The 288,358-nt window shown below is 40.2% G+C and overlaps 3 protein-coding genes and 1 non-coding gene across 4 annotated transcripts; 2 read left to right on the plus strand and 2 right to left on the minus strand.

Annotated features, from left to right (window-relative positions):
* Positions 1–19,091: 19,091 nt before the first annotated feature.
* Trnar-gcg (transfer RNA arginine (anticodon GCG)) lies at positions 19,092–19,165 on the minus strand. Its single transcript has one exon. It is a non-coding gene; the product is annotated as a tRNA-Arg (tRNA).
* Positions 19,166–35,044: 15,879 nt separating this feature from the next.
* Positions 35,045–85,088, plus strand: LOC126420044 (zinc finger protein 26-like). The gene is made up of 4 exons (XM_050087228.1): positions 35,045–35,219; positions 52,038–52,146; positions 52,280–53,238; positions 84,843–85,088. Exons 1-4 carry the CDS (start codon positions 35,214–35,216, stop codon positions 85,086–85,088), a joined length of 1,320 nt encoding a protein of 439 aa, XP_049943185.1. The 5' UTR covers positions 35,045–35,213.
* Positions 85,089–89,547: 4,459 nt separating this feature from the next.
* Positions 89,548–131,029, plus strand: LOC126457992 (gastrula zinc finger protein XlCGF67.1-like). Its single transcript, XM_050094763.1, has 3 exons — positions 89,548–89,766; positions 104,555–104,829; positions 130,687–131,029. Exons 1-3 carry the CDS (start codon positions 89,608–89,610, stop codon positions 130,898–130,900), a joined length of 648 nt encoding a protein of 215 aa, XP_049950720.1. The 5' UTR covers positions 89,548–89,607; the 3' UTR covers positions 130,901–131,029.
* Positions 131,030–136,193: 5,164 nt separating this feature from the next.
* LOC126458001 (DNA repair protein RAD51 homolog 1) lies at positions 136,194–215,563 on the minus strand. Its single transcript, XM_050094776.1, has 7 exons — positions 215,223–215,563; positions 182,100–182,237; positions 179,040–179,249; positions 178,606–178,814; positions 164,254–164,383; positions 159,940–160,061; positions 136,194–136,427 (listed from the first exon to the last, which is right to left on the minus strand). The coding sequence occupies exons 1-7, from the start codon at positions 215,310–215,312 to the stop codon at positions 136,304–136,306; spliced, it is 1,023 nt and encodes a 340-aa protein (XP_049950733.1). The 5' UTR covers positions 215,313–215,563; the 3' UTR covers positions 136,194–136,303.
* Positions 215,564–288,358: the final 72,795 nt, after the last annotated feature.

Below are 288,358 nucleotides of genomic sequence, written 5' to 3' on the forward strand. Positions count from 1 at the left end.
AAATATCCCATGCTAGTTCCTGTGTCATCTGTAAAGCAATCTACAGCTCTCTCTCTCTCTCTCTCTCTCTCTCTCTCTCTCCCCCTCTGTGTGTACATTTAGTTCCAATCATTTTTAAAGTGTACTTCGTGTCAGCCTGTTACGGCAGTAGTTTTGTGACAGCGTCAATTTGTGTGTTTGCGAAATAGCTACTGCCTCTGTCTTATATCTCATACATTACGAAAATGTAATTGGAGATTACTTATTTATTAACTTCAGAAGTATTGCTGGATCGATCCCCAGTGAGGTATTTGTTTTGGAAGGAAGGCGCCTCTCGCGTGCGCTGGTATCCGACTGGTCGGTTCATGCGTACAGATCACGTGGGATGGCAGAGGACGCTGACAGAATGTGCACCTTTAGCGCAGATCTTCACGGAGCTGTGGAGCAGCCCGGAGCTGTGGAGCAGCCGACAGCGGTGGGGCGAGCCTGCTGACGTTTCCAAGTGCCTCCGGCGCGCCCCGACTCCGGGCAGCCGTGCGCGTGGTGAGACGCAAGTGAGTTTTTCAGATATGTGTGAGCCATGTACGACAGTGTAGTTACATGTTTCTTTATGCGATCGAAATGAAAAAGCGCCGCATATGTTTAAATAATCCACACACTTCAATCAATTCCCTGACAAATTCCTTAAAGAGAAAATATTTCATACACCACCTTGTATCCCATAAATTGTGTTAATAAACAATATTCAAAAAATGTCTAAATTTTTTAAATAAAATTCCATACACTGCAATCAATTTCCACGAATCAATATTTCCAGTAGTCAGGGGCAAGGAAAACTGAAGGATATCGATTTAATTAATCAGTGGTAAGGGGGAAGCTATTCTAATAATCTGAAGCAGCTCGTGAATACCGAAAGTGTCACAGTTGAGCCATTTGCCGCCAATTTTTTCAATCAGTTTAATTAATTAATGAAATAATTTGATATCAGAAGTGGTGCTAGGTTCCTGAGGGGGGGAAGTGTGAGGTGAGGGGAGGGGGAGATTGAGGGTGGGGGGGGGGAGGGGGTAGAGGTGACAAGGAAAACCACTTAATCGATCAGTAGGTTGAGGACAGATTATCCCCAGTGGGTGATGATCTTCTTAGCAAAACAATAGGTTAAGGACCTGTCACTCAAAAGAGAACAATAGGTTTACCCCTGAACGTAAACTTGGCATTGATGTAGGCAACCTGCACTGACAAACTGTCCTGTTGATCTGTTTGTCCTACTACTGACTTGTTTAGATGTGACATTTCTGTTCACTTACATTAAGGTTTACTGGAACACTTCGCGTTTACATTAGTAGTAAATTACCCGATAAGTGTTATGTTTAACATTGCCTGGCCATTCAATCTGTGAAGTGGGTGTTATGAGTTTACTGCATGGGCAATACTGAATACAGGGCTGCACTCAAGCACCACACTTGATAAATAGCTGAGTTATCCAAGTATTGCTGCTGTTTATGGTCACATTGTGCTCCATAACTATCAGCATATGACACATTAAAATAGTGCGTGACATATTTAACAGTACTGATAGGTAGGTATACCATCACTACGATTGCGAAAAGTTACCAAAGATCCCGATTTTTCATGTTGGTGTAGAGAATATATTCAAAATTCTGTCTCGAGATTTGAAGAATACCTAGATTTGATGTTTAGGCACTCAATGAATGCCATAGGTAATATTGCAGCATCAAAGTGGAAAATCTGTTGTGTATCTAGCTTCATCTCATAGTATTTAGAAAGAATAATATTTAGAAAGAAAACAAAATAATGCCATAATCATTGTAAAGTGTTTAGAAAAAAGTTAAATATGTTCCTTCTAAGTATGGTCTTCTAAAACAAACTATTATTTCATTTACTGTTTCAGTTGCTTTCTCACGCTTTGGTGCATATTGATGCCACTGAACATTGGTTTCCACTGAGAGGCAGTATTACTACCATACTCACATTTTAGAAGTTTATTTCTAATCCTTTATTGAATACCAACACTGTAGAGCTCGTATCAATCCTCAAGGAGAGTAAGACTAGACATTCAAAATTCTATCATTTCTGTGAGCCGCAGAAGGGGATATGCTATGCTTTCTGCTATAATTTGGCATTATAACAAAAACTACATCTTCTTCTTTGATAGTAAAGCTTTTTTACGGTGTTTTATTCCAGGAAACATCAACTCCATTTCCCCAATGTTTGTAGCCTCATCTGCCTACAGAGAAAAATCTTCATTTTCACTGACTTTATTACAATCGATTCACAGCTTATATACTCAAACAAATCGATCTGTATTCTGGAAATGTGATCTTCAAGAATGTTATCTTCTGTATCAAACTGGAAATGAGGGATAGCTTCAAAATTCATGGCGCAAAATATTATTATTTTTGGAAGAGATATGAAGTTTTTAGAGCTTGTCACAAATAGTACAAAAATTTGAGTTAATTTTCACTAATATTTGTAATTTTCAGCTCTACAGGTTCAGCGAATGCTTGGACATTAACAGCAGCTTTTTAATGACAATATGATTTTTGAATGAGGCCTGCAAATTTTCGACATTAATCATACTTCATTTTTTCATGGGTATTAAACATGCCAAGAAAATTAATTCCAAGAATAAACATATCGAAAAATAACAAATTTGCAAATACTAGTGGAGAAATGTAGTTCTTGATGACAGAAGTTCGATAGCTAAATTAGTTCATAGATAATGCAACAAATGACAAAATACAAAAGCCTTGAAATTTATATTTTGTTATTGTTACAGTCGACTGATAGTTCTGCTTCTCTCAGAAATTTGATTAATTGAGTATTGTGTTTTAGTGAATTTTAATGAACTATGTTGGTATCAGTATCTATAAGTATTAAGTTTGATTATAGTTTCATTAAAAATGTGGTTGCAGTAATAACTATGGGAGGGGAGGGCTCAAGTTTCCACCCTCTCTCCACATTAAGGACGACACTGTTGTAAACTGGAAAAAGTCTATAAAGTTCGGGTTGGTAATGCATATCACAAATGGCAAGAAACTTTATGTATATTCAGATGAAAATTTATAAATTAGCTGATTTAAGGTCCAATATAATCTATGCCTCTCATCTGGACAATCTATTTATTTAGGAAATTTGGTGACACTGTGTTTGTGTGTGGTACGCTTACAAAATATAGAGTGAGAATTTCACCTGAAGATGTAATCAGGTCTCCAAATTGAATCCTTATTTTTCGATTAAGAGACATGCCTTTATAAATAAAATTATATGATGGGTTGAAAGTTCTGAGAGAAGTAAGTATGTAAGTTCTTTTCATAATTAGGTTGAAATCATGCTGAAGAGGAACTAGTTTTGTTGATATATTTGTTTCATCTATAGATATTCTGTGTTGAGGTGGATACTGTTAAACTATGATGATGTTGCAGTTAATTTTTAGGTAAATGTGAGTTAAAGTACTGATCCTGAAGTACTTTGGATTATTATGAGATGATATTGTGATCAAATGTTAGGCTTCTTCATGGATTACTGTAATGTCATAGGGCTCTCTGCATATTATAAATAAGGATGTTGATGCTGTATTTAGTAAGATTATGAGTTATTGTCAACAGTGTAGAGTGGAATGTGATACTGAAGTAAAGGTATAATACACATTAAATATAAGGGACTGTATTCAGTGGAATGTGATACTGCAGTAAAGGTTAGAGAATAATACACATTAAATATAAGGGACTGTATTCATTGAGTCTTGTTTCATTTATCACAGAGAAGTAAAAATAGTTTATGAGAGCAACTGATATTACAGTCAGTGAAATAATGAAATGTCTTGTGGTATCCATGTAAGCATTACTTTTGTGATGAGAAACAGTTGCAATACAACGTTTAAATTGACATCTAAATAAAATGGTAAGTATATAGGATAATAATGGTGATTAAACGATGCTGCTACCTATAATTGGGAATCAGATGAAAACAGTGTGGAAACAAATGCTGATAGCAGAAATGTTAACTATAATGGAAAATTAAGTAAAGGGATGAGAGACATTGGCTGCTGTGAAATAAAGTAAATGATGTCATTATACATCTGTTAATTAACGTTTTTATGGCTTGTTATGGCTCAAAACTGAAGAAGATTCTTGTTTTTAAAACATAAATAGCAGTTGTGAGGTCATGTACTTGAGTTTTTTGTAACTTGCTTTTATATTATGAATAATTTACACCTACCTGCCTTTCCTAGAACTAGTCTTACATACACATTTTGTTGAAATCATTTTATTACAAATCACATTGCTGTGATAATTTGAGATTTGTCAGATTTAATATCATGATGATGACTGATGATATTCCATATGTTTGATGCTAATGGCTACTTCTATATTACTTTACCTGCATGTTTAGATGTAATAACTTTTACACATATTACAGATATCAGTGACAATGTATTTCACATTTTCAATCTGTATGATTGTTTGTATCATAATTTGGCAGTAAACTAAGGTTAATCAATCTTGAAAATATGCTACATTTATATATGAATGTACAACTGTTATTAACTTTTACATTTAGATGTGTACCACAGTTCATTTTACTATGTGTGGATATAGTTTTCAAGCTTACAATATTCAGAGACTGTATTTATCAGAAAAGCTATGATTGATAATCATGTAATAAATGAAATATCTTACAAGGACTATGATTTCTCTTCAGAATTTTAAGTGAAAGATCATGTAAATTTATTTTAGAAACATGAAAATATCTGTGTAACAGTATCTTGAAACCTTCATTTTACTGACTGATTAATGTATTTATATGTTTAGATCTATCCATCCTAGTACAAGAGATGTTAGATCCCAGATTCAGTACTAATGTATGGTCTAATAAACTCTTAGATTGTTCAGTACACACTGAATGAGGAAATGTCTCAGAACAGAAAGGGGATCAAAAAGCAGATTGTGTTCTGATTGACAGTTATGGAATGAAAAGAGTCTGTCAGGAATGGAAATGGAATCAGGAAAGTACAACAAAATGAAGGTCTATAATTTTAAAAAATATAATTTGTTCATTATTCAATTACAGATAAATTTTGCTGAGAACACAGCCACTGATACGTTTCTAGGTATGCTTTAACAACTGAAGACTCATGATTGTTCGATTTGGCCAGTATCTACTATTTCACATAATTTATCCACTTCTTCTACTCAGTATTTTCAAATAAACAGGAACTGACTCATAATAAGTTATGTGCAGAATTGTGAGTGATAAGTATAATGTAGCTGCCAATTTAGTGTAATCTTGGAGAATACAATACACACAACTAACATAGCACACAGTACACATGCGTATACCACTTTCATGAATTATCTTTGTGTTTAAGTTTTGCAACAATATTTTTCAATGTTGATTAAAGCTTTGCAATTTTCTTTCATTTACACTCATTATTCTATAAATGTTGATCAATAATAAGCATATGAAAAGCAATGTATTGTTAATGAGATATGACTCATGTTGTTCCAAAAGGAGATATCAGTTCCACAACAAACTGATTTAATGTAAGTATGAAAACATTAATTAATTTTGAATTTATGATTGATAATCACGTAATAAATGAAATAACTTAAAAGGACTATGATTTCTCTTCAGAAATTTTATCCTAAAATTATGCTTGAAGTTGCAATGTACTCGTCGCATTGTTGCGATCTCATCTGCATGGTTTTTGTGTATTGTGTTTGTCGCATCTTAACATAATTTCATTGAAAATATAATTTTAATCCTTCATTTCAGCAAGCTAAGCTGCCTTTGTATTGTTTCCATCCTTAAGCTGAGTATGCACACCTTGGCTTCAGGCAAAACCCCTCATCCACCACTTAGTCATCAGCTTACCTGCATTCCTCAATCAGTTTCTGAGCTGTGAAAACAGTCACTACTGCCTCTTGCTCCATGAGCTTCTGATAATGAGATGAGATGAATGGTTCTGGCGATTTTGCAGTATAGTCCAAAGTTTCTGTTAAGTTACATCATAACTAACTTTTATTATGTGAAAATATAGGTTGTAATAAATATAGAACTCTCTACATAAAGCATTAACCAGATGTAGATTAAGAGATTCCACTCGATCTTAGACTGATGACAGGAGCAAATAATTAAACAGAATTATGTCACTACTTACCAGTGGACATGTCTGGCACACAGACCTCAAGATCACAAAAAAGTGGATCAATCGCTATGTTAAACAAAATCTATACTGCCAATGTTTCTTATGTAAGTTATTTAAAAAATCATGCTTTTATGTAAGTTTGCTTTCAAACTTGATATTTTTCTTTAGGGGTATGAGACATTATTATTTTTTCCTGGAAAACTATAGTCTCATTCAGAAAGAACAATTTTTAACGTTTTACTTATTTGTTTAGAGTTTCTGCACACAGGACTCAGAAATGCAGAATTAAAAAAAAATACCTTTTACAAGCTTTCTAAAACACTCTAATTTTTATGTATTTCAATGAAACTTAGAGTAAAATATGGAAAATTTTATTTCCAAAAGAAAAAAAACCATTGATCTGGAAGATTATAAATAGCAGTTATCCAAAGAGTATATATCCATATGCAATTTCGTTTTCATAGGCTAAATCAAGAGAAAAATGACAAATATTTTGTATCTAAAAATCATAATGTCTACACCACAGCAGAACAAATTTTAAATGTTACTTCTAAGTACTGCTATCATAGCAGTGGGAGGATTAATTTAGTCAAGATTAAAATTTGCAGAAGTAAATATTGTGCTCAGTTGTTATTTACACTGCGCAAGGCCATAATGTGAATATCGTTCTTATTGAAACAGAAACTATGCCACCGCTAAAAAACGCTGTCACACATTTGGAGTAAGTGACTTGGGTAGAATACCATGCTCCCGATGAGTTACAAGACAGTTATAAACATACCACAAAATTCAAAAACAGTGTACTTTCTTTGTATCAGTTTAATAAAAGTGGAAGTCATGATCAAACATCATCTTGAATGAAATTGGCATCTTTCACTCAAATGTGATGTTTGCTGTTTCTTATAAGCTATGGTGGAGTATTACATGTTGTCAGGTATGATGAACAGCGACTTCTTGACATTATCTTGTAATTTCCTCTAGCAGTTGGTGTACGTCCCAAAGGAGTTAAGTTCTGTTGATCTTCAGAAGGTATGCCATTGAGAGTTCCATTATATTCTGTACAATTGTAATGCCTTCTCAGTTTAATAGTATCTTTTTTACTCAATGAATTCTTTTTACCAATGTTGGCATTTTTATCCTGTTGCAAGAAAATTTTAACATTAGTGAAATGAAGTTAAGTAAATTTCATAGATGACTTTCCAATTCCCTTTAAACTAAGGTTTACATCGTTTCCTAGGGAATCTGTCCAAATCATAGATGTATGAAGAAGCTGGCAGCCCTGTAAAACACAAGACACTCTTACCATATCCATTACCAAACGGTATGTCTGATAACAGTGGATGTTTTCTTGATTCCTAGCTGTTTCATTTCACAACCTGCATTATGTTGTATGAATTGGACATTAAAATAATCACTGCTATTGTAATGAAAAGGAGAACAGCAACATATTTCTAGTTACATCAATTTTTACCACAATTAGAGCATAAACCATTGTTGCAATGTTTCTAGAAACATAGTAGTGTGAACAATTGTTTTTACAACAAAAAGTTTTCCTTAAGTTTTATAGAGGACATTTACATTGCAGCAATCATAAACATGTTCCATGTTCACATAACGATTTTCGTGTGTCAAATCAGTTGTTGTGATGTTACACCTTTCCTCAAACCTTAAAGATGCCTGCACCACTAAAGACAGAAGTATTTGATCATTTGGCGATAATGATTTCCATAATGCTCTGCATGTAGCTGATCAATTTGTTCTTATAGTTTTAATGTTGATGGAGCTGTAGGTTGTGTGCAAACGATTGTTGAGATTTACAACAACAGCTATATGTATGACAGTTGTAAAGAACAGATTATGATGAGAGAGATACCAAAGGAATGAGGGGTAGCAGAATTTTTTGTGACTAGGAGAAGAAGTTCAGCGTGCAAGATGGCAGAGGAAGATCCCATGCTGATTAATGGCACTGAGTGCAAAGAAACGGAGTAGGACAATGCGAGTATATCTAGCTGGGAGAAAAGAGAAACTTATTTTGAAGTATATGTTGGAGGAAGTTTAGAAGCAATAGTGAACTGGTTGGCAGTGTGACTTAACGAAGGACGCGTGTTCAAAAGTGTGTCAGTACTTCTTTGTTTTAATGTGCAGGGTTTTTTGATTTATACGTTTTCGTTCTAGTTAGATTAAGACACATGAATGAGTTGAAGAAGACGTTTGATGGGCGATGAGTATAGAGTCCACAGATTCATTGATAACGTGTTTCTCTCATCTACATCTACATCTGTAAGGATACTCTGCAAATCATACTTAAGTGCCGGACAGGGGGTTCCATCGAACCACCTTCACAATAATACTCCGTTATTCCAACCTCGAACATCGCACAGAAAAAACAATCACCTATATCATATCTCGCGATCTCTAGTTTCCGTTATTTTATTATCATGGTCGTTTCTCCCTCTGCATACCGGCGTCAACAAAATGTTTTTGCATTCAGAGGAAAAAGTTCATGATTGAAATTTTGTGAGAAGATTCCGTCGCAACGGAAAACATCTTTGTTTTAATGATGTCCTTCCCAAGTCCTGGATCATGTCCGTGATACTCTGTCCCCTATTTCGTGATACTAAAAAAGGTGCTGCTCTTCTTTGAACTTTCTCGGTGTACTCCGTCAACCCTATCTGGCAAGGATACCAGACCGCATAACAGTACTCCAAAAAAGGACGGACAAGCGTAGTGTAGGCAGTCTCTTTAGTAGGTCTTTTACATTTTTTAACTGTTCTGTAAATCAAATGCAGTCCTTGGTTTGTCTTTCTCACAACATTTTTATGTGGTCTTTCCAGTTTAAGTTGTTTGTAATTGTAACTCCCACGTATTTAGTTGAATTTATGGCTTTTAGTTTTATCGTGTAACCGAAGTTTAACGGATTCCTTTAAGCACTCATGTGGATGACCTCACACTCTTCATTATTAACGGCCAATTTTCGCACCATATAGATATATTTTCCAATCCGTTTTACAATTGGTTTTGATGTTGTGACGACAGCATCATCTGCAAAACAACTTAAGACGCCTGCACAGATTGCCTCCTAAATCGTTTATATAGATAATGAACAACAGACGGCCTATACCACTATCTTGGGGAACGCCAGAAATCTCTTCTGTTTTACTCGACGACTTTCCATCAGTTACCATGAACTTTGACCTCTCCGACAGAAAATCACGAGTCCAGTCACATAACTGAGACGGTATTCCATACATACGGAATTTCACTACACAGTTAGCAAGTGTTATGCAGTTGATGAAGTTGAGGATGATGTGCTCTTTTTAGTTATTGTGTTTCAAGTGGCGTTGGTGGTTTGGGGTTTCTGCTTCTTATGTAGTTATCACAGAATTTCCAAAAGAAAAAAGCTGATTGTGAATAGCAGTTATCCAAAGAGGATATATCCATATGCAATTTCGTTTTCAAAGGCTAAAACAAGCGAAAAATGACAAATATTTCGTATCTAAAAATCATCATGTCTACACCACAGCAGAACAAATTTTAATTGTTACTTCTAAGTACTGTTATCATAGCAATGGGAGGATTAATTTACTCAAGATTAAAATTTGCAGAAGCAAATATTGTACTCAGTTGTGAATATGTCACAAGGAGAGTCCGCCTGGTACTTAGATAACAGGAAAGGTGGGAAATGTAGGTCGGGGTTATGTATATGACGTTCAGTGTATATGTGGCTGGACGAATGAAGCAGAGGTAGTAATATACACTGCTGAGACAAAACACACTGTCCATCACGAAACTGGAAGCCATATAGGGGCGTTGTGGTCAAATTACATGGTAAGGAAAGTATAGAAACACGGATAGACGAAGGGGGTCACGTTCTAGCGACGATACGAACTGTAAATGTGAAAATTCACTGACATAAGCGACATGTACAAAATGCAGAGTCTCATGGCTCAACACCTCAAACGACCATCTGGGTACAGGTGAGGGTGATAGACTTCGTGTGTTACTATCGTGAACATCATGAATCTGAGTGAAGAATGTTCAAACCACGAGTGAACAAAAGGGTTTTGGACGTTCACGTCTCATCACAGAACGTGGAGGCTGGAAGCTTTGTTGCGCTTTGAAGTGGGACAACAGGCGATCTGTGAACGATATGACAACAGAGCACATTAATTATGTAGACACAAGTATTTCAAACCACACCATTCAAGGAAAGTTCATGAACACGAGTCTTCACAGCAGGCAATCCCTATACGTTCCCTTGTTGAGCCAACGGCATCGTCAATTACGACTACAGTGGGCATGGAGTCACTGAGATTTAATCGTGGATCAGTGAAAATGTGTGGCCGAATGAATAACATGTCTTGTTACATCAGGCTGTGTCCAAATAGGCTATCATCCAGGTGAACGATTTCTAGAAAGAGGCACTCCGCAATGCTATGGGACAGTATTTTTCTATGGAGCTTCCATAGGATCTCTGGTAGTAATCGAAAACTTCATGACAGCTGTGGAATACGTGAACAGTATTGCGGACCATTTCATACTTTATGTCTTCCTCAACTGTGATTCCGTCTTCCAGCAGGATAACTGTTCGAATCACAGGGCCAGAATACGGCTACAAAGCTTTGAGGAACATTTATCCACTTACATTGGTATCTTGGATACCATATTCGCCTGATCTGAACCCAATGGAAGACGTCAGGGGCGCTATCAGGTGCTGGTTCGTTGCTCGCGCATCACCTGCCCGTTATTTATAGGAATTCCTTGACCTGTACGTAGAAATTTGGTAATCCATACTTCCCGAGAGCTACCAAGGACTTGACGAATCCATATCAAGCGTTCCAAAGGCGGACTAGAACAATACTAAGCAGGCGGATGTAATGCTTTGGCTCTTCAAACAATTGGGAAGTACATACAGCCGGTAACTTCATTGTGGGGCAAATAACTACACGTGATATTTTTTATTGACATGGTATAACTGCCGTCGTTTGAGCAGAAGCAGTATGTGAGAGAATGGTATATAATCCTAAATTCCGCTCTGGAAGGTTGTCTGAAGATTAGGTTTCATGTATACTTCAAGAGGGACAAAAATAGTACATCCTTTTGGATGCTAATTCACTCAAGATTTGTTGTTGCAACAGTGCGTACGGTGTACTCGAAATTTACAGATCAATAGCAGAAACGCTTCTGATGTACCAGGTATCGACCCATGCAGAAACTCCTATGTTAGTATGTGGTATAGCCTCCATGGCCAACAATGCTGGCGCTGACACTGGCATCAAGTCGATCGTACAGAAAGCGAATATTTTCCTGGGACACCTGTTCCCGTTACCTCCTACATATGCTCGGTTAGAGACAAGTCTGGAGATTGTGCTGGCCAGGAAAGTTGCTGCACGTTGAGTTTCATGGGCGGTGTGTGGGCGAGCATTATCCTCTCGGAACAATACATCACTTTCCTGTTGCAAGAACAGCGAAGGAAAGGCTCTAACAGAATTCTGCACATAATGAGCGCTGGTCAGCTTCCCTTCCAGAAACACCATAGGTGAACGAGAGTTGCAGCTTTTCGCACCACAGGCTTAAGGCGAGGGATGCGGGAAGTTTATCTTGAACGAATGTACTCTAGGAAAGAGTGCTCAGCAGCTCTACATCGTACGTGCAAACGACTATCATTTGCGTGCCGAAGAATTTTCTTTCATCACTGGAGACCACAGCGCGCCATTCTATCTTCTAAGTGTTCCTCTGATGACACCAGCTGGCGGTGGGCACATCGATGCTGTGGCTTGAGGGGGGAATATGGGCCAGAGGTGTGCATGCCCAAATCCCAATGCTAATAATCGGTTCGCAACAGTTCATGTTCACACGTCTAGGTTCACAAGCCCTCTGACTTGTGCTATATTAGCCGTACAACCTACCACTGGTGCTCCTACAATATGACGATCCTGCCGGACGTCTGTGGTGTCTGGACTTCCAGAACCTCTTCTACAGATGTGAGAATGTTTACATGATCACTGAAAACAGCATCGTTGCACAACCGACGCAGCACGTTCAGTTTGTGTAACAAATCTCCGAAAGGACCATCCCATCACTCTGAAGCCCAAAGTTTGAACACTTTCAAACTCGCTCATTGGCTGTGGGAAGCTCAAGTGTGTCTCCGCAGCATGGCTGCCTGCTTGAACCACAATGAGCCTTCGGGTTGTGAGCAGTGCCTATCACTAGGCGCTGAGTAAATACTGGTGGCGCTCTGCTAGCTATGCCACTATGCTATCTGTTGGCGAACGACGTTGAAACCATTATCAGTACATCTACTATCCCTCAAGTGGCATACTTTGTTATCGAATCAAAATCGACGTCTTCTTTCCAGGTGTGCTAATTTTCTTTTTCCGCCAGTGTATATAGCAAGTCGGTGGAGAGTGGTTTAGCTCCTCTAAACTCCACGATGTAATTCTGTTATAATGGCACGCTAAACAGGTACAATAACCCCATCCTTCCCCCATCCCCATTCCCCCCTCCCCCACCCTTCTCTTGGCCCCAGGACCTCATTTATTTTGCAATCCAAAGACGGCTGAGACTTAAATGAGTTGATTTGGGAAACTAACATCTATCCTTTGCCAGCCCTTCGGTGGATTCAATGCTGTACTTACTTGGTAACCTTCATCTCTGTTGACGAGATTTTCATGATGTTTGGAGTGCCCGTGTGATCCCCACTGGTTTCAGGGATTGCAAACATCTGCATGGAACACTTTGAGGAGGTGGCTCTTCAAATCGCTGTCCAGAAATCCATGTACTTCTTCCGCTGTATCGACGAAACTTTTGGGATATGGGAACATGGCAAACAAGCACTGGACGAGTTTCTCGACCACCTTAAGAGCATTCATCATAACATTGCTTTCACTATGGAAATAGAGGGCAATGATTTTCTCCCTTTCCTACACACATTGGTAAGGAAGAAGGCAGATGGTACGGTAGGACATTCAGTATACAGGGAGAGGGCCCATACAGACCTACACCTGCATGCTTCGAGCTGCCACCATCCAGCGCAATGGCAGACAGTGTTGAACCACCCTGGACGCACGTCATCTACGATCAAGAAAGCCTCCCGGACGAAATACATCACACGGAGGAACTAATCCACAAAAATAGGTACAGTGAGGCGCAGAATAGTAGGGCATTCAAGAAGACAGATGATGCTGACAACCAGGAAGAAGAAGAGGAAGACAAGAGACTCGCTTTCCTTCTGTACTGGGACCGCTCTCAGCTGCGAGAGTATTCGAAAAATCCAACATAGAAACCCGTCTTTCAACCATCGGCGAAGACGAAAGAATGCCTAGGCTCTGCGCAAGATCCGCTAAAAAATGAACGTGCCGGGAATATACAGCGTCGACTGTGAATGTGACCAACAATACATTGGACAAACGCAGCACTGTATTTCGAAACGCAGCGAGAAGCAGATCAGGCATATGCGCCTGGGACAGACGGCTAAATCAGCAGACAACAATGTGCTTTGCCGAGCAACAAACTGTTGGGCATAAGGGGACTCACTGAAATATGGGTTAACGACAATCTTGTCAACAGAGACGAAGGATAACGACTAAGCAAGGCATAAAATTCGGCATGAGCGACAATACTACAAGAGCTCCTCAAGAACCGTCCAACTTGCAAGAAGCGGCCAGAATGCCCACACAGAGTTCGAACGGAGCCTCACCTCCCTCCCCGCCCTCCGGGCGGGCAGTACATGGTGTCCCATAGACAAGTGGAGGATGGCACTCCATTAGTATAAATAGCGCTGCATCCACATATCTCAACACTTCGCCAGAAGCTGACGAGTATGACACTCGTCGAAACGTCACTGTGTTTTAACACTGCCGCCTTGCTGGGAAACCGAGAGCTTTCCACCAACCGAGAGTGTTTACATTCGAATAAATTGGATATATCTCCTACTACGTTTTGGAGCTGCCTTACACAGAAATATTCATAAAATGTGGCACTCGGACACGTATGTTAAAATAAGACCATAGAAGTAATTTTATGTTTTTTTCTTCCTAGCAGAACTATAAACTTCATTGTTTTGTGAGAGCAAATTAATAGAGTACTTACAAACGGCTCAGTCGTACTTCTGTTGTTCTTCGAGAATGCCTTCCTGCCGTAATGCATAATGCTATCATAATCATATTTTACTGCATAATTTGTTACCTCTTCGGGTGTCTGCTTCCAAAAAATTTTTTCTTTACCTGAAAAGAGTTGATGTGCACTTCATAACAAATTCAGATATAGTTGATGTCATTTCTTACTCTACCACTTCCTATACCACGTGGCTGCCATCACTAAGTATTGTTAGCTGATTAAACTTATAGAGGGTAGAAAATAGAATAAATAGAGTAAGCTGAAAGGAGATTGTCTATGTAAAAACTGGACACAGACAGTCGCATGTCGTCCATTCTCGTATGGGGAAGACTCGCTGTTTTCAATAATCACCGGACTTTACTAGTCTAATTACATGAAAGAAATGAAGGTATCAGCCCAGAGTTAGCAGTTTTAAGAAGGAAACCGTTCAGATTACCCATGAAATTGTCGCTATCCTTTTAGCATAAATTGCGTGGCCTCACATCAGAAATAGCTTCAAACTTGGGAAAGAGTGTTGTTGTTTTATCCGAGAATTTCCGTCTTACATCGGCTCCTTCTAAATCTGATCCCGATGCTAATGAAATTTGTACCTAGTAAGAGAAGGGGCATTCGACAGACCACATAAGACACGATAAACTCTAGGAAAGAGAGTGCTATTTAAATTTCTTTGGATAATAGCAACACATTAGTTCTTTGAAAAGCTTCGCAACCAATGTTTTGGTAGCTTAGAACGCAATAATTATTACAGTATCATCAAAATCGACAATAACTTTTTCTTGGAACTCTTCCATTTGGTCCGTGTTTGCATAGAAAAATAACAATATTAAAAACTGAGTCCGCCTTGATGCAAAACACCTTTTTAATTGTTTACTTATTTATTTTCTCACAGCCAGCCGCTGTGGCCGAGCGGTTCTAGGCGCTTCAGTCTGGAACCGCGCGACCGCTGCGGTCGCAGGTTCGAATCCTGCCTCGGGCATGGATTGTGTGTGATGTCCTTATGTTAGTTAGGTTTAAGTAGTTCTCAGTTCTAGGGGACTGATGACCTCAGATGTTGAGTCCCATAGTGCTCAGAGACATTTGACCCATTTGAACCACATTTTCTCACACTAGTTTCGGCAACAAATATCACCATCATCAGCGTGTCTTTTAAATCTAAAACACGCAGAAAACAGCACAGTTATACAAACACAGTAACACATTATTACACTTTTACTGTTTCGTTTTTTGAAATATAGTTTTCTATGGATACTTTTATACTGCCCTATTTATTGTATGTTATGGCATGTTTTTAAGAACTATTCTCGCTGTTTGTGACATATATTCTCTGCTTTTTTCTGTTGCCGTTTTTGTCAGCGTTCATCATGTCATCTGCAACTGTGTGAGCGGCTGTTATTACACAAATACGAAAAGATGAACTCAGTATGTCAGCAATATACACTTGGGGTTGCGGTAGTGTTGTGGAATCCAGTTTTGATGTGGACTGGGCTGTTAATTAGTTATTCGTGTACTCACGTTCGTTGGACGGCATGTAGCTGATGCTGTACACAGAAAAACAAAACTTCCGCACTTTGTTTATGATCAAGAACATTACGGCATCTTGCTGTTCACGTGTGTCGGGAGAGATTTATCGCATGTTGCGAGAAGGCTATGAAAACTGTAGCGGGAATTACGACGACTTCTGTTCCTTATTTGTATCTCTGTGTGATGGGGAAGTGGTTCTTTTGCGTTTGTGTGCTTTCTGTTCTGTGTCCTTGTTACAAAGTGTTCTGTTTTCGTTTATTACAGTTTTCCCTTCCGCTATAGCCTTTTGTATGTAGTACTGGATATCAGCATAATATTACATTAACCCCATGATAAGAATAAAGGACAATCGGAGGTTGCAGCACACGAGGGGACTGTTATGGGGCACAGTTCGAGAATTCACTTTATGCTACCGGTAATGTTAAGTAGGTTGCACAAATAATTAGTCTACAAAACATAGCCAAAATGTTTATAACATTCCACACAATGTAATGTTCTGAAAGTTGAGTTCTTCAACAGACCATGGCAATGGTGCGTCGATACAAAATTTACACATCTTCTGAATATTTCATAGATGATACCAGTACGTGAAAACGAACTTCAAATTATTTAAGAATAATTCTAATTAAAAATTGATGCCCTGGCCTGAATGGAGTTACACGATTAATATAAGCGTTTCAAGTGTATGTGTATTGTGGAATAGTGGTAGATATACGGTGTGTGCTCTACTGCAACATGTCAAGATCTTGAGTTTTCACTTACAGCTTATGAACAGTCACTGTTAACTTGGTTAATGGAAATGAGGAATACCATTGTGTCCCTCGATCCTTAGGTATAACATATTCAAAGCCAGAGACAGAGCTCAGTTGTGTGAATTACTGTTGGCAGTAGCTGTAGATCCAACATCAATTTGATCTGAACGTGTGCCTGAGAGTGGCACATAGATTGTATAGGACAACTTAGGTTACACAGAATTCCCATTTCACATCACACGATTATGATAATGGAAACCTTATGTAGTTACAGTGGCATAGTTCTTTGATTTTTTTAAATACAGTTCTTATTGTAAAATAATGCTCAATGCAGTATGGATTCTACGTTTTGCATGAAAAATTCCAAATGCGTCGATGCAATCGGCAGCACTCTCTTGTTGTGGAGCACAGAATGAGACTGTAATGTATACTGATATGCTATTCAACAGCCATTCCCGTTTTCAAGAAATGACAGTAAATCTCATGTTTCCTGAATTCTGTAGAAAAGATACTGCTGTGGTCGCGGTATTTCAACGTCCAACTTAGAAATCCAGTGGAAACGTCTGATGGAAGCCTTAGAAAAACGACTGTGTATACTCTGGAAATCTTGATGCAACGGCGACTTGTGACAGGAGTCGGTAGACTCGCCCCGGCACCAGTAGTTCTCAGCCTGTTGAGCTGGAGTGCGATCTGCGGTGCTGGAGTGCATCAATCATACATGATTCTATGCAGCAGCTAGAGCTTTCACACGTCATCGCCATTATCCGTCTGGCTCCACTCTCGAGGCATAGCGCTCATATTCCTTCCACCAGATTGATGTGGAGGCCTCTGCTGTGTCGCTGGGCGATGTTACAGTCACCTGCTATCGTTGGTGCTGCACTCTGTTGTGAAAGCAGTTTAGTTTTTCATCCTGGTATTTCATGTACAAGTAAAGGATTGACCAACATTCTCGTAGAAAATATCACACTTTCCCGCCATATGTATTTATCACGTTTTGACGAGTATAATTCGACTTGTGAATAAGTATAGGGGTATTTAATTCACAAATGTTGCTATTACATGAGTAGTATATATAAATTCATGTGTTTGACGGCTCTGTTGTCACTCGACGGACACTTGTGTGTATGAATGTATCAACACAACCATCCTACCACTCGCACCGAATTTCCAGTACTTACAAGCACTCTGCGAAAAGGACTAAAGACGCCAATAACAGCTGACGACGTTAAACAAACACTCAATAAAAAGCAAAACATTACACCTATTCTCCATACAATAATCTACCATCACCCAAGGAATGGCCCAGAGTCTGTCGCAAAACCTTCTCCATCTTTTGCAATAGCGTCCTCTGCAAAGGTTATTATCCAGAGCAGTGGAAAACGTCTGAAGTCCTCCGCTTCCTGAGACCTGATGAACCACACCATAGACCTCATCATATCGACCTATGAGCCTCATGTAAGTTTTCAGTAAAATCTTTGAAACCATACTTACCTAAAGAAACTATCAGCACCTTGCAACCCCCCTACCCATTCCCAATCTCAATGTGGCTTTCGTCCCAACTATTCCATCAATCCAAATATCCGTCTTCCAGGTATTGTATGCTAGACTGCTCTTCAAGCTACAAATTTGTGCTCTCCCAGTTAACCGTGTCTGCCTTATAGCATCCTCCCTTCACCCCTGTTCCACATATGTCACAATCAACCACACCTGCTCCTGCATTTTTCACCCTGCTGCTGGTGTGCCTCAAGTCTCAGTCCTTCCACTGCTCCTTTACATCATGTACGTTGCAGACATTTTCAAACTGCTCCCCCCTCCCCCATGTAGTTCCTGTAATGCACTGATGACACCCACCCACCCAGCCCTTCAACTCTCTCATGCCTCCCTCCAACACCACCTGAATCTCCTGGTCGAGTGGTGTAAGACTTGGAAACTTCAAGTAATTCCATAGAAAAGTTAAGCCACGATCTTTGTTCCCACCACTCGATGTTCCTGTCGTCCAGATTTCCATCTCTTCATTTACAACCAACCCAACCTAGGACTAATAAAGTAAAGTATTTAGATCCAACTCATAAAAGAAAACGAACATGGAATGCACGTTTCCTTGCTATCCAACACAAAGCCCAGGGCTGAGTAAAAATACTCAAACTGCTGACAGGCCGCACTTGGGGTCCTACCACTATCTTCACCTATAAATCCTCATCCACCCCATCCTAACCTACGCAATCGTCGCCTGGAGCTCTGCCTCGCCAAAACCCTATAAGTCCCTCGAAATCCTGGAAAGACATGCATTCCACGCCACCTTCGACATTCGCCTACTTTCTCCAACTCGCATCTTGTACCAAACCATCTACTTTCCATACCTTCTTCTCCTCCTAAAGCACTTCGGATCTGATACATTACTCACAAAACCCAGTCCTAGCGCCCAATTTCCCATCCACTAATAACGAATCCAGGTATCTTTGGCTGAAGAGTAGTTTTTATACACTGAAATAATAAATTTACTGTCGGTAAACAGCTACATCCCATGAAACTTCCTGGCAGATTAAAACTGTGTGCCCGACCGAGACTCGAACTCGGGACCTTTGCCTTCGCAGGCAAGTGCTCTACCAACTGAGCTACCGAAGCACGACTCACGGCCGGTACTCACAGCTTTACTTCTGCCAGTACCTCGTCTCCTACCTTCCAAACTTTAGAGAAGCTCTCCTGCGAACCTGCAGAACTAGCACTCCTGAAAGAAAGGATATTGCGGAGACATGGCTTAGCCACAGCCTGGGGGATGTTTCTAGCTACATCCCATTCCACATTTGAACGCAAGGTCATAAGTCAACCGATTCCTCCACAGGAAAACACATCTGATATATTCTATACGACACTGGTGACGGCATGTGCGCCACATGACAGCAATATGTTGTCGACCCACCTAACTTGTACACTTGGCGAATGGGTAAAAAGATTCTTCTACCTTGCCCGATTTAGGTTTTCTTGTGAATGTAATAATCACTCCCAAAAAAGTGATGAAAACATAAGAGTTTGTCACATAAAATGAAAATAAAAAATTAAACTTTTCACTTTTTTTTTTTTTGAACCAAAATATTTATTTCAGAAAAAAGTAAGAAACAACAAATAAATCATCTCTATGGTTGTGAATTACACGTTTTCATATTAATTTTGTTCATCTGTTTATGATATTTGTTACTCTTATTTATTTTGTAAGACATGCTGTCCATTTGCTAATTTTCCTTTCATTCTTTTCGTTTTTAAGCACTTCGATAAGTTTTTCCTATATTCGTTATTGAGCGTAGTCCATTTTCATTGCTCTTTGGTTATGTCCAGGTTTGTTGTGGCAAATAATGACACGACTGGCATTTCTCTGATGTCACAGAGTTATCCACTTGCAATGTGCATACAAACAAAACAAAAATGAGCATAGTTATTTAGATACTGATTACATTAAGTTATATACATTTAAATTACATCTTGCATTTAAGGCATGAAAGGATGGTAGAAACAAAGGAGGTCCGGTTTTAGTTCGGCGTTTAAGCATGCATCACATATTATTTACATGGAAAGACAGATCTGACAGTTGAAGGACGAAGGTGAAAGTAGAGATGAGTGCAAAGGTTTATTAGTACATCTTATGACTTTGTGGCACTTAGGAAGGGAAAAGAACACTTTAATATGTACCTGTTATTCCGGTGGTGATTGGGAGGTTGTAGCACTGAAACACTACACCCTAGGGTGTTCACACAGATAAAACACTTTCTTTTTCTTTTTGCTGCATTTCTTAAAACACTTTGGCGCACTTCTACTTTCACTTTCTTTTTGGATTTGTACTATTTCACTTTTATCACTGCACTGCACTGTGGAGGTTGCTGCGGTGTTGTGGGGAGAGCTGGTGTTCACGTGCCGCCGGGGAAGACGTCGTCGATGGCTGCCTGCAGGAGGGGTATCCGGAGGAAGTTCTGCAAGTTCTCGTCGTACCGCCTGTGCTGCTGCGCTTCCTTATGTTCCTCCCAGAGGTCCATCAGGAAGTCGACGTGGTCCGTCTGCCGCTTCGTCACGATGGCGTGGCCTGTCATGCCGAGGATCCACAGGGTTGGCAGCCTTTTCGGCCTGGGAAATGGTTTGATGTCGGACGCAGTGATGACTGTAGGTGTTATAGCTCGCTGGTCCGTTCTATTTATTTTTGCCACCATTCTCTGGCACGTTTCCCATATGCTGACCCCGTTTTTACATGTGAAGCGGTGCTCTAATGTGTCGACACAGTTGCAGGCTTCACATTTATCTGAATCTCTCAGTTTGATCCGGGCTAATTTTTCGTTTGTTGCTACCGTCCTGTTTACTATTCGGTACCAGCTCGCCTTCACGTGCTTTGGTAGCGTGGTTTCCGTGATGTTTTTCCATATTTGTGGCCAGTTGTGATTTGGGAACTTGTTTTCTATTTTGTTTCTGGCAGGCCTTCCCCTCAGCGCCCTGTATATTTTCCTCGCTGTCCTGTGACTGGGATTTGCCACGGTTGTCAATGCATAGCTCTTGTCTATGTAGTATTGTCTTACGTTGCAAATCTTATACGGGATGTGGCTCGTGTTTATTGGCGGTTCTTCAGATGCAGGTTTCATTCTTCTTATCAGCGCTGCTGTGATGCTTTCTGGGTTCTTCTCCTTGATTTCCAGCGTCCTTTTTAGTAGAAGCACCGCACATTTCGTTCTTACTTCCACAAGACCGAGTCCTCCTTCCTCTATCGGTAACGAGCATGTTTCCTGCGCCACTTTGAAGATTTCTCTTCGCCACAGGAGGTAGTATACGGCTCCCGTGATTGCCCTAGCTATTTCTTTGGGTAAGGTCAGGATCTGTGCCAGGTAATAGGCTTTCGATAGGATCGTTGTGTTTGAGGTCTATTCTTTGATGGAGGGTTAGTTGCCTGTTTGAATGCACTCTCATGAGGCCTCGTATTACACGTAGTGCGTTCCTCCAGTTGTATGTTGCCATTTTTTGTGGGCAAGGCTGCATGAAGATGCCGAGTACTTTGTGGTTCTCGACTACTTCATACCACTGATTCGCTGCATTTATCTGCTTATTCCCAATTGGCAGTAGCACTGTTTTCTTTTTGTTTATTTTTGCACCTGGCGCTTCTTCAAAAGTTTGCAGTATTTCTTCCACCGTTTTTATTTCTTCACGTTGTTGGATGAAGATTCCCATGTCATCTGCGTAGGCTACGCAAGCCACTGTTTTGTCTTCCACCGTGTAGCCTGCTATGCTATTGGCGATCTTCTTCAATAGCGGGTCGAGTGCTACTGCAAAAAGGGCCATTGACAGGGGGCAGCCTTGCCTCACTGACCTGTTAAGCCCTAGGTATTTTGTTGTCCAGCCGTTTATGGCTATTCTGGATTTGCCATTCTTTAGTAGTTTTTCGACGATGCTGTTGAATTTTGGTCCGAATCCTAGTCTTCTTAACGTCTTCATTAAGTAGCTGTGATCGATCCTATCGAAAGCCTTGTTGAAGTCTACGGATATTATTGCTGCTGTATTCCTGTTGGTAGCTGCATGTGCTATCACGTCTCTATAGGTGGAGGTAGCGTTAAATATACTTCTACCTGGCACTGTCCGCCTCGGTAGCTGAGTGGTCAGCGTGACAGACTGTCAATCCGAAGGGCCCGGGTTCGATTCCCTGCTGGGTCGGAAATTTTCTCCGCTCAGGGACTGGGTGTTGTGTTGTCCTAATCATCATCATTTCATCCCCATCGACGCGCAGGTCGCCGAAGTGGCGTCAAATCGAAAGACCTGCACCAGGCGAACGGTCTACCCGACGGGAGGCCCTAGCCACACGACATTTCCATTTACCTGGCACTGCACACGTCTGCCACGGACTTATTGTTTTGGTCATTGCAGTCTTCAAGTTGGTTGCGAGGCATTTGGCTATTAATTTATAATCGGCATTCAGGAGCGTGACGGGACGGTAGTCTTCTATTCGTCGGGCCTTTTTCTGTTTCGGTATGAGTATGATGGTCCCATCCGTGAGCTTGGCTGGTATCTCTGCTCCGCCTAAGATCTCATTTACCATCTCCGTCACTTTCCCTCCGATTATGTCCCAGTACTCGATGAAAAACTCGGTCGGGATGCCGTCGGTGCCCGGTGGATGGAAGATTTGAACCAAGGACCATTCGTTCCGCAGCTGCTCACCTTACCACGAGACCACGGCGCTCCTGCGTTTCCGGTGTCCTTGATGTTGCCTATCTTCCCACGAACTACTCAGTTTGTATTTTTGGTTATTTTTTCACAGTTCCACACAACTTCTTCCTGTTTTCTCAATTGCTCTGTGTTCAGTTTATCAAGGCCTATCCACTGTGCCAACTTAAAACTAAATCTGAGGGGGGTGCGATGGGGAGGTTCCCTTGTAAGCACTTCAGTCCGGAACCGCGTGACTGCTACGATCGCAGGTTCGAATCCTGCCTCGAGCATGGATGTGTGTGATGTCCTTAGGTTAGTTAGGTTTAAGTAGTTCTAAGTTCTAGGGAACTGATGACCTCAGATGTCGAGTCCCTTAGTGCTCAGAGCCATTTACACCTTTTGAGAAAGTTGGTGATTTCCTTTAATGATGTCCAGCCCAGATCCTGTATTATTTCTGTGACACTCTCTCCCATATTTCGCGATAATATAGAACGTGCTGCCTTTCTTTGAACTTTTTCGATGTACTCTGTCAGTCCTATCTGGTAAGGATCCCACACTGCGCAGCAGTATTCTAAAAGAGGACGGACAAGCGTAGTGTAGGCACTCTCCGTAGTAGGTCTGTTACATTTTCTAAGTGTCCTTCCAATAAAACGCAGTCTTTGGTTAGCCTTCCTCACAACATTTTCTATGTGTTCCTTCCAATTTAAGTTGTTCTTAATTGTAATACCTAGGCATTTAGTCGAATTCAGATTAGACTGATTTATCGGGTAACCGAAGTTTAACGAGTTCCTTTTAGCACTCATGTGGATGACCTCACACTTTTCGTTATTTAGAGTCAACTGCCACTTTTCGCACCATTCAAGTATCTTTTCTAAATCGTTTTGCAGTTTGTTTTGATCTTCTGATGCCTTTATTAGTCGATAAACGACAGTGTCATCTGCAAACAACCGAATACGGCTGCTCAGATTGTCTCCCAAATCGTTTATATAGATAAGGAACGGCAAAGGGACTATAACACTACCTTGGAGAACGCCAGAAATCACTTCTGTTTTACTCGATGACTTTCCGTCAATTACTACGAACTGTGACCTCTGACAGGAAATCACAAATCCAGTCACATAACTGAGACGATTTTCCATAAGCACGAAATTTCACTACGAGCCGCTTGTGTGGTACAGTGACAAAAACCTTCCTTAAAGCCAGAAACACGGAATCGATCTGAAACCCCTTGTCAATAGCACTCAACACTTCATGTGAATAAAGAGCTAGTTGTGTTTAAGGGGAACGATGTTTTCTAAATCCATGTTGACTGTGTGTCAATAGACTATTTTCTTCGAGGTAATTCATAATATTCGAACACAATATATGTTCCAAAATCCTGCTGCATATCGACGTTAACGATATGGGCCCGTAATTTAGTGGATTACACTAAATTTCTTGAATATTGGTGTGACTTGTGCAACTTTCCAGTCTTTGGGTACAGATACATTGATGGTGTGTCGATGCTTTCAACAGTGGTCCGCTGAAAATTGCCACACCTGTACCCAGATTCTGGACGCCTGCGTAGTACACATCCATGTAAATATCGACGCATTATGTGGGTAGCAGTGGCCTACTGAACATCATATGGGACGAAATCTGGGCACATGTTGCGTTTACTATGTCATCAGGGAACATTGGGAACCTTGTGCTTGCAGCAGGACTAGGATCACATGTGCTTCTGGTCAAGCTACTATTAACACCATGACACTGCCAAGCATGGTTACTCTGGTGTCAGAAAAGAGTTGACTGGAGAGTGGAATGGTGCTCTGTTGCCTCCAGTCATAAGAGCAGTTTCTGTCTGTACACGACTGATCGACGTAACTGTCTATAGTGGATACTTGGTGGGCTGACTATTCCAGAATCATCTAGACCGAAATATGAGCACATGTTACATTCTCTGTGTCATCAGGGATCATTGGCCAAGCTGCTAGTATAACCACAACATCGCCAAGGCTGGCTACTTTAGTGTCACGAAAGAGTTGACTGGAGAGTGGAATGGTGCTCTGTTGTCAAGTCATGAGAGTAGTTTCTGTCTGCACACGACTGATGTAGATAACCATGTAGGGTGGATACTTAGTGAGCTGACTACTCCAAAGGGGTATTTGCCCACCACACACAGGTCCCTTCCCAGTGTTCATGGTGTAAAAAATATTCAAATGTGTGGGAATTTCTAAGGGACCAAACTGCTCAGGTCATCGGTCCCTGGACTTAAACATTACTTAGAGTAACTTAAACTAACTTATGCTAAGAACAACACACACACCCATGCCCGAGGGAGGACTCGAACCTCCGACGGGAAGGGTCATGCTGGTGCTTCAAACCGCGCAGCCACTCCGTGAGGCGTTCATGGTGTGCCCATTCTCAAACGTCGCGCACCTTGTTATTTACCGTAATTAGTCACACAATATGGTGCCAAAAGGCACGAACAGCTTCTGTACAGAAAGTCAAACTGTGGACTACAGGTACTCTGCTTAGCTTCCACCTGACTGAAACAATCAAATGGCAATGGGCATGTCAGTCCAAAACCAGTAACCACTGCAGCAAAAATTGTATATTAATTCAATTGAGACAGTCGAAATAAAAATTATCCAATTTCCCTTCTAATTTTAATGTAACAACATATTCATCGACGTGCAATACCTCGACATTTTATTACATCTAACTATATCAACAACGACGTGTTTTTGATGGATCCAGCGCCGGTTTAAAGCCGGGTTCACACACGCAATGAAAGTACTGCCACAAGTCAAGTCATTCTGGAGTGGCGCTGTGAGCTACCGTTCACACAGGACGCCACAAATTCTTCGTAATTGCGCAGTTTGCAAAATGGCGTCACCTATCTCAGCTGATTAAACGGCTGTACATGCAACTAAATAAGATGTTTTGGAAACATAAGCAATGTAAAATATTACTTACCAAAGTGTTTATCGTCTCTCTTGTCTCGACTACATGTTTTAAGAACCGGTCTGCAGCTTCAAACCAAGAAAGGCTGGGTTTATAAATACCGTCTGTAGACGCACCACTTTTAAGTGATTTCAGTACTTTTTTATGTTCATTCATGTAAGCATTTCGAATGCTTCGAATTTTTAATTTTGTTGTAGCTACATCAATTCCAGGCTCATATTCACGCATACTCTTTACTATTTCAATTAATGCAGAATCTCTCAAATTTCTGTCTTTGTATGAGTCGCTTTTGTGCTTCCAAAGGCATTCTCGTTCCTGGTACACCTCCAAGAATCTCATAATTGTCGCTGTTGACCACTTTTTCGACATATTAATAGCAAACGCACAAACAAAAGCACTATCTGCGAACGAACAGGCACTAGAAATGTTTGAAGTCAGCCGCGAGGTAGCAATCGAATGACGTTATTCGATTGTGGAGACGGCAAAATGGCGCAACAGAGTAGAACCAAGTTCAATTTTTTGTGGCGTGGCAAAAGCTGCGGTTCTTAAATGGCACCACCGAAAACTAGGAGTTCACACGTGCAACTACAAAGCAACTGCAGTTCATCATTAGCAGTGGCGATACTTTTGTTGCCTGTGTGAACCCGGCTTAAACGGTCGCTTGGGGCGCCAAGCTGTGAGGGGCGCTCTAGGTTGTCCCTGGTAAAAAATTTGTGCACAGAGAATATCACAGTCAGTGTAGTAAACAATCCATTTCCACGCTCACTAGGTTTAGGTTTATTTTTTAGAGGTCTTAACAAGGAACGGCAGCTAATGTAGGTGTGGGGGAAGGAAAGGGGGTGGGACGCTAAGTTATAAGTCGCTTGTGTGGGAATATGTTCTCTGATCGGTCCTGGATACACGTTTAAAGCTTCGATGCCTCTGAAAAAGGGAACTGAAAATGTGATAAATAAACTGGAGCACGAAACGTCATCAGAGTACTTAGCCGTCATGAGGTATATCACCTTTTAGAACCCTGGTGCAGGTCACCTTGAACGTATTTGAGATCTAAGACGTTTCTTAATGGCGTAACGACTGTTGATAAATTCATAAATGGTATCATTTTTTCCTTACAAACCTTTAAAAAAACTAATCCTGTTACATTTGTTATGTTTCCCATTTCTTCTAATCTGCGAGATAATCTTACTTAAGAGAAAGCTCAAAAATATTTTTTTTCTGGTTTGTACCTTGACTGGAGGAGTTTACAACGTATTACAAATATACATGACAGCGATGCCCACAAACTTTCGTTTGATACACACGTATCTCATTATTCGCTGCTATGTGCAGCAGCCGTTAGTACACCATGTATAAAAACGGGCAGTAATTCCTGCACGGCTGTCTCTCTTTCCCCTCAAGATGTGCTCGATATTCTTGTTGATTAATGGACGCCAGTACACAATGAATTTTATTTTTTCTAACCACCGTGCTTTTTCAATATTTACGGTGCTGCATATTCTCCCGCTTGTTGCTTGGGTTTCAAACTGGATACACAGAGCTGTCTTGTCGAAGGCCATACAATATAAGAGAAACTTTTAACTCGTATGGTTCATTATTCCCACAGATGAAAAATATCAGGTGAAATATGTTAAGTAATTTCTTGTAAACAGTGTGTTCTGCGGTGGGTCTAAAGACATTGCGTGTGTAAAAACGTGCAACAATCTGTGTCAGCAACTTTTACTGCTTCTGACGAAAAGGCAGAAGCCTTACAACCAAGACGTCTTGCAGTCCTCAATAAACACCAGTCATTTTCAAGAAAATGCTAAGTCTTTCTCTTTTAGAAAACAGGAAGACTCTTTCGTCTTTAATTTGTAGGATGTTTTGGTTTTGTTTGTATCCGGAAAGTAACATATCTCGTACGAGATATGATATGTAATTTCCATGGGTCTAAATAGCCTTTGAGTTAGTAATACTTTGTTTTAATTGGCATTTTTGCTGTCTCAGTTGTGGACAACAATGATCTTTTTCTCAGCGCATTCATTTCATCCTTCTTAAATCTCACGCTGTGTAGAAAAACGTTAAGTAATAGTTGGCCGCAGTTACCGCAGCATTTGGAAATAATCTGTCGAAATCGTGGAAAAATAGGTAGCTATGGACGACATGTGTGAGATAATACATTCAAACTCACAGATGACGAGCGAATATGACGCAGGTAGGCCTATGAAGTATTTTCTTCATTTTGCTTTGACTGTTGTTATTCCTTTATATGAAAGTGTCATCCATATGATAAAAAAGTGCAGAGTCTAAATCGCGGTACTAGCATGATGCGAAATATACGCACTCATTTCTGGGATACATGCTTCTCATGAGAGAATGTGAATTTTCGACTTACGTGTTGCTTAGATTTCTCGTTTACGTCTTTTGAATATAAATGCAGCAATAGGCCTATCATATTCTTAGATGTTGTAGGCTACTGTCGGACGGCCACCGACAAAAGGTTAAAGGGTGACATTGCGACCTGAAATATTGCAGTTAAACAGCAGGTTAAATGAATGTAATTCAGAATTGTTGTTTTTAACAGTTTCAGGTTGTTACACATTTAAATATTAAAAAAATCATTCTACTGCTGGCAATATGGCTAATGTCTAAAAGGTATTATAATAAATTTAAAAAACTAATGGGATGCCTAGAGCAAGGGAATTGCTTAACGATAAGATATAGGGATTAAATTAAAAAAATCAGCTCGCTTACTGTTAAACTCACAATTAAATGCTGTGAAATACTGGTCACACAAGAAGTTCGTATGACGAACAAATGTACGATACGTTTCCCAAGGCACTGTCCGTCAATAGGAATTGTCTTAGCTAAGTACATATTCGACTCCGTTATTTTACAGGAGAAGCAGTATTGTAAACTAATTGTGCCTCATTTTTGAATGGTGAATAGCGCTGAATTTGTTCTGAGTGTAACAGTGTAATTTAAGCACTTTCAGTTTCACGTCCTCGAGAAATGTGAACAATTATCGGTTCATCTTTGTTATAATTTACCCAAGTGAAATATTGTTGGGGACAACTATGTTTTCATTCCTGACACCTTGCAGCAGTTGGTCGTTCTCAACTTTGAATTCTCTTGTAATAATCACGGAATAAATAGTTCTGATAATCTTGTGTTTTCTGACACTGCGGTGTGTGTGAATTTTATTCATAACTAAGCAAGCTTTACAGTCTCTTAGGGGACTGATTGGAGTCAGTATCCAATATATATAAACGTATCGTACTTCCACATATCTACACCATAGGCCATTCCGTGTTGCTACAGGAAGATAATGTTGGAGAACGCGGAGCGAATGCGAATGCGTAAAATAATTAGAAAAAATTCCTCTACCTCACGACTCTGTTGTTTAAGTTTCTTTTACAAAGATTCAAGGACTGAGAAAATGTTTATAGTAAATAGTGTAGTTTTACTAAATATATCATTTTAATGAGCGTACAAGGGTTAGAATTTTATTAGTGACAATTATGTATTTATAACTTGTTAAAAATACATAGATGTTTCAGAGTTTTATTGTCTTTGAACGTAGTCACCACAATTGTGTATAACCTGTTGTCCAGAAACATGCAGCACGTAGGATACTCTTTGCAGCGCTAGTTGTGTCGATGGTTTTAGAGGAGCGGTCTACTGGCCATCGTATCTCCTTGTCAATTCCGAAGGGAATGCCATGAAGTGCTTCCTTCAGTAAAGAATCAAGTTGAAGTCACAATGGCTTAAGTCCGGGAGTGTGTTGAGTGGTTCCCAGCCCCATCGATCGAGAAAATCAGACTCAACTTATGCCATATAAGCCAGAAAGAAGGTTGATTAGGTTTAAACGTCCAGTCGACATCGAGGTTATTAGAGATGGAGCACAAGCTCGGACTGTATCAAGGATGAGGAAGGAAATCGGCCGTGCCCTTTCAGAGGAACCAACCCGGCATTGACCAGGATCAATTTAGGGACATCACTGAAAACCTAAATCTGGATGACTGGACGCAGATTTGAACCATCGTCGTCCTGTATGTGAGTCCTGTGATCTAAAAACTGCGCGCCACCTCGCTCAGTATGCTCCCGAGCTTTGTCTCACAAAATGATGGGCGGGTCTTGTAGAAAGTGTCGCCATTTATTTCTATAAGCTGGTCGCAGGCTGTGCTGCAAAAATGAACACCTTAGAGAAAGAACTGGCGACACTTTCTGTAGGTTCCACCCTCATTTTGCAGAACAATGCGCAAGCGCACACGGTGCAAAAATGTTGATTGATTTGGTCGATCGATGGGACTGGAAAGTACTGCACCACCCACGACACACTACGAATTTAAACCTCTGTGACTTCCACTCGTCTCTCAGATTGAAGGAAGTACTTCATGGCATTCGCTTCAGAACTATTATAGACGTTTGTCGGACAATATGCCGCGCCATAAATGTTGCTGTTAAGAGTATCCTACCTTTGGCTGGCAGAAATACATTTATTGATTTGGAGGTTCAGATCCCTAGTTCCTCCCACAGTAGTATTCTTGGTAATGTGCACCCTTGTGACGTTTCCAACATCGCATTACTACTACAAAGGAGAAGTCGCGATGTCTTCCTGGTTACAAGTACCAGGCCAATGATAACACACACACACTCCCAAATGGCCTACATTTCTAGTATCCTACGTTCCTTGGTACACGATGTTGTCGATGGTAGACATGTGTTCTATCCACTTCGCCATCTTAACAGTGAGTGGTGCAGGACAAAGAGTGCACTTCCTCTAAACGCGTGTGTCGCATTTCAGTGAGTTTCTAACTTCAACTTTTGGATGAGATTAACCTGTTTAATGCAATAAGTTCATCTTTGCGACTAGAGTAACATGTATAATGCAATAAGTTCAGTATTGCGATGGCCATAAAGATGAAGTGGATGAGAGAGAAACTGTTAACTCTGCTGAATTTCGTAGGCAAAAAAGGAACGTTCTGAACGAAGTCCAACTCAGTTAATTCAGACTCAAGTAACATTACAGTGGATACAGCAAATTGCAGCAGTAAATGGGATGTCGGGAGATGTGTGAACAAGGTTCATATAGATGATTTCTGTGAAGAATAGCTATTCAAATACTCTTGCGTGCCACCCGGAACTTTCCAATAGAAATCTTCGCTACCAAAACTGATCCTATGTTGCTCACAGGAATTGGCTCTTTGCGGCATACACGACTCTTGGTTCAAATGGCTCTGAGCACTATGGGACTTAAGATCTGAGGTCATCAGTCCCTTAGAACTACTTAAACCTAACTAACCTAAGGACATCACACAGATCCATGCCCGAGGCAGGATTAGAACCTGCGACCATAGCGGTCGCGCGGTTCCAGACTGAAGCGCCTACAACCGCTCAGCCACACAGGCTGTCTACACGACTCTGGAAATTCAGTGTCACAGGATGGCAAGTTAAATGATTGAAATTGTCTTCTCTCCTATGGTTCCACGTTGAAGCTGGCGACTTAGTTTTGCAAAAGTATCTTCAAAATGGTGCTAAGAATATATAATACATTAGCGCTGGTATTCAAAACCAGATAATAAAAATATGTTGTGATATTGTAAGAGTGTGTATTGCCCATGGAATGAACAATTCTAAGTGTTTCGCCATTCTTGCTGACGAAACGACAGGTATTGCAAGTACTGAGCGAAGAACTGAGTGTTCTCGATATGTAAGAGGGCGTGCTGGAAAGTAATGCCACCGAATTTATAATGTGCAAACTCTTAAGGTTTTTTTAAATAAAACAAACGTTATTAACATTATACATCTTTCTTCTTCATGTCTGCATATTAATTTCTCAATAGTCATCCTGATAACGAATACATTTCTCCCAATGAGAGACCAGTTTGTTGATACCGTCACTGTGGAATATTTGACTTTGTTGACAAAGCCACAATTCACCTCTTCTTCCACCATTTTATCACAAAGTGAAGTCCTCAAAGCTGTTGTTTAAGTTCTGGAAGCAGTTGAGTTGTATGGAAGGTGATCGCTGGCTGTGCACGCGAGGCATCGGACTGTTGCAGATGTCGCAGAACTGTCATGCTAAAGGAGGTGCTTGTATTCGAAACTCGATTACAGCACTGTGTTTCTTACAGACATAGTTATACTACACACCGCCATGTCAACCCTGACATTCAAAGCCCTCTAGCGGCAGATGACTGTAAATCTGTAGACATGAAGAATGAAGACATAGAACGTTAATGATGTTTGTTTTATTTAAAAAGATTTACCCTTCTGCATACCAAGCTGGGTACTGCAGGACCCCAACTAACTATTTTGTATTTTTAGCTGTTTCAAATAATTTATATTTATCAAACCATTTAGCATTGTCAAACTGTCCCCACTAAACACTACCATTGTTCAATTTTTTAAGTAAATTTATATTTGTAATAAATAGTAATTTAAATGTTTATTTGTGTCCTTGGTACCCCACTTGGGATTCTTTTTTACAAGAAAACACATATGTATAGATACACATTGTAGGAAGTTACGTTGGTGCAAGTGTGAATTGAATTTTTTTAAATTTTAATGCAATGTTGTATGTAATAATGTTAAATCAAATACTTTTCTCTGTTAGTCACTTACTTCAGTTCTGTTGCTATAGCCCGTTGTGTTTTAGAGCGAACATGTCGAAAAAGCTAAGGTTACAGAAGAAATATGATATATGCAATGAACAAGATCTAGGAGAGGTATTGCAAATAACAGAATCGGAACTAGGAAATAGTGATGTGGAGTCTGTGTTTTCAGAAACAGAAGACCATGTGGAAGAAATGGTCATGGCTGAAGGTGCTATTAAGAGAAGTGACAGTGAAGAAGTTATTGATAATATTCAAATGCACATTAAGTTGTGGACAGATTTGTAAAATACACAAAACAAAAAGCAGACACAATTTATGATTTTTGGAATGTGACTCATCGTTCTAACAAATGTAAGTGGATCCCAGCAAGTAAATCAGTTATGTTTGGTTTTCTAGAGCACCTTGTAACTATGGGATCACTAAAAGCTACAAGAGAACCACTTTCAATGTTATTATCCACAAACGAAAATAAGTTTCCTGAACTTCTTTCTTACATCAGATTTGATGACATGACTACTACATAGGAATGGAGACAAATGGACAAATTTTGTGCATTTAGGGAAATATTTACAAATTTTCTACAGCAATGTTGTGTACGCTATTACCCAAGTAGGCATTTGATAATGGATGAGCAATTGGCAGCTTTGCGTGAGAAATGGCCATTTATGGTTTACGTGAAGTTCAAACGGACGAGATACAGCATAAATAGCTGTGTCCTCTGCCTTGTTGAATCTTCATATGCTTTCAACTTCAAGGTTCACGCAGTGCAAGAAGGATCCATGGAAGAGAATCAAAGTGCTGGAGTTATAACGGGCCTTAACATCTCCTTTAGGAACTGGATGTGGTATTGCATTGGTGTTACGAGTGTTTCTCCTGAAACAAGGACTAAGTTCGACTGGTACTCTTAAGCAACAAGCCCGGAATCCCATCTGAACTTCAATCAATGCAAGCGAAACCACAGTTTTCCTTTATGTTTTGATTCAATGAAATTCTAACCATAGTATCATACACATCTAAAAAGAACAAGGCAGAGTTATGAAGATAATGATGGCAATTGTGGCACAGGGAAAGAGGACTTCAAACTCAATATTTTTCTACACTGCAATAAAACCAAAGGTTCTGTTGATATGTGAGATAAATGAGTGTTCATGCAATAAGGCTGACAAGCCTTGGCCATTTGTGCTATTCTTGAACATTATTGATACAGTAGTCATACTTACGTTATTTGGAAGGCAAAACATCCTGTCTGAAAGCCTCTCGCACATGACAGAAGGAGAAAATTTTCGTTAGATTTAGGACAAGAACTTATAAAGCCCCACATGAAGCAAAGAATACAGAAACTGAATTGAATGTCCGCGAACACGAGAACAACAACGGAAGAATTATTGTTTGGTGAAGATGCAAGCCCAGTGACACCGCAATCAAGCTCAACGCAACTCTGCAAGTGACTGCCATGTTGGACGTTGCGAACTGTGACCTGGGAAAAAGACCGTAAGTGTAAAACTATGACAAGTGCTATTCTTTTGTCTGTAGTGAACATATATTTATGGAAATGTAGAAACGTGTGCATTAACCAACACAGGCTAAATTTTGAAAAAAAAAAACCAACCTATATAGGCCTAAACATTTTTGCCTGGTACCCTCCTTGGTACACCGTGTTATTTTTTTAGTTTGGCGTGCAGAATGTTAAGAGTTTTCACATAAAAAATTCGAAGGCATTACTATTCCGCACGCCCTCGTAGATGCAGAATTACATATTATTTGTTAAGACTTCCTGGTGTTCATAACTGCTGTAGACTTAGTAGAGTATGGTCTGGCGAACTTAATATTATCCAGCTTGAAACAAATCGGTCCCAGTTGCGAACTATTGATTAAGCAGGGGTACGACGGAGGAGCGGCAAAGAGCTGTCATTTTCACGACGTCAAAGCTTCATTGTGAAAGAATAGCCAGTGGCTGTTTATAACATACATTGCGGTGCCCACGCTTTAAACGTTGTCTTCGCTGCTTCTAGTTCTGTGCATACTATCAGGAATTGCATATGGACAGCACAGTCCATTGAAACTTCTTTAGGATTTCCTCTATACATAATGACGTTATGGAACAGTCTTTCAAAGATTTGTTATTGGTGACCACACACTCAACACTTTTGGAGATGTGGGCTACTTGGCGGATTTATGAACATGAGGCAATTCTGCGCTTTAAAGAAATAATTTTAATCATACTGCATTCACTACAACAGTTAACATCGTGTGCTAATAAAGAAACTGTTCAGAAAGCAAGCCAACTGATATGTGTAGTCACTTATAGCAATCATTTCTCTTGTCCTATTGGAAAAATCTCCTTCTTCATCATTTCTATTTTTTGAACGCTTCAGAGTGTTAACTGTGATGTTGTTGCAGCATTGGAGTATGTTAGCAGTGTATCTAATGTCTTAAAGAAATAGTATCAAAGAATTCAATTTAGTGACGCCTGCGCAGAAGAAGTCGAAATAACATCATAGAGTTCTATATCCACAATGAAATATCGAAAAAGCAGCACCAGTTTTGCTAGCAACCCAGAGGAATGTTACAGAAGAAACGCAGCCTTACCTTTCTTGCATCGTGTAAGAATGCAGCTCAACGAAAGGTTTCAGAGCTATGAAAATTTAATTAAGTCCGCAGCAAGATGTACTGGAGCCTGCGAAATTTTATCAGTAGATGTTGTCAGACCCTTTGCCTGCAGTTGGTGTTTCGGGTAGATTTCCGTTTTGCAGTGCGTAGCTAGTCAGTCCAAACAAGTACCGCTCATCACTTGTTTTAAGGGATGCCCAGGGTCGACGGAAAGCGTCGGTTTTTTTTCTGTTACAAACAAAATTATTTTTAAAGAGTAATTTTACATGTAGTGCGATATTTGTTTTATCGATACGTATTAACAGAAACAGTAAATCAAGGAGATTAACCAGTACTCCAGCAGCGACCTCACTCATGGAGGTAAAAATAATTCTACCTCCATGACCTCGCTGCACTCGCCCGCACTCTATGTAAATCGAATGCAGCAGCACTGTTCAGTCGATGTTAGAGTACTACTTATTCCTCGCGTTTTACTGGTCATGTTAATACATATAGATAAAACACATATTGCACTGGACTAATTTGACCCCCCTATCGAATGGGCACGTAAACCACTTTGAAAATCATTTTGTTTGTAATGGGAAACAAACTGACGCTTTCCGTCGACACTGGGCGACATGAAAGATATGATCATCAATGTTTGTTTAGGCTTATTTAAGCTACATATTGCAAAAACAAAATTGCAGATACCTGCCGAACCATCAGAGAAAATGCGCCTGACCGCTTTTACGAGGGACGTCCGGTAGATACATTAAATAGACCTTTGCTCCAAGACCTAGTTACCCCCTTTCCAATGGCCTCGTCAGAAAGAACATTTTCGACTTTTAAACGTTTAAAAACCTAGTTAACGAACAGCATAAATCAAAATAAACCGAGTGGCCTTGCTTTCTTAATTTCACATCACTGCATTCCAATTGATTCTGAGGAAGTAGCGAATCACCTTACCAAACTGTAACGACTGATAAATACTTGCTGAAGGTAAGTGATAGCGCCTATTCTGCATTTGGTTGTTTGCATAATATCGATAAATACGTGGCTGAAATTAAATAGTGAAAATTGTGCCCTTATTCAACGGAGACAGCGTACCCATAAACCCAAATCTCGTCACGAACAGTCACAGCGTTCCTCATGCACAAATCGTCAGTCAGAATTGCTTGTACCGATCCAATGCTTACTCCTGAGTCGTTCACAAATTATCATACTCTTGATATGATGGTCTTCCATGACGAAAGTGTGCACTTGTTCAACGATACTGTCATTTCAGCTTGTTGAAGGTCTGCCTCAATGCAGTTTGCTGGTCACTGACGTACGCCATCTGAAGCAGCTGTACCACTGCTTTATCAATTAAAAATGGTGTCATCCCGAAAACCTGTTGAATCTTGCAAAGCAAATGGGACCCCATTGGGTCTCGCCAAGCTTTTGGTCTAATTTGATGTAATGTCACTTTTCAATTTGTTCCACCATTTTACAACTGAGGTCTGACAAGCGCTCACTACATATTTTCACTCATACACTGTCTGGAGGTGAGAAAAAATCTCAGATGCACACGAATATCACTTCTGAAGAAAGTCTCCCACTCTTCACTGGTTTACACGGAAAGAAGAAAGTTTTTGAACACACCTTGTGTGACTATTTGCTTAATAACAGAGTGGACTGGCTACAGCAGTGATTCTGTGTGGCATGGATTTGAGAAGTGCTTCACAGGTTTCCAGAAGTATTTGGCACCAAATATCTACACACAGATCATTCGAGTTACATAAACTACAGGTTGGTGTTTGTGGATGAGGAGATGGTGTGGGATTGTATCCAAAAGTGTTGCATTATGTAGAGATCAGTCGAATTTCATGATCAATATATCAACCTGAATTCACTCCATCACGTTCCTCAAACCACTGTATCATGATTCTCACTTTGTGACATGGACAGTTATCCTGCTGCGAGGTGTCACCACCATTGGTGAAAACATGAATCATGAAGGAATTCAGGTGGGCTGCCATAATGTTCACATAGTCAACAGCTGTCAAGGTGGCTTTGATTATTATCACAGGTCCTACAGAAGCCTACGTGAATGTCCCCTATAGCATGATACTGACCCCTCCTGCCTGCGTTCATCGCACAGTGTATATTTGAAGCAGCTGTTCACCTGTATGACAGTATGTCTGAAGACAACCATCCACCCAGTGTGAAATATCATCCGTCCCACTTGGCAACAGATTTCCATTTATCCATGCTCTCATGTTGATGATATAGTACCCACTGCAATTGTTGGGCCAACATGGGAACACTTAGTTTTTGTCTGCTACAGAGCCCCATGTTGAACAGAGTGCAATGAATGGTGTGCTCTGATCCACTTGTGCCTGCACCAGTATTGTACTGCCAGCAAATCTATCACAGATTGCTGGCTGTCGTACTTTACAGAGCACGGTAGCCTTCGACTTCCATGTTCTGTGATGAGACATCAATATCCAATGCCTCATCACCTACTCTTGGTTTCGCCATCCCTCAACAACTTTCCGAAGATGCACATGACTGTACTGTCTGTACAATCAACTCTTTGCTCCCATATACATCCCTTGCCACATCACGTGCCCACAACATAACCAGGCAGCATTCGATCTTGCGGTTGGCAGTGTTCAGAATGTTCTTGCTCATCAGAGTATTAGTATAAGTTCTAGCTTAGGTTGAATCTATAGGCAGTCACATAGTTTGATCTTTGATTATATCACTAAATAATGGGTTACTTTTCACTTCATTTATTAGACAATTGCCTCTACTCATCAAAGACAATAACAGCTGATGAAACATAAACTTAAATCAGTTTTTAAAGCATGGGTGGAGGAAACTGGTCTCTTTCTTCTCCAATCCCTATAAGTTTTTTAACTCTCAATGTGGCTGGTGCATAATGAGGTGGGCCAATTTAAAAGTCATGTATTTCATTCTGTAAGGGTAATTCTTGCTTTAGTTTTTATTATTTACCCAATTTCATAAAGTTCCGAGAAAATAAACCACACCTGTATCGAATCCTATGTTTTACACCACAGCATCAAAATTTATTAGTAGCCGTTGGCAGAAATGCTAATGCTGTGTCTGCTTCATTGTGAAAGTTTCTTTTGCATGGTTATTTTGTCAAGTGGAATTTCTCCCTCTCCTTTGCATGAAATCACAAGTTCTGTTTTCCACAAAGGAAAACAGTCTTAACTATGTCAAAATTAGTATTTGTGAGTGAATGAATACACAAATAAATCTTTGATTTATGTTCAGTTAGTACATAACCTTGAAACTGCACACTATAATTTAAATTGTGATGGGTCCAGGTAAAGCCCATTTTGTACATTCCAGAGATTCATGGAGACATTGTTCGATTTATCCCTTACCTGTGTGATTTGTATCAATGCTCGAGAGGTCATAATTTGTATATCCACAGTTACATGTCAATAATTGGCTTTTTGTAATGTTGTATATGATGACCATCATCCAGTGCATGCTTGGAGCTCATTGGGGTTGGGTAGAAATGTTGGGATTGCTTGTACAATACTTTCTGTCCAGAACATTAGGATATTGCAAAGTGTTATTGCATTTCATATCTCCTCTCTTCTCACTTTAAGGAAAAAGGAGAGGCATTTCGCGGTCAAATTATAACCTGTGGTACAATACAGGTCCCAGGGAACAAGAAGAAGAATATGGAGGGGACAGAATGTGATAGGGACCCTTAATGAAGATCAGAACTACTTTATGTGCAGTAGAAAGTTCTTACATGTGTGTTTTAAAGATTTGAAGTTTTTGCTGCTCATGGGATTCCTTTATGACAAAGCAACAAAGAATGCCAGTCTTAACATACAAGAACTTAGTAAAATTCACCAGTCTCACCTTAAAAATTATCTTTAAATTCCTGACTCTCACATCTGCAGTCCTGAAAGAGATCTTTGGAGAAGAAAAATTCAACAATTATGTGCTTAGAGGGTGTTCCCATATTCTCTTTTTAAAATAAGTTAAGATTACATCTGTCCAGACCTTTGGAGAAGATAAATTCAACAATTATGTAATTAGAGGGTGTTCCCATATTCTCTTTTTAAAATAAGTTAAGATTGTATCTGTCCAGTGCGGAATTTTCATTAGAAATGAAGGAAAATCCTGTAATAAATTTAATGTCACATGTAAATTTGTAACAAAGAAGGTTGAACAAATATGTGGAGATGTTGCTAGCCCAAGAACAAGAAAAAGAGAAAAACAGCTCTAAAATGATGATTTTTTTTTTCTAACAGTAAGTGACATGAAATCTGCACTTACCTCTGGATATCTTACATGATAATTTTACTATCAGTTATGTGAATGAACTCAAGCAAGTTGATTCTAACTGACGAACCCTACTTCTTCCACAAATAAGTTATAATGAAACTGGCTGCAGTAAAGGGAAAACACAAAAAAATTAATTCAGTAAATACAATTTTGGTAATACAACTGCCAGTAGCGCAGAAGTGTCACTTCAATTGTATTTCTGAGTTTTTTATTTCATCTGGTCACGAATTTTTATTTCATCCATTGTATATCACAACACTTCCCTGTTGTGCCCTCTACTCAAGCTAGGGAACAGGAGAAAGTAACATAAGCCCAAATCTAACCAGTAGAATGAGTCAAAAATGTTATTTTATTTTTGGACAAAAACTTAGTGCAGATTGGAGCGCTATCATGGTGGAGGAACAAATCTTTTGATCTTTATAGTTCAGTACTTCATGAAATCATTTTAGGACTTAAAAGTTAGTAATGTTAGCAAACTTTAGTACCATCAGGGAAAAAATCACTATGGTTTTTCTCCTCTAAGTATTTTACTGTGTGTACAGTACTTTCAGTAATGATTATATGTGACAAGTTAAAACTGTATGTGATGAATAAATCAATCAATCAATCAATCACTCAAACCCCAATCCCTTCCTTTCATGGGCACACACAGGTAACATCTGTTCACCTAGTTCACATACTCATGCAATAAAAGCATCTAGTTAGGGGAAACCAACACTACCACCTGTCTACCCACAGGAAAGAATTTGTAGCTACTTTTGGATCTAATCATTCTAAAATTTCCCTCATTACCGAAGAAATGAAAACATCCCCTTTGTCTGGATTTTATCCATCACATGTGACATTTCACACAGTTTTCATTTCATTATTTAAAGTGCAAATTTTCTGTGGATTATGCACATATTTAGCCTTTTTATTCACTTAGTTTAATAACACTGATTTTGTTATTTAATTTATAATAGTCTTCTGCTCTACATACAGTTACTTTTACATAATAGTACAGTATTGTGATTTATGATCGTGCAAACTCCATGGAAAGCTTGAAAGCTTCTGCAATTTACTTATCTTGTTACAGTCCCTGTGTTCCACCTGCCATTAATCTACAAGGGACTGATTGCCTAACTCATTTCCCGCATAATGTTGTAGTCTTTGATGCTACACAGTCTTATTTATGGAATGGCTTGGTGTTTGAGTGGGCGAATGTCAGATTATAAATTGCAAGGCTGAGGGCTCAAAACTTGGTCACTCTTATGACTTTTGGCAGTTAGTGCAACTTTTGCCTATCACAATGTGTTCTGTATGTGGAAAAAGGGCCAAGATACATCCTGGATTGGGTTCTATGTTAAACTGCAGGTCTCTCTAGAAATGGTTGGATAAGTCAGCTCAAATATCAAAGAAAACCTTGGGCATACCAGCTCCAAAAGGACCATGCTTAGCCAAGCTAGCCGGGCACAGATATGCGTAAATCAACTTTCAGATTGAGGAAAGCTTTACTTTGTTTTATGTTAGATATAATGTTGATCAGTTATAAGCAGTTCCTTATTTAGGTAATGTTACACCCATGTACCCAATAAAGCAAATCAGTGTTTGTGGTTTACGGTCCAACCACAGTATACATCACCTGTGAATTTTATTGTATATCAAAGCAAATAAACATGCGTTTTTGAGAATTTTTCAGAAACTGCCATTGTTCTTTGCAAAATCTACGAGCAATTTGTAGCAAATTGGTGTTTGTTATTTGGTTACTGTAGCAGATTTTCTAACTAACATTTTGTGTTCCATCTAGTTTTCCCTTAAAGAGTTTTAGTCATATATGTTATCTGCATTTATCATAAATTAACTCTGTTTCTGAGTTTGCTAACAAATATAATTAACATCAAAATGTTTTAGGAAACTATTATTTTTTGCCACAGGTTTTGGTATTGCTTTAATAGAAATCTTGTTTTTCTTTTTCTGCTTCAGTTCTTATAGGGAATTAGCAATTTTGTAGCTCAGAAGATTAAAAGATAATCAGTGGGCTTAATATAAAGTTATTTGTTCATTGCCTTGTAATACATTGCAACAATCAAAATGCAGCCCCACTGTGAATGCTGTTTTCAAACACGGAATGTGTTGGTTGACATTTGTAAGCAGCTGGAAATCACCCTGATTACAGTCAAACGATCGGCAGCTGCTGCGAATCAGTGAGTTGGAAGAGCTCCTGAGAGTCATGTACCTGTGATACCTATACCAGAGGTACCTCAAGTACTATCCTCTCCTGTGGATCCTATCTTCTCTGCAGAAAGCACAGGATCTGTCATTATCCGTCCACTTGATTGTGAGAGACATGTCAATGGTAAATCTAGGTGTCCTGTACACGGTGGTTGGGGACCAAGTAGTACATAGGGTGTTGTATCAATCCCCCTAATCAACAAGTTTGGAGTGCTGTTTTTCACTGAAACTGAAACTGAGCCAATAGGACTCACTTCACCTGTTTTGGGGAAACATGTTTCGTCTGGAGTCAGGAGGAGCATTCACAAAAATGTAGGGCTCTATTGATTGTCAGCAGTTCATACGTATGGTGAATGATGGTACCCCTTAGGGAAATGGCAGCAAGGGACAGGAAAGGACACCAGGTGCACTCAGTGTGTATGCCTGGGGGCCTCTTTTGGCATGCTGAAGAGGCTGTTCCAGAAGCCTTTGAGGGAACAGGGTGCAACCAATAGCAGACTGTGACGCAAGTTGGAACAAGTGATGACTGTCTTCTGGACTCTGAGATCATTCGGGGACCATTACAACAACTGGCAGAGAAGATTGAGAAAACTAACCTTGCGCATGGAGTTTCAACGATGCTGACAATTTGCAGCATTGTCCTCAGAACTGATCATGGCCCTTTGGTTCTAAGTGGCAAGAATGAACCAGAGACTTCGAAGGTTCTGTGACAAGCTAGGCTGCGACTTCATGGACTTGTGCCATAGGGCTGAGAACTGTAGGGTTCCCCTAAATGGGTCAGGTGTGGACTACATATCAGAGGCTGCTACACAGATAGCTGACTATTTATGAGTGCACACAAGTGTTTTTTTTTTTTTTTTTTTTTTTTTTAGATGACTTTCCATCCAATCCAGATAACAATAGCTGTAAGCTGTAGGAAACTGAGAAGTATCAGTGTATCAAAATAAATGCCTCCCACAGGTAAGAGTATTAAAATCCTGAGAGTAAACTGCCGAAGCATTTGCAAGAAAGTGCCAGAGTTTGCAGCACTCATGAAAAGTAGTGAAGTCTACATAATAATAGGTACAGAAAGCTGGTTAAAGGCTGAAATTGATAGCAGTGAGATTTTGGGAAGATTTAAGAGTATATCGAAATGATAGGCAAATTGGAAATGGAAGTGGTGTATTTGTCGCAGTAGACAAGAAACTCAAATCCACCAAGTTAAAAATTCAAGCTGCATGTGACATTGTTTAGGCAAGACTCAGCATCAAGGGAAGGCATAAAATGATTATTGGGTCCTTCTATCGCCCACCAGACTCATCTCCTGATGTAACCAAAAACTTTAGATAAAATCCCAGTTCACTTGTATGTAAGTTCCCCTATCATACTGTAATCATCAGTGAGACTTTAATATCCAGCAATTAACCGGGAAAATTACAGTTTTGTTAGTGGTCAGAATAATGAGACTTCATGTGAAACTTTACTAAATGCCTTCTCTGAAAACTACCTGGAGCAGATAGTTAGGAGCCCCACTCATGATGGAAATATATTGGATCTAATGGCGACAAATAGACCTGACCTCATTGAGGTGGTCCACATCAAAACTGGTGTCAGTGACCATGAAGTCATTGTGGGAACAATGATGACCAAAGTGCAAAGGATAACTAAAACAAGGAGAAAGATATGTATGTTCAGCTAGCTAGATAAAAATCAGTAGTGTCATACCTCAATGAGGAGCTAGAAATGTTCAGCACAGGGCAGGAGCCGTAGAGGAACTCTGGCTCAAGTTTAAAAGAATAGTTGACCATCACTGGATAGATATGTACTCAGTAGAACAGTTCATAATAGGAGGGAACCTCCATGGTATACAGTCATTGTAAAGAAACTTCTAGAGAAACACAGATTACTACATAATGGGTGTAAAACAAAGTGTAGCGGTATAGATAGAAAGATGTTGAATGAAATGCATTTGGCTGTCAAGAGAGCAATGCATGTTGCCTTCAATGACTGCCATAGCAGAATATTGTCAAGCAATCTTTCACAGACCCCAAAGAAATTCTATGTAAAGACTGTTAGTGGCACCAGAGTTAGTGTACAGTCCCTAGCGAGGGAGAGAAGAACTGAAATTGAAGGTAGTGTAGCAAAAGCTGAAAAGCTTCACTGCATTTTCAAATGTTCCTTTACAAAGGAACCCAGCAGAACTGCCCCAATTCAATCCTCGTGTCAATGAAAAGATGAATGAAATAAGTGTTAGTGTCAGTGGCATCAAAAAACAGTTGAAATCGTTAAAATTGAACAAAGCTCCAGGCCCTGATGGAAACCTCATCAGATTCTGTGCCAAATTTGTGACTGAGTTAGCCCTTCTTCTAACTATAATCTAGTGTATATTCCTTGAAAAAAAAAAAAAAAAAAAAAAAAAGAGACACAGGTTACACACGTCTACAAGAAGGGCAGTAGAGATGATCCACAAAACTACCGTCCAATATCCTTGACATCGATTTGACGTAGAATCTTATAACATATTCTGAGCTCAAACATAATAAGATATCTTGAACAGAATGGCCTTTTCAATGCCAACCAACATGGATTTCGAAAACATCAAACATGTGAAACCCTTCTCGCACTTTTCTCACATGACATACTCAAAGCTTTGGAGCAAAGCAGTCGGGTGGGTGCTGTATTTCTTGAGTTCTGAAAAGCATTTGACTCAGTACTGCACCTATGCTTATTGTCAAAAGTACAATTATATGGAGAATGAAGGGAAACTTGTGACTGGATTGAGGACTATTTGGTAGGGAGAACACAGCATGTTATCTTGCATAGAGAATCATAGTCAGATGTAGAAGTAACTTCTGGAGTGCTCCAGAGAAGTGTGTTATTACCCTTGCTGTTCATATTGTATATTAATGACCTTGCAGACAATATTAATAGTAAAAGCAGGCTTTTTGCATATGACACAGTTATCTATTATGAAGTACTACCTGAAAAAAGGCTGATAAATATTCAGTAAATATGAATATAAAAAAATCTATTCACCATGCAGTGGCTGGAGAACACACACACAAAAGGGTTTAACTTTTACAAGTTTTTGGAGCCAGTAGCAGAAAAGTTGAAGGGTAAGGAAGATCTTGGCCAATCTCCTTAACATCCCACAGCCTTCACCACTGCGTCCCACACCAGTAATAACTCATAATCACAAGACCCAGTCACAACAGCACAGTGTTCTCAACCTCTTGTCCAAAGCGCTCTCCCTCCCTGAATTATCTGTATTATCCAAGGGCCTCACTTTCAGCCCTAAACCTGCATTTAACATTGCTGCTTTGGTGAAGGACCTAATGTCAACTGGAAATATCACTTCGCAACCCAATCCCAAAATCATTCCAACAGCGAACCTGACTTTGGCCCCTGCCTTGAACAGTTCCAACCACGATCCCAACTTCACGCACCACCACTACCTCAGAATCATCCCTTCACAAGCTTTCCAAGAATTCTTCACCCCCAGCATTGCTTCACAACCTTTCCTCAGGTCCCTACAACATGACCCTAACATGTCCTCTGCAGATTCCAGGCGCTACGTTCCCTAAAAGCTGATGACTCCATCATTATCCTACCAACAGACAAAGGATCTACCACTGTGATACTTGACCAACAGGAGTATGTTAGTGAAGCTCTACACCAGCTGCCTGACACCTCTACATACAGCATCTGCCATCAAGATCCAGCCCCTGTGATTCAAACTGACCTGCAGTCCCTCCTAAAAACCTCGGTCACCTCACAAGGACTTAAACTTTAGTCCATAGAACTTCTTACACCAACCAAAGCATGCACCCCCCACCCCTCCTTTTACCTTCTTCCTAAGATCCATAAACCCAATCATCCTGGCCATCCTACAGTTACTGGATTCAAAGCACCCACCAAACATATATCTGTCTTAGTTGATCAACACTGCAACCCATAATACAAAGACTTCCCTCTTATATCAAAGATACCAACCATTTCCTACATCATCTGAAATCCGTGCCTGTCCCACTCCCACCACACACCTTGCTTGTCACCATTAATGCCACCTCTCTCTATACCAACATCCCACACATACATGGTCTGTCTGCTGGGGAAGAGTTCCTCAGGCAGGTGCCCATCTGATTCCAAACCTATGGCATCATTCCTACTCACCTTAATCATACTTACCAACAACTACTTCACCTTTGAGGAGCAGGTCAGGGGTACGGCCATGGGAACCAGGATGGCTCTTTCCTATGCCAACCTTCTCATCGGTCACTTCAGCACCTGGTTTGGCTTAGATACATTAAAGACATCTTTGGTGCATGGACTCAGTGAGGTTGACCTGTTAAAATTCCTGGAATCTCTAAATACCTTCTCCCGATTAAATTTCACATGGTCTTATTCCAAAGCTCATGCCACTTTCCTTGAGTTGATCTCATCCTCACTGACGGCCAGCTACACACTTCCATCCACATCAGACCTACTAACAAACAACAGTACTTACATTTTGACAATTGCCATCCTTTCCACGTCAAATGTTCCCTCCCGTACAGCCTTGGCATTCAAGGCAAATGTCTTTGTTTGGATGCATACTCTTTACAGCAATACACCACCACCCTCACTTCAGCCTTCACTGGACATAAGATCCCAACAGCCTAGTTCAAAATCAGATTTCCATGGCCATCACATCCAATCCTGGTACTGTTGGTCCCTCCAAAAAACAACTTCAGAGCACACAGGTACTTCAACAAGGCCATGACTTCCTAAAATCATGCTCTGAAATGAAATCAGTTCTGTTTGAGATTTTGCCCACCACACCTAGAATAGCTTTTTCTCACTCTCCCAATCTCCACAATATTCTTGTCAGACCCTATGCTCCTTCTGCTCCCATCTCCCTGCCCTATGGCTCCTACTCCTGTGACTGTCCCCACTGCAAGACTTGACCTATGCACCCTCCTACCATTACCTATTCCAGTCCTGTAGCTGGCAAAACATATACTATCAAAGGGAGAGCCACCTGTGAAATGACACGTCGTATATCAGCTGTTATGTGAACATTGTTTGGCCTTTTACATCAACATGACTACCACTGAATTATCAATTAGGATGAATGGGCATAGGCAGAGCGTGTATTGTGGCAATATGCAATATCCTGTTGCAGAGCATGCTCTACAGCAGGACAGTTGTAACCTTGGTGCCTGTTTCACCAAAGGCACCATCTGGATTCCTCCCTCAGACACCAGTTTCTCAGAACTCAGCAGTTGGGAACTAGCACTACAACGTGTCCATGGTTCTCGCCACCCACCTGGCCTTAATTTACATTAATTGCTTCCGCCTCAGCATTTCTTCTCAATAACTACTACTTTCTTCATTCCATTTTAGTTTTCTTCATCTTTTGTTTCTGACTTATCTATTTTTTGCTGTCCCCCCTCCCACCTCTGTTACATACAATGCACTTAGCTTTTCACTCCTATTAACTTGTGCACAATGTTTCAGTAGTAATCTGTGTCTTGCATTTACCTTGTCTTCCTCCTTTAACCCTTTGTTGCCTGACGGTACTTAAAAGTACCAGTAAGTTTTGACTCTCATTATTTTCTCGTGGTGCAGTTTCGTGATCTGAGAGCCTGTCGGTGCGTAACAGTAACTCTGCTCTACTGTTTCATAGTTGTTATTGTGCAATACATAGACCTCTCTGGCGGTCAGAGCTTGAAATTGTTTTTCGCGCGCTGCTGTGAAAACAGAAGATTGTATGTGCTTGTTTCCATGGTGTTGCCTGAATTTGTGCGCAATTTATTGAAACTTCCGTTGAGTTTTCCATTGTACGTACTTACCTTCTTTGTTTTTTTATAACAGTTTGAAGCATTACGTTACAAGTGAATGAGATAAAGTGGAAAATATAAGGCGGACTTATTAGTACCGTCAGGTTGTGCGAACACTTTATTGTAGCAACAATGCGTTACCTCTCACTAGTTGTTCTGTCCACCTTTTCTCACGCAGAAATCCGTAAATACATTTGCCTGTGGAACAATTAGAAAAAACAGGAAAGGCTTGCCAGGGAATTTACCTAAAGAAAAATGTCTAAATCAAATCACAGAGTGTCATCTTTAGAACTAAAAGTATTTCAATGGAAGGAAAATAAAGTAGTGTATTTTGCATCAAACTTCCATAGCACCGAAAAGAGCGTAGTGACAAGAAAACAGAAAGATGGAACTAGTGTGACTATACCATGTCCAGTTATTGTATGTGATTACAATAAAAAGATGGGTGGTGTGGATCATGCAGACAGATTACGTTCAACTTATGGTCTTGACAAGCGATCAAAGAAATGGTGGCACCGTCTCTTCTGGGGAGCAATAGAAATTGCTTTTGTCAATGCTAACGTCATTTTCAGTGATCTACATGGGGCACTGCCACTGCTGAAATTCAGGCGTGCTGTGGCACTAGGGCTAATGAATGAACAGCAAGTGCCAAATCTCAAAAAGAGAAACTCTGGTAAAGACGAAATAACTCTCCCAAAGAGAAGGAAGGATAACTTTTCTGTTCCGAAGGATGTACGTCTTGGCAACTGAGGAAACCATTTTGTAGTGTTCAGTTGTAAAAGAGGACGATGAGAAATGTGTGCAAAAAATAAAATTCAGTCGAGACCACATTCACAATGTAGTACATGTAAAGTATATTTGTGCTGCAATGAGAAAAAGAACTGTTTCCTACAATTTCATGAGGTGTCACTAAATATGTGATATGTATATACTGTCAAAAATGTACAGCCAAGCTACTATGTATTGTGAAGTTGCTCTAGAATAAATTTATGCGAAATTTAAAAAAAAATTCAGAAATATCATATTTCTGTTAATTTTCTAATGTAAAAATATTTAATATTTATGTGGAATAAAGTATAAGTTATAAAAATTGGAGCATTTTTCTGCGCATGTTGTGATTCTGCCCATGGAGTCTGACAGTACTTCTGAGTACCAGGAGAGAAAAAAGTTGCAAAAAATAAATTAAAATTTTACAAAAAATCCTACCGTCATTTGAGGCCACAATAGCATAAATTCTGCAAAGAAAATGTTAAAAAGTAAAAATTTTCTTATGTCAGGAAACAAAGGGTTAAGCTCTCAGGTTTTCAAATCTTATCCCCAACAGTCCCCAACAATCAGTCTTTCATTCTCATCCTGTCTGGTAAGTTTCTCCTGACCCAGAGTTATGGGTGACTTATCTGAAATGTTCTCCATTCCCTAAAGCTCCCCAATCCTTTCCCTTACCCCTCTTCCTTCCCCTTCAATTCTTCTGCCAGAAAAAGGATCTGCTGGCTCCGAAAGTTTGTAAAAGTTAAACCCTTTTGTGTGTGTATGTGTGTGTGCTCCCCTGCCACTGTTTAGAGAGTAAATTTTTTTATCTATCCATTTACATTATATTATCCATAATTGATTATTTACATTGTTATGCATAAATATTCAGTTAGATCTTGATAAGATTTCAATGTGGTGCAGAGACTGGCAACTTGTAAATGTAAAATTTTGCACTTCACACAATGAAAAAATGCAATATCCTTTGGATATAATATCAGTAAGTCACTGTTGGAATAGGCCAACTCATACAAATAGCTGGGTATAACCCTTTGTGGGAATATGAAATGGAATGATCTCATGGGTTCAGTCATGGGCAAAGCAGGTGATAGACTTCAGTCTATTGGTAGAATACTGGAGAAATGCAATCAGTTTACAAAGGAGATTGCTTACAAATCACTTGTGCAACTGGTTCTAGAATATTGCTCAAGTGTGTGGAACCCATGCCAGACAGGTTGTTTAATCTATGGGAGAGTGTCGCAGAGATACTGAAGGAACTGACCTGGAAGACTCTCAAAGATAGGTGTAAACTATCCTGAGAAAGTATATTAAAGAAGTTTCAAGAACTGGCTTTAAATGATTATTCTAGGAATATACTACAACCATATATTGCTCACATAAGGATCATGAGGATAAGATTAGAATAATTACTGCACACATGGAGGCATTCAAACAATCATTCTCCCACACTCCATACGCGAATGGAACAGGAAGAAACCCTAATAACTGGTACAATGGGACCTACCCTTCATTATGCACCTCATGGTGGTTTGCAGAGTATAGATGTAGATGTAGAATAACTTTTTCCACCCCTGCAACAACAAGCTTAGGCAATTGTGAAAAACATTTAGCAGCAAAATTGTAAAGAAGTTATTTAAAATGGGTTGTATTATTTAAGGAAGAAATCTCCAAAGAAGAAAAATATTGAGTTCAGAGTAGAAAGATAGGTTGCAGCATGTCCAAAATTTAGGATGGTAGACACCGAACACATACTACTATTAACTACACACACATACACAAAAAGGACAATTTGGTAGAAATAAAAAACTGACCAGTGTATCAACAAAGAATGCTGATAACAAGGCTAGAAGAAAGCCACTGAACTGCTGACAAACTCATTTATCACTTTCTTGAAGTCCAGTTTTTCAGACAGATCATTTTCTATTGCATTGAAACCGTCCAAAATACTACCCCACGATGTAGCCATGAATGCTGTATCTTTAGAGGTAAGCTTTTGAGGTATGCCTGTTGCTTCTGATTTAATCAAAGCTCTCTCAATTTTCTCTTTAGAACTGCACTTAAGAGCTTTATCGACAGCTTCCCAATTAGCATTCATGCTTTTTCAGACATCATCTTAAGCTGACCGTCTGATGCATCCGTGCCTAGCCAAACAAAAATGACTCAGAGGCAGTGTTTCCCGTTGCATGATGTGCATATCTCTTTCTGTCTACCTACGATTTCTTTCTCAATTATAAGAACTCCCGCAACCATCGTTGTTCCACTCCCAGCCCCCTCAAAAATTTGCTGCCGTTAAGAATTTGCCACCCTGAGCCCCAGCTCATTTGTAAACATTGGTGTAGCTATAAGGATAAGCTGGCTTCAGAGTTATAGAGGGACTGTTAATAAATTTTCAAAATTTCATTATGCCTTGTTTGAATAGTATCTGTTGGGATGATATTACTTACATTTCACATACCTAACATCTGTGATAACAGTCAGGCTAATAAATATAGCTTGTTACTTTAGTGTAGGTTCCAGGTCTGGTAACAAAATGTCAATAATAGTCACAGTAGGGTCATTTAAGCTTATCAAGATTGTTCTCCATTGTTTCTACATACTGCAATCTTGCTGTTATCGTTCTAGAATTTTATTAGGAGTTTCTAACCATACTTAGTCATTTGCAGTATTGTCTGTTCACAGCTTGTGGTCTGTGATAAATATGAAACGTTACACACAGTTTTCAAAGCATTTTTCAGTGCTGTGTTCACTAAAAGCAAGTATCTGTTACCTAGTGGATACATACATTTCCTAGCTTGTTTTCGTTGTTTTAAAATCATATTAATAAGACCCATGTTGGTAGAATTCTAGGTGTATGCTTTTTCTTTATGCATTTTTCAAGTGACAGATCACATCAGCATGTATGTCATTCAATTTCACTGTTTTGTGGAGGGTAAGCAGTGGGTCTTCAGTTTAATTTAAAATACTTGTCACAGCCTGACAATAATTTTTGTATTTTAATGACCATCCTTTAAATTTCTAACCTACATTCTACATTTTGATTTGTCATCAGAGAATTTTCAATTCATTTAGTTCACAACTACACATTTCCTTTATTGTAAGATAGGCCTACAGCGAATGTTGAAAACTCCAAAAATTGGGTAGATACTGCCATGACTGTGTGTAATGTCTTTTTAGATAAGCTGTCCCATCTACTTATTTCTCCAGCTGTTATTTAGTATTGGTCCCAACACACTTGACCAATGATTGACTCTATGTGATAATTTTATTTCATAACCTTCTGAATTGTTACACCAAGGTATTTGTATGAGTTGGCTAATTCCAAATGTACCTGATTGATTGATATAATTGTTCATTCATAAAACAATACAAACTGTACGGATGTCATCAATTGTTGATACAATATTTCTTTTTAAATAAATAATACATCAATTCTTACAGTTTTTATGGTTCTAATAATTAGTCTTACAATATATGTAATTATGTCATACATTGTTTCTTAATGTATGGTGTATTTATGATATTTAGTGGATGTCTACAGTTATTTTAAATTTTTTTTTACAGTTAACACCTTTTACTTAATAAATATGTTTTTAGCCTTTGATTAAAGATGTGAAGTTCATTTACACCATTAATTTCCTGTGGCAGCCTGTTGTACAATTTTAGGCTATTACGTAGTATACTATTCTTTATTTTTGACTTGTTTTTTCTGTTTAGATATAGGTATTGACTGGATCTAGTTTCATGGTTATGTACTGAACTGTTTGCAGCACACAGATGAATATTTTTTCTTAAGTAGATTATACCCTGGAAGATGTATTCACATGAAAGAGTCAGAATGTCTATCTTACTGAATACGTCAGTACTATGGACCCTATTGCAGCCTCATTGATATTGTAGTTATTTTTTTCATTTATTTTGCTGTCGTCATATTAAGATCCTGCTATGGTCCTTTTACAGAGAATTTAAATGTTATCCTTCATTTAGATACAAAGAACAGTCTTTGTCTGATGTTTCAGAATATATTTGTCCTGTTTGCTGCACTGGGAAAATGGAGATGGTTGTAAACATAAATCAGGATATTAACAGTGACTTTCTTGTGCAGATAAACTCACATGTGACTGAAAGTGTAGAAGTTACTGTGTTGAAACAAACGAATGAGGAAGAAAATGTTCCAAGTCCACTCAATTTGCATAACACTGTCAGCTGTAGAGGTAAAATCAAGATAATATTTTAGTGTGCTAAGAGTGAAAATGAACATTGAATTTGTCAAAACTGGTGTATGCTATAAAACTAAAATGCTAGTCATTTTAATAAAATGCAATTTATGTAATTTTTATCTTTCAGAAAACAAAACACCTGAAGAAACACAAAATGGAATAGATTTGTTGTACTGTGGGACACACAACAATAATTATGCTTCAAAAAGAAGTGACAGTTACAGACTGTCACGTAAATACCCAAATGATACATTTAGTAATGGTCGCACTAATTTTGGCAGTTTCGTTCGGCCTACCAAAGTACAAAATAGAAGGAAGGTTTCACAACATCTTACCTGTAATATCTGTGGAAAATATTTTGCTACCAGACCGGGATTGTACTTACATCGCCGAAAGCATAAAGAAGGATATCAGTTTGAATGTGATACGTGTTCTAGAAAATTTATGGATAAACAAACATTAAAAGAACATCTCCTAACTCACATGATAGTTAAACCTTACCTCTGTCAAACTTGTGGCAAGCATTTCAGTAGACATTCTAGACTCAAAAAACATTTAATGAAACACAGTCTTGAAACAGTAAGACCTAAACATTACTTTACATGCAGTTTTTGTGAAGAAGTGTTTATAAGTGAAGAAATAGCATTGAAACATGCTAAAATTGGACATGGGAACGTTACAGAATTACATTTCAGTCATGGTTTGATTGATAGAGTTTTTCTTTGCGAGTACTGTGAACGTTGTTTTGTTAGTCATCAAGCATTAAACTGCCACCGAGAAAGTCATGCACCACTGTATGTGTTTTCCTGTATAGTGTGCAGGTCAACATTTCCAACATTTTCAAGACTTCAGACTCACAAAATAGCCCATTCTTCAGAAAATGCCACAGATGGCTTTGAGGTGCCTAGTTATTACGCTTGTACTGCTTGTGATAAGTCATATCTGCATTGGACAAACCTGACAGTGCACTGGAAACTACAGCATGATAAAATAAAATATATGTATCATTGTAAGGTAAATATAAAATTGTGTCTAATACACAACAGAGTATATTATACATTTTTAATGTCGAATCCCATCAGACCTGTAAGATGTTTCTCCATTTTGCCAGTTGTTTATCTGATGCTCAAGGTGTTTAGTAAATTGCATTTGTTGTGCATCATTAGTACTTGAATAATGCTAAGTGGTTTATTACTTAATACTAATGAACTATAAACTTCTACTCACTACAGTAAATGTCGGCGCTGATAATCTCGTCACTGAGTGCCCCTAAACCACAACCACTATTATGGCAAAAAGTTTTCATTAAGGTTCTTATTGCTACTAAAAGTACTTTTAGATCTCATGTAATAATGTTGATATAAACCAAAAATCTTCACACATTTCTCTTATTTCAACGTAAAGATACCCAAAATTTCAGATGAATAGTACACCTAAATAATTATAGATTAATAGGGAAACATTCCACGTGGGAAAAATATATCTAAAAACAAAGATGTGACTTACCAAACGAAAGCGCTGGCACGTCGATAGACATACAAACAAACACAAACATGCACACAAAATTCAAGCTTTCGCAACAAACTGTTGCCTCATCTTTGTTTTTAGATAAATAATTATAGAACATGATTAGTGTTTGGAATGAAGGCTTAACTTAAAGAATTGCAAACTGTGGTATGGAGCAGCAACAATTGCGAGCTTGATAGTGTTTGGCTTACTTGTTGATGGAGACATGAGTGATAAGCAAGACTTGGAATTATATGCTAGCTGTAAGATTGGTCCTTTTTTAAGAGAGTACTTGCAGGACATGCCTCATACTGTTGTACTACGATGAAGCAAATGTCTTGAGATGTTAGAATTGGAAATCTAGGATGGAGAGACAAGACTGGCAACAAATTCTACAGAGGAAATTCTAAGCACTGTAAAAGATATAACAATCATGTAAATTGTGGTACAGTCAAAAGTGAGGAAAGGGTGATAGCAACAGTGATGGGGAAGCGGCATACAACAGAAGAGGAGGTCAGAGGATAAATGGTAGTAAACTGTGTTAAAAATAAAGTTGTATTATTGAGTGGGTGATTATTGCAATGAGCACAGTTGAGAACAAGAGGACTTTTTTATAACTGTGGCATGTAAATAAACAATGAGTCACACACTGAAAAACTGATTTAGAAGTAATCGATAAAATGCGTATGGCATTCATACAAAATCAGTACAAAAGTTGTGGAATGACTACACGAACACAAAAAACTATACAGATTTCTCATCCTGTATGTGTTTTTTCCCTGCATTAGTAGGTTTAAGAACAGAACAATACAAAATTTGAAGAAAATGAAATTTTCTTTATGAAACAGCTTTAACATAAATAATGATCCAAGTGCCATCATGCCCATTTCCAAACATTTCACAGGATTCTTGTAAAATCACTTATTCTCCTCTTTCACAAACGGAACAATTTTAGCTAATCCTTTCTCTTTCCCTCAGACAACTGATATTCATCATTTAGTGTTTCCACTGCACCTGCTGAAGAGCAGGAGGCTTCATGTTCCTCTTTGGGATGTAATGTTCCTTGAACCCTTCAACTGCATTAAGAGTTGACTGAATTTGCACTACCCTTAGTCATTCAGCAGTCAGTCTGATCCGCTGTAGATCTGAAATAGGTACACTGGTGAAATTCATGTATTTTTCAGCAGCTGACTTAAAAGTTGTAAAAATCTGTTTCTTGCATAACAGTTACTATGAATGATGTTGTGTATGATGAGGTGAACTACATCTTTTGGAACTTCACACACAGTTAGCCTCTTTTGTTTCTCAATGTGAACAAAATCATGATCATAAGGCATAAAAGAATGCCCTTCATCAAAAACTTGTATTCTATATTTCTGTAAAGCAGTGGTTCCCAAACTTTCTTAGACTGTTAGCCATGAGTACAATGAGACATCAGCTAGTACCTCTGCCCCCCCCCCCTCCCACACACACACACATAGAGCACCTAACTAAACTGTGGAATGAAAGACTTTTCTTGGAATACTTTTATTTTTAAAATGATGAAAGATGAATGAACTCTTCTCAGATAAGAAAGCAAACTGTCCACAGTTAGGGTAGACACTTGTTATAAAACATACTTCCCCAGCATTACTCCTCTCCAGTGCAGTACTGTCTTGACCTGCACACTGCAACCCCATTTAAAATCAAATAGGTTCAGCTGTGTGCACTATACTTACTGTTTGTAAATAACTTGATTGCTGCACTCCTTACTTCTGAACTGGCAGAAATTGGACAATTTCAGGCTGTTAATGCTATGTGTCTAACCAGTCTAATAATAATAATAATAATAATAATAATAATAACACTATGTACTGCACAGTAGTAGCCCTTATGTAGATACTGCTGTGTCTGCTGTCAATCAAGTCATTTATCTGTCTTGAAGAGAGTAATGAAGCAATTTCTGGACTGCTGAAATTACTATCTACAACTTGGAGAAGACATTTTCTTGTGATATTTATCACTTGTCACGGATATGTCTCACTTTTATCATCAGCAGTGTACGGGATAAAGCACAACAAGTGTGTGTAGTGGGTGGACTATGTGAGGAACCTGTAACCTCTACTGCATTAATGCTACTCATTGAGAATAAGTAATTATTGATAACTAACATAATAAATATTAGAGTCTTACAAAATTTTAATAATGGTAATGACCTTTTGAAAATAATTTATTTTTGCGACTGAAACAGAGTTGAATCGTTTAGTTTTTACCTCTCAGAAAATTTCATTTTACCCCTCAGGATGTAATTATCCCCAGGTTGGGAACCGCTGCCATAAAGTAACCCTTTACTGTTAGGTAAACCCACAGAAATGTCATCATCCTTTTTTTTTATTGTGCCCACAGAAGATGTCACTCCACACTACTACCTTCATTTTACAAGTAAGTTTCAGAGTAAAGGCTCTGTGCACACAAGAAGCAATTTCATTCCCACCTTGTCACATATGGTCTCATGCGAGAAACATGACCGGTTTGATTATCACCAACATGAATGCAACAATTGTAATTTGAGAGCTACTGTTAGCAGTACATTTCACTGTGCCTTAATGAAGGAAGAGAAATTACTTTTTGTTAATTCATTGCACCTGTACATTCTTCCAAGTTAGGCTCTTCACTCTTGATTGTGTCAGCTTTCATGGACTCTGTAGCTTTGTTTGCTTTTCAGCTATGGATTTATAGCTGCAGTTTATTGTCTTTATTATTGGGATCACACCTCAATTTTACTCTAGCAGGTCACATGTAGGACACGTATCACTTGAAAAATGATGAAATTTGTCTTTAAAGACTTTAGTGTAGAAGCAATATGTGATTATATTGTTTCCAGGTTGCTTGCGAAATTCCTTGAATAAACAAAAACTAAAACAATCAGAGCTTAATTAAGTAGTATTTGTCAGCTGATTTTTCCCTGGAATAACAGCTTTCTTGCCTTGATATTGCATTAATATGATCAACAACCAGCTTTTCATCATCTTGTGTACATTTCTGATGTTTTGTGTTATATCCTCACTTTTATTAATAGGCAGTCTCACCACTTGCGATCACACCACTCTGCCTCAACCATGTTAGTTCCTAAACTCCTCTTTTAGTCAAACTGAGAACCTCCCAAAAGCTTCCTTCACAAACTCTTATTATATCTCTCTCACCATAAGGCAATGTGTAGCACGTAGTACTTCTTTCTTCTCTGGTATTACCAGTTGTTCAGCACCTTCCTCAGTAGACAGCTGAGTGGTTTCATTATTATCATTATTCACTTTTGATATTTGCCTCTTCACTTAGAAAACATGTATTTGAGACTCTGCATTTAAGTACTTTGCTTCACTGTATCTTCTAGTCAGGAGAAACCATCAAACAACTTAAGTTTCTGCTCATATGCAAGCTGCCTGTATTTAAATGGACATTTACATGAAACCTGAAAGAGGTTCCATGTAAGTAGTTAACTATAACCTCATAATCAGAACAATTATTTTTGTCAGTACAAAATTCATTTCAATAATAAATTAAACAGATTAAAATGCTTGAACATTATCTATGTTGATCCAAGTCTTATAATAAATTTTAAAACAATAGTCGAGGCCTACCAGGTTCTTGGGAGCATCTTTAGCTGGAGCCACAGTGTTGTCTTTTTGAGTATATTCCTTTCCTCCACTGCATAGTTTCTTCATTTCACATTTGGCACTACCTTCACTTCTCTGCCTCTATTTTGGTGCAAATTTCCTTTCCGTTTCGCAGTACTGTGTATTATGTATACATAATAATTACTTTGGCGATGTGTGGTTGTTGCAAACAAACCACAGAGCTAGTTCAATCGTCAGCAGTTCACACAAGTGTGTGCCAAGACACTAACAGAGAACAAAGTGTTGGCACATGACTTCTTATTTGAACATCGAAGTTGGTGGAAGACATGAGTATCATCACGTGACAACTGTTTACACTGTGTCCCACTGTTCTGGTGCTTGTATCTAAATGCATGTTATTGGCCTTGGCTTTACAATGGAATTTTACCAACAATTCAAAGTTTCATTTTTTTAGCACTTATTTACCTACTTGCCTCCATTATACAGTGTGATTCAAAAAGAATACCACAACTTTAAAAATGTGTATTTAATGAAAGAAACATAATATAACCTTCTGTTATACATCATTACAAAGAGTATTTAAAAAGGTTTTTTTTCACTCAAAAACAAGTTCAGAGATGTTCAATATGGCCCCCTCCAGACACTCGAGCAATATCAACCCGATACTCCAACTAATTCCACACTCTCTGTAGCATATCAGGCGTAACAGTTTGGATAGCTGCTGTTATTTCTCGTTTCAAATCATCAATGGTGGCTGGGAGAGGTGGCCGAAACACCATATCCTTAACATACCCCCATAAGAAAAAATCGCAGGGGGTAAGATCAGGGCTTCTTGGAGGCCAGTGATGAAGTGCTATGTCACGGGCTGCCTGGCGGCCGATCCATCGCCTCGGGTAGTCTCTCCATACAGTCGACTCTCCATACAGTTGATTGTGGAATTTGCAGCTCTCTGCTAGCTCTGCGAGTCGATTTTCCTGGGCTGCGAACAAATGCTTGCTGGATGCGTGCTACATTTTCATCACTCGTTCTCGGCCGTCCAGAACTTTTCCCTTTGCACAAACACCCATTCTCTGTAAACTGCTTATACTAACGTTTAATACACCACCTATCAGGAGGTTTAACACCATACTTCGTTCGAAATGCACGCTGAACAACTGTCGTCGATTCACTTCTGCCTTACTCAATAACACAAAAAGCTTTCTGTTGAGCGGTCGCCATCTTAGCATCAACTGATGCTGACGCCTAGTCAACAGCGCCTCAAGCGAACAAATGTACAACTAAATGAAACTTTATAGCTCCCTTAATTCGTCGACAGATAGTGCTTAGCTCTGCCTTTTGTCGTTGCAGAGTTTTAAATTCCTAAAGTAGTGGTATTCTTTTTGAATCACCCTGTAGTATTAACAATAATTCCTGCAATAAAAAGCCATTGGCATCAAGGTTATGGTTTCATCATTAAAGTGCTGAGAAAGAAAGAGTCAGAGGGTTAAAAATCTTGTGTAAATTAAGTTCAACGGGTTCCATATGGTGGCAGCTAGTCAAAGAACGTTTATAGGATTCTAAGTAGAGGTTTCCAGTAGTCCCAAAGGAACAAGAGAAGATTTTTGTGATGACAGAAAATCATATGAAGTATTCTTGCTCTCTGCCTTCCTGCAATGGTTATGAGCTCCATCTTCTTTAAAAATTTATCTCGTATACTTCAATGAGATTCCCAGAACATTTGAGGACTTATTAACACCAGAATTGATAGAGACATTAAATATACACCTCACAGCATTAATGAGATGGCAGTACCATTAAGAGGAAGAAAAATTATGTTTGAATTATGCCAGATAAATAACAAAATACTGCAAAACACTAAGGCAAATTCTTTACAGACGAATGGAAAAACTGGTAGAAGCCGACCTCGGGGAAGATCAGTTTAGATTCCGTGGAAATTTTGGAACACGTGAGGCAATACTGACCCTACGACTTATCTTAGAAAATAGATTAAGAAAAGGCAAACCTATGTTTCTTGCATTTGTAGACTTAGAGAAAGCTTTTGACTATGTTGACTGGAATACTCTCTTTAAAATTCTGAAGGTAGCAGGGGTAAAACACAGGGAGCAAAAGGCTATTTACAATTTGTACAGAAACCAGATGGCAGTTATAAGAGTTGAGGGACATGAAAGGGAAGCAGTGGTTGGGAAGGGAGTGAGACAGGGTTGTAACCTCTCCCCAATGTTATTCAATCTGTATATTGACCAAGCAGTAAAGGAAACAAAAGAAAAATTCAGAGTAGGTACTAAAATCCATGGAGAAGAAATAAAAACTTTGAGGATCACCGATGACATTGTAATTCTGTCAAAGACAGCAAAGGAGTTGGAAGAGTAGTTGAATGGAATGGACAGCATCTTGAAATGAGGATGGAAGATGAACATCAACAAAAGCAAAACGAGGATAATGGAATGTAGTCAAATTAAGTCGGGTGATGCTGAGGGAATTAGATTAGGAAATGAGACACTTAAAGTAGTAAAGGAGTTTTGCTATTTGGGGAGCAAAATAACTGATGATGGTCGAAGCAGAGAGGATATAAAATGTAGACTGGCAATGGCAAGGAAAGCATTTCTGAAGAAGAGAAATTTGTTAACATCGAGTATAGATTTAAGTGTCAGGAAGTCGTTTCTGAAAGTATTTGTATGGAGTGTAGCTATTTATGGAAGTGAAACATGGACAATAAATAGTTTGGACAAGAAGCAAATAGAAGCGTTTGAAATGTGGTGCTACAGAAGAATGCTGAAGATTAGATGGGTGGATCACATAACTAATGAGGAGGTATTGAATAGAATTGGGGAGAAGAGGAGTTTGTGGCACAACTTGACTAGAAGAAGGGATCAGTTGGTAGGACATGTTCTGAGGCATCAAGGGATCACCAGTTTAGTATTGGAGTGCAGTGTGGAGGGTAAAAATCATAGAGGGAGACCAAGAGATGAATACACTAAGCAGATTCAGAAGGATGTAGGCTGCAGTACGTACTGGGAGATGAAGCATCTTGCTCAGGATAGAGTAGCATGGAGAGCTGCATCAAACCAGTCTCAGGACTGAAGACCACAACAACAACAACAACAACAACAACAACAAATAACACATCCTAGATCCTTAGTCAGGAACCAGAATGTCTGGGTCTCCAAGTACTCACTAGGGAACAGAAAAGAAAGTATGGTGATTTAAAAGCAAAATAGATCAAAAAAGAAACAGTAAATGAGCCAAAATTGTAATTTAGATCCAGCCATGAGTCTTGAGAAGAGTTTGAAAAAAAGTTAAAGAAAGTAACAAGAAAATGACACTCTTAAGTCACATTTCTGTGAACCCCCATTATGGAAATAAGTCCATAAAGGTATAAAACAAAGAATATATAAGAAACAGATGTGAAAATAGCAGAGCAAAGAGTACATAACAAGAAACATAAGAGCAAGAAAAATATCATAAAAAGCAGATGGGGGAGGGTGCAGTTATGTTATTTGGGCCAAGGGTACATAACAGTTTGGTGATTTGCATGGAAACTGTAAAAATTTACAAATGGAAGAGATGGTTTGTTGAAACAAGCTTAATGAATAAGCTAAGTTTTCCTTGCATAAAAGCTGAGAAAATTAACAAAATTTATCTATGCATATGGCACTTTGAGTGTTGTCACAGGAAATAGAAGCCACCTCCCAATCCAAATTATGGACAGCAAAATCATTAGCAGATTGGGTGGACTCTTCCCAAATGTGGGGCATAGATAGTCAACAGCCACAGGCATCACACATTGATGAGTCCTCCCACTGCTTAAGGAATCAATGAATCACGGAGATTGCCTAATGTAGAGGCAAGTTAGAAGAGATTTATTTCACCTCAGTAGCTGCCAAGAACCACAGGAGGAATAAATAAACTCCAATTTATTGTCCTTCATTTTCAGCTACTTGACATATGACATAAGGTCACGTGCCTCTGGAGTGAAGTAACTGTATGCAGGAGAGTTTATATTTCACAGCAGTATCTCAGGTACTGCATCTGCCACTTAGTGCACCAAATTCCCACATGCCCTAATACCCCTCAAAATGTCATCAATTTGGTCAGACAGAGTCAGGAATGGTGGGCATCGGCTTAGGGAGCAGTGTCATATAGTGAGGCCTTTCGCTGCTGGTCTATCCCAAGGCACCACTCAATCTGTTCTTCCTTCCTTATTCAAGCTTAAACAATGGCATACCTTCCAAAGATTATGCTTGAACATAACAGATACAAAATACCTGTAGAAGGTTGCAAATTTTCATTGTTACACAATGGTTTTAGTTTCACCCTAGTGTTACCAAATTTTTATTAGTTTAGATTATCATTCATATATCAAGGGTAACGAATATAATAGCATTATTACTATTGAGTAGAAAAAAAAGTTTGTATATATTTCTTCAGTCACCATGGAGGATTGAGGGCTAAATAACTATGTAGTTATTATGTATTTACAACTACAGTCATCAGGGCATTTCAACCATTCAGGAAATGTTCCACTGATAAATGTCTGGTTACACACATAACATAATGTGTTACTAAATTCAGAAGACACTTTTTAACTAACTTTGTTGATGCTTTATTGTAACCAATATATTTTTTTTATTTTAAAGATTCTATGGTGGAAGTTACTTCAACTGGTGTAGTGGGGGTCACATTCATATTACAGATGTTATTTGTAATGACTGGTCTGATATATTCCATGGCAGCATCTACTGAACCTTACAACCCATCTTTGATGAAAAGTATTGCAATACTGCATGCATTGTTACCAATGTATCATTTATTCTTAATGATATCTGCTCATCTTCATCTCTGGTTTGAACACTTCACTTTATCTCATATTGTCATTATTTTCTTATCTGATGTGACTATCTTTTTCTCATAATGTAGTTGGTTTAACAACTGTATTACTATCTTCAGTATTTTGTATTATGTGTTGTGAGAGCTGTTTATGACTAATAGGTACAGTTTCCTTGTGGTCTTATGAGGTACCTTTATTTTTTGAGCAATTCATTGAATCTTTGTAGACTTTGGTCTGGCCTAGGTTAATTTTGCAGATAAGCAATTTTCAAATAAAACAATGGAAAGTCTATGTTGGTTGTAAACATTTATGAAAAGGATAGATTGCTTCCCCCATAGAGATGACATGCTGATTTGCAGACCGGCACAACAAAAAGATTGTTACACACACAGATTTTGGCCAGAGTATTATTCAGAAAAGAAAGAAAAACACTGCCCCACGAAAGCAGCCAGAGATAGTGGTCATGTGTGTGCCTGAGGTGTGCCTGCTTGTGTGAATTTGTGTATGTTTTCCTTTCCTCTCTGAAGAAGGCTTTGGCCAAAAGTTAAGTGTGTAACAATCTTTGTGTTGAGCCTGCCTGAAACTCAATGTGTCATACTTACGGTGGTAGCGATCCACACTTTCATAATTGTTGAGTTTTCAAATAAGGTAAGGATTTTCATTCACATCATGAGCACTGATAGAGATGGTCGATCCACTCCTGAGCAATTGGTGAGTTGGAAAAAAAAGGAGGATTAGATTGACTGATCCAAAGTGTCTCTCTGGTGACATTAGTGAGCAGAAAGAAGATTCCGCAGCAGGCTGCTGTAACAGCACCCTATGTCACATGCTGAAGAAATGTTTTCCATTCTGCAAAACAATGTGCTACAGATCATGTGCACAAATGGATTTGCATATCTTACTAATGAACGCAACATTTCTCTGTCATAAGAAAAATAAAAAATGCAGGAAGATAAGTTCTTCAGAACACTGTATTAAAGCAGAAAACACTTTGCCATCTTATATTGGGCGTAAATGATAACTGTTAACAATGTATCAGAGTGGTGTAGAGGAAGTGGGGAAGAAACAATGTGATATAGGACACTGGCGGTCCATCATTGGGAGAAACTGGCCAACAGAACTACTCAAACTACAGCACAGGTCCATTATACAAGTTTTTCAGTATTCTCTTGTTTTCTTCACACAAACTATTAGTCCTCGAGAAAAAAATGAACAGGGCCTGTTTTGTAGAAAATTTACTGAAGTTTTATTTTATACTGGGATATGTTTTCACTAGATGTGGCACTTTATGAGATATCATGGGAAACATACAAAAGTTACCATATTGTTCATGGCACTCTCAACTACCATTGTACAAAAATGTCTGACTATACAACTTAGTTCCCATATTCAATCTTTTAGGGTTTTTATTGACTGTGCTATTATGTCACCAGCTTAGCTACGCACTTTCAGATTGTTAAATTGACTTTTGTGATTTATGTCAAAGTTTTGTGAATTTTAATGAAATAAAATGATTTCCAGAATGAGATTTTTAAAATGATTTCGTTTGTCTGACCCTCCTACTGTGAAACTACTGCACTTGTAAGAGTTTAGATCAAGTTGTTAACAGTATTAGTTTCTCAATAGGTTTTCTAAAGTCTTTTTTCTTTTGTTACCCTCACAAGAAAGTTTCAAATTTAATGTTAACAAAATAGGCAATTAGGCCACTGCCGTAATAGCCCAGTCAACGAAGATAAAAAATGTCAGATATGGGGAATCAAACAATGGAAAATTCAGGATATATGTGTGTGTGTGTGTGTGTGTGTGTGTGTGTGTGTGTGTGTGTGTGTGTGTGTGTGTGTGTGTGTGAGAGAGAGAGAGAGAGAGAGAGAGAGAGAGAGAGAGAGAGAGAGAGATACATTTGCATGAATATGTGAGTCTGTGTTTTCTGTCTAATTTATAAGAAGGCTGTTTGGTCGAAAGCTTATTTGTTTAGCAGTCTTTTTGTTGTGCCTCTCTGCGACTCAACATTTCCAACAAATGGTGAGTAGTGATCTATCCTTTTTGTCTTTTCCCCATATTGTCAAATATGGGAAATAACTCATGTAGCTGCACATTTTTGTACAGTGGAAGGAGGGAGTGCTAAGAACAACATACCAGAAATCCTGGAGGTGAGAGCATATTTGAAGGTCACTTCTGTATGTTTTTCTTTTTTGAAAAACATAGTTTTTAGCGAAAACATATCCCAGAACCAAATTAAACTACATTAAATTTCCTATAGCAAATGTCTTATTCATTTTTTATCTAGAATTAATAGTTTGTGCAGGGAGAGCAAGAGGATATCGAAAATCTTGCATGACATGTCTCTGTAGCTTAGGTAATTTTATAGGACAATTTGAGCTAGTTTTCCAACTTTATGGACCACAAGTGTCTTATATCAAATTTTTTCTTCTTGACTTCCTCTACATTATTGTGGTATGCTGTAAACAATTATCATTTACACCCTGTATTTCTTCTTGATCTGAATATAAAATTTCAAATTTCACATGCCCAATTAACATTTACATACTTTTGAGTGAGTTGTTACTTCTTATCTTTTGACGTAGCATAACATTTAGCTGGGTTGTGAGTAACTAAATCCACTTTCCCGTCTTCCCTTTCTTTCCCCTCTCTCCTCCCTGATGAAGGAACATTTATTCCGAAAGCTAGGAGCGTAAATTTTCGGTTCTGTTTTTTGTGTATCTATCGGCTGTACTGAGCTGAGGTAAGTACTGGCCAGCCCCTCTATCCCTTTGTTAGTATTTGTTTCACATCTTTATATGAGATTTTCCATTAATCATTTAGGTCTACGTTAAACAACCTGACTCCCATTTACTCTTCAGTCTTCTCCTCTTTCCCTTTCCTCTTTAGCCATTCACGCATCTTTTCATCCTACATAGTTGTGTTTATCTTTATACTATATACCTCTTTACTTCTGTATGCATCCTCTTTGGTTTGAAGCTGGCACAGTACTTACAGTAGAATATCTTTGGCTTCCCTCTGACAACCATGCCTCCATCCTTGCTACCCTCCCTGTTTTCCTTTCCCTGTTGCTTCATAACCTAGGTTGTGAGTAACTAAATCCACTTTCCCATCTTCCCTTTCTTTCCCCTCTCTCCTCCCTGATGAAGGAACATTTATTCCGAAAGCTAGGAACGTAAATTTTCGGTTCTGTTTTTTGTATATCTATCGGCTGTACTGAGCTGAGGTAAGTACTGGCCAGCCCCTCTATCCCTTTGTTAGTATAGATTACAAAGTGAGTCACTCTGCTCTCTTGGCTCATTCATTGATTCAGCTTTTGGTTCCTTTCTTGACTCAGCACCTCTCCACCCTAGTTTGGCTCTACTGGGTACTTTTCTTGATCATAATAACAATATGTATTTACATAATTATTTTTACATACATGATAGTACATGTATGCATTGTTTTTATTTTTGTTATTTAACCTGATCCGATTAATGCCTTCATGACCCCTCTTACATTGGACAAGAAATTTTATATGTAATTTCACAAGTTATTACAACACAGTTACTTACAAAATTATAATATTTTTAATATGAGATGTCTTCTTCTTTCTGCATGTATTAAGCATTTGCCTGTTACACTCTCTTGGTTGAAATATTTGATCTTTATACCTCTTTCTCAGATGATCTGCCTACTAGATAATAATTCATCATTAATTTGGATATTCTGTTGTCCTCCATTCTTGTGACATAGTCTCTCCAATTGTTCTTGTATTCCTTTATCTGCTCATTTAAGTTTTTCACCCTATTTGTCTGATGTCAGCATTCATTCTACTCTCAGATAGTGTGTACCCAGCTACTCTTACTAGGAATCGCATCTTCAATTCTTGTATTCTTCATTCATTTCTTTTTGTTACAGTATATGACTCACTTCCAAATGTCATAGTTGGTACCAACAAATGAAATAGTAGTTCCTAAGATGTTGAATAACTTCACTCTTTCTGTTTTCTCATCATTTATTTTTATTTTGCTGGGAATGGTCTCCTGGTCCCTGAAAACCACGACTTCTGGTTTCTTTGAAGATACAAACAGATTATATAACTTAGCTGCTGTGAATAAAATATTATCAGCTGTTTGGAGTGGGTTCTCAGCTCCAATGAAGTCATGACCCAGGACATGCAGCAATTGTCAAACTAGACAAATATTTAAAAATATTTATTGGAAGTGTACTTGCCCATTAACAGCGATCCTTTAAACTAGTAGAAAACCAGAAAACTGATGTTCTTTTTGCAATATTAATTTGTTCTGAAAATATTATGATCCCAGACACGACAGTGCCCTCCAAGTCTATCTTTTCAAAAGCAAGACAGATATGCACTGAAAAAAAACTGACTCACTTTGAGTCAAATAGATCAGATTTTACTTATAAATTATAATATTGCTTAATTTTTCCTTTTTGGGTGTATATGTTGTCATATTGATTGTAAATGATGCATGTAGATAAATTAATTAGAATTCTGGTATAGTTCTTATGTCGTATTTTGTCTCCAATAAAACTATAAAATGTGGAAAGAATTAGTCTTATTTTTAAAATTTTCCCACATGATTAAAAAGTGAAGATAACTGCTCACCATATGGTGGAGTCAGTGATTGGTAGAAAGATTCATAAACAGGAACTGAAACTTTGTAACTTAGTCTCAAACTCTTCCATCATCACTGTGCATAAACACACCCATAAACACACAGCTGCATTGCCCTGATATTGCAGTAGGATAGGAGTGAGGGGATGTGTTGGGTGAAGCAAGGGAGTTAAGCAAAACAGGTGTGTGTGAGAAGGAAGGGGAAAAGGGAGCTTGTGGTTAGCTTTACTCCTTCCATTGTTTGTATTCCATCTGGGACTTTACAGTATCATACCAGGTGATTTTTTCTACTGTTTAAAAACTCTAGGGATTGACTGACGAGAGGATATGGACCAAAAAAGATCTAATCAACTTATGTACAGAAATGCTTGGTTTCCATGTTAGAGACAATTTATTGAATCATATATTGTTACAGAGACTGCAGTCTAATGCAGCCACAGTTACAGTATGTGTTGAAAATGGTTTCCAGGTGCCTCAGAGCATGTGTGTACATGCCGTAGCACATTCTGTCTCACACGTTCACATCGGCCAGGCTGCATCCAAACTGTGTCAAAGGCAGCTTGAATAAGATGCTCCAGTGTCTCCACATCTATAATGAGCTCTGCATACACGATACTTTTGAGGTGGCACCTTAACTAGAAATTGTATGGGTTGAGATCCAGAGAATGATCAGGCCATGCAACTGAACCCCCTCCTCTGATCCATTGACCAGGGAAAACATGATTGAGATGTTGTCTGAACATTAACCGCAAAGTGCACTAGAGCACCATCATGTAGTAGCCATATAACCTTTGGAATCATCAACAGCACTTCTTCCAGCAGGGAAGGCAAACTAACCTGCAAAAAATGCCAATAGTTTCAGCCCGTTAGGAAATGCAGAAGGAAGAATGGTCCTAAAATAGTCACCAATTATCCTGGCCCACACATTCTGACTGCACAAATGCTGATGATTCGCTGTCAGCATACCATGGGGTTCTGCATACTACCCCACAGATGACTGTAAGATGCCTCTCCGCATAAAGGTGGCCTCATTTGTTAATAGGATGGATGACACAAAACCCAGAATCATGGTTACCTGGTGAAGAAACCAGTGACAAAACTGCTCCCAATGTGCAAAGTCTGTCGCTAGTAAGCACTGCACAGCTGTAAGTGATAAGGTTAGTAACAACTGTCATGGAGAATGTTCCACACGGTCATCTGGCTTACCTTGTACTTGTGGACCAACTGCCTGGTACTGACACAGCGGTCACCTTCCACAGTGTTAATCACATTTTCCTCCAAGTCTGGTGTCTGAACATTTTGGGTTCATGCTCATGATGATTTCCTGCTTCCTGAAATGATCCTGTCTCAAACAAATGGTGAAACACTGTTGCAAACATTGAATGCTATGGTTGTCATTGGCAGGAATAGGTCTCCTGATACTACCTTGCTATCTGCCACCCATTGCCATTTGCCTTTCTGTAAGTAAACATCATGTCAGCAAGCTCTCAGTTCGAATCCAGAGCTACTGTATCACATCCTCTACAAGGTAAGCCGGCAAGAGAAGTGAATTGGACACCAATTACTATGGCAGGGGAGGGCACTAGGACATGATGTAAGAGGAACAGTACCATCTTCTAGAAGGAAACCAAGCAGTGGCTGCATGGTACAGCATGTATTAGACAGCAGTCTCTGTAATAAACTATGATTGAATGAATGAATGGTCCCTACCATGGAAACCATACATTTCTAGACATAAGTTCATTAGACCTTTTTTGTTCTGTATCCTCTCATCGATCAATCCCTAGAGTTTAAAACCCACATCCTTTCGTCTTTCCCTCTCCTTCCCTCTTTCCTGATGAGGCAACAGTTTGTTGCGAAAGCTTGAATTTTGTGTGTATGTTTGTGTTTGTTTGTGTGTCTATCGACGTGCCAGCACTTTCCTTTGGTAAGTCACATCATAGATATATAAATACAAAATAAACTTGACATGAGAAATTATTGTGGATTTTGAGTGGCTTGGCACTTCATCTGCTTCTCTTCTTAACGTACAACTGCAATGGGCATTGATGTTCTCTAGTGGAGGATGGCGGGCCAGGATGAGTCAAAAGGCACTCAGTGACAGCAGAGTCCCCTTTTTTACCTTCCAGCAGTTTGTATTAGAAGCTTAAGCCCACATCTGTGAGTGTTGTTATGAAGACCCAGTAGCTGCTATGCACGGCATGACAGCGGACAAAACTTGCAATATGAGCATTCCTGATTGGGCGGCTAAGTTGTATCAGGAGCTGACACAGCCAATGGTGCAACTGGCCAAATACTGGACATACTGGCCACCTGCCCCAGCTGTGGCGAGTGACAGGAGCATAGACATACAAGTTATGAGTCTCAGTACGGTGTCCGGCTGGTGGTGTCTGGTGCTGGAGGGTGCTCCATGGTGAGGAGGACCTCAGATAGATTGTCAGCCAATCTATCCTGTGGCTGGACCGCCTGCTAGGCAGTCCTGTCAGGAGATCAATGGAGCAGTAGTGGCCTCACAACAGAGGCTGACTTGACTGTCTGCCGATTTGAACCAGTGACCAGATAGCTAGTATTTATGTGTGCCAAAGTGGGTTTGATGCAGTGTAGCTGCTGCAAATGTCGTGCATGCTGTGTGCCTAAGTTTCCTTACATTCAGTAAAATTTTGATCACCAACCAACAGCTGGCGGCAGTGTCTAGATGAATGCTGTGGTGCAATGCTGTTCCAGCATATTGCAGCAAGCAGCTGCTGCCATAATGAGCTCTGTTGCAGTAGGCTAATGCTGTAACACAACAGCAACCAAAACAATCAGAAATCAACAATCATAAATGCAATTATGTCACCAGCTGATAGGCACACAGTAAATTACCTGATTCTATCAAGGCAAATTTATAACTCACGGGCAGGCCTGCACGTGGGAAGTACACTAGCGCTAATTAATTTCAATACACCCTGGCATTTCAGATTTACAACACAAATAACACATTATATCTCCCAAAGTATAATTATATTAACTTACATGTATATAATACAATCACAATCATTAAATTTTACTTTCATCAGAGTATCCTTCTTTGGATTTAATGACTGCCTCACAAACTCGTGGCATGCGGTCAATCAGTTTTTTTAGGTATTGTGAATCTATATGGTTCCACACATCCTTAACAATATTCCAGAGATGTTTCTTGCTGTGACACATTCTTTAAAGCCAGCATCAGTCAGTCTCCTTTTTTGCTGTTGCAACAGATATTGTCGTCGTGTTCATTTCTACCAATTCGGCACGAATTTGGAGTGCTGTTTTGAAACTGTTCCTATTACTGGTAATTCTGATATATTTTCATCACTTTTAGTTGTTTTACGAAGTCATCCTGGTCTTGGTATGTCCTTATTGCTACCTGTTGCCTTCTGGCGGTGAAGGGTGTATTGCACTCCCTCTATAGACACACTACACTGTTTCACAATTTGGCAAATAGATAAACCTGCTTGTCTAAGTTCTACAATTGCGGCATGTTTTTCTATGGATATCTCCACTCATGGAGCCATATTAGCGATGTGCACACTTCGGCGTCATGAAGGAACTGGCGTGCAGGAACCACATGGCTTGCCATTTGCTGCGGACATCACGTCGCTGCAGGGAACAACACAGGTGCACCAAATGCAGCGTCCATAGGTAAACAAACATATCATATAGGTATATAACGTTTATGTACACAACATTTTTGTTGGATACTATTGTATCTCAATGACCACAAACAAAAATTATGACATGTGTACAACTGTTGTACTATTCCTTTTCTTCCTCAACCATACCCATGGTGTTAGAACTTACGTAGGCCTGCAGAGAACTAGATGTGTGTACTGGGTGTACTGAAATTAAAGAGTGGTAGTGTACATTTAATATATAATTACATTTTTTGTGGGCAGTGGAACTGAAGCTGATAAAAACAGCTTTTTTCAAAGAAAACTATTACAGTGACATCTGGAGTTAATAAATGAAATTCAGGGCTGTTGTGGAGCTCCTTTTTATTATTCCAGTGTAGCAATACATTTATCCTTGTATTTGGGTAACATTAAAAATAAGAGCAAATGGTTAATATGTGAATTAAAGGAAAACCTACCAGTCACCTATAGCTGACTGATGTGTGGTACATAGAAACATGAAACTGAAATGGTTTTTTTACTAGCTCTCAAGTTCTTGTTCTTTCTCTAGTAGATGTATACACATTCATGCACAGAACCACACACCCATAGTCACTGCGAGATCAGATTGTTAGATAGTTACATGTTCCATAGACCATTTGAATGATTCTTTCATTGAAATGGTGTAGAATGAGTTAATGTACAAGATATGTATATATGGTTAGTGTTAACATTAATGAACACATTATTTTTAGTCTTGCTCTACACTTAAAGCAAGTTTTTTTAATTACCTGTTACCAGTTTTTAAATAGAAATTTGTCCTTGGAATAGAAGTATTTGTCCAGGAGAAATGATTTTAGGTTAGATTTAAAGTTTGCTTTGCTATCTGTGAGACATTTTACGTTCTTGGGAAAATGATAAAAAATTGTTGCTGCATATTGAATTCCTTTCTGAGCCACTGACAGCTTTACTCATGCATAACGAAGGTAATTTTTTCTACTAGTGTTATAGGTAGGGACATCACTACCCCACTCAAATTGTAATGGATTATTTATAATGAATTTCACTAGCAAATATATGTACTGTGATGGTGTAATTGAAATGCCAAACTCCTGACTTTATCAGCACTTTCAACATTGTTTAAAAATTCAGTCTGTAAGACAGACCATCTATGAAAACTGTTCGTAGGTTTTCACAGATTCTCTGCCTTACAAACTGAATTTTTACACAACACTGAAAGTGCTTATAAATCCCAACATAGGAGACTTCATACAAAAAGCAGAGAAATTTAACTAAGTGACTGGGTAGTGTGTCCTATTACACCAGCAAAAAATCAACAAGAAATGTTGACACTAAGAAGGAACAAATCATTGAGTCCTCATGGTAATCTCATGTTAGTTATTCAAGCTCTTCAAGAGCAGATTAGTTCATACATCTGACAACTAATCAATGCATGTCTCTGACAGGCAAAATATCAACATTATGGAAAAAGGCATACATAATTATTTTAAGGAAGGGAGAGGACAACAGTCCTCTAGCTGCAATAGACCAATTTATCTGCTAGACACTTTTGGACATATGCTAGAAAAATTGTTACCTAGTAGACTGTTGTATCGACTCCTCATCAGTTCACTTTAGAAAAGTGAAGTAAATATAGGATGCTCTAAATGAGGCAATATTTATCAAGATACCGTTATCAAGAAGTGCTCCATGCAAATACATAGCAATCATAATGATAGTCAATGCTGGGGCATTTGACAACATTTGCTGGCTGGCACTTTATTACCCTGAAAGCGTATGTTTGCCTGCTCGCCCTACAGCTCTAAACAACTATCACACGTGCTGTTGCCAGGGCAGGAGGCAAACTAGCATATCCAGAAAAGTCTCCAAATGCTGTCACAACACTCCATAAAAGTCTCCAAATGCTGTCACAACACTCCATTTGTGATTCTGAGTTCTGGCATTTGATGCTAAATACACTCCTAGAAAATCAGTCAGTCATAGGTCAGGTGGAATATGACAATGATTTAATGATACTTGTGAATGGTAGTTCAAGAAGAAATCTGAGAACAGGTGGTAAGAGGTGCACAACTGGTAACCTGGAGTAAAGTAGTGCCTCAAAAAACTATATACATTGAGCTAAAAGTCCACCTATTAAGACATCTAGTACATGACTTAATAACATGTTCATAAAAGAAAAACTGTATCTATACCCAAATATTTAGTGTCTTTGTAAATGAGCAATTCAGTTTCATATAGGAGAAGTGGGTATGTGAGGCAGAAAAGTAATGTAAAATATAATAAGCCTAGCCAGGTGCAATTATAAGCTGCCAGTACAAACATGATATCACAAGGCTATTTTTACTGTTTTTGTGTAAGTGCCTGGGCTAAGAGGCTGCTATAGGACACAACAGCACAAACAGTGAACAGAGTGCTAATGGGGAGGGAGAGGGATATTTCTAATTGACACACAGACGAAAGCAGCCATGTACTGGTACAAAGGGAAAGACTACCTTCAAGTTCAGAATCTCGTATCAGCTAAGAAAACTGAACTTAATCAATATAAAAGTTTAAACAGAAGAACTGCAGTAGTTTAAAAGAAAAACACCTTTCACATGCTGCACATTAAGTTTTACAGTATTTAACTTATGCAGGCAGATGTGTTTCATTTTAATTACAAGGCATCTTCAGTGGGTGTCAGAACAGCATTTATTTCGTTACTTGCTTTGTAACTAAGATTAAATGTGTCTGGATGCACAAGCTAAATAAAAATGTGCAGCATGCAAAAGGTGTTTTTCTTTTAAACTACTGCAGTTTATATAGAGCTGCTGAGAAAATAGCGACAAAAAGAAACTTGTTAAACAGAATAATTTCTAATTGGTGATTATAAAAACCACAGTGGACAATGAGGGAGGAAAATATGGTAGATGAATTAGCTCATAAGATCTGACAGGGTAATACAAACCACAAAGCAAAACCTAGTAAGAAACTGGGTCCTCAGCCTCTGGCAGGAATGACAGACTGATTTTGTAGATGGCAGATGAATCTGCAGCTTCTCTGCAAATGACCAAGACTGGATTACAATTTGTGAACCCCTCAAGAGGACTGATCCAGTAGGCCATAGTCCATTTGCCATGTTTTAGGCTTACAAGGAAAGAAACAAATGAATGTGTCTGCTAATAAGAGGGCACTTCATGCACAAATGTGGCTATGGCTGTGAGGCAAGAGCTTTCCCATGCTTAAAACATCACATTTTAGATTCTGCACCATGAGTCCAGACCAGCAACAAATTTGCTTGTGCAGTGACCAAAAAGGCATGGAAGGTACATCAACATTTGAACCAACAAGTTCTCCTCATACTGTAATAGTAGCACCACAGTAGCACTTCTTTGAGCCCAAGTAGTTTGAGATTGGGATGATTCAGTTCATTATTCAGCAATAATCGACACTGGATGACATAGTGTGCCCATAGAGCTAGGAAATTGTCACCTACAACCAGAGAACACAAGAGAAAAGTGTGCAGACAAAGACTATTATTTAACATTAAACAGATGAAAAATTCAGGTTCTTTCCCTTTGTCCTCTGCCTTACCCACAGAGCAGGCAGAGAGCTGGCAGACTGGGAGTGACACCAAGTGATGTGAGGAATTTCAAATGCAAAAACTATTAAAGAGATGGACAGTTCTCTGCAAAAATATACAGCATAATATAGTAAAATAATAATGTGGAGGTAAATATACGTGACTTAGTAGTAGCAATAATGATGGCGATGGTGGTAATATTAGCACTAATAGTAATATTTTGCTATATTTGTGACTGTAAAGTTATTATTTAACTTACATAAATGTAGAAATATAGTAGTAGGCAGAAAAATAGCCTATTGTAGATTACTAGGTAAGAGGTTATTACGTAATGCAAATAATTATATTTTGTACAAGGCTGTTTGCAAACAGCTGAAACTGGTAATGATTCTAATAGATTTCTGTTACTATCTAAGAAAAATGAGAAGAAATGTAACATAACAAAATGTTATGGTACTTATACTTAGGACACAAAGGTCATGGGATAGCACTAGTATCGTGTACACAATGTATAAAAGGGCAGGTCATTGGTAGAGCTGTCATTTATACTCATGTGATTCACATGAAAAAGTTTCTGATGGGATTATGGCTGCACAGTGGGCATTAACAGACTTTGAATACAGAATGGTAGTTGGAGCTAGACCTGTGGGACACTCCCATTTCAGAAATCGTTAGGGAATTCATATTCCAGGATGCACAGTGTCAAGAGTGTGCTGAGAATAGCAAATTTTGGCCATTATCTGTCACCATGGACAATGCAGTGGCTGATGGCTTTCACTTAACAATCAAGACCGGAAGTGTTTGCATAATTGTCAGTACTAACAGACAAGCAACATTGAGTGACATAACTGCAGAAATCAATGTAGTGTGCACAGTGAGCTTATTCATTTGGACAATGTGGTGAAATTTGGCATTAATGGGTTGTGGTTGCAGATGACCGATGCAAGAGCCTTTGTTAAGAACATGACATCACATGTGGTGCCTCTCCTGGGTTTGTGACTGGAAAACTGCGGCCTGGTAAGGTGAGTCCTGATTTCAGTTGGTAAGAGTGTGGCACACACCCCACAAAGCCATGCACCCAAGTTGTCAATAAGGCACTGATTATGGCTCGATAATGGTGTGGGCTGTGTTTTAAGTGGGATGGACTGGGTACCCTGGTCCACCTAAACCGGCCATTGACTGGAAATGGTTATGTTCGGCAACTTGGAGACCATTTGCAGCCATTCTTGGACTTCATGTCCACAAACGACATTCGAATTTTTATGGATGATAATGCATCATGTCACTGGACAACAATTGTTTGTGATTGGTTTGAAGAACATTGTAGACAATTTGAATGAATGATTCGGCCACCCAGATCACCCGACATGAATCCCATTGAACATTTACGAGACGTAACAAGAGGTCAGTTCATACAAAAAATCCTGCACCAGCAACACTTTTGCAATTACGGATGGCTATAAAGTCAGCATGACTCAATGTTTCTGTAGTGGACTTCCAATGACTTGTAGAGTTTATGCCACATTGAGTTGCTGCACTATGCCGGACAAAAGAAGGTCCAACACGATATTGGGAGGTATCCCATGACTTTTATCACCTTACTGTATAGTGTTGTTACCCTTTTCAACATACAATGACTTATAACTGGTTTAAAAAATCCACACAGTAGAAATGTCAAAAATGCTTTCAGCCACAGCCTTAATCAAGCAAAAGAGAAGCACACACCATTTATACACACAAGCAAGCACACCTCAGCACACATGACCACCAGCTCCAGCATCTTGGCCCAAGGGCAGTTGTGTGCATGAGGTGTGCTTCCTTGTGTGTATGAATGGTGTGTGTTTCTGTTTTGCTGATAAAGGCTGTGGCCAAAAGATTTATGTAAGTGTCTTTTAATTGTGCCCCTCTGCAACTTAATGTGTCTTCTTTACAGTAAGTAGCAATCTGTCTCTTCCTACATTGTTGATATTCTTACATGGAGTTTGCACTGTTTGATTTTATCAAACACAGAAGAAAATAGATAATAATCAAAATTTGTGGATATCATAAATCTATTTTACATTTGATGGTGTCATTGCTTCCAAACGCTAACTTGGAGCATTGTTCATTATGACTGCTGTGGCTTCTCATATAGAATGTAATGACAGTTTCTTCAGTGACTCTATCAGACAGGTTACCTCTCAAGTTCACGTTACGTAGTTGCGGCCAACTCATGCTGCAACACCAGGGCAACATAATGTTGTATCTGTGTTTTTATGAAGCAGTTTGCGCTGAGGAAGACATTGCTCACATGCTTAGCAGTGATTTCAGTCTAGTGGCTGTTGACTGCTCAGTGCCTAAAGTCAGTGGTGTGCATTCATGGCAAACAACTGAAGAACTTCTTTGGTAATAATACCTGCTATGATACATTATGTATTTATAACCACACATTTATTCAAGACTATCTACATAAAACCCTTAATTTCTTTGAAATACATAGAACCAATGCGATGATCACATTACATTATTAATAGAGCACCTGTGAGCTGAGTCAAAGCAATATCTGTGCAGCTTAGCTAAGCAGTGAGAGAGTTGTGCAAGCAGCTCTGTTGGCTGTGTGCCATGGGCACATTTTTTTGGTCACAACCAAACATAACTTTGGGTAGCGAGAGACTTGCATGTACACCTCTGTTCACCCACAGGCCTTGTGCGTGTTTTTAGCCATAAGCAATGGTAGCTTGAGACAGGCATATAACATGTAATGGAGTGTATTAGTAATAGTAAAGTACTATAATGCTCTGTTTGCAAGTTTGCCAAAAGTATGTAGAGGTGCCTGGTGGTATTTAGTGATATAATGCAGAACTATGTCTACATGTATTACAAAAGAGCTTTCATCTACGCCATTTTGTGTGCATTCTTTCTCAGAAACGGAGGAGATAATTGAAAATGGATGGTCAACACCAAAACTAACAAACTTGGTTCAAAAGACCAATAGATTCACTAACGGAAAATCAATAAATTCACTAGGCTTTTAGGGTAAATTAATACCAAATGTGATGTGTCAGCCAGTAGCAGTGACCTAAAGTGGTGTTTCAATGGTATTGGCTGTTGTTCGGAAATGACAGAAATGATAATAGCACTGTTATACCACATTTTGTCTTAAATCACCATCCAAATAACTGGAGTCAAAAATATTTTTTAACTTGCTTGATGGACTTGCTGCTTATTTTTTTCAAGATCTTCTAAACCAATTAAATTTTTGGACACAGTTTTGCAATGTTGTCTTCCAAACACCTGTCCAGTGAGATTAAATTAGACTGGATTAGGTGTACTTTTCATTCCAACTTGATTCACAGTGAGGAGACAGATTCTCTGGGATATGAACCATGTCAGACAATAAGAATACAGAAAAATACAAATGAGACAGAATTACTCATCAAGATTAGTGAATGCTACGTGCAAGAACAGAAATAAACTTTGTAATGTGTTAAGTGCCATGCTACAGCAACCTCAAGAAATTGACTCAGATATTTTAGGACCAATTAAGGTATTTTTGGTACTTTGAGAAGACTTCGAGTTTGTTTCATTCTTGAACACATGTGACAAAATATTTACCTTTCCATGATGTGCTGTTCAACATCCTGCAGAACCAACCAAGTGATATCCTGTACTGTGAACAAAAAATCCAAGAAACTTACCACTCCTCAGTTGCACTATGTGATGACTGTGAACAAGTTTTCCAAGAAACTGTCTCTCAAGTAGGAATACGTTCAAAGAAGAAAAATATTGACTATAAATGCACCTATTGCAAAGTGTTTGATAACATTGATACCCATTTGAATTTAAGATTTCAAGAGTATTCTAAATTGAAATTTTCAAATTTATTGTTTCATGTAAACTACGGGCAATACTCTAACCATTTGTCCTACTGCAGCTTCAAAAATCCTATAGTTTCATATGGAATGTTCGCCAAAGCCATTCGAGTGATAAATGATCTGACAGTAGTTCACATTAGTGAAGAGTTTAGAAACAAAACCATGAGAGAACCTGCAAAACTACTCAGCAGTAATTCAATTTCAAACAAAAGTTTTGAACAGTATAATATGTTAATATCGTTACTATATACAATTCATGGAGTACACTTTCAGTATAAAGGCTGTTTTCTTCTATGATGAGAGAAATAAAAGTTACTTTCTTAATTCTATTGGAGAACAGAGACTGTCTCATCTTTTAATTGAAGTTTGCCTACTAGTAGAACTCGAAAGAAAGATCATCTGTTTGAGGAGGTGGCTACCAAATTTCCTTTCCAGGAGAAAAGAATGGAATTTCAATTCCATTGATCTCGCAGAGGTACTCGGTCTACCAAAGTGTCAAGATAGAGATTAAAGCCAGATACTAGTTATTTTCTACAAAAGTTCGGTTTCGTAATATTGTGGATATTATTGAGATGACCCTGTTCCTTGATTTACTATTGTTTACTTAAAATTGTAATATTAACATGATTAATTAATAAATTAATGAATATTTAATAAGAGTATATTAATGCTATAATAATATAATTATAATATTCCGTGCTTCAGCTTTCAGAATGGAAACTCTGCCGTGAGTGTTTACTTTTACACCATTCATGGCTCTCCAGTATTATTTATTTTATAAGTTTGTTTTTATTTTATTCAGTGTTTATTTCATTCTGGTGTTTCACAGTTTCATGTGGTATCATTCTGTTTTGCTTTGTTTCAGTAAGTTATGCGTACTTTACAATGTGTTCAGTGAGAGTTTGTCACTGGGACAAATATTCAACCAATTAAAGTTAAATTAAAATAACATCTAAGCCAGATGTCATTTAGTTAATGCAGGCTTGTCTTTTTCACACTTTTAACAAACTCATTCCCTCTAAATCAAATCTTTGAGTTGAGCTCCAAAGTGGAATGTCATAAGAGATCATAACCATAGTATACTTCTGAACTATAGTTGCACCAAATAGACCAGATCATTCATTCACCTTTAAGGATGTTTATAATAACTGGTGTCATAATGTGATGTTTATATACATCAATAGCTACAACACTACAGTATTTGTACATGGTTCTTTGTACAATTAAGTAATAGTTATGGTACAAGAAGGGATTAACTTAAGTTATAACTTTAATAATGCACTTTGTTATACAAGGTAACTTTTATTTACAAATCTAATATAGTGTGATGCAATGAATCACTCACAATGAATTAGATTAACAACATTCCTATGCCAGAATCAAAATTTCAAGTTATCTATTATACATTCTTCAAATTCTTTCAATGTATAAAATGCATTACCTTTTATCCATTTCATTATTAGCCTTTTGAATTAATTCAAAAGCACTTGAGACATTTGAATTTATTCAGAGACACTGAGTGTGCTTTTTTGGGTAATTTGTTAAAATATAAGAAATTAAAATATGAGGGATTACTGTGATATAATTTATTATATTATTTAAAACTAATGTGGGTTTTTGGTAGTCGGGAACAGAACTTGCCAATTGCATGTCTGTTTGTTGTGTTATGGTGATTAAAGTTATCCAGATTTCCTTTAGCATATACTAGGCAACTACAGGGGGCGGACAAAAATATGGAAACACAAAAACCACAACATGTTACCACACCTAATATGGTGTAAGAAAACTGTTGGCATTCTAAACAGCTTCCAGTCATCTTGGACTGGATAAATACTGGTCCAGTATGTTTTTTAAGGGACTCTTATATCACTCTCCCTGCAAAATAGTGACAAATTCAGGCAACAATGATGAAGGTGGATAGCAATCATGCACCCTTCTCTCCAAAGCAGACCACAAAGGCTCAATGATACTGAGATCTTGTGACAGTGGTAGCCATGGGAGGTGCAACAATTCATCCTCAGGGTCAAAAAAGGAATCCTGGACGATGCAAGCTGGGTGAACAGGAGCCCTGTCAATTTTGAACCACAACATCACCATTGGGCTACAAACATTGTATGATGGAGTGGATCTGGTCAGCCAAAATGGCCACACAATTCTTGGCAGTAATGTGATCTCAGACTATCCATGAGGCCCATGGAATACCATGATATGGCTGCCCAAATTATCATAGAACCCTGCAAGTTTCACTCTTGGGGCATAAACTTGGCCATAAGTTGGAAACAGCATGAAACATGACTCAACTGACCAAATACTTCCATTGCTCCATAGTCCAGGTTTTATGGCTATGGCACTCCATTTTTCTGTTATGGGCATTTGCATCACTGAATTGTGGTTCTGTAATTCCAGCTCACCCTGCAATTCACAACTTATGGAGATCCCTTTTTGTTGTTTTGGTGCTGATTGGGTTATGAGTGTGACATCAGTTTTGCAGTGGCCTTTTCAGCTGTCACCCTCTTATTTTTCGTCACAATCTTCTTCAATGACCGTCTGTCACAATCACTCAACCCACACTTTTCTATGTGTTGTTACTTAGTTGATGAAGTTTTTCCCACTTTCCCCATATGTGGTATAAATCTTCAATATTATGCCTCTTGAAACACCGAACGCTTCAGCTACATACAATACGAGCACATACAATACAAGCACCAACAATTTGCCTACATTTGAAATCACTTAACTCCCACATGATGTACTCAAAACTACACAGAACGCTGTTCTGACTATGACTGACACTTGCAATGTGTGGAGGACATTGCAAATGTGCCATTTGTGGTCAAATAGGTCGCACTAACTTTCACGCTTCATTAGTATCTACATTTATATTCAAGCATGCATTTATCATGGTGTTCCTATATTTTTGTCGAACCCCTGTAAAAACATACATGCTAGGGACTGTCATGATATTCATTTCCTTGAAGCAGTGTGCATAAATGATTCCTATGGTGTCAGTCTTGCAATGCATATGATAGCCTTTTTTGTCATTTAAATACAGTCTTTGATCCAGGTGAGTTTCCTCACAGCAGACTTCTAAATGTCAGATGGAAACTCAAGAAAGCAAAGTATGCAAATTGAAAGAGTGTTCCACTAACAGGGTCTCTCAGCTTATGCAGCAGATAAATCACATGTGAGAGTCTGGTGCATAGTTTACCTGTGTTTACATTCCAGCTAAGACTGTAGTCAGTATGGTAGCCAAGAAGTTACACTGGTTTAGTTTCCTGTTTAGGGGCATTTAAATTAAATGCAATGTTTTTTTTATTTTGCTGTCACTCTAATGCCTGAAATGAGGAATAAAACTCTGTAAGTTTCCATAATGATTAATAGAGAATACACATACTGCTTAATAGTTTCTTTCTGTGGAGTTCCTATTGAGGCATGAAATAGTTCTCCATTTGTTCTGTTTCTGCTCCTTCAATTGCCATTAGATCTGTGTGAGTCTTATGATTCCTGAATGGACAGAAAAGTTTACAGGCACTCCTGCTGATACTTAACACTACCATATTTCCATATTTTTACACAGCCATGACATGAGCCCCATGCAATTTCACACACCTGATACATCAATTGCTGAACAGATAAGGGAGCATTCCCAACTGTCAGTTCAATTTCTGAACTGACAAGGGAACATTTCCAAGTTTCAATAAACAATATTGCTTGGCTGGTGCATAGAGGGGGCGAATATCACAATAAGTATCTTTTTTTTCTTTTTTACCAATTTTATTTTTAAGGGGTAAAACTCACCACAAATGGTAATTTAGCATATTAGGTTTGGAGGCAATATCTTCAAAATGATGATATATAAAAAATGTTTCTCATATAAAAGTTGATATGTAATTAACACTCTTGAAAACTGTATAACTGAATTATGTAATAATTTGAAATTTTGTAAAGCATGCACCACTAAACATTCATTATTAATCGAGTTATTTATTTTATTTATATTTGTTTCTTATTTCAAATGGTTATTTTACATTTTACTTTTTTTTGGTTTACTGTTTCATATACATGTATTTCGTAATTGAAAACAAAACTAACTCATTATTATGATCCAAATCATTACAATAATGATAACTTGTAAATAAATTCTTAAAACTTAATATTTTCTTATACCATGCACGGCTGGATGGGTGAGGACAGTGAATAACGAAGGTCGAGGCCAGTAGGGTTACGGGAACATAGGATGTATTGCAGAGAATGTTCCTATCTGCACAATTCAGAAAAGCTGGTGTTGGTGGGAAGGATCCATATGACACAGGCTGTGAAGTAGTCATTAAAATGAAGGATGTCATGTTTGGCAGAGTGTTCAGCAAACAGGGTAGTCCACTTGTTTCCTGGCCACAGTTCATCGGTGGCCATTCATCTGGACAGACAGCTTGTTGGTTGTCATGCCTACATAGAATACAGCTCAGTGGTTGCAGCTTAGCTTGTAGACCACATGACTGGTTTCACAGGTAGCCCTGCCTTTGATGGAATAGATGATGTTAGTGACTGGACTGGAGTAAGTGGTGGTGGGAGGACACAGGTCCTGCATCTAGATCTATTACAGTGCTATGAATCATGAGGTAAGGGATTGTCAGCAGGGATTGTGTAAGGATGGACGTGTATATTGTGTAGGTTTGGTGGATGGCGGAATACCACTGTGGGAGGGATTGGAAGGATAATGGGCACGACATTTCTCATTTCAGGGCATAATGAGAGGTAATCAAAACCCTTCTGGAGAATGTAATTCAGTTGCACCAGTCCTGGGTGGTACTGACTTAAGAGGGGAATGCTCCTCTGTGGAACTTTGGGAGGTGGTGGGAGACTGGAAAGATAAGGCATGGGAGATTTGTTTTTGTGAAACGTTGGGAGGATAATTACAGTCAGTGAAGGCTTCAGTGAGACCTTTGGTCTATTTCAAGAGGGACTGCTCGTCACTGCAGATGTGATGACTGCAGGTGGCTATGCTGTACAGAAGGCACTTCTTGGTATGGAATGGGTGGCAGCTGTCGAAGTGGAGGTATTGCATGTGATTAGTAGGTTTGATATGGATAGAGGTACTGATGTAGCCATCTTTTAGGTGAAGGTCAGCATCTAGGAAGATGGCATGTTGGATTGAGTAGGACCAGGTGAAGCAAATGGGGGAGAACCTCAACAAAGAAGAAAACATCTTTCAAATATCTTTTGACATGGTCAGACATTTGTTTACTGTATTTCAATGCTGTTACAAGGACATTTGGGGCTTCAAAAAGAGAATCTTGAATTCTCTGTCCAAACTCAACATTAGTTTCTTTTAAAACTATGAAAGGGTGTCAGTGTGAGAAAACCATTTTGATCATCATATCTGAGGACAAGACAGGTACAGACATGCTACATCTATGGATTTCGATGTTGGAAGAACCTCATGAGAAGATTTTCCGATACAGTTCTGTTGAATGATTTTGATGTGTCTCCACTTTAGAGACAGTATAATTAAGGTACAGTCACTAGTACATAATCAATTATTTTTACAAAGGCTTACCATGGTGATGAAATATGCCTCATACATATTAGATATTTAGAGGACCACCAGCGACAATTTGAAATCCTACTGAATTTGTTTTATATTGTGCTCTCCATTATGTATATAATGTGAAGAAATTTCAATCATTTTATGTGCATAGTATAAGAAAACATTATTTTTAAACATTTGTTTATGAACTATCAATATTGTAATAATTTTGTATCATAATAATGAATTATTATTTTCAAGTAAAAAAATACGCATATGCCAAACTGTTAACTAAAAAAGTTTAAAATGTAAAATAACAATTTTAAGCAGAAACCAAATGTAACTAAAATAAATAACTAGGCTAATAATGAATGTTTAGATATTTTAATCAGGTATGTTGAAAATACTCTGACAGCGCATTATGTACAGCTTATTTTCCAGAAATGGTATTTCAGAAACCAGCTTTATTGCATATGGATGTATGTATCTTGGAACCTTTTTTAATTTAGGATGTAGCAAATGTTTCCATTTTTCAAAATCAATTATTGGTGATGGGATAGCTTGCAAAAATTCAAATTATTACATAATTCAATTATACAGTTTTCAAGAACGTTAATTACATATCAACTTTTATATGAGAAAGATTTTTTATGTATCACACTTCAAGTATATTTGCTCCAAACCAAATACAGTAAATTACCTTTTGGTGTGTGTTTTACCTCTTTTTTTAAAAAAAAAGGTGTTGCATTATTTTCCCTTCTACACACCCATCAAGTTTCATCAAGATCATTTATTGACAATTAGGAATGTTCCCTTGTGAGTGACATGGAACACAAAATTCATATTTGCAATTAATACAGGGAAATGGTTCGGAACAACAAGAGGTTGCTCTTACTGAAGAGTGGGTAGATTTTTAAAGTTTTGGCTAAGTGACAACCAACAGCCATTAAGTAACTGAAAAAAATGCATTTTTAACCATCAGCTGATTATTTTACAATCTATACGTCTACCGGTTTCAGTCCTGGACCATCTTCACAGGACCTAAGGTGAAAACAGATCAGGCAAAAAGAAAAAGAAAGGGTTGATTTTATGTCACCTACACCTTTGTAGGTAATGGATGATATAGTGGTTTAAGAGTAAGCAGCTAATTTTATAGCCTTTGTTGTAATTTGGCATAGGTACAACATGACAAGTAGACTGAACACAACTTTATTCCACAGAAGCAATAACAACTTGAACACAGTATTAAGTAACATCACACACACACACACACACACACACACACACACACACACACACACACACACACACACACACGCGCACACACCAATGCCACACTTGTGGCTTTTTGGAAGTATGTACATGCGTCACTGCATTCCTCTTCTCTTAAGGTGATCAAAGGTCACAGATTCTTGAGACATCCATGCTGTCCTTGCCCGCTGGGCCCTGACTAAGCAGTGTTCTGCTTCTGCAGTGGGAGGATTCAGTCTGAAGTGCTTCAGGTGTGGACGCATTCTGTACCCAGCCTCCCATGTCAAGCCATACAGCAACACCAGTGACACCAGGTCTGTTTCCATGTCAACCTCAGGCATCAGCTCTACTAAGCATGCTCATGATGCTGATGATACTTGTATCAGAAGTTGCTCAGGAATTGGTGACAGAATTCCTGACAATTTTGTCAGAAGCAGTAGAGGGACTGCTGGTTTGGCTACCAAGGATGGATGCCCTCGCTCACTTGGGAGTGGAGAACCGGCAGCAGCAGGTGATGTGACAACTGATGTGGACAGCCTCAGAGGCAATTATGTGACACCAGGAGGTGCCCGGTCATCCACGCGAAGGCAAAGCTGGTCATGGTGCCTCAAGCAGAGGCTATCCTACATGTGGATGTTGCAGAGATGCCTCCTCCAGCATCTGACAATGACAGCTGGAATCTATATAGGGCCTTGTCCGAAACCACATGCCCAAACAGCCACATCTAGCTGGAAGAGGTGTGGCAGCTATACGGTCCATCCAGGTGGAGGACACAGGAGGTGTAGCAGAGTCCTCAGCTGGTGCCCATGGAGTAGCTCCACCAGGCTCTCCTCGCCAAATGGCATAAAACGATACGAGGAGAGAAACCGATTTATGGCAATGTCAGACGAAGAGTTGGCAACGTACTTTTTCATCCGAGTTTTAAATGTTAGCGCTAGGTGTTCCACTTCAGCACTAGATTGTGGATGGAACAGCAAGGTGAGGATGTGACAGATACCATGGAAATCACAGAATGCCTCAGAGTCTTGTGATGAAAATTGTGGACCATTATTGGACACTAATATCATGGGTAAGCCTTTGAGCCAAAAAGTTGTGGACAAGGCCACAACAGTGACAGTTGTGGATTTGCAAACATAATGAATGACATAAGGAAAATAAGAATATGCAATAACAGCCAACAAGCATTGAGAAAGGGGCCAGCGAAATCCATATGTGTATGGTCCCATGCATGCCATGGCTTCGGCCAAAGAGACAAAGACGCCCAGGGAGTCGCTTGGCGCTTTGCACACTGTGAACAGGAGGCAGCCGTATAGGTAACATCACCCTCCAAGCTTGGCCAAAATATGTGTTGATGGGCCAACACTTTTGTGCATTATACACCCCAATTATCTGCATGTAATAAACAGAGAACCTCCGAAGGATGCACTAAGGAGATCACTACCTGAGGGACCACATGACCTGCATCTAAACACAGAATACCATCCACAACAGAGAATCGATGTTGAAAGATATAATATTCATGGAGGGGGTCGAACACATGAGAAGATGGTGAATCCGGCCAACCATGTTGTACAAATGTTATGACCTTCCATAAAACAGAATCCAAAGTTACATCCTTCATGATCTGTGTGCTAGTTATAGGAAAACCATTAACTGTCTCCTGTTCAGAGACTTCTATGTCGAAACAACGCAATTCCTCCTGATCAAATCCTGACGATCCGGACCAGCCAGCAGGCAGGACAAAGCATCACCATTTACATGTTGATTTGTAGGGCGAAAAGGAATCTTGTAGCTGTAATGTGAAATGAAAAGAGTCCAGTGCTGAATGCAATGTGCCACTTTATCAGGTAATGATGCAGAAGGACCGAGTAAGGAAACCAATGGTTTGTGATCGGTGACCAGACGGAATTTGGCACCATAGAGAAAAACATGGAATTTCTTCACAGCATATACAATAGACAAAGCTTCCTTTTCTATCTGAAAATACCTAGTTTGAGCAGGAGTCAGCATTTTTCAGACATAAGCAATACGCCACTAGGAGCCATCAGGATATCTATGAGCCTGTACCACCACCAATCTGTACTTTGAAGCATCCAGCGCAAGAATCAAGTGGAGGCCTGGTTGGTACATCACGAAGTAGGACACAGACTGCAACATGGTCCTAAGGGTGGAAAACGCGGTTTCACAAGCCAGTGACCAGCAAAACTGTGTCCCTTTGTAAAGCAACACAGGTAACAGCTCCACAATTGTCACTGCCCCAGGCCAAAATTTATGGTAGTAGGTGACTTTTCCTACAAAAAACTTAAGTTCTTTGACTGACGAAGGGCATGGAAGTGACATAATAACAGATATATGTTTATGCAGGGGTTTGAGAACCTCACAAGAAACTTCAAACCCATTGCAAATGACACACAGTTGAAAAAATTGACATTTTTCTAAATTACAATTCAGCCACTTGGAGGACAGAAAAAGAGAGTACGGAGATTTTGTAAATGTTCCTCAGCAGAGCCACTAGAAACTACAATGTCATACAAATAGTTTGCACAACCTGACACAGATGCAAAAGTTGTTCCAAAAAAGTTGAAAAATAGCGAGAGCACTGACAACTCCAAAAGGCAACCACAAATATTGGTACAGTCCAAAAGAGGGATTGGCAACTAACATATGTTTTGATTCTATATCTAAAGAGAGTTGTAAATAGGCATCTGACATAACTTTACAAATTCATTTGGGTGCAGTATCTGGTATGTATCCACTATAGATTGTGCATTCACAGAAACTTTAAAACCACTGCAGAGGCATAACTAGCCTGACAGAAATTACTATAACTATGGGGGTATACCATTCACTTGATGTAATAAGCCGAACAATTCTGGATTCTGTGAGGCAATCTAATTTTTCTTTGACTTGTTTCCTGAGTGCCACTGGAACCAGATGGGCATAGAAAAAATGAGGCTGTGGTGAAGGTTCCATGGTAATGTGTGCTTGAAAATTGTTGTCGCATCCCAATCCAGAGAGAACAAAGAAGAAACTCAGAACACAATGCTTATAACTGGGTATGTAGCACTTGTGCAGGCACTAAATTCACTTCATCTGAAATGGTAAAAGCAAACAACTTAAAAGCATCTGATCCAAAAGGATTCTCCATATGTGTATTATCTACAACAAGAAATGTAAGTGACCAGAGTACAGACTTTTACGTTATTTGGGCAGAGAACTGTCCAAGAATAGGAATACTCTGTTTGTTGTAATTTACTAACTTTCGTGCCACAGAGAGAGGTGGAGGAGAGCCCAAGTCCCTATAAGTTTGTGTGTTTAACAATGTTACCACAGCTCTTGTATCCACTCGCATGTGCAGAACTTATGAAAAACTATAACTTAGTTTGGTACAACAGAAATAGGCAATACAACTTTTACATCCGTATCTGCAGCAGGATCATTGAGCTGAATTTTTCCTTTACAAACAGAAGCAATGTGACCTCTTTTGTTGCAGTTATGACAGGTAACCAGCACTGGGAACTAATGGTTAATGGAACAATAAGGGCAGGACAGAAGCTTGGAACATGTACATTGCTGTTTACTATATTGTTTACTTCATTGGTGAGGCCGCTGCTGGGAGGGAGGCTGGCCACCCGACACTGTGAGCTTGTGTGGACCGTTTCGACCACGTCTTCCCCTATGTGAACTATCTGAAACTTGGTGTGGAGGAGAGGGATGGATTGCTGATACCTCACACAATGACTCAATTTGTTTACCTGCAGCTTGCGAGTCCTTGAACGACTGTGTAACAACTAAAACCTGAGAGGGATGGATTTTCACACTGGAGGCATGCTCTCACACCTCACAATCTGGAGCTAAATGAATGATAGCATCTCTCACCATCTGATTACCATATTTCTCTATATACACATCAGACACAAAATGACAATAATGACGATTTAACCCCATAGAGTTCAGCCACACATGCTCAAAACGACTGATATGACTCCTTCCTACAGCGGTAAAATTCCACCTGGGATGCAGTAGCATGGGTGTGCTTACAGCAGTATTTAGAACGAAGTTCACAAATTTGATCGAACATTAAAGAAGACGAATCCTGCAAAGGGGCGAGTTGACATAGGACATGGCGATATTCATGAAACGAACAAAGCCCAACATAAAATTGGCTTCAGTAATCCCAAAAGTTTCAAAGTGTTGTCGTAGATGTTTCTCGTATGTGTCCCATTCCTCAACAGACTCATCATATGTAGAAAAGGGACGTGGATAAACAACGGGAGTCGCAGAGGGCAAAACAGCAGGTGACAGACTGAGGAGCATGCTGACCATACAAAACAGAACAATGACTGAAGTACCTGAGTTTGATTGTCCAGCACCTGTGATTGGTGGTGCAACGTTGTGGATAAAGATTCTTGCTGTCAAGCTACTCAACGTAAAATATCTTCCGTAACACCATCAGCCATCATGAGAATAAAGGGAGGACCAACCAAAGTTTTTTCACAGAGAACAGGACTACACTCACTATCTATTGTTTTGTTACTAGGTAAGCATTAACAACTTGAACACAGTATTTAAGTAAAATTAACCAATAACGTACACAAAGAGCTCTCTCTCTCTCTCTGACACACACACAGACACACACACACACACACACACACACACACACACACACACACACACACACACAGCACTGCAACAGGTGCAGCCATTTGAAAGTACACACATGCGTCACTGGACATCTACATGAGAGAATTACATTTATTCAACTTTTATATTTAAGAAGTATTGTATTGTCACAATTACACAACTACAGTATTATAAGAATGAATGTTTGTCTCACTATTTTCACTGACACTTCTTTTTACAGGAAGTTATGAATTTCGAATTATTTTCCATTCCACTATGTCTCACCTTTTTGAAAAAGTTTTGCTGACAGAGAACTTCGTATTTTACTTCTAATTTTTCCTGGTTTTCAGTTTTGTTCTCTGACATTTCCTACCTCTTGGACATTGTCAAATCACTGCAAACATGACCATGCTGACATGGGACTGAAAGCTTATAAACGAACATTCAAATGCAAAATATGTTTTCAACTATTTAAAAATGCATCAGATATTAGGACACACATGGATCACAGTCATAACAGTTATGAGGAGACAAAATATCTCTGTGAGACTTGTGGCAAAGTATTTAAACAGAAGGTAAGGGTCATACAAAAGTTTTACATTTTTAAAAATTTGATTACATTTATAAGCTACCAAGTTTCCCAAAGTCAGCACAAAATAAATTTATCTCAAACAGATGAATGTTAAAACATAATAGCACTGTATTATTAGAATTGTATCACAATGTTTCTTTTTTAACTAAAGTTTTTGTCTTTGAAAGCTAGGGCTGAAACTAAAAAAGTATAAGAAATAAAAGAGGAATGTGTCTTAGTCAGACAGCCAGAAGGTTCTGCAAATACAAATCTTTTAACTAGTTTTGATGTAATCTGTCCTCTCCCTCCTCCCACCCCCACATTTTTAGCAAAGAAGTTTTCATACAGTCTTCTTTAAGAGATCAATGTTATGAAATGAAAAGAAAAGAAAAAGATAATTTCAGATGATAACTATTTAACAGAAGATTTTCTTACGAGATCTTTTTACTTATCGTCCTTAGGAAAGAGTTCTTAATTTGTTCAAAGAGAAAGATTAAACTGTTTTATTAAATTTATGCAGATGTTTAGAATCTGTCTGAAAATTTTCTTATATTACAAGTTTACTAGACTAGTTCCGGACATTCACCCATCATCAATGGTATTTTATACATAATACCTCTTAGCGTACGCTAATGACAGTATTTCATAATTGTCATGTAATAATACGATTATAGGGCTTATATTAGTGATATATGTAAAATTTGCTGATTGTGCATATATTACATACATAAGTCATATTATAATATGATTATGACAAAATACTGTCATTGGCATACGCTATAAAGCATTACAATAAACCGAGCGAGGTGGCGCAGTGATTAGCATGCTGGATTTGCATTCAGGAGGATGACGGTTCAAACTCATGGCCAGTCATCCAGATTTAAGTTTTCTGAGATTTCCCTGAATCACTCCAGGCAAATGCTAGGATGGTTTCTTTGAAAGGGCATGGCCGATTTCCTTCCCCATACCTGTCACAGTCCAAGCTTGTGCTCCGTCTCTACTGACCTCAATGTTGACAGGATGATAAACTCAATATTCCTTCCTTTTCCTTCCGTTATGTATAAGAAACTGCTGATGATGGTGAATGCCCAAAACTAGGCCGATAAATTAAACTACCACCAACAACCAGCTTATGCAAAAAAAAAAAAAAAAAATTAATCTTTCTATATAAAAGGAATTGTCCTGGCTGATTCACTGACTGCCACTAAGCATAGAAACTCGAAATTTGGAGAGGGGTTGATCTTATACTGCAGGCATCATTTAAGATTGGATTTTCAAAATTCTGCCTCTGAGGAGTTGGAATACGGGATGAAAGATTTTTTGAAAATATGTCACTACTAAGGCAGTTTTGAAGAAAGAACTACGAAAATTGGTATTTGGTTTCTCACTCAGAAATAAAAAATTATAAATGTAACAGTATTTTTGAAAATTCAGTCTCTAAGATCTGCACCAATGGTCTAGGTAGCATTTTTGATCCGTAATCAAAATGTCCTCGGTCCTGGCTTTGAAACCTGCCACCACCTAAATTTTTACTAATAAACAGCATTGGGGCCCGAAGACTTCCAGTGTAAGAAGCCACCCTCATTTTGCCAACAGCCTCATCAAAAAGGATGAAGGGGTGGGCAGAGGTTCAGGACACTCTCTTGTCCTTGGGGTGAGAAACTGCCCCTTAAGACAGAAAATTCAGCAATGATCAATGGCATGGGGATGCAGAAGGGAATGGAAACCACTGCATTAAAGACACTCAATATGTATCCACAGGATCCATGTGGCCTGTAATTGAAAAAGTGTCATGACCTTTCAACTGGCAAAAATTTCCAGAATAGTCCTCCATTTGGATCTCCAGGAGGGGACTGCCAAGGGGGAGGTGACCATGAGAGAAAGACTGAATAACCAACAAAAGAATAACATTCTACACATTGGGTGTTGGAATGTCAGAAGCTTGAACATAATAGGGAAGCTAGAATATCCGAAAAGAGAAATGCAAAGGCTCAGTCTAGATATAGTAAGGAACAGTGAAGTGAAATGGAAAGAAGACAAGGATTTCTGATCAGATGAGTATACAGTAATATCAACAGCAGCAGAAAATGGTATAGCAGGAGTAGGATTCATTATGAATAGGAAGGTAGGGCAGAGAGTTTGGCGCTGTGAACAGTTCAGTGATGGGTTGTTCTTATCTGAATTGACAACAAACCAACAGTGACAATGTTAGTTCAGGTATACACGCCAACATCACAAGCTGAAGATGAAGAGAGAGGGAAAGTATATGCAGATATTGAAAGGGTAATACAGTATGTAAAGGTAGATGAAAATCTAATAGTCATGGGGGACTGGAATGCAGTTGTAAGGGAAGGAGTATAAGAAACAGGTACTGGAGATTATGGGCTTTGGACAAGGAATGAGAGAGGAGAGAGACTAATTGAGTTCTGTAATAAATTTCTGCTACTAATAGCAAATACTCTGTTCAAGAATTACAAAAGGAGAGGTGTACTTGGAAAAGGCCAGATGATACAGGAAAATTTCAGTTAGATTACATCATGGTCAGACAGAGATTCCGAAATCAGATACTGGATTCTAAAGTGTACCCAGAAGCAGATATAGAATCACATCACAATTTATTAGTGATGAAGAGTAGGCTGAAGTTCAAGAGATTAGTCAGGAAGAATCAATACCCAAAGAGGTAGGAAGCAGAAGTACTAAGGAATGACGAGATACACTTGAAGTTTTCTAAGGCAATAGAGACAGCAATAAGGGCTAGCTGAAGAGGAACAGACATCTCTCAAAATGGGAATCACAGAAGTTAAAACGAAAAACTTAGATACAAAGAATGTAACTGTGAAGAAACATGGGTAACAAAGAATATAACTGCAAAGAAACATGTGTAACAGAAGAAATACTTTAGCTTGTTGAAGAAAGAAGGAAATAACAAAAACATTCAGGAAAATTCAGAAACCTAGAAATACAAGTCTCTGATGAATGAAATAAATAGGAAGTGCAGGGAAGTGAAGACAAAATGGCGGCATGAAAAATGTGAAGAAATCGAAAAAGATATGGTTGTCAGAAGGACTGACTTTAGGAAAGTCAAAACGACCTTCAGTGAAATTAAAAGCGCGTACGGTAACATTAGGAGTGCAATGGGAATTCCACTGTTAAATGCAGAGGAGAGAGCAGATAGATGGAAAGAGTACATTGAAGGCCTCTCCGAGGGAGAAGATTTGTCTTATGTGATAGAAGAAGAAACAGGAGTCAATTTAGAAAAGAGAGGGGATTCAGTATTAGAATCATAATTTAAGAGTTTTGGAGGACTTAAAATCAAATAAGGCAGAAAGGGATAGATAACATTCCATCAGAATTTCTAAAATCATTGGGAGAAGAGGCAACAAAAGGACTGTTCATGTTGGTGAGTAGAATGTATGAGTCTGGTGACATGCCATCTAACTTTCAGAAGTATACCATCCACACAATTCTGAAGACTGCAAGAGTTGACAAATACAAGAATTATCACACAATCAGTTTAACAGTTCATGCATCCAAGTTGCTGGCAAGAATAATATACTGAAGAATGGAAAGAAAATTGAGGATGTGTTAAATCACGACCAGTTTGGCTTTAGGAAAGGTAAAGGCACCAGAGAGGCAATTCTGACATTGCGACTGATAATGGAAGAAAGACCAAAGAAAAATCAAGACAGATTCACAGGATTTGTCAACCTGGAAAAAGCGTTTGGCAGTGTAAAATGGTGCAAGATGTTCAAAATACTGAGAAAAATAGGGGTAAACTATATGGACAGCCACATAATATACAATGTGTACAAGAGTCAAGAGCGAATTATAAGAGTAGATGACCAAGATCGAAGTACTCAGATTAAAAAGGATGTAAGACAGGGATGTAATCTTTCACCCCTACTGTTCAATCTGTACATCAAAGACGTACTAATGGAAATAAAAGAAAGGTGGTCAGGAGCGGAATTAAAGTTCAAGGTGAAAGGACATCAAAGGTACAATTCGCTGATGATGACACTGCTATCCTGAGTGAAAGTCAAGAAGAATTGCATGATCTGCTGAATAGAATGAACACTCTAATGAGCACAGAGTATGGATTGAGAGTAAATTGAAGAAAGACAAAAGTAATGAGAAGAAGCAGAAATGAGACTGTGAGAAACTTAACATCAGGATTGATGGTCATGAAGTAAATGGAGTTAAGGAATTCTACTACATTCGCAGCAAAATAACCAATGATGGATGGAGCAAGGAAGACATCAAAAGCACACTAGCACTTGCAAAAAGGGCATTCCTGGCCAAGAGAGGTCTACTAGTATCAAACATATGTCTTAATTTGGGGACAAAATTTCTGAGAACGTACGTTTTGAGCACAGCATTATATATTAGTGAAACATGGTCTGTGGGAAAACTGGAACAGAAGAGAACCGATCCATTTGAGACGTGGTGCTACGGACGAATGTTGAAAATTAGGTGGACTGATAACGTAAGACATGAGGAGGTTCTGTGCAGAATCGGAAAGGTAAGGAATATGTGGAAAACACTGACAAGGAGAAGGGACAGGATGATAGGAAATCTGTTAAGACATCAGAGAATGGCTTCCATGGTATTAGAGGGAGCGTTAGAGAGCAAAAACTGTAGAGGAAGACAGAGATTGGAATATATCCAGCAAATAATTGATGACATAGGTTGCAAGTGCTACTCTGAGATGAGGAAACTGACAGGAATTCTTGGCAGGCCACATCAAACCAATCAGAATACTGATGACACAAAAAAAGAAAGAAAAAAGGGGCATGAAATAGGGGATGAAAAGTTTTATGAAAATATTTCATTATGAAAGCAAGCTCACTTTTTGCTCAAAAGTACAGTTGGAAAAGACCATGCTTGTATGGCATTAACTAGCATTAAAAGTTTAGAAAGTCTTTCAGTTTGTGAACTAAATCAAAGAAAGCTATTTAATAGTCACCATAACAAATTGTTTTGTCAGAACTGAATAGGGGAAAAACATGCTCTTTAATACTTCTCAAATGGCCTAATCTATGTTTACAGAATTAGTTTTGTTGTAATAACTGTGAAAACTAATCATTACTGATGACAAAATAGATTCCATGCTTAAATGCTGTTCCATGTACAAGAATATCTGTTTGAGAACAGAGAGTTCAGTACTGGGTCAAAGACTGGTGGTGATAACTAAAGAACCATATATCCAATTTGTCCTTTTTTTTAACTCACTATATGAAATTAAATTAAAATCAATGGAACACTTCAATACCCGAAGAAATTGTGCAAAGACTGGCAGCCATGTAAATGGTCACTAACATTTTTATAGTGTGTAGATTTACACGTGAGCAATGGGTGTAACAACATACAAATTCAATTAAAGAAAAACAAAAAAAGTCTGTGCAGACCATACGGTCTATGCATGCAAAGCAGTGTGCACTAAGCTGGTATGATATATTTACACTTTTAAGACACCTGTCATAGTAGCTACCAATTGTGGTTTGAAGTCAGAAGGCACAAGCTCCAGCCCATAAGCCATGTGATTAAATATGTAAATAAATATCATATCTGAAACTTATTTAACAGTATTCCCAAGCCAATACTCTCTTTTGACAGTTGGCCAGTTCCATCCAACTCCTCCAGGAAACGTCTGCACTTCTGATATTGTAAAAAGAAGGAAGTTATTTCTGTATGAGCACAGATCTCGTTGGCATGTTGGAATTTTTAATATGCTGAATCTGGTCCTCACAACTCCTGTAGAAATAATATTTATGTAATAATGTAAAAGGTGGTGCACTGGAATTACTACTTCCTATCTTTATAAAAAAAAAAAATCAAATTTAATTTAAAAAACTGTAAACGGTCAGCATGGAGCCATATTTACATATGAGTGTGTAATATGAATGGAAAATGATCACTCCACATCATTATGATTACATATGCCCCATGGAAAATAAAAGTAACTGCAAAGGAAATTCCTAGTTTCAAGCTCATACTCTTCCATTTACTGAAAAAGCCAAAAGCAAGTAGTCTGCAGTGTGTTTGGTTACCATAATGCAGTTCCTACCAAGTTTCATAAACTACTTTACTTACATACGATTACAACAGTACAAATTAGTTCAATTTGTAAATCTTTTGTTACTTACCTGTAGTGCAATATAGCTAGGTGGAAAAACACCAAGGTCATAAATCATGATCATATGATGGTTCTCAATAATATAAAATTTATCTTATATTTGCAAGATTTACAAATGAAATAATTTTATATAAACACATTTGACCAAGAGTGACAAGACACGAAGTTAAAATACAGCAAGAAGAAAAGGAAAATGGTATTCATAAAAAGTTTTTGTAAAATCAGTATATGCTTCAGTCTGCTGTTAGTATGTCAAATTTTAATTTACAAACCAAGCATTCATTCATTTAATTGACTATTAAACACAGAACCATTAGAAAAAATTACAGCAGTATGGATACGATGCAAAACGGATGAGGTGTCTGAGCAGACTGATATTACATCAAAATACATGTAGTGATAAACTATCCAGTGTTGCAGAAATTAAGCAAAATCTATGGCAACACTACATTATGTACTGTTTGTCCTGTTAAAACCATATTTTCAAAGACAACTAAACTATAAGCACTAAGCCTTATGACTCACATTGGCCTCCTGTCATAAAATTTTACAGTTTGTTCAAGTGGAGAGTTACAGCTGTGACCTCTGCTAGTCATCTGCATTTGGTCACAATAACCCACTGCACAAAACAGCATATGTAGGTAACACAAAGCCTGAGTGCAAACAATAAGGAACCAATGAATTGCTGCAGCCACAGCAACCTCAGCAGCTGCCAAAGTTTCCCTCAAATATGACAATCTATCTTATACCATCACTTCGCTACGTGCATTCCAAGAGTTAGCCATTTCAGTATTTTGTGTCTTTTATGGGTACAGTGCATTAGAATCCATCCCTAAGGCATCTAGATAATATTTCATGTAAATGAATCAATGACCAAATTGTTAAACATGTGGACCAAGCTATCTGTTTCACTTGCCTAATGAGGTGGGAGATGTTATGATACATAAATTTGAGCTGAAATTTTTATGTATGACCTTCAGTTAGTGGTTATTAGTAGGAAGAAGGCACAACAAAATTCAATGAGAGAGAGAGAGAGAGAGAGAGAGAGAGAGAGAGAGAGAGAGAGAGAGAGGGGGGGGTAAAACAAGGAAAATTAGGCAACCGAATGTGAAACACCATATCAGTCACCCCTCATCAGTCTACACTCACATAGGCTGTCACCAACTGAACAACAGATAATTCATAAGGATCTGGAGAAGAGACGTGTTCTAGTTAACAGTCTGGACACACAGTTAACATTTCAAAGTCAAAAAATTACACAGACTCATTACAGAAATGTATGTGCCAGTGACAATTATAACCATCAAAACTAGATATGGGGAGCCCAGAGTCACCATTTGCTATGAACATCCACATCTCATCATTCATTCAGAGCATGTTTCTCAGTTAAGAGCAGGACATATTGTAGCCATACCTCTCGTAGTTCCTATAATTCACCAGACTGGAACTGATTTCTTAGGCTGTTTCCCAAGTTCACAAATAGCAATAAATGGGTTATATAGTATGCACTGCCTACTTCACTTCTTATATAGTAACCAGGGCTGTACAGACTGCCAAAGTTATAGAAACTGTTTGTTTCTTGCAGAAGGCAATTTTGAAGCATCGGGCACCAAGTGTAAAGATCTCTGATTGTGGAAAAAATTTCATTCTAGACTGCTGTCAGAAGTAATTTCATACTGCAACATCATCCACAGGACAACTGCCGCCTACCACCTGCAAGTGAATGGTCATACGGAATTTTTTAAAAGCCATTGGCAGATACACTCTCAATCTGTGCTGACATCAAATAGAGAGACTGAGATATGATACTGCTGTTGTAACATTTGCATGTAACACAGCAAAGAAAGATATTACACATTTCATGCTGTTTTTTTTAAATCCATAATTGAGAGGCTGAAATGTCAGTTGATGTTTTTTCTCTCTTTCAACCTTATGAACTCAGGTTGATTACATCAAACAGCACATAAGCAGAACTGAAGAAGCAAGACAGCTGACACGAGCTTGGATGCACAGGATAAGGAGCTTGAACGTCATAAAGTGAAACACTACCCAAATGACCTAGTTTGGATTCTTATATCTGTGCAGGTCTTGCTACCAGGAAAAAGATTGAAGTGCTACTTTGACTCATACTGAATCCTATGTCACGTGTCAGACATCACCTATGAAACTGTGGATGGTAATCCTATGCTGAGCAGATAAAGGTGCAGAGATGTCATCAATATGAAGCCCTGTAATAATTCTGATTGTTGGTTGCTTGGTTTGGGGGAGGGGCACAAACAGCAATGTCATTGTTCCATAATTCTGAGGTGCAGATTGACGATAGTGCCTTTTGATAAAAGGAACACAAAAACCTGTCCAATGATTGCAATGGCTAGATGGAATTAATTCCATTTGAATGTCGCAGTTACCATTATGATGTGAGAAACACAGCCAGAATGTAAGGATCCACCATAGCTATCATACAAAAAACCACTAACTGAGATACAGGAAGCTGTAGTACACTTGCAAACAACAAGTTACTGTTTTGGGAGGAAGTGGAGGAATAACAAGTGCTGTGTATAATCTGCCCCAGCGTAATGGTTGTAAGCACTGGCTAGCTTGTCTGGGTCAATGGTTTGATTCTCATTTCCTGCAATTATTTATAAATTTACATTTTTGATTTTGCAGTGACAATGATAATTGCCCACCACAGAGATGCTGTATGATGAAGCAGCATCGCCAGGTGCCAACAAGGAAGGAGTAAGACATGACTCCTTTGGTTTTGAAGCATCACTGTGATGTCAGGCTCTTCAGATACTGCCAGACAGGACAGGAGGGAAAACTTCTGTCAGAGTCTAGTCAGGGATTCTGAGAGTATCAACAGTTTCGCCACAAGTGCAGCCACACAACCGTTCCACATCAGCCTACAGAGGCCAGTGACAGCATACGTTGATCAGTCAAGCTTTGTTCCTACTTACATGGACTGAGTACTGAGTGCCATCAACGGACATGTATTTGTCACAACTACAGTAAACAGTCTGTGTTTGCAGATTTGTACTGTATGCAGGTCAGTGATTTCAGCTAGTCTTCTGTATTTGAACCACCATTAATTCCACATGTGCTCTCACATCCACAGCAGAGCACACCCACTATTACGGACACACAACACCGTGATTCCAATACAACATTAATTAATTTCTCTCCAAGGAACGTACATCATGGAATATAAAGCATTAATTCAAGGATAATCAATATTTCCAGAGTGTCTATAATTACAAATATCAACCCGCAACACCCTCCCCACCCTGGTCAACTTCTAGAGGAATGACCAGTTGAATGGGACGTGAGATTATGGATCCTTCTGAAGTTCGTAAGGTTACAGTTCGTATTTTCCCATCTCTTTCTTCATGAAGATCTTCTATCCACAGCTTCCTCCACATGTGTCGTGGACGAACATCCTCTTGTAGAAGAACGACATCACCCAGCTGGAGTCTTCCTGAACCTGGCCTTGGTTGATGAGTTCCATGGAAGTTTTTGAGCAGGATCAGATATTCTTTCTTCCACCTGTTCCAGAAGTGTTCTGCCATCTTCTGCAGCCATTGAAATTCCCTGGACAAGTCCTTTCTAACTTGTGATTCTGGACCAGTAGGTAGTGTTGTGAGAACCTTTGTAGGGATTGAAGAAATCTGTCAGTTGACATATCTGAGCATAGTTCCAGGTGTATGGCTCGTGTTGTTGCGCATGTGAATAGAGCAATATACTCTTTCTTCGTAATATGTCCTTGTCTGACATATAATGGACCAGCAAAGTCAATACTTGTTACTGTAAATGGTTTCAGTGGTGAGACTCGTTCAGCTGGTAATGGATCCTCAGTGTGTTGAACAATTTGAGCTTTCACCATCTTACAAGGTAGACAACGGTGGAGAACATGTTTAATTGCCTGTCAAGCTCTAAGTATCCAGAATTCTGTTCTCAGTTCAGATAACACTTTGTTTACTCCCAGGGGATGCAAATGAATGTGAGTCTGCTGGATCAGTAAACGTGTGAAATGATGATGTCCTTCAAGAAGAATCGGGTGGCATTGATCTCTGGGTAATTCTGCAAACTGCAGCCGTCCACCGAGACGAATAAGACCATTATCCAAGAATGGGTTGTAGTGAGCTATCTGAGAATTACGTGGTAGAGGCATGTTGTTGTATAGTGCATGCAGTTCGAGTGCAAAATGTTGCTGTTGAACAACTTGAACCCAGTAAGTGCATGCTTTGCCCAAATCTGATGCTGTTAGTTCTCCAAATGTTCTGTTTTCTTTCAATAAGAGCCGTTTAAAGTGAAGTACCCATCATGTAACTCTTAACAGCTTGAAGTAGCTACTGTATCGTGTAGCTGTTAAAATAGGAATCGTTGTTTGTACCATGAAGACTTGGTCTGTTAATTTCTTCTTTTCTGGCAAGGAGTGCTCTTCCGTCTGTAAAATTCGAGGCCACTGTGTTCTGTTCTTTGTTAACCAAGCAGGTCCATGGAACCATACAGAAGCGTGGTGAAGTTTATCTGCTGTGGTACCTCTGGAGGTTAGATCAGCTGGATTTTCGTCACCAGGGCAGTGCATCCACTGTGACGGATTCATTGGTCGTTGTATTTCCGTAACACGGTTTGACACAAAGGTTTTCCATCGTTTAGGGTCATGTTGTATCCATCCTAAGGCTACAGTTGAGTCAGTCCACAATGTTGCACGATTTGCATTATAGCTCGTGGCCTTACAGAAATAATGAAATAGTTGTGATCCAAGAAGTGTTGCTAGAAGTTCCAGCTGTGGAAGAGTTATTTTTTTGATGGTAGCTAGTCGGTTTTTACTGCAAACTAAATGGACTGATACCATATTTGTTGTGATGCACCGTACATAAAGGACTGCTCCATACGCCTTTTCTGATGCGTCGCAAAAGACATGGATTTCTGGATCAGTGTTTTCAGATACACCAACCCATCGGGGCATTTTTATGTGTGAACATGATGGCAATGTTAATACCCACATTCGCCAGCATTTGCCAAGATCAAGGGGTATAAGCTCATCCCATTCAATTCCTCTTGACCAAATTTCTTGAAAAATTATTTTTGCAGTGAAGGACACAGGCGACAACAAACCCAGTGGGTCATAGAATCTAGCAGTGTTTCATAGTACTTCTCGCTTAGTGGCAGGACGATTTATAACATTGTCGGTAACATTGTTGTGAACAACACTGAGCGTATCAGTCTGTATGTTCCAGTGGACTCCCAGTACCTCTGTATCTGTAGCGTTTATGACACCTTCTGATTGCCATATTCCAATCAGTTGGCTTGAATTTGTGGCCCACTTTGCCATTGGTAGGCTGATCTGTCCCATGAGTGATGTAAGCTCATAATATAAGTTAATTATGGCATTTTCATCTTTAGCACCTGCTACAAAATCATCCGTGTACATATTATCTTCAGCAAGTAAAGCAGCTTGCGGAAAATTCGTTTTGTGCATTACAGCAAGTTCTTTCAGTGTGGCTGCAAGAAGAAACGGACTGCAGGTAAGTCCGAAAAGTAGCAGGGTGAAGCGGTATGTAACCCTTTCGTCAGTTATAATATAGTTTCCTTGTTGATCTACGATTACTTTGTACCAAAAAAACCTCGCAAGATCTCTATCTTTCCTGTGAAGAACTAACTGTAGAAATGCTTGTTTAATATCGGCAATTAAGGCTACTTGATGTAGATGATATCTCAGTAATATTGAAAGAATGTCAGGAAGTAAATTAGGACCTATTTCTAAAGAGTCATTCAATGAACGTGCATTCTGGTCGTGCGATGAACCATCAAATACAATCCTCCATTTGATGACGCCTAACTTTTCTTTCTTTACTGCATGATGTGGCAGATAAAATGTGTCACGCAATTTATGTCCAGAAGGGGTGACTTCCACATGTTTCTTCTTGATGTGTTTTATCATTTGCGCCTTGTAAATTTGTTTCAGTTTCTTGTCCTTCGTAAATTTTTTCTCTAGTGACGCAAATGAAGCAAATCTCTTCTCTGCTTGCTGAAGATTATTAGATAATATAACGTTGGGTTTCCTGGTGAAAGACACCACTCTTCTTTTGTCTTCGATGCAGTAGGAGTTTGCGAAATCTTGCAATAACACCAATTCCTTCTGATTCAGAGTTGTTGTTTCATCTTCTGTGATTCCCATTGTTTCTAAATTCCAGAAACGTCATAAAATATCGTCTGTTGTTGTCGCTGTCTCTAAACTGATGTAGTTTGCCGTCACAAGGTTAGCTGTGGTGCTTGATTTGCTTCCACTAAGAATCCAACCTAGAATGTAAGCCGTTAATTGTTGAAATCACACAGGAAATCGCAATTTCTTCCCGGGTTTCGGCACCAAAATATTACGGACACACAACACCGTGATTCCAATACAACATTAATTTATTTCTCTCCAACGAACGTACATCATGGAATATAAAACATTACTTCAAGTATAATCAATATTTCCAGAGTGTCTATAATTACAAATATCAACCCGCAACACCCACAGCCATGAGGAGCAAAAGTTAAGTGTATGGTTAACTGGTTGTTGAAGATTAAAGATTCATGTATGCTTCTTAAGGAAGAGCTACTTCACTACATTATATTAGCAAAGAAGTAAAAATAATTCTTAGTATCATAATAAATTACCATTCAAAGACCTTCCCTTTATTAGTTGAATGGTTTTCAATCAACATATGAATTATTTTCACCAAATACAAGTGCAGTATATGATTTGTTACATGATCCACAGAAAAACACTGGATTTTAAAGGAAGAAGCTGGCTTTAGTAGAGAATATAGCACATTGGACTAGTTGCAAGCTGCAAACAAAATTACGAAACGAGGCTGTGTGTATGTATTGCCACTTTCTCTGGTAGTCACAGATTTTCTGAAAGTTCTGGGCTCAGTTTCAAATAATCTCTACTAACAGCCTTTGCAGAACAAGAAATGGAATTAAACAATGGAAAAAAATTGTGTGTGAATATAAAATTTATTTCAACATTTTCAAGGTTCACAAACTCAGCCAGTTTGCACAGTCACTAGACGACACTGCATTGCGAAGAAGGCATCTATTCACCCCTTTACACAAAGTTTGTAATTTACTTTAAATGGGAACGAAACTGATGGTGTTAATGTCATAAATGTGTTCTGTGGGGCACTTTAAATAAAAAGCAGACAATGTCAGTTTGAAACATTAGTTCTAGGATCTCCACTGTAAGAATCTTTATCAGTATTTCATCATGAAAAATACAGCTATAATAGAACAACAATTTTTGCATGATAACTGTTACAGGCCCTTCAGTGTACACTTAAGGAGTAATGATGACAAAGGTGGTTACTTGAATATTATTCAATGAATGTTTTTAGAATGTTTATAAAAGGCTCTGTGAAAGGAAACTGGTTGATCAATAGTTTATAAGTGGGGCACTGTAGCTGGTTGAAGTGTAGATTCCAAGAGGAGTGAAGCAGATATTTGATTAAGCCTGCACCACTTCTGTGGCATGGTGGCACTGTGGTAAAGTGCCAGACAGCTCCAAAAGTCATAGGTTCAATCACAGTCACTTCTAGGAGTTTTATCTGTCACTTATCATTTCTTTCATCTCAGCAATGTTTGTTAATGTGAAAAATGCTGAGTAACCTCATAATTCAGAGTCCACATTAATCTGTGTGTCACTCTTCAAGTGGCTGGGTCAGCCATGTCAAAGGTCAGAGTAAGACAATAGAACAGCAAAGAAGGCATCAATTCACCGCTTTACACAAAGTTTGTAATTTACTTTAAATGGGAACGAAACTGATGGTGTTAATGTCATAAATGTGTTCTGTGGTGTTCAAACCATCCTTTGGTTCATGACAGCATTACTTATTTGGTTAACTAGTTGATGCACAGGAGACAAACATAGCAGCTGCACATGTAAGATGTCAAAGTGTCTTAGTTATAAAAACTTAATGTAACTTCCTGCATTGGACCAGAAAATGTTAATAGCAAGGATATCAGTGTAAAAGTCTCAATAGTGGGAAGAATTTATTTATACATAAATAATACTGGCCCAAGAATCTAAAAGTTGACAAAATAACTGTTGTCTGCAGGCAGAGCCTGGTTATTCTAAAAGCTTAAAACTGTGAGAGAACATTGTATTAGTTTGGTTAGGTTCTCTGATTACTACATTTAGATTTACAGATGTATGTCAAAACCTGAAACTATTTGTTGGCTGTATACTTCACTTCAAATTACTAATGTTATTGGAGAGTAACAGTGACATACAATAGGTGACAGAGAATGATATAGAGCTTATTTAATCTTGGAGAAAGCCTATACACATATCAATTTGTAGTGATTCACTTAATCACAGTTTCAGTGAGATTTTACAAATGACGGGGAATTGACAGTTTAATTGCACTCTCTCCTCCTCCCCCTTAAGTCAATCCAAATACACTGAAAACAATAACCAGTACTTGTATTATACATAAAAAAATTGTGTTGGGAACTTGTGGGGATATTACCAGAATGAATTATTGCAATATGGTATTGAATGTTTGGAAAACAAGAATCTGAAGTGTTTAACATTGGATGTTCAACATAATTACTTGTATCATTTGCTGTAGTGGTAATTATTGTTCTTAAAGATGGTATTCTTATACAGGCATCATTAGAACCTCACATTCGCTCACATCAAGGACTCAGTCAACACAAATGCAAGCTTTGTGGAAAAACTTTTGTTCACCAATCTAGTCTGTCATCACATCTTCGGCTGCACAGAGGAGACAAGCGTCATACATGTAAATTCTGTGACAAGACATTTTTCCAGCTAGGGGATCGAATTAATCATGAACGAAAACACACTGGAGAACGCCCATTTAAATGTGATGTATGTGGAAGAGCATTCCGTACAAGAGGAATGTGGTTTGAACACAGCAGGTGAGATAAACAGAAGATCAAGGTCTTGTTGTTGTTGTTGTTGTTGTTGTTGTTTGTGAGCATGTATTTTGAATGCACAATGTGGGCTGCTTCCATACTATTAGCAGCATGCCTTTCATTTAGATTTCAACATTGAAATTAAATACACTCAATATTTTATATTCACCTAACTTTAAAAACATGAGGGAAGGTATATGACCTTTCTAAATATCTCAGTTCAGCTAAATTTTCACTTCATATTATTGCAGCTCTTCGCGAGAACAAAACATTAGCGTACTTTGCTTATTTTTATTCAGTAATGTCATATGGAATTATACTCTGGGGTAACTCATTGTTAAGAAAGAAAGTTTCCATTGTACAAAAGTGAGTCGTTAGCCATTTGAACAATATACAACTATTCAACGAGCTTTGTATTTTAACAAGTCATCCATTAACATTCAAATCGAATAATGATATCCTTAATTTCAATATTAGAAAAAAAATTACCTTCAGAACCATTCATTAAAATCTTTGATTATTTACTCAGTGATATTAAATACTTGGCAGATACCAAATTATGTATAAAATCTTTTGGGTGACTGCTCCTTGATAGATTTTTTATTTAGAAACCTGTAGCTAATTCAGAACAAAAATATTACATACTTCTGTTACCTAAGCTAAATATTCTTTTCTATAATGTGAGCCACACTGAAATAATGATTAAGTAAATGACCAGTTAATTGACTCATTCCATGTCATTACTTGAAAACAACATCATAAATGACAGTAAACTCAAAATAATATTACAAAATGTCCAATATATTACCAAAAAAAAAAATAGAACAAATTGACAAATTCCTAAGTCTTAGTAGTTCTCATATTTATCTTTTGAATGAACTAGGGTGCAAAAATGAAGAAATGTGTAACATTAATTTAAGTAATTATAAAACAGTCAGTGTCTATTGTATGAATTAACAAAAAGGTTGGGGTGTTGGTATTTATGTCAAAAATAATGTCCAGTGTGAAAAAACTGATTGGGTAGATAAACTTGCATGTGAGATGGTTTTTGAATAGCAGCAATAAGAATACATCTTAGGAATATCAGTTTAATAATAGCTATCCTGTACAGATCCACTAACAGTGACATGGAAGAATTTTCATGTCATTTAGAGGAACTTGTTGACAAACTATCACCTCATAAAAAACAGATTATAATAGTAGGGGAAGTGAACATAAACTCCTTAACTAACAGCATAAATTATCTTAGATATATTGATATTTTACAGTCCTATAATTACACCACGTGAATTCAATGCCAACAAGAATTACATGTGACCATGTTATTACAAACTTAAGAAAGGAAGATCTTATAATTAGAACTGTTGAGAATCACATTTCAGCTCATAGGGCATTAGTCCTAGAGCTTCATACGGACAAAGAAATAGTATCTGATGGGGACCTATTAACCTATAAAAGAAAGCTTGACTATCATACATTAAAAGATTAAAGGAAACTCTGGCACACATAAAGTGGCATCAGGTAGGTCTATATGAAATAGAAGATATTAATGAAAAGTGGGACAAATTTTATACAACATTAACCTATTGTCTTAATCAACTGTGCCCAGTGGTCAAAATACTAAAGAAAACTGACAGTTCCAGGAATCTTAAACTTCCCCCTAATGATAAAATTAAAGGAAGATATAAGGAATTCATATGTTCTTTTTAGATACATCAAACTGCAGTAGTTTCAATTTAAATACAAAGCCTGTAGAAAAACCTACAAGGAAGCACTTAAGACATTAAAAGCACATATGTATGCTGAACAGATGAGGCAGTCTAGTAATGTTACCAAAACAACATGGAGTATAGTAAATAAGGAAAGAGGAGGGAGTGACAATGCAGTGTGCAATAACAAGTGACAATTAACAACTGCTGAGTGACCCAAAGGAAGTATGTGAGAGATTCATAGACCAGTTTAGTAGGGTGAGTAGGGAGGATGTGACTGACCCACGACAGGTGCTAAATCCCAGTAATGTTAGTAATTCATTCTTCCTGAGGCATGTCACAGAATTGGAAATCCTGAAAACCATTTCCAACTTAAAAGCAAATACATCCACTGGCTGGATGACATCTCAGAGAAACTTCTGAAAGCATGCAGTAATGAATTAATGATGCTACTACAACATTTAATAAACAGCTCTTTCAGTCAGGGGTCATTTCCTGACCTGTTAAAAGTCACCGAAATAAGACTGGAACATAAAAAGGGAATAACTACAGACATAATAAATTTTTGGCCTATTTAATTGACATCAGTATCTAGTAAGCTGTTTGAAAGGCTACTTCTTGATCAACTTGAATCATTTTTCTGTGAGTAAAATCTATTCAAAAGCTGTCAGCATGGTTTCAAGAAGGGCCGGTCTACAATAACTGTAGCTACATTTTTGCAAGCGGTACTGAATAAAGTTGATGATGGAAACAAAGTTATTGGCACCTTTTTAGACCTATCCAAGGCTTTTGACTCTGTAAACCATTCTGTTCTTCTACAACTTTGCTTCCGCCATTTTTTCCCCAACATTTGAGGCTTTAATGAAACAAATTGGTTACACATGTATCATTCAAAGTATTTTCCATCGCTGGCCACTACTTTCTCCCATCTTTCGAGCAGTGTATGAATCCCACGTCAAAAAATTTGTTCATCTTTTGAAGCGATCCACAAATCGATCCAATTTGTGACTTCTCCAAGAGATCGGAAGTGTTGATCAGCCAGGCCATGTGCCATTGATCTGAACAGGTGATAGTCAGAGAGCGCAATGTCTGGAGAATACGGTGGGTGGGGTAGGACTTCCCATTTTAACATTTCCAAGTACATTTTGATCTCTCTCACAATGTGGGGTCGAGCACTGTCCTGCTGCAAAGCTATTTTATTGTGCGTCTCACTCTATTGCGGCTATTTGTCTTTTAATGCTCTGCTCAAACGCATTAATTTCGTTCAATAATGAGCACGTGATTGTTTCACTTGGTGTTAACACCTCATAATACATGATGCTGAGCGGTCCCACCAAATGCAGTACATGATCTTGGAGCCACGAATATTTGGTTTGGCAGTCGACTTGGAAGCATGGCCAGGATATCCCCACGATTTTTTGCATTTAGGGTTACCGTAATGAACCCATTTTTCATCCCCGGTCACAATGCAATGCAGAAATCCCTTCCGTTTCTGCCTCTGAAGCAACTGTTCACAAACACAAAAACTCCATTCAACGTCTCTTGGTTTCAGCTCACACGGAACCCACGTTCCTTCTTTCTGTATCATGCCCATAGCCTTGAGACGTTTTGAAATGGCTTGCTGAGTCACTCCCACTAATCATGCCAATTCTTCTTGAGTTTGACACAAGTCTTCACTCACTAATGTCTCCAATTCTGCATCTTCGAAAAAATTCTCTCTTCCACCACTATGCCGGTTTACGACATTAAAAATCACCATTCTTGAAGCATTGAAACCACTCACGACACGTTCTTTCACTAATAGTGTCCTTACCATACGTAGTTGAGAGAATTTGATGAGACTCAGCCTCTGTTTTCTTCATAGTGAAACAAAACAGTAACACCTCCCGCAAATGATGAGAATTAGGCTTATAAACTGACATTTTCAATCAAGAACAACTTTATGATGCAGATGACACAAATAAACTAATGTTTGAATGAGGTTATGTTGACCAAGGTCCAAACTAACTGGCTGAAATCTGCGATCTGTTTCTTTTGACCGCTATTTACCGTTGTCGTCACCTATCGGCAAACGGCGGAAGCAAAGTTGTACATCTTGTACATAAATTAGAAACTTATGGAGTCAGAGGAGTAGCATTAGATTCATTAAGATACTACCTTGCGGACAGGAGAAAATGAGTAAAGCTGTATTATACAAGGGGCATTCAAAAAGAAACGAGCCGGAGGCATAACTACAGAAACCAGTAACCCTATGTTAGAAGTATTGGCCCTGGCTGTTGAGACACTTGTCCCACTGTGACACAAGGTGGTGAATGGCTGTCTCACAAAATTCCCAGGGCTGTGATATTAACTAGTTCCACAAATACAGCTGGACATCATCGTCCAAGGTGAATCGTTTGCCCCTTAGAGTCTTTTCAAACGGAACAAAAATGGCATAACAGGGAGAGAGGTCCGGACTGTATGGAGGGTGGCCAAGAACCTCCCATTTGAATTTCTGCAGGAGTTCTGTGACTGTATTGGTCATATGAGGCTTTGCATTGTCGTGAAGCAGAATGACCCTACAGGTGAGACTGCCTGGTCGTTCTGATTTGATCGCTTGGCAAAGGGTGGTCAAGGTTTGCGAGTAACATTGGGCATTCATTGTTGTCCTGTGCTGCAGGAAGTGAATCAGAAGTGGGCCATCTTGGTCAAAGAAGAACGTCAGCATAACCTTTCTTGCACTTGTGTGGATGACGATGTCCAACTGTACATGCGGAACTGGTTCACATTGCAGCCCCGGGAATTTTATGAGACAGCCATTCACCGCCTTGTGTCACAGTGGGACAAGTGTCTCAACAGCCAGGGTCAATACTTCTAACATACAGGGACTGGTTTCTGTAATTATGCCTCTGGCTCATTTCTGTTTGAATGCCCTTTATACAATTGGGAGACATACACAAATAGTAAAATCATCTTTTAAATTCTAAACTGTGGAGTCACTCAGGGAAGCATTATTGGGCCTTTTTTGTTTATTGTGTACACCAATGATATAATAATTCCACAAAATTCAAACCTAGTAAATTATGCTGATGATACCTCCTTCATAAGTTGGGGCTATACAAAACAGTTAGCAGTGCAAAATAATGCAGAGAACATTAGCCTCATCACAGAATATCTCACCAAAAACAAATTGGCACTAAATAAGGACAAGACAATTCTGATGGAGTTTCTGCTGAAGTATAAATCAAGACAAGTGGATACAGAACCAGAGCTGTCAGTTGAAACAATTGATAAACATAAATTCCTGGGTATTATAGTAGACAAACATCTTACATGGAAGGAGCACATCAGTTACATGTGCAAAAAAAATCTACTGTAACACTTATCTGCTAAAATGTCTTTCTAGCATAATAGCACAACCTGTTTAAGACAAATCTATTTTGGAATTATACACTCCCACCTGCAATATGGCATCGAGATTTGGGGTGGGGCACCATCGGTATATAGGGATAGGGCTTTTAGAGCCCAGAAAAGAGCAATTAGGATAATAGTTGATATTAGTAGGTGTCAGTCCTGAAGAGAATATTTCATTAAGTATAACATACTAACAGTGTATTCATTGTATGTTCTCAGAACTATACTGCTTGTAAAAGAAAATAAGGAGCATAGTGTAATCAATAGTGAAATCCATAATTATAATACAAGAAAGAGAGACCATTATCACATAGAATTTAGTAATAAAAAAGCAACAGATCATAGTCCATTTTCTGCTGGAAGATATTTTTATAACAGATTGGAAAATAATATAAAATTGTTAAAAAGAAACATATTTAAGACAAAATTAAAGCAACTGTTAATTGATAAATGTTTGTACTCCATCAAGGATTTTTACTGTTATTTTGTATAATTTATCTTTACTTCTAAACTTTTTTTAATGTTCTTGTGTTGGGTAAACTGACTATGCCCATGACTGTTAAGTTATTATGGACAAATAAACCATTTATTTATTTATTATGATATACATGGTGTCCATGTGGAATGGTCATTATTCCAGGATATAACAGGGAAGATCATTCGAACCAAAAATGTCGAGTAATTATGGGCTCTAAAGTGTATACTTTATGAGCTATGAGCACTTGTTCAGTAGCAGAGATGTGTTTCACGGAAGCGAAGATGAACAAGTGTTCATAGCTCTTAAGGAATGAACTTTAAGCCAGCTTTACTTGACATTTTTTCTTGTTTTGGTCCATACGACCACCTCTCAAAATATTGAAAACAAAGAGCTTGCAGTACAAGACGGACACGTACATGTACATGTCCATGTTCGTATGGGTGCATGACAGCAAGATCTTTAGTGCTCAAGTGAAAACAGATTGAGATGAGTGTCAGTAAAATACACAAAACAGGAAGATAAAACAGCACATAAAACATAGTGCTGTTGGAAAACTATGTGCATATCCACACAGAACCATGGAATGAAGTATTGCGTCAGTAGTAAAACATTAACGACACAGGAAGAAAGTGGAATAAGGAGCTAAAACAATATAGCAGATGGATGTGGTTCGCTGACCACAAGAATAAAAAAAGGAGAAGCCTGCCACTCTGAAACACACTAAAACCTCCAGCCTAAAAGCTTAGGTGAGAGTCCAGATACATCACAAAACTTTAAAACCTTAGTCACACTCGTCTCATCATCAGCTAAAATAGAGGGCAGATCTCTACCAATATTTGCTTCTGCCCTTGCATCACAATATAAAATGCACTTCGTTAAAATATGGCGGATAGAGATGTGCACGCCAAAAGCATCACAATATGGGAGATCCTCTCGCCGTGGTAAAAAGCTATGTGTGAGAGGGCAGTGCCCAATTCTAAGACACGTGAGGATCACTTCATCCCATCACGTCATGACTGGGTTGTTGACTTCACCAACCTCAGCTTATTGGCCATCACCGCCAGCCATTCCTCATCCCACAACTGCATGCACTTTCTGTGTAGTGCAGAAACTACAGCCTGCAAGGAAATAGTACACTGTGCCACATCCTGTCCTCTGCAGGCCTCCTTGGCAGCCCGATCGGACTGTTCATTTCCCCAGATCCCATGACCTGGCACCCAGCAGAATGACACCTGCTAACCCTGCTGCTGGAGCCAGTACAGTTGGTCATATATCAGCCAGACCAACTCCTCAGCTGGGTACAAGTTCTGTAACAATTGTAGGGCACCAAGGGAATCGGACCAAATGAGAAACCGTTTGCCCCAAATACGGCGCATCTGCTCCAGTGCCTTTAGGATTACTTGGAGATCCACTGAAAAATTGGTATATTCGTCAGGAAGGTGAATCCTGGTGATGTGATTGGGGAACATGACAGAGCAGCCAAAGGAATTCCCTTACTCGGAGCCATCAGTGTACACTATTGTGAAACCGAGATGCATATCTAAAATGTTAAAACACAGAGTCTAAATGATTAATGGAAAATCTCATATTAAGATGTGAAACAAAGGAAAATCTCATATTAAGATGTGAAACAAATACTAACAAAGAGATAGAGCGGCTGGCCAGTACTTACCTCAGCTCAGTACAGCCGATAGATTCACAAAACAGAACAGAAAATTTACATTCCTAGCTTTCAGAACTTTGTTCCTTCATCAGGGAGGAGAGAGGCGAAAAAAGAGAAGAAGGGAAAATGGATTCAGTTACTCACAACCCAGGTTATGAAGCAACAGGGAAAGGTAAACAGGGAGGGTAGCAAGGATGGAGGCATGGTTGTCAGAGGGAAGCCAAAGATATTCTACTGTTAAGTACTGTGCCAGCTTCAAACCAAAGAGGATGCATACAGAAGTAAAGAGGTATGTAGTATAAAGATAAACACAACTATGTAGGATGAAAAGATGCGTGAATGGCTAAAGAGGAGAGGGAAAAAGGAGAAGACTGAAGAGTAAATGGGAGTGAGGTTGGTTAAAGTAGGTTCAGTCCAGGGGGATGGCAGGATGAAAGGATGTGTTGGAGCGCAAGTTCCCATCTCCGCAGTTCCGAGACCGCACAGAAGCATCCCCCTTGTCACCCAATATTATCCTGGCCTCGAATACATCAACAAATTACTCCGCAAGGTATATGACTTTCTCAAGTCAATCCCTGAAATGAGATCATCCCTTGACAATATTCTCCCCACACCATCCAGAGTTGCCTTTCGTCACCCCCCTAACCTCCGTAACATCCTTGTCAAACCCTACAATGTTCCCAAACCACCTTCTCTACCCAGCGGTCCCTATCCCTGTAACCGACCCCGCTGCAAAACCTGTCCCATGCATCCCCCCCACAACCACCTACTCCAGTCCCGCTACAGGTAAAACATACACAATTCAAGGCAGGGCCACATGTGAAACAACACATGTCATTTATCAGTTGACATGCCTGCACTGCACAGCCTTTTACATGGGTATGACGACAACTAAACTGGCTGAGCGCATGAACAGGCAAAGACGAACTGTCCACCTAGGAGACGTCCAATACCCGGTAGCAGAGCATGCCATCCAGCATAATTCTAGCGACCTAGGAACCTGCTACAATGTACGTGCCACTTGGCTTCTCCCACCCAACACCAGTCCCTCTGAACTGTGGAGATGGGAACTTACGCTCCAACACATCCTTTCATCCTGCCATCCCCCTGGACTGAACCTACGTTAACCAACCTCACTCCCATTTACTCTTCAGTCTTCTCCTTTTTCCTCTCTTCTTTAGCCATTCACACATCTTTTCATCCTACATAGTTGAGTTTATCTTTATACTATATACCTCTTTACTTCTGTATGCATCCTCTTTGGTTTGAAGCTGGCACAGTACTTAACAGTAGAATATCTTTGGCTTCCCTCTGACAACCATGCCTTCATCCTTGCTACCCTCCCTGTTTACCTTTCCCTGTTGCTTCATAACCTGGGTTGTGAGCAACTGAATCCACTTTTCCTTGTTCCCTTTTTTCTCCTCTTTCCTCCCTGATGAAGGAACAAAGTTCCGAAAGCTAGGAATGTAAATTTTCTGTTCTGTTTTGTGAATCTATCGGCTGTACTGAGCTAAGTACTGGCCAGCCCCTAAAATAAGTCTGGGCCTCTGGAGAAGCCAAGGTGAAAATCTGTTCACACCTGATGTAAAACATGAAGACTGGCTACAGCCATCTCTAGAAGGCAATCCTGTGCTTGAATCCCATAGGGCCTCCCTGCCTGTTGCAGGATACGAAAAAGCCTTTCCAGTGGTAGGTGGGTGTGTATGGCGTGGATAGTGTTTTATGCACCTGGCACACCATAAGTAGCCATCGCCTGATGTGAAGTGCCGGTTCCCCAGCCTCTGCACAGAGGCTTGGTATGGGGCTTATTCTGAATGCCCCAGTGGCCAACCAGATCCCTTCATGGTGCACCACATCCAACATCTTTAAACAAGAGGGCCTCGCAGATCCATGCACCGTGCACCCATAATCGAGCCGAGATCGCACAAGTCCTGTCTGCTTCCCACCTACTGTGGCAAAGACATTTTAAAATACTTAAAGCCTTAAGTGACCCTTTTCTCAGGTTCTTAAGATGTGGTAACCACATAAGCTTAGAGTCAAAGAAGAGCCCCAGAACACTCACTGTGTGTTTAAAAGTAAGGACAATGTCCCTCATTCTCAACTCAGGAAAGTTTAAAACGGAATGAGAACAGTTAAAAAGAACACACACAGACCCATCAACGGAAAACTTAAAACCACTCTTTTGCACCCACTCATCCAAAATGTCGAAGAGTTAGCTGCAACTGATGTTTTGTCTTTGCAAGGATTGAAGAAGAGCAAAACACAGAGAAGTCATCCACAAACAAAGAACAATGAACAGGACTTTTCACTATGGAGAAAATGCTATTAATATCTATGGCAAAGACAGCCACACTTAAAACACTACCTTGAGGGACACCATTCTCTTGCTCAAAATGAACAGACATGATGTCACTAACTCAGTACCTAAAATATCATGGTGAGAGGAAGGACTGAATAAAAATGGGAAGCAACCATGAAAACCCCATCCGTGAAGCTGTTCCAGGATAAGATGCCTCCAAGTAATATCATAGGCCTTCTCGATGTCAAAAGATATGTCTAGAAGGGGATGCCAGAGTAGGAAAGCCTGCTGTGTAGTCGCCTCCACGAGGGCAAGGTCATCAAAGGTGGAGCGATACCTTCTGAACCAACACTGAAAGCGACTAAGGAGTTGCCTGGATTCTAAGATCCAGACAAGGTGGTGGTTGACCATCTGTTCCAAGGTCTACTCCATGCAGCTAGGGAGGGCAACACTACAGTAAATACTTGGGCACGTGCAATCTTTCCCAGGGTTTAAAAGAGGAATTAAAACTGTCTCACGCCACGAGTCAGGAAAGTGACCTGACACCCAAATAGCATTAAAAAGTGTGAGGATATCTTTGTTTTGCCTTATGAGGTGCTGCAGCATACTATAATGGATCCTGTTATGACCAGGGGATGTGTCACAAGCCGCAGACAATGCCGAATCCAGCTCCCACTGGAAAATGGGCAGTCGTAATCTTCATCAGAGGTGGACCAGAAGTCCAAACTACACCTCTCAGCAACCCCTCTATAGCGCTGGAAACCTGGATCCTGAGTGGCTGTTGCAGTAACTGTGGCAAAATAGGCCGCCATAGTCTGGGCAATGCCTCACGGATTGGTTTGGACAGTTCCGTTCCCCCTTACTGCAGCCTTGGGGCACACACCTCCTCTCCCAAAAATCCTCCTTATGGTTTCCCACAGAATGGAACTTTTGGTGGAACAATTAATGGTGTTCAGAAACTGTTGCCATGACCTTTTCTTTCTCTCTCTCTCAACTAATTCGGCAACACTTTGCCCCTCCAAAGCCCATTGTGCACATTAAAATCACCACAGAGGATGAAGGGGCAGGGAAGCTGTGTAATATGGTTGGTTAGGGCCTCTTCAACAAGTACAACTTGTGGGGGCAAATAAAGTGAATATATTGTCAACAGATGATGCAAGTGCACTGATACAGCAACTGCTTGTAAAGTCATTGAGTGAGAGAGGCGAGGAGTGGTAGTCGGTACTGACAAAAATACTTACGTCTCCTGTAGCTCTCTCTCCACTCAGATCGTCCTTTTTTTTGGAGGACATAGCCTCGTAGCTCAGGGACATACAATTAATGAAAATGAGTCTCCTGGAGCCACAGACACAGTGGTCTACCATGAGATAAGAGATGTAGTTCCTTCACGCACGTCCTGACCCACTGCAATTCCACTGTAGGATGGGACCCATTTCATCGATGTGGTTTTAATTTACCCCTGTCTTTTCACCGCAAAGATGAACCACTTGTAGAGCAAGGAGGAGTGGAGGGGCTGCCTGGATCCAAGGCATCTAACTCCATGATGTCCTCCTCATCAGACGGACATGAAAGAATGATGCCTGATGGCACTCGGGACAGCTTTTAACCCAAACGTCATGAACCTTTTCCTGCACCCTGTCCCGTCGAGGATGAGAGGGAAAAGGGGCACTGAGAGGCACTCTGCTTGTTGTGTGCCTTCTTGACACTTGCTAAGGAACTGTTGCTGATCTCTAATGTGGTGGCTGCTTGGATTGCTTTATCCTTACTTGTTTTGCCCTGGCATGTACACATGCAAGTACAGGTGCTGGTGGTGGATGGTTGTACACTGGACGATGTCTGCATCAAGATGTCGACCTTAGGAACATGTTTCTGTGTCTTGGAAGCATAAGAAGTGGTAAAGATGGGAGTTTCTGTCACCTTATATTCCTTTTCGGCTTCAGCATAAGGGATCTGCTTGGTGACTTTTAGTTCTTGAATTTTTCGTTCCTCTGCAAAAACAAGGTAGTCTTGGCTCTAGACTGGGTGGCTCCCAGAGCAGTTAACACAGACTGCTGGAGATAGACAGTCAATCCCAGCTTTGTGGGCTGCCTTTCCACATTGCCCACAGGTTGTTTCACCCCCACAATTCAGCTGTGTGTGACCAAAATGCTGGCATTTGTAGCACAGCATAGAGTTACGTAAATAAGGCCTCACCCTAAGTCGGAGGAAACCTGTCATGATGTGGTCTGCCAACATAGGAGAATTAAAGAGCACAATGAAGGTGGGTGTCTTCTCAATTTCTTCATTATTTCTACGCATCCTTTGCTCTGTGTCCACTATCCCCTGTGATGCCCATTCCTGTTTAAGTACGGTTATGTAGATATCTATAATGTCATGGCATGTGACCACACCCTTGCTAGAATTAAGGGAGTTATGCAGTTCAACAGTTATATCATATTCATCCAATTTTTTGGTCTTCGTTAAGTAGTTCCACCTGCTTTGCCCTGTTAAGTCTCGACCAGTAGGGAACAATTCCACAGTCACTTAATAGACTTCAGGCTTCCAGCATGTCCTTCCAAGCCTTTATGGATATAGAAGGTGGACACATTTTTAATGTCCCTTCCTTCCTCCTAATGACCAAAAACACATTTTGATTTATGACTCCTTGAGTCCTATTACTATAATTCATCTGATGCAGGTTACCACGAGGGCTAGCCTCTCTCATTCGTTTGGAGAATTTGGTGTGAATACTCTCAGATGGTATACCCTTCACACTAGGAGGAGATGATGATTTCAAGGGTTCCATCTCGGTCCCACGAGCAGCTATGGAAACAAGGGTCCACTTAGACAGAGCCCCGAGTTGCCAGAGTAAGCCTTATACAACTGAGGTGCAGCAGGTTCCCAGAGATTGCCTGATAATGACTGTTCCACTTCAACAGCCATGCATCTCATCAGCGTGCAGCACACCTTGAGAGTGAGGTTTTTTTATAGAGGTTTTTACCATCCTCGCAATCCGGGTGGTCAAGCCAAGGTCCCCATTCTCTGTGACACACAACGTTCCACTGCTGCGCCATACTGTGGTCATTTTAGCATGCCCAGAGCTAACGGTAACAGGGGAATGGCAGCACTTACCAGTTCCCAGCTCAGGAACCCCGGGGTCACCAAGGCCATACTCGGCAAACGAATGCCGAGCCCTGAGGGCTGCAGTACAAGAGACTCATTTCATAGCATTGAAGACAATTAAGTGTTCATAGCTCTTAAGGTATGTATTTTAGAGCCCATGTTTACTCAACTTTTTCACTTCGAATGATCATTCCTGTCATATATGTGAATATTGGCCATTACTCCTGGGACACACAGTATTGTGCAAGTGACACAGGAAATCAACTAACTGTACTATCAGGGAACTAACTACATTGGAAACTATGATAACCAAACAGTACCAAATTAAGGAAGTAAATAATGTTAGAAATTAAGATATCTTTGACTACAAACAAAGTTTCATGCACAAAAGCTTCAGTTGGACTTAAATGGGTTGGTTCAAAAGAGGAAGGAATTACTTGTTGTCTTACTGAAAAAGTTATCACGGCACTCACTTGAAATTATTTCAGTAAACTTCAGAAAACATACATTGGAAATACTGAATGGGAATTTTAGTTCAGTTTCTCATTGCTGTATGTCCATTGCTTTAACCCAAGTGTGCTTTAAACCAAGTGGTGGAGGTGTAAAATATGGTCTGCAGGCCAGAACATGATTGAAGATGTCCATAAATGGACTGTGATACTTTTGGACTATTGTATCACAAACTGTGGAGTGTATCCATCTCTCTAATTTGCTCATTTAATTTGGGTTAAAATGTTCCCCTCTTAGACAGCAATGGTATCAAGCTAGTGCGTAATGTACTTTCAAAAAACTTTGTATTCATTACATAAAGACACACTTTTTCTTTAACACTGCTTGTTTGTAGTGCACGTAATTTACAAAACTAAATGAGAAACAAGTAATTTGTATGACATCTAAGACAATGACAGCTGGTTTCAAAATATGGTAACAACACTGCTTCAAAAGTTCAATTTCACAGATGACTCTTGTATGGAAGGCTGTCATTTTCTCACAGAGAAGTGTGGTAGTAGTATTCCAGTACAATGAGAATGGCAGCAAAAAGAGGGAAGCTCATAGGCACTGTCAAAATTCAATGGTGAGTGGACAGCACTTTCTTTCAAGAGTTGGTGATAAAGCTGTATTCTTAATTTTCAATAAAGGATTCAGTTTTCAGAAAGCACAATCTTAAGTGGTCTGACAGCTAACCAGTTCCAGTCATTCCACCAGGAAGGAAGTAAACGGCTCATGTTGTCTGTAGTTCAACCATGCCTAAACGGTCAATACTGCGGTTCAATCGCGTCTGCATTGTTACTTTGTGTCAGGAAGGGCTTTCTACAAGGGAAGTGTTCAGGTATCTTGGAGTGAACCAAAGTGATGTTGTTTGGACATGGAGGAGATACAGAGAGACAGGAACTGTTGATGACATGCCTCGTTCAGGCCGCCCAAGGGCTACTACTGCAGTGGATGACTGCTACCTATGGATTATGGCTCAGAGGAACCCTGACAGCAATGCCACCATGTTGAATAATGCTTTTCGTGTGACCACAGGGCATCGTGTTACGACTCAAAATGTGCGCAATAGGCTGAATGATGCACAACTTCACTCCCGTCATCCATGGCGAGATCTACCTCTGCAACCGTGACACCTTGTAGTGCAGTACAGATGGGCCCAACAACATGTCGAATGGACTGCCCAGAATTGGCATCACGTTCTCTTCACCAATGAGTGTCGCATATGCCTTCAACCAGACAACCTGGTCACGCTGAACGTGTTAGACACACTGTCCAACGAGCACAACAAGATGGAGGTTCCCTGCTGTTTTGGGTGGCATTACCGGTATGTGGGGCCGACATACGCTGCTGGTGGTCATGGAAGGAGCAGTAACGGCTGTACGATATGTGAATGCCATCCTCTGCCTGATGGTAAAACCATATCAGCAGCATATTGGCAAGGCATTCATCTTCATGGATGACAATTCGCATCCTCATCGTGCTCATCTTGTAAATGACTTCCTTCAGGGTAATGACATTGGTCAACTAGAGTGGCCAGCATGTTCTCCAGACATGAACCCTATTGAACATGCCTGGGATAGATTGAAAAGGGCTGTTTATGGTTGATGTGACCCACCAACCAGTCTGAGGGATCTACGCTGAATCGCCATTGAGGAGTGGGACAGTGTGGACCAACAGTGCCTCGATGAACTTGTGGATTGTATGCCACCACGAATACAGGTACACATCACTGTAAGAGGACATGCTACTGGGTATTAGAGGCACCGGTGTGTACAGCAATCCGGATCACCACCTCTGAAGGTCTCACTGTATGCAATGTGTGGTTTTCATGAGCAATAAAAAGGGTGGAAATGATGTTTATGTTGATCTCTATTCCAATTTTCTGTACTGGTTCCAGAATTCTCAGAACTGAGGTGATGCAAAACTTTTTTTGGTGTGTGTCTATAATGATTTTGTTTCATTAAGAGTGACTTGTTTAGTTATGTCTGCAAGGAAGTCCTGAATCCAGTCACAAAACCGATACAATAATTGGTAAGAATGTACTTTTTATTTTCACTAAACAACAGTAAAGAGCTAATTCAAACGCTTTCATGAAGTCAAGAATATGTTATCAACCTGAGCACCAATGTATATTGTGGATCTCATGAACAGAGCAAGCTGATTTTCACAAGATCTCTGTTTGCGGAATCCATGTTGATTTTTATATAGGTAGTATTTGTTCTATAACTATTAAGTTATAATACTTTAGCATAAAACATGTTCCTACAACTGAGTGACATCAGTGATATAGGCCTATAACTATGTGTATCTGTCCTACAACCCTTCTTGAAAACAGGAATGTCCTGCACTTTTTTCCTGCACTAGGTAATCTGTGTTGCTCTAGCAACTACGATAAAGTACAGTTAGAGGAGCAAGTTCTGACATGTAATCTCTGTAAAATCTTATAGGTGTCCCATCAGGTCCAGATGCCTTTCTGATATTAAGCAATTGCAGCTACTTTTCTATTTTACAATCAGTTATGTCAACATCTGCCATTTAGTATTCATGCAGTGATTGGTTGGAAGAATGGACTGTATTACAATATTCCATGATGAAACAGTTTCAGAAGACCAAGTTCAGTATTTGAACCTTCTGAGATCTTCAGTTTCGATGCCAGTATGGTTACTGAGCTACTAAATAGTTGATTTTGATCTGTTTACTGATTTTACGTAAGATCAAAACCTCTTAGGTTTTCAGTCAGATTTGCTTGCAAAATTTTACTTTCAGAGTCACTGACTGCTTCTCTCAATGCTCTGCTTATGCTCATTCATCTTTTGTTTCTTAGTGAGGTTTTGACTTCTCTTAAATCTGTGATGGTTCTCTCTTTGCTTCTACTGCAACCTTCTTACACAGCTATTAAGCCACAGTGAGTCTTTCCCATCTACTAAAACCTTGCTCAGAACATACTTTTCTAAGGCATACTGAATGATGCTTTTGAATTTTATCCGTTTAGGCTTCACATCTTCATTCTCAGAACTGAATATTTGTTCTCAGAACTGAATATTTGATGTTAACACTCACATACACTGCAAATTTGCATCCTGTTACTTTTGCTGAGCATAGCTATTTCCCACTTTTCTTAATGTGTCTTTTAAAACCCATAGTCACTGATGCTATCTCATTCCTATGGTTGCTATTGCCTTCCGCTGTGTTACTAATTCAAAAAGTTCAGGTCTAACTATCAGTAGGAGGCCTAAGGCATTATCCTCAAATCTGCTCAAATTGATTTTGGGACAAGATATTCAGAACAATCTGCCACGAATCTCTGTCTCTGGCACCAGTTTTGATACAGTAAAAAATACAGCATCAGCTTATCTAGGAGAACAATGATGTGGCAAGTAGAGGAGACAGCAAATAACTTTTCTGAATAATTGCTCTGTAAATGTGAGCAATTTCATTGGTTTTCTCCTGCACCAGATGAAAGTATGAACATAAGCGGCTCTATGCACCTGCTTCTGTTTATCATTGTGTTAATGGCTACTTCATTATAATCTAGAAACAGCTCTCAGCAGTCAATTAAAGACACTCTCAGGAGAAGATTTGCTTATGAAAGTTTTGGGATGCGTCAAGAAGTGTGGTCTTCTGTAGCAGATGCTGAGTAGTGTTACTACTACCAGATCTCCAAATTTAACATGCAGGAATTGAATTGAATTGAATTTTATTTGATCCTGTAAGATTACATTGTGTACAGTAAATGTACGTGTAATATAGGACATGTCAAAGTATTAACATTCTTTATCACTTATTTTTCTACACCTTTAGCTTACATTTTTACATCAATGATAATGAGTAACAATATATACAAATTTAATGGCATAAGTATTCTGCAACACTGTAAAACTCTTTTTCAATGAGATAGTCTTTAAGTTTCTTTGGAAAGTCATTGTGAAGTACACTATCTTGCAGGTTTTTGGGCAGACTTCTTAGTAGTCCGATACCAGAGTACTGGGGCCCTTTTTCTAGAATTGCCAGTCAGTGGGGTATTCTCCGTACTTCATTCTTCCTTCTTGTATTGTGAGTGTGTACACTAGCATTTGTAATCCAGTCCTCACTACCTTTTGTGATGTATATTATTGTTTTGTATATATACAATGATGAAAAAGTTAAGATACCTAAATTCTTGAAACAGTTTCTGCATGTTTCAGAGGTCTTTCTTCTTAAAATGGTCCTAATTGCTTTTTTTTTTGTAATGTGAACACTCGTTTTGTCTCTTGTTTGTTTGAGTTTCCCCACACAGTCACTCCATACTGTAAGTATGGTTCGAAAAGTCCATGATACACTGTACACAGAAGGTTCTTGTCTGAATACTGTGATAGCTGCATCATTAAGAATATGACTGGGCTCAGTTTCTTACAGACATTATTAATATGTTTTTTCCATTTCAGTTCATTATCCACAACAATACCTAAAAATCTAGCGGATTCTACTTCTTCCAGCCTTGTTCCATCAACCTCTAAATCCATGTCTACAGCCTTTTCCTTGTTTTTAAACACTGCATACATAGTCTTTTTTAGATTTATAACCAGTTCATTTTCCAACAGCCATTGAGCTGTACATTTGCAGATATGTATTCTCTTCTCTCAAGCTGTTCCATATTTTGGTCACTATTTAGTATTGTCATGTCATCAGCATACAATATTTTATTTTCTTCCTCCTCAACACCTATATCATTAACAAACACATTAAATAACAATGGCCCCATTACCGAACCCTGCGGCACTCCATATTTGATGGATTTGGTTTCTGATTGGTACGAGTTTCCTAATGATATATACTGCTTGCGGTTGCACAAGTATGATTTTATCCATTCACCTGGTTGCCCCCGAATGCCATAGTTGCTTAATTTTTGTATCAGCATTTCATGGTCAATGGTGTCAAATGCCTTTGAATGATCCAGAAACATTGCAGAGACAACCTTTTTCTCATCTAAGGACTGTAAAATGTATTCTGTTAGACTGGCAATTGCTGATTCTGTAGATTTACACTTTCTGAAACCATGTTGTGAGGGTATGAGAATGTTATGTTTGTCCAAATAGTTAACTAATATACCAAACAAAAGCGCTGGCAGGTCGATAGACACACAAACAAACATACACACAAAATTCTAGCTTTCGCAACCAATGGTTGCCTCGTCAGGAAAGAGGGAAGGAGAAGGAAAGACAAAAGGATATGGGTTTTAAGGGAGAGGGTAAGGAGTCATTCCAATCCCGGGAGCGGAAAGACTTACCACATTCCCACGTGGAATGTTTCCCTCTATTATATAGTTAACTAATATGGTATACATAAGCATTTCTAGGATTTTTGAGAAACCTGATATCAGTGAAACTGGTCTGTAGTTGTTGGGATCATCCTTATAACCTTTCTTGTACACTGGCACTACCTTCGTTATCTTCAGTTTTTCTGGAGAAATTGCATCGCTGAAAGAACAGTTTGCTATGTTCAGCAGTGGTGTTATCATCTCCTCACATACCAGCTTTATTACATGATTTGATATTTCATCATCACCAGCTGAATGTTCGGTTCCTGCATAGAATTCAGGAAACTGTTAATTAAACATAACAGCACCATGAGGCAAATTCATTCGTTGTTTACACTATGCGCAAGTGTGAACGGTATTGTGGATATTGAGACAAAAATTGTAAAATTTATTAGAGCAAGAGGTCTCAGCCACTGACAGTTATTTTTGGTTTTGGGCAACACTGAAGTTGATCATAAAAGTGTACAATATCACACAATTGTTTGGTGCTGAGGTTGAGAAACATTTTTGAGCAAGTGTGGGAACTGTGACAAGAAATATAGGGTTGTATAAGAACAATTTTTCAAAATACATAAATAAGTTCATCACACCTTCCCATTTCAGGTATGGAAAATTACGTCTGGCATATGACATCCTCCACTGCACTGGCATGAAATATCTCTGTCCATGAAATTTTCTATGATTACCTGACAAGACTCCACTTGCATTAAGCCAACAATACATTGAGTTTCCTTCTTTAGCGTGTGCACGATTTGTGGGTTATTGACACATACCAACAATTTAAGATAGCCCTAAAAAAATAGCTCTCACCAGGGCTTAAGTTACACGACCTTGGTGGTCACTGTTGGTCGCCATTATGCGAGATGAGTCAATCTGGAAACCACTCTTGGAGAAACTAAATTGTTTTGCAGGAAGTGTGAAAGGTGGCATCATCAAGCTCAAACCACAGCTTCTGAACATCAGTTCCACTGAAACTGAGACCACAAAAAACATCTCTTATCACCACATGGTATTGGTTTCCAAAACTGTTGCACGTTGTCCTGCCCCACCTAAAAAAAAAAAAAAAAAAAAAAAGGCCCGATGATGCCACCCACCCAAAAGCCACAAAAAACTGTCACTTGCTGTGGATGCAGTTCCGTCTCTTGAACCGTGCAGGCCCCAGATACAGCACTTCTTTTCATTCACAAATCCATTTAAGCGAAGATGCATCTTGTCACAAAAGATTATGTTCCTTGTAACACCACTGTCTTCTCAGAAATGAAACCAGTCAACAATATGTTGCCTTTTCTCGTGACTTGTTTCTTTCAGCTGCTGCATTAACTGAATTCTGCAATAGAGATCATGCTGGAGAACTTGCCTTACTGTAGAACATCCTATGCCCAGTTCTCGTAAGTAGGACACTACCTGCTTTCAGTATGGGATGTACTTAAGTCAATGGAAAATCCTGTGTGTGTGCAGTGTACGTGAAACACATTATAAGGATGTAACCAGCACATAAACTGTGCTTTTGTGCTACTGCATTATGTGTAGTGAAAGGAATTGGGGTCGTATGGATGAATTACCAGTGGGTAGTCTTGTTGCAGGTAATTCGTATCTGTTGAGAGTTGAACACTGCACAGAAGTATATAGTGATCACATTTATACTACTGTGTGATTAGCTAATCAAAAACATGTCACTGACTGTGGCCCATAAACACCAGCATAGATATTCTACACTAGCTCTGCCAGCCATGGTACCATTGGATGATGAAGCATTCCTGCCTGCTCATCAACAGAGCTAGCCGGCAAGGTGACTGTAGAGTCAGCCGAAAGAGAGCATACGTCAACTCAAGGCTGTGTGTCTGCAAGGCCACTACACGCATAGCTTCCTGCTTTCAGCATGACCCAGTTGGCACAGGCATGGCATTACCCTGTCTGTTGTGACACAGCACAATGTGCCATGGCTCTGCAACCATCATTCAGTGTAGATGCTGGTTTTTGTAAGTTGGGTGTTCAGCCATGCAACAAGAAAGCACCTCCATCTGTGGTTTGATCTGTCTCAGTGTACTGAGGACTTTTTTTTGTCAAACATGTCTATGATGACATTATGCAATTTGTTCATGAGGGAACCAGGGAAACAAAAGAAGGTTTCAGTGGGATTCCTTCCAGATCTGAGACATAAGATTTCAAAATGGGCTATGTTTCAAATAAACCTGACAGGGTAGACCAGGGAATTAAAATGCATGGCTAAGAGATCCGATTCAGAAATCAAACTCCAGCTGTACAAGAGTACACCTCAGCATAAGTACGCAAAAATGCCAAGCTAATTCATAAAAAGATGACTCAGTAGACAAATAATGTTTTTGTTAAATCAACGGATAACAAAGACGTTAAAGTAATCGATGCACAACAGAAGGACAGGTTTGTTCCCATTATGGAAACAAACCAACAAAAGGTTGTCTGACAAGTGGAGTAGAAAACCAAACTGCATTCCACGTTTTAAAAGAGGAAAACAATGCTCACATGAAGAAGAAGGAAAAAAAGCTCTGCCACTTACCAGTTCCTCCTAAAAACAGAAATAACTTTGGACTGATTATGAAAGTGTTTAGTAACCTGTATGTAGATGTGGTGCAACTAATTTTCAGAATCCATGTAAACACAGTAGATTGCAAACCATGCACAGTTGCAAGAGACCCAAGTCATTTTCCATCAGAGCAGTGGTGCTGAGCAGTCAGATGGTTCAAGCAACTTGGTGTCCTGCATCCTTAGGAAACTCTAAATAATGTCCAGCACATGATGCTCCTGCTCTAAACACTGACAGTTGAATACCATTACAAGGAAATTACTGACTACATTGACGGGTTGCTGAAATGACCAGCTCTGCAAAACGATAGCTCCAGAACTGAACAAGGCGGCTTTCGAATGAGCGATTTTTCAGGCTCAGATTCTGTTTAAGATAAATGAAACAGAGAGTAAGTTATCATAATTAGAGATCTATGATGGCTGCTACAATTCTGAGTGAGATTTTGATACATACAACAGGCAAAACCTCCCAATCCAGGATCCACAAACCTCATCATCAGTGCCACGACATGACAAAGTTAACTTCGTACATGGTGGTGGTACCTTTAATGATTTACAGCCTGCCTGAACAAATTGTACCACTGACATACAGATCAGTGACATGGTAACATCTAATTTATCTAAAACATCAGAAAGAACACTGGTTACACAGAGCACTATTTCTGACAATGTGCATCAACTTGTCGACAGATGACACACTCCCATCTCCTAATTTGTGGGCTCTGCAACTTGCAATATGGACATCAGAATGAAAGTACCAGGTGCCTCCATCACATGTAGCAACAGAACCGCCAAACAAAAGAAGAGCGTATCAGGGCCCATGACAGATGAACCCTCTGCGTGCAATGAGAGAAATACGGCACTGTCATTGTCGCAAAGAACAACTCAAACCAGGTGCATGGAGATACAGAACACATCATCAGGTTACGTAGGCTGCAGGATTCTTTAATTCTTAAGCAGCCACGAGATATGTAGTAAGTCTTGGAAACACAATTATTTTTTCAACACCGCTGGCAGCTGATCATATTTTGATTACCTACTTATAATACTTAATTATTTTGATTACTCTCCCTGCAGGTGTTAAAGCCCTCTGCAATTTTCTCAGACAAGTCTTTACATGTGGGAACATAGTTTTCACTCTTGAACGGGTGTACAAAGATTTTGTAAATGTCCACGGACAAGTCTGTTTTGACCTTACCCTGTCTTCATCTAAGTGTTATGTCCATACAAGATACATATAACAGCATCAGATTCCTGTAGATCAATATTATGCACTGTGCATCAGTAATAAGTGACTTGTGAAAGATCATAGAGGAACTGGGTGTCACTGTACTAATCCAAGAACTGTACGTGAGGAATGGGAAACTTCTGCACTTATAGACACACATGAGCACAATAGTTGGCCAGCAGAATGGCAAGGCAGCAACCAACATTCCATTTGTAGATACTTTGTCAACAAAGTGCACAGTTACCATGCTGTAACAATAGGGATGTGTACTCCTCAATGCATTTAGATCATTGCCTGCATATACATACAGTACTTCCATATGACTGATCCATTCCTTGACAAATTAAGATATGCATCAGTGTACAGTTTTCATGGATATCAAATAATAAGAACAAGTGAGAATGCAAATTCGGTGCTTTGTCACAGCAGAATGACAGATGGAAGGGATGTAATAACGCAAGACTTGAACCAAGAAGTGGACCTGACTGTAAAAAATGAATATGGAAGAACACTGTCAATAGTATTGATGCATACATTGATACGGAAATCACCCACACAAATCAGGCAGTGGGTACTAATTTTATATCTTTGAACATTAAGTAACACATTACCACTAGCAACCATAGTGTCATAATCTTCGATATGCAAGTAGTAACTGAAAACTGGAAACTGTGGAGACAATCAGGAACTGGAAGGCTGGGATTTGAAGAGAGCAAACTGGATTGCACTTACTGCTGAAATAGCTTCTTTCAACTTGGTCCATTTATCCAAAGACCCATGGATGCATGCTCTTACTCAGCTCCTTCAGCATGTGCAGGCAAATCATATCTTGAAGATGAGATATACATCTATCCCTGAGTCATGTCCATCCCTGAGACAACTTTGAATTGAGAACTACAGAGATGGCACAGGGCCACCCTAAAACGTACGGACTTAGGGGTTCTCATAAGCATAATGGAATCATACAGTACTACAATGGCAGATAATCTTCATGTCACTCTGAGAACATGTCCTGGTGACATCACAGCAAAATAGATAAAGTACAAGGAATTACATGATCCAGAATAACAAACATGTTAGATCTTCAAGACTGGGCACTTTATGAATGGCAGCGAGATTGGAACAGTATAAATACACAATGCCGAGTATACAAGACTCCTTTCGAACATCAGAGAGAGACTACAAAATGAATCATGTAGTCCCCAGAAGAGTTATGGTTCATTCCATGACAAGATGTGATCCTTACCCCCAATACATACAGAGAATAGGAAAACACAATAAACATTGTGTGACATCCCCACCCAAAGTGGAAGCTAGGAGACGTGAGGCCCCCCTCCCTTGAGCAAAATGACATTAATAATTAGGAATGCTGATGCATTCAAGTTACTGAACAGAATCACAAACAATATCTCTAGGAATGAACTAAACAAGTTTAAAGTAGGTAGCAGAGACACACACACACATAAAAAACATTAACAAAAAGAGGGAGTGAGGGAGGGAATACATGAATGCTCAGGAGGTATGGAAGGGTGGCAACAGTGCTGATGGACTGGAAATCATAAACTGCAAAAACACTGTGTGAACAATAAAATGCGTCGGATCAGTTACTAAGCACATATGTAACTGTAATTTAGTTTAATATAAATACATAACTTATGAGTAATAATATGCTATTGCCATTTAAAAATAATTGTGATGACTTGACGTTTTTGCCAAGTTGCTCAACAACTGGATAACAAATTTAATTGCAATTTTCAATGTTTCACATTAGATATATAGATATAATACATGTAGGAAATGAATAGGTGACTGAAGTGTACACTATTTTCCCACTCAGTGTAGGCAAACATAGAAGATGTTCTAAGGTAGCCACAAACCGAAGTTCAGCTACAGAAATTTACTTAAGAAGGAACACAATTATTTCTTTTTTTGTTTCATTACTTACATTCACTTTACTTTTTAAGGTATAATGTATAAAGCAGTATCTTAATATTGCATTATTAGAGTTAAGAAAAAATTGTATACTGTTATGAAGAGAACTTTGAATGTACTCAATGTTTTTTACAATCTGCTTTAGATACACAGCAAGGTAGTTTTTACAACACCAATAAATAAATAAAAGCACAGTTCTTGGGAATGGAGAAGAACCAACTACAATTGACTAACCCCCACACTGTTACTAAATAACACAGCATTTTCCATAGATCAGTAAGAAAGAGAGTATCAGGAACATATTTTAATGTTCATTGTTTAAACTGTTTTACTGAACTTTACAATAAGTCTGTGAACTGTTGATTCTCTCGGTGCTTCACTGTGCCCTACAATCGTGCAAAGATGCCATACAGTTGCTACATAACTTTTTATGTTCAACAGTTGAAATGTTTATTGAAACTGAAATGATACACAGTAATGTGGTCAAGCGACAAACAAAAACATACTATGCGATTTAAAATTGGTGCGCTTTTTGAAATACCCTTTAGTTCTCTTTTTTGGCAATATAGGAAAAGATAAAAACTTCTCTTGAATTCTCTGATCTCTAATGGAATCATGTTTTGGCTTTCTGTTAACATGGACCATTTGAATAAACAGAATGTAACTACGAAATTGAAAAATATACTTATTTTACAAATTATATTGTAACATGGACATGTTAGAAAGGAGTCTTCATTTATCTTCCAAACAAGTGAAAGGGGAAAAATTTCATTATTTTTCACTCTAAAATCAATTACAGTTAGTCTACAAGACAGTATAGTACAGCAGAAAGTTGAGTTCTGAGACAGAAATTTTTGCAACATTTCAGAAAATTGTAAAGCAAATACAAAATATTCACAAAACCAGTAACCGTAAATTTGGAATGTGTCAGACAGTCTCTAGATTGAGCAGATCAGTTCATTGTGCAACATTGAGTTGAAGGATTTATTTAAATCCAAAAATGCCACTGACTTCTTCAATTAAAAACACATACTGGACCTTTAAAGAATTTCACAGAGGATCGGAGAAGATGTTTGCATCTACTGACATGTGCAGCCTTTTTCCATAATGAATTAAAGCAAACAAGACCTGCATTCATGTATGATAGACAACCACGAGAAATGCAATGAGATTTTGACCTGATGTCTTCAGGTAAGGAACCTTCCTCCCTCTTTCCCCCCCCCCCCTCCCCCTCCTCCTCCTCCTCCTCCTCCACTGAGTGATCTTGTTGTCTCCCTGAAAGCCAAAATCTTGAGCCCCACTCTCAGTTTAACCTGCTCCATATCCAAGGACTCTGAAACTGACCCACACATTTGTATATCCCTGCTTTACTCAGCTCATATTTTTTTTGTTGAATTAATTGATAAAACAAAGACATCAGTTCTGTGCAATTTTAGGAAGACCAGTGCTTAAGTAATTCTGACTGCAACTCATAATTGTAATGTTGGTGAGTACCTATAGCACTAACTGTATTCACAGTCCATAAATGTGAATGGAAATGATTTTGTTCTGTTGCTGCTATCTGTATGAGCAGTTCTAATAATCAAATTTCATTGATCATATTTAGACCACAAATCCTGTCTCTGGCTGCCCTTTGAAAGAACATATTAACAGCATATATTGTAAACATTTAACTGTACTTAAGTAATTTCACACTTTCTTTGTAGAATTCACAAGGATGAACGGCCATTTCCATGTGACATCTGTGGGGCAGCATTCCGGCGATCATATGCATTGAAGAACCACAAAACTGTTCATGCTGGTGAGAAAAAATATGTATGCAGCCAGTGCAATCACGCTTTTCGTGTAAAGCAAGATATGCAAAAGCATATTAACAGTTATCACAGGAATGAAATAACATTTACAGAAGCTATAATGTAAAAGTAGACAAAGCGCGTGTCTTATTTATCGGCCGCAGAGAAAGCAGTGTGCAACACTTACTGAGGCAGTGAACTGGGATGTCGATAGGGACAGAAGAATATTGTAACTTGTGTTTCTTTTAAATGTATTGTATGGCATGTTTGTTAAGAATACATCAGCTACAAATTTTAAAACAATTTTTTTGTTTATGCCGACAGATATCCAGTCACCTGGCTCAGGTCTGTTCAGACATTCTTTTCAAACTCCACTCTCTATCTCCTACATACTTCATGTGAAATGGGATATGATGGAGAACGGCTGAAGTACAGCTTGACGGCTCCTCCAGAATGAATCTGTCATTATGCATGAAAGATTCATTGTAAACAAACTTCCATCACATTGATCCTAGGGTCAAGATCCAAGTCAGGAAGTTTCATCAAGAATAATATCTCCTGAAAAAAATTATGGCGACAATGATGATGAAATATTTGGGATAACATGCAATCAATGACCAGGTCACTGGAGACAAACTACAGCTTTTGAATGGACACAGATGGGAAAGGAGATCATCAGTGTCTTTTTCACAAAAAAATCATCCTGCCAGTTGCAGTTGCACTGTCCTGAAGCAATTTAGGTAAACCACTAAAAATCTAAATCTGACTGAAAACATATTTGAATTCTACTCCTCCAAAACGCAGATACAGTCTTAACCATTGCACCAGCTCACTCAGTAAGTTGTCTTGTTAGTGAAAAAGATTCATTCTGGTAAACTAAATGCTCACCACAGAATTAACTTGCATTTTGATAAGGGCTGTACTTAGTTACAACATGTCAAGTTTATTAGAAATTTCAACATAAGCCATGTGCATTAATCACTAGAAAATTCCAGCCTGTGATTTCACCTCATATGGCTATCTGTTACTTTTAATTTTGCTTTTAGAACATATGCATTTATTATTTATTTATTGTATATTCATAATACTGTGTTCTTTGATATACAGCTCCTTTTTAAGATTGTACCCAGGTACTTAGTCAACCACAACGGAGGGGTATCTGTTGAGAGACCAGATTAACATGTGGTTCCTGAAGAAGGAGCAGCAGCCTTTTCACTAGTCGCAGGGGGGACAATCTGGATGTCTGATCTGACCTTGTAACATCAACCAAAACAACCTTACTGTGCTGGTATTGTGAACAGCTGAAAGCAAGGGGAAACTACAACTGTAATTTTTCCTGAGGGCATGTAGCACTACTGTATGGTTAAAAATGATGGCATCCTTTAGGGTAAAATAATTCGGATCTCCGGGCGGGGACTACTCAAGGGGACTTTGTTATCAGGAGCAACAGAACTGGCATTCTACAGATCGGAGTGTGGAATGTAAGATCCCTTAATTGGGCAGGTAAGCTAGAAAATTTAAAAAGAGAAATGGATAGGTTAATGTTAGATATAGTGGGAATTAGTGAATTTAGGTGGCAGGAGGAACAAGACCTCTGGTCAGGTGAATACAGGGTTATAAATAAAAAATCAAATAACAGCAAAGAAGGAGAAGGTTTAATAATAAATAAAAGCTACTACGAACAGCAGAGTGAACACATTATTGCAGTCAAGATAACCACGAAGCCCACATCCACCACAGTAGTACAAGTTTATATGCCAACTAGCTCTGCAGATGAGATTGAGGAAATGTATGGTGAGATAAAAGAAAGTATTCAGATAGTTAAGGGAGACAAAAGTTAAATAACCACGGGGGGCTGGAATTCGTTAGAAGGAAAAGTAGTACATGAATATGGATTGGGAGGAAAGTAATGAAAGAGGAAGCCACATGGTAAAAATTTGCACAGAGCATAATTAAATACAGCTAACACTTGGTTTAATAATCATGAGAGAAGGTTGTACATGTGGAAGAGACCTGGAGAGACCGAAAGGTTTCATGTTGATTATATAACAATAAGACAGAGATTTTGGAACCAGGTTTTTAATTGTAAGACATTTCCAAGGGCAGGTGTGGACTCTAACCACAATTTGTTGGTTATGAAATGCACATGAAAACTGCAAAAAGGCACGATTTTAAGGAGATGGGACCTAGATAAACTGAAAGAACTAAAGGTTGTAGAGAGTTTCAGAGGGAGTGTTATGAAACATTTGGCAAGAACAGGGGAAAGGAATACAGTAGAAGAAGAATGGGTAGCACTGAGAGATGAAATAGTGAAGGCAGCAGAGGATGAAGTAGGTAAAAAGACGAGGGCTAGTAGAAATCCTTGAGTAACACAAATGATACTGAAATTAATCAATAAAAGGAGAAATATAAAAATGCAATAAATAAAGCACGCAAAAGGCAATACAAACATCTAAAAAATGAGACTGAAAGGCAGTGCAAAATCACTAGGCAGGAATGGCTAGAGGGCAAATGTAAGAATGCAGAAGCATATATCAACAGAGGTAACATAGATGCTGCCTACAGAAAAATGAAAGAGACCTTTGTAAAGAAGAAGATAAAACTGCCTGAATTAATATCAAGATCTCAGCTGGAAATCCAGTCCTAAGCAAAGAAGGGAAAGCAGAAAGGTGGAAAGAGTATATAGAGGATCTATACATGGAAGACATACTTGAGGGCAATGTTATGGAAATGGAAGAGGACACACATGAAGATGAGAAGGGAGATGGGATACTGTGTGAAGAATCTGACAAAGCAATGACAGTCTTAAGTCAAAACAAGGCCCCCCGGAGTAGACAACATTCCGTTAGAGCTACTGATGGCCTTGGGAGAGCCAGCTGTGACAAAACTCTTCCACATGGTGAGCAAGATGTATGAGACAGACGAAATACCTTCATACTTCAAGAAGAATATAATAATTCCAAAACTCGTAGAAGCCGACCTCGGGGAAGATCAGTTTGGATTCCAGAGAAATGTAGGGACATGCGAAGCAGCACTGACCCTACGACTTCTCATGGAAGATAGGTTAAGGAAAGGCAAACCTGCATTTATATCATTACAAGACTTAGAGAAAGCTTTTGACAATGTTGATTGGAACACTCTCTTTCAAGTTCTAAAGGTGGCAGTTGTAAGATACAGGGAGCAAAAGGCTATTTAGAATTTGTACAGAAACCAAATGGCAGTTATGAGAGCCAAGGGGCACAAAAGGAAATCATTGGTTGAGAAGGAAGTCAGTCAGGGTTGTAGCCTATTCCCGATGTTATTCAATCCTGTATACTGGGCAAGGAGTAAAGGAAACAAAAGAAAAATTTGTAGTAGGAATTTAAGTTCAGGGAGAAGAAACTAAAACTTTTGAGGTTTGGCACCGCTTTTCACTTTAACTTTCAGTTCTTCACACATAATGCATGTGTCTACACTGGGCCTACCAATGGTTATTGAAATATCTGTGATAATAGTGGTAAGACACTTTACTATCAGGATATTCGACAAGAAACATTTCATGTATAGTTTTCACAGTTAGTTCACTGTTTAAGTAGAAAACATCTGTGTTTCCATAGTGGGTTTGTTTAGTTGGAAATGACACAATACGGGCATGAACAGAAGCAAGTATATCAGACTCTTTTGCGTTCCCTGGTTTGTGTTTTCCACGTTGGTCTTTAGGAGACTTGCCATGAAGCAGCAACTTACACAATCTCTTCATCCTGGATTCGGTAACACAATAAACACTGAGGAAGGCTATCTTACATACCTCTATCTGCTTGCCTGAATCTTTAACATAATACTTGAACTTAGCTGCCCTAGTACCAGGCTCGCGTTTCCTTCCGTTACGTCTTTTTATGGTAATACTTTCCGTTTGTCCCTGTAAGAACACATCTTGCTCATTCTTAGTGTCAAAATATTTCATGTAATTAACTGCTTCTAACAATGCATTTACGGAAATCAAGTTGAGACATTGTTTCCTGCATCTGAAATATATCACAATTTTTTACAAACAAGAGACTGCTTTACTAGTAATTATCAGTCTCAGTCAGCTACAACGATGTATACAAGAATATTGTGTACAACAATATTGTGAAACAAAATTAAATCCAAATTGCTTACCCGCAAGCAGGTCCTGTTTGTCTAGCTGAAACTAACTTCCCCACATGATTTACGTGCTCCAAACCTTTAACCTTAGCACGCTTTATTGTAGCTCTCTTGTATTCTGCAGCCATTTTCATTCCTTTCCTCCTTTTTTGGTCATTATTTTCTTCATTTTCAACAACACCAATTCATGAAGAACTGCTGTTAGACGCCATTTTCATTTTCAACTAACATATCGCAGGTCTACCACATGAGTCTGTTAACAATTATCATTACCTGACAAGTAAAACAACTTAGTTCTGGACTGGGGCTGTTTTGCTGGTAAACACGAACGTTCTGTTACTGGAAATAATGTGCAGAAGTTAGGGACTAAAGTAACGCACGTTGGGTATTGGAACATTGCTGTGCCCATAACTCAAAACCATGAAAATGTGGACTTGAGTCATTTTGCAAATTCACGATTCTGTTTTGGAATGAATTTTGATGCTAAATGTTTCACTTCCAAAACATCTGAGAAAACTGCTTGGTATGAGATAAGGACACGCTGACATTGTCAAGAATCTCTCTGATGGTGATTCGGCGATTCTCCAGAACCATTTTCTTTCCTTTACTTCTTCCACACTGTCGTCAGCAATTGATGTGCTGAGGTATCCAGGTTGTTCGTCGTCTCAAACATCTTCTCAAACCTCTTTTAAAAACTCGTCTTACTCATAGCAAATTCACCAAAAGCCACAGTCAACATTTCAAATGCGATGCTGCACCTTATTCCATTCCACAAGCAAAATTTAATGCAAATTCTTTGATCCATTTTTTGACCTTTTTGATTGTCAAATAAACTAAATATTCAAAAGAGATGAAAATGCAAACATACATCAGGAACATGTGTACCAACAAGACACACACACACACACACACACACACACACACACACACACACACACACACACACACACACACAAACAAACAAACAAATAAAAAAATTAATTAATTAAAACTGGATGTATAAAGCCCACGAAATTTAAAAAAACTCCCATTACTATTTGATCACAAATCGTACTTACTTGCCTTACAGCATGATGCAAATTTATAATGAATTATACATTGAAAGTAATTTCAGTGTTAGCTTAGGATTAAAAAATCTATGGAAACTGATATTCTCAATGTATGTTACCCTATTTTACATAATAAAATTATCTATAAAAGCTGGTTTCACATCCATTTACACTCTTTTTCCTCAGCCACAAAACAATTCCAGACAGTCATACTAATCAGAACATAATTACTGAACAAAAAGGTAGTTCGAGGTTTGGATTTTTTAATAAGAATATACATAAAAACGACATGTTTTAACACTCTTATTAGCTAATTTTACTGTACAAAAGATCTTTTTTACAGCAGAGTACCAATTTCACTCTTTGGCATCTCCAATACCATCTGCATTTATGGCAAACATCGCTTCTGTTTCTGGTAAACATGGGGAATCATATATCTTACAGATCCTGGTTTCACCTCTTCCTTTTCTCAGATACAACCTGTGAATAAAAATTAAATATTTTAAGTTTAAATTCATCAAACAAATTTTAATACAGTTGAACTTTCTTATAATGTCATCAGTTATGAGAACTTGGCTATAACGTCGTGATTTCTGTGGTACAGCCTTATTCCTCGTAAGGAACATACTTCTCATCCTTGCTTAATACGACAAATGTATATGCCTTTACCTCGTACATTTCATCATTTTCAGCCTCAAGTTAGCAACAAGACTTTCCAACAATCAATGTACTGTAGAAGGAAATCTATCATAATACGGTAACATGGCGTGTTGTTCTGTCTACTCTTCCATCAGCAACAGATGTAGTATAAACTCCTTACCTCATCGTTACTACAGTAGTGGAGGCAATCAGAGAACTTGTCAACAATACATGTTATATCACTTTCCCTTGCAATTTGTTATGAAGTGCAAGGATTTTAGAACAGCACGACCAGTAAAAGAAAAGTTTTTTCGTTGGAGGAAAAAGTGAACTAAAAAGGCCCATGTGTGTCATCAATTTGGCCTTGCAAATTTCTCAGTCCTAATGATTTGGAAGAACAAGAATAAAACTGTTACTGCATTTGAACAAAATGGATCTAAAGTGATTATGAAAAGCTGAACAGAATGACATGTGTGAAGTGCTGCTTCGGTGGTTAAAGCAACAGAGGGCTCTGAGCACTATGGGACTTAACTTCTAAGGTCATCAGTCCCCTAGAACTTAGAACTACTTAAACCTAACTACCTAAGGACATCACACACATCCATGCCTGAGGCAGAATTCGAACCTGCGACCGTAACGGACGCGCGGTTCCAGACTGTAGCGCCTAGAACCGCTTGGCCACCCTGGCCGGCAGAGAAGCATCAATGTACCCTTCAGTGGACCACTCCTTATAGTGAAAGCAGAAGAATTTGCGATGAAATTAAAAGATGAGGAATTTATGTGCAGCAGTGGCTGTATTGACAGATTCCAGCAATGTCACAGCTTTACTTTTGACAGAGTGAGCGGTGAAGCCAACAGTGTGAATACTAACACAATCCAACAACGACTTACTACTGTGTGACCTACAATTGGTGTAGAAGATGCACACTGTGACATCTTTAAGGCAAACAACACTGGCATTTTCTTTACATTGACACCTGACAAACTCTGAAATTCAAGTGCGAAAAATATGTTGATGGCAAGTTATCTAAAGAACAAATAACAGTTCAGGTTTCTGCTAACACAGATGGAACTGGGAAGAAAAAATTGCTCGTGATAGGTAAATCAAAAAATCCTAGTTATTTTAAGCATGTAAAAAATCTGCCCGTGCGCTGCAATGCTAATAAAAAGTCCTGGATGACCTCGGAACTCTTTGAAGCTGAAATAAGGCATTGGGATCAGGAGCTTAGAAGTCATAAAAGGAAGATACTGGTTCTTCTTGACAACTGTCTAGCACATCCTCCACTCTCTCATTTGGAGAATATTAACCTTGTATTTCTTCCTGTAAAATGACAAGCTTATTGCAGCTTATGGACCGTGGAGTAATTAGGAGTCTGGCATGTCACTACCATAAGATCATATAACTGAAAATGATACAATGCAGTGAGAAGAAACTTATTCCATTACACTGATTGATGCAATCAGATGCTTTACCAAAGTTTGGAGGCAGTTCAGAGCACAAGCCATCAAGAACTGCTTCCGTCATGTGGGAATCACAACTGAAGGAATAAATGCCACCAATACTGAAGACACATTCGATGACACTGGCGATCTGCTGCTGTCTGCATCGTTGCCAGAAATCAACTGTAACAATCTCAATCAGTTGGACTATGAAATGTAGCAACAATAGATGATGACCTTGTTGGAACTGAAGTGCAAACTAACAAAACTGCAAATGAAGTGAACAATCAGGGCCACAGTGACCATGAAGTTCGCGAAAGAAATAAAGTGCCTCTCCCCACTTTTAGTAGCACTTTACAAGCCATTAGAATTGTAAACATGTTCTATGAAGCTAGAGAAGGGAGTAGCAAAATTGCAAATGAAATCAACTACTTTTCATTCATCTATCCAGAAACAGGTATGCAGCTGGCAACTAATTTCTTTGTTAAATGAAACATATAGAGTGTGGAAAAGAGAGCGGAGCAGATTTTATTCCAATAAGGAATCGTGAAGTACATCTGGTCAGCATGTTTGAAAATTTTTTTTACATACAGTTAATATTCATCAAAATAACACTCATAAACATCAATATATCACTGAAAGAAAGTCTCCTATTTCTCTTTACCCAGTAGAAAGTCTTTAACTGGATTCTATTTCAGTGCACTCATCATACCAACCCGTGTTATTAACTGGCCCAAAATGATGTTTTTTCAAACAAGAATTGAGCAGCAGAATAAAAGGAGGTAATTAGGGGCGGACTCATATGGTAAAGAGTATTTGAAACTGGCTTTCCCAAAAGTCTCTCCTTAACATTGATGCATGACAGGAACATTTTGCAGTGAAGAATATACATTTTGCTGTTTTGCTGATGTCTTTGTGGATGCGTATGACCTTTCTCAGGCATTTAAGCATTAGCAAGAAAATTGCAGTCAGTATAGTATGAAATACGCAAGAATAGCATCTTACAGGCCAAGGTAACAATGGTTATCAAGTTCATTTACAATATGCTCACTTAAGCATTCTTTGATTAAGACGTCTTTGTACATGCTTTAGACTGCTCCCCCCCCCCCCCCCCCCCCACCACCCCGGACAATTCCTTGAAGCCCCGCATTTCATCAACAACTGTCACCTGCTGTGAATTAATTAGTAATCAGCACTCTTTTCCTCCTATCCAAGTTAAAACACTAGGGGGGGGGGGGGGTCCACAAACTTCTGCATGTCTATTATTATGTCATAATGATTTCATACACAGTCCCTTTGTGATTCCTTTTATCTGTTGACACTCTCACACTCAAGATTTCAGTCGGAATCTGCAACTGCTTTCACCTCAGCCAGATTGTTCAAAGTGTTGATGCCCAGACTGGTTCCCACTGATGAAGTCCTGTCTTCTTTCTCTGGTGCACTGTACCACTGATTGACACTGCTCTGAATTCTGATAATGGTTAAGTTGCTTTGACTTCGCACCCCCCCCCCCCCCCCCCATTAACCATGATGGACCTTGCCATGGTGGGGTGGCTCTAGTGGCTCACTGATACAGATGGATACGAATAGCCATACTGTAGGTGCAACCACAATAGAAGGGCATCTGTAAAAAGGCCAGACAAACCTGTGGTTCTTGAAGAGAGGAAGCAGCTTCTGTAGTTGCAAGGGGCAACAGACAGGATATTGATCTGACCTTGTAAAGATGACGAACATGGTTATGCTATGTTGATACTGCAAATGGCGGAAAGCAAGGGGAAACCACAGTGGTTATTAATCCTGAGGGCAAGTCGTTCTTCTGTGTGGTTAAATTATGATAGCAACCTCTTAAGTAAAATATTCTGGAGGTAAAACAGCCCCTCCCTCCTCATTTGTATCTTTGTGTAGGGACTACTCAAAAAGATTGCATTCTATGGGCTGGAGTGTGCAATGCTGGATCCCTTAATCAAGTAGATAGGTTTGCAAATTTAAAAAGGGAAATGTATAGGTTGAAGTTATATACAGTGGAAATTACTGAACTACTGTGGCAGGAATAGCAGGATTCCTAGTGAGGTGAATGTACAGAACTGAAAAAGGGAAATAGATAAGTTGAAGTTAGATAACAGTGGAAATTCGTGAACTGATGGGACAGGAAGAGCAGGATTCCTGGTCAGGTGAATGGGGGTCATAAGTACAAAATTGAACAGGTGTAATGCAGGAAGAGTGGGTCTAATAAAGACTACAAAAATAAGCAAGCAGGTCACTACTATGAACAACAAAGTGAACATATTATTGTAGCCAAGATAGACATAAAGTCAACACCTGTGACAGTGGAAAAAATTCATATACTAACTACCTCTGCAGTTGATGAACACATTGAAAGAATGGATGATGAGATAAAAGGAATTATTCAGATACTTAAGGGAGAGGAAAATTTAACTGTGAAAGACTGCAATTTAACAGAAAGAAAAGTACAATACATAAAACGACAAGCCCTGGTAAAAACGCTTGGATAACACAGGAGATATTGAATTTAACTGATGATAGGCTAAAATACAAAAATGCAGCAAATGAAGCAGGTGAAAGGGAATACAGATGTCTTAAAAGTGAGGTTGGCAGAAAGTGTCAAATGGCTACATGGGAATGGGTACCAGACAAATAGCAAGGCTGTAGAAACAGGAAAGTAGGAGAAATGTAGATTAAAGAGACCTCTGGAGAAGAGAGCAACAACTGTTTTAATATCAGGAGTTCAGATGGCAAGTCAGTACTAAGCAAATAAGGAAAAGCTGGAAGGTGAAATGAATATACAGGTTGAATCCAGAGGAAAAGTACATTTTTTGAGGGGTGATAGTATTAGCAATTCTGAATGAAAAACTTCACATGAACATATGCCCTATTCTGAATGGTTTCTGAGATAGAGCACATTAAATATCATTTTTGTACATTTTTCTTGAATAACTCTAAAACCACACCCTCCAGTGCAAACATGTTGCAGTACAAAATTAAACTATGACAAATGAAGTTCTGACATGGGTAAGTATTACCAAGCTATCAGTCTATAAATCATGGTTGCGAAATACTCATGGTTGACCGGAATACAATCTAATACTCTGAATGTAGCATGGATAAAATACAGAGAGTGAAAGGTTATAAACAGCTTGTACAGAAAGCAAATTGCAGTTACAAGAATAGAAGAACATGAAAGGGAAGCAGTAGTTGAATAGGGGAGTGAGACGACAGCGTTGCAGCCTACCCCTGATGTCATTCAATCTGTACACTGAGCAAGTAGTAAAAGAAAGAAAGAAGAAATTAAGAAAAGGAATTAAAAGTTCAGGGAGAAGAAATAAAAACTTTGGTGATGACACTACAATTCCATCGGAGACAGCCAATGACTTGGAAGAACAATTGAATGGAATGGGTAATATTATGTCCATAACAATTACTTTAGATCCCTATAGTTACAACTGAACAAAACAAACTTTTCTTGCCCTGGAAGCTTCACCTGTATTATATGCAAGGCATCTTCAGTGGCCTAGAATATACACTATACTGTCAAAAGTATCCGGACACCACGAAAAACATGTTTTTCATATTAGGTGCATTGTGCTGCCACCTGCTGCCAGGTACTCCATATCAGTGACCTCAGTAGTCATTAGACATTGTGAGACAGCAGAATGAGGCACTCCGCGGAACTCACGGACTTCGAATGTGGTAAAGTGATTGGGTGTCACCTGTGTCATAGTCTGTACGTGAGATTTCCACACTCCTAAACATCCCTAGGTCCACTGTTTCTGATGTGATAGTGAAGTGGAAACGTGAAGGGACATGTACAGCACAAAAACTTACAAGCCGACCTCATCTGTTGGATGACAGAGACTACCGACAGTGAAAGAGGGTCACAATGTATAATAGGCAGACATCTATCCAGACCACCACACAGAAATTCCAAACTGCATCAGGATCCACTGCGGGTACTATGACATTTAGGTGGGAGGTGAAAAAACTTGGATTTCATGGTCAAGCAGCTGCTCACATCACACTAGTAAATTCCAAATGACGCCTCACTTGGTGTAAGGAGCATAAACGTTAGACAATTGAACTGGAAAAACGGTGTGTGGAGTGATGAATCATGATACACAATGTGGCAATCCAATGGCGGGGTGTGGGTATGGCGAATGCCCAGTGAAAGTCATCTGGCAGCATGTGTAGTGAGACAGTAAAATTCGGAAGCAATGGTGTTACAGTGCGGTCATGTTTTTCATGCAGAGGCCTTGCACCCCTAGTTGTTTTGTGTGGCACTATCACAGCACAGGCCTACATTGATGTTTTAAGCACCTTCTTGTTTCCCACTGTTGAAAAGCAATTTGGGGATGGCAATTGTATATTTCAACACGATCGAGCACCTGTTCATAATGCACGGCCTGTGGCAGAGTGGTTACACAACAATAACATCCCTGTAATGGACTGGCCTGCACAGAGTTCTGACCTGAGTCCTACAGAAAACCTTTGGGATGTTTTGGAATGCCAACTTCGTGCCAGGCCTCACCGACCGACATCGATACCTCTCCTCAGTGCAGCACTCTGTGAAGAATCGGCTGCCATTTCCCAAGAAACCTACCAGCACCTGATTGAACGTATGCCTGCGAGAGTGGAAGCTGTCATCAAGGTCAACACCATATTGAATTCCAGCATTACCGGTGGAGGGCACCATAAACTTATAAATCATTTTCAACCACGTGTCCGGATACTTTTGATCACATAGTGTATAAATATTTATGCTTAACTATTTTGCTTTACTTTTTGGACATTATATAGTGAGGTTATAAGCAGTTCTGGCACTTTCTGCTGATATATAATGCAGTGATAATATAAATTTCTGCTCACAAATTTCATATAAAGCCCTTCTACATGTGTTCTTGCTCTTGTTTTACAGCTGTTGTTCTCCTGCTTTGTGCCATACAAAATTTAATTTTAACAGCACTAGGTAATGAACATTTGTTTACTTGATGTTATGGTGATTACGGAGACTTTGAGCTACATGATGAACAGGAATGAAAGTAAAACAAGGGTAACGAAATGCAGTCAAACTGAATCAGACAATGCTGCGGGAATTAGATGTGGAAATGAGACACTAAAAGTAGCAGATGAGTTTTACTATTTGGGCACAAAAATAACTGATGATAGCTGAAGTAGGAGGACACAAAATGCAGACTGGTTATAGTTAGGAAACCATTTCTGAAAAAGATGGTTGGTTGTGGAAGGGGACGAGATGATTGGTCTCATAATCTAAGGAAACAGAAACCAAGGGAGGTACAACACAAACAGGACAGTCCAGTCAAGTGGAAGGAAAAATGGGGCAAGCAAAGAGGTAAAAGGAACGTCAGGGCATCAGGAAGAGGAAAGAACAGAGAACAGTGAGAAAGGCACCAGAAACACTACGTGTATTGGAGCACCAGCACCACCACTGACCCTTCCCAATCCCCACACCATACTATGATCAAAACACAATAGGAACAAACATCAGGGGAAGAAGACCCAAGAAAAGGGGAAACAAAACAGCGCAAAAGACCACACAAACCCCCAGAGGAAAATGGTGTGAGAATCAAGCCGGAGCAGAGACAAGACCAAGGCCTTAATAACCAAGGATGCCAACAATAACTGAGGCGCACCAATTCCAGAGGGAAATTCAAGGACTTATACCTGTGAGGACAAACCACTTTAACAAAGAAAACTGAGGACAAATGTAAAAAAAGCAAGGGTCATCTGCTAACTCCCAGGACAAGGAAGGTGGGAGAGCATATTCAGTGCAAAGGGCCAAAAGGCATGGGCACCACTGTGATAAGGGTCCACAACTGCAGGATGGCGGGTGCCTCATTTCAGAGTAAAAAACCATGGGTCAACCAAGTACGGCTAATACGAAGACGGTAGAGGATGATAAGATTCCTGCCAGGAGAGGCAGAGGGAAGAACACCATGTGGTGGGAGTAGGTGGCCGTGGCCGTGGCCACAGCCACAGCCACAGCCCCGTCCCGAAAGCCGCATCGGTAATGTGATAAAAGGTCTCGTGATTTGAGGACCCAACTGAGCTAACGAGCCACCATCCACTCAGATTACTTGCACAGGACACTGGTCAGACTTATGGGATGATAACTATCAAGGGACGAAAGATTCTTCCTGAGCTTAATGACAGGAACCACAAAGCCGTCTCTCCAATGACAAGGGAAAATGCCTTGAAGAGATATTGCCGTTATGAAGGATTGAGGAGTTGAAGCAGTTGGTTATGGATGGAATCAGGAGCAGGGGCTGTATCATGGGAACAAGAGAGGGCCAGAAGATCTCAGCTTGCTGTTTCCGGAGGAGGAAGGTGTATGGACAGGAGGTTGGTGCTGATGCCATCGCAAAATGGGTTACGAGGTGTTCCGAGTGGCTCATGGATCCGTACAAAGGCCACCTGGAAGGGCAAGGCCCGAAACAGAAGACTGCCGCTGACAATCTTGGAGGGTGCAGAGTATAGCACACACCCACGACAAAGGGACAGAAGAACCAATACACTCATTTGCTGTGTTTTATTAAGTAACAGGATTTGGTGCAAAGCCGTTTAAAGGTAATATACCATTGGAGAACAGGAGTCAATCGCGATGTTGTAAGGCACAACTATGATCATGGCCGTGCTCCACCACGGAACTGGATGGTGGCAAATGGGGCCCATTGAGCATGGAACAGCAATGCCAGTAGCATGAATTATCTTATCGGAGAGATTACAAATGACTTCACCAATAAAACCTGACAGAGAAGGTGTAAACAAGATCTGGGAGGTATATAGAGGCCAATCAGCATGATGGAAAGCTCAATGGGGTAACCTGGACATCAGGAGTGGGAAGAGAATAAGAATCAATGAGAGGTGATCACTGTCCCAAAAGTCATTGTATGGCGACCAGTGGAAGGAAGGAAGAAGAGGACAGGAAGTGAGCAAAAAAATCAATGACAGAGAAAATGTCATATGTGGCACTAAAATGAGTAGGGGAACCATCATTAATTAGATACAGGTTGTGTTCCACAAGAAATTGGTCAATGAGATATCCTTGACTAGAAAAAAAGCACTGCCCCCTAAAGTGTGGTAGGCACAAAAATCCCCACAGAGTAGGAAGGTAAAGGGGAGTTGCTGAAGGAGGGCAGTTAGGGTAGTGGGTGTAGGAGGCCTATCACGAGGGAGATAGAGACTGCAAAACGTGACCCCGAAGTCCAAGTGGCCCTGTATGGTAACTGCTTCCAATGTGATACATGAAGAGGGAGCGATGTATTAACTATGTCCATATGGACCAACGTGCAAATGCCACTGGATGCCCTCAAAGGGCTGACCTGGCTCCGAACGAAAGCATGGAACCCACAAAGAGTCGGTGAGTATCAGTGCAATGAGACTCCCGGAGAATGACACAAGATGCTGAGTAAAATGAAATAAGGGATTGCAACTCCAGGAGGTGGCTTTAGTATTTACTAACAAGCATGCAATGGGGATCCAAATGGAAAGTGAATGGGCTGGAGCCAATCACGCCACCAGATCACCATCTGTCACAAATGAGGATGGAGTGACAGCCGTAAAGAGGAGGTTAGACTCAGGTCTCAAGGAGGGAGATGGTGCCTCTTGGGGCACTGTGGGGGTCTTGTCCTGTGACTCATGTTTCTTCTTTGTCTCTTTCATAGGTCGAAGAGAGCAGGGCATGGAGGGAGAGTAGGCTTCTGCAAGATCCAAAGCTGAAAGAGAGTGGACGACCTTGGGGTGCATGGATGCCACAGAGAGGAATCTTAGAGGGGATCCCCATCAGCAGTGGGCACTGAAGAAATGGGACACTTCTCCAGCCAAGGAGGGAGTGCAGCACCCAGAGGGGAGTGCGTGAGAATCGCAGAGGAGGGGGAGAGGAGAGGGGGCAGAACTGAATAAGGAGGAGGGAGGAGAGGGAAAGGACGTAACAGAGGCAATGTTGGATTCTTCAACACAGGGTGAAGTCAGTCATACTTCTGATGAACCTCAGTGTAAGATAAATGATCAATGGACTTATTTATACTCCTGGACCTTTCTTTCCTTCTTATAAACTGAGCACCACACGGGTGGCGGAACACAGGGGCTCCCCTCATGGAAAGGGTGTCCACATTCACCACATAGATGGTATGCCGTACAGTGGGAAGACATGTGCCCAAAATGAAAGCACCACAAACACCTCATGGGTGGCAGGACATATGGCTTCACATCACACTGATAACACATAACCTTGACCTTCTCCAGGGGGGTATCTCCTCAAAGGCCAGAATAAAGGCACCAGTTTCAGTGCGAATGTTCTTAAGACCTTTCTGATAACACTGATCAAAATGTACACCCTGTCTTTCCCAACTGGCCCAGAGTTCCTTATCAGTTTGAAGGATGAGATTCTTATGAAAAATGACTCCCTGAACTGTATTCAAAGACTGGTGAGGAGTATTGGTCACTGGGGCACTGCCAAGATGGTCACAAGCACGAAGGGCTGCAGAAGATGTTTTGATCAACAGCAAACCCAACTGTATCTTACTGAGACACTCCACTTCGCCAAACTTGTCTTTGATATGTTCCATAAAAATAACAGCTTAGTGGTGGTGAACGTGTCTCCATTAGTCCTAGTGCAGACCAGGTATCAGGGAAAGTGTTTCATCCCAAGCTGGCAGGCCTGGCCCTCCTCCAGTCATGTATCCTGGGAAGGGAAGGCTGCAGAGTCATAAAAGCAGCATTAAATGAGCCATTACCAACCAAAGAGATGGCCAAAGAAGAATGGACAACTTTTTGGAGATTGGTATATTTTATATGCAAAGCATCCACCCTTATACCACCCACTCCAATCACGGGCTCTCCCCACGAGCGTCATCTAGCCACAGCAGGGGCCATCTGGAACAGTGGCCATTGCTGAGGGTTCCGATGACCCAGAATAACAAGCAACCACTGACTGGCACACACGGGAATGCAACAGTTCAGGTACCAGAAGTTTGATTCCTGTGTTGTCAGGGGGCTCAGCCAGATGGGTAGATAACAGCCCCATCACATGGACTGGCAAGTGACCTAGTAGGGCAGAGAAGGCCCATGGTGGGAAAAGAGAGATGGGAGGGAGAGTGGGAGATATATCTATACCATAGATGCTAGGGAGGGAGTTCTTCCCCCAAAAGGCTTACACCATGGAGAGAAAATTTAGAAGTGGTGGTCAAACCCCAAATGTGGACCAAATATGCCAAAAAGGATGGATGAAAAGGGAAACAAAAATTGAAAGGAATACAAGAAACCAGGTGAATAGCCAGGCTGACATCATTTTAAAACATTGCGAGAGGGGAAGGAGGGGCAGAGGATAAGAATCGAGGACAAGGAGGGAGGGGCACAGGAAAGGAAATGCATGCAGAGAAAGGAGAATGGACCACAATAGCTTGGGGCCCCATATGTGCCACGCATTAACTCGTGAAAAAACTGTGTGCCACCTTGGGGGGGGTGTCTGAAAAGAAGAATTTGCTAACATCAAATATAAATTTAGGTGCTAGGAAGGCTTTTCTGAACCTACCTGAAATGTAGCCTTGTACTGAAGTGAAACATGGACAATAAGCAGTTCAGACAAGATGAGAATACAAGCTTTTGAAATGGTATGCTACAGAAGATTGCTGAAGATTATATGGGTAGATAACATAACTATGAGAGGGTACTGAATGAAATTGGGAGAGAGGGTACTGAATGAAATTGGGAGAAAAGAAATTCATGGCACAACTTGACTACAGTAATGCGTTGGTTGATAGGTCATATTCTGAGCCGTATTCCGGAATTGGAGAGTAATGTGAGGCATAGAAACTGTAGAGACAGACCAAGGGATGAATACAGTAAGGAAGTTCATATGTTACAGCAATTATTATGAGATGGAGAGGCTTGTACAGGATACATTAACATGGAGGAGCCACTTCATACTAGACTTCAGGCCACAGACGAAGACGATGACAACAACAGCTTTGCCTTACAACGAGGGTACAGTGTTGCTCTCTGCTAGAGAATATTGCAAATTATCACATAACAATTGCTACTCACCTTATAGAGGAGACGGTGAGTTGCAGACATGTGCAACAAAAAGATTGCTATACGTTTTACCTTTTGGCCAAAAGATAATCTTCTGAAGTAGAAAACACACACACGTTCACAGGTCCATGACTTACACATACCAGGTGTACTGGTATGAAATGAGCGTTTTTTTGTGAAAATGAAACACTAATTTTGAATTGAAAAATAAAAACATTTTATTCAAAGTACTGACCATTGCTTTCTATACATTTTGACAACCTTTCTGGCAATTTGTGGACACCATGCCAATAGAAATGTTCGTCTTCTGAAGCAAACCAATCACCAAATTTTTGAATTCTTTGTAGGAATCCAAGTGTTCCTCAGCCAATGCGTGTCCCATTGATGAAAACACATGGTAGTCGGAAGGGGCCAAGTCTGGTGAATATGGCGAGTGGGGTAGCAGCTCCCAGCCAAGTGTTTTGATTGTATCCTGAACCAGTTTTGCTTTGTGTGCAGGTGCATTGTCGTGTAAAAAAATTACTTTGCCATGTCTTCTGGCCCATTCTGGTCTTTTTTCGATCAATGCATAGTTCAAATTGATCATTTGTTGTCTGTAGCGATTAGTATTCACAGTTTCACCAGGTTTCAGAAGCTAAACACAGAGCTTTGTCTTCTTGCCGAATCGATTTGGTTTTGCAGTCGATGTTGATGGTTGTCCTGGATTAACCCATGATTTTTCCCATTTAGGATTCTTAAAATAAATCCATTTTTCATCGCCAGTAACAATTCAATGCAAAATTGATTTTCTTTCATGTCTTTGAAGCAAAATTTGACACATGGTTTTTCGGTTTTCCATCTGTCTTTCATTCAATTAATGTGGCACCCATTTTCCACACTTTTGAATCTTTCCCATAGCTTTCAAACGGTCGGAAATTGTTTGTTGTGCAACATTTAGCATTGCTGCCATTTGCTTCTGACTCAAAGTATCATCTTCATCCAATATTGCTTGCAATTCGGCGTCTTCGAACTTTTTTGGTGGTCTTCCACGTTCTTCATTTCTTACATCAAAATCATTATTTCTGAGCTGTTGAAACCATATTATGCATGTTGCTTCTGATAGAGCATGATTACCATATGCCTGGACAAGCATTCGATGCGACTCTGCAGCACTTTTTTTCAAATGAAAACAGAAAATTAATGCTTTCTGCAAATCATCACTTTCTGGTACAAAATTCAACATTGTTAACACGATGAAAACATATAGTACTAGGGACAGAAAGTTGGCTGAAAGCAGACGTAAACAGTAATGAAATCCTAAACTCAGATTGGAATGTATACCGCAGAGACAGGCTGGACAGTGAAGGGGGAGGCGTGTTTATAGCAATAGTATCGCACGGTTAAAGCAGGTTCAGACATGGTAATTGGATGTCTCTATAGGCCCCCTGGCTCAGCAGCTGTTGTGGCTAAGCACCTGAAGGATAGTTTGGAAAATATTTCGAGTAGATTTCCCCACCATGTTATAGTTCTGGGTGGAGATTTTAATTTGCCGGATATAGACTGGGAGACTCAGACGTTCATAACGGGTGGCAGGGACAAAGAATACAGTGAAATTTTTTTAAGTGCTTTATCTGAAAACTACCTTGAGCAGTTAAACAGAGAACCGACTCGTGGCGATAACATATTAGACCTTCTGGTGACAAACAGACCCGAACTATTTGAAAAAGTTAACGCAGAACAGGGAATCAGCGATCATAAAGCGGTTACGGCATCGATGATTTCAGCCGTAAATAGGAATATTAAAAAGGGTAGGAAGATTTTTCTGTTTAGAAAAAGTGACAAAAAGCAGATTTCAGAGTACCTGTTGGCTCAACACAAAAGTTTTGTCTCAAGTACAGATAGTGTTGAGGATCAGTGGACAAAGTTCAAAACCGTCGTACATAATGCGTTAGATGAGTATGTGCCAAGCAAGATCGTAAGAGATGGAAAAGAGCCACCGTGGTACAACAACCGAGTTAGAAAACTGCTGCGGAAGCAAAGGGAACTTCACAGCAAACATAAACATAGCCAAAGCCCTGCAGACAAACAAAAATTACGTGAAGCGAAATGTAGTGTGAGGAGGGCTATGCGAGAGGCGTTCAATGAATTCGAAAGTAAAGTTCTATGTACTGACTTGGCAGAAAATCCTAAGAAATTTTGGTCTTATGTCAAAGCGGTAGGTGGATCAAAACAAAATGTCCAGACACTCTGTGACCAAAATGGTACTGAAACAGAGGAAGACAGACTAAAGGCCGAAATACTAAATGTCTTTTTCCAAAGTTGTTTCACAGAGGAAGATTGCGCTGTAGTTCCTTCTCTAGATTGTCGCACAGATGACAAAATGGTAGATATCGAAATAGACGACAGAGGGATAGAGAAACAATTAAAATCGCTCAAAAGAGGAAAGGCCTCTGGACCTGATGGGATACCAGTTCAATTTTACACAGAGTACGCGAAGGAACTTGCCCCCCTTCTTGCAGCGGTGTACCGTAGGTCTCTAGAAGAGCATAGCGTTCCAAAGGATTGGAAAAGGGCACAGGTCATCCCCGTTTTCAAGAAGGGACGTCGAGCAGATGTGCAGAACTATAGACCTATATCTCTAACGTCAATCAGTTGTAGAATTTTGGAACACGTATTGTGTTCGAGTATAATGACTTTTCTGGAGACTAGAAATCTACTCTGTAGGAATCAGCATGGGTTTCGAAAAAGACGGTCATTTGAAACCCAGCTAGCGCTATTCGTCCACGAGACTCAGAGGGCCATAGATACGGGTTCACAGGTAGATGCCGTGTTTCTTGACTTCCGCAAGGCGTTCGATACAGTTCCCCACAGTCGTTTAATAAACAAAGTAAGAGCATATGGACTATCAGACCAATTGTGTGATTGGATTGAGGAGTTCCTAGATAACAGGACGCAGCATGTCATTCTCAATGGAGAGAAGTCTTCCGAAGTAAAGAGTGATTTCAGGTGTGCCGCAGGGGAGTGTCATAGGACCGTTGCTATTCACAATATACATAAATGACCTTGTGGATGACATCAGAAGTTCACTGAGGCTTTTTGCGGATGATGCTGTGGTGTATCGAGAGGTTGTAACAATGGAAAATTGTACTGAAATGCAGGAGGATCTGCAGCGAATTGACGCATGGTGCAGGGAATGGCAATTGAATCTCAATGTAGACAAGTGTAATGTGCTGCGAATACACAGAAAGATAGATCCTTTATCATTTAGCTACAAAATAGCAGGTCAGCAACTGGAAGCAGTTAATACCATAAATTATCTGGGAGTACGCATTAGGAGTGATTTAAAATGGAATGATCATATAATGTTGATCGTCGGTAAAGCAGATGCCAGACTGAGATTCATTGGAAGAATCCTAAGGAAATGCAATCCTAAAACAAAGGAAGTAGGTTACAGTACGCTTGTTCGCCCACTGCTTGAATACTGCTCAGCAGTGTGGGATCCGTACCAGGTAGGGTTGATAGAAGATATAGAGAAGATCCAACGGAGAGCAGCACGCTTCGTTACAGGATCATTTAGTAATCGCGAAAGCGTTACAGAGATGATAGATAAACTCCAGTGGAAGACTCTGCAGGAGAGACGCTCAGTAGCTCGGTACGGGCTTTTGTCAAAGTTTCGAGAACATACCTTCACCGAAGAGTCAAGCAGTATATTGCTCCCTCCTACGTATATCTCGCGAAGAGACCATGAGGATAAAATCAGAGAGATTAGAGCCCACACAGAGGCATACCGACAATCCTTCTTTCCACGAACAATACGAGAATGGAATAGATGGGAGAACCGATAGAGGTACTCAAGGTACCCTCCGCCACACACCGTCAGGCGGCTTGCGGAGTATGGATGTAGATGTAGATGTTGTTTGTTCCATGACTTGATGTATACTAAATATCTTTGACAGATGTCATACCAACTAAACAAAAAAAAAATTTGGGCTCGTTCACAACAAATGTTCTTTATTGACACATTTGTATCTTAACGCTCATTTCATACCAGTACACCTGGTACACGATCACGATCTCTTGCCACTGTGGATGCAGAGACAGTGGTCATGTATGTGTGAGTTGTACTTGTGTAAATGTATGTTGTTTTATATTTCTGGAGTAGGTCTTTTGGCCACAAGCTAAAATATATATCAGTCTTTTTATGTGCCTAACTGTTACTCAGTGTCTCCTCCTTATGGTGAGAAGCTATTCATTATTTTCGTATTGCTATGAAAAGGAAAGTTGCCATTCACCATATAGCGAAGATGATGAGACACTTGTAGGCACAACAAAAAGACTGTCACAAATAAAGCTTTCAGCCAGAAAGGCAGTCGTTAAAAATAGACAATGGTCACACACTCACGCAAATGCAACTCACATACACGATTGCAGTCTCGGCCAACTGAAGCCACACTGCAAGCAGCAGCACCAGTGCATGTTGGGAGTGGTGACTGGGTGGAGGTAGCGAGGCTAGGGTGGGGAGGGGGAGGGATCATAAGGGAGGGGTAGTGGACAGTGCAGTGCTGCTAGGGAGCACACAGGGACGAGGTGAAGAGAGGAAGGGTAGCTATGTACAGTCGGGAGGAAGATGGAGGGCAGGGGAGAGGTGGGAGGGGGGGGGGAGGGGGTGATGAGGGGAGGGGTAGCAGAAAAAGAGAAGACTGAGTGTGATGGTCGAATGAGGGCTGTGTAGTGCTGGAATAGGAACAGAGAAGGGGCTGAATGGGGGAGGACAATGACGTAACGAAGGTTGAGGCCAGGAGGGTTATGGGAACACTGTTCCCACCTGAGCAATTGAGGAAAGTTGCTGTTGGTAGGAAGAATACATATAGCACAGGCTGCAAAGCAGTCATTGAAATGAAGGATGTCATGTTTGGCAGCATGCCTGGCAACAGGGTGGTCCACTTATTTCTTGGCCACAGTTTGTCAGTGACCATTCACACAGACAAGCAACTTGTTGGTTGTCATGCCCAAATAGAATGCAGCACAGTGGTTGCAGCTTAGCTTGTAGATCATATGACTAGTTTCACAGGTAGCCCTGCCATTGATGGGATAGGCGATGTTTGTGACCGGACTGGAGTAGGTGGTGGTAGTGGTGGAAGAATGTCTGGGACAGGCCTCGCATCTAGGTCTAGTATGAGCCATGAGGTAAGGGGTTGGGAGCAGGGCTTGTGTGGGGATGGACGAATATATTGTGTAGGTTCAGTGGACAGCAGAATATCACTGTGGGAGCGGTGGTAAGGATAGTGGGCAGGACATTTCTGATTTCAGGGTACGACAAGAGGTAGTCGAAACCCTGGTGGAGAATGGCATTGAATTCACTTATATTAAAAAAGAAATCATTGAAGATGCAAAAATTGATAAAGAGAAACGTTTTGAGAATTGATGTACAGTGTCTCAATACAGTTTGCCGGAAGCAATAGTTTTGGACATCAGCAAAAAATTTAAAACATTTAACAATTGAAGAAGTCTGTATTACGCCTTGGGAAACACAGTGAGACCCAAAAAAGGCTTGGGAACCTGCTAGATATTCGCTTTCCGACTTGGGAACCTGCTAGACACCCACTTTCAGATTTGGGAACCTGCAGTAAAGAAACCCACCCGTGGCTGACCATGCATGGCTATCGGGCTTGGCCCCTTGGTGATGGGATTACCAGTCTTGAGATTGGTAGTGGCATAGCCACCATGGACCAACGCAAGGATTTTCCGAATTACCAAAAATGTCAATAGTTTAGGCGAATTTTTTGCACCTTACCCAATGAGACACCAAAATGAAAATAAGTTTTCTAATAGAATGAAATGAGCTCTGCTGAATGGTGTAAATGAATGTAATGTGGTAGGTGTCCATTTTCAGATACATGACTTTGAACACGGGTATATTTTGATACATTCATGTTTTTTAGCAAATTTACAGGATGATAGTACAGTAATTAAACACACAAAACAGGCCAAAATTTATGATATACTAAACACCCAGACAGACAGTAGTTTGGCAAAAAACCAGGCCCATAGCGCACTTTCTCCACTACTTATGCCTCATTAAACTATGGGGCAAATTTCTCGCAACATGATTTGTTGCCCACTTTGAACTGAGATTATTCCAAATGCATTGCTTTCTGAACTCTACTTGCAACATTTGTGTGTAGAGCACACAAAGTTGTACCACTATACCCAGAGGCAAGAGTCTAGCTCTTTTACATTAGGAACAGTGGAATGCCAAACTTACGATTTCTTCATGACTTTTCGGTCTCTGTAAAAGTGGTCTTCACGAAAATGGCTCTAGCACATGAACCAAGATACAGGTGAGCCTGAAACTTTGCAAAAGTTCATGTAGGGCCCTCAGGTATATCCTGTACAAATTTCATCAAAATTGACGATGGTCGAGCTGGGATCATCTTCTAAACTGGGACACTTGACAAGGACTGACCCAAAAGTTTCTTCATCAATAGAAATGAATATTTGTTGGCAGGATTAGCCAGATTTATTCAAGTTAAAAGCTGCTTCAGTGGGTATCCTTTTTCAGTCACAATTTGATTCTATTTAATTTTATATTCTTCTGCTGGGATTTCATCTGACACAGTTGCATCATATTGCTGTTTTAAATCACGAAAGCATAACTGAAATTTGAAGTCCTCAATACAACTTGAAGTCACAGAGAGATTTATCTTTAATTTCAGCTCCTGAATGAAGGATTGTTTCCTCAGCCATCAACTGAAACTTACTCTAATTAAGTTGTCTACTGTGCACTCCAGCAAATTCATCAAGTCCCTTAACATGCTAAATGTCAGTGATATTCTCACCTTTCTCGCAGTGTATCAAAATTTCTACCTCTTTCTTAATGAACTTCATTTTCATACTCACTATTTCTCCTTGAAATATCCACATTCTATTACCCTCCATTCTGAAAATATATTTTGCACACAGGCTCCTGAGATGATGATGATGTTGTTGTGGTCTTCAGTCTAGAGACTGGTTTGATGCAGCTCTCCATGCTACTCTATCCTGTGCAAGCTTCTTCATTTCCAAGTACCTACTGCAGCCTACATCCTTCTGAATCTGTTTAGTGGATTCATCTCTTGGTCTCCCTCTATGATTTTTACCCTCCACGCTGCCCTCCAATACTAAATTGGTGATCCCTTGATGCCTCAGAATATGCCCTACCAACCGATCCCTTCTTCTAGTCAAGTTGTGCCACAAATTTCTCTTCTCTCCAATTCTATTCAATACCTCCTTATTAGTTAGGTGATCTAACCATCTAATCTTCAGCATTCTTTTGTAACATCACATTTCGAAAGCTTCTATTCTCTTCCTGTCTAAACTATTTATCATCCACGTTTCACTTCCGTACATGGTTACACTCCATACAAATACTTTCAGAAACGACTACCTGACACTTAAATCTGTACTCGATGTTAACAATTTCTCTTCTTCAGAAAGGCTTTCCTTGCCATTGCCAGTCTACATTTTATATCCTCTCTACTTCAACCATCATCATTTAACCATACAGTAAAGCTGCATGCCCTCGGGAAAAATTACGGCTGTAGTTTCCCCTTGCTTTCAGCCGTTTGCAGTACCAGCACAGCAAGGCCGTTTTGGTTAGTGTTACAAGGCCAGATCAGCCAATCATCCGGCCTGTTGCCCCTGCAACTACTGAAAAGGCTGTTGCCCCTCTTCAGGAACCACATGTTTGTCTGGCCTCTCAACAGATACCCCTCCTGAGATATGAAAAACTGGGCAAATGTACATGTCGTTTGTGCTCACGGTAACTAATGACACAACTACTGTACTAAGCATGCACTTTAAGGGGAGACAGTGGTAGAAATAATGAAAAATTTACAAATCTTTTATTTGCTTGGCAGTAAATATAATTAAGATTATTATCAAAATTTTTTCCTTGAAATTTGAACTACAAATGGCATAAAAAAATTAAAACCCTAAGCAGAGTAATGCGCCAAGCCCGCTTTTCAATGTACCAAATGGAGGAAAAATTTTATTGCAGAATTTGGCAAGTGAACTTAGAAAATATAGCTTTAGAATGCTGTGTTTTTTTTTTTTTTTTTTTATACATAACAGCAGTGTTGTAAAGAAGGCTGTAGAGCCATTTTCTGGTTCAATCAGTGTGGTATAGAAGGCTGTGGAGTGTAGTAAACAAGTTTTGTGCTGTTCAGTGGAATTCGAGTGACGCTTGATTTATTGTGCCATTCTTTGTGCAAGGTTGAATCTGTTGATCCTTTTTACGGCACCTAGGCCTGGTAAAGTATTTAAAAAATATAGTAAGTCCCATATTTCCAATATAAGGTGAAAAACTGACATTGAGGTTAGGGTTGGGCCTGCAGATGCAAACATTAGCTTGTCTCCAAGTGCATCTCAAATAAAACTTGGGACAGGGATTGTGTCAGAAGAAACAAATCATGACAGAAATAGAGGTTTCAGAATTGTGGATCTGGAAATGGTGGCAGAAGCACTTAGAAAAGCCTGCAAGTGCTCTGTTTGTGGAGGAAATGTGGATTTGGTTGATGATGGAAAGAGAGAAGGTTTCGTTTGCACATTGCACATTTTGTGTCAAAACTGTGATGCTGACAGACCATTCAAGGCATCAAAGGTCAGTAATAGAATCTATGAAGCCAATATGAGATTTGCTTATGGACTAAAATGTATAGGGATTGGAAGAAATGGTGGAAACCTGTTATGTGGTATTATGAACATGGCTGGTCCTCCCCTAAAATTTTCTGCGATGAATACTGCTCTCCTCAAGGCAGTTGCAGAAGTAAGTGAAGAGAGCATGAAAATGGGAGTCCTGGGGGCAATTCAAGAAAATTGTGAAGCAACTAATAGCAACGATATAGCAGTTTCCTGTGACAGTTCCTGGATGAAGAGGGGGCAATACTTCACTGCATGGAGTTTCAACAATCATTAGTGTCGACACTGGAAAAGTATTAGACTTAGAGGTGATGTCTAAATATTGATCTGCATGTTCCTTGCACAAGAAATATATTGACGCAGGTAAAGAAACAGAATGGCAAGAAGCCCATAAAGCTGTTTGTAGCAGAAATTATGCAGGCACCAGTGGTGGGATGGAAGCTGAAATTCGTTTTCCATAGATCTTTGCAAAAGTATGGAGTAAAATACGTACAGTATTTAGGAGATGGAGACTTGAATGCTTTCAAGAATGTAGTTGAAAGTCAGCCCTATGGAAAAGATTGCACTGTTGAGAAACTGGAGTGCTTAGGCCATATTCAGAAGAGCATGGGTGGATGACTCCGACTACTTGTTGCATACAATAAAGGCAAGCTACTAGAGGATGGGAAGTCACTGGGAGGTAAAAACAGACTAAAAAAGAGGAGAACTGACAGCCTACAAGTCTATTATGGTGCTGCAATTAGAAGTAACCTCACAAGCTTGGACAGTATGAGGAAAGCAGTATGGGCCATTTGGTTTCATTACTTGTCGACAGACACTACACCTCAACATGGCCTCTGTTCTAATGAATGGTGCCAATTTTTGAAAAGTAAGGAAAGTGGGGAAGCTTATACCCACAAAAATAACCTTCCTTATGAGGTTTCAATGGCCATTACACCAACATTTAGAGCACTGGCTTCACCAGAACTGCAAGAAAAATGTCTGCATGGGAAAACACAGAACCCAAATGAAAGTTTCAGTGCTCTTATTTGGAAATGATGTCCAAAGACTGTGTTCATTTCCAATTTGGCAGAGAAGATCTCTACTTTGGAAGCTGCAGTAGTGTTTAATGATAGGAATGTGGCAAGACTTCACATCCTCAGCAAGTTGGGCTTTACACCTGGAGTCTTCACTGAGCAGATACTGCAGATCACCGATAAGTAAAGAATCGTGACGACGGAGACTTCAGTCCAGAACATACAAAAAATTGCTAAGCAAAGTAGCAGAGAAGCTAAAAGAGCTGTAGAGGATGAAGAGGAAGAAATGGAATATGGATACGGGGCAGTTTTAGCTAAGGTATGATAGATTTTTTAACATTTCATCCAAACTTTAAAATGATTTTTCTGCAACTTAAGGTTTTCTGCTTTCAGGAACATATATATCAGAAACTATTGGAAGGATTGCAATGAAATTTGGCACACCTATTCTTTTACTTTGAAGCAATATTTAAGAGGAACAAAATTTTAATCGAGATATTATACACAGTTTTGTGGTTGATAATGTATTGAAAAGTATGCTTGTAAAAAATGTTTGAATCCAAAATATCACAGAAAATAATAGCATTAATTTACCAAAATGTTACTGCACTTAATTGTACACCTATTACTGTAGATTATTTTACCATTAAAAAAATTTGCCAAATTTGCCTCGAAATATGAGAAAGTGTACCTTAAAATAATAATGCAATAAAAAATTCAAAACTATCTCACTGCATTAGATTGTTATTAAAAATTCTGAATTTTTTTTTAAAAAATCATATTCGATCTCTATTCGTAAGTGTGCAAAATTTCAATGAGATTGAACAAAAAATGGCAAAGATATGGATTTACAAAAATATCAGTGCAAGACTGCCACTGTCTCCCCTTAAACCTGAACTGCATGTAATCAAAACTGCTGATAGTTAATGCGCACATGTATGAAGTTTTTTGTTATGTAGCCATTATAGACCCTACCACGAGTTAACCAAATGTGAAGACAAATTTATAGATTGAGGAGCAGTGTAGAACTTTTCTTTTTTCAGTGTAGAACTCTTCTTTTTTCCTCCAAAAGCACAGATGGGAATTGCATATTTATGAATACTCCATACATTATCACTTATTTTGTTTATTTGGTAATGGTATCCTGAACCACATACAGCATTCTAAACTCTACACCACTATTTACAAAATAATTTTTATCCATTCTATTAGTAATATAGAAGCAATGTCTAGAAAGTAAGTTCCATTGGCCAATTAAAACAACAAAAAATGTTATGGAATAAAGTACTTCACTCCAACCTGAAATACAAATCATTAACTATGTTTGAACGTGTCACCTGGGTTAAGAGATCTGTCAACATGAGACACAAAATTGTTTTATCCAGTACCAAAGTTTGAAATTTCATACAATGACATGCAATTGGCAACAGCATGTCTACAGGTTAGTCATTCTGCACTCTCTTGCTAGCAAGGAAAACTTTCAGGTCCAATAAAAAAGAAAATCACACCAGGCAGTCATTTAAATGGTCATCACATTCAACATAGTAATGAGATAACAACAGTTCTGCTCTTTTTGAATCATTGCTTGGTGCACTCTCTATTAATGACTGTGAGATCCAGAACAACATTTGTAAGGCCTTGTCAAACTTCTGTTCATCTGGCAGCATCCAGAAAATTGGTCTAAAATGCACATGGAGCCAACATGGTTATCTGTATGTTGGCCTTCATCATCTTTTCTTCAACACAGACTGATTCACCTCTTACCACAATTTTTTCACACTGCATTCCACAGCATATATATTGTTCCATCCTTCAATGAACCACCTGACTCACACCCATGCCATGAGCACTGTCTTTATAATTACACTTAGAACAATACAAACATACTGGTGATAGCACTAGGATCTGCACAGCTTAATGCAATTCACAATGGATATAATGATCTTCTTGCATGTTATCACAACCCACAATTAAGTGTCTGCACTGTCATCATCTCTCTCTAAGAGTTATGACCTTCTTGTGACTGCAGTGCAGTTGCACCTTAAATTTCCAATAAAACTTACTTTCTGATTATTCTTTTAATGTCAGACATAGTGTGACTTCAGCAACTTAATTTTCATTCAAAAATAATCAATTAAACCTTCCTGTAGTTAGGTAATCTGTTTACAACTTACCTAGTGGTTGAAGCATGAGCCATGATGTTGCCACCAATAGGCTTCTTTGGATCAGCAGCAAATAAAGCAGCACCGTCAACTTGTGCCACAACCTGATTGGTTATAACAACAGCAACCCCAAACTGTGTAATAAAACAACAAGGTAACAATAAGCTTGGATTTTATCCATGATGGGTACACATTCATGGTTTTATTAAATTTGAAATTTAGCTTTAAAGATAACAATAATAAATGGACAGCACAAATGTTAAATCTCTTATTAACATACTAATAACAACATGACTATCAAAACCAACAGGAGACAGAAAGTGACAAAAGTACTGTTTTTATAAGTGTGACTTTTTCCAGCAGCAGATTTTCTGTCAGTGCTTTAGAGAACACATTTACAGCCAGATAATCAGATAATTTTCTAGTAATGTAGAAAAGAATTAGTGCTGCTTCTACACTAGCTCCTGTGCTTAAACTCTTTCACTACGGGGAGTTTCACAGCATTTAAAGCAAGCTATCTCCCATATGCCAGTCCATTTGAGGCTCAAGCTTTTTTATGTTTTTACTGGACTTTATTTCGGTGTTGCTTGATCGCAACATTACCAGTTAATCTTGCCAAACATTTGTCACTTACTGTAAACATAAAATATGGAGTTTGAACACTACACAACCTTGTTGTCACACTACTGCTAGAATCACAAGTCCATAATTTTGTGTAATACCACAGAGGCTGTTTCACACAAATTTCGTGTAATTGCACTATATTATTTAAGGAAGAGGAGGAGGAGGCGATTAGTGTTTAACATCCCGTCGATAACGAGGTCATTAGAGACGGAGAGAAGCTCGGCTGTGGGAAGGATAGGGAAGTAAATCGGCCATGCCCTTTCAAAGGAACCATCCCGGCATTTGCCCAAAGCGATTTAGGGAAATCACGGAAAACCTAAATCAGGATGACCGGAGACGGGATTGAACCGTTGTCCTCCCGAAGGCGAGTCCAGTGTGCTAAGCACTGCACCACCTCGCTCGGTTTATTTAAGGAAGATCAGTCCTTATTAAAAGTATGTGCTGGTACATTATACAAGCTAATCCTTGCATAGCTGAAAAAGTCACAAGATTAGCATGACAGTTAAAGAATTTACATCAACCACATTACTGGATGAAGAAGATTTTATCTTGTCTGTTGCAGAGTTCATTTATCTATTTTGATGTACTTAGGGTCCTCTGGGTACTAAGTATTCATACCACAGCTGAGCTTGTAATATAAAGCTCATTAAATGCCGTCGGAGGAGAGAGGCTAAATTCCATTCAAAAGTGACAAGAACACATACAGCTACGTAACTGTATTGCCTTTCTTTGTGTATGCAGCTTACATTCTCTGAAGTACAGACTGACTATTATTTTCAGATTCACAACTGAAATGATTTCTACAATTGTGGGTGTAGTAAACTCAGTTATTACATTTCATCTCTGCACAAAGCATGACCATATTGAAGCTGCTCCCATCTCACAATTGCTATTAAAGGAAGTTCCATGGTGGATGTAGCTCTGGACTTTAAATCGAGAAACAAAGAACAAATCAGACAAGAAATACAACTTCAGCATTTTACAGAGTCCAGCAATAGGGGGGAGGATAAAGAAGCAGAGTTCTGATTTGAACTCTCACAGAACATTCTGTCGACAATTTTTCCACTACACATAATATCCTTCAGCCAAGAGGAAAGCCACTGGATCAATGTAGGAAAATGAACTCTAACCCAAAAAAGCTAGAAAACCATGAGTTACCTTATTGATTTCAGGAATGTGTGTGTGTGTGTGTGTGTGTGTGTGTGTGTGTGTGTGTGTGTGTGTGTGTGTGTGTGTTTGGGAGGGGGCAGTAGACCAAGGGATGCTGGAATCCTATGCTGTAAAAAACATGTGGTTACATACATCCAGAACATAAGCAATGAGTTTTGTCATCTAACTACCTTCTTCAAAAAGCACCACCCTAGTACTGCTGTTAAAAACACATGAAAACAGATCACAATGTGCCTGACGTATCATACCTTAGGTTCCTTCCTAAAGAGAAAAAAAATAAACACCAATTACAGAGGTTGAGTGACACAGGCTAAGAAACATCCTCTTATTATGAGAAGAGCAGGAGGCAAAGGTGAATGGAATCATTATAGGGAGAGTAAGATGTCATATATGGTACATTAATTAGAACTGAGCCAATTGCAGTTTGGAGATGACAGGCAGAGTGAGAAATAAAACTAAATTAAAAGACAAAGAGAAAATGAAAAGTGGAAAGAATAATGCATTGAAATGAAGATATTAGGAAGAACACACACACATAATGGTAGGTGACAGTGATAATTAAATAATAAAATGAGACAAGATTATAACAAATGCCAATATGTCAGATGAAGGGGATGGGATTACGCTAACCGTGGTAAACACAGGAAGTTGGAAGGATGATAGAGCAAGTTACAATCTACAGAATTTAGTGAAATTAGTGCTTGGTGAGAGGACCCAACTGTCCCTTGTAATATAACAAGCATTCAAACCTCTTGTGACATCCTGTAGAGCAAGCTCTACAATGGGGGAATGGGACACCACCAAAGCAGGTAGCTCTTTCTCCACTCATGTATTCTGCCAGTTTGGTGTTCATCCCTATGTAACAGAACATGCAGTCAAAACATACGCTGACATACTTAAATTAAAATAACTTTGTGATTGATGATTTAACAAGTTAACTCATAGCGGGCAGATGTCAGCCAATCTCTCGGGCTCCACCTGATCGCTGTGTTGTCTGTTTTGAAGGTACTTGCAGTGGGTGTCTTGTCAGGAGAAGCAGGTTATACAATACGGAGGGTGGAGAGTAGCTGGCAATGCCATTCCCTGCTACAGACATCTGTTAATCAAAAAAATTATTTTATGCAAACTACAAGCAACATGAGTAGCCCTGTTTTAATGCTGGACAGTTTGCCAGTGATGAGTCTGGGCAGGCAGTAGCGGAAGTTACATAGAGCAGGTTTTACTGCAAGAATTATTGCAGGGGTAGGAATCCTGAACAAGAGAAAGTAATTTGAAAACGTCAAACAGTCGAAAAGGATCTTGCAATAATTACAGTCCAGGTGGCGTAAGAAGATCCCTGACAGCTTGCATCTCTGTTGCCAGCTTTTAGCTGCAAAGCTCAAATGGCTGCATGCGAAAACAACAGCCATTTATAGAGCTGTGACAACCTGAGGCACTGTCACAGAGACATTTACAAAATCGTGTTACATGACTGGTTGTGGCAGGCACACGAAGCTGTCACATCTAGCCTACTGGAACTGTCGAGGATCAACTTAATGCTGACTCAACTGTAGGAATTCTCTGTCTGCTCACCTATTCTGCCAGTTTAGTGTTCATCCCTATATAACAGAACATGCAATGAAAAAATGTGCTGATATACTTAAATTAAAATAACTTTGTGATTGATAAGCTGGAAAGTGATAGTCAATGGTGTGCCGATATCACAGTTAGACACAAATGTCATCAAACTGTACAGTATTCCTATACTGCAATTTTTACGTCTCTAATTTATTATTTACTCTCTCGCCTCCCCTCTCACAATGTGTGCAATCCCCATCCACCAACTTTATTTATTTATTTATTTACTTCTACTATTCTTTCCACTTTTCATTTTCTCTGTCCTTTTAACCCATCATTACTTCTAACTCTGTCCATTCTATGATCTCTGAACTGAAGTTTACACAGTGCTTATTAAATACTATTTCTGAATTGCCACACTGTTAAATTTTCCTTTGTGTCACAGGTTGTTCTTCCAATGACCACCCAGCCTTTTTCATCTAAATTCCTCAATATTTACTACTTCATCCCTCTTGAAGAAGCAACCTATTTTTCTAAACGCTAGAACTACTGCACTCTAATTTAGAACATTTTTATCAATTCTAGTGTGACCTGCATCCCATGAATGTAAGTTCTTGTCAACCTTGCTGTCAACTTTTAACCTATTTTTGGAGTTTTCTAGAATGGCAAAAGTCAATCTTTATTATTTCTTTCTTTTATCTATTAGTTCAAGATTTTAGAATTAAGTGTTTTGTCACAAATTTTACCTTCTGCACACATCTATTAAATTCTGTTTCATGTTTCTTCAATCTTAATTTCTAAAAATTTAACAAACCTACACTACCATTTATGAAAACTGCAACACAAAGAATCATATCTATGATAGAGCTTTAGACTACAGACAGGGGGCATTGTAATACAGAAATTTCAACAATGGTTACTTGCATTAAGAGCAAATCAACTGATTTCAGAGAAAAGTGAAGATCAACTGCATACCTCATCAGCAAGCCGTAATAACATACGCAGGAAACGTGCTAGGTGCATTTGCCTTGCCGAGAGCTCTCCTCGTCCTGAGTAATCGGTACGGTACAGGGCTGTGGCACTGTCCACAACCAAGAGTGCATACCTACAAAGAAAAAAACAAAGGAACATTTCTCACAACACACCAGTGACAATACAGTTTTACAAATAAATCTGTTTCACACACAAAAGACGAATGAAACAAATAAGTTCTGGTATGCTGCAGCAAAATCTTGCATATCTTTTGGAAAGACTGACCAGAAGCAAAGTGCTGGGACCCTCATCATTTTCATACGGAGTTGTAAATAATGGAATGAGTAAAGGTAACAACTCACTGTGTAGATGAGGCATTGAATCACTGATAAGTGCATATCTGCTGCCAACTAGCTGTCACCTACTCTTCCCCAAACCTCCCTCCTATTTGTTGCATACTTTCTCTCCTCTCCCCATTCAAGCCGCTGTGCTGGCACAATGTAGTCATCCAGGAAAATGCAGATGTGTGTGTGTGTGTGTACTCTATTGCTCTGATAAAGGATTTGTTTGAAAGCTAACAACGTTCTCCGTCTTTTTCATGTACCTGTTGACAGTGCCCAACAATTCAGTGAGTTTTTACTTTACTACTCCTATACCTGTATTCCACTATAGACTTTCCATCATAATACTAATACAGAAACTTCTTAGGAGTCTAAAGATGAATGTGCTGATGTTTATAATGACTTGACATGTACAGTATGATCCACCACCACAGCCATAGAGAAATATTAAGGTAAGATGATAGAATAATTTCAGAATGCAGCTCACAAGAATGAAAGGAAATGCACCAAGGGCCAAAGAAATAAGCAAGAGCTAAAGAAATAAGCACAAGCTAAAGAAGAGAACACTGAGGAAGCAGGTGCCTTAAAATCAGAAATTTGAGATTCCATACAACAAATCATGATCTGTCAGTTCACCTAGTATAGAAGAATATAGAAAAATAAGGAAGCAAAAACAGGTTAAAGCAGATCAGTCAAATGGCAAATCTGATAGAACTATGGCCTAGGAGATTCATTAATGGGACAAATCAGTAGTGCTAAGCAAGAAATGCACAGTATAAAGCCAAAATGAAACTGGGGGGGGGGGGGAGGAGGAGTTAGGACTGAAAGGCACACACTACAATTTTCAGCGTGATAGTCATCATAGAAATATAAATAAGAAACACACACATTTGGAAAGCAAGGTGACAAGGTGAGACTATCCTACTTGTTCTTATAGGTACAAGTCCTGATGTCAATATTATTTTTCCCCCTTTCTGATATATTTTTGTTAATAATACACATAAAAACTTTAATAAACATTCACAAAAACAATGGGTACAATAGTTACACAAAAAATCCAATTTCTTATTCAAGCAGGGATTCATAAAACTTTTATTACAAAGTAATACAACACATTTTGTACTGAAAGCAGGTTGGTTTTATTTGGGATTCCAGTACACCCTATTATTCGTCACTGTTTTGGCTAAAAAACCCTATTTTTCAATATAATCTCCATCCAATCCAACAGCCTTATGCCACATTACTGGTAGGATCTGTATGCTTGCACAGTACCACTCTACTGGCTGATATTGGAAGCAATTATTATCCATACTGTACTCAAAGTCCAAGAACTTGATAATTACTGGTGACTTTAATGTTGATTTCCTAAATGAGAGCAATAGTAAAGCTGATTTAGTACATTTAATGGAGTCTTACAATCTGATGGCAATAGTACATTTCCCAACTAGGGTTACTGTTAACAGTAAAAGTCTGATAGATAATATAATTATAGGTAAGTCTAAATGCAATGAGATCACTGTACATACAATCCTTGGCCTTTCTGATCATGGTGGTCAATTGCTTAGGCTCAATTACATCAGTGTGTGCAAGAGTTTTGAGCATTCTTGGAAATCTTTTAGGATAATAAATGAACAGGGCCTTCAAAAATTCAATGATAGCCTAAAAGAGATAGATTGGAGACCAGTTTATAGGGAAACAGATTTAAACAAAAAGTACAATTCATTTTTAAATGAATATATGTCTGTATTTGAGTCCATCTTTCCCAAAAATGTAGTTAGAAATAGTCATATAGGCAATGCCAAGAAGTCTTGGATCACTACAGGGATAACAACATCTTGTAGAACAAAGAGGATGTTATACAGTTCTCTCAGGACTTGTAATGATCCAAAGAAACGACAACACTACAAACTTTACTGTAGCATTCTCAAGAAGGTTATAAATAAATCTAAATGTGCATAAAATCAGAAACTGAAAGCTCAGAATATAAAATTAAAACTATAAGGAATGTAATAAAGAGGGAAACTGGCAGGACAACAGGGAACATGTCTCAGGTAGAAATTAAAATAGGGGACAGTATCACAAAGAAACCTGAGTTGGTTTCAGAAATATTTAATAACCACTTTTTGAGAGCAGCAGAGAAGACAGGCTGTAATGGTTCTATGGAAGAATCATTGTCCCTCCTACAGAAAGCTATTAGCAACAGAATCCCACAGTTATCTTTACCTCCAGTTACTGTAAGCGAAGTCATAAGAGTAATTAGATCATTAAAAAATAAACATTCTGCTGGTGTGGGCAATATTTCTGGTAAAATACCGAAACACTGTTATAAATTTGTTAGTCCCGTCTTATGCAACATACACAATACATCCCTACAAGAAGGGATTGTCCCTGACAGACTAAAGTTGGCTGTAGTGATTCCTCTCTTTAAAAAAAGGTGATAAAAGCATTGTTACAAACTATCGCCCAATATCCCTATTAACTACCTTCTCGAAAATTCTTGAAAAACTCATGCACAGAAGGATTGTTGACCATCTCAACTTCCACAGTATCTTAAGCAAAAATCAATTTGGTTTCCGTGCCGGTCTTTGTACTGAACAGGCAATATTCTCTTTCAGCCACCAAGTTTTGGAAGCCATTAACAAAAAAATGTCTCCAGTGGGTATTTTTTGTGATCTTACGAAAGCCTTTGACTGTGTAAACCACCAAATTCTTTTGAAAAAGGCAGAATACTATGGTTTAGGTGGTACTGTTGGCTTGTGGCTACAATCATATCTACAGGATCAGAAGCAGACTGTAATGCTAAATGGCTCTTCTGGAGAACCTGCCTCGTCTGAATGGGGCATGATAACGTGTGGTGTGCCTCAAGGCTCCGTTTTGGGCCCACTGCTTTTCCTCATCTTTATTAATGATCTTCCTCTTTTTTCTGAGACAAACAGCAAATTTTCCGTTTGCTGATGATACCACAATTCTAATTGATGATCTGATTGATCATGATCTTGAACAAACTACAAATACTGTTTTTAATGACATCTTAAATTGATTCGCCTCAAATGGTCTCTCACTCAATGCAGATAAAACTCATTATATGAGGTTCCATACATCACAAAGTAATCTTGATGAAATTAACATAAAATGTAGAGATCAACCAATGCAGAAAGTCGAAGATACAAAATTCCTGGGTGCTTACATAGACAGCAAATAATTGGTCAGTTCACATTCTTCATCTATGTAAAAAACTTAGCTCGGCAACATTTGCATTACGGGTAATTTCTTCAGTGGCTGAAGTTAACACCTTTAAGGTTGCCTCCTTTGGCTACTTCCACTCATTAATGTCATATGCTACCATATTCTGGGGGTACCAACCAATTGGAAAAACAAGTTTTCACCATCCAGAAAAAAGCAATCAGAATAATGTGTGGGGTCCATCAAAGACACTCTTGCAGGCACTTGTTTCGGAAGATAGGTATCCTAACAACTGCCTCACAGTATATTTTTTCCTTGCTGACCTCCGTGTGCAAAAATTATTCTGTCTACCAAGACAACAGTAAATTCCATGGCTATAACACCAGAAACAAAAACAATCTACATTTCGAAATGAAACGTCTCACTCTGGTACAAAAAGGAGTTTACTACTCCAGCATTAAGCTGTTCAATGCTCTACCACTACATATCAAATGTGTTCATACAGAACTGCCAAAATTTAAACAAGTTCTCAAAGATTGCCTGACAGAGAAATCTTTTTACACTGTGGATGGATATCTGAAAGAAAATGTATACCATCACTAAACTTATTGTGTCTAGAAGTAGTTCAATTGATTTTATTGTGCAACAACAAATTGGCTGTACCTGTATTTACTCTTGTAGGCCTAATATCTGATTTAACTTTGTGCTCTTATCTTTAACCTTTATTTGAAACTCCTTTTTCTGTTAAATGGTTGTTATGTTATCTAGCTGACATTGTATCTATTACTGTATTTATAGTATGTCTTACTTAAACTATGTACATTTTGGCATTGAATAGCCCTTGTATTTATTGTAAGTTTAAATTGAAACCTGTACAATTTGACACGTTCCATATCCTTGTGATTGACTCACTAACTGGATCTACGGAACATGAAATAAATAAATAAATAAATGTCTTGCTTCATCAATGGCCCTCCCCACCTTCACATATTGCTTCCCGTAGGATGCATCCTTCATTGGGCCAAACTGGTGGAATTTGGAATGTGTGAGATCCAAGCTGTGGGGTGGATGAGAAAGTTTGTGAGCTGCTCCTGGGTGCACAGACCCTTGTGAGGCCTTCCATTGTCATGGAAAAGGAGAAGTTAGTTTGCATCTTTGTGACAACAAACATGCTGAAGTTGCTTCTTCAATTTCCTGAGGGTACCACAATACACTTCAGAGTTGATCATTGCACCATGAGGAAGCACATCAGACAGAATAACCACTTCCAAGTCCCAGAAGAGTCGCCATGACTTTACCAGCTGAGGTTGCAGTTCTGAACTTTTTCTTCAAAGGAGAGGTGATGTGATGCCACTCCATGGACTGCGGTTTTGTTTCTGCTTCAAAGTGATGAACCAATGTTTCATCGCCTGTGATGATGTTCGACAAAAAATAACCACAATCAGCCTCATAATGCACAAGCAAGTCTGTACGGATGGTCCTTCATGGCTCCTTATGATCTACTGTTAGTTGTCAAGGAAGCCAGTGGGCACACACCTTTGAGCAACCCCGCTGGTGGATGAGTTTATCAGCCCTACCAACAGGGACGTCCTGTTGTGCAGCAAGGTGTTTGATTGTGATCTGTCAGTCACCTTGAAGAAAGTGTCCGCTTGTTCGAACATTGCAGGAGTCAAAGCTGTGTGTGGCCAGCTGGCACGTGGGAAGATCGGACAGGTTTCTGTGACCTAGTTGTGATGATGACAGACGGCTCACCTAATGACTCACCATTCTTTTGTTCACTCCCATGTCTCTCCGTGGACATTGTGCAAACACTCATAAATACCTGCGATGCCCTGGTTTTCCACTGTCAAAAGAAACTCAATGACATCTCTCTGCCTGGAACATACCTCCGTTACAGAAACCATTTTGAAGACAACATATAGCACCATCACTATTCAGAACTTTATGAAACTATAGTAGTTGAAGCAGGAATACTCCATGATGTCTGACAATACATTTTGCATTTTGTCAACAAAAACTGGCCTACAAAAGAAGTGTTACATTCCTTATTGAACACACTCACATTTCCTGATTACCACTGACTACAGTATAGTTAGATTATATGGAAATATTTTATTTAAAGAAATATTAGTGATTTACTGTAGATGTAAACCAAGGGAAGGTGATACGTTTGATGATATAAACAAAGTTTGTTTCTAGATGGGTGCAGCTCATTTAAAAGCTGTTACTCTCCTCTACATTTTTTCAGAGGACATCATATTTCAAAATGTTTGTTTTGTGTGGTGCTAAAATCTTAAAAGTAATTATTTCCAGAATTTAGTACCACAGTTTTATAGTCCCGATTTTTCTGTTTCCAAATATGCAAATTTTCACTAGAATAACTGTGTAGTCTACAAACTATTCCAATCAGAAAATTTCACTTCCTCAAGACTTTTTGAACTTTGGAAATCCACTTTAACAGTGAACTGGTATCCTTAAAACAGTACTGATAATTTTGCTATTTTCTAATTATAAAGCTATTAGGTAAACCAACTTAAGTCACTGCCTATTGCATCTTCCTCTTTTGAAATTATTTTAATTTTTTTATATGGTGTGCAGATTAATAACATTTTTGTTTTACATTTTGGTATTTCAGTTGCTATGCATTTGTTTGTTGATTCTCTTTTTTTTATTTGCAGTTCACTGTTGCTATTTCAGTTAACATATTGTCATTTGGAGATAGTTAGGGGAGCTGCAGACACTAGAAAATGGAGTACTAAGTGAAGAAATAGGAGGGGGGCGAGATGGAAGGAGGGGGGCAAGATGGAGGGAGGGGGGCGAGATGGAGGAAGAGAGGGAGAGAGTGGAACAGTGGTGGAAGAAGGCAGTACATCATCTGGGCGGGGAAGGGGTGATGTGACAGTGACAGAAGAGAATAGGGAAAAGGTAATGTGAAGCAGTGGGAAACACGTTAGTGAAGGTTTAGGTTAGGACTGTTAAGACTGTATGCAGAAGAGAGAATTCCCACTTCGTAGCTAAGGAAAACTTGTGCTGGAAGAGATCATACAAATAACACATGTAGTGAAGCAGTCATTATAGTAAATTGTGTTATGGTGTGCACAATGTTCAGCAACTGGAAGGTCTAAGTTTGTGGTTAGCCACAGTTTGGCAGTGGTCATTCTGGTGAATAAACATTTGGTTACCTGCTGTGCCCACACAAAATGTGACACAGTAATTGCAGCACAGCTGACATACAACATTAATCCTTTCACAGGTGGCACTCCCTTTTATAGGATAGGAAATGCTGACTAGACTTGGCAGGAGATGGCAGGTGTGTGTATGGGGCAGGTCCTGTACCTGTATTGTCCAGAACAGAATGATCCATACGGCGCAGGAATGGCATTGGGATGGACAGGGCACAATGACACGTAGTGAACACCCTGCTGAAGATGTGGTTGAGCTTTTCAAGGCCGGGATGATAGTGGATGATCACAATAGAGCTGGTTGGTGGCTGATTAACAGGTTTACTTGTGTCAGAGGAGGAGATGGCAAGGGAGATTTGTTTATGGATGAGCTATAGAGGACACTGCCTGTCAATAAAGAATCTGGTAATGTTATCAGTATATTTCAACAACTATCACTTGCCACTTCAATGCAGCATACATGCATGGTCAGACTCTAAGGAATAGCCTTATTGGCATAGAATGCATGACAGCTGTCAAAGTGGAGGTATTGCTGGTGGCTGGTGCACTTGACACTAAGAGATATATTTATGGAGCCATCTGAGAGGAAGATATTGACATCCAGGAAGGTGACTTGCTGAGTTGAGAAGGACCAGGTGAAGCAGACTTGGGAGTAGGTGTTGAGGTTATGAAGGAAAGAGCAAAGGTTTTCCTAGTCATTAGCCCATATAATGAAAGCAAGGGGAAACTACAGCCATAATTTTTCCCGAAGGCATGCAGCTTTACTGTATGATTAAATGATGATGGCGTCCTCTTGGGTAAAATATTCCGGAGGTAAACTAGTCCCCCATTTGGATCTCCGGGCGGGGACTACTCAAGTGGACATTGTTTTCAGGAGAAAGAAAACTGGCGTTCTATGGATCGGAGCATGGAATGTCAGATTCCTTAATCGGGCAGGTAGGTTAGAAAATTTAAAAAAGGAAATGGATAGGTTAAAGTTAGATATAGTGGGAATTAGTGAAGTTCGGTGGCAGGAGGAACAAGACTTTTGGTCAGCTGAATACAGGATTATAAATACAAAATCAAATAGGGGTAATGCAGGAGTAGGTTTAATAATGAATTAAAAAAATAGGAGTGCAGGTAAGCTTCTACAAACAGCATATTGAATGCATTATTGTCGCCAAGATAGGCACGAAGCCCACGCCTACTACAGTAGTACAAGTTTATATGCCAACTAGCTCTGCATATGAAGAAATTGATGATGAGATAAAAGAAATTATTCAGGTAGTGAAGGGAGACGAAAATTTAATAGTCATGGGTTACTGGAATTCGAGAGTAGGAAAAGGGAGAGGAGGAAACATAGTGGGTGAATATGGATTGGGGGAGAGAAATGAAAGGTAAAGCCGCCTGGTAGAATTTTGCACAGAATATAACTTAATCATAGCTAACACTTGGTTCAAGAATCATGAAAGAAGGCTGTATACATGGAAGAACCCTGGAGATACTAGAGGTTTCAGATAGATTATATAATGGTAAGACAAGAGATTTAGGAACCAGGTATTAAATTGTAAGACATTTTCAGGGGCAGATGTGGAGTCTGACCACAATCTAGATTAATGTAGATTAAAACTGAAGAAACTGCAAAAAGGTGGGAATTTAAGGACATGGGACCTGAATAAACTGAAAGAACCAGAGGTTGTACAGAGTTTCAGGGAGACCATAAGGGGACAATTGACGGGAATGGGGGAAAGAAATACAGTAGAAGAAGAATGGGTAGCTTTGAGGAATGAAATAGTGAAGGCAGCAGAGTATCAAGTAGGTAAAAAGACAAGGGCTAGTAGAAATCCTTGGTTAACAGAAGAGACATTGAAAATACAAAAATGCAGTAAGTGAAGCAGGCAAAAAGGAATACAAATGTCTCAAAAATGAGATTGACAGGAAGTGCAAAATATCTAAGCAGGGATGGCTAGAGGACAAATGTAAGGATGTAGAGGCTTATCTCACGATGGGTAAGATAGATACTCCATACAGGAAAATTAAAGAGACCTTTCGAGAAAAGAGAACCACTTGCATGAATATCAAGAGCTCAGCTGGAAACCCAGTTCTAAGCAAAGAAGGGAAAGCAGAAAGGTGGAAGGAGTATATAGAGGGTCTATACAGGGGCGATGTTCTTGAGGACAATATTATGAAAGTGGAAGAGGAGGTAGATGAATATGAAATGGGACATACGATACTGCGTGAAGAGTTTGACAGAGCACTGAAAGATCTAAGTCGAAACAAGGCCCCGGGAGTAGACAACATTCCATTAGAACTACTGACAGCCTTGGGAGAGCCAGTCCTGACAAAACTCTACCATCTGCTGAGCAAGATGTATGAGACAGGCAAAATACCCTCAGACTTCAAGAAGAATATAATAATACCAATCCCAAAGAAAGCAGGTTTTGACAGATGTGAAAATTACTGAACTATCAGTTTAATAAGTCACGGCTGCAAAATACTAACGCAAATTCTTTACAGACGAATGGAAAAACTGGTAGAAGCCAACCTCGGGGAAGATCAGTTTGGATTCCGTAGAAATGTTGGAACACGTGAGGCAATACTGACCCTACGACTTATCTTAGAAGAAAGATTAACGAAAGGCAAACCTACATTTCTAGCATTTGTAGACTTAGAGAAAGCTTTTGACAATGTTGACTGGAATACTCTCTTTCAAATTCTAAAGGTGACAGGGGTAAAATACAGGGAGCAAAAGGCTATTTACAATTTGTACAGAAACCAGATGGCAGTTACAAGAGTCGAGGGACATGAAAGGGAAGCAGTGGTTGGGAAGGGAGTGAGACAGGGTTGTAGCCTCTCCCTGATGCTATTCAATCTGTATATTGAGCAAGCAGTAAAGGAAACAAAAGAACAATTCAGAGTAGGTATCAAAATCCATGGAGAAGAAATAAAAACTTTGAGGTTCGCCAATGACATAGTAGTTCTGTCAGAGACAGCAAAGGACTTGGAAGAGCAGTTGAATGGAATGGACAGTGTCTTGAAAGGAAGATATAAGATGAACATCAACAAAAGCAAAATGAGGATAATGGAATGTAGTCGAATTAAGTCGGGTGCTGCTGAGGGAATTAGATTAGGAAATGAGACACTTAAAGTAGTAAAGGAGTTTTGCTATTTGGGAAGCAAAATAACTGATGATGGTCGAAGTAGAGAGGATATAAAATGTAGACTGGCAATGGCAAGGAAAGAGTTTGTGAAGAACAGAAATTTGTTAACATTGAGTATTGATTTAAGTTTCAGGAAGTCATTTCTGAAAGTATTTGTATGGAGTGTAGCCATGTATGGAAGTGAAACATGGACAATAAATAGTTTGGACAAGAAGAGAATAGAAGCTTTCGAAATGTGGTGCTGCAGAAGAATGCTGAAGATTAAATGGGTAGATCACACAACTAATAAGGAGGTATTGAATAGAATTGGGGAGAAGAGGAGTTTGTGGCACAACTTGACAAGAAGAAGGGACCGGTTGGTAGGACATGTTCTGAGGCACCAAGGGATCACAAATTTAGCATTGGAGGGCAGCGTGGAGGGTAAAAATCGTAGAGGGAGACCAAGAGATGAATACACTAAGCAGATTCAGAAGGATGTAGGTTGCAGTAAGTACTGGGAGATGAAGAAGCTTGCACAGGATAGAGTAGCATGGAGAGCTGCGTCAAACCAGTCTCATGACTGAAGACCACAACAACAACAACAACAACAACAACAACAGCAACAATGTATTCACCTAATTTAGATAGCAAAAAAGGTTCCAGCATGACGAAAATTTAGTGTAGTCATGGTGAAATGCATAACGAGCGAGGTAGCATGGTGGTTTGCACACTGGACTCGCATTCGAGAGGATGACTGTTGAAACCCGCATCCGGCTATCTTGGTTTAGGTTTACTGTGATTTCCCCAAATCGCTTCAGGCAAATGCTGGGATGGTTCTTTGAAAGGGCATGGCTGGCTTCCTTCCCCATCCTTAACTAATTCACTAGGACCGATGACATCGCTGTTTCGTCCCCTCCCCCAAATCAATCAACCAACGAAATCCATTTTCATAGACTGTCCATGTATCATCTTAATAATTTGTTGTTGCAGATAACAAAATATATTGTAATCGTTCCAGAACACAATGATACAAATTCCATATTCATAAAGTGAGTAGTTTGACTGTTTGAGGAAGTTGAACGAAATGTAAGATTACATTTATGTTCTGTGCGGGACGTGGCAACTCTGTTTTGCACTCCACTCATTCCTGTCACAGAGTCAACACTACAGTAATTGCGAACATACTATACAGAATATTCTAGTCCATCCCCAAGCCACTACCAACCCTCAACCTCTTGTCACAGGGATCACATCCCTATAGTAGACCAAGGTGCAAGATCTGATAAATCCACGCACACAGCACTTCCTACTGTAGTCATGTCACAAGCTTATCCTACCCAATCGGAGGCCATGCCACCAGAAAGCAACTATATCATATACCAGCTCTGCTGAAAACACTGCACACCCTTTTATATTGGTATGACTGCCAATCAGCTGTCTACCAGAATGAATGGCCAACACCAAACTACTGTCAAGAACAAATTTGACCAACCTGTAGCAAAATATGCTCAATTCCAATGGCTGCTTCACAACCTGAACGATCTGAATCCTCCTCTCCATCACCAGCTTCTCTGAACCACACAAAGTAAGTTATCCTTAGAACACATCCTACACTCCCATGATCATCCTGGCCTCAATTTCAGGCAACTTACTACCCCTGCACCCTCCACCCAACAGTTCCCCTTCCTCCATCCCATCACCCCCCCCCCCCCCCCCCCAGTTCACATCCTCATGTCATCTTCAGCATGTGCCTCTTCCCACCAGCTACAACAATTACACCTGCCAGCCCTACGTCTCGCATTCCCAGCTGGCTTCCTTCTGGACCGCTACCCACCCACCCCTCAACATTAGCACTGTCAGTTTAGCTGGTACTATGTATGGGCATAGGCACACACGCATGCTCGTGTGTGTGTGCACTCTAGCTCGTAAGAAGATAATGCCAGAAGCTAGCAAGTTTTCCTTCTTATGTGTGTGCCTATCAACAACTCAAGCTGTTTCTTTTTAGTGAGTGGTCTCCTTTAACCATAAAGTATTTACAATGGAAGTAATAAGAGAAAGTCACAGAATTCAAGCTTATGACAGTAAGAGGAATAAACTACAAGCAGCCAGAGAGAGACCATGACATGGTACAGAATAGAGCTCCTTCAAATCAATCAAATGGTTTGGTGATCAGAAGCCACTTTCATAGGGTGCTGGGACCTTCAGTCAGCTGAATGCAAGTTTATATAAGCTATAAGCAAATCAGCTGATGGATTGGTAAACTGTCATTTGTTTCATTTTTCAAGAAATTCCAGATGTAGACTACAATCTCGATCCAGATTATATGTTAGTACACTCCAGGGTTGGTTTCTTTTACAAATATCAAATCTTGCAAATATAGTGTAAGGGATATTGTTTTATTAATCTATCATAACTTCACCTTACAAACAGTAGGGACTTGTGACACTAGGGCTTCATAACATTGCCATTCACATTTACTAAGTAAAGGGCAATGTATGTCCCCTTTCTTAATCAGTTTAATGACCATGAACTTCTTTAATCACAATGAGACAATTTGTGGAAAACACATCAATGATCAGTGGACACTACGAAAATAACAAATAACTGCTGAAGACATTCACAATTATCTAAGTATTTCTTTTTGCAAATGTTTGGCTTCAGTCTCTGCAATACAGTGTAGCAAAATGCACATATTCCTCATCTCTTTGATGCTCTGTAACATATGGACAACAGAGTGGCTCCCTTGGTAAAAGCTCAAAACAACACTGCACATATCCAACAGCTCCCACTAATATCCCATACTCAACAAACAGCCCCATTTCACATGCAATAACAGAAAACCAGGTCATCACAAGGATGCAGGCATGTGAAGTGCTTTCCTTTATTTCCATTCTCATACAAAATATTTGCAACAGTAAAGAATCTCCCTGCATATTCTGCCAGCACATCTCCTTTGCACTTTCTTTTTAGAACCATCTGTTAGAGCTAGAACGTCGACAGGAAGATTACTTTTTTAATACCAAGGGACAATGAGCACGTGCACTATATGCCAACATGCTAAGGGTTCTGAATATTTATCACATGTTCCCTCAGCAAATGTAAAGTACATTTACAAATGTTAGTTGTAGAAACAGTTTCTCCCCGTTTCCAAAGGAAAAAAAAGATAGAATCAGGTTCTATAGTTCTTTCTCAAAAGAAGGCTACTTTCGATTACTTCAAAATACAGTATGATCATTCACATATACATAGTGTGTCCCAGATCCGTTAGGACTATGGGTGTTAAAAATTAAAGTGATGGCTTATGTTCACAAAATCATTGTATTTATTCAAAATAGTCTCCCTCTAGTCACTACACAACTGAAATCATCTTAAAATATTTTGAAATAGTCACTGTGTGGAAATGCATTTAGTAACGCAGTACAATATTCTTGGATGTCCTTTAACTGCCTAGTAACAGTAGCCTTTCATTGCCAACTTCAATTACGGAACAACCAGAAGTCAGCTGGGGCCAAATACAACGGGTGGTTCAGGACTGTGTCCATTTGCTGGCCAAAAACTTGCACTCGATCTTCGCTTTGTAGGCTGAGACATTGTCATGGTGGAGTTACCAGGAACCCACCTCTTGGGATTCACGACAAATTCAATGAATTCTCATTCACAAATCGTGGAGAACACTGAGATAACATTCAGAATTAATGGTTTGTCCTTCTGGTACAAACTCTTGCAAATGATTCCTTTGGTATCAAAGGAAAACTTTTAGTGTCTTCACAAAACTCTTCTGCAAGTGCACTTTCTTTGGTTTCTACTTATATGGGCTTGTATTGGAAACACCATGTCTCATCGCCAGTTATAATCGATTTCATAAAATCAGTGGCACTTTGGGCTGCCTGTAACAGGCCTTTGCAGTTGTGGACTGTGCCATGTTTTTCATCATTTGAAACTGCGTGCACACGAACCACATAGTTTCCTTTTGCCCAGATCTTCAATCAAAATTCCATGCATACTAGTTTTTGGTATTCTTGACAGCTTGTCAGTGAATAGTGCACAAATACATCTACCTGATGCAATGAATACAGCAACTTTTTGCACATTTTCGTCTGTGAGACTTGTTCATGGCTTTGATGCTCATGGCGCGGCCTTTATTTGCTCCCTGCAATCATGAAATACTGCATACCACTGAAAAACATTTGAATGGCTTAAACAATCACTACCATTAACACTTTTTATCATATCAAATGTTTCGTTGCCTCATTTGCATAACTTAAACAAAAATGATGTTGCCTTGCTGCTCCACTGTCATTTTCCGAGTAGTGTCAGATAAGTATTGTTATATTCACGGCCAGAACACCTGCTGCAGCGATGCTAAGTCTTTGGCCTACTACATGGCTGATGTTGAAATTTCCAAGGATCATAACACCTCAATTCACCACAAGAGAGCATTGTAGTTTGGAATGTCACACAAGCAGTTCTAATGGAACTAGAACACACTATGTATGCTTACATTACAGAATTTCTCTCATTACAATGTACCTGGACTCTGCCATCATAGCTGACGCTTGAATTAAAAGTTGTGTCTGATGATCTGTATTGTATGCTCTTGCATATGCAACATTGTCAAGTACGTCGCTTCCAGATAACTTATATCGTTCTGAAACTGCAAGTAAACGCTCAGGTCGGAATGTACCTTCAGTATCAATGTACAAGCACTTGCCCTCTCCTCCACTTTGATCTATAGGAAGCTGCAAAGAGAATTGGGAAATATAAATGGCCAAGGCTGGAAGTAATCTAATGGTTCTCAAATGAATAAGAGTTTCCTTAAACAAGTAAACACCAATACTAGAACATTTTATTTTAAAAGTGTAATGTAAGCAAAAATTATGTGAAACTATTCACTTTATAATTTACAAAATTTATTTAGGCAATTCTTTATATTCACTGAGGCTTAGACATCTGTTACTACTCACCTGACATGTAACAGCTAATGTGTGACAAATTTGTGTTTTACCAGTTCGAAATTCACCAAATATTTCAGTGATGGAGCCTGTTTCTATTCCCCCACCAAGCAACTTATCTAGTTCCTTTGAACCAGTTGTAAGCTGTATTATTTCTGAACGTTTCTGATGAAACTCAGTTGCTGTTGTAAAGCCCATTGGTACTAGCTTAGAAGCTTCCAGCTGCAATATGCCAGTTTAATGGATTAATAACAAGGTATGAGTTTTGCAGATGGAGATATGGAACAGTTGTTTCACAAGAAAATAAAAATTACAGCTCTTATCACCTAGGTGATTCATTATGATTGTTACCAACACATACTCATTTTGAGGGGCATTTGGAGGTTCACTTCTATGGAGATTTAATTCGCACGTGAACCACTGCATTTTTTGTGTTGATCTGAAATGAAGAATCGCTTACCGCCCTCACTGACCACTTGCAGTGGCAATTTTAAAGTAACACACAGTTTTACTCATCTAGATGTCAACATCCTACCAAGCAACTTCAAATTGCTGATCAGCAGCAAATATTTCAATACTTACGTCACCTCACTGTGTTTCGCTCATTGATCTTCAGATGAAATGACACTAATTAAAAACAATTAATAGTTTTTCATAGTATAATATACAAGGTCAGTTGAAACTATCAGCTATGTAAAAGACCTCTTCAATATACAGGGTGCCCCGAAATATTCAGGGATGTGACAGGAATGATCACTCGAAGCACAAATGTCTAGTAAACGTGGGCTCTAATATGTATACCTTAAGAGCTAGAGCACTACTTCATCTTTGGTACTGTGAATGGACCAAGACAAAAAAAAAAAAGACCATTAAACATGGACTCTAAAGTTCGTACATTAAAGAGCTGTGAGCATTTGTTGATCTTTGACACTGTGAAACTCATCTCTTCTGTTGAACAAATGTGAATAGCTCTTAAGGCATGCGTTTTAAAGCCCATGTTTACAAGACTTTTTGTTTCGTGTTTTAGTCCACATTACTTCCTCCTAAAATACGGAAAGCAAAGAGCTTGCAATACAAGAGATTTGTTTCACAGTATCAAAGATCATTCCTAACATATCCCTGAATAATGATCATTCCTCCTGGGACACACTGAACATTCCTGTATTTTACATTCACCTGAAAGCAGGTAGCAACCAACACCCAAGCTGTTAAATGATAGTAGTCAAATTGAACTGCCTCATATATGGGTCATCAGAAAGATCTTGGTACCAATTATGAACAAAATATTAATTGCACATAGCTCACTTCAATCTATGTTTCTTTCAAAGTACCCCCCCCCCCCCCCCCTATCCTCCATCCACACATGTGAGTATATATCCACACAATTCTTCAAAACACCACAGTAATCATAAACAGAAGATACCTGTAGCTTCCACATCACATTTTCTGTGAAAAAAAAGACTATCTACCCCGCCCCCTTTTTTTCACAAATGTTAATTACTAGATTAAAAAAACAGTTTTAGATGTCTAATGTAACATACTCATTTCTTTTTCTCACTAGATTGATAGCGATGTTTTGCTGAAATTTATGTTGGCAATAAATTCTTACTAAAGGCATTGGTGGACCTATACCCATGATGTACATATTTTCTATAACTGCTTCTTATCCATTTACTTGAATAACATATTTGAAAATGGCAGCAGTATTTTATTTGGATACAAAACATGGGATAGCTCTGTAAAAATCATGATTCCTCATACATACTTATTTATAAATAGATAGCCTTATTAGGGATGCAGAAGTGTACAACACTATATATATATATATATATATATATATATATATATATATATATATATATATATATACATATACGTGGGAAAAATTATATATAAAAACAAAGATGAGGTGACTTACCGAACAAAAGCGCTGGCAGGTCGATAGACACACAAACAAACACAAACATACACACAAAATTCAAGCTTTCGCAACAAACTGTTGCCTCATCAGGAAAGAGGGAAGGAGAGGGGAAGACGAAAGGAAGTGGGTTTTAAGGGAGAGGGTAAGGAGTCATTCCAATCCCGGGAGCGGAAAGACTTACCTTAGGGGGAAAAAAGGACAGGTATACACTCTCGCACACACGCACATATCCATCCACACATACAGACACAAGCAGACATATTTAAATATATATAGTGCCATGCATATTAACAAGAGATGCAAGCCCCCTCCATGAAAAACATGACCACACCATAACACCAACGCCTCCGAATTTTACTGTTGGCACTATGTCCACTGGCAGATGACGTTCACCGGGCATTCACCATACCCATACTCTGCCATCAGACCGCCACATTGTGTACTGTGATTCATCACTCAAAACAACATTTTTACACTGTTCAGTCGTCCAATGTTTATGCTCCTTACACCAAGCGAGGCCTCGTTTGGCATTTACCAGCATGACGTGTGGCTTACGAGCAGCCGCTCGACCATGAAATCCAAGTTTTCTCACCTCCTGCCTAACTGTCATAGTACTTGCAGTGGATCCTGATGCAGTTTGGAATTCCTGTGTGATGGTCTCAATAGATGTCTGCCTATTACACATTACTATCCTCTTCAACTGTCGGCGGTCTCTGTCAGTCAACAGACGATGTTGGCCTGTATGCATTTGTGCTGTATGTGCCCCTTCACGTTTCCACTTCACTATCACATCGAAAACAGTGGACCTAGGGATGTTTAGGAGTGTGGAAATCTATCGTACAGACGTATGACACAAATGACACCCAATCATGTTCGAAGTCTGTGAGTTCCACGAAGCGCCCCATTCTGCTCTCTCACAATGTCTAATGACTACTGAGGTCGCTGATATGGAGTACCTGGCAGTAGGTGTCAGAACAATGCACCTAATATGAAAAATGTATGTTTTTGGGGGTGTCCAGATACTTTTTATCACTTAGTGTATGTATAAGTGAACATTTCTGTGGCAAAGATGTTACAGTACAGAATAAATGTAATAGTACTAAACCATCAGTATTTAAAACAACTGCAATGAAAACAACAGAACTACATACCAATAATTTATCAGCTTTAGCTTCACTTATGCCTTTAATTGCTAGCAGCTGTTTCTTAGGAGCAAATGCCACAGCTTCAACTGTATGAAATCCAGCTTCTTCCAGTTTTTTGACATCTGCAGCACTGATCCCATGTGCCTGTCAATTCAAGAATGATACCAATAATTGTCTTCCAGTAATAACAATGCTATGAATTTGCATAAATTATTATTTACCACGCACAAGAAGTGCTAAGCAACAGACAGGTAAATTTAAAAGTAGACTGTTGGTTATAATAAGCTATTCAACAAAGTCCTTCATCATATGAAGAAACACAGACACACGCAAACTCATATATGCATAATTCACATATACATGGCGACTGCAAATTTCAGGTGCTGACACCCCACTGGGGTGAGTAGCAATCTCGGCTTGGGTAGCTAGCGGAGATACAGAACACATGTGGGCCGGGTAGGTGGAGGAAAGGCTGATATTACACTATCATATTTCTTTGTCAAAATTGATACGTCAAACATTTATATCAAAGAAATTTGACAGTGTTATGGGGAACTATGTCAAATCTCAACTTTTGTCAAAGAAATATGATCAAATCTAGAGTCTTGCCATAGATTTTATCATAAAAGTCAATTGTCTTCTGTTCACTGCAATGTGAAATGTAATCGCTTGGAGTGCTGGCATCACTATATCTGTTTGATGTATCTGTAGCGTGTCTGTAAATGTGGCTTCAGAGTTGGTGTGTTCCTTCAACTCTCCTCAATACCCTTTTCTCGACTAGGGGGAAGATGGAGGGTGAAAAAGGGGCACAATGCATGCTATTAATCGTATGGTGATGGGCGGGTGGAATATGCTACAGACGATTTCATATTTACAATCACAGCTACAGCCATCCATCTCCACATCTGGAAACATCCAGCCAGCTTTTCAGCAAGCCAGGATACAAGATGTGGCCATAATCTAAAATTAAAAAAAAAAAAAAAAATTTCTTAGTTTTCCATTCCATTTTGAATATTTTTGAACTCTGAATCTCCCAAGTTAAAAAGTACTTCATCTGTTTCATCTTCCTATTAATTTTGTTATTGTTGGAACACTAATTTTATTAATTAAATTATTTAAAAATAAAAATAGTTCTTATTGCCCATATAGTGTACTAAACATTTATTTAACCTTCAGATATTCTCCCTTCAGTGCTTTGTAAATCGCTTTAAACGTTTCTGGAATTATTTTGGTTACTGTACACTGTGGTATTCAGTGCTGTATTGTAAATTAGAGTATGTCTCTCCTGTTTTGAGAAACTGCAGTATTTTGGTAAGCCTGTCTTCTGCACATATAGCATTTCTCAAGTGAGTATTCTGTTTTGTAATATGAGAAGTCACTTTACTGAGAAAATACCGAAATGCATTCCCATCCATTCGTAAGTAATTTATATAAGACTTGATGTCCTCCACTTGCAGCTCTCTAAACAAATTTTGTTGAATGGTATTATTATCTCGACATTACCCATGGCTTCACCCTAGTATGTTTCCTTTCTCTTTGCTGCTTTTTCTTTCAAATGCACAAACAGTGCAACTGTGGTACAAGCAACTGCAGTTAAAAGAAACTGCAGCACATAATAACAACAAGTAGTATGTTTCCTTTCTCTTTGCTGCTTTTTCTTTCAAATGCACAAACAGTGCAACTGTGGTACAAGCAACTGCAGTTAAAAGAAACTGCAGCACATAATAACAACAAGTAGTTATTGTCTGCCATCTTGTAATTAGACGAAAATTATGACAGCAGTGTAATACATCTTTTTAATGCCACATCAAAGCTTTTTGTCAAAGAAATTTGATGAATATTTGATCACGATCCTGTGTCAAAAAATGTTATACTGTAGTGTAATACCAGCCATAGCAAGGTAAGGGTGATAGGAAGATAAAAGACACTGGAGGACAGAAGGTGTGTGTGTGTGTGTGTGTGTGTGTGTGTGGGGGGGGGGGGGGGGGGGGGTCTGGATTGGAAGCAGGATAGAGGCAGTTGGGGGGAAGGGGGTGGGGGAGAACTTGTGAAGATGAGGTAAGAATCTAGATTACACAAGCTGTGGGTCAATCATTAAGTCAAACACACAATGTTGTGCACCTTGTTTGGTAACTCAGTGGTACAGCTGTCTCTTGGGCACAGTTTGGCAGTGGCCATCCACGCGGACAGACAACTCATCAGTGGTTGCAGCAGGTCATTGTTCAATACTTTGCACAATAATTCAACTGGGCACCTGCCAGTCATCTTCAGGTGAGCCGTCGAGGACTGGCAAAATGTCCTCCATTCCACAATATATAGCGTACTGTAACTATTGTGCACATGCGTTGAAAACATGATAGATGAATCACACTGTCCGCTGGCAGTGCCCTTGCTTGTGGAATAGCAGAACTCAGTCGCCCTCTGCGTTGCTGTTTGCTGCGGCCGTTGACGCACTCTGTCGTCTTTGATTAGAGCAAATCGTGGAGATGATGGAATTCCATGCATTGTCCAGCTGGTAGCCGCTGTAAGGGTTTAACAAATTTTCCGCCAGTCGTATTTCTACATATTCTTTAATAATACATCCCAGAAAGACACTGCTGTGGGCAAAATCATTGTTTTCTCATACTCCATTGAATGTCCAGTAGAAATACAATGTTCAGCAATAGCGGACTTGCTTGGCTGCAAAAGGTGGGTGTAATGTTGATGTTCAGTGCAGTGTTCTTTCATGGTGCGTGTGATTTGACCTATAAAAGCCATACCACATTGGCACGATATCTTGTAAATTCCGGCCTTTCAAAGTAACAGATTGTCCTTAACTGATCCCACAAGGTCCGCAATCTTCAATGGTGGGCGGAAAACCACTTTTACCTGAAATTTTCAGAGGATTCTTGCTATTTTAAACGAAGTGTTCCCAACAAAAGGAAGAAAAGCTAAAGATTGTTCCGGCATGTTCTCCTCTTTATTCACTTCCTGCTTCTTAGTTCTAACTGTTAGTGCCCTGTTAATCTGCCGGATGGAATACCCATTTTCGCTGAATACTGGCTTTAGATGGGCAAGTTCTTGAGGTAAGCTATCTAGATCTGAGACAGTATGAGCTCTATGAACAAGTGTTATAAGCAAACTCATGGTTTGCGATGGGTAATGGCAACTCGATGCTTGCAGGTACAAATCAGTATGAGTGGGTTTCCGGTAAACTGAATGCTCTAGAGAACCATCATTCTTCCTTCGAACCAAGACATCCAAGAAAGGCAAACAACCATCTTTCTCTATTTCCATAGTGAACTGGATGTTGCTATGAATGGAGTTGAGGTGATGTAAAAACTCCATTAATTTACCTTCTCCATGAGGCCGCACTATGAAAGAGTCATCCACATACCTCCAAAAAACTGCTGGTTTCAGGGCAGCTGATTCAAGTGCTCTCTCCTCAAAATCCTCCATAAAAAGGTTGGCCACCAAAGTTCCTCTGCAGATTCTTTGACACTGATTGGTAATATGTTTCCTGCTGATATTACTGCTTTGTTCAGGCACGCTCTTTCCTCAACTTATTTTATGTTTAATCAAGAATATTTTCAACAGACTGACTGTCTCCTTCGGTGCTATTGGGCCGGGGGGGGGGGGGGGGGGGGTGCTGTTTTAATCACTTTAGTCGGTATCCCATCCCACCCAGCAGATTTTTTTAATGATAATATAACATTTTCCACATTCTTTATTGCAAATTTCTTTAAATCTGTAAGATACTCAGCTTCTTGGTGGATTCCAAAGGGATTTACTTTACTCCTGATACTCCGCTACATCAAGATCTTCATTTAAACACTCTGATATTTGAGTAAGGTTTACACTAAAGCTATCATATACTTTAATCCTAGATACTTCATTACTACTCACTCTAACACCTATCTCTGATTTGACAACTGACCACACTGCTTTTGTTTTACTTTTATGTTGTACGATGAATTCTTGTTTTTCATGTTTTTGGCTTCCTTCAGAACTTTTTTAAATATAGTTTCATAATGACAAACATACTCAGTAAAATGCCTGTTTTTATTATATTTCAATTCATTGTGGAGGTTCTTCTTCCTGGCACTAGACATTTTTATACCCAGGTAATCCACTTAAGTTTATTAGTCATTTTGTTGCATGTAGTTCTAAATGGGAAAGTTTCATTAAATATTTCAAGAAAGCTACTTAAAAAAATCATTTAAGTTAATATTACTCGCAATACAGCTGTAGTAAGGACATTCAACCACTCTTAACTTATTTCTAAATGTGACTGCATTTTTTCATTGAAGTTCCTTTTCATAAGGCTTTTGTTACATAAAATTTCTTTCTTAATTTTTGGTCATTCAACAAATAAAGCAGAGTGGTCAGAGATTCCTAAAAGAATGTAAGATTTATAAACATCTTCAAATACATAATTTGTTATAATATTATCAATACAGGTAGCTGACTGTGCATTTACTCTAGTGGGTTGCATGAAGTTTAATTTGAAGCCAAAGTTTTTTATCAAGTCAGTGAATATGGAAACGTCATTGCTTTCAACTATGATATTAATATTGAAGTCAGCAGCTATTACTCTCTCTTTCCTTTCTTCTTTACTGAGCCTTACAAGCAGGCAATGGAATCTCACCAGAAAAGCTTCAATTGTAGCTTTCTCTGGTACTCTACATATAGAAACTACTATGGCATTTAGGTCCCTCAACTCGATACAGTAGCTTTCAAAATATACACTTTTCATCCAAATGATTAAAAATCATTTCTTAAGACATCAGAATGAGTAAGTATGCAAGTGCCTCCATATGAATTCTCTTGTCTACAAAACCTGTTGGTTAATTCGAAATTTTCAATTTTATTAAGAATTTTAATGTTGCAAGATGTAAGCCAATGTTTATTTAGGCAAATAACCTTGATATTTCTACATTCAGATAAAATAATTTGTAATTTGTCCACTTTACAGCTTTTGTTTGAAAAGTAGGCACTTACACCATTTATATTCAAGTGCATTATGTAGGAACATTCTTCTTATTTATGGTCTCAAGCATACTCTTTCTTGGGTACTGTTTCGGTCTTACCGTTTTCGTTACCAAACACCATTTCTCATCCCCATCACTTCTTATAAGTTTCCCCTACTTTGCTGAACTTTACATGTATCAGTAAACATTTTACTGAAAATTTTTAATCCTAATCTATTTTAATGCAGATCGTCTTTACCCAAACATTTATTGCTTAAGAATTTATTCAGATTTATAAACACAGCACCCAGCTCGTAACAGTTTTTGTGTAAATCACAGTTTATTCTCTCAATATATCAATCACTGACTGCTCTTCTGTAGATAATACCACTCACCACGATTCTAGACGTTTTGTAAAGGTTACTGGCAAATCAAATTAAATTTCTTGTTTCACTTACACTTTCCTCTTCAGAGCTGCTTCTAAGAGAATTTGTACCAGCATAGATGAAGACTCCTTTACAATTCTTCAGAGATGCCTCTGCTGAACCATCCTGCAAGCTATATATGTTGCTAAAGTGTTTCTTCAATTGGTGGGTCATGATTCCTGGATGAACTTCTATTGTGGAATTTGGTACTACCACATTTTTCAGCAGAGAGTCGCCTACGACAAGGTTTACACTTGTCCACTTGTATTTATTTTCGGTTCTTGTGATTTCTGCACAAGTTTCTTTCTTAGGTGCAGTAGCCCATTATTTGTAAAAACATTTTTTCATGCATTTCAGGCCACAATTTTCTTGCTTCTGCACTATTAACACATCTTTAATAAATTATTCCTGCGAACTCGCTGTGGAAGCTAGTTTTTGTATTTGCATCCTGTAAACAGTCAAGGCATGACCAGTGCATACCATCGCTAATAAATTTTAGGCATATTTTCACACAACTTCCATGCAGCCACATGTTGCACTTCACACACAGAATTCCTTTTACAACTCATTTCTGACACTTTTTACACATAGCATTATTTAACTTTTGCCTATTTATGAGCACTTTTTAGTGGGCACCATCTTGTCTAACCCTAATTCCCCAAAGGATGATGTCAAAGTGACACCACTTGCTGACAGAGGGCAACACAGAGATCATCAGAGGGAATAGAACCAGCGGGCCGAGGTACAAGGACAGTAGCCTTGGCAGCAGCATCAGTGGCTTCGTTTCCCATTAGACTGATGTGACCAGGAACCCATAAAAACACCACAGTAGCTCCATCAAGAGTAAGCAAGTGACAGCTTTCCTGGATCAGCAGCACTAAGGGATAGGTGGTGTACGGCACACACAGGCTCTAAAGGACACAGAGAGAGTCGGGAGCAGATGACGCAATTGAAAAATGTGTGTCAGTGAATGTACTGCTTGGCCTGATACAGGGCGAAGAGCTCTGCTGTAAATACTGAACAGTGTTCCAAAAGCTGATACCAAAAATCAGTGGTGTCAATGAAGAAGGCACACTCGACATCAGGGTCAGTCCAAGACCCAAGACACAAAGGTACTATTGTAATGTTCCGAACAAAGGTTGTGAAACTTATGGCAACAGAGCAAGGCTGGAGTAGTGTCCTTAGGAACTGAATGAAGGGCAAGGTGAACATGGACCTCAGCACGAATCCAAAGAGGTGAAGCGTTGACACCCATCAGTAAAGTGGCAGGTAGCGTGAAGTTAAGCTGCCAGAGAAAGAGCCGAAAGTGACTCCAGGAGGTAACAGAGAAGAGAGACACGTCCCACACCAGCGATCAAAGGCGTCATCGAAGAAGAAGGCACAGCGTAGGTGACCAGGCATGGCAGACAAAGGCATGCGTATCTGCAGAGGAGTATGTCACAGCAGTACGACAGTGTTAGTTCGGTAGCTTCTGCATACAGACTCTCAACCAGGCTATTGTAAAAGGCGCCATGGCCAAACAGATGCCATGATGGCGGAAAGTATTGAGACAATGTAAAAGGGACAAACATGCAGGCGCATAAATGAAACATCTATAGTCTGGTTTTGAACGGACAAGTGACCAGTACAAAGGGAGGAGGGTGGTCCAATCTGCTCCCCAGGAAGTACTGCTAAGAAAACACAGAACATTGAGGGCCGCATACAGAGAGCAGCCAGGTAACACGTCAGAGGACCAAGAAAGTTTCCTACCAAGTACGAACCCCAGGAATTTCGTAGTTTCAACATATGGAAGAGCAACAGGTGCAAGATGTAAATACATTGGAGGAAACCAACTGCAGCACCAGAAATTCATGCAAACGGTTTTGTCAGTTGAAAAGAGAAAGCCACTGTCGATGCTCCATGGCTAAAGACAATCAAGACATCACTGAAAACATGGCTCAAGGAGACAAGTCCATGGAGAACTCCAATAGATCACAAAATCGTCAATGAAAACAGAACCAGAGATGCATGGTCGGAGACAAGCCACAGTAGGGTTAACAGCAATAGCAAAGAGGACAACGCTCAGGACAGAACACTGAGGCACACCGTTTTCCTGGATAAAGGTGTCCAACAAGGCAGAACCCACATGTGCCTTGAAAACTCAGCGTTTTAAAAATTCCTGAAGGAAGTGGGGCATGAGGCCATGGAAGCCCCACGTGTAGAGAACACAGACGATACCAATACTCCAGCAAGTGTCATAGGATTTCTCCAAATCAAAAAATACGGCCACAGTCTGGTATTTCCACAGAAAACCATTCATGAGATGTGTTGACAAAGTGATGAGATGGTCAACTGCAGAACAGCACACTCAAAAGCAACACTGTGTTGTGGTTAGTAAATTAATATGAATCATACGTTCCATCACCTTGCAATCACAGCTGGTGAGAGAAATGGGGCAATAACTACACTCACGCTCATAAATTAAGGATAATGCTGATACATGGTGAAACAACACTCTGGTGGGTGGATTGCGGGTTTAAATCACCTCGGAGTATGACCTTGCGCTGCATTTGACCTGCGGTCGTCTGGCAGCAGTCCACACACACACAGAGGTGTGTCGGTGCATGTCAGAGTACAGTGCAGCGAGTAAGTGCGCAGACATCTTCAGCTGTGCTAATGGTGACTGTGTGTTGAAAATGGCTCAAAGAACACACATTGATGACGTTATAGGATGCAGAATACTAGGGCGACTGGAGGCTTGTCAAACACAGCAGGTAGTAACACGGGCCCTCCGTGTGCCACAAAGTGTAATCTCAAGATTATGGCAACGATTCCAGCAGACAAGAAACGTGTCCAGGCGCTACAGTACGGGACATCCACAGCGTACAACACCACAAGAATACCAGTATCTCACCATCCATGCCCGCAGAAGGCCACAGAGTACTGCAGGTAGCCTTGCTTGGGACCTTACTGCAGCCATTGGAACAGTTGTCTCCAGACACACAGTTTACAGACGACTGAACAGACATGGTTTATTCACCCGGAGACCTGCAAGGTTCATTCCACTGAGCCCTGGTCACAAGAGAGCCCATAAAGCCTGGTGTCAAGAACAAGTACATAGTCATTGAAACAGTGGTCCCAGGTCATGTTCACGGACGAATCCAGGTATAGTCTGAACAGTGATTCTCGCTGGGTTTTCATCTGGCGCAAACCAGAAACCAGATACCAACCCCTTAATGTCCTCGAAAGGGGCCTGTATGGAGGTCGTGGTTTGATGGTGTGGGGTGGGATTGTGATTGGTGCACGTAGACCCCTGCATGTCTTCGACAGAGGATCTGTAACAGGTTAGGTGTATCGGGACGTCATTTTGCACCAGTACGTCCGCGTTTTCAGGGGTGCAGTGGGTCCCACCTTCCTCCTGATAGACGATAATGCATGGCCCCACCGAGCTGTCATCATGGTGGAGTACCTTGAAACAATATCAGGCGAATGGAGTGGCCTGCCTGTTCTCCATACCGAATCCTCATCGAGCACGTCTGGGATGCTCTCGGTCGGTGTATCGCTGAATGTCTTCAAACCCCTAGGACAATTCAGGAGCTCCAACAGTCACTGGTGCACGAATGGGAGGCTATACCCCAGTAGCTGCTCGGCCACATCCAGAGTGTGCCAACCCGATGTGCAGTCTGTGTACGTGTGCATGGTGATCACATCCCATATTGATGTCGGGGTACATGCGCAGGAAACAGTGGCGTTTCGTAGCACATGTGTTTCGGGATGGTTTTCTTAACTTCTCAGCAATACTGTGGACCTACAGATCTGTGTCGAGTGTGTTCCCTATGTGCCTATGCTATTAGCGCCAGTTTTGTGTAGTGGCACATTGTGTGGCACCACATTCTGCAATTATCCATAATTTATGAGCATGAGTGTAGAAGGAAGGTGTTTGTCCTTACCAGGCTTAGGTATGGTTATGACAGTGGCTTCACGTCAGTCTAGGAAACATGCCCTCTGCCGAAGTGCGATTGAACATATGAAGGAGAAAGTGCTTGCCCTCAAAAGAGATTCTGCAACATCTGAATATGAATATCATCTGGGCGGGGATCGAGATGAAGCGAGAGCATGATCTAGCTCCCTAATAGTAAAGGCGGCAATGTAGCAGAGAAGAGAAGGGTATAACCCGAGACACCTCCACACAATTCCAATGGAGGAAGGCAGGGTGATACTGGGTGGAGCTCAAAATCTCGACAAAATAGCGGCCCAAGGTGGTGGAGATAGCAATACAGTCTGTTGTGACATGATCTGCTGCTGTCAGGCTCGAAATTGTGGAGACGATATTGGTCCCAGAGAGCTGTCAGAGGTAGGCCCACACGACGGAAAAGGGAGTGGAACTGTTACGAGGAGTTAGATTGTAAAAAAAAAAAAATTCACATGTTGGATTTTTATCTCATTATAAAAATGCAATTTTCTGAATAAAATGATATATATATATATATATATATATATATATATATATATATATATATATATACCTTCCCTACCCTCTGGCTCCTACCCTTGTAACCGCCCCAGGTGTATAACCTGTCCCATGCACCCTCCCAGAATCGCCTACTCCAGTCCTGTAACCCGGAAGGTGTACACGATCAAAGGCAGAGCCACGTGTGAAAGCACCCACGTGATCTACCAACTAACCTGCCTACTCTGTGAAGCTTTCTATGTGGGAATGACCAGCAACAAGCTGTCCATTCGCATGAATGGACACAGGCAGACAGTCTTTGTTGGTAATGAGGATCACCCTGTGGCTAAACATGCCTTGGTGCACGGCCAGCACATCTTGGCACAGTGTTACACCGTCCGGGTTATCTGGATACTTCCCACTAACACCAACCCGTCAGAACTCCGGAGGTGGGAACTTGCCCTTCAGTATATCCTCTCTTCTCGTTATCCGCCAGGCCTCAACCTCCGCTAATTTCAAGTTGCCGCCACTCATACCTCACCTGTCTTTCAACAATATCTTTGCCTCTTTACTTCCGCCTCGACTGACATCTCTGACCAAACTCTTTGCCTTTACAAATGTCTGCTTGTGTCTGTATGTGCGGATGGATATGTGTGTGTGCGAGTGTATACCTGTCCTTTTTTCCCCCTAAGGTAAGTCTTTCCACTCCTGGGATTGGAATGACTCCTTACCCTCTCCCTTAAAACCCACATCCTTTCGTCTTTCCCTCTCCTTCCCTCTTTCCTGATGAAGCAACTGTTTGTTGCAAAAGCTTGAATTTTGTATGTATGTTTGTATTTGTTTGTGTGTCTATCGACCTGCCAGCGCTTTTGTTTGGTAAGTCTCATCATCTATGTTTTTAGATATATTTTTCCCACATGGAATGTTTCCCTCTATTTAAAAAAAAAAAAAAAAAAAAAAAAAAAAAATATATATATATATATATATATATATATATATATATATATATATATATATATATATATATATCACTTATAAACTCACATGGGAAGTATTTTATTTTGTTTTTTTAAATATAATCTACACTGGTTGCAAATGTTAAAATTTTTAAGTGCACTACTTCAAGATCTAATAAAATCGGTAATTTTTTATATAGAAGGCTGTGGATTGCTGTGTTATATAGGTTAAATTACATGTTTGTATCGTTTCACAGTATAAACATGCATAGTATGTTGAAGTGCTAACTAAATTGGTAAATCTCTCAAAAAGTAAAGTATGATGCCAAAACAAATAATACCGAGGATTTGTTGAAAATGGAGCAGGCAGTATGGGCTACCTTCTTCCAGTGACTGTCAACTGATGGAAAACCAGTACACCACCTTTGCCCTCCTGGACCTGATTCACGGTGCAATTACTGCAATACCCAGAACTCAAGCAGTTCACACAGCCATAAACATTCCATCCCAGCAGCAGCCATGGATGTCATAAAACCTATTTACAGAGACCTGGCAAATCCTGAATTACTGAAGAAGTGTCTGCATGGTCAGACTCAAAATCCCAATGTGTCATTCAATAATCTTATATGGACTCGCTTACCAAAAAACTTTTTTGTTGGAATGAAGACACTAAAGTTGGGAGGGGAGGGGGGGGGGGATCAGTGATGCTGTTAGTGCTTTTAATGATAGCAACATTGGTAAGGTGAAAGTGCTACAGCATGTGGGAATTAATCTTGGAGCAAACTGCATCAGAGATCTTAAACGGATGGACAAGGTTCGCTTTGATAAAGCAGAGTATGCAGCACAATTGGCCACTAAGGAGTCCAGAAAGAAGAAGAAAACGATCAAGAGGATGATATACAGTATGGTGCAGGGTGTTTCTGAGTGACTAAAAATAAAAAATAAAGCATAGTTTAAGTGAGTTACAGTCTTTCAAAACTTTAGAACCCATGCCTGAAAATTTTCATTTTCTGCTGCATTTTCCCCTAAATCTCAGAAACCACTTCCAGTAGACTATTCGACTTTTCAGGGAGTAATAACATACATATCCTGTGTCTGCTGAACTAAAAGAACGTAATGTTATGTATAATTAAAAATATTTAGGATAATGTACAAAAAAAAGTACACAAAACTTTAACTGTGTAATTAAAAATTGTATTTCCAAAAGCAGTGGCTGAAATGCAATTACAGTACTTCAGTAGACTCAGAACATACAGTTTAATGTCCTGTACAAGTTTCATGTCAATGGCTACAGTGGTTCCTGAGATACAGGGAAGCCAAGTCACTAAATTTAATGTTATTGGGATAGGGTGTTCCAACGCCCCTTAAAAGAAGTGAAGGAAATCCGGCTGGTTTTTTTCACTACCTCGAAGAACACAATGACACTGTGCACGCAACTATTTATACACACAGCTAAAAATGTGGAGAGCACATCTCCACATGCAAATTGCATCGCGTGCGCCTCGGTCCATCAAGGGACTGGGACACGGCACGGTACAGACGAAGTGCGAGGAATGGAATATTCTGCAGCAGTAAGGATAACATTTGTAAGATATTCTAACTGGACATCACAAATGTGGAAATGTTGTTCATCGAAGGTTGCCAGGGAGGACTGAAGCCTCCAGTCGGCCTTAGAAAGCTGCCATTTGGGTGTGCACCTAGATGGGGTAGGAGTCAGAAAATGGATAGCACATGGGATATGGTCGCTCAAGAACATGTCAGAGAGAATGGACCACTTGAGATGATAGGCAAGCTGGGCCGTGCAGAAGGAGAGGTCCAAATGGGAGTAGGTGTGATTGGAGTCTGAAAGGAACGTGGGTGCTCCCGTGTTAAGACAGATGAGGTTAAGTTTATTGAGAAGGTCAGCCAAGAGGGCACCCCTCTGACAGGTTCTGGGAGACCCCCAAAGGGGATGGTGTGCATTAAAGTCACCGAGCAGCAGAAAGGGGTGAGGGAGTTGTCCAATAAGCTGGAGGAAGTCTGCCCTGGTGACGCCAAATGACAGAGAGATGTAAACGGTACAAAAAGAAAGATGAAGTGAGGAAGGAAAATGCGGTCTGCAACAGCTTGAAGCTGGCTAATCAGGAAGATAGGTTGACTATGAATGTTATACCGGATGAGCAGCATGGCTCCCCAACGAGATGGAATGCCATCCTCGGGAGGAAGGTCAAAGCGGACCGGGAAGAAATGCAAGAGAGCTCAAAGCGGTTGTGAGGATGCTATTTTGTTTCCCAGAGGCAGAGAACAAGCAGACGCTGCAATTCCAAGAGCAGCTGTAATTCCTTTTTGTTCGATTGAAGGCCGTGAACATTCCACTGGAGGAGATTCATGATGAGAAAAAGGGAGGAGGGAAAAAAATGAAAGGGTGTCACCTCGGCGGCTGTTGAGTGCCAGCCTGCGAAGACTCACTGCTAAAGGGCAGAGGCTGGAGGATTCTGCTCCATGAGACATTGTCATTCTCCTACAGTCAGTCTGCAGAGTCCAGGCCAGAAAAATGCTTGGTGGTGTGCACCAGCGACATGGAGGTCGGCTGGGCAAGAGTATCACGTGGCAACACCGTCGAAGAGGTTCTCTAAGTCAGCTAAGGAGAAGACAATTTGCCTTTGTTTGATTTCTTGGCAGCTATCTGACTGGCAGACGAAGAGTAAGATATTTGTTGCCTGGAAAGACGTAAGAAGTCTTTGTGGGAGTATTCATTCTGTCCTTTCTGGCCTGCCGGTTGCATAGCAAGTGACTTCACACCGTGAGGCGAAAGTTTGGTGGCTTGTTGCACAGCTGGAGGAGGAGATGAGGATGCTACTGTGGCACTGGGCAATTTTACAACAGCAGTGCTGAATTTGAGGTCGCGCGTCTGTGTAGCCATGTCCTTCGTAGAGCAAGATGTAACAAGAACAGTACTGTAGGAGTCGGATGGCAGAATGCAGGGTTTCCGCTTAGCCAACAACTTGGGAGTGACTGGGTAAGGCACTTTTCCCTTCACTCAGTCTCTTGGACCGCCCGCTGTTTAAGATGCACGGGACACTCTCGGGAGGAGGCAGCACAGTCGCATTGCAATTGATACAACACGGAAAAGGAGGCAGACAATCACCCTCGCATGCATCCATACCACAGGTTACACATTTGGCTGAGTGTCAATAGGACATTCGAGTGTGATTGTAACGATGACACTGGTACCAGCAAATTGGGTTCGGAATATACAGCCGGGCTGTGATAACTTCATAGCCTACTCTGATCTTTGACGGAAGCACCACTCTATCAACAGTGAGAAAAAGTGTGCATGTGGGCACTAAGGATACATCCAACTTTTTCATCAGCCGACGGACTGCATTAACACCCTGATCAGAGAGGTACTTTTGGATTTCTGCCTCAGTCAAGACCATCGTTCAGCTTAGTGTAAATGACACCATGGTCAGAATTCAGCATTCAATGGGCCTCAACACAAACAGGATAGCCGTGGAGGATTGAAGCTCCAAGCACTTGTTGTGCTTGAAAATCAGAAGTGTCTTTGCGTAAATGAGAGCACGATTTCACAAGGCTGGCAATTGCATCAACATCTTTCTGAGTTATAAACGGATTTGCTGTAGCAAACAACTGACCGTCTTCAGTATGTCAAACCAAGAGGAACTGTGGTGCCGAAGTCTGTCAGAACGCACAATGGACATGAATGGTTGTAGGTGATCAGACAGGATGCTTATGTACATCTCACCTGTCAGAGTTGTATCTAGACATATCAGGGGTCCCATATCACTCCAGCTGCACATGTCCCACACCATTACAGAGCCTCCTACAGCTTGAACATCCCCCAGCTGAAATGCAGGGTCCATGGATTCATGAGGTTGTCTCCATACCCGTTGTAATGGATCTGGGAGATGTTATTTTTTTTTACTGTATTTGTCGATACTGAATTGAAAATGTTTTCTTATATTTTTGTCAGAATTTATTATAATTTGTCTTATTATATGTTAATTTACTTCTGTTTTTGAGAGTAAAAGCATATTGATTACTATTAGAAAATGTATCGAAGAATAGCAAAGAAACTGATTGTGTAAAATATCTTTGACGTTGGAGTAGTCTTTGACTATAGTCAGTCCGAGTCGGAAGCTAACTCTTGGTGTGTGTTGACGGAAGAACAATGTGAAGGTCGCAGTCATAAACAATTTTGAATTATGTTACTATTATTTTTGTATTAACTAAAAAGAAGAAACTGCATTTGAAGAAACTGTATTTGAAACACCAAAATGAGAGAAACACGCTGAACCACGTCATATTCTGCAGCCGACAACGATGCATTGTGGAATCATACTTAGACAACTGAAGCCAAGACTTATATTTGCTTGCAAACGTCTAATGGAAAAGGTACTGTCACGAAATATGGCAAATTTAAGTTTATAAAAAATAGTGACCACATTTTTCAACTTGTGTAATAGCCGGGATGCCATATTTCACCGTACACATCCATCCACTCAATACAATTTGAAGCGACACTCGTCTGACCAGGCAACATGTCTCCAGTCATCAACAGTCCAATGTCAGTGTTGACTGGCCCAGGTGAGGTATAAAGATTTGTGTCATGCAGCCATCAAGGGTACACAAGCGGGCCTTCGGCTCTAAAAGTCCATATTGATGATGTTTCATTGATTGGTTCGCACGCTGACACTCGTTGACGGCCCAGCATTTAAATCTGCAGCAATTTGTGGAAGGGTTGCTCTTCTGTCACATTGAATGATTCCCTTCAGTCATTGTTGGTCCCATTCTTGCAGGATCTTTTTCCGGCCACAGCGATGTCGGAGATTTGATGTTGTACCGATTTGAGTTGGTACATTTGAAAACACGGTGGATGGAGGTCAGAGTAACGAAATGGAGGGTCCTGTTAATGGCTAGTAGCTCCTCTGTGAACACACTACATGATCCCAGTAAATGGGTTTCCATGCCAATAGGAGATGTAAAGTGTATACCACATTATCCATCATTTTAGAACCTTCAGTGTAGAAGATGGTAGCACCCTGGTACTCTTCAAGGATTGAACTTACAAGACTCTGGAATATCATAGGGGTGGCAGAAACCTTAGGACCCTGGAACAGGTCGGTCCTAATCTGTGGTTGAGGGGTGCAGGAGGAAATACACAGGGCAATTTCCAAGGAGTGGAAATGGAGATCCTGACAGAGGGAAGCAAGACACATTCTAACTGGCAATCCCACCTGTGAATGGATATCAGGAGGGAGACATCCCTTGTTTGTAAAGAGGATGGGATACACGGGATGGTCAGGAAATCGTCAAATGGTGATTGCATAAGAAACCAAGAGTTGGCTCCGTCATATTTTTAAAGGGGGAATCCCCATTTCTGTGAGGAGTCTGTTGACAGGACTAGTGCAAAAGGCACTAGCGATCAGATGCATTCCATAATGATGAACAGGATCAAGTAGTCTCAGAGTGGACGGAGCCACTGAGCCATAAACCTGACAACTGTTATCTAGTCTGGACAAAACCAGATTGTGATAAATGTAGACAAGAGTAGCATGGTCTGTACCGCAAGATGTTTGGGGCAGAAGGTGGAGAGCATGAAATTTCCACATGCAGGTAGTCTTCAAGTGGCGAACATGGGGCAGCCTTGTCAGCTTTTTACCAAAAAGAACGCCCAAGAAACAGGAATGTGCTATAACATCTAGGTGCTAGTTGCCTAAATAAAGTTCTGGATTGGGGAGTACAGTGGGTAGATGGCAAAAATGCTTAACATGGTGGGAGAAAACTGGAAGCCATGGGAAAGGGCCCACACGGAGGCCCAAAGGATTGCATCTTGGCACTGGCGTTCAGAAGATGCTACCAAGTGGGAGCTGCACCAGATGCAAAAATCACTTACGTACAACGCCAGGGTACCCAAGGGCCCAACAGAGGTTACAAGCCCATTGATGGCTATGTGACACCTAACACAGAACCCTGTGGGGCACCATTCTCTTGGATCGAGGAGTTGAGCGAAGCGCCAACTCTAATCCAGAGGTGCTGGTGGGATAAAAACTCACAGATAAAAATCGGAAAGCCGCCACGAATGCTCCAATCATGGAGGTTAACTAAAATGTGATGGCGCCAAGCTGTGTTATATGCCTTATATAGGTCAAAGAAGACTGTGACAAGGTGTTGGCAATTAGTAAAAACCTGTCGGATTGCTATTTCCCCTCTGAGTTAATGATCAGTTGTACATTGTCCTTCCTGGAAGCCAAACCGATACATGGACAAAAGGGCCCCAGGATTCGAGTACCCAACTTAATCTGAAGCTAACCATCCTCTCCAGCAGTTTACAAAGTACGCTGGTCAGGATAATTGGTCAGTAGCTGTCAAGAGACGATGCATTCTTCCCAGGCTGAAGGACAGGGAAAACTATAGTCTCCCCATGGCAAAAGGACAGCAACCATGAGCCAAATGTGGTTGAAGACCCTGAGAAGATTTTTCCTCTGGGTAATGTTCAAGTGCTGGATCTCTAGTTGTGGGTGGAATCCAGGCCTGGTGCCCTGTCATATGAAGAGATAAGAGCCTGCAAGAATTCCCATTCAGTGAAGGGTTCATTATAGGCTTTAGCTTGGTGGGGGCTGAAACAGAGGGGGGTTCTCCAACTCATCATTTCTGCTGGAGAAGGGTAGCAGGGTAGGAAGAGGAGGCTGGAGCTGCCGCAAAGTGTGTCGTGAGGTGTTCTACAAGGACCAATGGATCAGTACACAGAGCACCCACTAGGATAAGATCCTGGGCACTGATTGTTGCTGATGGCCCAGAAGGCTATGGAACTTGGGCCAAACCTGCGATGAAGAGGCATACATCCCCAGGGAGGAAACATAGTGATCCCAGCATTCCATTTTATTCTACTTCATAAGGTCGTGTGCCTTAGCATGGAGATGCTTAAAAGCAATAAAGCTGGTCTGCGAAGTGTGTTGTTTAAATCACGACAGCGCCTGTTGGTAGTCACGGATAACGTCTGCTACATCCTTCACTCACCATGATACCAGTTGACGACGAGGGGGATCTGTGGATAGGGGGATAGCTGTGCCAACGGCATGAAGAACAGTGTCAGAGACAACTGCATCAATGCAATCCGAGAGAGAGGTGTCAAAGTGCACAGCAGGTGTATATAAAGGCAAATTGGCCCTGTGGCATGCCCAAAATGGGGCCTGTCTGCCTGGAAGCAGTAGGGGAACAATAAAATTACTGGAAAATGGTCATTGTCAGAAAGTTCATCATAGAGTGATCAACGAAGTGAAACCACGAGAGCAGGGGAGGAGATCATGAAATTGATAGTATAAAAGGTGCCATGACTTGCATTGAAGTGGGTAGGAGGACTGCCATTAAGGAGACACAAACCAATGTCTGTAATAAAATGGCCAATCAGGATACACCGACCTGTTGAAGTGGCACTCCCCACAGGAGGTAGTGTGCATTAAAGTCCCTTAGGATGAGGAGATAAGGAACAGGAGTTGCTGTAGTAAGGCAGGCAATTCAACATCAGAAAGTGGCCTATGTGGAGGGCGGTAGACATTGCAAATGGTCCAGAATGAGATTTTCACTCTGCAGCGGAGTGTGCGCTGATATGAAACTTCCTGGCAGATTAAAACTGTGTGCCCGACCGAGACTCGAACTCGGGACCTTTGCCTTTCACGGGCAAGTGCTCTACCATCTGAGCTACCGAAGCACGACTCACGCCCGGTCCTCACAGCCTTACTTCTGCCAGTATCTCATCTCCTACCTTCCAAACTTTACAGAAGCTCTCCTGCAAACCTTGCAGGACTAGCACTCCTGAAAGAAAGGATATTGCGGAGAGATGGCTTAGCCACAGCCTGGGGGATGTTTCCAGAATGAGATTTTCACTCTGCAGCGGAGTGTGCGCTGATATGAAACTTCCTGGCAGATTAAAACTGTGTGCCCGACCGAGACTCGAACTCGGGACCTTTGCCTTTCGCGGGCAAGTGCTCTACCATCTGAGCTACCGAAGCACGACTCACGCCCGGTCCTCACAGCCTTACTTCTGCCAGTATCTCGTCTCCTACCTTCCAAACTTCACAGAAGCTCTCCTGCGAACCTTGCAGGACTAGCACTCGTCGTGCAGAGTGAAAATCTCATTCTGGAAACATCCCCCAGGCTGTGGCTAAGCCATGTCTCCGCAATATCCTTTCTTTCAGGAGTGCTAGTCCTGCAAGGTTCGCAGGAGAGCTTCTGTAAAGTTTGGAAGGTAGGAGACAAGATACTGGCAGAAGTAAGGCTGTGAGGACCGGGCGTGAGTCGTGCTTCGGTAGCTCAGATGGTAGAGCACTTGCCCGCGAAAGGCAAAGGTCCCGAGTTCGAGTCTCGGTCGGGCACACAGTTTTAATCTGCCAGGAAATTTCATTGCAAATGGTGATTGCTGGAGTCGTTCACACTTGTACTGCTATTGCTTCCAGGTTGGTACAAAGGAGGATCCAGTCACCAATGGCATTGGTCCAAACCAAAGTGCGGGCCACTCCAGATGCTTTCTTGGGGCTGGCACAGTTCCGACAGAACGCCCAATACCCACGAAATGTTGGAGAGTGGTCGTCACAGAAGTGTGTTTCTTGATGAGCAAGACATAACGCTGAATAACAGGAAACAAGTTGTTGTATTTCCAGAAGGTGACAATAATATTTGTTGCAGTTCCACAAGATCGTCATGTGGAGAGAGTCAAGGTTAGACATTAAGAAACCAAGCGGAGGTCGTGTCACTGTGTCAATGGTCATCGCTTAAGAGGATGGGGTGACATCCATAAAAACAGAGGCTGATTCAGAGTAAGGAGTGGGCAAATCCCTCCAATATGCCAAGAAGTTTCATCCTTGGACCTGCACTGTTTCTTTTCTTCTCCTTCTTCTTCTTCTCCTCCTCCCCTCCTACCTCAGAGGGAGGGACGAGGGGTGGGGGTGGGGGTGGGGGGGAAAGGAAGGGGGGCAGGGTGGGGGTAAGGAGGAGGGGGGAGTACGCAAAGGTAGATGAGAGACTCACAGTATAAGGTCTATCAAACTTCTTCGGGCCTCAAAGTAGCTGAGACACTGAAGGATCTTTATTTCCTGGATTCTTTTTTTCTTTGTGAACACTGGACACTCCAGGGAGTGGGGAGAATGTAGACCAGATCAGTTTACACCGACAGTCAGTGGATTGCAAGGGCTCCCCACATGAAGAGGGTGGCCACAGTCATCACAGATGGGAGTGGCATCGCATTGCAAGGACATGTGGCCGGACTTGAGCCAACAAAAGCAATGCCTGGGAAGTGGAACGAATCATTTGACTTCGCATCTGTATACCATCACCTTAACTTTCTCAGGCAGGGTATCCCTCTCAAATACCAGGATGAAAACACCAGTGTCTACATGATTGTCCTTAGGGCCTCTCTGGACACGCCGGACAAAATTAATGCCACATTATTCCACATCAGCCCCAAGTTCATCGTCAGACTGGAGGAAAAGTCCCTATGGAAAATTACACCTTGTGTCATACTGAGAGACTTGTGAGGAGTGACATTCACTGGGATGTCTCCTAAATGCTCACAGACACGGAGGGAGGCTGAGTGGCTGGCAGAAGTTGTCTTTACAAGGAAGGAGCCAGATCTCATCTTGGTTAAGGACTCAACTTCACAGAAATTGTCTTCAATGTGTTCCACAAAAACGGGGTTTCACCCCACGCTGGTGGGTTTGGCTCTCCTCCCAGGGGGTAGCCTAGGGGGATAAGACTGGGAAGGCTGAAACAGGAGCTGAGACAGAACTGTTCCTAGGAAGAGAGGCTGCCGCAGAAGAGCACCCTGAGAGTTTAACATGTTTAACGTGCCAAATGTCCACCCTGGTACCACCTACTCTGATCAGGGACTCACCTTTTCAACGCCACCCAGCCACAGCTACAGCCGCCTGACACAACGGTTGTTGCCAGAAGTTCCGATACCCCAAAAAAACAGGCAACCACCCCCAGGATTTCACAAGGCATTCTAGTGGAGGTACCAGCAGTGTGATCACAGTGATGTCAGGGGTCTCAGCCAGATGGTACACAACAGCCCCACCACACGGACTGACTACCGAGCTAGTGGCCTAACAAGGAGGCAAAAGGGCTATGGTGGGGAGGGAGGGGAAGGGGGAAATGGAGAGGGAGAGGGGGATGGGGAGGAGAGGAACCCATGCCAAAGAAGTTAGGGAAGGAGTTCTTCCTGATCTGGCTCATACTACAGATGTCAAATTTAGAGATGGAGATCAAACCCTTAAGGTTTATCAAAAAAGAAAAGCCCAAAAGAGGAGAAAAAGCGTGCAGACCAAAACCGCAAGGAGGATAGCTGGCCAACACAAGTAAGTACACCAAGAGAGGGAAAGAGGGGCAAAGGGAAAGGAATAAGGACAGGGAGAGAGAAGGATAAGCAGCCCAGAAAAGAAGAAAGGCTGCAATAGCTCAAGAATACGTGTGTGCCACACACGTACCCACAAAAAAGCTGTGGTCCCACTGAGGGGGGGGGGGGGGGGGGGCAAATCACTGTGGTGTGGAATGTGTCTTGACAGCATGATGTGGAACGTGTCTTGACAACATGATATCCATGGGAAGAAACATTGGACTTACTGACAACCAGTCTTCTCATGTAGTTCATCTTTCGCTCCCTTTTTTGCTCCCTCTCCCTTCCATATCATACCCTGGCTGCAAAATGCAGCTTCTGACACGCCAATGCACAATGAAAAGTCAATGCTAACCCACTCACACAATGTAGGTTACTGATCACTTGTACGTAAGTTCCCCAATCATACTTTAATCATCAATGGAGGCTCTAATCATCCAAAAATAAATTGGGAAAAATACAGTTTTATTAGTGGTGGGACAGCCTGTGAAACATTACTATATGCATTCTCTGACAACTACCAAGAACAGATGGTTCGGAACCCCACTTACGACAGAAATATATTGGATCTAATGGCAACAAATAGACCCGACTTCTTTGACTATTTCCACATCGAAAAAGGTTTCAGTGGCCGTAATGTGGTTGTGACAATAATGATTAATAAAGTACAAAGGACAACTAAAACAAGCAGAAAGATATATATGTTCAGCAAAATAGATAAAAAATCAGTAGTGACATATCTCAGCGAGGAACTTGGAACTTTCAGCACACAGCAGGAGCATGTAGAAGAACTATGGCAAAAGTTTAAAACTAGATGCTGAATGAAATGTATTTGGCTGTCAAGAGACCAAGCCTTCAGTGCCTACTGTACCAGAATATTGTCAAATAATCTTTCACAAAACCCGAAGAAATTCTGGTCATATGTAAAGGATGTTAGTGGCACCAAAGTTAGTGTCCCGACTCTAGCATATGAGACAGAAATTGAAATTGAGGGCAGCAGAGCAAAAGCTGAAATGCTTAATGCCATTTTCAAATGTTCCATTACAATTGAAAACATAGGATAACTGCCCCAATTTTACCCTCATACCACTGGAAAGACGAGCAAAATCACTATTAGTGTCAATAGTGTTGAGAAACAGCTGAAATCGTTAAAATTAAACAAAACTCCAGGGCGCCATAGAATTCCCATCAGATTCTATACTGAATTTGCGGCTGCATTAGCACCTCTTCTAACTATAATCTGTCGTACATCCCTCAAACAAAAAACTGTGCCTAGTAGTTGGAAGAAAGCACAGGTTACATCCATCTACAAGAAGGGACGTAGAAGTGATCCACAAAACTATCATCCAATATCTTTGACACAGATTTGTTGTAGACTCTTAGAACACATTCTGAGCCCAAACATTTATTGTCGTAGTTCAATTGCAAGGGGAATCAAATTACTTCTGTGACTGGATTGAGGACTTTTCGTTATCTTGGATGAAGAGTCATCATCAGATGTATACGTAACTTTGGGTGTGACCCAGAAAAGTGTGTTGGAATCCCTTGCTGTTCATCTTGCATATTAATCACCTTGCAGACAATATTAATAGTAACCTCAGGCTTTTTGCAGATGAGGCAGGTATCTACAGTGGAGTACTGTTCAGAAGACTTGTTAAGACATCAAAGTGGTGCAAAGACTGGCAACTTGCTTTAAATGATCAGAAATGTAAAATTGTGCACATCCCGTGACTGCAATATCAATGAGTTGCAGCTGAAATCAGCCAATGCATACAAATACCTGGGTGAAACACTTTGCAGAGATGTGAAATGGAATGATAACATAGACCCACTTGTGGGTAAAGCAGATGGTAGACTTTGGTTCACTGCTAGAATACTGGGGCAGTGGAATCAGTCTACAAAGGATATTCCTTACAAATCACTTGTGTGATCCATTCTAGAATATTGCTCAATTGTGTGGGATCTGTACAAAATAGGACTAGCTGGCACTATTGAAAATATACAGAGGAGGGCAGCATGAATGGTCACCGTTTTGTTTGAATCATGGGAAAGTGTCACAGAGATACTGAAAGATCTGAAGTGGCACACTCTTGAAGATAGATTTAACTGTGCCTAGAAAGTCTACTAACATAGTTTCAAGAACTGGCTTTAAATGATGGTTCTACGAATACACTAATCTCCTACATATTGCTCACATACGGGTCGTGAGGACGAGAGTAGAATAATTACAACATGCATAGACGCATTCAAACAATCATCCTCCCCGCACTCCGTACATGAATGGAATGGGAAGAAACCCTAATAACGTACTCTGCCACACACTTCACAGTGATTTGCAGAGTATAGATGGAGATGTCAGTGCATTACTAGGGTTTATGTTGTAACTGGAATGCATGTCTGAAAAATTTTTCCTGCCGGCACACTCAAAAATTTCTGTGCTGGTAGGTTCACCTATGAGCTGCAACTTCTGGAAATTAAATCTACCGACACAAAAGAAAAGCAGGGGATTTTACTTCCTCTCAATAATTCCACAAGAGACTTAAAACTCTTTTAAAAACACTCAGTTTAAAAGACTTTGACAATAGCTTCAGTATTCAGAGGAGTTAATTTTGTTTGGATCTCAACAGACATTTTGATGCAGTCTACCCTTCTTTATTTTGTAATGCTATGCCTTTCATGTCTACAAGCTTGATGCAATAAATATCTTCAGTAGTCAGTCATATTTCACCTTATACCATTCATCTAGAATATGAAATTAGCAAGTCCAGTTATCTTACGATATGTCTCATCAAATTGTTGTTTCTTCCACTACAGGATGTTTTCTTTCTTTGCTGTTCTACACACAACCTTTTCATTACAGAATTGTATTTCAATGCTAATTTACAATATTTGTTTGACAGTTGGAAGCAGTCAGGCATCAACCAACTATTTGTTTATTTTTTTCAACTGTGGACCCAGATTCAAAGAAAATCATTTTAAATAGGAATTTTTTCTATAGTGCAACTTTTCTCAGGCTGTCATATTTTACCCTTATATGTAGGCAAACAAGCTGAAAAAAAATTCATTTTTAGTCATGGATCAATTCTTGTGGTCTTTGGGCAACATACTGGTTTAATGCAGATCTCCACAGTAGTGTACTAAGCTTTCATAAAATATTTCATTCATTACTTTTACTATGACCTTTGAACAAGCTTGCTGTACAAAATCTTGTTGTTTATCAGTTCAGCTGTCTTTCATAACACTTATTTTTTATTCATCTATATTCTAGATGAGTTCTTCACTAAGTATCCAATTCCTCCCATTTAAAGGTTCTCCAGCACATTTCTTACCATGCTCCACAGAGGACATGTCCCCAGTAAAAGATCAATAACAGCCAGTTTTCTTCCATTCTGGAGCTTTCTTAGAATTTATGCAGATATATTAATATGAAAATTGAAGAGCCACAGTGATTGTTTCAATATGGTCCAATCTTTCTTGACTTTGCACTTTTATTACTGCCCTTGATTACCTCTATGTACTACAATCAGTCATCTAATACAACATCACAACCTGTGGTGACAAAAGTCATGGGATACCTCCTTATATCCTGTCGAACCTCCTTTTGTTCAGTATAGTGCAGCAACTTGACATAGTACGGACTCAATAAGTCGTCAGAAGTCCCTTGCAGAAATACTGAGCCATGCTGCCTTTACAGCCATACGTAATTATGAAAGTGTTTCAGTGCAGCATTTCGTACACGAATCAACCTCTTGAATATGTACCGTAGATGGTTGGATTCATATCGAGCAATTTGGGTGGCCAAATAATTCACTCGAACTGTCCAGAAGTTCTTCAAACCAACTGCGAAAAATTGTGAAACTGTGATGTGGGACATTGTCATTTGTAAAAATTCCATCATTATTTGGTAATACAAAGCCAACGAATAGCTGCAAATGGTCTCCAAGTAGCCGAATACAACTACTTCCAGCCAATGATCAGTTCAATCAGACCAGATGATCCAGTCAATTCCAAGCAAACACAGCCCACACCATTATGGTGTCACCACCAGCTTGCACAGTGCCTTGTTGACATTTGGGTCCATGGCTTTGTGAGGTCTGTGCCACACTTGAACCCTACCATCAGCTCTTACCAACTGAAATCTGGAATCAGCTGACCAGGATAGGGTTTTCCAGTCATCTAGGGTCCAACTGATATGGTCACAAGCCCAGGAGAGGCGCTGAAGGCAAGTTTATGGTGTCGGTAAAGGCACTCGTGTTTGTCGTCTGCTGCCATAGCCCACTAATGCCAAATTTCGCTGTGCTCTCATAAAAGATACATTCATCCTACATTGATTTCTGCAGTTTCACGCAATGCTGCTTGTCTGTTAACACTGATAACTCTATGCAAACGTCACTTCTCTGGATAATTAACTGAAGGCCATCGGCCCCTACATTGTACACCTGGATGTAGAATGGTCTCTCCTGGGCCAGGAACTGAAATTCTTCCAAATGGAATTGGCATCCATTTAAGTTTCACTGCAATACAGAAGTCCCTGTGGGAGCCACTGATTAGCAAATGTAGTGCTTGTCCTTCTCTCTTTGCAGTGGTGATTTACCCGAGAGATAAGAGGGAACACTAGATGGTGTCCTGCTCTGGTTCCAATATATATTAGTATCCTGGACCATTAAATCACATAGGGAAAGGTAACTTTCAAATTACATTTTTTACTTAAGTGACTCCTTCATCAGTATTTTTTCTGATGCTTTACAGTGTCTTGATGCATATCGCCACTGCAGATTTACTAAAGTTAAGAATGTAGTACAGCTGCACTACAAAAAGAGGTACTCTCCAAATTGTTTTGGTTTCCAGAGGTCAGTGGCTTGGTTGACATAGCAGTTTCTCCAAGTACTGTTCTATTAAACTGTCTCTTAGTGGATTTTGCAGAGCTAGAGGAATTCTCATGCCTTTTCGGATGTGGAAGAATGTAACCTTCTTGAAAGACCCTTCTCCACATTTAAAGATAATACATGCATTCTGACACTCTAGCCGTGCCCTATTATACTAAATAGTTTTCTACTGAGAAAACATTGACCTTAAGGGCTACCTTCCAAAGTTCTACTGACTAGTTGTTTTTACTACAATGGGTCACTAAAACTCTAGAAAGATAATTAAGTGGCATTCTGTTCTCTTGAGCAAGTAGAGTTATAAAAGTCAACCCAGGCAGTGTCTGATCGATCTTGGTAAGCCTAATACAAATGAAGTGTGGCAGGTTCCCAGAGTTGCCAGCTAATTATTATTTAGTCTCAACAGCACTCTTTACGAGCATGTAGCAAACCTCAAGATTTGCACCATTCTCACGACACAGGCAGCAAAGCCAAAATACCCATTCCGTATGAAAATCAGCACTGCACTATTCCATCACATAGAGCTCCTTGCTCAGAATTTCTACATCTACATACATACTTCACAAGCCATTGTACGGTATGTGGCGGAGGATACCCTGTACCACAATTAGTCATGTCCTTTCCTGTTCCACTCGCAAAAAGAGCGAGGGAAAAATGACTATCTATATGCTTCCATATGAGCCCTAATTCTCGTATCTTATCTTCGTCGTCCTTATGCACAATATATGTTGGCAGCAGTAGAATTGTTCAACAGTCAGCTTCAAATGCAGGTTCTCTAAATTTTCTCAATACTGTTTCATGAAAAGAATATCATCTTCCCTCCAGGGATTCCCATTGGAGTTCCCGAAGCACCTTCGTAACATTGTGTGTTGTTTGAATCTACTGGTAACAGACCCAGCAGTATGCCTCTGAATTGCTTCGATGTCTTCCCTCAGTCCGACCCAGTATGGATCCCAAACACTCAAGCAGTACTCAAGAATAGGTCGCACCAGCATTCTGTATGCCTTCTCCTTTACAGGTGAACCACTCTTTCCTAAAATTCTCCCAATAAACCAAATTGACCATTCGCCTTCCCTATCACAAACGTCATATGCTCATTCCATTTCGTATCGCTTTACAACATTATGCTCACATATTTAAATGACATGACTGTGTCAAGCAAGACACTAATAATGCAGTATCCAAGCATCATGTTGTTGTTCCCCCCCCCCCCCCCCCCTACTCACCCGCATCAACTTACATTTTTCTCCCGCTGCCACTCACCACACCAACTAGAAATTTTGTTTTGGTCATCTTGTATCAACCTACAGTCACTTTCCTTCAGCACCTCCCTGTACACCACATCATCAGTGAAGAACTGCAGATTGCTGCCCACACGGTATGCCAGATCATTCACGTATACAGAAAATACGAGAGCGGTTTGAAAAGTTCTTCTGGGAATCACCACAAGAGGTCTGCACTAGCACAACAAGTTGTTCACGTGATATTCACTGGGCTGTTGCCTGTAAACACGTGCCACATCAGTGCTCTTGGAAGAGAGCTGTGGCGGTAACATGGCTCTGTTGTTGTTCCTACATAGTGATTTGCGAAGATGGAAAAAATGAAGATTCGAGCAGTGATTAAGTACTTCATAAAGAATAGTATGAAGCAAAGGACATTTATGCCAATTTCCAGAATACACTGGGGTCTCTGCTTCTTCATATTCAACTGTTGCCAAGTGGACAAATGAATTTAAATTTAGTCGGGAGAGCTTAGATGATGATCTGTCATTGCAGAAATGCACAAAATGGTCATGGACGATCATCGATTGAAAGTGCGTGAAACTGCTCACACTAGTCAGATGTCATCTGCAAGGGTATATCACATTTTAACTGAAGAATACGAAATGAAAATATTTTCTGCAATATGGGTGCTGCGACTCTTGACGCTGATCAAAAACACACGAGAACAGAACAATGTTTGGCCCATTTTAGGGGAAATGAACAAGATTTTTTTGCGTCGGTTTGTGACCATAGATGAAATTTGGGTGCACTACTATACCAAGAGACAAAACAATAGTCAAAGCAGTAGAAACATGCTGATTCTCCGCCACCAAGACAATTCCTTCAGCGGGAAAGGTCATGGCATCAGTGTTCTGGGATGCAAAGGGGATTTTTTTTGTATCTCACCACTGGGCAAACAATTACTGGAGAACACTATGCTAATCTTCTGGAAAAATTACAACAAAAGATACATGAAAAGGCCAGGTTTAGCAAGAAAGAAAGTAATCTTCCATCAAGACAATGCTCACCCGCATACGTGTGCTGCCGCCATGGCAAAATTACATGAACTAAGGTATGAATCATTGCCACACCAGCCTTATTCACCTGATATAGCTCCGCCAGACTTCCACCTCTTCCCAAAACTGAAAATTTTTCTTGGTGGACAAAGATCCACTTCAAACGAAGAATTGATAGACATAGTTGACAACTATTTTGCAGGCCTTGAGGAAACTTATTTTCGAGATGGGATCAAGGCACTGGAACATCGTAGGACCAAGTGCATTAGTCTACAAGGAGACTATACTGAAAAATAAAAAATAGATTCAGTGATGTAAGTGCTTTTTTTCTATTCCATTCTGAGAACTTTTGAGACAACCCCTATCACACTGCCCTGGAGCACTCCTGATGCTACCCCCTGTTTTCAATGAACACTTGCCATCGTGGACAAACTACTGTGTTCTATTATTTAAGATGACTTGAAGCCAGTAATATACCTGGGAGCCTATTCTGCATGCAAGTGCCTTCATTAACAGTCTGCAGTGGGGTACCATGTCGAATCTAGAAATATGGAACCTGACTGTTGCCCTTCATCCATAGTTTACAGTATATCATATGAGAAAACAGCAAGCTGGGGTTCGCATGAAGATGCTTTCTAAAGAATGGACATGAGCTTTACGGTCTCTAGGAAATTTATTATTTTCTAACTCCAGAATGTGCTCAAAAATTCTGCAGCAAACCAATTTTAAGGATATTGGTCTGTAGTTCTGTGGGCCCGTACTTTTACCCTTCTTATTTACAAGAGTCACCTGTGCTTTTTTCCAGTCGTTTGGCACTTTGTGCTGGTCCTGAGATTTACAATAAATGTAAACTCAGTAAGGGACCAACGACGTAGAGTAGTCTTTGTAAAACTGAACTGGGATTCCATCCGGACATAGTAACTTATTTGTTTTCAACTCTTTAAGCTGTTTCTCTACACCAGGGATTATTATTATTATTATTATTATGTCATCCATATGGGATTCTGTGTGATGATCGAACGACAGCATGTTTGTACAACTATCCTGTGTGAACGATTTCTTAAACGTGGAATTCCTTTTGGTGTCTTCTACTGCCAAACCAGACTAGTCAATGAGTGAGTGGATGGAAGGCTTGGACCCAATTAGTGATTTTATGCAGGATCACAATTTTTTTGGCGTTCTCTGCAAGATCTTTAGCCAAGGTACCAAAGTGGTAGCTGTCATCCATTTTCCGAATTTCATTATTAAACCACACTGGGTCTTTTCCGTCCTTAATCCACTTTCTAGGCGCATACTTGTACAGAGCACAATTTACGACTTGTTTAAATTTTGCCCATAATCCCCCTACGTGGACCATTCTGGAACTAAATGATTGCAGTTCATTGTCTTCATAAGATGCTAACACCTGCTTATCTGCTCTTTCCTGCAGAAAAACTCTCCTAGCCCTCTTGACTGATTTATTAACTTTTATACCCACCGTCGCTATGATGACATCATGATCACTAATCCCCTTCTCCATACTGACACCATCGAAAAGGTTTGGTCTGTTTCTAGCTACAAGGTCCAAGATAATTCCACTGCTTGTCAGTTGCCGAACTAGCTGCTCAAGGCAGTCTTCAGAAAACGTGTTCAAAAATACTTCATAAGACTGTCTGTCTGTATTCCCTCCAATGAATCCACACATGGCCCAGCCTATACTCAGTAGGTTGAAGTCACCATCAACTAGTATTGCACGATCTGGGTATTTATGCACAAAAACTTTACTTGAATGACTAGAACTGTCACAGCAGAGTCAGGTGGTCAGTAAAAACATCGAATAATTAACATGGTTTCACCTGGACCTGTTATGCATGACCAGATAACTTCACTATCACATTCAATTTTAACTTCAGTAGGGACTATATTTTTGTTGACTGCAATGAATACCCCCCTTCTATGGTGTATAATCGGTCTTTCCAATACCCATTCCAAGATTCGCTAAATATCTCAGAACTTTTTACTTTGGGCTTTAACCAGTTCTCAGTCCCAAGAATAATATGAGGTTGAGAACTTCCCTGGAGGGCAGTAAATTCGGGAACTTTGTTACAAATAATTCGACAATTTACTGATAAAATTTTTACAGTTGAAGTGTGTGTACTCTGAATGCGGTCTGATTTCCCTATATGCTTGTGGACTGGTGAGTGTTCATGAGGGTACCTCAAACTACTGCCTAGCCTAACATAAAAAACATGTACACTCCACAAGTATTCTGCTATCTTTGTGTAGAGCACCCCTGACCTATCAAGGGGAGTCCTACAAGTCCTCACTGGATAATGCAGGTCCAGAAATCTGCAGCCTAGACCATCACAGAGACGACAAATACTTCGATTGAGACACTCTGCTCGGCTCCAAACCAAAGGATCCTGTACAACTCTGACCACAATGCTGCAACTTGCAAGTTCTGCTCGCACCCTACGTGCGACACTAGCAGTCTTCCCCACCTCTGCCAGTCACCTGTAAGAACTGAGGATGGCCTCAGAACCCATGCAACAGGAGTCGTTGGTGCCGACGTGAGCCACAGCTTGCACATAACTGCATCCTGTACGCTCAATAGCCGCAGGCAAGGCCGCCTCCACATCTCAAATGAGCACCCCCCCCCCCCCCCAGCAGACATACTGAGTGCACATTGAATTTCTTTCCAACCCAGAATGTTCTCTTTCTATTTTCTATTGCGCTCCACAACATGCCTAACAATGGAGCTCTCAATAACTAATAAACCCTGCCCATATGTTAATACTTGGATCCTGCTGTCTACTAACAGGGTGAATAGGCGAGGCCATACGGCTAGCTTCCACATTGGTCCTTCGTCTCGAGTGATGCAGACACGTTACCACCCGCCACTCATCCTGCGGGTCCACCACTTCGGTGCTCAGCAGTAGAGACCATGGGCAAAACAAATGAAACCTAAGGTATTCTATGTGGCGCTCCAGAATCCCTGCCACTCCTATACCCCAAGGAGGTAGCCTGAAGGCGACTGATTGCAGCCAACACCACAGTCAATTGTTCGCGAATTGGAGCCAGCTCCCCTTGTGTCTGCACACAGCAGGCATACACCCTAGCCATCCTAGCAAGACTAATTGAAGAGTAAACAGTAAAAGCTGGCAGAAACCTATATAAACAGCTTGTTAACCTCCTGACATATAACCAAGGGATGCTGATGCCTCAATGAACTATGTAGATTGCTGTCCAGAAGGAATCACAACTGAGTTACAGACTACCTCAATTTACACTTAATAAAAAAAAAACTTCCAAGCTAAGCTGAATTCCCAAATGAACTCCCTATATGTCACAACACAGAGTGTATGTGAAGTTTGTGTCAACAAGTAGTCTGAAACATATGTAGTGTTTAACCTGCATACTAAAGATTCAATGAAGAGAGTGTAAGAGTTTTTTTGGATGGAATAACTGTGAAAGGGAAACAGGCCAATAACAACATTTGAACGTAATAGTCCTTCAGACCAGAAGCACAAATAATTTTGGTAAGCTTACAGGTTCCAAACAAACCATAAAAATCCAGAGGTAATTACTTCTATACATAACAACCAACTGACACAGCAAGTATATTCTTCAAAAAATTTAGGTGTTCACAAATGACAGGAAAATGAATTAAAAACAACACTTTTTACAGATGGGAGGTGGAGGGGGGGGGGGGGGGGGGGAGTGGAGTTAGTAGCAACATTTGCTCAAACATTTATATCTCAGTTTTGTGCAGTCACTGTCTCACCATATTGTGGTCATTTCCATTCATTATATGTTGGGGTATAACTTTCTGTGGCAGCAGGCCAATTCTGGTATTTCAGTGTTCCTGTTATGCACTCTGGCAATCACACAAGCCTGTGTTCAACTGCAATGCCTTATGGACACTCTTTATGTCCTCCTCTTGGCCAAGCATATTTCATTTGACATCTACCTATCTACTGTTCCATACGTTGCTTCACATTCGTTGCACAGTAGAAGCTGTTTCTTAAGAATGTTCATAACGCTACTTGTGAACAATTCAGGGTCTCTGTCGTTATTTCACTTTTTGCCCCCATCTGCAGCTATTCATGCTGAGCTACAGATGTCAAGGGGCATGTAACTGCCTGTGACAAGTGCAGCAATACTTTGGGTTTTACCTTTAAGTATATGCTAATTATGCCCCTTCTTAAACACACACAATTTCCACTTAACATCAGCTTTTAATTATTGGTGTACTCAGCACATTCATAGAATAATAAAAACGCTAGTGTAATAATTACATACATACTAGTGCAAACAGTAGTGATGCCTTGGAGCAATCTGAAGGTATAACTCAGAAAGAGAGTAGTAAGTGAAGTAAGCGTTTTCTTAGGAGGCAGACTGCAGGCATATGTCAAAATGCTACAACTAAATTTAATTATCTCACAAAATTTGGTATTAGCCCAACTCTCATTACATGACATGTAGATCAAGCAGAAACAACATGCTGCTTTTGGGTATCCGTGCAGTAAGGACCTATTAAAAACACACAATATAAATAGTAATATTTGTAAAACCATCCTTGCATAATGCCTCATCAGTATAAACATATGCTACTTTTTACTATCAACATTAAAATGAATTACAACATAAACCATTTAGGTAAGTGAATCGCACACTGTACTTTTGAAATCATACGTTCCACGCAGTGTAATTATGGTCCCGCAGCATTTGAAAGATCACAACTACAGCTGTGTCTATCTTACGAAATCTTACCGGGGAATTTCACAGTACAGAACACAACACCAAATACATAGTAACAATCTTGATAGACAAGAATTACCTCGAGCTTATTGATAAGTAATGGACCGCAGTCATCGAGATTGTCCTCTTGCTGGACTAAGCTTGACGCACTAGCTGATGACATAGCCATTGATCACTCAAATAATGTAAAACAAGCATCAACTAAAAAGATTCCTAGTGAAAACGAAAACCTAAACAGCTGATACATTCGGCTTCTCATGCCTCAATATTCTCACCATCATTAAACTTACGTCAATACAAAATTGCTGTCAACATAAACAAGATCACACAGAATTCATATCTCGAGTATTTTTCACGCACAATTCCCATCCACTTAAAGTCAAAATATGTTTTCCGCCAAGAAGTTCATACACGCTTGCCAACTATTGAACAAGTACTAACTGGTATATCAACGATTTGTCTTAATTATTATATTCGTATACAAATATATTTTAATCAATATGTAGAATGGTATACACCAAATAACACGAGATATTTGTCCCGTATTATTGAAGGGTTATTGGAAACAATCCGGTAACCTCGCTATCAATACGATGCGTGAGTATGGTACTATATTCTGTGATAAGTCTCGTAAGTTCGTCATTTCAACAATGTGGTCGTCACATATTTGGTATGAATTTCATGTTTATTCATTTGGCGGCTCATGATACCCACTCCTTTACGCGAGTGTGAATTTTAGCATTGTAGAATTTGCTAAAGGGACTTATCAGTGAGAATTACGTAGACGATATGCAGTTTTTTAAGGTCGTACTCAGAGCTTCCAGTGCGACAGAAATAAAATATCACGTGCTTTAGTTGTATATGCGAATGAGGTATTCGAAAACCTTCCCGTAACCAACTGCATTAAAAACTCACTGTCATAAAAATTTTCAGAACTTTTGGGTCAGTTTGTAGAATACTGCATCTTGATATTTGTGCCAAAAACGAAAGGATCAAAACTGATAGTAATAATAATTATTTTTTAAATATTCTTGAAGTTTTCTTTTAAGGCCGGTCCACACTAGCAGTCAATGGAACGTCCGTCACATTACGTCACGTCATCGTCAGAGTGTTTTTGCAATGGACGTTACGTCACGTCAATTCGCTAAGGCCGGTATTACACTATCAAATTTCTTTGTCCAATATCTTTGTCAAAGATATTTGATAGTGTAATAGGGATCTTTGACAAATGTCGTCCAATATTTGATCAAATCTAGGCCGAGGCCGTATATTTGATCAAAGAAATCGCTTGTCTTCTGTTCACTGCAATGCGATATGTTACCACGCGGAGCGCTAGCATCGCTGCAGCGTTCTGTCGTCTGTAGTGTTTTTATAACCATTGCCGGTAAATACAATTGGTGTGTGCCGACAACTACAGAATTAATAGAGATGTCTGAAGCTTATGAGGCGCTTTACAACGTGAGGCACCCTGAATAAAAAATAGATTAAGAAGATTGGAGACCTAACCTGACCTAACCTAACATAACCCTCTCCTGTAGCAAGGAGTCGGAGTGTTATAGTGAGCCTGTCTTCTGAAGATGTAGCAGTTCTTAAGTGAAAATTGTGCTTTGTGATATGAGGATACACCTCATTGAGCACATACAGAAATGTATGCTCATCCATTCTTAAGTAATTGATGTACGACTTGACGTCTTCCACTGTAAGCTCACGTAACAAGTTTTGTTGAATGCTTTTATCGTGTCGTCGTAAAACCCACGGTTTCACCCAGATTAGATTAGTTTTTCGTTCCATAGATCCGTGCTGAGGAGATCCTCGTGGATGTGGAACATGTCGATTTTTTTTAAGCTGAAATAAAAATACTAATAGTATGAATAAATACATCATTTGTTTCTATTAAAAATTTCGCCAATGGAGTAGAAGGAGTTGGCCAGTAGTAAGTCTTTCAGGCTCCTTTTAAACTGATCTTTATTTCTAACTAAATTTTTTATGTTTCCTGGCAAATTATTGAACATGAGTGTTCCTGAGTAGTGGACCCCTTTTTGAACTAAAGTAAGTGTTTTTAAGTCCTTGTGCAGATCATTTTGTTCCTGGTATTGTATGTATGAACTGAGTTGTTTGTTGGAAAAAGAGATATATTATTTACGACAAATTTTATTAAGAAGTAAATATACTGTGAGGCAGTAGTTAACCTGCGAGCCGGAAGTATAGTGAGACTCTGTCATTTGGGCCTACGAGAGTTATAGCTTTTTTTTGTTTGTTTCTCATGCCTAGATAACTGTACAAACATATCATTGCATGTATTGTAATAATCATTACATATAATGATCCACATGCAACAATATCTCTACGGAAGTATCTAGGCAAGAAATACAAAGCAAAAAAGCTAACCTGCAAATCTCGTACGTCCAAACGACTTCTGGCCCGCCAACAGTTTAATTTTCTTTCTTATTTTCCCCCAGTACCAATGCAAGAATCTGAAGTACCCAGTTCTTTGAAGAGGTTTCTGCAGGAGGTCCGTGAATTTACTCCACAAATAATACGTATTACACGCTTTTGGACCTTGAAAACTTTTGTTTGACTTCAAGATTTACCCCAAAATATTATCCCATGTGACATTATGGAATGAAAGTATGCAAGCTTTTTCATGTTTATGTTGCCTATGTCTGCTAACACTCGAATTGCAAATACAGATTTGTTAAGGCGTTTCTGCAGTTCTGTGGTGTGCTCCTCCCAACTGAATTTATTATCAAGTTGTAATCCCAGGACTTTTAAGACTGTCAACCTCGTATGTATGGTTCCATTTTCTCCCCCCACTTCTTTTCCGCATGTGCACACAATGCAATTGGAGTACGTAAGTTGTTGTCAGCCATCTTGAACTTTGACGAAAAATTTGATGACAGTGTAATACCCCTTGTAGCGCTACGTCAAAGATCTTTGTCAAATATATTGGACGGAATATTGGATCACATCTTTGATCAAATCTTTGACAAAGAAATTTGATAGTGTAATACCGGCCTAAGCACAGTATCGAATAGTGAAGTGCTGTTATGAGATACCATCCGAGATACAAAACGAAGGAGTATTGTATCGGAATTCAGGAACTAACAACAATAAAGTTCATTAATGGACAAAGCAAACTTCATAATGTATATTCTTGATTAATTTTGTATGATAAATTGCAGAGAAGTGAAACAACATGGACATAGAAGGCCGTCTCACAGGGTGGAAGTAGAGGGAACACTTCTGACGTCAGTTCTAACGGCGTGTCTAGGGTAGTTCAGTGTGGGCAATGATTCTCTGAAGCTGTATTGCGTAGCTGAAGAAGGGCTTGTTTATAATCATTAGTAGGCGGCGCAGAGAATATCATGGCGCTTCCCCAGTGTGACGGCTTCCGACTGCTGACTGCACGTTCTGCTGCTGCCGTGGCTACTGCCGCGTTGCCATTTTCCCACTATTTTCCGATCCTGTTAAGTACGACTAGGGCTGCGAGGACGTGTCAGGCCGTGTAAACCCTAGCATACGAAGTTGAGCGTTTTTTGTATCTACACTGTATAGCATCTACAGACAACTGAGCGATTTTGTGCATCGAGTGACATTTCTTATCTATAGAAATGCTTTTGCAACAAAATCGTAGAACTTGTGACTCTCGTTTAAAATGGGAGACATAAGACAATTGCTAGACAATGTTGCGCAACCCTTCGCGTTGAGGGCCTGTTGGTATACACTGATCAGCCTCAACATTATGACCACTGACCTGCTATCGACATAAAACCGTCCAGGTGATAGAAGCATCACCTGGTGGGGAATGACTGCTAGTCAGACAAACGCATGGTGCATGTAGTATCGGCGAGCGTGCTGTCCGTGTGTGGAACGGGGAAGATGCATGATCTGTATGAGTTTGGCCAAAGACAGATTGTGACAACCTGAAGGCTTGGGACAAGCATTTCTGAAACTGTATGACTTTTTGGGTGCTCGAGGGGTGCTGGGGTGGGTGTCTTCAACATGAGGCCGAAACCAATGTGAAACCTCATCTAGACGTAGTAATGTTGGAAAGCCACCCCTCATTACAGATTTCGGACGTTATAGGCTGGGCAGCCTGGTAAAAAAAGGACAGGCAGCGAACTGTAGTGGAACTAATATCAGACTTTAATGCTGAGTAGAGTACAAACGTGTATGAACACACGGTGCACCAAACCATCCCAATGATGGGCTTCCACAATTGACGACCCATTCATGTACCAATGTTAACACCACAACATCAGCAATTACGACTGAAATGGGCATGTGACTATCGGTTCTAGATGTGGGCACATTGGCAGTGCATTGCATGGTTGATGGATCCTGATACCTTCTTCATCATGCCGATGGTAGAGCGCGAATCTGTTATCTTCCAGGATAACAGCTCCTTGACACATGTACTGTGGAATGGAGACAAGTTGGCGGAAGCTCCATTATGCTCTGGGTAATATTCAGGTGGGCATCCATGGGTCCAGTGGAGTTCGTGCATGGCACTATGACAGCCAAGGAGTATTGTACACTGATTGTACACTGATTGCAGACAACATACACCCCTTCATGGCGATTATGTTTCCCAATGGCAGTGGCATTTTTCAGCAAGATAATGTGCCAAGTCACAAGGCCACCAGTGTGATGGAGTGGTTCAAGGAACACAGTGACGATTTCCAGCTGATGTTCTGGCACCCCAACTCGCCAGATCTGAAACTAATCGAACACATCTGGGATGTGATTGAATGTGGCATCAGAGCTCATCGCCCCTCCCCAGAATTTATGGAAATTAGACTACTTGTGTGTGCAGATGCGGTGCCAACTCCCTCCAGCAATGTACCCAGGCCTCACTGCTGCCATGCCAGATACATGTCGCCACTCCCGTCCATGCCAAAGGTGGACTTACTGGCTATTACATAGATGGTCATCATGTTTTGGCTGATCAGTGTATGTGGCCTCCAGTAATTCTCATTGTGCTGTGGAAAACGCTTCATTGTTTTTTTATTGTTTCTGTTTTTCTTATTGTTAAACACCGCTTATCAAGATGTGGCTACTGACGAAAGTTTTGCAGTTGACTGAAGATTTTCACGTGGTATCATTTTTGTGGGATCTTAGTAATTCCAAATATAACTGCAACAAGAAGAAGTTGGTAATCGAAGAGCTTGTTAAAAAATAGACATCAGCAAGTGATGTAAAAAAAAGATGCTCCTTCTACTTTCAAAGTCGAAACTAAATTATAGCTGAAATGAGACCCCTCCACAAAAAGCACACGTTTCCACCAACGTCTCCTCTTTCGTTTTCTTTTTTTTTTTTTTTTTTCACTCCCATTATCATTGCAGAAGCTGATAACCAAATAACGTCAGCCATATTTAGCAAATATCGAGAACAAGGTGTTCATGGCTGTAACAAGACAAAGTATCTAGACTGTCTGTATACTTTGTCTAGCTGCATGACTACAGACAGTCCCTTTACAATGTCTACCGACAATCGCTCGATTTTGTATACAAGCATGTACTTACTTTTACTCTCAGGACGGCGGCAAAGTGCGGGGCTGTCCGTGGCGTCCAGATGCTAAGGTGGCAGGTAGCGGTTCATTTCCCAGCGAAGGTAGAAACATCTGCATAAATGACGCGGCGCTAAACCGCCTAAGCTCGATGTCACATAACTGCCCAGCTGTTCAACGGTAACGAATCAGTTTGGTCCCGTTTAAATACCGCTTCCCCCAGCAGATTTCGCGGTAAAAGCGGAGTTAGTGTGTCAAGCCATGTAGTATGGAATCGGGTGATGACCCAGTTGTCGTAATCTGGCTGAAATAGTCCCTGCAAGCTGGCCCAGTGTCGGCAGTTGCGGCCTGTCTTCGCAGACTTTGGCGGTGACATGATTTCGTCCTGGTGCTGCACTGCTGGTTCAAAGTACGGTTTCTAACATCACACTTTATAGTCAGTTCACGCTAGCCCTCAACGGACCATCAAGTCACATCACTGTGATGTGAAGGTGTATTCACACTGGTCGTCACATCACGTCAGTTAGCTTAAGCCTAGTACCGAACGGTGAAAGTGAGGTTATGAGATATCCCTGTGATACAAAAAGTCAGAGTAAGTTATGGAAACTGAGAAACTAGAAATGATAAACTTAATTAATGTGAAAACGAATTTCATAACGTATGTTCTTCATCAATTTTGTGTGGTAAAATACTGAGAAATGAAACAACATTTCAAAACATCGAAATTTATTTGGTAGCGAAAACATACACTTTCAAACACATCAAGCGGTATTCATAAAGGAACAAATAGAGTCTGTTTGCCTTATCCACTACGTTTTTTTCCTTGCACAAGTAGCAACGTCATAAAGAACTGTGTTTCTCTCCTTCATTAGAGCTGACAGTTAAAATGTCATTTAATGAAAACTGCTACCTCAACTTACGTTCTTATTTTTAAACAGTGAAGGTGTCAGCTCTGTCCTGTTATTATAAAAACTAAATAATTTTTCACTCTCAGATATCTGACGGTGCCTGTGAAACAACACTCAATGATAAAAAATATGCAAGTCATCATGGAACATTTGCAATTTGCCTCGAAGGACAATAATAAAATAAAGATTAAAAAGGTACAAAAGCACAAAATCCACTACAATAACGACGTTAGGTGTGGAGAAAAAATGCTAAAATTCGAAGTTCACAGACGAAGAGACATTTTCCGCTACCAGCAGCATTCCCATCAAAACTTTCCTCCCGAAACCTCGACGGTGACGTGATGTGATGTCACAGAAGGACAAGGGCCTGTGTGAATATCACCCACTTGAAATGCATTGTGGAATGTTTTGACATAACATGGCAACAAGTGTGAATTTCCCTTTATATTGAACAAAAATAGAAACTAGAATTTAAGGTTACACTGAGGACGATGTAATTAAAGACAGAGCATGATCTTAGGTTGGACAAGGATGGCGAAGGAAACTGGCTGAGCCCTTTCGAAATCTTTCCTGTCATTTGCCATAGCTGAATCCAGAAGCAAATACAATGCCACAACTACCTCACTTCAGTTTTACACAATATAATATGGGACTGAATAGATACAGTGGTTTAGAAGAATGAACTTTAACGCTATTTGTACTAGAGCTGGTCAGTGAACTGATTAAATGGCGAGCAACTCAGATCTTCGACTAGTGCACTCCCTCCACTTATCTCCAGCGCCATCAAAGGAGAAGAAACACATTAGGTGATCATTTGATGGAACGACAGCGTATGGACATAGGCAGGATGCTTTTTAATATACTTCATGCGTCTTACAAAGAAACAGGTATGTTAAAGTTTACATAGATTTGAAGGCGAAATTAACAACCACATGTAGTGATAACTTTTATTTAGCAGATCAACAGGAATGTGATTTGACAAGAATAAACATGTCATACACTGAACAAATATCAAACTCCATGGATCAATAACTTTATCAAACCTCCAACCCCCCACCCCCACCCCAAAAGTGGAGAGCACCTAGGTTATAGGGATATTTGAATCTAACTATTTGAGCAGCTCTTATGTGTACAGTTGGTTGTGGCAGTAGTGCACTCTTAGATGTGATCAAATGTTTGGCCGGTGTATGATGCCTGGGCATACGATGTGTAGTGCAGGACTGCATTACTAATGGAATAAGAGGATTTCTGGTGCACTTTTGATTTCAAATTGATATAATTGATCAATTAATTCCTCCCCTCACCAATGATAATGTCATGTGTTTTCCCAGTTGGTATGTGTCCCATTCCCCCACCACGTTCTGTGAAATCCCTGCCCCTTCACTCCCGTACCTCCACCTAGGAAAAAAAAAAAAAAAATGGTCGCTCAGTCAGTGTTGGACTGGGAGAAACTCATGACAGTCAAACACATTGCACTGAGCAATTTAAGGCATTGGAATATTGTTTAAACAATTCGTGGGGCGGGGTACTGTTTATTTAAGCAAATTGCAGAAGCCAAGGTATGCGGAATATTGTTTATTTAAACAATTTGCAAGTAGACTCAAAATAAAAATAACTCTGCACAGGACACTCTCCCCACAGCTACAAGTTGAAATAAATACCTCTTCTTCAGCTACAAGTCAAAATACATCTAAAGACAGTCAAAAAATATCTCTAAATATATCGCCTAAATCAACTAAAGCCAGTTGCACATACCGCAAATGGACTCTAAACCACTTCTGCACCCAATAAAAAGATCGTAAATACATCTAAATATTGCCTACAAAACAATAGCTCATAGAAAACGGCTCGCTGCATAATGAGAGCTGTAGTTTCTTCTGCAGATGACACAGGAACTACCACGTTTTGAAACGCTCGCGATGTGTCACAGGAAATAAATCATCTGAACAGACGCAGGAATTCGAAGCACTGTCCTAAAGATGAGAATAACCTCCACGACACGCTGTTGTACCCGAAAAAAACACTTACTGTATTAATAATAATCACTTCACTATCATGCAACCCGCCGCCATGTGTGCGTGCTTTTGTGAATGGACTCGCTACCGCTGTCCGATACTGTATGAAGTCCCGGCCGGAAGTCGGACCCTGGCTGTTGTGACACCTCGGATCATGCTGCCGCAACCGTCGAAGACTTCCAGTACAAAGGTTTGCTGGACACAGCCCACTCTCGGACAAAGAAGTGTGATGTCACGGATCACCCCTCCTTACAGTGGAACAAGTGATTTCTGAAAATTTTGGTCAAAGTTTGAATCTCATTGGCTCCTGAAAATACCCTTTGGAACTCTCCATCAACTGTCTTTCCCGATTGGGTGCCCATTCAAAACGATGCCCTCTGGTCGGCTGCCTTTGAAGTGCGGCGAGTCTCTATAAGCCACTCATCCACCTCCCTCATCCTCATTCTGCTCCTGTCCCCTGTGGACGCTATAGTTCTGTGTCAGTCAGTGCATGTCCGTATTTGAAAATGAAATGCAGCAGCAGCAACTCTAGCATTAGCGGCAAGTGCCGTAGATTTATAGAAGACGAACTACCACATAAGTAAATAAATTATTTTCATTGATCTGTGGCTATGATGTTGAAATTGAGAAAATTTCGAGTGTCAAATTCTACAGAGCATTCCTCGTCAGTAATTCCGTTTTTTTCCCCCCTCTTGTTACAGCACAGCTCCAGAATTTCATTTTGGAATGTGAGGCGAGACTGGGAAAAGAGGACGCTGGACCATGGCGAACTCTCCCTGTTGAGGTCCAGCCTCTCGTGGAAAATCCACAACCAGTACTGCCTTGCTAGTATTTAAAAAAATTCATCGCAGTAATGTAGTTTGTTCTTATATAGTGGCTGTGGTTTGATGTTCAAAATTTCTTATTTCTTGCTTGTTCTTGTTACAGCTTACATGGCGGAAATACAGGCTGATCTGGTGGCAATGTTGGAGGCTGGAAAGGGAAAAAAAAACCAACAACAGCAGCAACACGGTGCGGGAAAGCCTGCAGCAAAGAATACTCAGCAGTAACGGTGGCATAGGTATAGAAAAAAATCTCTCTGTAGTAGCTGTGTAATCTTACTCCGTGTGTGTGTGTGTGTGTGTGTGTGTGTGTGTGTGTGTGTTTCAACATTCAAAAAAATTATCCCTCGTCACGTTACATCAACAATTATAGAGAAGCTTCACCTGGTATGCAGGCAGCTGGAGACTTTTCACCAGCAGCAACAGGTGCTAGAACAGCCTCCAGCACACAATGAGACACCAGAACAGCCTTGTAAGTAGAAAAAAAGTTCTGCAGTGCTAAAATATTTGTCGTTTCTGTCTGTAGTCTAGGAAGTTTTTCTCTAAGAAATCGGTATATATCTTTTTGTTGTAGGCGAGATGGGTGGGTGGCTCCATGCCGATTCTGACAAAGATGGGATCCCTGTATGGCTCAGAGAACAGAAGAGGCGCAAAGGCGCTGTGAACTGGTCCTTTTCAGAGGAGGATAACTTTCCTGAACGGGTGATGTAGACACACAGTGGTGTGGATGAAATGCTTGTGCCACGGACCTGGAGCAAAAAACGTATTTTTTTATACTCACTCACTCTGCTTATAACCACGTGATCGTATGTATTTCTCTCTGGAAAGTTGTACTTAATTTTTTCATTATTCGCCCATCTACAGTGGTGCTATATCCACAGCCACAGGACGTCATGGTGCAGATGCTAGAGGCAGTCAAACCAAGGGCCACGAAGCGTGGCCAAATGAGGCATACATCACGATGGACGGCGCAGGAAGCTGTCGCGGCCGCCGCTCACCCAGCTCCTGTAGCCGCTTCAGCACCTCTCTGGCATCAATGGATAGGTCATCAGGAAGATCAATTCTACCTCAAGGTAGTGGGTCAGGTGTGCAACAACAGCAACACAGAGCCATTACCACAGCCAAGCTGCTCACACTGGCCTGATCCAGTAAAACCGCTTCCACCTTCTCATCTACATCTACAAGGGCAGTTCAATAAGTAATGCAACACATTTTTTTTCTGAAACAGGGGTTGTTTTATTCAGCATTGAAATACACCAGGTTATTCCCCAATCTTTTAGCTACACAACACTATTTTTCAACGTAATCTCCATTCTATGCTACGGCCTTACGCCACCTTGAAATGAGGGCCTGTATGCCTGCACGGTACCATTCCACTGGTCGATGTCAGAGCCAACGTCGTACTGCATCAATAACTTCTTCATCATCCGCGTAGTGCCTCCCACGGATTGCGTCCTTCATTGGGCCAAACATATGGAAATCCGACGGTGCGAGATCGGGGCTGTAGGGTGCATGAGGAAGAACAGTCCACTGAAGTTTTGTGAGCTCCTCTCGGGTGCGAAGACTTGTGTGAGGTCTTGCGTTGTCACGAAGAAGGAGAATTCGTTCAGATTTTTGTGCCTGCAAACACGCTGAAGTCGTTTCTTCAATTTCTGAAGAGTAGCACAATACACTTCAGAGTTGATCGTTTGACCATGGGGAAGGACATCGAACAGAATAACCCCTTCAGCGTCCCAGAAGACTGTAACCATGACTTTACCGGCTGAGGGTATGGCTTTAAACTTTTTCTTGGTAGGGGAGTGGGTGTGGCGCCACTCCATTGATTGCCGTTTTGTTTCAGGTTCGAAGTGATGAACCCATGTTTCATCCCCTGTAACAATCTTTGAAAAGAAATTGTCACCCTCAGCCACATGACGAGCAAGCAATTCCGCACAGATGGTTCTCCTTTGCTCTTTATGGTGTTCGGTTAGACAACGAGGGACCCAGCGGGAACAAACCTTTGAATATCCCAACTGGTGAACAATTGTGACAGCTCTACCAACAGAGATGTCAAGTTGAGCACTGAGTTGTTTGATGGTGATCCGTCGATCATCTCGAACGAGTGTGTTCGCACGCTCCGCCATTGCAGGAGTCACAGCTGTGCACGGCCGGCCCGCACGTGGGAGATAGACAGTCTTGCTTGACCTTGCGGCGATGATGACACACGCTTTGCCCAACGACTCACGGTGCTTTTGTCCACTGCCAGATCACCGTAGACATTCTGCAAGCGCCTATGAATATCTGAGATGCCCTGGTTTTCCGCCAAAAGAAACTCGATCACTGCCCGTTGTTTGCAACGCACATCCGTTACAGACGCCATTTTAACAGCTCCGTACAGCGCTGCCACCTGTCGGAAGTCAATGAAACTATACGAGACGAAGCGGGAATGTTTGAAAATATTCCACAAGAAATTTCCGGTTTTTTCAACCAAAATTAGTCGAGAAAAAAAATGTGTTGCATTACTTATTGAACTGCCCTCGTACATCTACATCCATACTCCGCAAGCCACCTGACGGTGTGTGGCGGAGGGTAGCTTGAGTACCTCTATCGGTTCTCCATTCTATTCCAGTCTCGTATTGTTCGTGGAAAGGAAGACAGTCGGTATACCTCTGTGTGGGCTCTAATCTCTCTGATTTTATCCTCATGGTCTCTTTGCGAGATATACGTAGGGGGGAGCAATATACTGCTTGACTCCTTGGTGAAGGTATGTTCTCGAAACTTCAACAGAAGCCCGTACCGAGCTACTGAGCGCCTCTCTTGCAGAGTCTTCCACTGAAGTTTATCTATCATCTCTGTAACGCTTTCGCTATTACTGAATGATCCTGTAACGAAGAGCGCTGCTCTCTGTTGGATCTTCTCTATCTCTTCTATCATCCCTATCTGGTACGGATCCCACACTGGTGAGCAGTATTCAAACAATGGGCGAACGAGTGCACTGTAACCTACTTCCTTTGTTTTCGAACTGCATTGCCTTAGGATTCTTCCTATGAATCTCAGTCTGGCATCTGCTTTACCGACGACTAATTTTATTTGGTCATTCCATTTTAAATCACTCCTAATGCCTACTCCCAGGTAATTTATGGAATTAACTGCTTCCAGTTGCTGACCTGCTATATTGTAGCTAAATGATAAAGGATCTTTCTTTCTATGTATTCGCAGCACATTACACTTGTCTACATTGAGATTCAATTGCCATTCCCTATACCATGCGTCAATTCATTGCAGATCCTCCTGCATTTCAATACAATTTTCCATTGTTACAACCTCTCGATATACTACAGCAGGCTCATCCAAGAATTGCGCTCGGCGGGCGCGGCCCCGCCCCGTGGGCTCAAGGCAGTGTAGTTCAGCGCTCCGTCCGCGACCGTGTGTCGCTAGTGTCGCCATAGGAGCGAGAGAGAGAGAGAGAGAGAGAGAGAGAGAGAGAGAGAGGTGCGGAGCGAGTGAGACCGCACAGCACTGCTCTGGACTGTCCCGCGGTCATATCAAAATAACAAAATAACAGAGGAAGCGCACCTCTGTAAAAGAGGTCTATGAACGGTGAAACAAGCAAACCATTTACTGTCTAGGCAACAACTAATGTTCGTGTGGCAGAATTACTGCGCAAAGTTTTAGGAAACAATATCCAAAACAAGAATCGAAGAACAACTTAGTAGTTTTTTGACCAACAGGTTGATTCTATTAGTACTGCACACGCACACTCGTCATATGAACAATAGGCGTCTTCTGAAAAATATATCAGTTTCTTAAATGAACTATAGTCATAAATATTCTATTTTAGAAATAATTTTATGTAAGGGATATAGAGTCGCATTCTTACTGTTAGTAGTTACAAGTAAATATTTTTTGTTGTACTTCGTGCTACAGCTTTTTGTATCCCTTTTCTGAGTTTAGAACGGATGCATAGTTTGCTGTTTTGTACGTAATAATTTTAACTGACCAAGTTTGAAAACTTATTAAAAATAGAATTAAGCTTATAAAGCTCTTTAATTCTTACAGCCATTTTTGTTAAAGAAGACAGTTAACATTTTACACGTTTTTCTTTTTCGAGGAAACGATTTTGTCTAGGTTTGGTACAATATTCCGTGAGACTGCTAACCTCAAAGAATTAGTCAAATTTTTATCGCCAAGTACTGAACGGTTCGTAGTTTTAACAAGCTTTAAAAGAGAGAAAAAGCGCTCTCAAATATACGTGGAGCCAAACATTGAGAGAACGATAGCCGCGTGCTTGTGCAAAAGAGGATATTTCTCACGTGGAAGACAGCTGTAGAAATCATCCAAAGTTTTACACATAAGAAAGCGGTCCTTCAGGCGGATATCGCACTGCAGGTCAATCAGCTCTAGTTGAAGCACTTGTGAGACGTCCTCTGCCCGAAGGGAAAACGGGCGAGCAAATATATCTAAGGCCGGTTGAAGCTCACTTATCTCCAAAAATCTGTTTTGAAACTGTTCTTGTAATTCGCAAATGATTTGAACATAATCTGAAAAATCTCCTTCAACGCTGTCTAGTGCAGGAGAGTGTCCACAATTCGTCTCCCGCAACTGTTTTTCCCACGAAACAAGGTTGTTTTTTTTTTTTTTTTTTTTTTTTTTTTTTTTTTTTTTTTTTTTTAAAATGCTTGAACCGAGTGCACTAAATCAACAACAGAGTGATTCTCGCCTTGGGGTGAAATGTTCAACGTATTTAAATTACCAGTAAGGTCACTCAAAAAAGCCAAATTCGCCACCTACTTAGGATCACAAAGTAGTTCTTCTGGACGTCCTTTCATTTCCAAAAAGGTATTTATTTCGCCCCTCAAGGAGAAACACCGATGAAGCACCTTTCCTCTGCTCAGCCATCTTACTTCGGCGTGGTAGGGGATGTCCGGGTATTCCGCTTCGATATCAGCCAGAAATTCTTTAAACTGGCGATGTTTGAGTCCATGCGATCGCAGATAATTAACCGTTTGAAGAATTGTGCCCATAACATTTTTTATGTTGACAATCTTCGCACAAAGTGCGTGGTGGTGTATCAGACAATGGACTGCCGTGAATTAGGAACAGCCTACTTCAGCCATTTTTGACCTGACGAAACTCAGGAATCCAGTGCGTATCCCTCGTAGCGCAATGGCTCCATCCGTTGTTATAATTGTCAGGCGTTCCCATTTTAAACCCATTGACTCTAACACGTTTTCTACGTCTAGAAAAATATTCAAACCCGTGGTTGTGTCTTTTAATGGTATAAGGTCGAGAAATTCTTCTGTGACACGCAGATTGTCGTCGACACCTCGAATGAATATGACGAGCTGAGATGTGCCCGCAACGTCCGCGGACTCGTCAAGAGCGATAGAAAATGAAATGAAGTTTGACGCTCTCTCCATTAATTGCTGCTCCATATCTGAGGCCATATCTTCAATTCGGCGGGCAACAGTTTGAGGGGAAAGAGCTACTTTTTCAAATTTTTCTGTGAGGTCTGCTGGACAAATACAAGCCGCCGAGTCGACAAGACAATCCTTGATGAGATTCCCAGCCGCAAAGGGTTTCCCTGCTTTCGCAATTCTCAGCGAGCATTTGCAGCTTGCGCGCAAACTTTGCCCACCTGTTTCCTGCTCCTACCACGGCAAAAAAGAACATACAAATAAATTTGTACAATCCTGTTTTTTAAAACACTTTTATCATTTTACCAATTAATTGTTTCATTCATTGAAAGTCAAATAAAAACTAACAAAAAAAAAAGATTGGTTTTAGGTGCGTTTTCCCCCAGTTCCTCTGAAAAACGGCCTTAGACGCTGGCAAGGACAGCGAAATGTGATTGCAAAATAAATTTTTATCTATTGGAATATTTGCGTTTTAATTAATTGAGAACATAGATCAAACTACAACATATGTTTTCCCATCGATAGAAACACAAATATACAAAAACAAAGAATGACTCTTAATGACACTTTGCTGCCCGAGAGAGCGTTTGTGAAGGGTTTTCAGAAAGTGGCAAAAAATGACGCACCTGAAACTTCTTATGTCTGTGCGACGCGATTTAGTGCGACCCAAATATAAAAATTAACCGAAAAGAAATGTTCCTTGTTGCTGACAATCTGATATTCGATAACTGGCACATTGCTAAGTGACATACCAGATTATAAAATATAGTTTTATTTGTCATCTTTATAAACAATAGAGTCATACGATAGGAAACACTTAGTTCACAGTGATGCTGCTTGAAATTTTATTTCAGTTCTTCAAACTTTCACTGGCGTTCCTCTTGCGACAGATTTCCTAACTGATATTTGTGACAGGTTTAAAGTGCCGTTCAATCGAGTACTTTTTTAAAAACATGAGGTTCCGATGACATACTAAACATTTGGCCTGATTTTCGACAGCAGTACAAAGGAAATTAATTTCCCACTCAGTTTTAAATAGTGCGGACGCGCGCTCCTCTTTCTTTTTGTCTGCTGTTGTTGACCATCCATCTCGATCCACTGTAGCCTTACATCTGTTGACTAACGGCACTGTTTCGTATCAATGCTTTTGACCGCTGCTGGTGCGGCGGTCTGTCGTCCGTAAGAAGCGCGCGTACAAGGGCATAGTGAGGCTCGGCGGGCGTTCTGCACGGCCAGCTAAACGACACGACTCGGCCACTGCGACAACATACGAATTCGCCCGGGGCGCTGGCTGCGGGCGATCACGGGCGCTAGCGCCCCAGGGGCACAGTCTGGACGAGCCTGTACTACAGCATCATCCGCAAAAAGCCTCAGTGACCTTCCGATGTTATCCGCAAGGTCATTTATATATATTGTGAATAGCAACGGTCCTACGACACTCCTCTGCGGCACACCTGAAATCACTCTTACTTCGGAAGACTTCTCTCCATTGAGAATGACATGCTGCGTCCTGTTATCTAGGAACTCTTCAATCCAATCACACAATTGGTCTGATAGTCCATATGCTCTTACTTCGTTCATTAAACGACTGTGGGGAACTGTATCGAACGCCTTGCGGAAGTCAAGAAACACGGCATCTACCTGGGAACCCGTGTCTATGGCCCTCTGAGTCTCGTGGACGAATAGCGCAAGCTAGGTTTCACAAGATCGTCTTTATCGAAACCCATGCTGATTCCTACAGAGTAGATTTCTAGTCTCCAGAAAAGTCATTATACTTGAACATAATACGTGTTCCAAAATTCTACAACTGATTGACGTTAGAGATATAGGCCTACTGTTCTGCACATCTGTTCGACGTCCCTTCTTGAAAACGGGTATGACCTGTGAAACTTTTGGAACGCTACGCTCTTCTAGAGACCTACGGTACACCGCTGCAAGAAGGGGGGCAAGTTCCTTCGCGTACTCTGTGTAAAATCGAACTGGTATCCCATCAGGTCCAGTGGCCTTTCCTCTTTTGAGCGATTTTAATTGTTTTTCTATCCCTCTGTCACCTATTTCAATATCTATCATTTTGTCATTTGTGCGACACTCTAGAGAAGTAACTACAGTGCAGTCTTCCTCTGTGAAACAGCTTTGGAAAAAGACATTTAGTATTTCGGCCTTTAGTCTGTCATCCTCTGTTTCAGTACCATTTTGGTCACAGAGTGTCTGGACATTTTGTTTTGATCCACCTACCGCTTTGACATAAGACCAAAATTACTTACGATTTTCTGCCAAGTCAGTACATAGAACTTTACTTTCGAATTCATTAAACGCCTCTCGCATAGCCCTCCTCACACTACATTTCGCTCTGTGTAATTTTTGTTTGTCTGCAAGACTTTGGCTTTGTTTATGTTTGCTGTGAAGTTCCCTTTGCTTCCGTAGCAGTTTTCTAACTCGGTTGATGTACCACGGTGGCTCTTTTCCATCTCTTACGAGCCGGCCGGAGTGGCCGTGCGGTTCTGGGCGCTACAGTCTGGAGCCGAGCGACCGCTACCGTCGCAGGTTCGAATCCTGCCTCGGGCATGGATGTATGTGATGTCCTTAGGTTAGTTGGGTTTAATTAGTTCTAAGTTCTAGGCGACTGATGACCTCAGCAGTTAAGTCGCATAGTGCTCAGAGCCATTTGATCTTGCTTGGTTCATACTCATCTACTGCATATTGTACGATGGTTTTGAACTTTGTCCACTGATCCTCAACACTACCTGCACTTGAGACAAAACTTTTGTGTTGAGCCGTCAAGTACTCTGAAATCTGCTTTTTGTCACTTTTGCTAAACAAAAAAATGTTCCTACCTTTTTTATTTTTTCTATTTACGGCTGAAATCATCGATGCAGTAACCGCTTTATGATCGCTGTTTCCCTGTCCTGCGTTAACTGTTTCAAGTAGTTCGGGTCTGTTTGTCACCAGAAGGTCTAATATGTTATCGCCACCAGTCGGTTCTCTGTTTAACTGCTCAAGATAGTTTTCGGATAATGCACTTAAAAAAATTTCACTAGATTCTTTGTCCCTGCCACCCATTATAAACGTTTGAGTCTCCCAGTCTATATCTGGTAAATTAAAATCTCCACCCAGAACTATAACATGGTCGGGAAATCTACTCGAAATATTTCCCAAATTTTCCTTCAGGTGCTCTGCCACTACAGCTGCTGAGCCAGGGGGCCTGTAGAGACATCCAATTACCATGTTTGAGCCTGCTTTAACCTCCTCGCCAGAATCAGCATCGACGAAAGGTATGTGTGTCTCACCACGCACCCCTTCGTCCCTTCAAACTTAATCAGAATAATTGCTGGAGCTCATCCAAGATCATCCTGCAGACACTTATTTAAAGAGCTAGAGATCTTCACTGTACCCTCACAATAAATAAATAAATAAATAAATAAATAAATATATATATATATATATATATATATATATATATATATATATTCACTTATGAAATTTGTTATTAACAATCCGAACGAATTCAAAAGTAATAGCAGTGTACATGGCTACAACACTAGGAAAAGGATGATCTTCACTACTCAAGGTTAAATCCAACTTAAGCTCAGAAGGTGGTAAATTATGCTGTCACAAAAGTCTTTGGTCACTTACCTCATAGCATCAAAAGTCTGACAGATAGCCATATAGCATTTAAAAGGAAATTTAAAGAATTTCTCAATGGCAACTCCTTCTACTCAGTAGATGAATTTTTGGATATAGTAAGTGGGTAATTGCCCCAACCCCCACCAAAAAAATATTAAAAATTATTAAGTGTCATGTAATATTTTGTGCAATGTAATATCTTGTATAGACACCTTTTATTAACCTGACATATTCCACATCATTACGAAGTGTTTTATTCATAATCTATGGAACAAGTACTAATCTAATCTCTAATCTAATCTAATCTTCCCAGCTCCATGATCAACCAGACGGATCTCATCTCATAGTAGTATAATAGTGATGATTCTGTGGCTAGTGACAGTTCGCTCTCCTGTCCTTTTAGTGAAGGCCTCATGGCCTCATGACACTCAGTGGTTGCTAAAATATTTAAGGGCGAGTTTCTTTAACCAGAACTGGGAATCCAGCAGGAGCGTACCGTGACAAACCCAGTTTTCTGTAAGTGTGCCTTCCTGAGTTGGAAGCAGAACTCCTCAAAATTCTTAGCGATCAGTGCCGTTCTCTGCTGTGAGTTAATGCATCCCCCCTAACAGCAAGTCAATGTTGAGGAAAATAGTCTTCAATACATTTGGGAGGGGGGGGGGGACGTGGATAATTGCGTGATATCGCAGGGCACATCAATTGCTGAGTCGTTGTGTGAGTCCATCTGGAGCACTATAATGGATCGGTATTTTGGGATGGAAGAGAGAAGGTCAGCTAAGGCTACCAGCTGAATACCACACCTGGACATCCACATATATGTCTGTGGTCCGATAAATGGAGGGCCAAGCCATATCAAGGCCCCTAAAGATATAGCTGATAAGAAGGGATGTATTAATGTCATAAATGAAAAGGATAAGGTTTCTTTTGCACGATTAATACTAACTTGAGAGAGAAAAACTAAACAGAATCCAGAGAATACAGGTAGATACCATGTGCATAAAGGTGCTATCCCCAGAGTGTATGATTTTGACGGTATTGAGTTCGCCATCAAGATCCACACATACCTAAATTTGAGGCACAGAATACCGGAATATCGGTCCATGCTTATGGTCTGGGGAAACACAAGTCAAATGAACAGCAAGAGCAGGATTAACATACAGTCGTTGGCCCCCTCCATTTCCCAAATTTTTCCAGCGAGCGTAAGCTACATGTAAACAAGCAGCTGTTCTACGATGAAGAAAATAAGAAGCAAGGAAATTGTCATTGCTTTTGGATCTTAGAGGTGTCCTGACTCCTTTTCTATCAATTGAGTGAACACAAGTGTAAAAAAACATATTTGCTTAAGATGCCTCAATGCCTTTTCGACAAGTGACATTTTAGCAATGCATCTAGTAGGCTGAGTTCCAAGGGCCATGTTATTAAGCCTATTGAGGACATGAAATTCGTGCAGTTTAAAAATGCTCATGACCAGGAGCAATGCCCGTTTGTGGTGTGTGCTGGCTTTGAATGCCCCCTCGCTCCTGTGACCCACTATGAAGGTCACCCCACAGCCTCAGATTTTAACTTTACAGAAAAATACATGCCACATGCAGCTGCATACCAAATTGTACCGACCTATGATTTGGGTTTCAATTGCTACAAATATTATGTTGGGGATAATCCTGCAGTTTGGCTGCTCAATGAGCTCGAAAAACTTTCATTGGAAGTTGATAAGCTTTACAGCACCAACATTCCCATGACCAAATCGAAGGAGAATGAAGATCCATACAAGAGTGCAGTTGACTGTCATATTTGTGGGCCGTCGTTAGACTGGAATGCGGAAACTCCTCGAAGAGATCACTGCCATCTTATGGGACAGCTCGCAATACATGCAAGTTGAAGTACCAGTTACCGAGGCACATTCCCGTTTTCTTCCCTAATTTAAGCGGGTATGACACTCACTTTCTTGTTGAGCACTTGGTTAATTTCGGTAAGAAGATGATCAGGTTGGTGTCCGGCCTGAGATCATTGAGAAATACGTTCCATTTCCTTGACTCGTTACATTTTATGCAGGCACCACCATGGAGGATATACATATCACTCGAGCTGCATTTCCTGACAAGGAAAAGTTTCGACTCGGGACTAGGAAGGGGGTTGCCTATATGAAATTCTGGGCAGTATGGTGAGACTGAACAAAACCAGGCTACCCAACACAACGTTATTCTCCAGAAATATCACAAGTGTTGCCATAACAGGTGCAGAGGCTGAGCATGCCGTGAATGTCTGGTAAGAATTCAGTATACCACTTTACATGGATTCAGATGTGCTGTTGGTTGAGGATGTTTTTGAGATATGCTGGAGTCTATGCACGACCACATAGTCTCTGGATCCCACCTTTTATTACATAGCACCAGGGTTGTCTTGGGCCCAATACTCAGAAAATGAAACGCAACATCGAATTATTGACTGATCCTTACTTGCTTCTTTTCTGAGAGCGAGGGATCTATGAGGGGTTTCGTTCATATGTCCATAGGCATGCCAAGGCAAATAATTGTGGATGGGTGACAGGTTCAATGCATCCCTTGATTCAAGTTATGTCATGTACTTGGATGTGAATAACTTATATGGGAACACCATGCAACAATCACTGCCGTTTGGCGAATTTCAGTGGGTGCCCAAAGACGAATGCAGGGGATTAGGTTTCAAAAATCAACGGTATGGTGGCGGATTCTGATTTGGGGTGTATGTGGAGCAGGCAGAACTCACACACCTGTTAGTTTGCACGCTGTGCATGCTGATTTACTAGAGCAACTAGTTCCGTGAGGAGTATCCACCCAAAACTGATGACGAATCAGTGGAGATATATTATTGTAATCTCCAGCAGTGTCTCAACTTGTGGATGGAGCTGGTTAGAATCATCTGGGCTATCTACTTCTGGCAGTCCCTCTGGTTGAAGGAGCATAGTGATCTGAATACGAGACACAGAGCTTTTGAAACGTGTGACTTTGAGAGAGGTTTTTTATAAATTAATGAATAATTCAATTTTCGGCAAAACAATTGAGAATTTGAGGGAAAAGAGTGAAATTTTGATTAGAACCGCATACGGTGGTCGTTGGAATGTAAGATAATGCATCGCCAGACCATATTTTAACTGGGGGAGTCGCAGTATTCAATGACAACTCTGTTTCTGTGGATGTTGCGAAGGCTGCAGTAGAGTTCACAAAACTGTGTATGTGGGGATGTGCATACTAGACCTATCCAAACTTCACATGTTCTGATACTACTATGAGTCTGCAAAAACTCATTTTGCAGAATCAGAGTTACTTTATATGGATACAGATAGCTTCAGTATTGGATGAAGTAAGGTGATCAGTATGAAGTAAAGAGACGCCATGGCAATGAATTCTAAATGTCCTCATACCGGCCAATAATGTTTACGGTTCCACAGAGCAAGAAGGTTATCGGTATTATGAAAGACGAGACGAATGGATTGAAGACTGTGGAGTTTTTAGGTCTGCGTACAAAAATGTATGCATATCACGTATTGGAAGCTGCCACCAAGAGGTGGATTAGGGGTGTGTGTCATGTGGCATCAAAAGCCTTATTCACTGAAGGCTATTTGCAGTGCTGTACAGTGCTGTTTGTGGTACTGCATCGCAGCTGCCACATATGGTGAGGCAAACCAGTATTTGATCGAGAGGACACGAGATGTACGCTGTACTGCGCTCTAACATCGGCCTGTCACCTCATGCCAATACAAGGGTCATTTGTGATGACAGGATTGAAACTCGCCGGTATTCACACTATTCACTTGTTGCAAGAGAAAGAGGCAGGTGACTCTGACTGAGAAGGAGAGAATTAGACTGAGTGTAAATGTATGCGTGCGTGTGTGTGTGTGTGTGTGTGTGTGTGTGTGTGTGTGTGTGTGTGTGTGTGTGTAAACCCATGTAAATATTCGTATACCATGTGTACTAAATAAAAATGTTTGCAAATATAGATGCACACAATGTAAGTGCTGATGAATGAAAAAATGTACACAATTGTTAGAAAAATATGTACCTTGCATGTCAGGGGAAAGACAAATGTAAATCTTGTATCTAACACGTCATGTGTGTGTGTGTGTGTGAGTGTGTGTGTGTGTGTGTGTGTGTGTGTGTGTGTGTGTGTGTGTGTGCGCGCGTATGTACACACGCATGCGAGTGCGCGCTTCATGTACATCTGTAAACAGAATAGTTTTTAAGTTTCATCTGCTGCTACCTGTCCATGTCAGATTAGTTTTAAATGTACATAGTTCACAGTCCATCAGAATTATTGTTCATCCATGAAACTGGTGCTCTTGGGACTGTGTAATTTAGTCGTAGTAAAAGTATATCTGCATTAGTTTTTAAGACTACATAGTTCTCAGTCCTTCAGAATTGTTATTCTATAATAATGCTGGTGCTACTGGGACTGTAATTTACTTGTAATAAAAGTATCTCCACATCAGTTCTGGTGTAGATTAATAAATATCTGAAAACTGTAAATATTTCAATATGTGAACGTTCTTTTATTTGCTGTTTTTAAAACAAAAGTATCACGTGAAAAGACTCAAACTGTAATCTGAAGAACTGAATTTTAACTCAAGAACTGAACCATATAGGTATAAAGGTTGTGCAGCACACAAATGATACGAATTTTGATTATGAGTGCTATTAAGGAGAAGAAGGTTAAGGTGGAAAATTACAAAATATGTGTAATAGTTGCATGGGTCTTCACGTATTGTGCTGCACATGTTGTGTTATGGGAGCAGGTGGCATGTGACTGTGACTCCTTCCAAAGACATATAGCAAACATGTCTAAAATTATATCTTCTCTGCTTCAGGAGAACCACAGAGATAGTATCTGGGCAAAGTTGCACACTATCAAAGTGGAAGCAGGGTGAAATTAGCAACAAAGTACACAGAATGTAAGGTAAAAAATTCATTAATTTCTCATCCAACTTAAAAGTAATTTTACATTTTAATAAGCAGACACAGCAACACTGTTTTCACACATCTTCTTGTTCTTCCTGAGTCGATGGAGAGAAGACCACATGTATAATTCCAGGACTTTAATGGCAGCATATTTGGACAATCGACACATCCATGCTATCTTCTCCTTCCCCTTGACGTAGATGATGGTACCCACGAGATCAAATAACCGAAGCGACGTCACGATATCTTTATAAGGTATACCAATATCACTCCAGTGAATTACATGGTAGAAATTTGTTAATTACTCTGCACTCTTGCATGTTTTAGTGCACTTCACATCCTTGAAGGGCCTTGGCGAAGTAAAGCTTACTGAGAATGTTTCTACTATACCTGCATCTTCTGCATATGCTACGAATGCAACATTTTTAAATGTGAACTGTCTGCAGTCATCAACAGAAAAAACCCTTAACGTTAGCCATGCACCCCAAGATGCCACTATGAAATGCTCTGAGTATGGTGCAGCAATTGTTCATTTATACAGATTGCTGCATGACGGTAGTGAGTGGGCAACATATAATCACACAGTCACGTAGAACTAGAGCACACACTGCAGTGGGCTCAGGGAAATTAGCAAAAACTCAGATTCGATTCTCACTTCTATAGGTCCCAATTTAATTATCTCGTTCCGTTTTGAGCAATTTATAACGATGATTGGTGCCAGCTCCTTGAATTTCTGTGGGTTGAGTAGACATCCTTCCTCTTCATAATTAAAAGCACGGAACCTCGCGTACAAGTTATATGCTAGACCATACACATTTCTCTCTTCTATAAGTCTGAATCGCAAATATGATGAATCTGTGTGTCTTCAATTGAACAAAGATTTAATAATCCACGTCCATACACTTGCCATCGGTAGCACTGGGTACTCAAAAAGCTCCCATGAATGGAATTTTAATGATAGAAATACACCTCCATTCAGAACTTTTAAAAGGTTCAAACGTTGCTCATCTGATACAGTGATGTGTGGCATTTTCCATATTATTTTGTTGATGGTGACCTCATTCTCTTCGTTAGCTCCTTGAATATATGAGTTGCTGTCAAATGTGCTCTGCACCAGAAAACGTCCCTCTGTAATATTCATAACAACTCGCTGCATGTCGCCAAAGTACCCCTTAAGCAGTTTTAGAGCTATACATGCAGTAAATCTTTTGCAATCTTCCGCTGTTCTACCAACTGGCTCGTCTATGAACCATCTGGCATTTGCTAAATGGTTCAGATCTGAGGGAGATGCTGAGACATATGTTTCACGAGATGATGCTGTGCCTACTTTGCATGTGCAGTCAAATCTCAGTCCCATTAAGTTCATGCCATATCTCATGAAACAGGAATGCTAAAGCATTGCATGTACTATCCTTTTTCATAAATGATCCATCCAGATATATGAAACTATTGCACAGAAGGGTTAAAGTATATTGGTGTTGGATGACAATTCTAATTTCATCGTTCTTGTTAAAATCTGTTGAAGCATAAGATTTATGCGAGAGATATTCCTTGCGTATAATATGACTGTCATATTCCACAGGTTAGTTATGTTGAATGATGTCATTGCAAGCTTTCAGACCCATTGTTATAAAAAAACTCGTAGTTCGCAGGTGTTATAACCTTGGTTTTCTGTTGTGAAGTGCCACGCTGTGGGATGTGTGCTGTGGTTTTATACTTTATACCCATTCTGTTCTTGCTGACATTACAGGGCTGCCGCGATCCAAGACGTGTTGAAGATCATCACCACTTCCGACTCCTGGAAAGTCCTGGTTGGTTGAAGGTCATCGTTGTAGCTTCCGAGTTTCTGCATGTTCGATGTCACTGCTATCCTGCTTCAGATGTAGTCATAAAATTACTTCCTCGCCCCAAAAGTCGACAAGATGATTATCATGGTCCATATTACGCAGCTCCAGATAGTCCAATGTGTGGACTGTCACTGGGAGGTACACACCGTTGGTTGGGGTCTCAGTTATCTTATACCCAGTTCCAGTTCATGGGAAGAATCGCACATTGTATGAATAATCTACTGTCGAGATAAGAGTTTTTTGCAGTGTTACATTCAACACGGATTGTACTGACAGGAATTATATCTACTGACTGGTCGAATATGTGAAATTTTTTAGGATCCTTCTTCAAAACTTGTCCTTTTGTGAAATCTAGTAATCGTCCCACTGAAACTTTCTGGTTAAGGCCAATCGGTGCATTCGCTGTCTTTATTTCAGATTTGAGTATATGATGTTTGCACATAGGACAATCAATTTTCCAGATGGTTTTAAGATATCGTTTAAATCATCTGTATCATATGCACCGGGTTCTATTGCCACAATTTATTTTCGACCAGCAATTTCCAGATGAAGTGTATTGTTAGCCTCTGCGACATTCGGAAAGCTGTTGTACCTCTCCAGTGCAACCAATGCAGTACTCCACATTCCATTGCTTAAATCAGTCGGTGGGAAGTAATCTGTGGGTAATACAGACGATCGTTCCTTTAAAGTCAAAGTATACAACACTAAATCTGAATCTCAATTCATAAGTGGATGCTTAATGCACTTCCTTATATATATATATATGCTTCTTCATATACGTTAGAGGAAACGATGCAAGAATGTTCACACTTACTGTCATTTCTTGTTAACAATATTAGCTTATTCAGCAGCTTTCATTCAGTTAATACTCGACAGAAATCAGACCTGCATTTGGATCGGACTTCCTTAACTCTTGTGCAGAAAGGTGTGCAGTGTACTGCTGCATCCATTTTCAATAAGCTACCACTTGAATTCAAAACTCTTAGCAGTAATCCACGCGCTTTCAAATCGAAACTGACGAGTTTCCTCATGGCACGCTACTTCTATTCTGTGGAGGAGTACCTTGAAAAATTAAGCTGATTCTTGTTGTGTTGTTGATTGCGTTTATTTTAACTTATGGACTGACTTTTTTCGGTTTCATGAACATTTATTTTTATCTGTTGTTACTTTTATGTAGTAATTTCATGTACTGAGACGTTGCATGACCTTGGAGATTTGCTCCTCAATTGGGTCCTACGGAACTTGACGTGTAAATAAAAATAAATAAATAAGTAAGTATTAAAGTCTCGATAGCGATAAAAATTGTAGAACACACGTCTTCTGTTGGTGATAGATCGTTGTAGCTCTTCTGGTGTTTTCAGGTCTCCAAATAACTCGAAATAGCAAACATTGTTTGTATTATTCTTAACATACGCTATCCAGTGGCTTCCAGGTCCTCCAGCAACATATAAATTCACAACTCCACATTCTCTTGGTTTCCATGTAGCCTTCAGTGATGTGTCCCTCATAAACACACAGCGGGATCTTGCAATGCTGAATTTTTTCCCAACGCTAGGCAGATCTGTATTTGTAAGCAGTCTATCCGGTAGGAAGGCTAACTTTTTTTTATATGTGTGAAGAGACCTAATCCTTTCTTGTAAGGTCTCAGGTGTAGACCTTTTCCGATGGCTGCTGCTTTCATCCTGCGATTATGTCTCCTTGCATCCTCTAGCTGATTTTGTGAGTTCTGTGCGTTCTGGACTGTTCTGACGATACCCACAGCACCACTAACCAGTAAACCCATCGCCGATAGACCTGCGAGGGCAGGAATGAAGAAGGGGATAATCCCACCCGATTTCTTGGCTATTGGCAGAACCCAGGGTAATTTAACCGTTCCTTTATGCTTCAGGGCGCTTTTAGTGCCATACATCGCTGTCAGGATATGGTTTTTTAACTCCTTCTTCTTCATCACTGTTGCTTGCTTGCTTCTTCTTCTTCTTCAGTGCACGGCCTGCAGCGTTCATAACTTGCTTGAAATTCACCACCAACCCCACTTAATTTTACCTCACATTATTGTATCAACTACAAATGCTGCAGCGCGTTGTCCTATGCCAGTAGCCTTTCTCAGACATATTGCCTTGGCTTTATCAGCTACAATTCGATGTGCAGCGTGATGTCGTCAGAGATCTTTTATGTACCCAACGTTGTGTTCCAAACACGCCTCATCAAGCAGCTTAAGCCCCCTATCTCCACCAAACAAATGTTTTTGAAGCTTTGTACCAGGGCCGCAGTAATTACACCGTGGTATGTGCAATTCTGCTGGACTTTTGTCGATAATACCACCGCAGCCTATAATGTGTCTCCTATTGTGCATATTATGCTATTGTGCTGGTTGGACTCCATGGACTCCATTACATATCGAATCGCCAGCGCCACTTCAGCTGTTTTGTGCTGCAGGAAACCAAGCCATTTCATTAGTGCTCTATTCCCTTGACGTCCTATGACACCTTCTATGAGAAATTGTGTGATTCTGAGCTCTTCTGCATTTCCTCTGTGTAAAAGCGTCCTAAAATTTCAGTGCCACTGCTATCCTTTGAGATGCAAGTTCAAGGATTTGTTTCTCTGCACCTCGGAAACTGTGAATATCTCTCTCAACCAATCAACTTGTCAAATGCTGTCTTGTGTTTCGAAATCTGTTCCAAATCACCCATATTAAATTTCTGTTTATATGGATCCAACGTTTTAATACGATAGTACATCGTATCCATGAGACCATTGTCATGCACATCGATTAGTCTCATTTTCATTGTGTTATGTTTGGTTCGATTATACGGTACAATTATTTCAGGGATGATATCTGTCCGTTTGTATGAGCCGCAAAGACTAAAATATATCCACACTTGACATTTTATTTCTCTGCTCAGACATTCCACGATATTCGCCTCCAGGTGGGTGAATGTTGAGCAGCGGTGTATTCCGTACCACTGCATCAGTCTTGAAATACGTACCTATTGTACAACTCTCCACAGTGATCGGTTTGGAGGTTGTCCATAAATCGATTTGTCCCTGTCTGCAACAAACGCTCAAACACCTCCGTAAGTTTCTCCTCGTTTTCGTTGTAACAGGTAATGCCAGGCAAATTTGGAGTATGGCCATTAAAATATATCTGAATCCATTATTTTCATGTGAATATTCCCTCATATCTACAAAATCAGTCTTCCTTAAGTCAGCCAAATCTTTAATTATAACATATCTATGACGCTGTGTTTTACGTGCTAGTTTGTGCAGTTCTCGAACTACTGTCTCCATTCTCATTCGATTATTCTTTTCTCTCTAAGCTCAGAAATTATTGAAACAACCTCGTTCGAATGAACAGTATTACTGGCAGCAGCTGATGCCATTAGCAGTCGTAATTCAATCTATTAGCTCATTGGCATCATCACAGTAAATATTATTCGGGGTCGATTGCTGACTCTTTTATGCTGAATGTCAATACATCTACATCTACATGGATAGTCTGCAAATCACATTGAAAGTTGGTGACTGAAATTTCGTGAGAAGATTCCGCAGCAACGAAAAACGGCTTTGTTTTAGTAATGTCAGCCCCAAATCCTGTGTCATTTCGGTGATACTCTCTCCCCTGTTTCGCGATAATACAAAACGTGCTTCCCTCTTTGAATTTTCTCTTCAGTTCTATGTAGTAAGGACCCCATACCATGCAGTGGTATTCTAAAAGAGCACGGACAAGCATACTGCAGGCAGTCTCTTTAGAAGATCTGTTACATTTTCTAAGTGCCCTGCCAGTCTTTGGTTAGCCTTCCCCACAACATTTTTATGTGTTCCTTCCAATTGAAGTTGTTCATAATTGTAATTCCTAGGTATTTAGTTGAATTTACAGCCTTTAGATTTTACTGATTTATCGTTTAATCGAAGTTTAATGGATTCCTTTTAGCACTCATGTGGATGGCCTCACACTTTTCATTATTAAGAGTCAATTGCGAAAATTTGCCCCATACAGATATCTTATCTAAATCGTTTTGCAATTGGTTTGATCTTCTCATGACTTTACTACTCGATAAACGACAGCATCATCTGCAAACAATATAAAACGTCTGCTGATATTGTCTCCTAAATCGTTTATATAGATAAGGAACAGCAAAGGGCCTATAGCACTACCCTGGGGAACGCCAGAAATCACTTCTGTTTTACTCGATGACTTGCCGTCAGTTAATACGAACTGTGACCTCTCTGTCTGTGTGGTGCAGTGACAAAAGCTATCACCAGTGCTATGTCGAACGTCTAATAATAATGGTTTTATAATGTCTCTGTATTTCAGAGTGTGTTGGTTTCCTGCTTTCCTGTGTACACCGGTCAAATGTATTATTTCACTATACATCTCCAGATCTTTGGATGAATAATTCACAGTTTTTGAAGGTTTTAGGAAAATGAGGCTCAGTAGACCTGGTGTTCTTTGAAATTCCATGTCCCCTCTCTGTACCGTTTTTTCATTTAAACTTATAGGCTGGTTGCCCAACATGTATGGCTTTTCACCACTGACACCGAATGTTGTTTCTATACTAGCATTTCTGTGATGCTTAATGAAACTGGTAATAGCAGCATCATTGTTGTTTTGTAATATCACTGAGAGTTCATTGAAAGATTCAGTAGCTAGTTCTTGGTGTATGCTCTCGATTCAACTGTGCAAGCCTTAGCTGTCATAACTTCTCTCGAACAGCCTTACGTGCAGTGATGACCTTGTGAATAGTCGATATCTTGTTATACAACGTATACTATGCAGGCCACTTCAAAGACTGCACTACACTCAACCTTTACAGTTAAGTCAGGTACTTTCTTTTCAGTTTCATTTGTACTGGGTGGCAGCCAGCCAAGGAGTATTTAGGGAATTGGTTTAAAAAGTTTATTTCAAAGACCCCAGTCAAATCTTTACGAGTTTTCTCCCACAGCAGCCGGCCGGAGTGGCCGAGCGGTTCTAGGCGCTACAGTCTGGAACCGCGCGACTGCTACGGTCGCAGGTTCGTATCCTGCCTCGGGCATGGATGTGTGTGATGTCCTTAGGTTAGTTAGGTTTAAGTAGTTCTAAGTTCTAGGGGACTGATGACCTCAGAATTTTTAAGTCCCATAGTGCTCAGAGCCATTTGAACCAATTTCTCCCACAGCAACTTCCCCTATGCCTATGTGACACAAGTTACCTGTCTTTTAGGACTGAGGCAGTTGTGCCCAGTGACAGACATGCCTTGAGGCCCCTGCTGAAATTGCTAGTTAATTCACGCAATCGGTTTCTGCCATTAGCGTGCATGGGATATAGGACCTGTGTGAGTACACTGGAGGATTCTGCAGTGCAGAACACAGTTGCTTCTCTCTCTTGTGATCCAGACCTCGAGCAGAACAGACATCTTTCATGGGGAGCAGATCCTCCGGCTCTGCATCCCATGGCCGGCCACCAACATAGCTTAAAATGAATCACCTCCCCTTCCGTTGCAAACTTACTTAGTTGTTTGTCCTCGTATTCCGTACGTTGGAGAGACTAGTGTTTAACAACCCGTCGACAACGAGTTCACGCGCGGATTAAGGGGAGGATGGAGAAGGAAGTCGGCCGTGCCCTTTCAGAGGAACCATCCCGGCATTTGCCTTAAACGGTTTAGGGAAATCACGGAAAACCTAAATCAGGTTGGCCTGTCGTGAGTTTGTACCGTCGTCCTCCTATACATCGAAATATATTCTCTTCCCTTGGCCAAATATCCTATTTTGTCATTTAACGTCCACCCTGGATGCCCATTAACAAGTCCTGACCGCTCGAGCACCTCTGCGTTGTCGTCATAAGCCGGGTGGAACAACCTTCTTGCCGCACCCCCTTTCTGTACATTGTTGTCAGAAGTGGGATTGAACAATTCCCTCTCCCGGCTCGTGTACATAGTCGTAGGAAGTGGCATTCAATAACAACTTCCTCTCTCCACTCATGTACATTGTCGTCAGAAGTGGGATCCAACAACTCCCTCTCTCCACTCGAGTATGTTGGTGTTAGAATCGCGATACGTCCCCACTATTCGGTCCATAGGGCGCCCGTTTACTTTTGGTTCATGTTTGACGTTATGTGTCGGTCAGTATTCGTCGCTGTTATTCTACAGCTTGCCGAGGTTTCCTGCATGCCGCAGCTCATCGGCTGCATCTCCCGATAAAAGGGAGCACCAAGAAGTGCACAACGAACTGGAGAAAGCCAATTGATACAAGGCAAAGACTAGCCATTTGTTTGAGGAATGTTTTTACCATTTGTGGTCTCTTTGTGCTTCATACAGAAGTCATATAAATTATTCCATTTCAGTTTTGCTGTATCATATTAAAGGTTCGGCGGAAGAAAGTGCTATCCCACAATGTAGTTACGAGTGGAGTGATAAATTTATATGCAGTGTTTACGAATACAGCAAACGATAGAAACATCTAGTTCCGTATGTCCTGCTAGAGAGAACTTTCTAATAAACAGATCGTTTTGTTTCATTGTATTCATAAGATTGTCATTGAATTTAAACAAACATATCTTTGGTCGTTAACTTATCTATTCGTTCTACCGGCATAATTGATTTTAATCTTTTCCAGATACTTGACTACTGGGGACAGCCACCAGCCCATAGCTTTTGCTTTTCGATTAGGACGTTCAACAGTCTCAGAAATTGTGAAAGAAGTGTGCCAGGCAAGATGGACTGTTGTACACCCAAGTATTTACCTACTCCTACAACAGAGATGTGGAAGAAATCTGAAGAAGGATTTCTAGAACTTAGGGGGTTTCCAACTGCCTTGGAAGCATAGACGGAAAGCATACCAGGTTAAAATACCCGAAGAGCAGTGGATCCCAGTTCTTCTGTTATAAACAATTCTTTTCGCCAGTTCTCCTGGCGATCGTTGATCCATACTACAAGTTTACAGTAATTGACATTGGAAATTATGGACGTCACAGTGACAACACTACTTTTGAGAATTCAGCTTTCTATCAAGCGTATATCGAGGGCAAAAGTATTCTACCTCCAAAGCCACTACTGGGTACAGGCATTCCTGTTCCTCGTGTTTTCATTGGTGAAACTTCAGACTTACTTACTGAGCGATATCCAAAACCTGGAGTAATCAACAACGCTAAGAAGAAGCAATTCAGTGCCTGGCTCAGCCCAACACGTCGTGTAGCGGGAAATGACTGGTATGTTGGCAATGAAATGGCGCGTATTTTTAAGAGCCATAGAAACCGTTGTTGAAACTGCAGAACATATTGTTAAAACGGCTTGCTGTTTGCACAATTACCGTATATCAAATAATAACAAAGAATACCCATCTTCTGAAAGTGAAGAAGAGTACAAGCCAATACATGCATTCGTAGATATTGGATCAACTAATCGAAGGTCACCTATTGCTGCAATTCAAGTTTGTGAACATTTTGCTGATTATTTCAACAGAAGATAAGCTACAAGACACGGAGATAAATTTGATTACCTCAGATTTTAATTACAAATCATGTTATAAACATATTATTACGAGATTACTTTGGAATACCTACCAAGTGTTTCGACCAGTTTGTCAGCACAACGCATTTGTGTCAAAAGCAATGGAGCTATGATAAACTGCGAAAGAGACAGTATGTGAGAACAGGAAGACTTGTAGATTCTTTAGAAAAGTCAGTTTTGTTTATTCCATTTACTACAGCAATTGGTTTACAAAATATTATTGTTATTTCTATACAAGTATAAATTACACAAGTACAGAGCTTTTACGTGTGAAAAATCTGAAGTGCTCAAAGTTGTGTGAGGATGATTGTATCAGGGATTCAGGTCCTGACCTACATCGTCAGTTGATGTGCCAGTATTTGAACCACCAAATGCAGCGGGCTCACGGAAATCAGCGTGGGCCGAGTCTACTGAAAGACTTTGAGAGACACGTGTTCGCTGTTGCTCATCGATTCCGCGAGCTCAGCCTCCGCAAATAACTGTGTCTGTTGCACTTTAGGCTTAGCTTGTGATCTAACTGTAAGACGTTTGTATGTTTTTGCATAGCTTAAAAATAAATGATCAACTACGTCATGCTTATCCTGGTACTGATGTTTCTTTTGCAAGTAACTCATTATACGATCAAAATCAGCACTTGGTCCCTGCTTTCTCATTTTTGTAGCGGTTGCCTTCTTTCGCGCTGAAGATGGTTCAAAAACCTCTGTGCATTGATCCTGAGATTCCCCTTCATACTCATGTGTTAGCAACTCTGGCTGAGAAAAAATTAAGGAGTCTGATGAGTGTTCACCTGACTGTGAGTGTCTTTCGGTGTCACTTGTGACTGCCTCTCTTGAGCAAGGAATAAATGATGTTGTTGGTCGTGCTTCCAGAGCACAGTCCATGAACCTCATGTGTTCACTCCACGGCCATGATCTGTACCGTTTCAAGCTCTGGCCAGTGGTACCTTTTACCATCTTCTTGTGTCTGGCGTAGGCATCTCTCAAGTTCCTCCACTTCTTTTTCAGGGTCTCGGCTGCAAATGAAAAAATGTACTGGTAATGTATTCTTGTAGAAGGTATAAAGAAAATAATGATTGTGGCAGATGTCTGAACTGGAAACAATTACAGTCAAAGAGGTCTCTAATGTTAACATCATATGAAAATGTATTTTATGACATGCTACTATTCCCATTCAAATATGAAATTCTCTTTCCGTATATGGTCGTCTAGTATTGTGTATTCGTCCTGTGACAATTATTCTAGCCAGTAATTATTTTCTTTGTCATCAAAGATTTTTTTCCCATACTTGGCAAGTTGACAAAACCAGAACGGTAGAATTTACACCTGAAGTAGAAAATTCTACCATTTCATGGCAGTAAAACAAATGGGTATTAAAATATCGAACTATATAAGCAATTGTATGATCCATATGAACCCTTAACAAGCTGAGCCTGTCATACCCATGGAGACATACACTGTAGTATCTCATAACGCAATTAACTGCAGAGCAAGACATGTCGCATTTTCAATAAAGGGCAGTTTCGTTGTTACTACAATATCACATTTGAGTAACAGAATACCTTTAAAGGAAAGATAACCAAGCGACACCTCTCTGAAGAAACATACAATATCCTATTTCTGTGTTATCCATACAAACCTCAGTCGGTAAATTCCTTAGTGACTGTAAATGTTAAGAAAACAACAATGTTTTGGATCATTGGCAAAATTATGTGAAATATATTTCTCATAATATCGGAAATATTACTTTGATTTGTATTATGAAAGAGTTACGTGGAATAGCATCTTCTGTTGTTAGCGTTAAATACTTCGGGCATGGATGTGTGTGATGTCCTTAGGTTAGTTAGGTTTAAGTAGTTCCAAGTTCTAGGGGACTGATGACCTCAGATGTTAAGTCCCATAGTGCTCAGAGCCATTTGAACCATTTTTTTTTGTTAGCGTTAAAAACATGCATGGGAATAACACACGACCTCAAAATATACGACGTGGGGAGAGACAATGAATTTTCGTGTAAATGGAATACAATTACCATACATCAAGGCGGATTATAACAAAGGTGACGGTTCTTTTCTCTTTCCACTTTCTAAGCGTAGTTTTCCATTTTGATGGCGTTGTTGGTTACATACTTCCAGATGCTTTAATTTGTAATATACACTAGATGAATTCCAGTACTTGATAATATACTCGTACTTTACTACACTTTTGCTTTCGTGAAACTTAAAATTTTGCAAAAATATTTACCATTTTGATCCAGTTTAGCAGCTATATCCCTCCAAACTTCAGCCTACTTCAGAATGTTCTTGTAATCAGGATCGGGTGTCTGATACAAAAAGTTGTATTCTCTCACCTCCTCTATAAGCCTTTCTGTGTGCATGATGCGTGCACTACGAGCTGCAAGACAAAAACTGCCTCACGCCGCTGCTTCCATTGTGACAACAGAGCAGTAGAATGTGCCAACAGTGGCAAGCAGCCGCTCCGGCTTGCGGCGAATCGGTAATCTGTGACAACCCGGCGGTGGTCGGTGCGGTAGGCCGGTTACCGGTGCGTCAGAGCAGCAGCCCCTTCAGGGGGACACGTGTGGAACGCGCGCGTAGCGCTGTAGTGTCGTGTCACGTCACACGCCAGTGTTGCTGTATACCGAGGCACTGCATCCATGTGTTCAGAGAAGAACGTAGAGAGCGAATAGGAACCTTCAGATTTGTTAACTATAGTAAGAATTTTGCATCTTATACAGTTATTACCTTTTTTGGACGTGTCTTTACATACAAGAACGATTTGAACTTTTGTGAGTATAGTTGTAGGGGGATACGTTGAATATGTAATTGTTCCTAGATGAGCACTTCAGATGTATGTTGGTTGGATAGTTAATGCCCGGGTAATTTAAAAACGTACTTCCGTTGAACTTGTGTATTGCAGTGGATTCCTTATCCTTGTTTTAAATTCTATTGTCGTTGAAGTATTTCTTGCTCAGTTGTAGTGATAATAACTTTTTACCTCGATGGGAGTCTGTTTTTATTGCAAGGTCAGGCAGAGACGGGAAGTCCGCGTCTAGGCCTTGTAAGAAAAGGAACAAACTATTAGATTCAGATCTGGTATTGTTTATCAGAGTACAAGTGGGATTAGGCGACTTGAGCCCCCAAGCACTTGTGTTGCCGAACAATGGGAAGCTGTCTGACTTGGCAGATCGCGGAACGAAGCGAATGAAATTTTTTTTTTTTTTTTTTTTTTTTTTTTTTTTTTTTTTTTTTTTTTTCTTTCCCTCGTCCCTCTACAATCTCTTTCTCGACCTTTTATTCTTTTTCTGTTCAAGCCATCTGTTTTTCTTAAGTGGTAGTTGCTTATAACTGATACCTCAGTGCACGAAGCTACGATGTATTATGTGATGCACTGTACTAAGAGTTATGACGAAGGACCTGTTGTAGCCGGCCGGGGTGGCCGGCGGTTCTGGGCGCTACAGTCTGGAACCGCGCGACCGCTACGGTCGCAGGTTCGAATCCTGCATCGGGCATGGATGTGTGTGTTGTCCTTAGGTTAGTTAGGTTTAAGTAGTTCTAAGTTCTAGGGGACTTATGACCTCAGCAGTTGAGTCCCATAGTGCTCAGAGCCATTTGAACCATTTTTGATCTGTTGTATCCTTGTAAGTTGTTAAGTGAGGGTATAATGATTTCGGTTGTTGTCCTCTAGAGGGCAGGAAAATTTTGTTGGTATGAAGATATTTATAAAGTTATTTCTTGAGGTTATTTGTGAGCCGACAAGAGGTCATTTGGTTAAGATACTTAAAGGTAATTACGTGCAGGCAAGAGTTCCTGTGGCAGTAGTTTTAAGCGATGTTGTTTCTGTTGTGTAGATAATGTTTTGCGGTGGAAGTTGAGGAGGATATCTTTACCAATAATGTGCAGATGATTTATATTTAAACGGTGTATTTTATGTTGTCACCTCCAGACGTCAGAGTAAAACCGTTATCCATGTTTCAAATTACCTCGCAGCGAGTTTCCAATTGTGACAATGTGTTTTTGGAGTCTTTTTAAGTTGCAGCTTCTGTCACCTGTGAATGCTTGCTTTAAGCAGAGATTGCATGATGCAAACATGTGGATCGGCACAGGTGTCGCCTTGCGATAAGCCAGCCACGTAAACACGCTACCACCACTCTTCGCTTTCTTCGTCTTGTCTGTCGTAATTAAGTCTGGTTTTCGTGTGGTATAGGTTTTCAGTGAGTATAGACAGTGTTGACCTTTGTACAAAATTGTTCCATCATCTTTTGAAAGATCTTTTGTCTACTGCCTGTGTTTTAATTTGCATATTTTCTCTAAGTATTTGTCTGGGACATTGTACTTGCTCAGTTGACTAATTTATAGAGTATAAGTTTTACGTGGTTGTAAATAAACGTTAATAGTTTTTAGGGGAAGGATGGCCCAGGTGTGTATCTATTTGTATTCTGTGGAGAGTTTAGGTACTTCTGAAGATTTTTGAGGTGCTTAAAGATACACCTCTCCCATCTGCCGTGTAGATCTTTGTCATGTGATGAATTAAGATATTTGCATTATTCAACTTTGTTCTAGACCTTGGATGTACTGTAGATCTCTTTTATTGACAAGGATTTTTGCATTAAGTTTACGTTACTAAAGTTTTTCTACAACGCTACATTTTACAAGCGAGCTTTGTTGAATGTTTCATTTTGTTCGAATCTAGAACGTGCAACCTATCTTTGCAGTGTCTATTGACAGTCGTTTATTGTTCAATGGGTCGTTATAGCTCATTTCGAATTTTCATCTATCTTTTGTAACTAATGTCCCACTGCTATGCAGGCACGGTATTTCCACTGACGGTTCAGAATAATTTATTTCCGTTATTTTCTTGCAAGGAGCTGCTCATAAGGGTTAAAAATAAATGTGCGTTTGTAATTCTCATGTACGCCGAACTGACCGTTTTCCATCAGTCTCTCTTTATAGAACTGTCGTGACTTGTGCCCAGTGAAATTAACATTTACTTTTTCTTACCTACGTGTTTTATGCGGTGTATTAAGTCTTGTATGACTCACTACCGGAATTTTCGTCACTTTGGGGCGACTTTTTTGTAGTTTGGATGCAGACAATCCAACGATTGGCCAGTGTTTTCTGAATGTTGTGTCTTCTGAAATTCGACATAGAGATGGAATTTGTCATGCTGTCCCCGTTTGAAAATTAAAACAGGTATTGTACTAACGACCGTTCCGAGCTTTCTGAAACATTGTTTAAAATGCTGCCTTGCATTTGGTTTAGTCGTACAAAAGTTAGTATCCCTTCAAGTACAAATTTAGTGCTGCTCTGTGCCGATCGTTATTGGTTTTTAACCTACTGTCAGATACCATTGTCTGGCTCTGTTTTTACGCGCACTTAGCGTCGCATCGCTGGAACATATCACCAGTTGTACTTTCAAATACATTATGCGTATTTCAAGCTCACTTTAGAAGCGCTGCTGCTGTGCCATGCAGAGCCTGCCTTTCTAGACCAGAAATTTTACGAATAGATCGAGGATATTCTTAGTTGTTTTGTCGTGGTGGTCACAAATTTTATTTGCCTCTTCTAGAGTTTTGTCTGTGTATTTCTCCATGCCTATAACTTCGTTTCACAAGCTTATTTTATGCCACTGAAGGTCCCCTGATATCTGAAAACTGTAAACTCTAAGAGCAGTTGACAAGACAGATATTTTCCTTGAACTTTGTTATTTTAGAGGAAAAAATAAGGTTGTAATCGACCCTCATTTTCAACTGATAATCCATCGAGTGAGTTCTGTTTTTGTCCTTCAGTTTTTCTAGTTGTAATTTTAGTTTCGAAGGACAGTTTATTAATAATTATTGCATTGTAACAGGTTTGTAGAAAGTCGTGGTTGAGTGACACTACTGGGGAAAATATTAAGTCTGTGTTTTATTCTTAGAACTAGATGTACTTTCTTGGTGTATTTGCATGCTGTATCTCCTTACATTAATGGCAATTAATGTGTTTTCCTGTCAAAGGGACTTAATTAGAATGGTATTGAATCAGTGGATTGTGGTTTTGCCTAAAGTTGGTCGATGTGGTAATGAGCAGTATTCTTACATAAGGTAATGAATATTAACGATTTGGCACAGATTTTTTCCTTCGAGTACTTTTGCTTTATGTTATTTTTGTAACTGTAATGTTGTGAGATGACACATGTTCGTTATTTTATTTTGTGGTTCCGGGAATTCGATAAGCATTTGAAGTTGTGTTTTCCACAATTATTGAATTTAAGTTGAAACTGTATTATGACTAAGAGGAGAAGGAGATTCGTGTTTAACGTCCCGTCGACGTCGAGGTCATTGGGGACGAAGCACAAGTTCGGGTGAGGGAAGGATGGGGAAGGAAACCGGCCGTGCCTTTTCGAAGGAACCATCCTGGCATTTGCCTTCAGCGGTTTAGGGAAATCATGGACAACCTAAATCAGGATGGCAGAAAGCGGATTTGAACCGTTCTCCAGCCGAATGCGAGTCCAGTGTGCTAACCATTGCGCCACCTCGCTCGGTTTATGACAAGCAAGCCCTTACACTAGGTGTATTCGCCTTACAAATATTTAAAGTTATACCAGAACCTCATTTTGCAGTTGGACAATATTATGTGGAATCTTTATCTGCAACATACGAGAAATATAGAAGATAGCCATTCATCAAACCAATGTTTGTTGTTGTGCAAACCAGTAACCACAACAGCATATCAACCTTGTTGATTTTCCTTTGCCTCAATTATGCCTAATTAACGTACATGTAAAACTGTCTGCATAATTTTAACTAAGTGATGTGGAAGTACTGTTACCGTGAGGCAATTTAAAATGGTTTCAAGTGTCATTGCTTTTCTGAGATTTTCACTATTATTTGGCTGTACTGGCCATTACCATCAATGAAGTATCATAGTCGAGGCAGCGGCGTTTTATCAGATACTGTAGATACTGTAGCTATTTTATCTACCCTTTTTCCATTTAAAGCCGGCCGGAGTGGCCGAGCGGTTAAAGGCTCTACAGTCTGGAACCGCACGACCGCTACGGTCGCAGGTTCGAATCCTGCCTCGGGCATGGATGTGTGTGATGTCCTTAGTTAGGTTTAAGTAGTTCTAAGTTCTAGGGGACTTATGACCACAGCAGTTGAGTCCCATAGTGCTCAGAGCCATTTGAACCATTTTTTTTTTTCCATTTAAAATTGATGAATAGCTTTGACCTACGTGTAATGTTGCACTGGTGCTTTCTCACTATGTATTCCTAAGTATGCCATGTTCTGAAGGACTACTACTGTATGTGGTAATTTAAGGTGTCTTAAAGTGAGTAGGCACAATTTTGATATTAGCTGGCTTTGACGTGTAGTCGTTGCTCGCTCTGAGTTAATCCGTAATTCCAATATCTTGTCGGTGTAAGAAAAGGTTTTGTACTTTTATTTTAACATTGGTTAATGAAAATAAAAGTTTTCGTGTGATTTGTGGTACATCATCTCTTCACCTTGCGAAATGCTTGCTACATTTTACTGAAACTGTGTTAATATGTTGTAGCCTGTCGGATTTTGTGCAGCTGCTACCCTTAACAACAGCTGATGTAGCAAGATTTTACCTTTGCTATTACTCTTTTTCAGATATACTTAATCCAGTTCTAACAGATGACAGGTGTTAATGTTGTGCAGGAAGCTCACTTATTATGTTTTTTAAGAGGGTTGGAACTTAAATAGAGGCAACTATATATTCATAACCGATACAAAAGAGTTACATGTGAACTGCCTGTCGAATCGCTGAAACAGTTCCGAAGCGAATGCCACGAAGTGGTTCCTTCATCTTCGGAATCAAATCAAAGTCACAAGGACTTAAGTCCGGGGAGTATGGTGGATGGTACAGTATTTCCCAGTCCTATCGACCGAACAGGGCAGCCACTGCTTGCGCTGTATGCGTCCGCGCATTGTCGTGCAAAATTATGGGTGGGTTGCACAGAAAGTGTCGCCGCTTCTTTCGCAAAGCTGGTCGCAGATGATGCTCCAAAAACGAACAGTAATACGACTTTAGTCCTTATGACTTTGATTCGATTCCGAAATTGAAGGAACGAATTCGTGGTATTCGCTTCAGAACTGTTCCAGAGATTCGACAGGCAGTAGACCGCTCCATTCGCACATCAACAGAACAGGCTCTGCTAATGATATACTACGCCTTCCACATCGCTGGCAACTACTTTGAAGGACAGTAACAGGTACGAACATGTAATTCTTTTGTATCGGTTGTGAATAAATAGTTGCCACTATTTAAGAATTTAGTATTCTGTCACGTTGTTGATGAATTTTATGTTTTGGCATTAGTTCCTCTATGTAGCAGTCAGATTCAAATTTGCCAGACAACACAAACAAGTACACATTTCTAGGAGCACCTGCAAACTATTCAAAGATCAGCGCTGATTCAGTTCGACCATTATCTACTTCGCATTACACTGGGTATAGTATTGCAACAGTAAATTAATAGTATATGTGTTTCCTGCACCTAACAAAAACGATAATAGTCCATTCCTCTTTTGTGAAGCTCCTTGGCACGATTTTAACTTCCTTTATTTTAGGGTTTGATTATATGGAGAGTGATGATTTCAGTTATTACGTAAGCTATTGTATTTCTGCACAAAATTTAAATATTTAATGTTTTGCTATACTTATCTGTGCTATACTTATCTGATGAAATTTGATAAACTTGACTACATGTAAGTTCACTCCCACTTACACTAAATGAAACAATTATAACAGATCCCTCCCATAGCTTTAAGGCCTCTACTAGCGTAAATCGTCTTTCCAGGGAGTGGCTGACACCCTTTTGTAAGCAACATGAGTCACCACTCCTCTGGAAGAGAGGAAGGAATATACAGGGTGGCAACCAGTCAAGGAGTATTTAGGGATTTAGTTTAAAAAAATTATTTCAAAGACCTCAGTCAAATCTTTATAAGTTTTCTCCCGGAGCAACTTCCGCTGTGCTTACGTGACACAAGTTGTCTGTCTTTCAGAACGAGGCAGTTCTGTCCAGTTACAGGTGCTGAAAAGCGACGCCCATGAGCCCTCTGCTGAAATTGCTAGCTAATTCACGCAATAAGTTTCAGCCAACAATGAACGTGGGATACAGATCACGTGTGTGGACGCTGGAGGATTCTGCAGTGCAGAAGACCGCTGCATTTCTCTCTTTTTTCTGACCCAGGCCCCGAGCAGAAAAGACGTCTTTATTTGGAGACAGAGCCTCTGGCTCTGTGCCCCGCGGCCGGCTGTCAATATATGAACCGCCTCCCCTTCCATTTCCCATTCATTTTGTTGTTCGTTCTCCTAGACTGGCGTACACCTGGTAACTACCACCCTAGGGGCGCCCCTTGTATCCCATACATTGAAATATATTCTCTCTCTTTGGCCAAATTTCCTATTTTGTCATTTAACGTCCACCCTGGATGTTAACTGACAAGTCCAGACTCTCGCTTTGCTTAGACAGCACGTATCATTCGCAAAAGCTCTATGGGTGAAAATCTCTCATATACACACATCAAAAAAGTTTTGCGTCCCACAGGTTCCCAGAACTCCTGAAGATAGACGTTGACTGTGGAATTTGTATCACACACACAGTCCCTTTGACTGTTCAGAGATGTCACTAAACCCGCCCATGGATGCATGAGCAGCGCCTATTAGACGGAGAGGGTCTGACAGCCGATCCGTCCCAGTCATTCCACCAGGAAGGAGGTACACGGCTCGTGTTGTCTGTAGTTCAACCGTGCCTAGACAGTCAATACCGCGGTTCGATAGCGTCCACATTATTACTTTGTGCCAGGAAGGGCTCTCAACAAGGGAAGTGTCCAGGCGTCTCGGAGTGAACCAAAGCAATGTTGTTCGGACATGGAGGAGATACAGAGAGATGACTTGCTTCGCTCAGGCTGCCCAAGGGCTACTACTGCAGTGGATGACCGCTACCTGCGGATTATGGCTCGGAGGAACCTTGACTGCAATGTCACCATGATGAATAATGTTTTTCATGCAGCCCAGGACGTCGTGTTACGACTTAAACCGTGCGCAATAGGCTGCATGATGCGCAACTTCACTCCCGACGTCCATGGCGAGGTCCATCTTTGCAACCACGACACCATGCAGTGGGATACAGATGGGTCCAACAACATGCCGAATGGACCGCTCAGGATTGGCATCACGTTCTCTTCACCAATGAGTGTCACATATGCCTTCAACCAGACAATCGTCGGAGACATGTTTGCAGGCAACCCGGTCAGGCTGAACGCCTTAAACACACTGTCCAGCGAGTGCACCAAGGTGGAGGTTCCCTGCTGTTTTGGGGTGGCATTATGTGTAGCCGACGTACGCCGCTGGTGGTCATCGAAGGCACCGAAACGCCTGTACTATACGTGAATGCCATCCTCCGACCGATAGTGCAACCATATTGGCGAGGCATTCGTCTTCATGGACGAAAATTCGCGCCCCCATCGTGTACATCCTGTGAATGACTTTCTTCGGGATAATGACATCGCTCGATTAGAGTGGCCAGCATGTTCTCCAGACATGAGCCCTATCGAACATGCCTGGGACAGATTGAAAAGCGCTGCTTATGGATGAAGTGACCCACCGGCCACTCTGAGGGATCTACGACGAGCCTGCCGCTGTGACCGAGCGGTTCTAGGCACTTCAGTCCGAAACCGCGCTGCATCTACGGTCGCAGATTCGAATCCTGCCTCGGGCATGGATGTGTGTGATGTCCTTTGGTTTGGTAGGTTTAAGTAGTTCTAAGCCTCCGATGTTAAGTCCCATAGTGCTCAGAGCCATTTGAACCATCTATGCCGAATCGCCGTTGAGGAGTGGGACAATCTGGACCAGCAGTACCTTGATGAACTTGTGGATAGTATGCCACGACGAATACAGGCATGTATCAATGCAAGAGGACGTGCTACTGGTTATTAGAGGTACCGGTGTGCACAGCAATCTGGACCACCATCTCTGAAGGTCTCGCTGTTTGGTGGTACAACATGCAAAATGTGGTTTTCATTAGCAAATAAAAAGGGGTGAAAATGATGTTTATGTTGACCTCGGTTCCAATTTTCTTTACAGGTTTCGGAACTCGCGGAACTGAGGTGATGCAAAACTTTTTTTGATGCGTATATAGCTTAGCATTTGTGCAGTCAACTGGCACTAGCTTCAGTAGAAAAAGGAATTATATTATTTGTGATACTTACGCATTACGCAATCCAATTAAATAGTAGTGTTCATTTTATTTTGAAATTTATTTTCCCTTCTACACAGATCGAGCTAACCACCACGAGCAGCAGACAGAGAGATACTGGACGCCACTACGCTTCTGGAAGTGGAAAGTGGAAAGCAAGAGATGAAAAGGAGAGAACGACACATGCTGTTATATCTAAAACACGTAAACAGTCTGAATTTTTTAATGTTCAGAATGATTTTGCCGAATATACAGAAAATGAATTACAATAAACAAAAGCTGTAGTTGATTATGAGGATGACAGTTATACTACAGAAGATTCATCAGGATATGCAACTTTTTCCGGTGTAGTTACGTTTTCCACAAGTGATACAGCAATTGAACAGACGGCAAGTCTTCCCAGTCCAGCCATATCGTCTCCAAGCCAAATTGAATTGAAAAGCATAGGAAGTCCTATCGGCCCAGTGACCTCACCTTCAAGACAAAGAGAAGTGAGAAAGATGTTACAGGCTTCTGATGTTGCTGCATCTTGTACAAGTGGAACACAAAGTGAAAGTAAAATGTATTTTAACCGAATTGGTGAGTGGCCAAACAACTTTGACAGAGATTATTGGATTATGAAAGGAAGTACCGAAGTTCGGCATATGAACAGTAGCTTTTTGTCTACAATGAAAATATATGAGAAGGAAAATAAGGCAAGATTCTGTAGAAAGTCATTTTTCAAGTATAAACATAAATTAACGAATAAAACTTACATGAGATATTGGTTGTGCTATTCAGAAAGCAAAGGGCGACTGTTCTGTTTTGTTTGCAAAGTGCCAGATTCTGACGGCTCGCCACGGTTTACGAAAGACCGATAGATGACTGGAAGAATGCAAATATTTTGCTGAAGAGACATGAGGAAAGCAGTTCGCATAGAAAAGCGATAATTCCCCTATTACTTCCAAAAACAACTATTCACATGTCGATTCTCAACTTGTAAGCCAAATTGAGAGCGAACAAAAGTATTGGCGAACACTCTTAGAACGAATTGTTGCAGTTATAAGTATTTTAGCCGAACCAGGGCTAGCGTTTCGAGGTAATGATGAAATTATTGGTTCACCCCATAATGCAAATTATTTAGGGTTATTGGAATTACTAGCCAAATTTGATGTGTTTCTGACCCAACATATACGTATTTATGCAAATAAAGGAAAGGGATATAGGTCATATTTGGCAAAAACAACGTACGAGAAATTTATCCGTCTAATTGCATCAGCCGTCCGCAGCTCGCGTTAGTGTTCTCGCTTCCCACGCACGGGATCCCGGGTTCGATTCCCGGCGGGGTCAAGAATTTTTCCTGCCTCGAGATGACTGGGTGTTGTTGTGTCGTCTTCATCATTATTATTCATCCCCCATTACGGTCAGAGGAAGGCAATGGCAAACCACCTCCACTAGGACCTTGCCTAGTACGGCGGTAAGGGTCTCCCGCATCGTCCCCTAAGCTAGTCTGAGTAGCGGACATCATCATTATCAATTACATCAGCCATACTGGAACATATTATTTGCGAAATTAAGGAACTCAAATACTATTCACTTTAATTGGATTCTACTCCTGATGTACACTCCTGGAAACGGAAAAAAGAACACATTGACACCGGTGTGTCAGACCCACCATACTTGCTCCGGACACTGCGAGAGGGCTGTACAAGCAATGATCACACGCACGGCACAGCGGACACACCAGGAACCGCGGTGTTGGCCGTCGAATGGCGCTAGCTGCGCAGCATTTGTGCACCGCCGCCGTCAGTGTCAGCCAGTTTGCCGTGGCATACGGAGCTCCATCGCAGTCTTTAACACTGGTAGCATGCCGCGACAGCGTGGACGTGAACCGTATGTGCAGTTGACGGACTTTGAGCGAGGGCGTATAGTGGGCATGCGGGAGGCCGGGTGGACGTACCGCCGAATTGCTCAACACGTGGGGCATGAGGTCTCCACAGTACATCGATGTTGTCGCCAGTGGTCGGCGGAAGGTGCACGTGCCCGTCGACCTGGGACCGGACCGCAGCGACGCACGGATGCACGCCAAGACCGTAGGGGACCGCACCGCCACTTCCCAGCAAATTAGGGACACTGTTGCTCCTGGGGTATCGGCGAGGACCATTCGCAACCGTCTCCATGAAGCTGGGCTACGGTCCCGCACACCGTTAGGCCGTCTTCCGCTCACGCCCCAACATCGTGCAGCCCGCCTCCAGTGGTGTCGCGACAGGCGTGAATGGAGGGACGAATGGAGACGTGTCGTCTTCAGCGATGAGAGTCGCTTCTGCCTTGGTGCCAATGATGGTCGTATGCGTGTTTGGCGCCGTGCAGGTGAGCGCCACAATCAGGACTGCATACGACCGAGGCACACAGGGCCAACACCCGGCATCATGGTGTGGGGAGCGATCTCCTACACTGGCCGTACACCACTGGTGATCGTCGAGGGGACACTGAATAGTGCACTAGTGCACGGTACATCCAAACCGTCATCGAACCCATCGTTCTACCATTCCTAGACCGGCAAGGGAACTTGCTGTTCCAACAGGACAATGCACGTCCGCATGTATCCCGTGCCACCCAACGTGCTCTAGAAGGTGTAAGTCAACTACCCTGGCCAGCAAGATCTCCGGATCTGTCCCCCATTGAGCATGTTTGGGACTGGATGAAGCGTCGTCTCACGCGGTCTGCACGTCCAGCACGAACGCTGGTCCAACTGAGGCGCCAGGTGGAAATGGCATGGCAAGCCGTTCCACAGGACTACATCCAGCATCTCTACGATCGTCTCCATGGGAGAATAGCAGCCTGCATTGCTGTGAAAGGTGGATATACACTGTACTAGTGCCGACATTGTGCATGCTCTGTTGCCTGTGTCTATGTGCCTGTGGTTCTGTCAGTGTGATCATGTGATGTATCTGACCCCAGGAATGTGTCAATAAAGTTTCCCCTTCCTGGGACAATGAATTCACGGTGTTCTTATTTCAATTTCCAGGAGTGTATCTCATGTAGATCAACTGACTCTGATAGTGCGCAATGTCCTACCATCCGAACCAGTGGAAAGATTTGTTAAGTGTTTGGATATGGAAGGTCATACTGCTGGGATATGGAAGGTCATACTGCTGAACAACTCTTTTTTAACAGAGAATGGCTTTAATATCAAAGATTGTCGTGGGCAAAGCTATGGCAATGCCAGTAATATGAATGGCAAGCACACCGGCTTAGAAGCACGAACTGGAGTATGCTTTAATATATTCCCTGTTTTTCACATTCGCCAAATTTGGTCACCAAGTATGCTGCAGAATATTGTACAGAAGCATCCATTTTCTTCGATTTTCTTGAAAGCCTCTATCCATTTTTTCCCGTTTCTACCTATCGATGGGGCCTTCTTTTGAAAGCACTGAAAAATGATAGTACTAAAATTCCACTTCTGAAAAGGTTATCGGACACTAGGTGGTCGGCCAGAGCTGGTGCTAACAAAGGAGCTTTTATTTGGTTTTCATACGTCAAACAAGTTTTGAATGAGATATCTACTAATATGCCGCAATCAGGCTTACGGACTGGTTTTGAAAATGAATAAGTTGGAAACATTAATGATGTGTGTCACATGGAACAGAATCCTAGAACGCTTGCAAGCGACTAACGTTTCGCTGCAGTCGTCTGATCAAGATCTAAGGATCGGATATGCACTTTATAAATTCTTACATTAATACATCCAAGTAATGAGATTCACATTTTCAGAAATTGAGCCAAAAGCCAAATTCGTGGCTAGCTGTGAAGAATATCCGCAACAAACTTCAAGACGGCACGAGCGAAATACAAAGTACGACCATTTTAGTGGGTCAACTACACTCGATGAAGTTGTAGAAAATCAAACAGCTGGGGAACATTTTGAATTTCAGGTATTTAATGTGATAATTGATAATGTACTGGCTGCATTAACTAAACACATGAAAAAATACTGTCACCTGACTAGCGGTTTTGGAATATTACAGGACATTAAGTTTCTTACAGCCAAAGAGATCTTGAAAAGAACTCCAAATATGGCGAATGCTTACCCACATGATTTAAAAGAGTCGCTAGGCGACGAACTGGTACAGTTTTCTGAGCTGCTGAAAACGGCTGCCATTGACAGAAAAAAGAACGAAGCTTTGGAACTACAAATTTTTGATGGAAACTTCGTTAGGATTGTGTTTTCCAAATCTAGTAATAGCCTTACGCATGTACACTCTTTCACATAAAACTCGACCGGCGGCCGGTCGCTGCAGAGGCTGTCCGCACCGATCGCGACATGGGACAAATAAACTGGCCAACTCGCTAATTCTCAAGTCCGGCTATCTGCACAATCTGGCAACACTGTAGACTGCGGCACTACCTGGAGGAAAACTTGTCCCATGATAGAGAAACCGTAGGTTGATTACACCTGTGGTCTAGCGGTAGCGTGCGTTTTTTCTGTTTGTTATGTTAGCGGATCGAGAGCAGCTGGCATGAAATATTTTTATAGCCTCTTCTGTCTGAAGGCCGAAGACGTGAATGTAATGGAGCGCAGATTCAATCTATTTCGCTTTCTGACACACCGATATCAAAATTTTATTCAGTGACCATTTTGCAGCAGATTTCCTGCAGACTGTCCTCCTCTGGACGCCGTATGCGGCAAAGCTCCGGGATCCACTTGCTGGCTACCGGCAGCGGCCATGGCGACAGCAGTGGGGCTGCACTCACCCGTTCTTTATCGAAAGCGCCTGCTACCGCTCATCGCTTTTGATGATTTAAAAGGCTTTATTATTAAATGTTACTGCACAGAAAATTTCTACGATTTCCATTCACGCTCAAAAGCAACGGAGACAGACACCGTGATTAGTAGGCGGGTATTATATTACATTAATCGGCAAGAGTTGAGTATGGCTCGAACTACAATCGACGAATTTATAAATGCTTCATACCTCGTTTCTTTTCCTTTCAAAGTCAATTATTTGTGCAACTTTTGGCCAATGTTCGGATGTTTTCGTCAAGCCAGAGTGAGCGTCTGTGGTGTACAGAGTATTACAGTTCTTGTTTCATTCCTTATGGTAAGTCTATGGCATAAACTGTGTGAATAGCTTGCAATGCATGCTCTGTGGCAGTGCAGGAACACTGCACATTTGGAGTTCCATGTATGGATTCATGAAGTATTTAACGTTGATCGGAAGTGATAGTTAAGGTCATCAGATTTAAATCAGAAAAATTTATTGTTTTGGAGGTTTCAGAGAACGGAAAGGAATTGCTAACGCCAGTGTCAGAAAACGTCTACAGTTGAATGCTATTGCAAAGATTCAGAAGTGAGGAACTATATTAATCAACATGTGCACTTCATAAACAACCTCCTGACATGTTAGACCTATATGAGGAACAAAGCTAAAATTTATATCGTTGACAGTCGGTTTGAATCTTTTCAGCATCTATTTTACAGTAAAGCACCTCGGCATGCCGCGGTGGTCTCGTGGTTCTAGGCGCTCAGTCGGGAACCGCGCGACTGCTACGGTCGCAGGTTCGAATCCTGCCTCGGGCATGGATGTGTGTGATGTCCTTAGGTTAGTTAGGTTTAAGTAGTTCTAAGTTCTAGGGGACTGATGACCACAGATGTTAAGTCCCATAGTGCTCAGAGCCATTTGAACCACCTTGGCATTTGCAAAGCAGACATCCATGATATTAACATAATTTACTAAGTCGAAATCGGACGAAGATTGATGTTTAAAGCCATTCTTCAGATTTCGTATAAGGAATTTTTACTAACAGTTTGCAACTCCATTAATTAAAATGGAAAATAAAAGGTCGTATTCAGTGGCTTCCAACGAGATTGGAACTACTATGTCATATAGTAGGCACCGCAACGCACAAGGGAACCTCTGAGCTAACGACACACTGGTGGCAACAGGCGGACTATAGCCTCAAAATGCAACCTTAAACACACAAACAGGTGTTACTTATGTGAAGAACGCCGTTCTTGGAGTCCAGAAATTAAATATACTTGCTAAGTGTCTCATCTTACAGTGGATTATATCGTTTGAGTCTTCGGTGTGGAAAACGAATGTCAAGTGAATTTAGCGTGGTAAAGGCGGCCTACACCCGGAAGTAAACGCACTATCACAGTGTTGACAAATACTTGCTACGACGCTTCCAGTTCTCGGCTCTCTTACGAGGCAGCTCTTCAGCGAAATGCTTGTCGTGATTGTCCGAGACGGTTCTTCAGAGTGAGACGCGCGCGCACGTTTGGTTTTTATGCGGCGTTCTCCTCTGATAGTTTCTGACGTCGCCTTGTGGGCTATGTATACATTTGAGACATTCAATTATCATTAATCCAGAATGATACAAGTTTCAGCTTTCGGCGTGGAAGAAGGCTGTTGACGCCGACATTATATCATTTCAACGTAGGGAAAGCAAAACGGATGATTCAGTGTTTCTCATTCAGCATAAAGCACGTGAGATAATTTTCCGTAACGTTCATAATCATCTAAAAATACTAACGAAGTAAAAATACATCGGAAGCTTATTTGAATTGAATATAATGTGAGATATCAAACGCTTTGCACCTCGATGTCACATGTGTCCACGTGCAGCATACATATAGAATGTCACGATTACCACGAGAATGAAGAAATATGTTGGTAAGGATGGAAGCAAGAAGAGACGCAGTCAACAAAAATTCGATTCCTCATGGCATTCATTTCATTTGAGATGTAAGAAGAGGTAAAGCGGGATATTACTTTCGTTAACACGAAATCTATGCCGCACATATTGATAACGAGGAAGTCTGCGTCTTCATACGTTTCCTCCTTGAAATCTGTATGCTCTGTTATATGCTAAGTAGCCTGATCATTGTTTCATTAATGTTACTCTCTTGTTTGACCCCGTAACGATGAACAGAATCCAAATTCATGTCTATGCATGAAAGTAGTTGTTCGAACCCTTCCTGTGTTGTCTTTTGTGTTTTTTGCTTGGAATTCCTGAAGCAGACCCTTCTTTCATAGCTACTCTTTATGTGCATCGATACTAAATAGGGATGTGAAAACTCTTGAAAGTGAGAGAATGACATTAATAATCGCAACAAGAACAAGCAAATAATGAATGAAGTTTATTGCAATGCACAATGAGAATGCCTGTGAATATAAAAATCTATAAAAATAGGTTGATCTTTGAGTTGGCACAATGCAAATATATTCTTAGCATTTTGTTACTGAATTTAGTTCTGGATGTTTGCAGAGAAAAAGGAAAAGTCGGTACTTCTCCCTAGTGTAATAGAATGTGAACGAGCAACTACCCTTTCCTTAGAATACGACTCAAGCAGGTCCCCAAGTAACTACCAAGGCACTGCTGCATTCTGTTCCCTCGACATTGCTCTGATGACAGTTAATGCAGATAGTTCCGATTATGAAATACAAAACGTATTGCAGGTTAGGTCCTAGGGTCGTAATATTAAATTTGCGATGTAGATGGCACATGAACTTGATATGACTATCCAGATTACTCGTCAATATAAAAAGACAATATTTTGGGAATTGAGCATGGTCCTTCGGCACCAGCCCTGAAAGAGAGTGAATGACCACAGGCATGCCAAACCCTTTCAAAACGTCTTCCAAGTACCAAAAACAGTAGCAATATTAGTAAGGCATTGGACAGATCAGAAAGGCCTCACAGCTATCCACAGCCTGTTTCTGTTAGCCCCGGTGAAGCTGCGCTGCCAGACACCAACCCGATAGCACATTACACCGCTGAAATCTACCAATAAGTGTGTACTTATACTCATCAGCTTCAGTGAAATTTGTTATACATCACTAGGATATAGCTGCCATAGTTAATACATCAATAATAACCTCGTTTATTGCTTAGTGACTGTTACCGTCTTGTTTGATACCGAGGTGATGTAAACAACACAAATTCGGGTCCTTGACAGATAATTATAGTCTCTTCGGGGACTTAGTCTTGTTTTGTTGTTGTTGTAAATTGGCATTCGCGAAGAATACTATTGTCGCAAATCCTGAGAGGTTTTCTAAACACATATAACACGGAGGGTTAAGAATAGTCTCTCAATTTTGACCTTTAGAATAGTAGTTGCCGCGCGATGTGGCCGCGCGCTCTGGTGCGACGTGTCACAGATTTCACGGCCGCTTCTGCCGGAAGTTCGAGTCCTCCCCTGGGCATGGATGTGTGTGTTGTCCTTCGAATAAGTTAGTGTAAGTAGTTTCTACGTCTAGGGACTGATGACCCTAGCAGTTTGGTCCCTTAGGCATTAGAACTTAAAAAAGAGCACTGGCGGAAGGAATTGATAAGATTAAGCTTCTGCAGAAAAACTGGAACTAATGAAAAAAACAGCTATTTGAGTACTTTACTGCAGCAGTGCCTTGATCGCACAGTAGTAAATACTGCCCTTACCATAATTGTAGCTGACGTATACAGCTCCCAACGTGAAACATGAAGAGTACGACCACCTTTTGCATGAAGCGACCATTTTGAACTGAAATACGTTTTCTAACTCAAAACCACTCCTTCTGTGATAATTAGTGACAATATTTGATCGAGATGACAAGAAAATATTAAATGGATGTAGCAGATACAATGTAGTCCCACAACCGCAAATCATTCTCATACCAACACAGTTGTCAAGAGAGGCGTACGACGTTGTGAGTCCTTGACTACGTTAGTGGCAAAAAGATTCCGTTTCCTTAGCAGGAATTCTTCACGAACGGATGTGGATACAGTGCAGTCAGAATGACAGATATGGTGGTATGCCTACAAGTCTAAAAAGAGCAGAAAACCTAGTTGTTAACCCTTTGAATAATATTCCCACGTCTGTGACTCGTATCATGGTTAAAGACCTTGTATTACCACTGTTCGTGCTTACCTACATCATCAAATAACAGCAGAAACGGAGAGAAATACTTTCGGAGTATACGCCTTGATATCTGAATTCATTTTTGGATGTAGCAGGTTTTCTTTTTCAATAAAGCTATTGTTTCTATTTCCAGACAACATTTCATATCCTTCTTACTTCTGGCGCAGCAGTTATTTTGCTGCCCACTTTGGAAACCACGCCTAAGACTGCCATCGTCTCATTTCCTGACCTAATACCCTCTGCATAGCCTTACTTAATTTTACTGCTGCTCATTACCCTTTTATTAAAGGCTATACAACCACGGAAAGAGAAATAACATCTACATGTAATGTTTACCGAGATGAAATCATAAAATTGTGCTTATAAAAGCGCTCAGAACCTCTGAACGAGCCTTTCAATTTGCAGCACTCACCAGCCCGAATGAAAGAAAATAATATTGAGAGGAGCAAGTTGACCATAGCGAGCGTGGGAAGGGTTTGATGTAGTGCCTTGAAGTTGGACCAGTTTCCGTCGAATTTAGTTCCTGATAGACCAAAATATGATCTTGATACAAAAGCATCAATGTACTCATATGGGAACTACTTTCAATGTGTAATTGAAAGAATACCTAGTCACGTTAGGTAGCGTTTCGCTTGCGGCCATCATTAATTTTAATTCCAGCCCATTCCTTGATGACGCACTGAAATGTTTTCGAACTTTTCTCATTGTTTCCGGCCTCAGAGATTTCTTAAAGCGTTATATCGAGTGTTAGTCACACCGTAAGTTAGACACACATAAAGCTCTGACTTGCTTTAAATCATTTGAGCAGCGATTCGAAAATACAGAAGACCACTTCTGAAGAAGGGCCTGCTGTCAGCAGGTCCTGGAATACAACACTGTGGGCAGTAACAATACCCATGTTTTACGTCACAAGATGCAGAAGTGATTTATATACTTTTCGAAAAACTCATTTCATGAATGCTTTCGAGTCTGGTAGTGTATGGGAAGGGTGTTTTTGTGATGATAAAGAGTCGGGTGACGCAGATTTCACTAGTTCCGTTGGATTTGAGAATGGGAATCAGTTTTTGGGTAGTCGAGTGATGTGATCATGGTCAAGACTGAGTGCTGTTTCTACATCACAATGGCTGCCGCAGCGTTCCTGTTTCGTCTACGCAAACACCACGTGTCTGGGCACACTGTTCATCACGTCACGTGCTGCGAGTGGCAGTGTCAAGAGGGCGCAGTGTTTTTTCAACATGTTACTCAAGTAATAAGTCAAATGGGTTACATGAATGGGACAGAAACCTTCATTTACCTTTCATTGCTTATCTGTGGTCTGACCTAAATCAACAACAGCATCGTTTAATATCTTCCCTGATGATTATCGTTTCTTTCTTAACAGTGATTCTTGACAAAGCATTTTAACGAAGTTTATATTTTTGTGTCAGATAACTGAAAAAATGTATTATTTTATTTTGTCAGTCTTTGTTTATCCACTGAGCTGTAAATGGTTCTCTTTATAAAACGCGTGGTAATGTCACAAGGGCGACAGTCGCAATGCAGTCGCAGTGGAATCGAGAGAGTAGGGTGCGTGTGGTTGCACTGATTGAGCATGGCAACTACTCGACATCAGAAGCTGGAGAAAAGTGTGGAGTACCGGCAAGAACAGCTAGACGCTGGTGAAAAGAATACCACGAAAAGGGCTGTATAGGGCGGAAAAGAGGAAGTGGCCGGCCCCGTGTGTCTACTGCAGCAGATGATCAAGGTGTTTTGGATAATTTACGTGCTAATCCATTCCTCAGTTGCCGTGGCCTGAAAGAGATATCTCAGTTTCCCGGCACCGGAAAGACGGTTGCGAGGAGACTGAAAGACGCCGGATTATATTGTCGGAGAGCTGCTGTAAAGCAGCCATTGACCAACTATCAGAGGATTGACCGCATGACTTTTACAGCACAATATATCAACTTTGACTGGAGTAGAGTCATCTTTTCGGATGATAAAATATTTTCTTCCTGTAGCGACGCCTCTGTTAAGGAGACACACTAAATTTTCTCCATAAATTTATTAGTTTATGCTGTTAGTGACTTTACATTTGTAGTAGGCACAAAATAATAAATACACTCCTGGAAATTGAAATAAGAACACCGTGAATTCATTGTCCCAGGAAGGGGAAACTTTATTGACACATTCCTGGGGTCAGATACATCACATGATCACACTGACAGAACCACAGGCACATAGACACAGGCAACAGAGCATGCACAATGTCGGCACTAGTACAGTGTATATCCACCTTTCGCAGCAATGCAGGCTGCTATTCTCCCATGGACATGATCGTAGAGATGCTGGATGTAGTCCTGTGGAACGGCTTGCCATGCCATTTCCACCTGGCGCCTCAGTTGGACCAGCGTTCGTGCTGGACGTGCAGACCGCGTGAGACGACGCTTCATCCAGTCCCAAACATGCTCAATGGGGGACAGATTCGGAGATCTTGCTGCCCAGGGTAGTTGACTTACACCTTCTAGAGCACGTTGGGTGGCACGGGATACATGCGGACGTGCTTTGTCCTGTTGGAACAGCAAGTTCCCTTGCCGGTCTAGGAATGGTAGAACGATGGGTTCGATGACGGTTTGGATGTACCGTGCACTATTCAGTGTCCCCTCGACGATCACCAGTGGTGTACGGCCAGTGTAGGAGATCGCTCCCCACACCATGATGCCGGGTGTTGGCCCTGTGTGCCTCGGTCGTATGCAGTCCTGATTGTGGCGCTCACCTGCACGGCGCCAAACACGCATACGACCATCATTGGCACCAAGGCAGAAGCGACTCTCATCGCTGAAGACGACACGTCTCCATTCGTCCCTCCATTCACGCCTGTCGCGACACCACTGGAGGCGGGCTGCACGATGTTGGGGCGTGAGCGGAAGACGGCCTAACGGTGTGCAGGACCGTAGCCCAGCTTCATGGAGACGGTTGCGAATGGTCCTCGCCGATACCCCAGGAGCAACAGTGTCCCTAATTTGCTGGGAAGTGGCGGTGCGGTCCCCTACGGCACTGCGTAGGATCCTACGGTCTTGGCGTGCATCCGTGCGTCGCTGCGGTCCGGTCCCAGGTCGACGGGCACGTGCACCTTCCGCCGACCACTGGCGACAACATCGATGTACTGTGGAGACCTCACGCCCCACGTGTTGAGCAATTCGGCGGTACGTCCACCCGGCCTCCCGCATGCCCACTATACGCCCTCGCTCAAAGTCCGTCAACTGCACATACGGTTCACGTCCACGCTGTCGCGGCATGCTACCAGTGTTAAAGACTGCGATGGAGCTCCGTATGCCACGGCAAACTGGCTGACACTGACGGCGGCGGTGCACAAATGCTGCGCAGCTAGCGCCATTCGACGGCCGACACCGCGGTTCCTGGTGTGTCCGCTGTGCCGTGCGTGTGATCATTGCTTGTACAGCGCTCTCGCAGTGTCCGGAGCAAGTATGGTGGGTCTGACACACCGGTGTCAATGTGTTCTTTTTTCCATTTCCAGGAGTGTATAAACAGTTCCCTATATCATGATTTTAGAAGTTCATCCCTCATCTGATAAGTGAATATGACCCCTGAATTTGTGAATATTTGCATTAAGACGCAAATGTTTTTTGCGTTTGGTATACCGCCCACGAGGACAACGCTTCCAACCAATGTATTTTAACGAAAGACAAAGAAGTGGACGGTTCTCTGTAACTGTATGGAGCTATATTTCGCCTCATGAGGCAGGTCCTCTCTGGAGAACAGAGGAAATTCTCAACGGGGAGGCCTACATTAACATACTGATTTCCATTATGAAGCCGAGTGCTGAAATGCCCTACCCAGACTGTGAAATATATCTTCTGCAGGTATGAACAGTGGACGTGTGGAACAATTAAGAGTATTTCCGAATTTTCCTACGATTTATTCATTACTTTGATAAGCTCTACTTTTTATCGAAGGGTCTACTCTACTTTCTCAGTTGCATAATTTTGATTTCTCCAACTTGCTTTGATATTTATGGCCGTGAAATACATCTTTCCTGGGCATCATCTTAGTTTCTTCATTAGTGCCTCGTTCCATAAATGTATGTGGAAGGAAGACGCCATGTATAAATAACTGATATATATAAATTTCATTTTCCTACTTACCTTTTCTCTTCTTAGGCTTCTCTCCACAGTTACTTCTTATACGACTCTCCGATTCGTTTCTATCTCCTTCTACCTTGTTTTGGTCATTTTCCACTACATTCAGTATCCTGTTACCTGTAGGCGGACCATACTTCATTTTTTCAGATCCCATCTTTCACTTACAAAGAAAAGAGTACTCCACATAATCCATTTTGCAGTGTGTTTCTATATTTCTGTGACTTGTATGTTTACTTGAAAGAACATTATTCGTAAACATAAATGGTTTGCTAGCGCTGTTCTTAGTTTTACTTTTGTTAAGCATCTATTTCTCTCTCATTCTGGTCCTGACGTGGCTGAAGTGCTATACTTGTAATGGCATCAGTTTTTACTGCAGTGTTCATATGTTTATTACTTTTTCTCATTGCCATGACCATTTGTTGTTGTTCTTAAATTCCAGTGTTATTATTTTCTCGATTTTCGGATAATACCTGCAAACTGTTGTTCATTTTGTTTCTAAATATGGAACTATTACGAAATTGTTAACAAATGTGATGCAGCGTATCTTTTCACAATTGAATTCAACTGTTAATGTTAACTGTTCCTTTGTTTGTATTCCTTCTGTAATACATATACACACGGTGTTAAGGAAAGTGGTATTCCAAACTTTGCGAGTGTGTAGTATGGACTAAAACAAGACAAAGTGCATATCGTAAGAGCTACACGCACTTCTTCAGTACAAGAGAAGTGTTTTAAGTGAACAACAGATGTGGTTCACAGTGGTAAAAGTGAAGAAATGCTCACTGCTCTTAAGACATTCATTTCAAACTCATTGCTCTTGTTTACTGGATATGTTTGTCTTGTTTCTGTCCATCCTATCAGCTGTCGAAATATGGACTACTTGTTTTTAATACCCTATATTCGAAGCAGATATGTAGACAAAGGACATCCTCGCTTACTCATTTCCAGACGTTATATTTCTATTTTATTCCATTTGTATTGATTATTGGGCTGTAATGTATTCAAAAATTGGAGCTAATCAACTCAATCCCGGCCAGTTTTTATAATAGTAAAATTATACACCTTCCATTTCGAACCATTCCTAAATAAATGAAGGAATTTTTTCTTTGTCGGTTCATTTCTTCTCTTTTAACTAGCAGAACATACAAACCTGTAATTGATTTGGTTGTTCTTACTTTGTTCCCAAATAGGCCTGCTCCAATAAACCGATCTATATTTCCTTTTATTAAAATTGTACGATATTCGTACGTTTCTTGGAGGCATGCTGTAGTTTTCACTATTGACTGCCTTGGCTGATTTTTCTTTTAAAGTTAAGCATAAGATAAAACATACTTTACAGTAGTTTACTAACATTACAATCATGATCCATAACATATCCCCCAGGGTATACACTCTTTTCCTCCAGGTCACTTCTCGTAACTTAGAATATAATTGTGCATTAATGTCCACATGTAAAATTAAAATGTGTTCAGCGTTTTCGTAAGTGTATTTCCTCACTTCCTGGCATGGGTGAATGATAACACAACTGTCAAACAGAAGAGGCGAGGACTGTATCACCTAATCCCATGTCGTTCGCGCTCGTTTCTGCCAGCCACTTTGACATGGGAAGTGCGTGGTGACGGGGCTAGGAATCAGAGTGTGAACGTACTGGTGACGTAGTATGAGGTTTCTGGTGTCTCAACCTAAAGCCGTTCACCCTAGTGTGCTTTCTGTCAGGAAACGTCGTCCTCGAAAAGTGGACAGGATGGTTTTCTCATCCTTTGAAATTGTCAGATAGCCGCATCAGCACGTTCCAGGATAGTACACAGTTGTTCATGGGTTCGAGATTTGTTTCTCGTATATCTTTTCCTTTATCCCTCCTTTACATTCAGTTTTGATATCAGCTGGCAACTGCCCGAATTGCCTTGATTAAAAATTATATGACAAAGAAACAAATTGCTTCATGTTTAATATCCCGTAGGTGCATGCAAATATATGAATTGGGTTACGATATACAGATTTTATGATCTTAGTCAAAACAGCAACGTTGCATAAACGAATTGTTCTTGCCAATGAGCATTACATAAGGATACGTACACGTAGTGGTATTTAGTTCTCACTAATATGAAGGGAAGACTAATTTTATTAACATTCCTGAAATCAGCTGTTTATCTCAACTGTAGGCGTTTACTCCGAGCGCGGGGCCGCGTAGACACGAGGTGTGAACAGGCGACGTCAGTGGCCACGGTCGCCTTCGGTAAATGCAACACATTGAATGAACGAGCACGTGTAAGGTCCGTAGAGAATATCTCACCATAAAACAGATTTGTTTCTTCTATATATCTTTGTGAGTGGAAAGATAGAAAAAAGAATTCCATAGTGAAGCCTAGCAATCGTTTTAAATAAGCGAAGCAGATTAGCTTTACAACCATGCAACAGAGTCTAACAGTTCAACATACTGCCGCACTGTATTGAACAACTTACACCCCACCTCATCATTACCAAAGCATAGGAGGCGGTATATTCCGAAAGAAGGCCCACCTGCGTGTTGTAACTGGCGCCTTAAACTGTATTACCATTCACCCTGTATTCTCATCTCCGTCCCAGCACCCTCCCCTCGTCAATGTAGGTTTTTGTCTACATCTGTCAGAAAAGTATTTTGGAATGTGGAATCCTCCGAATAATTTATAAACCTGTAACTTAGACTACACAGCCTTTGCAGTTGTCGAATTTTTTCACAGTATGGAAATTAAGTATTCATAGTATTAGAAGTATTGAAATTTCTAAGTTAATGGATGATCATTTCTTTTAGCCCGATTCATAACAGCAGAGCCGTCGAGAACTGGTTCTAAGGTCAGCAGTGAATAAAACTTCTTCCTTTCGTGCCAAAATCACCAGACCCCAACCCCATTGAAAATATGTGGGGGGGACGTTACGAGGTCGTTATCACCTGGGTCGAGGAATTCAGAAACTCTGTGGGAAAATATAGAGAATACAGGGTGGGGCATAAACGATCATCACAATCTCTCGAGGAGTTTAGCCTTATCACTTCCCAGACGCCTTCGAGCAGTTATAGAAAACGAGGGAGGATGGGTAGTGTACTGAAAGAAAAATAAAGGTCAAATCAGTTGCGAGGTCTTAAAGTGTTCCGGAAACCTAATAAAGCTAAATGGTCCTCGTGTATTCTCATTAAATGTGTCACTGCGTGATTCTTACACATAGCAACTACTAATTAAATTCTTTACTCAAAGAAATAAATAAACAAATGTATGTGATATGTATAAACTTTTGATTTTGTAGTATTAACCCCAAATTTGGTACACTGTTAATTACCCGACAGTGTTTAAAGAAAACGCGTAAGTAACCGGAATCGTAACTGGACCTGCATAATAACTCCTTCTCCGTTCTGTAAGCTGTTTCTTTTCATTCTGTCTTACTTTCATCTCTCAAAACATAATAACGGCATTACCAGTAACATACAGGATTAAATTGCCTAACAGCTGATCTTGTAACAGCACATATAAAGATATATCTACTTCCTATGGTCTCTTACGAAGATAACCTTTTTCTCACCCACGAGAAGGAATGAAGGATAGCCCACACCGCTTGATTCATAACGTCAGAGCAACACACTATCACTCTTATTACCATTGGCCAAAGCAATTATCGTATCTCCACGCGGACAAGTATTAGAAATATTCTGTAACTTCTTCAGTCACTGTCTGATCCCAGAAACACCTCTCACTTGTTGATGTGCCTCGATGTTAACTAAGTCTCGCGTGGTTGGAAAGTTCGCGCGGTCGCGATTCTGAAATTTACGTTGCCCTCATATTCGGGCACGGCACGTTATTGCAACAGAAAAAAACTCCACAAGTTACTTAGACTGATTTCCTAATTATATCTCGGCACCATTAAATAATATACCATCCAAAACTTCCCCTCCAAAAGATACATAAATACACACACAGAACTTTTCAGAATACTTACAGTTCGTGTATAGTGTGCATAGCATGGCTATACGAATTACTATTATGCTGTTTCCCCTTTATTAAAGTCAGGAAAGCGATCTCACTGATTCCCACGCATCTTTCAAGTCCCGTTGTTCTAAAAATCAGCTTCTCACGTAAATTTCTACTGACTCATTTCACAAAAGGTGAATTCTTATTCTTTCATATTAAATTATCAACCTTGCCTTTATCCATGAACTTCAGAAACTCGTCGAATTACAAACTGAAACACATGCAAGCTACAAATGGCTTCTTTGAAAACCAATTCTTTCAGATCAAAATTAAGAGCATTACTTTATACCATGAATTTCTGTTAACATTAGTTAAAGCCACGAGATAATATTTTCCTGCACTTCCAGATCAGATTTTTAAACAAACTGACAAAAATCGTGAATTTAAATTGACCATTACTAAAAAGAATTATGGTAAATCAACACATTCCTACTTATAAACTAATGGTTCCTAGCACTCAGTCATCCACACTTCATCATTTTCTTCTTCAGCCCCATGTGGTGAGTGCCAAGTCTTTAGGCTATAATAGTTCATCACATGCGTCCTGTTTATGTCGTACCTGCTATACAATTGAATTCTAAGACTTTACTGTTCATCGAATTACTCAAACGAAATATCAAATTTCGTTAACTTTCAAGTTACTCTTCATGGTCGTGACATAGTATTCTCACATTCGCCTATCTTTTACCTGCCTATAAACAATTTGGTTCCCTCCAAAATATTATATTAAATTAAATCTACCCTGAAAGAGAAGGTTTCTACGTAAGGCGGAACATTAAAGCCTTAAATAACTCATTTCCTTTCCCTTTGCAGAGAGCATTTTGCTCCGCCACTTCCTCAGTCCATCGGGCTGCTTCAGTCGTCCCCTGGCAAGTACCTTTCTCTTACCATGCTACCACCCTCTCTCGGTCTACGGCAAGGGTGGTGTCCATCCTGGCCAATCAAGGCTCCAGAATTTCAAGCATTTGAAACTCCTGGCTGTCTTCTCCCCAGCACACAATAAAATCTGCCCGCGCTTTTCAACTCAATGAGCTCAACGTAAGAATACAGACAAACCTAGGTCCTCGTCTCTCCAATGTCAGAGACAGACCTTTACCTCAGAAAACTCTCATGTCGCTACATATCGATACGTCATTGCCTTCCCAGATTAGATTAGATTAGATTAGTTTTTCGTTCCATAGATCCGTTCTGAGGAGATCCTCGTGGATGTGGAACATGTCAATTTTTTTTTAAGCTGAAGTAACGATACTAATAGTATGAATATATACATCATTTGTTTCTATTAAAAATTCGTCAATGGAGTAGAAGGAGTTGGCCACTAGTAAGTCTTTCAGTCTCCTTTTAAACTGATCTTTATTTGTAACTAAATTTTTTATGTTTACTGGCAAATTATTCCTGAGTAGTGGACCCCTTTTTGAACTAAAGTAAGTGCTTTTAAGTCCTTGTGCAGATCATTTTTGTTCCTGGTATTGTATGTATGAACTGAGCTGTTTGTTGGAAAAAGTGATATATTATTTAGGACAAATTTCATTAATGAGTAAATATCCTGAGAGGCAATAGTTAGTATAACCAGTTCTTTGAAGAGGTTTCTACAGGACGTCCGTGAATTTACTCCACAAATAATACGTATTATACGCTTTTGGACTCTGAAAACTTTTGTTTGACTTGAAGAGTTACCCCAAAATATTATACCATATGACATTATGGAATGAAAGTATGCAAGCTTTTTCATTTTTATGTCGCCTATGTCTCCTAACACTCGAATTGCAAATACAGATTTGTTAAGGCGTTTCTGCAGTTCTGTGGTGTGTTCTTCCCAATTGAATTTATTATCAAGTTGTAATCCCAGGTATTTAAGACTGTCAACCTCTTCCATCTGTTCTTCTTCGTATTTTATGCATATGCTGGGTGGAAACCTCTTACAGGTTCTGAATTGCATACAGTGAGTCTTTTCGAAGTTTAATGTCAGTGAGTTGGCTTTAAACCATTTATTAATATCCATGAAAGTATCATTAGCAGATCTTTCTAGAACTACACTTGACATACTATTTATTGCAATACTTGTGTCATCTGCAAACAAAACGAACTCTGCTTCTGGCAGTGTAACTGATGAGAGATTATTAATGTACACAAGAAAAAGCAATGGCCCTAAGATGGATCCTTGTGGGATACCACATGTAATTTCTTCCCATTCTGATGATGACTGATGACTTAATTCACTAGTCCCTTGCACTGACACCCTTTGTTTCCTGTTAGTGAGGTATGACTTGAACCATTTTGCAGCACTGCCCATGACACCATAGAATTCTAATTTACTTAAAAGGATGTTGTGGTTCACACAATCAAATGCCTTTGACAAATCACAGAAAATACCTGCTGCTTGTAATTTGTTATTTAATGAATTAAGTACATTTTCACTGTAAAGGTTTTCAGAAATTACTGCAACACAATGGATAAAAGTCTTATTTTCACTGTAAGCGTAAATAGCCTTCTCGATATCAGAACCCTTCAGAAATCCAAACTGTGTTCTTGATAATATGTTATTTGTGGTCAGATGGTTGAGCAGCTGCCTGTACATTACTTTTTCTAAAATTTTTGAGAATGCTGGCAAAAGTGAAATCGGTTTGTAGTTTGATGGTATCTCTTTATCCCCTTTCTTGAATAAAGGCTTAACATCTGCATATTTTAGCCAGTCAGGAAATGTCCCAGTTATTATTGACTGGTTACACAAATAACTTAGAATTGTACTAAACTCACAAGAACATGCCTTAATTAACTTTGTTGATATTTCATCGTACCCACTAGAATGCTTTGTTTTTAAAGATTTTATTATTGAAGTTATTTCTTTTGGTGAAGTGAGTGATATATGCATGTACTTGAAGCTATTTTTGAAGGCTAGTTTCAGATATTCAAGGGCATTATTTACTGATCCTGAAAGTCCCATTCTATCAGTAACAGATATAAAGTACTTGTTAAATAGATTTGCCACACTATGCCCATCAGTTACTAATATGTCATCTACCCTTAGTGCTATTTGCTCCTGTTCCTTTCTGGTTCTACCAATCTGCTCTTTCACTATATCCCATATTGTTTTTATTTTGTTCCCTGACATTGCTATCTCCTTCTCGTAGTGCATTTGTTTAGACACCTGAATTACTTTTTTTTTAATGTTTTACAGTATTCCTTGTATTTAGCTAAATCATCAGCATTGGAGCTATTCTTGGTCGACAGATACATTTTCCTTTTTGTCTTCCAGGAAATATTTATTCTTCGTGTAATCCATGGTTTTATTATAGACTTCTGTTTAATTTGAGTAACTTTTAGAGGAAAACAGTTTTCAAACATGGTACTGACATTGTTCATGAATGTGTTATATTTTTCATTCATGTCATGAGCACTATAAACATCTTTCCAGTTCATATCTTTGAGCAGTTTTCTGAAACACTCAATTTTTGGTTGACTGACTACTTTCCTGTACTCAGATTTAGCAGTCTTGATAATCTGCTTAGAATTTACGTCTAAAACAAGGAGCTGCATGTCATGATCTGATAGTCCATTTATAACAGGTTTTATGATATGATTTTGTTCCTTTGATTTGTCTATAAAAATGTTATCAATGGTTGTCCTTGAGAATTTAGTGATCCTAGTTGGAAAGTTTACAGTGTGAGTTAGATTGAAAGACAACATTACTAACTGCAGTGAATGTTTACTGGAAGATTGCATAAGAAAATCTGTATTAAAGCCACCAGCAATCAAAATTTCTTTGTTTCTTCCTGCAAAATAACCCAAAAGAGCTTCTAGATTATCTAAGAATAGATTATAATTTCCTGCAGGTGCTCAGTAAATAGTTATTATTATATAGGATCTGTTATGGAACTCAACTTCTGTTGCACATGCTTCTAGATGCTGCTCTAAACAGAATTTATTAATGTCAATGTTCTTGAATTTATGGCAGTTTTTGATAAATGTGGCAACTCCTCCTCCATCCATATCTACTCTGCAGAAGTAGGAAGCTAGCTTAAATCCTGAAATGTCTAACGTATCTATATCAGTGGTCACTTGATGTTCAGAGAGGCAGATTATGTCACTTTGGTTAGATGAATTCAGTTCATTGATACAAATGAGTAGTTCATCAACTTTATTTCTAAGTCCTGGAATGTTCTGGTGTAATAAAGATAACTGATACTGCATACTAATGGGATTGTAACTGCTTTGGCGAAGATGAACTGGCAGTTTCTGATTACTTTCTGTTAAACACTGTTTAAATGGATAAAATCTGACTCCTGTTCATCTGTTTTCTCAAACTGAGTGTGTCTGCCAATTTCTCTTAAAACTCGTTTTCTTTCCCCCTTCCCTATCCTAAAAAAGGCATCCCTCTGACACCTGTGACCACTGGTATTTTACCACTTGTGCCAGTGTCCCACATTAAGTTTTCTGCAATCAAACCAGACAGTTTTCCCTTCCCTTTCCTATTGAGGTGAAGGCCATGCCTAGTGTAGTCCCACCTATCTATAGCATCCACAGGAATCAAACCAATATGGGACCCTATATCCGTCCTAAGCAGCCACTCCAACTCCAAGTTCACCCTCCCTACGGAAGAGTTCAAATGAGGCCGATCATGGCGTCTCAACACAGACACAAATCCCACACCCGTATGCTTCATTGCTGATGCTATCTTCACCAGGTCACTCTCTATGGAATATTCAGTGTCTCTGTCAATGCTATTTCCCGGACCACCCACTATAACCACAGCATCCTCCTTCGTGAAATCCTTGCATAAAGCACCTACATCCTCTGTTACCTGACCCAGATCTGCACTAGGCTTGAAAAAGTTTGTGACCTGGTACTCTGGACCGAGATTTTCCTGCAGTAGTTGGCCAACACCTCTACCATGGGAACTACCTAACAACAGAACTTTCTTTCTCTTTACAAATTTCCCTATCTTTTTCAAGTCCTTGAAAGCTTGTTGCGCCCTTTCTACAGCTTCAGCTACATGAGGCTCATCCGATTCTGACTGAGGCAACAGGTCAAATCTATTTTCAAGATTTATCACAAAGCTGTCTGATGCTCTCCTTTGCCTGTTCCCTCTATTACCTGTTGCCACTTCTCACCTCTGTTCACCCTTCTCCCTCTTTAACCTGTCCAGATCCTCCCTTGCCTTGTCTAGGTCAGCTTGAAGAGCTGCAATTTTCCCTTCCTGTTCCAGTATTTTCCTATCTCTACTGAAGATCCTACAATACCCAAATGTCCCCATTTCCCACGCCACTACATTCGCCCCAATGAAAGAAACTACAGCACCCATCACACCATACCCCGGAACTAACGATCCTACGGCATGTCACACACTTCTCACTCATGGTAAAAACAGAAATCGTATAAGCTGATTTAAGTAGTGACTAAAACGTAAACAAAGGACCCTAGAAACTATTCAGGAAGATATAAATAAATTGAAAGAGTACTGAATAAAAAAACTGGTGATTACATATAACTCACTGTTTACTTACGATACGCGCGCCTGAAATTAAACCTAAAATCCGAGCTATAGGCGCGAGAAGGAAAATAAACTTCTTACCCCGTTTGATCTTCTTTAACACTTCACTAACACTTCCACTAATGTAACAACACTTATATTATATTTATACCAACTGGAAACGTTTATTTATAAGTTTAATTCACTGCTTACTTACGATTCGAGCGCGTGAAATTAGAGCTAGGATTCGTGCTACAGGCGCGAGAAGAAAAATACGCTTCTTACCCCGTTTAATCTTATTTTGTACTTCACTAACACTTCCACTAATTCAACAACACTTATATTATATTTATAACACCTGCATACGTTTAAAAATAGCTTAATAACAACGCTTTTTATAATTATTTAGTGCAGCAAATACTCGAAGAGTCCGCGTCGGCGCAGTGTTGCCAACATGAGTCTAATAATTTCGTTTCAATATTCACTCCCATTCTATCCACATTGCATACTACTTACCTTGTTCTCAACCCAATCGTCCACTATTTAGGATAGGATAAGTGGGAAAAGTGGGTTTTCATACATTATACAAAAATAATAAACTCATTCAGTTGCTCTGATCAATTTCCTTAACACAGCAGGTTGCCTCAATAAAAACTAACAACTCAGATCGAGCGTCTGATAACAGGTACCTGATACCTGACGTAGCAAGGTATTCTAGCAATTACGTGTGGCTTTAAAGTCAGTACCGCCATTAGACTATTTTTTTTCTATTTGCAGTGTTACATTTACACGATCATGATTTCGGCTTAAATGCCATTATCAAGTGTTTTAATGTTATAAAGTGCCTAAGATGGCTTACTGTCGTATTTAAAATATACTATTAGACACATTGTCTAAGGGTCAATATTTCTGGTAAAATGCTAATGCTAAGTTTTATCACTGGGTACACCATCTTGACCATCCTTGAGTCATGCAGAAGCTACCCCTTGTCTCATCCTTCATGTTGCGAGTTATCAGTTATCTACTGCTGCCGCTATTATGGCAATGAGAGTGTTTATGCAGGAATTCCGTGGCAGCGTAGTTGTAAAGTAGTGACTTTATAAAATGGTAGTTGCCTCCAAAAGCAGTTCCAGGTTTGCTGCAAAAGATGTATCAGTTCCTTTCGGTAAGTTTTAAATCACGTGCTACCTGTCACATTTAAGTGTGTCCTAGCAAGCTCGCAGGGGTTACCATGACCGTAGACTTCACTAATCTTCAGTCACATCAAAATTAATGACAAAATTACTGAACAGATTCGAAGCATCTATAAGAGTCATGAATTTGTACTTTTTTTAATCAACTCGGTCTGAAATAAGAGGGAAAAAACTACAGGGACAGTGACAAAGTTTGTTAGTACGCATTATCTGTGGTACATCTAGAGGTGAAAACGTACAAAAATGCACAACTGCACTTTTGCGAACTTCTGTTTTATTTTCGCATCAATACTGTTGTGAACCCACCATCTGGTATCAATACATTACATTATCAGCCATTATATATAATCATTTTTGTAGTACACTTGATATTATAGATGAGTAGGACACAAGACAGGACATAGATAATGTCTGTTTGACGCCAACAGTGTGTAACATTTTACTTTTTTTGAATAGGACAATGTTCCTCTCCAATAATTTTTAGATTAGTTACAATAAGCTTACGCTGCAAGAGACTTGGTTTGTATTGTTCAATATGTGGTCTGTTGTCGCTTTGAAGGGCTTCCATTACATTGGCGACGTAGTGCAACTCCACCGAGGGCTGTCTGGAATATGGTGGAGATAGCAACGTGAAAGGTGCGAGCTGTCGAAGACGATCTTCATATTGTTAGTGCGATTGGGACTTCGTATATTCTTGACGACGTTTAGCACCTGTGCGGTCAGTCGCCCAATTTCAGAATTCATGTTGAGTAATCCTGCTAAATTCCCATAATATCGTATTTTTATATTTATGAGTAATATGGATGGTCGCAACGTTCATGTGCCGTCTACAACGCAAATTTAATATTACTATCCTAGGAACTAACCTGCAATACGTTTTGTATTTCATAATCGGAACTATCTGCATTAACCGTCATCAGAGCAATCTCAGGGAACAGAATGCAGCAGTGCCTTGGTAGCTAATTGGGGACGTGCTTGACTCGTGTTCTAAGGAAAGGGTAGTTGCTGGATAACATTCTATTACACTAGGGAGAAGTACCGACTTTTCCTTTTCTCTGAAAACATCCAGAACTAAATTCAGTAACTAAATGCTAAGAAGATATTTGCATTGTGCCAACTCAAAGATCAATAGATACAGATATGGATATAGATTTTTTTTATTTAGAGCCATTCTCGTCCTGCATTGGAATAAACATCATTCATTATTTGCTTTTTCTTGTTACGATTGTTATTGTCATTCTCTCACTCGCAAGAGTTTTCACATTCCTATTTGGTATCGATGCACATGAAGAGTGGCTATGAAAGAAGGGAATACTGAATGTTACGTCATACAGAATACACTCATTTACTTCGGATCCTCGTGATCAACGCTACAGGAGAAGTGAGATACATAAAGTTGACAGTGTGAGGACAGACATGCTGGCACAACTCTGCAACTACACAGTGTTGCCAGATAAAATGGTGCTGCGGAATCGAAAGTGTAGTATGGACTTTGCCACACTAGCAGAGAGCTGCTAATTTCGGGCCATGACCGTGGATTACACTACGATCAGCTGCTGGTTAGAGTGTTGCAACTGTAAATGGAAGGCTTTGTTTGATAGCCTTGTGCTGATGCTGTCTGAATAAATTATGCCATTGGATAAAAAGCGCTTTAGTTTTGAGACCTAACCCTCGAGGGGGGAAGGCACAGTGGTCTGCTTCAAAAATTCCAAGCAAAAAACACAAAAAACAACGCAGGAAGGGTTCGAACAACTACTTTCACTCAAACTACTATTCAATTCAAATAAGCTTCCGATGTATTTTTACTTCGTTAGTATTTTTAGATGATTATGAACGTTACGGAAAATTATCTCACGTGCTTTATGCTGAATGAGAAACACTGAATCATCCGTTTTGCTTTCCCTACGTTGAAATGATATAATGTCGGCGTCAACAGCCTTCTTCCACGCCGGAAGCTGAAACTTGTATCATTCTGGATTAATGATAATTGAATGTCTCAAATGTATACATAGCCCACAAGGTGACGTCAGAAACTATCAGAGGAGAACGCTGCATAAAAACCAAACGTGCGCGTGCGTCTCCACTCTGAAGACCTGTCTCGGACAATCACAAGCATTTCGCTGAAGAGCTGCCTCGTGAGAGAGCCGAGAACTGGCAGCGTCGTAGCAAGTATTTGTCAACACTGTGATAGTGCGTTTACTTCCGGGTGTAGGCCGGCATTACCTCGCTAAATTCACTTGACATTAGTGTTCCACACCGAAGACTCAAACGATATAATCCACTGTAAGATGAGACACTTAGCAAGTATATTTAATTTCTGGACTCCAAGAACGGCGTTCTTCACGTAAGTAACACCTGTTTATGTGTTTAAGGTTGCATTTTGAGGCTATAGTCCGCCTGTTGCCACCAGTGTGTCGTTAGCTCAGAGGTTCCCTTGTGCGTTGCGGTGCCTACTATATGACATAGTCGTTCCAATCTCGTTGGAAGCCACTGAATACGACCTTTTATTTTCCATTTTAATTAATGGAGCTGCAAACTGTTAGTAAAAATTCCTTATACGAAATCTGAAGAATGGCTTTAAACATCAATCTTCGTCCGATTTCGACTTAGTAAATTATGTTAATATCATGGATGTCTGCTTTGCAAATGCCGAGGTGGTTCAAATGGCTCTGAGCACTATGGGACTTAACATCTGTGGTTATCAGTCCCCTAGAACTTAGAACTACTTAAACCTAACTAACCTAAGGACATCACACACATCCATGCCCGAGGCAGGATTCGAACCTGCGACCGTAGCAGTCGCGCGGCTCCCGACTGAGCGCCTAGAACCGCGAGACCACTGCGGCGTGCCGAGGTGCTTTACTTTAAAATAGATCCTGAAAAGATTCAAACCGACTGTCAACGATATAAATTTTAGCTTTGTTCCTCATATAGGTCTAACATGTCAGGAAGTTGTTTATGAAGTGCACATGTTGATTAATATAGTTCCTCACTTCTAAATCTTTGCAATAACATTCAACTGTAGACGTTTTCTGACACTGGCATTAGCAGTTCCTTTCCGTTCTCTGAAACCTCCAAAACAATAAATTTTTCTGATTTAAATCTGATGACCTTAACTATCACTTCCGATCAATGTTAAATACTTCATGAATCCATACATGGAACTCCAAATGTGCAGTGTTCCTGCACTGCCACAGAGCATGCATTGCAAGCTATTCACACAGTTTATGCCATAGACTTACCATAAGGAATGAAACAAGAACTGTAATACTCTGTACACCACAGACGCTCACTCCGGTTTGACGAAAACATCCTGGACTTGCGCCACAGGGTGGTGGGGTTTCAGGTTCCGCTGGATAGGTCAGGAGTCCACTACACGCAGCAAGCGGCTACACGGGTAGCAGGGGTTGTGTGGCGTGGACTGGGCGGTTTTTTAGATTAGATGGCCTCGGGCAAGTACAGAAAGGGCAACAGCCTCAAAGGGTGCGGGGCAAAGTCAGGACATGCGGGGACCAAGCAGCAATCGGTATTGTAATTGTAAACTGTCGAAGCTGCATTGGTAAAGTACCGGAACTTCAAGCGCTGATAGAAAGCACCGAAGCTGAAATCGTTATAGGTAGAGAAAGCTGGCTGAAGCCAGAGATAAATAATGCCGAAATTTTTACAAAGGCACAGACGGTGTTTAGAAAGGATAGATTGCATGCAACCGGTGGTGACGTGTTTGTCGCTGTTAGTAGTAGTTTATCCTGTAGTGAAGTAGAAGTGGATAGTTCCTGTGAATTATTATGGGTGGAGGTTACACTCAACAACCGAGCTAGGTTAATAGTTGGCTCCTTTTACTGAACTCCCGACTAAGCAGCATTAGTGGCAGAACAACTGAGAGAAAATTTGGAATACATTTCACATAAATTTTCTCAGCATGTTATAGTCTTAGGTGGAGATTTCAATTTACCAGATATAGACTGGGACACTCAGATGTTTAGGATGGGTGGTAGGGACAGAGCATCGAGTGACATTACACTGAGTGCACTATCCGAAAATTACCTCGAGCAATTAAACAGAGAACCGACTCGTGGAGATAACATCTTGGACCTACTGATAACAAACAGACCTAAACTTTTCGACTCTGTAAGTGCAGAACAGGGAATCAGTGATCATAAGGCCGTTGCAGTATCTCTGAATATGTAAGTTAATAGGAATATAAAAAAAGGGAGGAAGGTTTATCTGTTTAGCAAGAGTAATAGAAGGCAGATTTCAGACTACCTAACAGATCAAAATGAAAATTTCTATTCCGACACTGACAATGTTGAGCGTTTATGGAAAAAGTTCAAGGCAATCATAAAATGCGTTTAGACAGGTACGTGCCGAGTAAAACTGTGGGGGACGGGAAAAACCCACCGTGGTTCAACAACAAAGTTAGGAAACTAGTGCGAAAGCAAAGAGAGCTTCACTCCAAGTTTAAACGCAGCCAAAACCTCTCAGACAAACAGAAGCTAAACGATTTCAAAGTTAGCGTAAGGAGGGCTATGCGTGAAGCGTTCAGTGAATTCGAAAGTAAAATTCCATGTACCGACTTGACAGAAAATCCTAGGAAGTTCTGGTCTTACGTTAAATCAGTAAGTGGCTCGAAACAGAATATCCAGACACTCTGGGATGATGATGGCACTGAAGCAGAGGATGACACGCGTAAAGCTGAAATACTAAACACCTTTTTCCAAAGCTGTATGACAGAGGAAGACCGCACTGCTGTTCCTTCTCTAAATCCTCGCACAAACGAAAAAATGGCTGACATCGAAGTAAGTGTACAAGGAATAGAAAAGCAACTGGAATCACTCAACAGAGGAAAGTCCACTGGACCTGACGGGATACCAATTCGATTCTACACAGAGTACGCGAAAGAACTTGCCCCCCCCCCCCTTCTAACAGCCGTGTACCGCAAGTCTCTAGAGGAACGGAGGGTTCCAAATGATTGGAAAAGAGCACTGGTAGTCCCAGTCTTCAACAAGGGTCGTCGAGCAGATGCGCAAAACTATAGACCTATATCTCTGACGTCGATCTGTTGTAGAATTTTAGAACATGTTTTTTGCTCGCGTATCATGTCATTTTTGGAAACTCAGAATCTACTCTGTAGGAATCAACATGGATTCCGGAAACAGCGATCGTGTGAGACCCAACTCGCTTTACTTGTTCATGAGACCCAAAAAATATTAGATACAGGCTCCCAGGTAGATGCTATTTTCCTTGACTTCCGGAAGGCGTTCGATACAGTTCCGCACTGCCGCCTGATAAACAAAGTAAGAGCCTACGGAATATCAGACCAGCTGTGTCGCTGGATTGAAGAGTTTTTAGCAAACAGAACACAGCATGTTGTTATCAGTGGAGAGACGTCTACAGACGTTAAAGTAACCTCCGGCGTGCCACAGGGGAGTGTTATGGGACCATTGCTTTTCACAATATATATAAATGACCTAGTAGATAGTGTCGGAAGTTCCATGCGGCTTTTCGCGGATGATGCTGTAGTATACAGAGAAGTTGCAGCATTAGAAAATTGTAACGAAATGCAGGAAGATCTGCAGCGGATAGGCACTTGGTGCAGGGAGTGGCAACAGACCCTTAACATAGACAAATGTAATGTGTTGCGAATACATAGAAAGAAAAATCCTTTATTGTATGATTATATGATAGCGGAACAAACACTGGTAGCAGTTACTGCTGTAAAATATCTGGGAGTATGCGTGCGGAACGATTTGAAGTGGAATGATCATATAAAATTAATTGTTGATAAGACGGGTACCAGGTTGAGAT

The sequence above is a fragment of the Schistocerca serialis genome, chromosome 1 (genome assembly GCF_023864345.2).
Source record: "Schistocerca serialis cubense isolate TAMUIC-IGC-003099 chromosome 1, iqSchSeri2.2, whole genome shotgun sequence".
Lineage (NCBI taxonomy): Eukaryota > Metazoa > Arthropoda > Insecta > Orthoptera > Acrididae > Schistocerca > Schistocerca serialis.

Bases quoted from the DNA above. Each gene is read 5' to 3' on its own strand.
- LOC126457992 (XM_050094763.1), top strand. From the start codon at position 89,608: ATGGGACTGAAAGCTTATAAACGAACATTCAAATGCAAAATATGTTTT. The intron at 89,767-104,554 runs GTAAGGGTCATA...ATTCTTATACAG, and splicing joins GCAAAGTATTTAAACAGAAG to GCATCATTAGAACCTCACAT. The intron at 104,830-130,686 runs GTGAGATAAACA...CTTTCTTTGTAG, and splicing joins ATGTGGTTTGAACACAGCAG to AATTCACAAGGATGAACGGC.
- LOC126420044 (XM_050087228.1), top strand. The intron at 52,147-52,279 runs GTAAAATCAAGA...TTTATCTTTCAG, and splicing joins TAACACTGTCAGCTGTAGAG to AAAACAAAACACCTGAAGAA. The intron at 53,239-84,842 runs GTAAGATGTTTC...TTCTGTACCCAG, and splicing joins TGTCGAATCCCATCAGACCT to CCTCCCATGTCAAGCCATAC.
- LOC126458001 (XM_050094776.1), bottom strand. From the start codon at position 215,312: ATGGCTATGTCATCAGCTAGTGCGTCAAGCTTAGTCCAGCAAGAGGAC. The intron at 179,250-182,099 runs GTATGTAGTTCT...GGCATATTGCAG, and splicing joins CTAAAGCTGATAAATTATTG to CTGGAAGCTTCTAAGCTAGT. The intron at 136,428-159,939 runs GTAAGTTGTAAA...TTTTATTCACAG, and splicing joins GCTCATGCTTCAACCACTAG to GTTGTATCTGAGAAAAGGAA.